The 248,891-nt window shown below is 41.7% G+C and overlaps 2 protein-coding genes across 2 annotated transcripts; both read left to right on the top strand.

The window, feature by feature from the left end:
• Positions 1-6,910: 6,910 nt before the first annotated feature.
• Positions 6,911-157,518, top strand: LOC146614605 (ephrin type-B receptor 1-like). The gene is made up of 20 exons (XM_085376036.1): positions 6,911-7,004; positions 56,955-57,019; positions 57,623-57,913; positions 60,304-60,522; positions 60,630-60,810; positions 74,188-74,343; positions 85,230-85,492; positions 97,548-97,623; positions 99,058-99,182; positions 118,531-118,696; positions 119,076-119,181; positions 124,363-124,424; positions 124,532-124,729; positions 134,770-135,017; positions 139,766-139,833; positions 140,470-140,617; positions 145,221-145,370; positions 153,626-153,822; positions 153,932-154,090; positions 157,407-157,518. The coding sequence occupies exons 1-20, from the start codon at positions 6,911-6,913 to the stop codon at positions 157,516-157,518; spliced, it is 3,084 nt and encodes a 1,027-aa protein (XP_085232162.1).
• Positions 157,519-236,740: 79,222 nt separating this feature from the next.
• On the top strand, positions 236,741-243,560 carry LOC146614604 (fetuin-B). Its single transcript, XM_085376224.1, has 7 exons — positions 236,741-237,037; positions 237,832-237,942; positions 239,553-239,640; positions 240,415-240,581; positions 241,052-241,159; positions 241,956-242,042; positions 242,874-243,560. The coding sequence occupies exons 1-7, from the start codon at positions 236,819-236,821 to the stop codon at positions 243,315-243,317; spliced, it is 1,224 nt and encodes a 407-aa protein (XP_085232350.1). The 5' UTR covers positions 236,741-236,818; the 3' UTR covers positions 243,318-243,560.
• Positions 243,561-248,891: the final 5,331 nt, after the last annotated feature.

The following is a 248,891-nucleotide window of genomic DNA, read 5'->3' as shown; positions in this document are numbered from 1 at the left end:
AGCCTCGTTGACGCTCTTAAACTCAAGCACACACAAGCAGTTTCCTTAAGTTCTGTTTTGTAAAGACAGGAGAATGCGCACGATTGTTACACATCTGTTTGCAGTAAACACACACACACACGCACACAAAACTCCACAGAGAAGGTAAAATCCAGAGAGGACCATTTGGGGAATGCTTGCTTGTGTTGAGGCTGATGTACGGTCGGTCAAACCAAAGCTTATTACACACACGTGAGAACCCTTCACCAGGTTTTATACTCCATACGCACCAGAAAGAAAAGAAATGGTTTAAAGTTCCTGCAACTTTTGTACATACAGGATATTTGTGAAATAGTGTGTGCATTAGCCTGGTGATCATTTACTTGGCATGCCTGTCTTCAAGCTGCAGCACCATACTGCTACATATGGAACTTCTGATTCACGCAAATGTGTTACGCACACACACACACACACATTTTTCACTCTGTGTATTGAGCCGGGTTTTTTTATACATCAGTGTATCCAGTCACACATTTCATTCATTAAACTCTGTTTGATTGTAGTTGTGGGTTTTTTTGTCATTGATGTGAAGAAATAGGTCAGCAGTTTGGCAAAATGTGACTAGAGTCTTCGAGATCTTCATGAGAACATTAATAACACATTCAAGTGTGTTTTTAAAAGTAAAGCTACAGACAAAAGCCAGTTAACTTCGTATTTATTAAGAGTGGAACTGGGTGTTATGTGGCACGTTATCTGAGCTGATCAACAAGGTAAAAAACACACATTTTTGTTTTTACACTTCAGTTTCTTTTTTTCTTCACAAGCATTAAACCAGTTCATGGCTGGAAAAAAAGGAATTTCGTGTTAAAATCCTCTACTTCACATCAGAAATAAACAGCCTGATACAGAAAAAGTTATTTAGCCTCTATAGCATTAGATATATAGAGTTCCACTTTCAGGGCATTTTACAAGGGATGCATTTTTATAAAGCTCTGAATTATATTAAAGTTTAAAACTATGCATGGTTAAGGGTGTGGGCACTTTGACAGGTTACTTTACAGTTTGTTGTTTCTTTTTGGAATTACAGCAAAAAACATTTTTCAATGTGGTGAATTTTCCTAACCATCTGATAATTATGAGCTCCAGTTTGAGTTAAACCATAGGTTTACTGAGGTTTTGCAGACACCCCTACGACATCATTTTGGATGTGTGACAATCAGGGTGACGATGTAGGATGAAGTGAAGCCCGCAGTTGTCCAGGCCTAGAGACCAGTGCTGGGGAAATCTAGGGGAAAATGACTATTCCCCTGAGTTGTGAGAGGTTATTGGAAAACGATTCCTAAAGTAAAATTCAGACAGGTCTAGGGAAAAATCTATATTCCCCAACTGATTGGCAAAAATCTCCTTGTGATTGCTTTGCTAGCAGATTGCTGTGGTGGTTATTTCACAGACTTGTCTAAAAACACTGACCACTTACTCTACATCGTGCTAGAAACCTGAATATTAAGTTTGCCTTCCTCCTGCTTTCCTGTTTTTTTTGTGTTTGCCACACTTAAATGTTTGAGAAGATTAAACAAATGTAAATATTAGACAAAGATAACAGACGTAAACACCAAATGCAGTTTCTAAATGAAAGTGTTTATTATTAAGGGAGAAAAAAAATCCAAACCTACATGGCCCTGTGTGGAAAAGTGATTGTCCCCAAGCCTAATAACTGGTTGGGCCACCCTTAGCAGTGAGTCTCATGAAGCACTGTTGAAGAAGGGCGCACTCATCTTTGCAGAATTGTTGTAATGCAGTCACACTGGAGGGTTTTCGAGCATGAACCGCCTTTTTAAGGTCATGCCACAGCATCTCAATCGGATTCAGGTCGGGACTTTGACTTTAACTTTTGTCTCATCAGTCCCATCAGTATTTTTCCAAAAGTCTTAGGGATCATCAAGAAATTTTCTGGCAAAACTAAGATGAGAATTTATGTTTCTTTGCTCAGCAGTGGTTTTCCTCTTGCAACTCTGCTATGCATGCTAATTTTGCCCAGTTGCTTTATTATGGTGGAATCATGAACACTCTCTTTAACTGAAGCAAGTGAGGTCTGCAACTCTTTGGATATTGTTTTGGGGGGTTTTGTGACCTCTTGTGACCTCGCTGCACTCTTGGAGTAATTTTGGTCAGCCAGCTACTCCTGGGAAGGTTCACCACTGTTCCATGTTTTTGCCATTTGTGGTTAATGGCTCTCACTGTGGTTTATGGAGTCCCACAGCTTTAGAAATGGATTTATAACTTTTTCCACACTGAGAGATCTCAATTGCTTTGTTTCTCACTTGTTCCTGAATTTTCCTTGGATCACAGCACGATGTCTGGCTTTTGAGGATCTTTTGGTCCACTCCATTTTGTCAGGCAGGTCCTATTGAAATGATTTCTCGATTGAGAACAGGCGTGGCAGTGAGCAGGCCTGGGTGTGGCTAGAGAAACTGAGCTAAGCTTTTCACAGTTAATTTATGTTATAACAGAGGGGCAATCGCTTTCACACTTAGGTTTGGATTCCCCCCCCTTAATAGTAAACATCTACATTTAGAAACTGCATTTTTGTGTTTACTTGTCTTATCTTTGTCTAATATACATACATATTGATTATCTAAAACATTTAAGTGTGACAAAAATATAAAAAATAGTAATTTTGGAAGGGGGCAAACACTTTTTCACACCACTGTAGCCACCGTGATCTGACTGAATCACACTCCAGTTAACTCATCGTAAGTTGGTGGCCAACAAGCATTTCCTGGATAAACTGATCTGACAGTTGGAATGATTAAAACTTATAAATCTGACTTAATGATTTATGCATTATAACCCAAGATGAACAATAAAGACCTCACCTTTGCAGAGAATAATTATCCCATAGACTTGTATAGGACCACAAGTCTTTTCCAACCACAACCATTGCCCCTTGGTGGATTAAGAACTAATGCAGATTTAAGGCACTTCTGCACTTCACACTTCAGACCCAGAAGCCGTCGTTTACACTGTCTATGAGTGAAATGCAAGTGTTTTAATAGTAGGTTACTTAGCACTAAGCAGGTATCAGTAACTGCGTGATACACCCAATAGAAATAAGCTAATTAATCTACCCACTATCAACCTAAAACCAGGATTTCACTCTCTTTTCGAAATATGGAAACCTCTGGCTCTGAAAAACAAAGATGGCGACAACTGTAGTATGAAACCAAAACAAAGCAATGTTAATAAATGAGCCTAAGTAGTGCTGTTTGCTGTATTTTTCTACACGTAATATAAAGGTCTTTCTCTTGATCTAAGCATTAAAATCTTCTGATATTATGCAGCTATTAATATGACAAAATAAGTAAAAACAAATATGTGACTGAGCACCTTTTTTTTTTTGGCTGATGCTTTGTGCCCACCAGATGACTCACTGCCTGGCCCTGTTTCCACTGATGCCATATCCGCTCCCAGATATCATCCCACTCTAATCAAGAACATCAAATCTGGGATGATTTTGTTCTCTTTCTATTTAAAGCCTCGACTTGCGAGCTCCACTACAGCTATAAATAAACATATAGCTCTTTGTAACAGGACACGACAAGCATCATCTGGTCCTGCCGGGGGGAAACTGGGGCTGATGACAATCCTGCCTGTCAAGGGTGTTGATTTACTGAATGATTCATTTTCCTGATGTTTTCAGATCAGATACGACAGGACGAAAAAGCAGCAACGAACGGAAAGTTCACGGCAAGTTTATGTTTTTGAACCAAGGTGAACTTTTCGGCGTGTGAATGCCTCACATTTCACTTCTCACTGTCAGTATCCTGTGAAACTGTGAGTGTGATGCACAGATCTGTCTGTTTTTATATAACTCATCTATACTGTAATGTTTCCTGTCGTGTAATTGTGAATGATGTAGAAGTGAGAGTAGAACCTGAGCAGACCTTTACCGGCATGTTGCTACCACACTTTTGATTTCCACTCTGCTATGTCTAGACATGTACACCAATCAACTTTCAGCACTGTGCCGGACTGCTCTGTTCCTGATCAAAGCTTATTTACCTCGCTGAGTCCCTCAGGATGGAGATACCTCTTAGCAAAGGGCTGCGTGACCTCAGCTGCACAATTTTAAAAGAGTAACCAGAACCTTCGGAGGCAATTCAAACATTATTGTTCTGCTCGTGCGGCAGCCAGCAGACCTGCAATCGACTTTTGGGTCTCCACCTGTGGCTGGAAGGAAATGATAAATGCCTCCAACTGCTGACTTTAAGATAAGAAGCGTATCCCTATGTTTGTCTGCCTCTAACTGACATGCACGCTCATATACACAGCTCTTTAGGATAGCGGTCAATATGAACAGGATGCAGTAGCCCCTGAGTGAAAGTGATTGCCATGTAGGTTGTGGTGTGTGTCATAAAGCTGCTGGCAGCTGAAATGTCATCTTGAGGGACAGGAAATAGAGCATCTGGGAAGAAAAGTGCAGCAATGTCACAGCGGTATGAGACAGTGTAAGAGGCACAGGATGAAGGAGACAGGAAACCTAAAAAAGTAAATTGATCCAGTGCCTCTGGGGTTGAAAAGTTGCATTTTTTTCAGAAACACTGAGTGATTTTTATTTTTTCCATAGTGCATTTTGTCAGTACGCACACCTTTTAGGATTTTGCAGGTAGCCAAAAAACATAATAATGCTTCCTATTTTAGAGAGTTGTCTTTTTTGCCAGTGTGATTAAAAAATGTGAATAACTGAACTGAAAGTCTTAATATATTGTGACAATTTGCATTTTTTAAAGCAGTGTGGCAGTCCCAGATGCTTTAAATCTGCTAAGGGTTAAAGCTGGACATGCGGCTTAGAGAGAGACACAGATGTTTTCACTCTGGCAGATTAAGTGTACTTGTAAGAATGATTATTTAAAAATTCAGTTATCTCACCCTTAAAAGGCACTAAGAGGACATTTAGGGAAATGTCCATCAACACAGTCCTGAAAAGAGGTCTGATTAGTCAACACAAGCAAAAACACCAGTGTAGGTGAACCGTAGTTGTTTTTCACTTAATCCTCTTTATCCCCTGTAACACAAGGCCACACACTCTAGTCCTTGCTTTTTCTCCTAATACTGCAAAGGCTGTTTTCATGTATCAAATTAACCCTGAGGTCTCTCCCAGTGATGTGAAAGACCAGAAAACCACTCAACTTTTGTTTTCTACCAGAGGCCTTGGGCTGAAAGTCTGCAGAAAGTAAACAGACCTACATAGGGGTTTCTTGTTGCGTGTACAGCATGTGTTGAGGTGTAAAATATACATTTCTGTATGACTTTTGTGAAAGCCCTTTAACTATAGTATGCACAGTATCAGCATCAGACTTGCAGAATCTCTTTTACTAAGACATCTTTCCAATTTCCTTACCAAAATATAAAATCATGTCCATCAAGCCCCTTACTGAGACCAGTCTGTTTTGATTGACCTTGCTGGTTACGTTGCCCCTCTGAGACAAAGTCAAGATAGTTTTTTGACAACTTTGGCCCTTTTTGAATATGGACAACATCAAACCCAGAGGCTGAAACTTCTAATATGCTACAAAAATATAAACGGTTAACTGTCATAATCCAGAAAAAATAATGCAAAGCTGATTGATTGTGTGTATTTTTTTCTATCCAGGTATGAGTTTATGAGTGTGTCTGAGATCACTGTCGTGATGAAAAATGAAGCTGTTTCTAACCAGATGCTTTCCAGATGGTTTTGGAATGCAGAAAAATCTGACCGTATTTTTCTGCATTCATAATTCCACCAATTTTGAGAAGGTCACCAACGCCACTGGCTGAAATGCAATCCCAAACCATGACAGAGCCTCCACCATGTTTTACAGATGGCTGTAGACACTCACTGTGGAACATTTCTCCCGACCTCTTCCATACACGTTGATGATGATTCAAACCAAAAATGTATCACTTATATTCTTTGCTCCATAGGACCTGTTGCCACTAGTTTCCAGTCCAGTTTCTGTATAATTTGCCTCACCTCAGCCACCCTTTCACTGCGACTGTTTCTGATGAGGCGAACAGTAGATTTATTATTTTGTCCTCCACTTTCCTCAGTTTTTTTAAGGACACACTGCACACCATGCCAAGATATGCTAAAAGCTCTTTGGAAAATGTGTAGACACAACAGTGGTCCATCCTGTAAGTTAGCTGCCTTTTTAATGCCAGAATAGCTCACAGGTCAGTGTTGAGTGGCTTAACAAAGCAGCCAGTTTAAAGAAAAACAGCAATAGTTCTTCAGAACACTTTAAATTTATGAGAAGACGTGGCTTCTTCAAAGCAAAATAAAAAAGAAATGAGGCGTGCGTGTGTAGGGAACAAGCGGTCTCAGTCCAAACCTTGAGGAACCAATAGCTGAGAAGCATTGATTCTCCTGCTTTATCAAGAGGATCGAACATCATTATTGCTGCAATATCCTTAAAGACTCTTGAGAAAGACCACAGCTCACATCCCATCATAATGACTCTTCAGCAATTCAATGTCACCGGACCACAGTCACTGTAAGGTTTAGTTAGTTGCTGTGCTGATCCTTGACCACTGGGTGCCGCTGTCCCGTCACGCCAGCTCGTCGTGCTGTGGGATGGAGGCAGTGGAGGGGAGACCTGACCATTGGGCATTCATCTTGGGTCAGGTGGAAAAGAATGGGTGATTGGTTTACGAGCAACATTCTCTGTCCTGATTGGACAGAAAGGTGTGCGACGGTGAGAAGAGAGGGAGATAGATAGGGGGAGAGAGAGAGAGAGAGAGAGAGGAGAAGAAGTGTATCCCCTTCAGCACTCGCTGGCTGTGCCGGCTCAGCACACACTCACACAGACTGAAGACTGCGATGTGACTGCTTACCAGAGGAATACAGCGTGTTCCAGTGGGGATTTTTTCTCTCTTCTCTGTTAGCAGGATAATGGGAGAGGACGGACAGGGAGTCAGACTGGCCATGCCGGCCACTTGGGCCGTTCTGGTTCTCTTCACGGTTACTTCAGTGCATGCAGTGGAAGGTAGGTTTGCAAACCAGGGAGCATCTTTTTGAGTGCTACAGCTGGCGCAGGGTGATTTAATTTATGCACAGTGGTTGAGCAGAAGACTTCTGAAGATGTAACATCAGCTAAGCTTTCTTATCCTTAGACATTTGGAATTTAACTTTATGCAGAGCTCCATGCATTTTTGGAAGAAACTTGAGACTGATGGAGGATTTTTACCACAGTAAGTTTTCTGGTCCTTCATGGTGAGCTGGGTGTGTTTGGGGTTTAATATGAACGCTAATTGCCTTTCAGCAGTGGGCCAATTAGTGCTTTATTGGGAATACTGACAGTTATTGCTGTGCACGCATGCACGAAATGACACAGAAAGTAGTCCCTTTGTGCTCTTCTAATATATTCCATGTTCTACTTTTATACAGCCTTAAACATCCAGCCTTTCCAGGACATGAAAAAGGACATAAATCACATTTAGTACAGCCTTTATGTACATGACACGTGCATAAATTGTATCAAGTTTCTTACAGGGTCCATAAATGTCTGTTGCCATATTATAAAAATGTGTGTTGTTTAGTATCAAACATTACCATGTTTCTCCCTCCTGAGTGCACTGTTGTAGCTGTTTTATCACACAGGCCACCACTCACCTGTGAGCAGCAAAGTGAATCATAATTATAGCTTGCAGGTGCTCACCGGCTCCTTGTAGCTGCTTCCACCTCCCCCGCTGTTCCTTCTGCTGCTCCTCCCTACAGTGACCTCTTGCTCCTCCCTGCCGCTTCCCCGCCTGAAGCGCCATCTCCCCACGCTCGCCTCCAAACATCACCTCGTGCCTCTTTTGTGTTACCGTGAACCTCTCCCAAATACGATCTCCAGCAACTCGTCTCAAAAGCATCCCGTTGCTCCTCTATCCTTAACCCCTGTTGCTCCTGTAAGCCAGGCATCACATTGTTATTGCTCCTTCTCCACAAGCTTCACCCGCTGCTCCTTATTTTTACTTCCCTTCCAGTACCTCTCACTGCTGGTGCTCCTCTCTGAACAGCATAATTTTAGTACCGCCCACCATCTACTCCCGTTCCCCCTTCTTTTTCCAAAGATCCAATTTCTTCTACACCCCAAAAAACATCTTCTGCTTCATCCTTTGCTTTCTGGCTTGTTCTCTCCAGACATGACCTATTTTCCCTAAAGGATCCCAGCATCGTCTAGTCTGCACATCATCACTTTTCTAGTTGTTTTCATGAACTTCTTTTACCCCTCTCCACACCTCTCATTACAGTCCTGATGTTCTTCCTCAAGAGTTCCTCCTCTGCTCGTCTTTCAGCCTTTCTTTCTGTTGGTGTCCCTTCCTACCCATGGACCCCTTGCCTTTGTTCCTCGCTTTTCTCCTGCTTTTCCCCCCCTCTCTTCTTCTCCCGTCCCTTCCCCTTCCTCCTCAAGCATGACTTCTTGCTCCTTTCTCTGTCTCCTTCCCAGCAGGCATCACCTGCTGTTTTGGCCTGTTTGCTGGTCCCTCCTCCTGCTGTTTATGCAACACTTCTCCCTTCACCTGCTGCTCTTTCTCACACTTCACCGACTGCTCATGTCACTCCTCTGACATCCCTACCTGGTTCTTCTTCTCGCTGCTGCTCCTCTTCCTCCTCCTCCTTGTCATGTACTCACCACTGCGGCTTTCCCAACCTTTAAACAGCTAAACCAACCATGCATCGAATGACTGCTTTTGCTTTCTTTTCCTTCTCCATCCACAGTCAGCTTCCACTCCCTCGTCCTCTGCTGCTTCTCCTCCTCCTGCTGCTGCTGCTGTTGCTTATGGAAGTGCTAGATTAGTCTACTGCTGTGTTTTAATGGTGCGCGTAATGACAGGCTTCGTACCGACTCTTCCCCATTATGAGACATGTAAATGCGTTGAAGGGCAGCTCTATTTTGATTAAACAGAATGCTGTTGCAGTGTGTGTGTGTGTGTGTGTGTGTGTGTGTGTGTGTGTGTGTGTGTGTGTGTGTGTGTGTGTGTGTGGAGGAGGGAGAGGTAGGAGGTTTAGCTGGAGAGAAGAGACAGATGGGTACAGTGTGGGTGGTGGGTTGTTTTGTGGTCATGGTGGCCTTTTCATGGTAAGTAGGTGCCTAATGAACTGATGTATAAGCTGGTCGGAGTTTGTTGGTGTTAAAAAGAACCACAGCTGACACAGTGACTGTTATTATCTGTGTTTTGTGTACACTCTGTGTGTATTTCACCCTATACATCAGACTTTTTACAGCACTCAGTTGATGCTCTAAAGTGATACCATTATCAGCAGAATATATATTGGTCTCTAAATAGCAATAAACTGTAGGGCAGACAAAGATGCAGTGTATTGCTGAGAGTGACGTCTCATTCTTAATCCATAGGGTTTAAAATGATTGAAGCTATAACAGCTCCAAATATTCTGGGAATGCTATTCACAAGGTTTAGTGTTGTGCCAAAAGCACATTTGTGAGGTCAGACAATGATGTTGGACGAAGAGCTGGCCCGTAGTCTCCACCCTAATTCATCCAAAACGTGTATATCAGGCTGAGGTCAGGACTCTGTGCAGGCCAGTCAAGTTCTTCCACACCAAACTCGCTCATCCATGTCTTTATGGACCCTGCTTTGTGCAGTAGCACATAGTCATGTTGAAACTGGAAGGGGTGATCTCCAATCTGTTACCATAAAGTTGGGGGATGAAACTGTCCAAAATGTCTTGGTATGTTGAAGCATTAATTGTTTGTTTCAATAGAACTAAGTGGCAGAGCTCACCTCCTGAAAAACAACCCCACACAATAATATCTCTCCTCCACCAAACTTTACACTTGGCATATTGCAGTCAGACAAGTACCGTTCTCCTGGAAACCGCCAAACTGACACCCGTCCATTGACCAGAGGGAGAAGTGTGATTCATCACTCCAAAGAACACGTCTCCATTGCTCTAGAGTCCAGTGGTGGTATGTGTTATACCACTGCTTTGCATTGTGCTTGGTGATGTAAGGCTTGGATGCAGCTGCATCGTGGAAACCCATTCCATGAACTTCTCAGCACTGTTCGTGAACCAATCTGAAAGCCACATGGAGTTTGGAGGTCTGTAGTGACTGATTTGGCAGAAAGTTGGTGACCTTTTGCACACTGTGCACCTCAGCATCCACTCATCCTGCTCTTGGATTTTAGTAGTGAGAAAGACTGGACTTGCACATCCTATCACAGTACCACGCTGGAATTCACTGAGCTTCTGAGAGCAACCCATTCTTTCACAACTGTTTGTAGTAGCAGTCTGCATGCCTAGATGCTTGATTTTATACACTTGTGGCCATGGAAGTGATTAAAATGCTGGATTTCAGTAATTTGGATGGGTGAGTGAATACATTTGGGAATATAGTGTATACCAGGGGTAGGCAACTCCAGGCCTCGAGTGCTGGTGTCCTGCAGGTTTTAGACCTCACCCTGGGTCAACACACCTGAATCAAATGATTAGTTCATTACCAGGCCTCTGGAGAACTTCAAGACATGTTGGGGGTGTCCAAATTCCTGGGTTGCATCCTCCTGAGGCTGCATTTGTAGGCCAATTACGTCACAGCGAAGCAACGAAGGCTGTCCAAATTTGTAGACTCCTCCGAATGCAGCCGACAAATGCGTCCTCCTTTTCCCCGAAATTGAAGGATGGGTCAGGTGTGTTCTTCGTGGCCCACCATATCCCAGAATTCATAGCGGGGCCCAGCCAGTTTCCAACAATGGTGACCACTACTCAGTGTTAATATTACTCTTATTACTCTTTCTGGTTCACAAAATAAACTTTTAACGTGTTTTCAGGCGAGAATGTAGCTGTGTAAACTTCAAATATCTGCTCGGTTTATCAAGACATCACATCACGTTTTCGGAGACGTCTGTTACCCACCAGCTCGATAGCTAGCTGGGAGCTCGAGGGTCAATAGAGCCGGCGAGGAGGGCAAACTCCGGTCACATCATTTTCAGATCACCGCGGTCTTTCGCTACTCAGGTTAAACGTGATATATAAGCCACTTAGATAACTTAAAAATGTTATCGTTTGGCTTTTTTCAGTGTTTTATTTGTTCATGAGTAAATCGGTTTGGCTGATATTAAAGTTATTAGATTAAATTAGATAAAATAAAACTTTATTAATCCCCTGGGTGGGTTCCTCCGGAGGTTTTCACACAGCTGAATAAACGTCAAACAGAAAACTGTTTAAACAGAAGTCTGAGATGGTCGAGAATTTATACCAGTGTCCTGTTATATTTTAGATAGCAAGGAGCAGACGGCTGAGTTTATTAAACTCCACCGAGACAGCGGTGATGCAAAACTGAAGGCTAGATCGTCCAATTTCACAGCCGCTCACTTCCGGTCTACCCGACCTTCTGAGGACCCAACCCACGTAGACTGGGAAGGACGGGTCCTCAGGAGAATGCAGCCTGTTGAGAAGGTAATTTAGGCATTTCAATCAGCTGTGGTGGATCAAGGACACGTCTGAAACCTGCAGGACACCGGCACTCGAGGCCTGGATTTGCCCATCCCTGGTGTATACTTTAAAAAGTATTTAACTCTTATTTTTATTATCAGTCAGTATCCTCATTAATAAGTCACTTGATTAATCAAATATTGCAAAAGCTCAAACATTTGAGTACCAAACAAAAGTATAAATGAATAGCTGACTCTAGTCAAAATCCAAATGAATGACCATGATCCACAACACTACATAATCTTTGTTATTTTTGTATTGGGCTACTGTACATGAACCCTCTTTAGGAGATCAACTGTGTTGTCACATCTTGTTTTGGAGGCTTAGTGTCAACAATTTTTAAAAAAAATTTGGAGTCAGAAGTGACCATATTTCGACCTGAGTGTAGATTACTAAGTTATTTGCTAAGGCTGGAAAGCTCTGTTAGCAAGCTGAATCCTAACAATATGAAACATTGCCAACAGTGCTAGTGCCAACAGATGGTGATTGCTGCAAAAAAGACTTTTGGTGCTATAGAAACCTGTGGGAAAAACCCCTTTCTGACTTGGCCTCCGTAAAAATGTTCTTGCTGAGTTTATGGTTCACTCACTCATTTGGGGTTAAACTGAATATAGTGTGAGGTTTGCTTAGATTATTCTCTATTTTTAAAAAACGTGGATTACCCTGGATATGGTCAGTGGTTATCAACTTGTGATTGACAGGTTATTAGCCAATGAGCCAGTGGTTTCACTGTTCCTTCCTCGTCATATCTGGTCTTTTGAAACCAACTTGGTGATGGTAGAATGGTTTATCTTGAGACTTCAGAACGGCACACAGAAACCAGCACTTTATACTGTGTGTGAGTGCAGCGCTAACCCATATTGTACCAAGCGTTGTCCTTAGTGCTAATTGGAATGCTACAATTTTATCTGCCAAAACCAAACTCTGAATTATTGAACAATTGTATCATGGCTATATTATTTCTTCATCAAACTGCTGCAGAAGGCACCAGCACCATAAAATGGTCTAGTTCAGCTTAGCTTAGCTGAGTTGAGGCCTAGCTAGCAGACATCTAGCCTAGCTAAAGAGCTACAGCCATTTTGTTTGCTAATGTGTATTACTTTACTGTTTCTGTTGTTTTTACGCACTTTCTTTTTAAAAAAAAAAGACAAATTAAAGGACTAGCTGGATCTCACAATTAAATATCTTCCTCACCGGTTCAGCTGATATCCATCCATATATCTCTACTAATCAGGGTAGACTAAAAATCATTCAAAGCTGTACCAGGTTATGATTCTGTGTTATTCCGCTGGTATAAATACAAATGACTTTATCTTTTCCCAGTGCCTCTCTCAGTTCCCCTTCCCTCTGCTCCTCTTCTATCAGTGCCACCACACAATTAACAATTAGCATTATAGTGGGAGGATAGCATTATATGAATAGCAAATACAGCATTAAATTGAACTGAATTATAAACTCTCTCCTCCCCCTGAAGCATCCATTAAGTCTAATAGCATTTCTGGCAGAAACCTAACTATAACATATCACAGTTAAGTAAATAGGCAAAACTCTGCATTGCATAAACAGGACCAAAATATGGTTTGCTCTTTTCTTTCTTTTTTTTGCTTGAAAAATAACTAAAATAGGAAATCTCTAATGCAGTCACTTTATCGGCGTTGTATTTGTCAGATGTGTTAATATTTTTACAACAAATACCAGACAATGCGTCATTACACACTTATTGATCTATACTACAGATAGCTGCAACAATTTCTTTTTTGCCCCAAGCTGCTTTTGATATTCTTGAGAAAGGTTGTTTTTTTTTTTTTAAATCTTGATCTGTTGTTTACAAAGGTAGCCATGAGCAGCTTTTTAGAAGTGTGAAGCCGGGCAGCTTTTTGCAGACTTGATAAATATCAGAGATGCAGGAAAATATGCCAGCATGACTGAAAAAGTCTGCATTGGACACACAAATGTGAGTACATTATTTTGTTACTACCTGCCATTTATGTCGTCTGAAAGTGCTGTTCACTGACCTTGGAGTCTCAGGGTTTTCACCTATTCAGCGAGCCTAGAACGCAGTGCAGTAAACACAGCATTTGACCCTGTTATTTTGAAAGTCAGTGCAAACCCTGACCCAGCGGATATTGTTGGGTATAAGTGCTACATATCCCACAAACACCCACCCACAAGCCTTGGGAGGGGTGCTGTGTGCTGTCTAATTAGAAATAGCACCGCGTGTCCTTTCTTTTCATAAACTATCCTTTCCCCTGAAGCCCAGACACAGCCATCCTGTGCCCATCTGCCACCTTTTGTGAATGCTAAAGGTTAAACATGGTAGATGTTGTCTTGAAAGGTGTTGTTAACATGACAAATGAACAAATGATCTCCTTGGGTAAAGCTATCATGTCTTTATTGGAAATAGATATGCACTCTCAATCAGGCAAACTCACACACACACACGCACACACACACACACACACACACACATATATATATATATATATATATATTAGGGGTGCAACGATATTCGTATCGATATTGAACCGTTCGATACAGTGCTTTCGGTTCGGTACGCATATGTATCGAACAATACAAAATTTTTAATTTATTTTATTGTGGAGGTATGTAACAACGACAGGAGAGGTCTCAGTGTCTCACTCCAACAACTTTATTAACTGACAGAACTTCACATATAGTCAGCGCCAAAATCTCCACCCCCACACTTCCCTTCAACTTGTGTGTGAGTGGAGCCACCTGGTGGTCCGCCACACATACCCCCCCTAGAACACACAGTCAGGTCTCCATTCAGTCCAGGACCCTGGGTCTAAGCAAACGACCCGCACGACTGAACCTGGGAGGGAGAGAACAGGCAGAGGAAGGTCCATCCTGTGAACGAGGCTGGTGAAGGCGAGCAGGAAAGGCAGGAGGAGGCTCAAACGTTGGTGGTCCGGGGGTAGTCCTGGGGGGAAAACCAGAGACTGTCAACCCCAGCGCAGGAGGTCGGCCACGGCGAGGGGCCTGGGCCGGCACTACATCACTGTCCGGAAGAACATGTGCTGGTTTAAGTCTGTCAACACACACAGTCTCCCTTCGACCCCCAAAATCCAAAACAAAATGTTTCTGGCCCGGTTCAATAACCCTGAACGGGCCGTCATACAGCGGCCGCAGCGGTGTCCTGTGGGCATCGTGCCTGACAAAAACAAACTTAGCAGTCTCTAAAGTCTTTGGAACAAAGGTGTCAGGCACGCAATGGTGCACCGGACCAGGAACCCGAAGCGAGTGCAAAAGCGGGGTGAGAGAGAGCACCGATGGATCGAAGCAGGGAGGAGGATTTTCAGGCAAGAATTCTCCAGGCACGCGGAGGGGCTGACCAAACACTAGCTCAGCTGGGGAAGCGCCGAGATCCTCCTTAACCGCAGAGCGCAGCCCAAGCAAAACCCACGGGAGGCGGTCAACCCAATTGCCATCCTTTAAGGAGGCGCGAAAGGCAGCCTTCAGCGACCGGTGGAACCGTTCACACATCCCATTAGCCTGCGGGTTGTATGCGGTTGTGCGGTGGACTTTAGCCCCCAGTCCATCAGCCATGGCCGACCAAAGCTCGGAAATGAACTGGGGGCCTCTGTCTGACGTAATGTCCGCGGGTGGGCCGAAACGCGAGACCCAGGTCGACAAAAACGCCTTGGCCACCACTGCTGCGGTAGTGGACGCCAGGGGGACCGCCTCCGGCCACCTGGTGGTCCGGTCAACAACAGTCAAAAGGTGCGTAAAACCTTGTGACTGCGGCAAGGGACCCACCAGATCGACATGCACATGATCGAAACGTTTGCCGGGTATGAAGAACGGCTCCAGGGGCGCCTTGGTGTGTTTATGAACCTTCGCGCGCTGGCAGGGAATGCACGCCGATGCCCATTCCTTAACAGATTTGCGAAGGCCTGGCCAAACAAATTTAGAGCTGACCAGTTTAACAGAGGCCCGGACCCCTGGATGAGAGAGAGCATGTACCGAGTCAAAAACTTGACGACGCCAGGAAGCGGGAACCACAGGGCGAGGGCGGCCGGTGGAAACGTCACAGACGAGGAGGGGACCACCGTCCTGCACGGGTCTGTCCTCCAGTATGAGGCCCGTCTGGGTGGATTTAAGCGCGAGGATGTCAGGGTCACCGCTCTGATCGGCAGCCATGGCGGAGTAGTCTATGCCGAGAAAGACGGGAGAAACCAGCGCACGGGACAAACAGTCAGCCACATGATTGGATTTACCAGCCACGTGCCGAATGTCCGTGGTAAACTCAGAAATGGCTGCCAACTGGCGCTGCTGGCGTGCACTCCATGGATCGGAAACCTTGGACATGGCAAACGTCAAGGGTTTGTGGTCCACGTATGCGGTAAAGTGACGACCCTCGAGAAAAAACCGGAAATGACGAGACGCCAGGTGGAGCGCCAGTAGCTCCCTGTCAAAAACGCTGTAATTGCGTTCGCTGTCACGTAGCGTACGGCTGAAAAAGGCGAGCGGTTGCCAGACACCCGAGATTCGCTGTTCCAGCACCGCACCCACCGCTATGTCCGACGCATCAGTGGTCAACGCAATCGGCGCTGAGGGGGATGGGTGGGCCAGAAGGGCAGCATTAGCTAACGCTGACTTAGCATCAGAAAACGCTTGGATGCTGTCCGGAAACCAGTCAACGGGGTCATTAGCTTTTTTACCCTTTAACGCCCCATAAAGGGGCTTCAGCAGATGTGCCGCTCTGGGGAGAAAACGGTTGTAAAAATTCACCATCCCCAAAAATTCCTGCAGTGCCTTAACAGTCGTGGGACGCGGAAATTCCGAAACAGCTCGGACTTTGTCAGGCAACGGAACCGCGCCCTCGGCGGAAACACGGTGCCCAAGGAAATCGAGAACGGGCAACCCAAACTGGCATTTAGACGGATTAATAATCAGTCCATGCTCCGCCAAACGCTGAAAAACCTGACGCAGATGGAACATGTGCTGCTCCTTCGAGCTGCTGGCCACCAGTATATCATCAAGATATACAAAAACAAAGGGCAGCCCGCGCAAGACCGAGTCCATCAACCGCTGGAAGGTTTGGGCGGCACCTTTCAGGCCAAACGGCATGCGCAGAAACTCGAAAAGGCCGAAAGGTGTAATTACGGCGGTTTTGGGGACATCCTCCGCGCGCACGGGAACCTGGTGATATCCCCGTACCAAATCGATCTTAGAAAAAACCGAGGTCCCCGCAAGATGGGCGGAAAAATCTTGGATGTGGGGAATGGGATAACGATCGTTCTCCGTGACATTATTAAGACGGCGGAAATCCCCACAAGGTCGCCACCGACCATCAGATTTAGGCACCATGTGTAACGGAGAAGCCCAGGCACTGTTCGAATGCTGCACGATGCCCAGACGCTCCATGGTGGCAAATTCTTCCCTAGCGACAGCCAGTTTGGCGGGGTCGAGGCGGCGCGCGCGCGCGAACACCGGGGGCCCTACTGTAGTTATGTAATGCTCTACCCCATGCTTCGTCACCGTGCTCGAGAAAGTGGGGACAGTGAGTGAGGGAAACTCAGAAAGCTAACACTGAAAAACGTTAGCATGCACCACGGGCTGAGCACCCCGAGTCAAACAGGCTAATGAGGAAAAGGACACAGCATCAATTAAACGTCTGTTAGCCACATCAACCAGTAGTCCGTGAGCACAAAGAAAATCAGCGCCTATTATAGGCACAGAGCTAGCAGCAACAACAAAGTTCCACTGAAAGTCACGGTCGTGAAAGCAAACAGTCACCAACCTTTCACCGAAGGTTTTGATGGGAGAGCCATTAGCCGCTGTTAGCAATGGCCCGCAACCCTAGGCTCGACAGTGCAGCCTAGGCGGAGTAGTCGAACGCAGATTCACTGAGCGCTCAACACAGACAGCATCGTCAGAAGGAAGAGCGCAGGGCAAGCTAGCGAGACAGAAGTTAAGCTCTCCTTGCAACATGGACCTCCCCCACCCTCATTCAGATCTGGCGTTTGGAATTATTTTGGTTTTCATGTGACGTATGACCCTGAAGGTAAGCGAGTCATGGACTAAAGTAAAACAGTATGTTTGCCATGCAATGCTCAATTACATGGGTGGGAGCTAGTGTGTTAGCGCAGTTAGCTCGTTAACATGTTGGCCATCTAGCCCCACACACGGGGCGATCGGCGGTAGCTCGTTAATGGAGATTTGCCGTGTTGTGGCGTTAAGGTCATTTCAACGAGATTAACCTGAAAGCACTAGTGAGAACACAACGAATATGACTGCACATTTACGCCGACATCATCCTAGTGCAAAGACAAGTGGAAGCAGAAAAAAAACAAGCAAGCATGCTACTAACTTTAGCCGAGTCATTTAGACAGCTGTTAGCACATGATTCTCCTTATGTGTTTAATATGCTGCTGAGAATATAGCCCAGAAGAAGCGGATAGTATAGCTTTTATTTTAGAAAGAGCCATTTCTCTGTAATAAACTCTCTTTTCCAAAGATGAGTGATTCCTCAATCAGATACAGGGCTCGCAATATCGCTAGCCCGACGTCCCGGGGCTAGCGATCTTTTCAGTCGGGCTACCAAAATCTATCTCTGCCCTGCCCGTCGGGCTATTGTAGGAAAAATATATGTCAATGCTTTTGCATTCTTTCAGAAATGTAGCTGGGTAATTATGTCATTGGCATCGGTGAGCCACTGTCAATATGTGACATATTGAAATCGCGTTTGAATTTGCGCTTGTTTTTTTGCTTTCACTTTGCAATCGTGCGAACTGTGTATAGAGAGCGACAGCACTGATCTGTGAGTGATGATAATTTGTGCACCAATTCCTCTGACATCGTCTTATTAATTGTTAGCTTACTATGCAAACATGACAAGTGAAATCTCCCGCAGCAAGCTTAAACATATGAGAGGTTGATCGCGCAGAGAATCGCTGAGCTTATGTGAGTGCGCGTGTAAAAGCAGCAGGATATATATTTGACTACGATGACCTGGATGACTGAGAACCTTCACAGACAGATATATATTTTAGTTCTGCTGAGCCAAATAAGACAGGTCAGGGTGAAGAAGTGACAGCCAAAGAAAAGCTTACCACAAAACGGAGAAGTTATGACAAATCAGACTATAAGGCAAAAAGAAAGTGCAGCTTTATGGTTTTATGGACAAAAGAATTTCTGTGGCTGCAATATGACGAGCTAAATAACCAGGGCTGCACATAAGTGGTCCGCAGGTGCGCATTCGCTGTCAAAATAAAAAACACGCACAAGGGTTAGGGTTAAATTTAAAAACTGTACTTTTGAGTTAAAATATATATTTATAATTTTAATAAATGACAAATTAAAAAGGCATGAACATTTTTTTTGTATCGAAAAAATATCGAACCGTGACACCAAAGTATCGAACCGAACCGAACCGAACCGTGAATTTTGTGTATCGTTGCACCCCTAATACATATGTATGTATATATATATTAGAGATGGACCGATCCGATATTACGTATCGGTATCGGTCCGATACTGACCTAAATTACTGGATCGGATATCGGAGAAAAATAAAAAATGTAATCCGATCCATTAAATATCACGAAAGCACCTCACAAAACTTGCAACACGCCGTAACTCGCCTCAGAACGTCGGAGCAGTATGCATCACGTGATAGAGCAGCTGTGGCGTGCGGGACCTGTCGGTGGTCTGGATAGCATTTGGAGCTTCGCTAGCAACCTGGCATTTCATCTCCGACAAAGTTATCCCCGAGAGAAGTAAAGCAAGTGTGTAAGTCCATCTCTGAATGTTTGTAAAGCATTCCCACGTTAAGCTTAACGAGCGACTGCCTCTCGCTCTCCGGCTGCTACTTCAATCGTGAAACTGCTAATGATCAGCTGATCGGCTTTTCTGTCGTGAGTCTCTCTTGTTTGTTTTTGGTCCACTTTGCGCCAGAAAGAGCAAACCAGCGGCTGAACAACAGCAGCACGTTTAAGCTTGATAAGCTGTTGTTACAATTTATTTAATATTACTTTCTACACCAGGATCTTTTTCTACGTAGCTGACGGCTGGTAACTGTGCAGGGGCGGATCTAGCAAAGTTTAGCCAGGGGGGCCGATAGGGCATTAACTGGGAAAAGGGGGCACAAAGACATACTTTTCTTTCTTATTCTCATTTAAAATGTCTAGCTTTTAATAAATAATTATCTGACACCCAAAGTTTTAATTTGATGTAAAATGAATAGAAGTCAATTACTGTATATAGTGACTATTAAGTCTAATATATATACCCTAGTAAGCTATAGTACATTTTCCTTTGGGAAGGTACCATCTGTGCAGTCTGCAATTTTGTTGAAGAAAGATGTTGAATCTATTTAATATTTCTTGAAAAATAATTGATTTCTGTGCATTTTTTTTCACACTGCATCAAATTAAGGTTGATTACGTTGATTAAGCATCATGAGGTGGAGCGTGAGGGGTGGTTCCCTATTTTTTATTTATTTATTTTTGTTGTTGCTGGGAGTTGGAACCCTATTAGTTAGGTTGCTTAATATTTACGCTAAGTACTCTTTAAAATACCAGAATAGGGAGGATGGTGTAGGTCTAAGTTTATTAGATTGATCAGTATTGCTGAACTATGAAATATTTTTTTTGTATACAGGTATAACAGAATAGCTTTAGTGTAGTTGTTGTTTTAAACTTGAGTATGAACTTGCAGACTTGCAAAATGCAGCAAGATATTTTAAAAAACAGTTTTGTTGATTAAAAAACACTATATCGGATTCATATCGGTATCGGCAGATATCCAAATTTATGATATCGGTATCGGACATAAAAAAGTGGTATCGTGCCATCTCTAATATATATATATATATATATATATATATAAGCAGCTGGATAGCGTAGTGGTTAGACTACACGCCTTTGGAACAGAGGATCGCAAGTTCGATTCCTGCCTGGGGCGTCTGTATCCAGTAAGGGTCCTAAGGCTAGACCCCCTATGCTAAGCAAGCCTACCGCAGACATGAGCGAGACAGATAAATATGAAGGCATGCCGGCTCGGACGTCGCCCGGATCAACAAGGTCCGCGTCAGGTGTTGAGGAACCAGGGCACCCTGACGAAAAGTGGGCTACTGGAACAAGAAGGCATCGGTGGGCAAGAGACGATAAATGGCCAAGCTTGAAACCTGGATCCCCCGTAGTCGGTTACCAAGATTACGTGAAGTTCCCTCAGAAGGTCTGCTAGATGATGTTAATGCAGCACTACGGGCAATACCTACAACCACGATTACCGACACTAACAAGCTGATCTACAATACGGCAACAGTGATCAGTGAGATGCTTGGCTACAAGTTGAACAGCGACAAGGGGCAGTACCCTCCATGGAGAAGGAGGCTAGAGGGCAAGATCAAAGTAGCACGGAGGGAGGTTAGCCAACTAACGGAGTTGCAGAAAGGTGCGACAAATAAGGTGCCTAAGAAATACAGCAAGCTGTCCATACCTGAGGCCTTGGAAACTGCCAAGCACAGCCTTGGCCAGCCGCTTGAGGAGGTACACCAGAGAGATAGAAGGCAGGAGAATAAACCAGCTGTTCTCCACAGAACCAGCAAAGGTGTACTCTCAGTGGCAAGGGAACAATAAGAGAACAGCACCACCAAGGCTGGAGACAGAGCAATACTGGAAGAGCATATGGGAGAAGGATGCAACCCATAACGGCAATGCTCAGTGGCTAGAGGATCTGAGGGCTGACCACAGCGACCTCCCTGAACAGGGTCCAGTAACCATCACAGTGGCAGATATCCAAGAAAGGGTCTCCAGTATGAAGAGTTGGACAGCACCAGGGCCCGACATGGTTCACGCCTACTGGCTGAAGAAGCTGACTGCACTCCACGAGCGTCTGGCAGCACAAATGAACCAGCTGCTAGTTAACGAGAGACACCCGGAATGGCTAACTGATCCCCAAGAAGGGACCGGTCCCCTCCAACTACCGACCAATAACCTGCCTCAGTACTACATGGAAGCTCCTGTCAGGCATCATATCGGCTAAGATGAACAGGCACATGGGTCAATACATGAGCGGGACACAGAAAGGAATTGGCAAGAATACCAGAGGCGCAAAACACCAGCTACTGGTAGACAGAACAATCAGCTGAGACTGCAAGACCAGACTGACCAACCTGTGCACTGCCTGGATTGATTACAAGAAGGCCTATGACTCAATGCCCCACAGCTGGATACTGGAATGCCTAGAATTGTACAAGATCAATGGGACCCTAAGAGCCTTCATCAGGAACTCAATGGGGATGTGGCGTACAACACTAGAGGCCAACTCCAAGCCCATAGCACAAGTCACCATCAAGTGCGGGATCTACCAAGGAGATGCTCTGTCCCCACTGCTGTTCTGCATAGGCCTGAACCCCCTCAGCGAGATCATTAACAAGACTGGCTACGGATACCGACTATGGAATGGAGCAGTTGTCAGCCACCTCCTGTACATGGATGACATCAAGCTGTATGCCAAGAGTGAACGAGACATCGATTCACTGATCCACACTACCAGGCTATACAGCAATGACATTGGAATGTCGTTCGGACTGGAAAAGTGTAGTCGGATGGTAACAAAGAGAGGGAAGGTAGTCAGAACTGAGGGGATTGAACTACCAGAAGGCAACATTGCAGACATAGAGGACAGTTACAAGTACTTGGGGATCCCACAGGCGAATGGGAACCATGAAGAGGCCGCTAGAAAAGCTGCAACCACCAAGTACCTGCAGAGGGTCAGGCAAGTCCTGAGGAGTCAGCTGAATGGTAAGAACAAGATCCGGGCCATCAACACGTACGCCCTGCCCGTGATCAGGTACCCTGCTGGGGTAATAGGCTGGCCAAAGGAGGAGATAGAAGCCACTGACATAAAGACAAGAAAGCTCCTTACCATGCATGGAGGGTTTCACCCCAAATCCAGCACCCTGAGGCTGTACGCTAAGCGGAAGGAAGGGGGCCGGGGACTGGTGAGTGTCAGCACCACAGTCCAGGATGAGACAACGAACATCCAAGAATACATTAGGAAGATGGCCCCAACTGACCGAGTGCTCAGTGAATACCTCAGGCAGCAGAAACCCAAGAAAGAGGAGGGAGACGAGGAACCATCATGGAAGGACAGGCCCCTGCACGGTATGTACCACCGGCAGATAGAGGAGGTGGCTGATATCCAGAAATCCTACCAGTGGCTGGACAAAGCTGGACTGAAAGACAGCACAGAGGCACTAATCATGGCAGCACAAGAACAAGCTCTGAGCACAAGATCCATAGAGGCTGGGGTCTATCACACCAGGCAAGACCCCAGGTGCAGGCTGTGTAAAGATGCCCCAGAGACAATCCAGCACATAACAGCAGGGTGCAAGATGCTAGCAGGCAAGGCATACATGGAACGCCATAACCAAGTGGCCGGCATAGTGTACAGGAACATCTGTGCCGAGTATAACCTGGAAGTCCCGAGGTCAAAATGGGAGATGCCCCCAAGGGTGGTGGAGAATGACCGAGCTAAGATCCTGTGGGACTTCCAGATACAGACGGACAAAATGGTGGTGGCTAACCAACCGGACATAGTGGTGGTAGACAAACAGAAGAAGACGGCCGTAGTGATCGATGTAGCGGTTCCGAATGACAGCAATATCAGGAAGAAGGAACACGAGAAGCTGGAGAAATACCAAGGGCTCAGAGAAGAGCTCGAGAGGATGTGGAGGGTGAAGGTAACGGTGGTCCCCGTGGTAATCGGAGCACTAGGTGCGGTGACTCCCAAGCTAGGCGAGTGGCTCCAGCAGATCCCGGGAATAACATCGGAGATCTCTGTCCAGAAGAGCGCAGTCCTGGGAACAGCTAAGATACTGCGCAGGACCCTCAAGCTCCCAGGCCTCTGGTAGAGGACCCGAGCTTGAAGGATAAACCGCCCGCAGGGGCGTGCTGGGTGTTAAGTTTATATATATATATATATATATATATATATATATATATATACACACACACACACACACTGCACCATGCTTTGTCTGCTCATATTTTAAAGATGCTGTTTCTATATTCTTCTGGTGACAGGTTAGCAATGTGACAGACAGACAGTTGAACTGGGAAAAAGTAGAAGCTTGGAAGCAGATCCTTTGCACCAGTCCTGAGGCTTTTACTCCAGTGTTCTGCGGTCTACTTTTCCTCAGGGCCTGCTTTCAGTATTAAATATTTATTTCCTCACAGCATTCAAATTGTTTCAGAATAAATTTGCTTTTTCTTCCTTCCTTGGAACCTGTGGGATTATTTACCTTTTGCAGAGAGACTCAGAGCCCCGGGCTTTGGTGCTGTATTTCCCACGGCGAGCTGGGCATTAAGAGGCAATTTTAGATCAGTCAGTTTGGTATTAGACACTGTGCTCCTCTGTAGCCAAAGGCTGTCAGACTTCACTATCACAGCTTTCGGTGGTTCAGGAAGTCATTTCTAACAAAACAAGCTCAGTGTTTACTGAGCTGTGATTAATATTATATTAGTGCGAAAATATATCCTTAACCATGAATCTTCACACCTTGGCTGCAAATTTTCACACAACTCAACAGTTTTGTCCTTCTTTTCAGGAAAAAGTTGCTGGTTCTCTGCATCCATAATGAGTCACATCAGTTACAGGGGATATATATATATATATATATATATATATATATATATATATATATATATATATATATATATATATATATATATAATTTTTTTTTTTCTAATGTGTGCTTTTGGCTGCATTTTCATACCAAATGTTTGGGTCATATCCCTGTCTGATGGTTACAGATGCAGTCTGTACAGCTTGTTCTGGGCTTGAGGAGTCCAGGTTGGGTCTTTAGTGAAATTTTAAATCCCTGAGAGCACTGCTTGGCAAAGTCACGAGTCTGCACGAGCAATTTGTAAGTAAAATCCAACACTTACAAAGCCTTTAAATGCTGCAAATTTCTCCCACTTATGAAAGCCATTTCATAGATCTCCAATTAAAATGGGCCAAACATGCAACCCGTAGATGTGCATGAATATGCATGGTAAGAATGTGGCACCTTATGCATCCTTCAAATCTGGCATACAGACATTTTTCTAGAGGCAGCTTGATCGTTCATCTTGTTTGCATTCCAGTTGTTATGTTCCTGTCTGTGATGCTTTCATTTTATAGTCAGCTTCCTGTCTTTTGTTTCTGACATTTAATAATAATGACTGCGATATCACTGCTGAGTTGGTTTACAGATATGTGTGATAAATTAATGTTACCGGGGCTATAAATAGCCACAGCCATGTGTAATGGTCTTGCTAAAAGACAGCTGTTCTGCTGTTTGGATCTCTGCTGATGTGAGTCAGTCGGTGAAACTGCAGTTCACCATGTCATTGACAGTGAAAAGGCCACAAGTCTTAATTTTGCACATATGTTTTATTGATATGCAGCCAGTGGGTTCGAGTCTCATGCTCCATGTTCTGCAATGACTGAGATTAATACACTCAAACCAGGTGTACTTCAGCTTTGTGGCTTTTTGTTCATGTTACTTTTCATGTTGACATTTGGGTTTGAGATGTTCGCTCCGTACCTGGATGTTGTGGAAAGTTAAAGCTAACTTGAGTGGAATCAATAGTAGGCAAAGCAAAGTATTCCAGACATCCTTCCTAAACACTTTCTAGTTCTTCCTGGGGTATATTAGATGGAAATCTAATATATAATAAAATATATAATCCCTACATCAAAGCTCTGGGTCTCCTTCTAGCAAGGCATGCCTGGAAAACCTCCAAAAGAAGGTGCCCAGGAGGCACTCCGACCAGATGCCTGAAGCTCAGCTGGGTCCTTTCAATGGAACGGGGACTCGACTCACATCTCCCCAGATGTCTGAACTTGACACCCTATCTCTAAGTGTAACGTTACTCTCACCAGCAGACAAACATGTAGACAGATATGAACACCACAGATCAGTGTGTGTCTGTTTTTTTTGTTGTTGTTTTTGCTTCTGCCAAAATCTTTTACATAGATTTAAAAGATAAACTGCTTAGGTTTTTGTGGTCTGAGATCACCACACTGTGACCTCATGAAACACATTTCAGGAATTGATAACATTTCACACACGTGTCATTGAAAAAGCCCCACATAGTGAATACAAATGTGAGATACTGTTGTATAACAACTTTTGTGGAGGAAATCAAGCTTTGCTTTCTGTGCTGTTTGGAAAACAAAGAGCTGCAGGATTTCATTCCCCAGCTGAATGTCTATTTTAATATACTGTATATTCAAATTCCAATAGTTATTCACAGCCCTAATTTGAGTGTTATTTGCCAATTCAAAATGGAGATGTGAATGAAGCACAGCAAAGGCTCCTCATCAATTGTAAAGCAAAATCCATGCAGCTCATGGTTGGTGCCTTGACCCTATGTTCTGTAAATACTATGGATGCCATTCAAACTGATGATATTCATTATATGTTCCAGAACTATGAAAACTAAATAACGCTTCTGTTTTTTTCCAAAGTCAAACTTGAGGCCCAGCTTTATTGCTGGAAACAAACCGAATTTACAATTAACCAAACAAGAAAATGCTTGCTTGCAGGGAGCCGCACAGACAGCCCGACACACAGCTTACGACAATGACATGACAAAGAACAAAGGGAAACTGAGGCCATAAATCCACAGAAGGTAATTAGGGAGATGAGACACTCGGGGGAAAGCAAGACACATGTGAAGTAAGTCAAACTAACGACAGAGGAAACAAAACTGAACATAGTGCACACAGGACAAGCGACTCAAAATGAAAAAAGGTAGCTTAAACATTGAGAGGGAGACAAAGGCTTTGTTCACACTGCAGGTCTTGATGCTCAATTCCGATTTTTTGATCAAATCCGATTTTCTTTTCTGCTCGTTCACACTACAAATGAAATGCGACAGCAAACGCGCTCTAGTGTGAACGCTCAAAGCGGCCCGCATGCGCAAAAGAAGACGTCACACACAACGCACTCTGTTTAGACCCAGAGCAAACAGTATTGTTTGACTGATGGCCCTTAATATAAAGACTTCGGACTTTACGTTTCCCAATTTTTGCTTTAAGTTATTTTGTTATTTACATAATAATGTAAATAACCTAATAATTATCCTTGTTGCTGTTTTAGAGAGGAGCGGTGCTTCAAAGGATAGCTGCAGATTTCTGTCAGAATCTGCAGATTATACAGTACAAATAAAATGTTCACGTTTCCCAACAGTTTAACTGACATCTAAACTGGATGGCCAGGAAGCGTTCGCGATGTCTTCTCGGGCGCTTCTCCGGTGCTGATAATTGCCGTCTGTCTTGTGTCAGTGACGTAAAAGACGGATTTAATGCGACATGACCGTTCAAACAGCAGTCGCTTTCTAAAACATCAGATATGTATCGGATTCAGAACCACATACGAAAGTGACCCAGATCGGATTTGAAAATATCGGATTTGTGCTGTTCACACTGTCATAGCATGATCGGATATGGGTCGCATAGGGTTGGATTTTATGCGCTTTCGCCTGCAGTGTGAACGTAGCCTAAGACTTGATCTTGACACTAGCCTACTACTACATTTCTGAAATCATGGCATCCCTTGTATATACAAAGGATCTCGTTTGGAAAAGGTCATCAGTTAAACCATTTATCAGTCAGTCAAATTTGATTTGACAGCTTTCAGTCAGTTTTTTAGGTTATTTGATAGAAAAAAGAATATACTCATAGATAAGTGTGTAGTTGTGTCTTCCAACATATCGATGAGAAAAATTTAATACTTGGTTGCACATTTAGGTTTAAGATATCAAGGTTCAAAGCTATGGTTTATCATCTGAGAAGGGATGCCCGTAAATATTGGCACAGTCGACTTTCCCACACGGAATGAGTTGCAGAGAGAGGGTTTTAAAAGGAAAGCCAAAGTCCCCCTGCTTTCTGCTAGACAGGCAATTGAATTTAAAAGTTTAAATTTAAGCCTTTTGATCTCTCTTGGCTTACTAAAGCATGGTCAAGGGCATGATGCTACAAGTAGTTGTATCAGTAGTCTTACAATAGATAAGTCAAAAAACTATTTCACCTCCTAATATTCAAATTTGCAAATATAATTTCCAGAACAAAAAGTAACAGCATATACAGTGGGGCAAAAAAGTATTTAGTCAGCCACCGATTGTGCAAGTTCCCCCACCTAAAATGATGACAGAGGTCAGTAATTTGCACCAGAGGTACACTTCAACTGTGAGAGACAGAATGTGAAAAAAAAATCCATGAATTCACATGGTAGGATTTGTAAAGAATTTATTCGTAAATCAGGGTGGAAAATAAGTATTTGGTCAATAACAAAAATACAACTCAATGCTTTGTAACATAACCTTTGTTGGCAATAACAGAGGTCAAACGTTTACTATAGGTCTTTACCAGGTTTGCACACACAGTAGCTGGTATTTTGGCCCATTCCTCCATGCAGATCTTCTCGAGAGCAGTGATGTTTTGGGGCTGTCGCCGAGCAACACGGACTTTCAACTCCCGCCACAGATTTTCTATGGGGTTGAGGTCTGGAGACTGGCTAGGCCACTCCAGGACTTTCAAATGCTTCTTACGGAGCCACTCCTTTGTTGCCCGGGCGGTGTGTTTTGGATCATTGTCATGTTGGAAGACCCAGCCTCGTTTCATCTTCAAAGTTCTCACTGATGGAAGGAGGTTTTGGCTCAAAATCTCACAATACATGGCCCCATTCATTCTGTCCTTAACACGGATCAGTCGTCCTGTCCCCTTGGCAGAAAAACAGCCCCATAGCATGATGTTTCCACCCCCATGCTTCACAGTAGGTATGGTGTTCTTGGGATGCAACTCAGTGTTCTTCTTCCTCCAAACACGACGAGTTGAGTTTATACCAAAAAGTTCTACTTTGGTTTCATCTGACCACATGACATTCTCCCAATCCTCTGCTGTATCATCCATGTGCTCTCTGGCAAACTTCAGACGGGCCTGGACATGCACTGGCTTCAGCAGCGGAACACGTCTGGCACTGCGGGATTTGATTCCCTGCCGTTGTAGTGTGTTACTGATGGTGACCTTTGTTACTTTGGTCCCAGCTCTCTGCAGGTCATTCACCAGGTCCCCCGTGTGGTTCTGGGATCTTTGCTCACCGTTCTCATGATCATTTTGACCCCACGGGATGAGATCTTGCGTGGAGCCCCAGATCGAGGGAGATTATCAGTGGTCTTGTATGTCTTCCATTTTCTGATGATTGCTCCCACAGTTGATTTTTTCACACCAAGCTGCTTGCCTATTGTAGATTCACTCTTCCCAGTCTGGTGCAGGTCTACAATACTTTTCCTGGTGTCCTTCAAAAGCTCTTTGGTCTTGGCCATGGCGGAGTTTGGAGTCTGACTGTTTGAGGCTGTGGACAGGTGTCTTTTATACAGATGATGAGTTCAAACAGGTGCCATTCATACAGGTAACAAGTGGGGGACAGAAAAGCTTCTTACAGAAGACGTTACAGGTCTGTGAGAGCCAGAGATTTTCCTTGTTTGAGGTGACCAAATACTTATTTTCCACCCTAATTTACGAATAAATTCTTTACAAATCCTACCATGTGAATTCATGGATTTTTTTTTCACATTCTGTCTCTCACAGTTGAAGTGTACCTCTGGTGCAAATTACTGACCTCTGTCATCATTTTAAGTGGGGGAACTTGCACAATCGGTGGCTGACTAAATACTTTTTTGCCCCACTGTAACTCCTAAAAGCGTGTTTGTCCTACAGTGGCCACCGTAGCAAGAATAATGCATTTGAATTGGAAATGTGCAATCTTCTGACATCTAGTGGTGACATTCTTCACACTGTGCCTTTAAGTAAAATTAAAGAAATTGCTTTCTTTAATCATATCATTATAAACTATGACCAAGTGTCACATGACATTTGATATTGCATAGACTGAATAGTTCGTGACTCATTAAAACGGTCAGATGACTGATTATTATTAAGTTTATTATAAGAAAATGACTTAAAGGTCATCTTGAAAGAGTGCATTCATCATGGAATGTTTTAAAGCTTGGCATGGGAAAGTCTGACTTTTCTTTAACTGTATAAAAAGTGGTCTGAATAAGAATACAGGATGAATAAGCACTGCACTATGTAGCCTAATTACTCAGTATAAAATCCACAAGAACCATTTAGCATCTAAACCACAGTCGTTACAGACACTTAATTAAACCCACCCTTTCTCTTTTCCAGCTGCCATTGCTGACACGTTTAAAGAAGCATAAATTGATTTTAGTGCTAGAGAGAGAAAGAGCATTACAAAATGCTTCACTAGATAACTTCCACAGGTTATTTGCATAACAAACCAGTCTAAATAGATTATATTTCTCAGATATGAAACTATAATTGATACCGTTATGGGGAACAGAGCACTGGTGAGAATAAAGGAATGAAAGAATCCTTTGTTTTCACCTAAAATTCTCCCTTTCTTTTCACCAGGGTCCATTATACTGTCACTTCAACTAATTTGCAGCTCAAAGAGTCACATCAATACACCGCTATGTTAGACAGACGGCAATGGCATGCTCTTTGAGTTGTGCTGTCTTCTGTATTGATTTTTTTTTCCAGCATGCAAGGTAAGCGATAGCATCAATTACCCTTTGTTTCAGACAAAGGCAAAATAAATTCTCTTCACTCTTCTGGTTAAAAAACAACAACAAAAAAACCCTTAATTTACTTTGGCCTCAGGCCCCCCACCTACTGTTAAACCAACCAGCAGAGCTGAAGAAAGAAAAAACACCACAGTATTTTTGGTCAGATCTAATCTGTATTTAACAAAATGATTGTAAAAGTCCTCCTTACACACACGTATATACTACCACTCAAACGTAGCAAAGAAAAAATGATAAATAACTCTAAATATGTTTTAAATGGTAGATTCCTGAAAGTAGCCAATTTGCTTTGTTGACAGCGCTGCAAACCCTTGGCCTTCTCTCAATAAGCTTCATGATCTAGTCATCTGAAATGGTTTTCACTTCACGAGTGTGTGTTTGTGTGTTTGTGTGTACACATTGCATACGTGTAGAGAGGAAAGGTGATCCAGGGGATTGAAAGGGTGGAACTACCACAAGACAAAAGCAGACATAAAGGAAAGCTAAGCACATCCATATCAAGGTCAGCCCAGCCAAATTCCTCACCTGTAGGACTACGACCCGACTTTCCTACCAGTCAATACCAGATAGAAACAGTGACTTGTTCTTTTGACTGCTCCCTTTAGAAACTGCAGTTGGTCATTTGCCTCCATCTCATCCTATCTTTGGCATCCTCCCCTGTTACACTAACCCTCTGCATGTCCTCCTTCACTACATCCATGGACCATCTGTGGGTCTTTTCTCTTTTCCTCCTCAGCTCCATCTTCAACATCCTTTGTCCAGTGCAGCCACTATCCCTCCTCTGCACATGCCCAAATAGAAAAAGTGAAATGCTGACAGTAAGAAATTCTACAAGTGGACAGCTCAGCTCATGGCAGTTTAAAAACTGGCCTTAAGCACTAGATTCATAGATGCAGGTTTTTACCACTGCAGACAGTGCCCAGGCTGGAGGCTTTCCAAAGATGCCCCCGAGACCTCAGCACATGGTGGCAGGATATAAAATGGAAGCTGGGACAGTCTACATTAAGAGGCATAACAAAGTGGGATAATGTACAGCAACATCTGTGTCACGGATGGATTTGAAGTCCCCAGGTGATGGGTGATGTGTCCGAAAGTGGCTGAGGACAAAGGGGCTAAGCTCCTGTGACAGACAAACAGCTCCCAGCCAACCAGTCAGACATGTTGGTGTTTGACAATGAGCAGAAGAGAACAGTTGTGATAGATGTGCTAATCCCAGTTGACACTAACATAAGGCAGAGGAAGCACTGAAAAGAACCAAGGTCCCCGGGTAACAACTGGAGCAGATGTAGAAGGTGAAATCCGAAATCCAGGTGCAAAAATCTGAGCTCTCTGTCCAACAGAGTGCAGTCCTACCAACAACTAAGATACTATGCAGAAACCTCAAACTACTCCCGGCAGAGAAAATTGTATCCATTAGCACTTTACAAATTAATAAATGGCTGACAATCTGCCACAGTTTTCTTATTTTCTACAAATCAAATGAAAAGAAAAAGACCTGTTAGTCCTGTCTATCAACACAGATGGAATACTGATTCATACTTCAACACAAATATACAATTTTGTTTGACAGTCTACATGTTTTCCCAAAACAGCTGTGTCCTTAGCTTTCAGTAAACATTATTGAAACTGGAGCATTTACAGCAGTAAGGGAGGGTATGCGGGATTTGTGTAGATTTAAATACAATGCTCGTGTTAGAGGTAATAAAGAAGCTTGTCACCCACTGAAAGAATATGTCTGCTTTTAAAAAGGTTTCAAACAATGGAGCTCTCTTGTACATCGCAGGAATATACATCAGGCACTGACTATACAGATTCACTGTATTTTTTTTGTTCTGTTTTTTACCGCCGCGTTTTGCATACTGCAGCTCTGAGCTTTAGACCTTTATAGCTCAGCATATGATTGAACATAATGGCCCATTATTTATTTGCTGGTTGTGAGTGGGCCCTCTGCCAGCCTCTTCAGGGTTCCTGCCGTGGGCATATGGTCTCACAGATAGCCGTGCTGGATATTAAGGACTGTGTCACCATTGGAGCAAAAAAGAAAAGAGGGAGAGGACATAATGGGCGAGATGACACACATCAGTTATTTTGCCTCACCTTGAATGAGAGAAATGCGTAATAAAAAAAAAATGAATGTTTTTTTTTAAATTTAATGTCGATGTTAAGCATTGTGGTTGCTGTTAGAGATCCAAAATAACATCAAGAGGAGAGTACAGGAGACTCACATTTCCATTCCAGATATCTCTCTTTCAGTCTTTAACCTGAAAAAGTAGAAAGTTGTTTTCAGGTGTTACAAGGGGTCGCTCTACACCACGTAAACACAGCCCACTTTGATTCTACGTGGGCTGGACTAAAGCAACTCCCTGTTCTGTCACTGCAAGGAAGTTCAACCACACATGTAATTCCTTTTAATGAAAGAAAAAGGAAGTCTCGAAAATTGGCAGCTCATTGTCCCTGACTGTCTTGTCATTATAAAACATTTTTTGTTAATTCACAAACTTTCTTTACTGTGGACATATTGTAAAAATCAAGTTTAGTAGCAAGTGGACAAAACAGGAACTTTTCTGTCATTTAATAGTTTATCTACTACTTGATTTCTCTGGTGTATGTGAAGGGGGATAAAGGAGGTCAAGTCCAAAATGTATGCACTACTCCACATTTCCACAGTTGGCCAGAGGGCCAGGTTGGAATCTTTGCTGGGCTGATTCTGGCGCCTGGGCCTTATGTTTGACACACCTATATGCTTGAGCTGGAACAGTGTAATTTATTTAACACACTACATTGGGCTAGAAACAAAGTATTGTGCTAGTGTTCATCTGATACTATTATCAGCATCAGTGTCGATGTATTGATCTATCTTTCCTCTTCTACTTGCTTTTTACTCACCAAAAGTCGGCATGGTAGGAACTGTTTTTTTCTGTCACCTTTGCATTAACAAGACTTTTTTTGTCGTGTTTAAAAATCACTGTCTGACTTTTGCATTCATTTGAAAAACTGTGTCATTTTACTCTTCTAGCATTCCACCTGCACAGTCTTCTGTTCCTATTTCAGTTTAAACCTTATCAGCTCACGGTAGGTTGACCAAGCGTCTGTGCTCTTTTATAGAGTTACTCGGCTTGACACTCGCTCGGTTTCATTCGCACCTGTCTTTTACAGCCAAAGGCTTCTGTTCTGTTGGCTGCTAAGCTGCTCTGTTGGAGCAGTGGGCCATTCAGTGCTTCTACTTCGACAGAAGGAAAGTGACCGCAGGAAGAAGATAGATTATTTTTCAGGTCCGACACGTGTAGTCTCGGTGTCAACTTTTGTCTGGCAAAATGTCACACGCGTGTATCGTGACCCTACAGACTATGCTTTTGGTGGGTTTGTATTTTCCTCTTGTTCTCCTCGCCAAAAATGTTAAATACCTGGGGCAAAGCAAATACCATGGCAGAGGGGGGACAGCTGAGGGGGAGCACCAGAGACAGTTTTACTTGTCTGCGGTTATGATAGCGAGTCTCCTGAGATGTGGAGAGAGGATGGAAAAGGACAGAAAAAGAGTTAAAGCAAGAAAGAGGCATAAAAAGACAACGAACCCAGCATTTAGTCCTAGGCAGTTGACTATTTGGCGCAGAGAGCCAGTAAGTGTCAGGTCCGTCCCTCTAGGGCCCATTTTAACAGGTTCTTTGTATCTGAGTGGTCGGAATCAGGCTTGTAATCCAGCCAGACAATTTATTACTGCTGTAGAAGTTGTATTATAAAGCTGTGAAGCATGCGTGTGTCCAAACAGTAACAGGAGTACAAAAACCTCTTTTATCAGCTTAGGGTTTAGGCCTATTGTCCCATAGTCCTAAAGTAGCAAACTTTAGATCGTGATTCTTCAAGATTTAGTCTTTTAGATGAATGGAAATGAGAAAATTAGAGTTTTAACCTCCTAGGACCTGGCATCCACATATGTGGACATCACATTTTGGGTAATTTAGACCAAAATACTCAATTTTGCTCTACATGGGCCTGATATCCACTTACGAGGACATTATACTGCTACTGTTCTATCAAAATTTTAAACGAATATCCTCATATGTGGCTCTTATTTTTCTATTTTCTTATGTTTTTCTTTTCTTTTTTTCAGGTACAACCAAATTAACAAACAGCACACAAAAAATTGTTTTGCAAAAATTAATCACTGAAAAAAGTCAATCCGATATGCGATCTCATTGTAGACAGATTCCATTAAGGGACTCTATATTAAATTCAGCTTTACAGAGTTATTATCATACATTGTGTGATTGTGTGTGTGAATGGGTGGATGACTGGTTGTGTAAAGTGCTTTGGGGTCCTTAGGGACTAGAAAAGCCCTATACAAATACAGGCCATTTACCATTGTTTACTGTACAATACCCTTCTGGTTTATTAGTATAATCTAATATTCAAAACATTATTGGTTTTGAAATAAATTGAATTGTGTAGACTCTGGAATGCACCGTTATTTAACTTTTCCTAGCTACAGTGTGGTGGCACGTGGATTACGTTGAGCACAAACTGTTTTTAATTCATGAGTTGCTCAAAAGGAAGGTGGTGGTCAGGGAGGGTTGTGAAGCAGAGTTCTCATAGTGGACTTTAGTGTTCTTTAGTCATGTCTTACTTTTCCATCGTCAGTCTGCAGCAGCAAGGATGTGTTCGGTGAGTTCGATTGATGGTGTCTCGTAAACCTAGCGGAGTTTTTGTCAGAAGTTTAATCTTTTCTGAAACGTTAATTTGAAATTATGCATGTTAATTTGAAAGTTTGGAAATGTTTGCCACTCGCAAAATCCATAAACTGCATTGTGATAGAAACTCCTAATCAAATTTTCTTTACAGCCGTGGAAATGTTTGCTGCTTGAAAGTGCCTGTGCAACAAACAGGAGAATGTGTCATTTTTCTCACTTTGGTTGGTGGAGTCGCTAAAAAAACACAATTGCTACATCAAAAGTCTGTAAAAAAAACATCTACAATAAACTACTGCAGGTCATATAAGCTTCAAGAAACTCAGCTGACAAATAGACTCTTGTAATGACTGGTGACAGTGTAATAAAACATTTGTTAGTAGTCAAAAATGTGAGTTGGATGAGAATCGGTGATGGAGTAAACCTCATACATAATTCACTCTACATTGCTCAAATAAAGTCAGAAAGGCACAGGAAAAAGTAACAGTCAGATGGAGACCTGATTTACACCTCGCCACTGACAGTCTGTTCTTCAAGACTCGCACAATAAAAGATAGCAAGTGATGAGTGTTGAGGGAAGTGGAGCTGGATGCACCTGCTGTGGTGAAGTCCTCAGGGTCAATCCAGGAAGAGGCAGGAGCATATTTCTGTGACGGCAGGTCAAACCGTGCGTGTATGCGTGTACGCTGACTAGACACCAGCACTTGACTTTGACGACCCTCGCGCCACAAACACAGTAACACAAACTTCACACTTGGGCTCTTTGCGTCCATCTCCATCCTTCCTCATACCCCGTCAGCAACTCCTCGGGTTTCTCCCCGGAGAAGCAAAGCGGTCAGCAGACTTAAAACTCCCTATCCCTAGGCTAAACACATCTCTCACATAGTAGAAATTGTTTAGACATGCGTGGTTTACCTTAGCTTGCGTGCAAAATGTACTCAGTCATCCTCACTGACTCAGAAAATAGCTGTGACAGCTCACGATACAGGTGACCTTTAATGAACTGTGCTGCTGAGGTTACACCCCTCATCTCAATCTGATCTCCTCACCTCTGTGACTCTAATCTAACGGCTTTCTGAACAGAGAAACAGGTTTTTGAAGAGTTTTTCATGGCTATTCCGTGCTTGCACTTGATTTTGCAGTACCACTCTAAAAATGTGTAAAAGAGGCCTCTCAGCATTTCATTAAATAGCGGGGGGATCTAAAACGGTGCATGTACAAGCACTTCGTAGCGCTGTGAGGAAAAAAAGTGTACTGCACTGTGTGAAAGAGGAATGCTCAAATTTAATCTCGTTTAACTTGTTCAATTTACTTTACGAGTTTATTGATAAACTGCTAGTTTAGCTAGAAGTGGCAGTTTGAGTTGTGTTTTGCTCTGTGGTCCCAAATGGTCATTCCTTTCAAATGTGTGGCAAAAAAATCGCACATCATTAATATTATAGATCAAAGTAAGGTTTCGCACATTCTAGTAAACCGAATCAAAGAAAAGTCTCTAACTAGCCTTAGAAAATGACCTTCAACAACAATAATATCGTAGTTTTTTACTACATTAATATTCACTGCTTTTGTTTTTAGGGTCTTTAACACGCACCATTTGTCTCAACCTCTCAGGTTTAACGTCATTGATTTGCTGTGTTATGTTCAGTCTATGTTCAGGATAACAAAATTGCTTTTTTTCCCTCCCCCCTATAAAAACCTTTCAGAAACTACAGCAGTTCGATACATACTCTGAAGTCTGCTGGAGTATTTATTACTGCTGTAATGCAATGTTTATTAACTTCAACTGAGTTTAGAGTTTAAAAATATAACCATTACATTTCCTATAATATTGTAATCTTTAAAAAAAATAAATGATTATGCATAATATTCCCCGGCTCACGTATTCCTCTTTAGACACTCAGTCAAACAAAACCGTTTAAGATGCCAGAATTAAATCCCTTTCAACTTTCCCAACTCTACCATTAACTTTAATATTTAATATGAAATATTTCAAAGTGAAACAGCAAAAATACTGTAATTTTAACAGACTTTTGCAGTTTAAAAGTCAATAAACATCTGAAAATAAAGAATCACTGGCTGACCAAAGACCAAAAGTCGTGGCTGAATAATGCAGTGAATGATGGTGAGGTTGAGGCTGATCTTTACACACAGGAGTGTGATTGTCCTTCTCTGTCGGTCCATCAAAGCCGCTGCGCCATCACTTGCAAAACCAGCAAACCGTGCAGACAGCAGCTCCGATGCATAGCTGCAGTTTAACGAGTTAAAATAATAAGCTGCTGACCTTTTAGGGAATTCTGATGATGATCATTTATGTGGTTGACACTCAGTAGGAATATTTCTAGATTTTTCTGTGAGGTTTTGGCACTTTGAGTCTTTTCCATTTCTCATTTATTTACTTAGTGTAGTTTTCACATCGAAACAGCAGTTTAATGTAAGCAGGTTTAATGGAAACTCGGAATGGGACGGGATCTGGATCATCCCTTTATGTGCAGCGTTATCTCGACTGTCACGGGATCGCGAGCGCCGAATGTGAAAGTCAGTTTCGGATTTGTTTTCTGTTTGTTTCTGTAGATCATTTCAAAATGCAGCACTAAAAATCAGAGGGATAAATTTTTATCCCCACCATCCCCTCTGGAAAATCACACTCTGCCTATATTAACAGTTTTTAATCTTATAGCAGCAACAGCTTTAATGGATGCCAAATTTAAAACAGATTATGGGCCGAATACCCATGGCACATGCTTTATTTTCTCTAAAGGATGATGCTAAATGAGAGGCTGAATTACAGCAAGTAGTGGACAGAGGATAGTCTGAATTGTGAGAAGTGTAGTAAGCTAAATGTTACTTGCCTATAGAAAATGATTTGTCTTCATTGGTTGTAGCCTTTAAAAAAAAAACATTTATTTTTGTCATTTTTCAGTGATCGGTTTCCTCAAGACTTTGAGAATCTGTCTTTCAACATAGCACTATATCATTCCTTGGAAAGGTTTTTACCTCTTTTAGGATTTAAGCCTGCAGTCACTCCACTATCACATTATGGTCTAGTGTATTTGATAGCATGTGGTTGCACACTGACATGAGCGGACTTCACGCTGTGCGAGCATGTGTCTCTTAGCCACTGTGCACATTCTGCGTTAGCATAAGGTGTCTGCCCGAGCCAGCGGATGTCTCTCAGGCTGGCTTTCTATGGAAAACCTGTCGACAGATTGACCTGCTGATAGATTAAGACTGTCGGGGGAGATACAGCACAGGCCTGGAGGCATGCGGTCAGCTGATATCTTTTTCTCTCTTTGTTCATTTCCGTCTTTCTCGAGCTGTCTCCGGGGAGACAAGCGGAGACACATGCTGACATGTGATAAACAGATCTGTGACTAATGGTCTGCTTTAATAGAATACAAATGAGATGATTAAACAACCTCTTTTATGCCAAGAAAATAAACTCCGCTGACGAAATAATGCTTGAAGCTGGATTCTGTTGGTTTTTCATTATATAATCATATTCTGTCTGTATACTGAGCGATGCCATATCAATAACAGAAATGAGCAAGTTTTGTTTTTGCAAAGTTATGATCAGGACACACTCTCACTAAAATTAATTATATATTTATGTTCAAGTTACCTTGTCAGTCACATTTTTCCTAATAATTCTTCAAATTGCAAAGTTCTTTTTGTTTGTTTTTTGCCCTGTTGTTTCTTCTGGAAAACCTACCTAGACTACAGCTGTGTTCTAATTATCCAATATATAGTATTTGCTACACTAACTAGTAAACAAGTGGAGACAGCTGTTGCGTTTCACTACATGATTGCACACTGCTACATAATTATGCATTGGAAATTCGTAATTATTTCTCTGGCTAAAACAACAGCAGAACGTGTCCCCTCTACTTATCACACAATTGGAGAACAAATGGGCTTATCTGTTGACTGAGGCTGGAATTACACTTGCTCGCGGACACACCGATCCAGTAGTCGGCTCTTATTTTACTTTTTCACTCTGCTCATACACACTACACGTGCTACGTAAGGCACACTCTAATTAGATTGGGAAAAAAAACTGTGCGGCAGCAGGTGATTTTATCCCTGGCCTTCGTCTCTGTGGCAATGGGCAATGTTTCTGGGCTTTCAGTGTACAGATACATTCAAAAATGCTAACATTATCAGACCATAGCTATAGTCTTCAAAACTGGTTTGCGGCAAATGCAAAACCTCTTTTGTTCTCCACACAGAAGTGTGCATGCATGCAACCAAAGCTTGCTCAGACACGATTGGTTGATGTAACTCGGGCTATAAGTGGACTACAAACTGAAACCAGAAGACCAGAAACCTCAGGACTTCCCATCAGATTCTGCATATTTACAGGGATTACTCTGTACACTGATGTTTCAGCGATAACGTCAGTGTACCTCCCCCACCTGCACATAAAGAAGCAACATTTGTCACTCAAAATACTACTACTACTGCTGAAAGTAATAATAATAATATAAATAATAATAATAATAAAGAAATGTTCACTGTTTCTCCGTTCTCACATCAGTCTGTGCATTTACAAACAGCTTTTTTTTTCTTTTCCCATTCAGTTGCTTGTGTCTTCCATTTATAGACTAGACTAGAGAAGGCTCGAGAACTTGTTGTTCACCTGACTAGAAATAAACATTTTCCACGAAGCAGTAGGCGTACTATTGTTAATCCACTGAGTAATCTTTGGTCAGTTTGTTTTCTTCCATAACAGCTCTGCAGTTATCTTCTTTCAGACTGACGTCCTCAAATGTGTTTCGTTTTGTCTTGTATATACAATTGTAAAAAGTCTGGACTCCATATAAAAAAAGACAGAATGCAGTCTATTTGAACATGAAATATTCACAACCAATTTTCATTAAAACATGGCAACAACAAGTAAACAAACAAACAAACAAAAACCTGCTGACAACTATTACTGTACTGGACCAGGAACAGACAGCGAACATAGTTCATCAGTGCTTTCATTTAGAAATGCCACTTCCTTCTCCGGGAACAAGCTTATCAAAGGTGGACCGAGGTGAAGTGGGAAAATGTCCTGTGGTCTGAGTGGTCGATATTTATCAAAATGTTTATTTATGCTTGTTATCGGGCTCGTTATCGCACTTCACAAAACACTCAATGAGATCACACTGGGCTACATCAGTGCGCCTGCCACAAATGATATTTACACGTATTGGAGTGCCACATGTGGCCGAAGAGGCAACATTCTGCACTTATTACAACAACATGAAGCTGTAGTAATAGTCTGGTTAAACTGGCCTATTTTTGTCCAGAGCTATCAGCCTGTCAGACTTGGTAATCAGCTGCAAACTTAACCTGAAGACAGAGTGAAAAATAGGGAAAACACTCAGTTTAGCTGTTGGGTGTCCTCAGATTTCCAGTGCTGTGTTTAATGAGTAGTTGATGCAACACCGTGTTAAACATGCCCTCTTTTCAAAATGTGCTGCTGGCATCAAATTCAAAATGATACATTTTTGACTAAAAAACAACATTTCCGAGTTTCAGCATTTGATGTGTAATCTGTGTTGGAGTTTTAATGATCTGCAAATCATTTTGTTTTTATGTACATTTCACCATTCAGCTCTAAAATGCCTGATCGGGCTAAGGCTGGTTTTAGGTTATTTGAAGAATCCATTTAATGCTGTGATTCTTCATACAAAGATCTGTGACTGTAGACTTGGCTGAACGGTTTGGCTGCCTGTTGCCTTCATAGTGCTTATGTGCATTTTTCAGTACATATTGTCGCTCTCTACATTGCCTTCTCAGCGCACTTACTTACGTAAACTTAAGAAGCTGTAATGCTGCGGGTGCGTTCTTTTTTGAAGGAGATGAGCTTGTGTGCGACGCAGTGTAGATGCACTGCAGACACAATTCACACAGTGGCCTATTTCCTTTCAGCCTGTTTCCACACAGCCACAGAGCTCTTTTCTTTCAGGTTCCTTTGGGTCACAAGTCACATCTGACAGATTCCTGTGTGTGTTTTAAATTATCAGTTGACATGTAAAAAGGCAAAAGAAAATATTAAGTAGACATACATTTGTTTAAGAATGATTTCATAAAAATGTGAGGGGATTAGGGCTTTGATGTTAGGGCTTGGAGATGACACGTCGGCGTCTGAAACTGCCAATTCTTCAGAGCGTAGCTCGCAATTCTGCCTCGTTTGATTTTGTGTCCCACTCATCTTTCATTTGTGACTGACAGCGCAAAGACACACATTGAAAAACCTTGGAACCCTCTCGGTACTCTCAAAGCCCTGCTGGAGTTTGTCACGTAGTTTTGGGGAGTTTGTGAGCTTTTGTAACTGTTGATGTAGCTGACACATTTACATTACACTGAGACTCAAACTAAACTTAAATATGAGCTTACTTGAAGTACGTTAGATGATTTAGAGTTTGGATTAGCGATGTAAAAGCATTTCCTTTAGCTGAAGATTGGATAGTGCTAACATATTTTTCATACAGTCTGCCAGCTTGTATTATTTTTGGACGTGCTGATTTGATTTCTAATAAACGGGTCTTAAAATTCCCTTTAAAAGATATGTCACACTACCATGAAGCACAAGGTGAACTTTTCAAAGCTACCTGATTTCTTATTGCTGCTAGACACCTCACATTTTGCATCATAAGTCATTTGCATGAATCAATTATCGTAATGGTTGCTAATCGATTTTCTGACAGCTATTTGAATTATGGTTCCAGGTTTAGTGACAGTGCTTTTTTTTCCTTATTAAATCAAAATAATACAAATAGAATATGATAATAGCTTTATTGTGTTATTTTCTGAAAGGGAGACTCTCATTTTGTTATTTCTTTATAATTTTGTTAACCAGCCCGTGAACAGTAGCATTGTGTGTTTTGTGGCTCCGGAGAAGATTTGTCAGCTTTGAAAAAATAACCCTGATCATGTACAGTGTCTGGGCTTGCAGAAGTGCATTTATACCAGGAAGCCTAGGCTCTTGTATGCATTATGGATGAGCAAGATTTTTATGAGAGACTAAAATTCTCTCTAAAGTTTTTATCTCAGGGGCTTAGGTTTGAACGTCAGGCATATAAAAGACCGTATTACTCATTAAAATGAAACAGTAGGCTAAGAAGGAGAAACTGATTCTCTAAATAAATGAATATTAATTGCACTGCTGAACTTGTTCATTGATATCACCTCACAGCAAGATGCCTCTCTGTTTAAAACCACTTGTCAGCTGGAGCCTTTCTGCGTGGAGTTTGCACGTTCTTCTTGTTCCTGCATCGTTTTCATCTGCATGCTTTGGTTGAAAAACTGAGGATTCTCGAGTTAACCTAACATATAGGATTTAATGTGAGTGCGTGGCTTTCAAGAAATCCAGCTCCTGTCCTTTACCACTCCAGATAGACTCCGGACCTGTCACTTTTACCCCTAGATTGGTACATCTTGGTTTTGTAGTGCACACTCAGTACAAATGAAGCCAAGCCAACACCAACCACTGACCAGCGTGCTAAACTCAGGAATAAATATGCATTACAGTAACATAAATAGAATTCTAAGACAAAATAAAAGCATCAAAGACAATTCAGAATCAGAATCAGAATCAGAATCAGAATGGGGTTTATTGCCAAATGTTGAGCAGGTTTACAACATTAGGAAATTGCTGCGGTGCTTCAGTGCAAACATAGTGTCATAAATAGCACTTAAATAGACATGGAAAAAAATAAAAGTAGGGATAAGAATTAAAAGTGCTACGTGGGAAGATATGTGCATGAGATATACATGAGATATATACATGAGAATAAGAATTAAGAGTGCTACGTTGAAAGATATATACATGAGTGCAGGTGGTGATCAGTGCCAAACATGGAATGATGCAGTGAACACAGCGTAGGGTCATGTGTTAGTGGCGGGTACAGTCATATGGTTATTGTTCATGTGTCCAACAGCAGAGGGGAAGAAACTGTTCTTATGGCGAGAGGTTCTGGTGCGAATGGACCGGAGCCTCCTGCCTGAGGGGAGCAGGTCAAACAGACTGTGTCCAGGGTGAGAAGGGTCAGCTGTGATCCGAGCTGCACGCCCCAGTGTCCTGGAGGTGTACAGGTCCTGCAAAGATGGGAGTCTCTGTTTGTCCCTGATAGTGGCTCCAGCGTACCACACGGTGATGGAGGAGGTGAGGATGGACTCGATGATTGCAGTGTAGAACTGCATCATCGTCCGTGTTGGCAGGTTGAATTTCTTCAGCTGCCTCAGGAAGTACATCCTCTGCTGGGCTTTCTTGATGACGGAGGTGATGGTGGGCTCCCACTTCAGGTCCTGGGTGATGGTGGTACCCAGGAAGCGGAATGAGTCCACAGAGGTGATGGGGGTGTCAGTCAGGATGATGGGGGGGAGTGGAGCTGTGTGCTTCCTGAAGTCCACAATAATCTCCACTGTCTTCTGGGCATTCAGCACCAGGTTGTTGTGGCTGCACCAAGACACCAGACGTTCAACCTCCCCCCCCCCCCCCCCCCCCCCGAAAACTGCTGTTAGTATATTTAAACTCAGTGAGAAAATTGCGCGATAAAATGTGGGAACTCAAAAAATATAGGAAGGAGACGATTTTGATGGACTTTACTGCTAAGTGATTTAAAAAGTTTTTGTGCTTCGTATTAAACTGAACTGTGTTTAAAAAAACAGTGAAACCTTTGTAAAACTAACACCTGTTAGATCACCTATTTTGGACTTATGCTCACTTGCTACTTTGCCCCATTTAGTCAGTCTGGTACTGGGTGTACAGCCCCTTGCTGACAAAGCTAGCTCCTATTGGCTGGAAATTTAGCACTCCACTCTCCAAAAATGGGCTCTTCTGTCTGGACAAACCAAGGTGGTAACAGCCATAAACTGAGCCTTCAGAACTGGAGTTCACAATGACTACCTCTGCCCTTTATGTACAATCTATACTTTCATGAAATGCCTCTAACAGTCTCCTTTTTTCTAGCTTCATACATAATTCATAAAGATTTAAAATATTCCGTTAAGTCTTCAACAACCAGCAATCATACACGCTAACAAAGTGTAGACACAATCATCCTTCTGAAGCGCTGCCTGTTCACCATATGTCCCACGGTGAATATATAACCTTTAATTTGTAATATATTATCCTCACTTGAGCCCCCTCGTGTAGCCCTCTGAATTATCCATCCCATCAATGCACCGAACAGCGATCCATGATGTGGCATCCACACTCGCTCTCCTTAAAATCGCAGTGTGTCAGCAAGAGGCCTGCTCCCCTTGTGTTAGTCACAAAGGCACAAAGGAGTCTGCCATAGTGACAGACTGGATGCTTCACACGGCGCTTGTGCCTCTGAGCGAGCGAGCGTGCTCATTTGCGTGCGCGCGGCTCTTTTTGTGGCGGTGGCAGTTTCATGCTAAGTTTCTTCCAGAGAAAGAGAGAAAGACAGCCATCATTGGGGCTCAGTTCTAAAAATAATACCCCAGTATGTCTTTGTACTGTTGTGCCATTCCTATTTTCTAAAGACAATAAGTTATTTATTTATTTATTTTACAGTGACTAGCAGAGCCCGGTGTCTAAAAACTCAATATGTTGCACTTATATTTATAGTGCCATTCCTCTGCTTTGACAAGCCATCATGTTTTGGTGAAGCACAATAAATTTTCTGCGTTTTAAAGGGCCCCGTTTGACTGTGTTGTATTGAATTATCCAACATATAATATGTCTCGGTGACAAGCCATCAAACTAAAGAAATCCAACATTACAGAAGTGGTGGCGGCAGCATTTCCCAACTCTTTGTGGCAGCATCACGGTCAGAGCTGTAAGTTGTCAAAATATGCAAGTATAAAGGGGGATTTAGGGGCCTTTTTTCAGCTTCTACAAGGCTGCGACTGAAGGTTTCTCTTAGACAGTGATAATGCTGTAGTTTTGCAGCAGTGACGAACGTGCTCTCTTTCATCAAGTGAAATCATGACACCACAAATTTTCTAGGTCAAGGCTGTTGACAATGTGAGTGGGAAAAGAGAGGAGAGGTGAAATCAAAGGGTGAGGAAGAGACGTAAAGGGAAAAGCGAGAGGAAGACACGAAGACCAAAGTCTGAGACTGAGATTGACTACGTGCGTGTGTGTGTGTTTTCATGTGCGTCAGCTCCGTTGTTCCTTTTAACACAGCGGCCCCGTGCTTCCATTCACGACAACAACGTGTCAGCAAGAAAAATGAAACAACAGGAGAAAAAAAGCAGCCTGATACCACCGAAGCATTGGTTACACTTGTGCACACATCTAATCCCAAATATCTGCTCCTGTGAGGCTTTGTGGACTCACTTGGCCTCAAAATGTCCACCTTGTATTTCTCTCTGCTTTTCTTTTATTATCAGATTACTGGTTCACTACCTGTGGTTGAGCAGTCTTCTGTTCTCTGTAGCTGCTGTTGGATTTCCAGCCACTTGGAGGAGCAGTTACTGCTTTCAAATGTATTTCTGTCCACATAGCAACATAAATTTTAATATGGCTTTAGCTAGTTTAACTATGCTTTTCATCAACTCGCAAGTGAAGCATCTTGTAGCCAGCTGGTACAACGTGTCCTTTCTATGGTGAGGGGAAGATAAAGACGAGGTTTATTGAAGGTCAACAACCTCTTTATTTAAAACCATGCTACAGTATGACAACTATGTGTAGCATTATACTGTAAAAGGTAAAATGGCCTGTATTTGTATAGCGCTTTACTTAGTCTCCAAGGACCCCAAAGCGCTTTACACTACATTCAGTCATTCACCCATTTATACGGTGGTGATGGCAAGCTACATTGTAGCCAGTGGCGGTCCTAGCCTGTTTGGCGCCCTGGGCGAACACTCCCCCCCCCCCCACACACACACACACACACACACAGACAAAACATATTAAGGATTGTACATTAACATAAAGCTGTTGCACACACACACACATATGAAGAGAGAGAGAGTATGCATAGCATGCAAACGGCTACCAAACAGCCATCATAATTCGTCATACAATGGGAACAGGGCAAATCAGCAATTGACAATGACTAATTAATATTAAAATCTGTAACATAATGTATTATTTGATTTAATTGAGACTTTAAATCATCAAACTGTAAATTTTAAATTGTTATTGATCCCTTTATATTAGTCCTAAAGTGTATATTTATTTTCTTACTCTTCTTATATATATTGTTTGTTTACTTGCACTGCTGTAACTGGAGCCTCGCCTTTACTGGACTGTAGCGGAGATGACAATAAAGTTTACTTTGACTTCAGCAGCGAGCAGGTGCACCGAGGGCTCTCGCGCTCACTTTTCGTGTATAGAATTTCGGGAAAAAATCGGTGCAAATTATAAGTCTGTATTATACCGGCAACGGAAGGTTGCCGGTTCAAGTGAATAGCAAAGTGAATAGCAACGATGTTAACCCTACTAATGCCATAAGCACCTCCCAGCTTAATAATTGCATAGCTACTGCCTTATCCCATAGCTAGTGTAGCATTAGCTAAATTGGCTAATGTAGCTTCACCTAATGCTACTAACTCATTGTTTCACTATGCGGGTAAATTTATGCAAGTTTCCCAAAATATCTAAGTCTCATATCTTAATGAGATTCAAAATCAATATTTGGGTACGACCTCAAGTTTTATCCCTCCATAAGAGTTAACGTATTGCATAGTATTATGAATTAGCTGAGGTGACACGTAGCAGAAAGCCAGAACCACAGTGGGCACAAATCTGTCACTCAAAGCACCCACGCCTCTAATAATACATCATTTTAAGCAATAACAAAGTGTAAATGATGAGTTATTTAAAAAATAAAATCCTGTCCACATAGCCCATTTTTGACACCAATCAAAAATGAGAGAATTAGCTAAAGAGATCAGTTTTTATTTTTGCTTTAAAGTAGGCATTTAAAATAGAAGCTAGTGGAAAGAGAAGTGACCAGTAGATTTCATTGAGGTTGGTAGTAAATTGCAAGCCTGTCCTTTTTCCAGTGTCACTGCTGGAAACATGCGATCAAAGCTCGCTAACATTACTTGTCCTAAAAAAATATCTGATACTGATTGTTTTTATTATTGAGACATAAAACCTCAAAGCTAAGGTGTTACACGTGAGAAAGGATTTGGTTTTTTTTCTCTTTAATAGCAGATCACAGATAATCCTTATTTATAATAAATGAGCAGCAGGTGCACTTCAAAACATTATAACAGACCAGGGCCCTGTGCTTCGTACGTCGCTTACTACATCCAAGATCAAATGAAACATCCAAGACCAAATCATCGCGCTAACTCTGAGCTCGCTATTCCGGTTCCCCGAACACACCTGTTGTTGACGATTAGTATAGCTGGATGAAGTAATGTGAGATCACTGGGTGGCCCAACAGGGGCTACGCATCGATAGTAGAAACATTGATCGGCAACCCTTTGATTGGTCGGCGAAAATGTCGAAGGAGCGCGCTCGGTATTTTTCGGCAGCAGAGCAAGAACTCTTGAGTGAGGGATTTCAGGAGTTTCAGAGTTTAATTAAAACGCAAGGGAACACTGCAAAGGCTGCAAAAGCAAGGAGAGAGGGCTGGCAGAAAGTTGCTGACAAATCAAACTCGTAAGTAATTCAATAATAACAATAATAATGGAGTGGATTTATATAGCGCTTTTCAAGGCACCCAAAGCGCTTTACAATGCCACTATTCATTCACTCTCACATTCACACACTGGTGGAGGCAGCTACGGTTGTAGCCACAGCTGCCCTGGGGCAGACTGACAGAAGCCAGGCTGCCATATCGCGCCATCGGCCCCTCTGGCCAACACCAGTAGGCGGTAGGGTAGATTTATCATATCACACCATATTATCCAATATTATATTACATCATATTATATTATAATATGTTATATTATATCCCCTTTCACATTAGAGCCACAACAGGACCCACTAGAACATGGGAACAAGTAAAAGTGAAATATAAGAATATTCTACAGAATGGTAATATTTATCACTTATATTGCTTGTCGTCTCTTGGAAAGAGACCCTGGAATAATCTGTTTGTTTGTTCATAACAGCAACCAAGAAAAGGGCAGAGCAAAAAAAAAAAGACAGGTGGTGGTCCTGCACCCCCTCGTCAACAAGTTGGTTAAGTGAATAATACCCTCACGGGAAAATCGATATCTCTCTATGAGCACACTGTCGCGCTGAGCTAAAGGATCCTGTCTGTCCCGCAATATACGCTGAATTCTGAGGACTCTCCTTATCAATCTTGCACCTTCCGCAATGGGTTGCTCGCGTAAACGGACAGGATATGACTGCGACAGACTTCCCAAATCCACCTTCGCTTTTATAGCCGTGGTCTCTCATCTTGATTACACGAAGTAATTTACAATTACTACTCTGAAATATGAATTACATCTGTAATAATCACATACATGTAATAGAATGTTAATAGTACATTTCCCTTTTTTAGGGAATGACCTGTATGTATCTGTGTGAAATCAATAAAAGGATCAAGTGCTGCATTATCTTTAGTTACATTGATGTTATTTATTTATGGTGAAACAGTGGTAAAATATCGCTGTTGCTTTCGTATGAATGACGCGGGCATACCTGCGTGGCCGCGATCTAATCCTGTTTACATAAAGTAAACCTGCTCCCCAGCAGGTTTACGCTTACGGCTCTGTTGCTATGACAGCAAGTCCCGGATGGGCTTTGGGGAACCGAACGATCCAGGATCACGCAAAATCGTCAACAATCTCATCCAGCTAACTCACTTAGCGCGGTACGAAGCACAGGCCCCAGGTCAGCAACATCCGGCCAATGCTTTACAATAAAACATTAAGTAGACGCAGGACACTCTCAACACTCTGCTCTGTGACGCTTTCCTCACTTTAGGTTAATGACTTTCTCTTCAAATATATTGCACATTGTTCACCTGCTCAGAATCTTTGTGCAATAAATTACTTTTATGAAGAGGAATGTAGGTTCTTCAATTACCTTCCTTTGAAAGGAGGTTTCGGTGTGCATAAATAAGCGCGGAGCTGACAGTAGCAGACACCAAAAATACTCTAAGGGGTGAAGCACCTAATTTAGCAACTAAGAAACTGGAGAGCAAAAGCTAAAATCCATAAAGAGGAATCCAGCAACCTCGAGCGGAACTTTGACACGGTGATATTTTATCATCGAGGCAGCTCTTGACACAAACACACCTTCAGTAATAAAGTGTCACTAAAGGAAATGGGGAAGTGAGCCAAGGAAGTCACGAGGTCTGTCGTCTCAGGTTTTGAAGTGAATTCATTACGCACAAAGAGAGATGCTCGGCTGGATACAAATATTCAGATATTTTTAAATAGATTTATAATATGAATAACATCTTAATAAGCATAAAAGTTCAGCTAATGGCCATTAGGTTGGTATTCATCACTAGCATAATGCCAGCCTGCGGGATGTATGCTCAAAAAATGAAAACACTGCTGTGCCAGATGTGACTGTGAACACAAATAAATACAAATTGTACATTTTCTTACCTGTGACTCGAAAAATCATGGCTTAGGTTTGATCTTATGGAGTGCTCAGTGCTCATCTAACCAGTTAGTATCTCTTAAAACTGCATCTGAAACAATATCCACGTGACATGACGGCGTTATGCTGTTGTTGCAGCATTTCAATTTTGTCTCCCACATCTGCGTCTCCTCGTGTAGCCCTACTGTTGTTGCACCGTTCTGCCTGTTTTTGCTGATAGATTGTGCTTTTGAGCTGCTGAGCAGACTCTTTTAAGACAACAAGGTCAGCCCATTAGGCAGTGCTTCAGAGCGATGTTGAATGTGTCGAATGTGGGGATTATTGGGTGAGACTTTGCAGGCTGTGTACACTCACAGTGAGTTTAGCTCAAGGGGACTCCATGCAGATAAGAGCAGTTTTTATACACCAGAGTATAATAATAAGCTCCTGTGGGCTTAATAGAGAAAATTGTGTTTGGCAGGGGCTAAATCTTGATAACACTAAAATGTACTTAGTTTTGTTCTTTCTTTCTTTCTTTTTGTTGTTGTTATGAGTCGAGCCTGGCTTTTTGTTTAGCTGTTCATTGAGTGCTTAAATTTAATTATAACATTTCCTGTGGAGAGGCAAATGTTTGCCCTGGTTTTGTGTGTGGAGTTTTTCAGATTTTCAGAGCACTGTTCACTGTCTTATAATTGTCTTTGTAATTGATTTTGGGGGCATATGAGGTTCAATTAAAGCAAAAGAAAAGCTGCTCTGCGTGACTCCTGCGCAGGCTGTGTACTTTTGAGTGCTCACATATGCCTATATATCTATTTATATTTGAGTTAGTGCACATCATCTTCTCAAAGTGTGCTATACCGACTGAGTTGTCCTTCTGTGACACTGTGTCGTTTCACTTGAACGCCTGATCGGTCCATCTCTCCAGGCAGTATGACGTCTTCCTCCCCAGGAGGGCTTTTAGCGTGCGTTAGTCGTGTGTGCGCGTGTGCGCGTCAGCGTGTTATTTTGCTGTGCTTCCTTAACTGTGAGTATGACACACCCAGCTGTACCTTCTGGCTTTCTTTGAGATACACATAGGAACACACTTGTGTGTCTTTGTGAGGACTCTTAGAACCTGGTATCACCATGTTTGTCCCCAGGACTGTCAGTGGAGCTGTTTTTGTGACATAATAGCTTCCTGGTTGATTTTTTTTTTTTTTTAAATCATTAGTGTTTTAAAACTAAAAAAACATTCCTGTTAAGCCTTCCAGTGCCCATCCTGGTCTTCATTAATACTTCAATTTAGATTCTAAAGTTTCTTTGGTCTAATGTTAATATTTGTTTTTATTTCATAGGTTACACCTTGTGGATGCAGACAGACAAATATCCTTTTGACTGACCTATTCTATTTCTTGTATAGATTTAACTTATGGGTTTTCCATAAAAGAACAGATTTATTTTTTTTGTCTAAACCAGCAGTCCCCAACCCTTTTTTGCGCGACGGACCAGTTAATGTCTGATAATATTTTCACGGACCGGCCTTTAAGGTGTCACGGATAAATACAACAAAATAAAACAAGTGCCAGTAACAAAAAAAAGAAGATTTATTCATAACACATGGGAAAAAACCCAGGGAAACTGAGTTAACGATAAAAATGATAAAAACCAATAAAAACACTGAAAACCATAAATTTCACACCCGAGCCTCAACTCTCGCGATCCAGTACCAAACGAATCATGGACTGGTACCGGTCCGTGGCCCGGAAGTTGGGGACCACTGATCTAATCCAAAGAACAACTGAGAAAAAAACCCTCTACTAAGTCCAAAATATAAATCTACAAGAATAATTCTACATTTATTATTCAGCACAGAATAAAAACCTGTCGTATGGCTAAAATCCTGTCTTTGACCCATTGATGGTACAGAATAATATACAAATGAAGCCATCATAGATGCACATTATGTCGGACTTCATTATGTCTGCCTGTAGTTTGCCTCAGACAAAACACTTTTGTTGATGAGTTTTGTCAAACATTTGGGTCGTTCTGCATTTCAGAAAGGAGGATTATTCAGGGTATGCTCATAAGCTAACAACTTGTGACAGTAAGTTGTTAGTTTCACAGAAAGCGCTGCACTTCACTGAGATGGTACTCTTGAGGTTTCATAACTGGACTTCACATGGCTGACGTCATTGTAGCTACCTCCATCTTTTATACCATCTGAGTCATTCATCCGGTACGACCACAGCAGTCTTTAAGGAGACTTTGATTTGCAAGTCCACGAAATCAGAACAACGTGATTGGGCAGCTGTGCTGATGGTGTGTGAGCCCAGTCCCCAAATGGCGCTCAAAGGTATGGTTGGTTTCATGTGCAATTTACAGAAGTTGCCTGGTGCAGTCCATTCATTTCAAAATCAAGCGCAAAAAAACATCCTCTTTTTTGGCATTAAATATCAGCGCAGTTGATATTAAATTGTGTGACGTGAATGTTAGTAAATTAGTTTGTGCGCTTGATTTAAATAGTCCCCTCCCTATTTTGGGCTTTAAGAAAGGAGCTCCCAGAAATACATATGTAACTGGGGCAGCTGCCTAAATTTCAAGGATCTCCACCTCTTACATGCAGTCTTGTAAATCTAGACCCTAGTGAGGTAAACACATCGATACAACCCCCTTGGCCCCTTACCAAAACAATTACCAACTCTCAAAACTGCCCTTTGAAGTTGAGACATGTGTGCCATCAGTGCTATAGGGAGGTGCCACATATATGTGCGCACACTGCCATGTGAATCGGGACTAACTGCAGTCTTTGGGCAGTAGGACACACTATGCCAATTAGCAGAAGATGAACTAACCACACTTCCCATTTGACCACTGGTACGCACACATAAAGAAAGAGAGGGAAAGAAAAGGTTGCAAAACAGGGAAATTACTTCTAATCCGGGGGCCTGTGATGAAAATACTTTTAACTTCTCCCTCGTGGGCCACAACAAGGATTTAACAACCTCTTTGACTGCTACTATATCGCACAGATTTACCTGCTGTTTCCTCTGCTGTAAAATGGCTTTTGCTTTCGTTCAGCGGTGTACAGGGCTGGTTGAAGAGCTGCACCACTGCGGGGGAGGAAGGCACACTGCGATCACAACCTCCAATATGTCAAAAGTAATTAGGCTGTTCGGCGAGTATACCCTATTATGTGCAGAGAGGTGTGTGCTGTTAATTAGACTGATGAGGAGATTCTCTAATAAGCCCAGCATAGACCATCAAACACATGTCTCGTTTTGTTCTGATTAGACTTCTTTTCTCATTGAAACTGGGAATTCGCAAAGCATGTTTGCTAATGCACTGCAGTTTATTAAGTGGTTTTGTGCAAATATATGAATGATTAGTGAAGTATTGATCGGTCTGTTGAAAGAAGTTTAATAGGCAAATATTGTGGTATTTGATAGTTAATAGAGGCCACATAATTATAGCTTCCTTGCTGTTCCTTGTCAGACTTAACAGGATGTTAAATATGTTTTGGTTTTTCGACTGTTGACGGACAAAACAAGTCATCATGGGATGAACTGTCGAGATTTAATTTGAATGTTGCACCAATCTAAAGTGATTCGCTCTATATTTACATGCATGCTTATCTTCAAGCACTGCTTTGTAATCATTTTGCAGTGAGCAAGACAAAATGGCATAAAATGATGAATTGCAGGGACCCACAGGTGTTTCTGGGTGCAAAAGTACAATCAATTTTTCAATAAATGCATTTGCCAATGAAGTCTGTGGGTAGAATGCTAACCTTTCCTGTGAGTGTGCCACTAAAACCTTCCTTTAAAGCAGGTTGGTGGTAAGTGTGGTGCCAATGCAGTGCCACCGTATTCAATTCTTAAAGCAAAGCCTTGAATAAGGTCCCTTGTCTCTTCTGTCATTATTGTGGATTTGTCTCATTGTGTCTTTTTTTTTCTTCTTTTCAGTTTTTTTCCCACCTAAACTTCAAAGTTTCTTGCAGGTAAAAATATGCATGGTAGAAATAAACTGCTGTAGATCACTCTTTGAAAATCTTTGTTGACAGCGTGCCACTAAACGCACCGAAGCTACAAATTAGACAGTGACACTTGTCGTCGTTTAAATGAGCTTTGGTCCAAGAATTTGATAGTCGGCTACATTTTTCGCGTGACAAGCGTTTCATTTCCCAAAACGACCTTCTCTCCCAAGGGAGAGAGCTGAAAAAGGGGGTTCTGCTTTAATTAGGCTAGCTCGCTCGCAAAACATAAAAAAACAACAAAAAGAGTGGAGTAGTGGAGGGATGAAAGATGGAGAGCTAGAATGCAGGAGAGGATGAAGGTGCGGAAAGTGTGAGGAGGAGGAGAGCAGATAATGAGAGGCAGGGTGACAGTATGAAAGAGTGCAAGAGGAAGAGAGCGTGTCAAGAATCAAGGGGGGGTTGTTTGCCTGCGGCCGCCTCATGGTGTGATGTCGCTGAATCTTCTCACCGTGTTTTATTACAAGGGGCTCGGTGTTGGGGTCGGTCTTGTCAGCATGTCAGCTAGCTTATGTTGGCTCGTGCGTCTCGGCGTGTCCGCTCGCACCGTGTCAACGTTCATTTTTGCATGCAGTGGCTGAGTTCATGCCACGAGTGACACAGGAGATAAGAAGGAACCCAACTTACCTACATAACGGCGGGGTGGGGCTCGGCGGTTTCTCTTGTTCCACTTCCTCTGAGAGCAACACGGAGCACCTTTAATGATTTGAATAAGTCTACCCCCCAGTTTGCTGCGGTCATGGTCAACTATATTTCCTGTAACAAGCGTTAGTTACCAGGAAAGTGGAGTGGCATAAAAATTTCAGGCATGCTTTCCATTACACTGGTTTGCTGCAGACTTTACACGAGGGTCAGTTTGTCATCAGCTTTAAGATCCTTTATTTTAAATACTATTTTTCCTTCGTTCTTTATGTTGCTTTCTATTTACAGTATTGCAGTAACATTATTTGTTGACATGCTAAATATTTAATGAAATATATCTGTCATTCTCCAATTTCACAGCTCGCCAGGCTTTGCATTCATGCGACAGGGCAATACATAAAACTGATTCTTAGAGCTGCTCACATAGCCATTTTTCACCATTAACACAGTGGGATCTATAGCATGAAGACGTATTATGACCTGTTTAACAGCGAGCGTTGCCATCTGGGCTTTGCTGTCGTGTAGCTTTGCTTACGGCGACTCTCGCGCTGTAATTCTTGGGTTTCTTTGTTGCAATGTGAGAAGGTACGGTCAGCGTTGTGAAGTGTGTTACTGTGTCGGTGTGTCACCCAGCAGTGATTTAATCGGCGTGCCAGGAAAAAAAATGGAGGTTAGAGCTGATGGTGTAGTTTCAGTGGGACGCATGAAGTCATTAGTAACATCCAGATCAGCTGAACGCTACTTCCATACATTCGCCTAATGAAGTCGTTTATTTGATTGCTGTTGCCGCTGCTGACTTATTACACCTGTATGCAATTATTCTTTAATATATGCTAACTGCCAATTTGAGGCAGCAACATGTTAAATTGATGCAATCATTTATTTCTGAAAAGGAATTACAGTTTTAAAAAATGCGCATAAAATCACCAGATATGCATACAACAGTGTGTGTGTGTGTGTGTGTGTGTGTGTGTGTGTGTGTGTGTGTGTGTGTGTGTGCGCGCGCGCGCGCGGGTTTCTTTGCATTTTCTTTTTTTTAGCAGGAAATTAAATCACTGGTGAATCAAAGAACATGGTTACAGGGATGCAAAAGTCATATGAAAGTGTGGTATTGTCAGAGAGAAGCAGAAAGAAGTCCTGCTTATTGATTTACACCAATGCTCTTAATGACTGCATAGCACACCCACAAAAGTCAAAATAAATAGCTTCCATGGCTTCCTGGATATCTTCTAATGCTGTTGATGAATATTTTTTTGCCTCTTATTCAAAAAAAGCTCTTACAAATCTGCCTTTCTAAAAAATATTATTATTATTATTATTATTTATTAGATTTTAAGGTTTTCAAATGCAAAATCCTTCGAGGCAAATCTTGCCACTTTTCCATCTTGGCAACAGCTCTGGGCTCTTCTGTCAGGCCATTATTTTTTCTGCCAAGCATGTAGTTGCGTCAGAGCAAGAACACAACTGGACATGTTTGCTCTTATAAAGAGGACCAGCAGATTTTGTTTTACACTAGTCCTGGGTTATGTGTTTGGTGTTACCCAAAGATTTCCCCCTCAGGATTCTTTCAATGACAAGTCTTTCTGGTTATATTTTAAAATTTTGTTTTCTTTTATTTTCTTGAATAGTCAGGCCCCATCTTATCTTAAAGACCTTGTAATGTCACATCTCACCAGTAGAGCACTTTTGTCATGGGCTGCTGGATTACTTGTTTTCTAGAGTATTTACAAGTAGAATGGGAGGCAGAGCCTTTGGCTTTCAGGGCCTCTCCTGTGGAAACAGCTTTCAGTTTGGATTCAGGATTAAGATTCGGTTTAAAACATTCCTTTTTAATAAAGCTTATAGTTAGGGCTTGATCTGGTGACCCAGATCCCTCCCTTAGTCATCATGCTGAAATAGGCCTAGGCTGCTTTGGGTTCCCATGTTCCACTGAATGTTTCTTCTTCAATTACTTCTTTTTATACTTTCTACCTCTGTACACACCACTCTGTATTTAATCATTAGTTATTATTAATCTCTGGTTCCTTCTCATAGTGTGTCTTTAGTCCTGATTCCTCCCATCACATCCAACTAGTTGCAGCAGATGGTTACCCCTCCCTGAGCCTTGTTCTGCTGTAGGTTACTTCCTGTTAAAAGGGATTTTTTCCTTCCCACTGTCACCGAGTGCTTGCTCATAGGGTGTCATCTGATTTTGGGGGTTTATTTGTATTGAGGTGACGATTGTTGTGATTTGGTGCCTTACAAATACAAGTGAATTGAGTTGAATATATCTGCTAACTTCATTGTGTCCTTAATTATATTCTACTAACAGTTCTAGTTCTGGTGCATTTGCCTAATTCAGTGGTTAACTCTGAATTTCAATCTACAACTAGAAAATTAAAGAAAACACAAAAGTCCAATTTCCCATTCGGGACTTGGGAATGGTTTCATTTTCAGTGACAGTTATATTATATGTTATCCAGCTGCTACATCAATCAAATCTTTCTTCTGTCATTCATGACTTAATAAAGCTTCAGACAGCGACTGTCGTTGTAATCATAAATGTGAAATATTAGATATGCTGCCTTTTCCATGATAGAATTACATTTCCACATACTGTCAAAGCTAAATAATGCAATATGGGATAAAGTCATTTGTGTACATAATGAACACTGAGTAATGAGGGTGTGTTCTTCCTTGGCACTGCCTAATGTGATTAGGCAGGCTATCTGCTTTGAACATAACTGTTTTCTGTTACGCAGAGGTTCGAATAAAACCTGGATTAACCGGATTACCTTCATCATTATGTCCTGTCATTGTGGCTTGTGTTCAAACTAGATTAACATACCCAGGGGTCGTTTGTTTTTTGTTGTTGTTGTTTTTTGCGCCTCTTTATCTCTTTATCACAGGTGCACAGAACAGACAGAGCATTGCAGAAATGGTCAGAAGTAGGGCTTTATGAATATGAATATGAATGGTACATATCACAAAGCAGTGCTGAAAGTTGTCATCTGAGCTGACTATACCTGTCCTTCTGGTGCAGCCTCCTCTTTTCAGCTCTTTCTCTCTCTCTCTGTCTCTTTTTGTCTGACAGAGACAGTGATGGATACAAGGACGGCGACAGCTGAGCTTGGCTGGATATCGTTCCCTGCCAATGGAGTAAGAACAATGTGCAAAGGTGTACTCTGTGTGTGTGTGTGTGTGTGTGTGTGTGTGTGTGTGTGTGTGTGTGTGTGTGTGTGTGTGTGTGTCCGTGCGCCCTTGGGAAAAAACTGTTTGAGTACACTTTACAGTGGTCCAGTAATGAGTCTGTCAAATTCCTAATTACAGTAGCAAGGTGACACCAATTAACCACTACTGATGTAAATAGAATGCATTCCAAAAGATCAGTGAGGTGCATCACATGGGAGTCCGCAGCAGCCGAATAGAATAGAATAGAATAGAATAGAATGGGTTTTTCCATCTAAATTGAGCTCCTTGGCTGTTTAAATTCTGGCTTGGCGACTGGCCGGTCACAGTGGTCTGCTGTGTGCGTTTGAGGTGAGTGACTCTAATTGTGATGAATGGTTTACCCATGTAGCACAGAACAAGGTAGAGGAGAAAAAAAGAGAAGGAGACAAAATGGGAGGGAGGGATAAAGTTTAATTTGTGTCAGGTTTTGGTAAACCCATTCATCATTTTGGCCTCTCCTCTCCCCTCTCCCTCTGCTTCCTCCCCTCTCCTACTACTTGGCCCTTCTTCTCACACGCACACATCGCCCAGTGGGAGGAGGTGAGCGGTTACGATGAGAACCTGAACACCATCAGGACGTACCAGGTGTGTAACGTGTTTGAGCCCAGCCAGAACAACTGGCTCCTCACCACTTACATCGACCGGCGCGCGGCGCAACGCATCTACGTGGAGATCCGCTTCACTGTGCGCGACTGTGCCTCCATACCGAGTGTCCTGGGCTCCTGCAAAGAGACGTTCAACCTCTACTACCTAGAGACCGACAGGACTGTTTCAGACGGCATCAAAGGGGTGGAGTACTGGGCCAACGCACCCTTCCTAAAGGTAAACACTTTAGGTAAAAAGAGGGGAGAGGGAGTAAAGATATAGTGTTATTTACAGATTTTTAAAAAGCAACAAAAACCCTATACAGTGGGGCAAAAAAGTATTTAGTCAGCCACCGATTGTGCAAGTTCCCCCACCTAAAATGATGACAGAGGTCAGTAATTTGCACCAGAGCTACACTTCAACTGTGAGAGACAGAATGTGGAAAAAATATCCATGAATCCACATGGTAGGATTTGTAAAGAATTTATTCGTAAATCAGGGTGGAAAATAAGTATTTGGTCAATAACAAAAATACAACTCAATACTTTGTAACATAACCTTTGTTGGCAATAACAGAGGTCAAACATTTACTATAGGTCTTTACCAGGTTTGCACACACAGTAGCTGGTATTTTGGTCCATTCCTCCATGCAGATCTTCTCGAGAGCAGTGATGTTTTGGGGCTGTCGCCGAGCAACACGGACTTTCAACTCCCGCCACAGATTTTCTATGGGGTTGAGGTCTGGAGACTGGCTAGGCCACTCCAGGACTTTCAAATGCTTCTTACGGAGCCACTCCTTTGTTGCCCGGGCGGTGTGTTTTGGATCATTGTCATGTTGGAAGACCCAGCCGCGTTTCATCTTCAAAGTTCTCACTGATGGAAGGAGGTTTTGGCTCAAAATCTCACGATACATGGCCCCATTCATTCTGTCCTTAACACGGATCAGTCGTCCTGTCCCCTTGGCAGAAAAACAGCCCCATAGCATGATGTTTCCACCCCCATGCTTCACAGTAGGTATGGTGTTCTTGGGATGCAACTCAGTATTCTTCTTCCTCCAAACACGACGAGTTGAGTTTATACCAAAAAGTTCTACTTTGGTTTCATCTGACCACATGACATTCTCCCAATCCTCTGCTGTATCATCCATGTGCTCTCTGGCAAACTTCAGACGGGCCTGGACATGCACTGGCTTCAGCAGCGGAACACGTCTGGCACTGCGGGATTTGATTCCCTGCCGTTGTAGTGTGTTACTGATGGTGACCTTTGTTACTTTGGTCCCAGCTCTCTGCAGGTCATTCACCAGGTCCCCCCATGTGGTTCTGGGATCTTTGCTCACCGTTCTCATGATCATTTTGACCCCACGGGATGAGATCTTGCGTGGAGCCCCAGATCGAGGGAGATTATCAGTGGTCTTGTATGTCTTCCATTTTCTGATGATTGCTCCCACAGTTGATTTTTTCACACCAAGCTGCTTGCCTATTGTAGATTCACTCTTCCCAGTCTGGTGCAGGTCTACAATACTTTTCCTGGTGTCCTTCGAAAGCTCTTTGGTCTTGGCCATGGCGGAGTTTGGAGTCTGACTGTTTGAGGCTGTGGACAGGTGTCTTTTATACAGATGATGAGTTCAAACAGGTGCCATTCATACAGGTAACGAGTGGGGGACAGAAAAGCTTCTTACAGAAGACGTTACAGGTCTGTGAGAGCCAGAGATTCTCCTTGTTTGAGGTGACCAAATACTTATTTTCCACCCTGATTTACGAATAAATTCTTTACAAATCCTACCATGTGGATTCATGGATTTTTTTTTTCACATTCTGTCTCTCACAGTTGAAGTGTACCTCTGGTGCAAATTACTGACCTCTGTCATCATTTTAAGTGGGGGAACTTGCACAATCGGTGGCTGACTAAATACTTTTTTGCCCCACTGTATACCTATCATTGCCTCTTGCATATCTGGAAAGCTTCTCACTGTGGAAGTTCCATTGTGTCCACTTGCACCCATCCAAGTGGAAATTCTCTTGTGTGTCAAAATGGTGACCACTGGACATCATTTTCGTTTTGAGGAAGTGAACAAACTGACAGGAATTTTGCTATGTGCAACAACGCAAAGACGGCATACCCAACACCTTGGGGCTTGAACGTTGTGGTCTTATCAACTAAAACTGCTGGTTCTTAGCTGGAGACCAAGCAGATTCCAGAAAGTGTTAAATTACACCTTCCTTGTATGTCAGTTCAAAAGAATGAAATCCAAACATTGAACCAGTCCAAAATTGATCAGTAAGTAAGTAAAACTGCAACAAAGGCTAAAAGTATTGTAGCCTGAAGCCTTAACCTCCACTCGCTATTAGAATTTAACCCGTATTGACTGAATGTGTTTGTGCTTGTTGAGATTCATAAGTCACCTCTCTACTTAAATGTCATGCTCATGCTCTCATGCATTTGCAATTTCACAGAGACGTTTAATTTTGCCTGGCCACTGTGGAGGTTTATCGGGGGGAAAGATACAATAACAGCATTTCATAGCATTTGGGCATTAGCGTGTTTACCTGATAGGTAGAAAATCTAAATCAATAAAGAAAACCTTTGTTAAAAATGTATCTTTTTTTCCTTCTTTTTCTCTCTGTCAGGTGGACACCATTGCAGCAGATGAGAGTTTCTCCCAGGTTGATTTTGGGGGCAGGCTGATGAAAGTGAACACAGAAGTGAGAAGTTTTGGGCCTCTGTCCAAAGGCAGAGGTTTCCATTTGGCTTTCCAGGACTTAGGCGCTTGCATGTCGCTTCTGGCCGTCAGGGTATTCTACAAGAAATGCCCCAGCATCGTGCAGAACTTTGCTTTCTTCCCAGAGGTATGAAACAGAGCTAATTGAAATCGGTGGTGATTTTTACGAGAGCTTGGCACAGCCATCGGATGGATATTTAAATGGAATTTTTTAATGATTCTTATTTTGTGCAGACGCTGACCGGAGCAGAGTCCACCTCATTAGTCATCGCCAGAGGAAGCTGCATCCCCAACGCCGAGGAAGTAGACGTGCCCATAAAGCTCTACTGTAATGGAGACGGAGAGTGGATGGTACCCATAGGCAGCTGCAGCTGCAAGGCGGGTTATGAACCTGACAATGGCAATGTGTGCCGAGGTAAATCTGTACATTAACGAGGCCGTGCTAGTTCAAACTGAGCTCGTAAAAAATGAAGATGAAATGAGAACATCAGCAAATACTGCACCGCATCAGTGCATATCAGAGGTGCTGCTGTGTGGACTGAACTGATAATCTGTTCTCAGATCTCTGCTGATGACCTTGCTACAGCAAACACTTAAACACGCTGCACATGACTTTCTTGTTATTTTGTAGCAAAAGCTAACAATCCAGTATGACAGCAAATCAATAACCAACAAACACGCGTCTAATATTGAGCCCCAGCAAACATGCTACTGCGGCAATCAATATCTCATAGCATACGTCGACCTCCAACATGGAAATTATTTAAACAGAGGAAATACTATTTTAATCAAAAACATTTCAGCTTTCTTTGTTTATATGTCCCAAATATATGATTTTTTAAATAAATGGAACTGTATATTTGCTGAGTAAATTCTGGAGGAAATGCAAGTGCTTTATTAGCTCCAGGAGGGAAAAAAAGTGTGTCAGTTTTGGCAGAGTTAACTGAATAATTTCATGCGTGTATATATTTTATGCCCAACCGGGCAGCGCATGATGTTCCATATGTTAATGCTTCTAGAGGCAGACTCGGGTGAACGTGGTGCAGAAATAGCTCCTCTTTCCTCTGTGTTCCAAATATCTCTCTCTCCTTTCCATCCTTTTTATATCTGGCCTTGTTCCCCATTTCCTCTCCGAAGTAGTACCCATCATTTCTTATTCTCCCTGGAGAGTCTCATTCATTTTATGTGTGTGTTTGTGCGTGCATGTGCGTGTATATGTGGTGACTTAGTGAGTGTGTGGTGGGCGTGTGATGTATGTACATATGGTGAAATGATAAGTGAGGCCGCTTCAGCCCATGTTAATTAGTTTAGCGTGTTCTAGTCAGATTAGTCGAGCGCAAATTGGTGGCGAACTGTCACACAGTGTTGGAGAGATAGAAGGGCGTGAGGAAGAATGACGAGAAGGAACAAGTGAAAGGAAAAGAAGAAGCAAAGATAAAGAAAATTAGGGAAAAACCTCTGGAGAGATGAACTGCAAAGTAAGTTTTTTTTGTTTTTTTTTTAAAGAGAACAAACCAAGGACATAAAGGTTAAAACTGTGAGATAAAACAGATAGAGAGCCTAAAGACTGAATAGTTTTTCTTCCTGCCTCTGGTAAAATGCATGCAAGTACATGGACTGAAATGTCAGCTTAGCCTTTGTTGTCACTCTCTCTTTTTAACAGAAAAACTTGCAGCTTTTGAAAGGGGTAAACTCGTCCTGATTCAAAGAAGATAGTGAATACGTCTGACAGTGTTACAGCTCTATAGAAAAACCACTGCTAAAGGACTAAATTACCAGGTTTACAAGATGTTGGCTATATATAAAAAAAAATCCTACGGTGTTTAGCCTTACAATAATATTAGCCTCGCCCTATTGCAGCGTACGCTTGCTATAACCAAAGAATGTTCTCATGAGTTCTTATTACTCCTTTATCTGTGTCTATTTAGAGTAATCGTGATAATAGAAGTTCAAACTTGAGCCCAATACCCAGGAAAATAATAATGTTTCAGTTCAATGAAAGTAAAAAGACTAAATTATAAGGCTCATTTATTTATTTTTGAATGATAATAATAATAATACTGTATTCAGCTACAGGGCTCTCAAAATTTCAAAATCCCTGGTAGCCCTTCGGGCAGGGACTCTTCAGTTTTTGGTAGCCCAAAATAAATGTAAGTAGCCCGAATAAAAAATAGAGCAATTTTTGATTGATGTTTTGTTTCCTTTACAATATTATACATTAATGTATAATATTGTAAAGGAAACAAAACATTAATCAAAAAATTGTTGAAACACAAATTACAACATTGTATAAAAATTACAATCATCAACTCAAATACTTGGTTCTAATTGAACAGAAATTTCTATGAACTTGTAAGAACTGTGTAGGACATGAATCCGTCTGTGTCAGATCCTGAATTTGAAATTTCCACTGAAGTCACGGGTAAGAGACAAGTGGAACCAAGATCGAGGCCATTTGCTTTTTGAACCTTGCAAAGACTGCTACATTGTGCCAGTGGTAGTTCACTCTTTGCAACATAGTACGCTGTTCTAAACAGATTTTCAGGTTTATTTTTAGTATGTTATTTGCAATTGGTGTTTGTTCTGGGAAAGATATTGCAGACTGAGCAATAATGCATTTCTTGCATTTCTCATGGGTTCTAATGGGGGCCTTTCTTAAAATGACTGGTCCCAGTAACAAAGGCGCTTGTCGACTCAGAAATCGAGAGAAAACCAACAACACACCCGGCAGAACATTATGTTATTTACACGGGTGCACATAAGTGGTCCGCATGTGCGCATTCGCTGTCAAAATAAAAGACGCGCACCAGATAAGAAGTTGCAACGCGCGTTTGCATCCATATAAAAAGCACTGTTGTTGTCCGCTAGAGTGGGATTTTCACGGCACATTCCACACCACATCTCTGTGCATTCATCATTTGTTTGAAGCCAGCTCACCTCCTGCAACCACTTTTCCGAGAATACGCGCTTCTTTTGTGGTTCGGACTCCTTCTGACATTTCTTTGGAGGTAGAGGAACACCAAAGTAATTGCTTAAAGGAGCTTCTTCGACATCTTTAAGAGTTCTAAACAAATGTCTGTCCTCCTCCAGAAAATCTTATGTACGCAAACACGCGTTGCAACTTCATATCTTGTGCGCGGTTTTTTGGGGGTTTTTTGACAGCGAATGCGCACCTGCGGACCACTTATGTGCAGCCCTGGTTATTTAGCTCGTCATATTGCAGCCACAGAAATTCTTTTGTCCATGAAACCATAAAGCTGCACTTTCTTTTTGCCTTATAGTCTGATTTGTCATAACTTCTCCGTTTTGTGGTAAGCTTTTCATTGGCTGTCACTTCTTCACCCTGACCTGTCTTATTTGGCTCAGCAGAACTAAAATATATATCCTGCTGCTTTTACACACGCACTCACATAATGGTCAGCGATTCTCTGCGCGATCAACCTCTCACATGTTTAAGCTGCGGGAGATTTCACTTGTCATGTTTGCATAGTAAGCTAACGATTGATAAGACGATGTCAGAGGAATTGGTGCACAAATTATCATCACTCACCAATCAGTGCTGTCGCTCTCTATACACAGTTCGCACGATTGCAAAGTGAAAGCAAAAAACAAGCGCAAATTCAAACGCAATTACAATATGTCACATATTGACAGTGGCTCACCGATGCCAATGACATAATTACCCAGCTACATTTCCGAAAGAATGCAAAAGCATTGACATATATTTTTCCTTCCTACAATAGCCCGACGGGCAGGGAAGAGATAGATTTTGGTAGCCCGACTGGAAAAATCGCTAGCCCCGGGACGTCGGGCTAGCGATTTTGCGAGCCCTGAGCTACAACTGTTTCTGTGCTTCTGGTGGCTTGGCACCATATTTAAAATGCTGATCACTTATTGGTAAGATAGGCTGTCACTGTTTCTGCCTTGTTGCTTCTAAGAGAGACCTTTCATATTTTTAGACACAGATAATTATGGAAGCCCGTTTCTGCCACAAAAAAAGAAAAAAAAGTATCCATAACTCGAAATTTTGAGCCATTTTCTCGAAATTTTGACGTATTAACTCGAAATTTCGACTTAAGTCTAAATTTCGAGAAAAGTAGCTCAGTAATCTACGTGAATGACGTAATTTCCTAGTTACCCGGAAGCTGAAGCCCTCAGCTACAAATGCTACAGCTAAGCTACCAGTATTACAGCCAGTCATGAATGCACAAATTGCTGATTATTTTCAGTGTGGTTTCACAAATGATGAAATCCTCGTGTTATTAGCTGAATCACATGATGTTACTATCAGCAAACGTACTCTCGAAAGCGCCAATTTGTTGCGACCCTGTTTTGAGTGCGCATTCCACGTACATTACTGATTGGCAGAGCTAACTAAAAATTTCAAGTTACTTTTCTCAAAATTTCAAGTTAATAAATCGAATTTTCAAGAAAATACGTCAAAATTTCGAGTTAATAAGTTGAAATTTTTTTGAAAGTACGTCAAAACTTTGAGTTATAGATGCTTTTTCTTTTAGTGGCGGAAACGGGCTTCCACAGATAATTGTGTTTTCCTGTTAAATTAAAAATCTCTAACAATGGTACAGACTTATAGACTGATAAGTTTTGTTGCCCAGCTTCAACATTAAGGTTATCGTGTTAGTAGCAGCTACCTGATGCATTAAGAATAACTTATCAGACAGCTAATTTGAATAAGTAATAGTTAAACAGCTCATGTTGCCATGTGCACCAGCCAGATTAGTGTTCGTGGTAACTGTTTGATATTTGAATGTTGTTTAAAAAGAAGCTTTATTTACTTCACAAAAGTCTTCATATAGACAAAGCTGTCCGTATTTATGATGCATCTGATAAAATAAAATTGCATCAATTAGCATCCAAGTATCATTTTTTTGCCAACTCTACCTTAAAAAACGAAAACAAAACATTCTGACATTTTCAGAATTTTGGTTTTGAAAGGTTTGGTAAGTATCAGTTCTGGTGACCTCCATATAGTCCTATGACTGTTAAGATAACATAGGCCAGACAAAAAAGTCTAGAAAACAGGAATGCTCCAAAACACTAGCTCGTAGTGGTTTTAGCTATTTAAAAAAAAAACGTCTGTTTCTATTTTTGAACATGGGCTATCTGTTCCTAAGACACTGTTGTTTTAGTGATTAGAAGTTGCTTCTAGAAGTTTCATTATTAACACTTATCAATGTTTGTCATATATGGATTTCAAATTAAAACTTTTTAAGCCTTCATTGTGAGTAGTGTGACTATACAGTATGTTCTTATAGCAGTTCGTGAAATAGTCAATTCAGTTTGATTAGGTTTTATTTATATAGCACCAAATTACAGCAGCAGTCACCCTATGGCAGGTGTAAAGACCCCCGAATAATTGAAATAAGAAAACGCCAACATCCAAATGATCCCCTTGTGCGCAAGCACTTGGAATCATTGGGAAGAAAAAACTCCCTTATGACAGGAAGAAACCTCCGGCAGAACCAGGCTCAGTGAGGTCGTGACCGGTTGGGAGGGAGGAGTCACAACCTTTAGTCTACTGATTTGTGTTCCTGAACATTAACATGATTTCCTGAGCATGACTTTTGATCAGTCTGCTCTCATATGTTCTTATTCATGTATACAAAGTGAATACTGTCAACTTGTAAAGCGCAACAAAAAGTCTGCATTTGGAGCTTGAAAATAACACCCAAGTTTGAGACACATCACTTGTAAATACACAAGAATATGTTGTTTGGTTAAGTGTAGGCATTTATCTCAGTCAGGTGTAGGCACTGAAATGGATTTTTCTAGGGTTCGGGGTTAGGTTAAGAAAAAGATCAGGGTTTGGTTCAAAATACAACATGTGCCATTTCTTCTAAAGCTTTGTTTTCTTCTTTGCCACAATGATGCCTCCCTGCTTTCTCTTAGCAAAATATAAGCTGCTGTGACAAAATATACTTCCTACCAAAATACTCTATTTACAAATTCGTGCTCGCTGACACAAAAAAACGTGGCAGTTTGTGTCCGTGAACACGGGAAAATAAATAGCTTCTTCATAAGCAGTTGATTTGAGCTTTTGTTTTTGTTGACTGAGATGTAATACACAGTACTGTATATCACATATCCTCACTAGACAGGGTGACTGGACGTTCCCGGAGTCATTGGTTAGTTGTTGTTCTGAGACAGTCCTCATTCAAAGGACCAAGTCATTTGTAATTCTTATTGTATAATGATGGTTTGAGTACACAAACCAAAGGCAGACTTGAGGGACGTGGCTTAACACTCTCTGTCAAGGCTTTTTGAGCTTAAGCAGTGATTTAAAGTGTCGTGGGACAGAGCATGTCCTGTCTGTCTTCCTCAAGCTGGCATCTTTTTGGTGTGCTTTTCTGCCAATCAGCTGATAACAACTTGGCAGGAAGCTGGACTCACTATTAGAACAGATGGTCATCTTTTTGTGTGTGTTTTTGTGCGTGTGTGTAAGGCCACAGAGATGGTGTTTATTTTGCACCAAATCAGCATATTGTGCAAACCATAAGGCAAAATTGGCTCAGCATCAAAGTACATCAAAGTGCGTGTGTGTTTGAGTGCGCGTGTCTCTTTTAAGTCAATATTCAAGAGCCATGCTTGAAATTCACCACACTACAGATGTATGCACTACCAATGAATACACACAAACATCCCCTGCTGTGAACTTTAACAATGCCCTGAGCTTTTCAAACCCAGGGGCTTTTAAAACACTCGCACAAGCACGCACATACTCATGCAAGTTTTTAATAATTGATCAGTGAGCCTGTTTGCCAGCTTTAGACAATTGCCATCCACGTGGTCACTGTGTGACTCCACACAGCTGGCAAAGGGCACAGGTGGAAAAAAGAGAGGAGCAATCTCTTGCTCTTTGTCCGCTTTTAACACTTCATCTCCGTGTTGCTCCGACCTTTACTCCTGTCTCTAGAATGTTCTGTTTTCCTATTCCACTTTATTTCAGATTTCTTCCTTATGTAGGAAGAATTTTCTGCACGATTTGAATTCATTTTTTTGCTCTAAATCTCATATCCTAGTAATCACACACATCACATAGTTTATGTAATCAAATGGAAAGTACTTTTTTTACATTTAAATTAAATCATCAAAAATAAAATGTAGTCATTCATATGTGAATATTTTTATATATTTACAACAAATCTGGGCATGTTTGCCTAAGAATGTAAACATAAATATATCAATATATAAATCAATAACCAATTACTAAAGTCCCAGGATAAAATACTGCTATGTAATATACCAATTAAATGTAAACTGTAGAAACAATATATCACTTCCCATGACTCAAGAACTATAATTTCTCCTGTATTCTAAAAAGTTTGGAAAGAAAGTACTTCTGGACTTCTTTAGGTTTCACGAAGACTTTTAACTCTCAACCAAGAGGCTTCTACAGTTTGCTTTCTTTCCAGTCTCCATAAACTTCCATGACCTGCATGTCTGAGAATCTACACAGTTTCTCTAAATATCTGTGTAGGTTCTAAATGCCAGTAGAATAGCCTGTCTGCAAACGGCGACTGCAGAGTGTCATTGTTGTTGAAGTTCAGTATGCTACATTGCAGATTTCCTGCAATACTTTGGCCCGAGACTCCTAATATAAACGAGGCAGCTCGACTTGTGTACCTGATTTGTGGCATAATTTGCACAGTACGGTTTCCTGGTCTGTGTCAGACTTTTCATAACCAAATCATGTCCAAGCTAGAGAGATAGCCGTAACTCCTCAATTTGTTTCAGCTGGTCATTCAGTTTGGAGCTGCCCGGTTTTGTCTCAACTTCACAGGAAATGTTGATATACTCTATTGCAAACGTTATCCAATGCGATGGGAAAATAGTGCTGTAAACAGTGTATTTTGTCACAGCCTGAAATAAATGATAGAGTATAATAAGTTTACCATCCGATATATTTCCACATATATGTCCACAAAAGATTTGTATAGCATACTGACCTTTGCCTGTGAGACATGCAGCAGCCATCACCAACTTTATCATACTACTTGAAATGTGAGTTGGATGCTGTTGAATACAATAGAAACAACAGAAATGACAGAATGATGGATTGTTGTTTATCCTACTTGAGTCAGTATTTTGTTCTTTTCAGCCTGCACAAAAACACACAAACAGAATTCACTGACATATGCCGGGTTACCAGTTTAAAATCCTTTGACAGAGAGAGAGACAGAAAAGGATAACTCTACACAGGGGTATCCAGAGATAAGTAATGGAGAGAGGTAGCAAGACTTGTTGCCATGGTGACACGCCCCATGTGTATGAGCAAGGTTTCTGAATAAATGACCTTGACAAGCCAGATGTCTATCTGCTTATTCAACTCAGAACAACACACACACACACACACACACACACATGAAGAGACGCTGACACTCCTGATGAGATGGCTTTAAAGAAAGGCAAATGTCTGGGTGTAAAGAAAACAGACAAACGAGGCAGACATCATTATTAGAAACTGAATGCGGGAGATGTATGTTTTTACAGGTGAGAAAGTAAGCAGGATCAGAAGTTCTTTCAGGCTTTCTTTTCTTCATACGAGAACTATGATAGTCTCCCAGAAAAGACTGTCCAATAGTCCGTTCCATTATCTACATTAGTAGAGTCATGCACTTACTATGAAGGCCAGCTTTTCTTTCCAGCTTTGTGTAAGGCAGTATAGGGCAGCTATATGCACTTTGCCATCTGATACTACAGGGATTAATTACGCTTGCTACATTCCTAGAAGTATTTCATTCTTGCTGAGGGTGGTCAACAAACTTCAATGATCCGCTGACTAAACTGCAGCTTAACTGAGGGAAACGGTGGTAAATAAGGTTACTAATAAAGAACATCCTTTGCATGCCTGTTTTGATTATGGTATGTGATCTGACAACCATTTAGCTTGTCATGATTATGGACATAGCTAACGACTGCTTTGATTATGAGAAATGTTGGTCAAAACCTAAATGTTGGTCAAAACTTAAAGGTTTTGACCAACATAAAATTAAGAACCTTACCATTCCTGTTTTAATCAGTTTATACTATCTTAATATGCGATCACATTTTCTTGCTCTACTTAGACATGATAAGGATGCATTATAATAAAAAAAAAACTATAAAATTCTGCCGTGTAATACCTTGAATAACCCTTACGATTACATATCCCAGATAGCATAACAACACTGACTAAGTAATGTATACTGATTATTGGTTCGTGGCTAGCAAGCAGTACAGTTTAAAGTTAATGAGTACTTTTAGATCCTGCTAAGTGCTTGTTAGCCTCCCTGGTATCGGCCTTAGTATTTTAGTATGTTTGCACTGTTTATTGAAATGTGTTTTTGGAGTTTAACTGGGAATTTTTGGGATTTCATATTGCGTTATATAACAGCAATGCTGCTAGCCTCTAAGCTGTTCAGTGCTAGCTAGCTGCTAAGCACTTCTGGGTTTGTTTGGGCAGTTGGTGACATACTTCCCTTTCTCTAAATCTCTGCCATAAAATTCAAATGTTGGAAAGCTGTTGGCAGCAATAATAGAAAGATTCAATCAAGTGTCATTTTTCTTTGCTTGTTACAAATAACAAACACAATGGATTTCATATTAATAATGGCATTAGATAGCAGAAATGCTATCTAATGCCTCTGTAAGTTCTAGATGTAAACTGCATCCATCTCTTATATACTTTTGGACCAGCTATGGCCTTTATAACATGATATGAAGTACTCCTTCTGTAGTTTCACAACGGTATGTTGGTCATGTAGAAAGTAATTTATAGTAAATTAGGGAGACAAAAACACTTTCCTTTATTGTAAATCATGTTAGAGCAAAAGCAAAACCAAGAAACGATAATATAACATGTCTGTGGCAGCAATTCAGCAGAGCAGTACTGTAGAAGCATTGAAATGAAAGAATAAAAACAGGATCAGTGTGTTTCTCTTCACCTTATACTCCCAATCTACATTTTTCCCCTTTGTTCCACTTTTTCCCCAATGCTTTTTTATTTTTGTCTCTTCAGACATTCCTTTTCATTCCTGACCCTTTCACCTACTGACATTTGATGAAGTGAAACCCTAAGGATTTTCACTTGCTTTCTACTTTGTCTCACTTACTTCTGTCACTCGGTTCATTTTATCATTTGGACTTTACTAAATGCCTCCTTGCACACTCCTCTGTCTTCCACCATAAATCTATGAAACATTTGCATTTTAGTCTTACAGCGCCTAAAGCAGCTCAGGGATAAAGTAAACATTCATTACAGAGAAAGAAGGAAAACAAAATGCTAAAGATAAATCAAGACTAAAAAAAGAGAAAGGAAGACTAAAAAAATTCATTTGGTTTGCCTAAGCCTTTTGGCAGAGTTTTCATTTCAGTCTTATTCTTCATTTCACACCTCTCTGTTTCGGCTTTTACTTAAAGTCATACTTCAGAAGGCATTTACATTCACAAAGAGACACCTGTGACATCTCACGTGCAAATTAAGAACAGTAATCCTTCTAGGACAGAGTACTCTTTTTCTTTTTTTTTTGTGTGTCCCGTTTGGATCTTTAGCCATCAGAATTGTTGTCTTAAGGCCAAGAAAGATGCCAAGCGGATTTATTTTACCAAGTGGATCATCATGGCCTTGCCATATTGGTCCATTTGATTGACCTTTATTATAATTATGAATTTATTTTATTTTCAGTTGCTACAAACGGGACAGACATGACTGGGGGATAGGACAGGGAGAAAGAATGAAAGAAAGAGAGGGAGAGAAAGAAAACCAAAGGGGAGAAGAGACGGTGAGAAGGGGGGGAAGAAAGAAAAAAAAAACCCAAACAACAAAAAAAAAAAAAACACCTGGGTCACCTGTATGGAGAAAAAAAACAGAAGAGAAAGCAAACAACAAAGAGCAACATAATAAAAAAAAAACAGCACCATCACAATAAACTAGCTAGCAGTAGATATCAGTAGATACTAAATAATAAACGATATTGTGCAGCACGCAAGATAGACAGCGCACAATGTGCTTTGAGGCAGCAGCCAAGAAAGCTGTAGTCCGCGTCTGTGAACACCCGTGTGTACACCTGTGTGCATACCTGTGTGGATCAGCATGCTTGCATTTCAAAGGTTTCTCCATGTAATGATCTGCTAGAGGGTGTGGGGGGGCCATAGCCCTGTCCTCCAGGGTATGAAGCAGGTATGGAGGAGATCAAAACTCCAGACATCCAGAGGCCCCCAGAACACAAGAGACCAAGGAAGACTAACAGAGGGGCAGCCGTGCCACTGTCTCAGTAAGAGCTGAGGAGAGTCCCAGATGAGGGCTCACTCAGCAGCCGCGGAGCAGAAGCCAGGGGGAGTTGCAGTGACGCGCCCGTGAGCTCCGCCGGCAGCCAGCCGTGCCTGAGTGACCGAGCCCCAGGCCGAGAGGCCGGGGGCACCCCACCTCCGAAGTGGCCCGAGCGAGCCCCAGGCTCCAGGCCCCGATAAGCGGCCGCCAAGGAGTGAGCCGGTGTGTACCCGGACGCCCACCCCCAGACACAAAGAACCACCGACGCACCGACACCTGAGGGAGTCCGCCACTGGCAGGGGAAGTGGTGGTGGGGGGAGATAGGCCTCCAAACCTTGGAGGGCCTGAGATGTCCCCAGAGAGGTGGCGTCTGATACCCAACCTGACATATAGACACAGACATACAGGCACACACAGACACAAACATCCATTCCCACCCTCATGCTCTCATATGCACTTACTCCACACTCAACCAACGTGGAGACAGACATAAAGAGACGCTGTACACACGCTCACACTCCCCAAGCGTACTCTACAAACCGGGTCTAGGTACCCTTGCCCCTGGAGGGGGGAACTGCACCCAGACCCAGGTGGTGTTACCCTTTTCCCTGCGGTGGGGAGAGGCAGAGTAGGACAGAGTACTCTGACGCAACTTGCTAACATATTAACATGCTACTTTATCTTCCGACTGCAAGTTCAGTTCTCGTGGCTTTTTCATATTTTCTTTTCTTTACGTATTTTTTTAAATACGTATTTATGAATTTAAATTCATAAACGTGTACATTTGCTTCAGAGAGCCAGTGATGTGATTGTACAGCAATGCTTCTGGTTGATGACATCATGTTCAGGCTGTTGTTGAGCTTTGTTGAAATTAAAAATGCATGTCAATAATTAAAAATGCATTGGTTAAGAAAAAAGGGAGGGGGGTGCATGCATCTATGACATCAGAAAGGTGCTGTTTGGTCATTTATCCACCGTGAGTTTGTGTGGCTTGATTGAGCATGCATAAAGACATGTAGGACGGCAGTGCTTTAAGCCTTCCTGCTGAACTGAACCATGTTAAGTTGTGTCAGATGTGTGTATTAACACTTGGGAAATGCAAATGGCGCTGCGTATAAAAGCTAAGACGTGTAATTTTGTACAAATTACACGTCTTAGTAATTGGTCCAGCTTTACCTGCCGTGTCACATCAGATACTTTGCACAAACAGCAGCACACATCCAGCGATTGTTAATATCTATATGTAAAAAAAGAAAGAAAAAACAAACATAACAGATTTATTATTAACCACAATTCTTTTGATTTTCGTATTCACCCACCAAAAAATGTCGTTATGTTCACCATGTTCATGGTTTTGTTTCAAGTGTCACGTTCAGTGTACACCACACGTACGGGACTTAATGGTCACAAAAGTTTGTAACTGCAGTGGAATTTCTTTTTATGCATTGGCTGCTTTTTCTTTCATCTCCAGTCCAGTCCTTGTATTTGGCTATTTTCAGAAGAATGCTTTTCGTTTGTTTGTTTGTTAGTTGGTTTGGACACGTAACATTAACCTATGAATCATTTGAATATAAAGCGACCAACTATTAACAGAAAAGAACCAAATAAATTATTTTAAATTGTATCTTCAGTATCTTTGTTACTAGTATTCTGTCACAAAAACACACAATTTTTCCCATTTTCTTTATTCAAGCTATGAAAAATGCAAAAAAGCGAATAGTTTCACTGAGATAAAACTGTATTTTTGCACCAACAAGATTCTTTGTTATTTGCTACCAGAATCCTGGTAAGAGTAAAAGTAAGAAAACATAATTCCAAACAGTAGCTAAAAAACCAACAACCCCTCGGCCCCCAGATACTTTTAAGCCTTCTTGCTTCCTCATGCATACTTTCTAGTTCTGTTAAACAAGGCCACTAACTCTGCAGCCAATATTAAACTGGCACTGACTCTGAAGTCCCGTGTCCGTATCTCTATGCTGCCTCCAGCAGTATTTGAAACCTTGAGATGAGAGCGCGTTGCCAAGGTGGACTGCAAAATTTCCACAGCACGTATCCAAGCTGAATAAGAATAATTATTATCTGGTCAGCAAGAGCCAACTCTGGATACATAAAAATTGGATAAAGTAGGGTATCATCCTTAAAAATTCCCACTACGTGTTTCATGTCATGTCTGACCCATATTAAAAAGAGCTAGAGAAGAAAACGATAATCCAGTTTTCAGTTAATCAGCACAACATGATTCTGTGTCACTGTGCACAAAATGTTTTTGTGTATCTTGTCAGAACAAACTATTTTGCAGCTATCCCCAGAAAATCCCCTTCTGTGCTGTGTCAACCTCATAGTACCAATAATAACTCTACTGGCACGCCTGCTTTCTAATACAAAGTTTACCAAATGTGTCACGATCAAGGCAAACAAAAATGCACAGAAGCGCGATGCAAACCAACTTAGAGTGTGTTGTTCTTTACTCTGAGTCACACGTTGGTTTTTATGTGTTTTTCCCGCTTCTTTTTTTCCCCGCAGCTTGTCCTCAGGGCACCTTTAAGTCATTCCAGGGGCCAGGACTGTGTCAGCAATGTCCGCCCAATAGCCGCTCCACTATCGAAGCTGCCACCCTCTGTGGTTGTCGGAATGGCTATTACCGAGGAGACATGGACAAACCGGAGGACCTGTGCACCAGTGAGTCAGCCTTTTTTTCTCCCCATCAGACACAATAGATAAATCTTTCAATATGAGCTTCAAGATGACCAACACATGTTTGCGAAAGGCAGGATTTTGGATGAAGCAACCAATAGCTGACATACTCGAGCGTATCAGTGGTTGACACCATCGACAGTCCAATATTTCATCATTAAGTTAAAGGCCAACATCTGCTTTGATTTATCATTGCGCCCCTAATTCTCTGTGCCTCGTTCAGAGCGCTGTAGCATCCCTGTCCTCATTAGGGGATTTGGGGAGCGGTAAGTAATAATGCTGCCACATTCCTCGGGCTTTCCATTGAAGTGAATATGTGTTTAGTGTGTTGAAGAGGCTATATTGCTATGCAAGATGAGGCACAGAGAGTTTGAAAAATGGAGCTCTCAATTCCTCAGAGAGATGGTGTAAGTAGGTTGAGACATGAATCATTTTGGACTGCATGCAGTTAGTCTGTGTGTGTGTGAGTGTGTACCTGTGTGCTTGTACATGTCCAGGTGACCTGAATACAGCTTTATGTTTTGGGGCGGGGGGTTAAAAAGCACTGGTTCATTCATAGTCTGGCCATATTTTGCTGTCACAGAGTCGTGAATGAATTTGCAATGCTGCGTCAGAAAAGCAGAACAAATGTTGACGGTGAATATTGCTGATCGGCCCCACATTTTGCGTTATTTTCTTATGCACTGGCTGTCACATCTGCATTCCTTTTGTATGTTCGTCATTTCATATATTTGAGGAATTGGCGCTTTGCTCTGGTTTACACTAATCAAATCAAACTCAGAAACTGGACATCTTTTCAGTCGCCGTCCTGCATCAACAGTGTTAAATTCTTGTGACTGACAGAATTTCTTGACCTTTTTTTTTTAATCCTCTGCAGTCAGTAGAGTTCACTAAAAAAATGCTGAACACAAGCTTTAGTTGAGTCTGCAACTAAGCCTCATATGTTAGCGGCATAACAGCAGGCAAGCAATACAAAAAACCATCAGTCTTATAACTTCATGTGTGGAAGAATAAATGTTTGCCAGGTATGAGTCAATCTTTTCTTTTTTAATGAGTGGCGGTGCATAAGGTCGGCAATTAGTGAGACCCTCTTACAAAGTGCTAAGAGCGGGTTTTCTGGACTGAAAATAAACAGCTGTATAATAATGGCTGTCTCTTTGCTCACCTCTGGGATTCTCCCAGCACAGTTGTCATTTATACAAAAAGTCCCACGACGATCACTCAGACTATTTTGTGGTTTCACCACCATGGATCTTACACAGACAGCAAACATCAATTTGCTGATGAAAGCTCGGTTTGTGGATCCCAGTCAGGCACTCAATAGCTTTTCAGTGAATGGACCCACAGTATCCACACCTCATCCTAACCTCCACATGTCACATTAGGTCAGGAGTGCAACCACCATACTTTCTTTTTTTCCCCTTTCTTTTTCTAATGGTTTTGATGTTCACAGATTTACATACTCTGAATTCATTGACCGGGGTCAGACTGTCAAGTCTGAGTTCCACGGTAAGTCCTGAGACAGCAAAGAGAAAATTTGTTGAACATCCTGAACTGTAGTGAACCAAGCTTGTGGTTGTTGTCCCGCAAAATCCAGTCAGCTTCAGGCTGATCAGACAGCGTGGCTCAGTACACTCAAGATTTCATGTCGCAATTCTTTACTCTTCTTTATGAGTAATAAAAACAGGCAAACGCCCTTGTCTCAGCTGATTCACAGAGGATACAGTAAACTTCAGATTAGCAGGGTTAGGGGTTCCAGGCCTGCTCTTCCGGTTTTTCTGGTACAGGTTGATCATTTTGTCTAAACGCCGTTAAGAATGCTGAATGAGAGCTGCTCTGCTCTTTCTATCCTTGAGACTGAACACTGGTATGTATACCTAGTATCCTGTAACCCTGTTTATCGGTTTGTTCTCATGGCATCTTGTTTTCATTGCTGACCTGGATATTTATATGTCTACCTCATGGAGGATGCTCTTTTTACAGCTTCTTCCTTTATGCTGGAAATCCTTCTGTGATCATCCACACCATTGCCTTCTGTATTAATCCAATCTGTCTTATGTTTCCATCCACACCAGTATGTTCTTTAATTTCTGCAAAATTTTCTGTGCTGTTGATTTGTCTACTCTTAGTGTTCAACTTCCCTATTACGTTTTTTTTTTGAGGATTACCTGATTTACTTGCATTGAAAACCTTGAAATTGAAACCACTTGTGGGTTCAGTCAACACCTCAAACTCATTGTTGTGCTCCTCAAACCATTCCTGGTTCCTGATGATAGAACCCGAGGTTTCCCAGGAAAACATTGGCCAAATCACACTGTCTCCTCCCCATAGTGAATCCTAGTTCCACGTGTTCCCCAGGTAAGCTCCACAGACACCCACAACAGAAAGAAAATGTGATTCAGCAGACCACGTCTGATGCTCACACCCCCATTGTTGGTGTCTTTGATGGTGGACAAGGTAAGCATGGGCACCTTGACTGGTCTGTGCCTATGCAGCCCCAGACACAAACCTTTTTGGAAATGCTGTGACACCATCACCTAGACTCCATCATTTTGCCACCGTTTGTCAAACTCACTCAAATGCTGATGCCTGCTAATTTTTCCAGCTTCTAACACATTGACTTTGAGGACAAAATGTTTACTTGCTCCTTAATATACCCCACCCACAAACAGGTGCCAGGATGAAGAGATAACCTGTGTTATTCACTTCATATGTCAGTGTTCAAAATGTAATGCCTGAACTAGGGCTGGGCGATATACGATATATATCTCGATATTTTTTTAAGCCATAAAGTAAGAACAAAGAGAGCTCTTAGTCAAAGCTGTGTCCCAGATCTCACACAGGGACTTTTATTAACATACAGCGTTAATAAAACTCGTTAACGCATTGACGCTCTGCAGCCCCACGCACGGGGCGATCCGCGCTAATTGTTTACGGAGATTTGCTGCGTTAATGCAGTTATGGCGTTAACGTCATTTTAACGAGATTAAGCCTGACAGCACTACAATAGTAATCTCCCAATGGTTTCTTTTTACCGACCAGCTCCTCTTTGATAGCTGTGTCCATCTTGTCGTCGCCTGCAGGTGAAGCGATGGCGGAGGGGGAGTTGTGTTCAGTGAAGGAGCGAGGCGAGGCAGAGTAACGTTTGCGTAGAGACAAAAGTGGACGAAAGAGAGGCAAATTATTGGCTCCACAAGTATAATTATAACGTAACGTAGACTATATCGATATAAACGATATTGTCACATCTCATATCTCGTATAAAAATATATCGATATATTTAAAAACTCGATATATCGCCCAGTCCTAGCCTGAACGTTGTACACAGCAAAGCAAATAGTCATTGTTTATTTAACACTAGTTACACAGGTTGGGTGTTTTAAAGTCGATGTAGTAATTGCATTGAAAGTTTACTGAAATAAAATGACAGAGAAAATGTTCAAAAATGACTTTGTCACAATAAATATGGAGCGGCTGATGTGGTTAACCTATTCTGACAACAGAGGTACCACATGAAAGCCATCACAACAGTGGCAGCAAACTCAAACTGATGCAGACAGAAGAGAAAAAAAATCGACTTTTTATGTGAAAAGGTGTCAGATGTCAACCTAGTCAGCCTACACAGCTCTGTGAATTACCTGGGTACTTTCAATTCAAGGACAAAAACAAACTGAGTTACAAGTTTGTTTGTTTTCTTTCAAGCACAAGAGCCACGAGAACAAGGAGTGAAAAAAGTTCAAAAACAGTGGGATGGAAGTTTAATATAGGAAAGAGCTGCAGTTTATTTGGATTTGGCATGAACTCAATCAGATATAAAATCTGACCAGTGAGATGGAAGAGTGAATGTGTGCTGTGTGGATAGTTGCCTGACAGAAAATCATTTCTTCAGCACGCCTCATGGGCTGCAAAGGTATGGAGGAGTGTGTGTGTCTTTACCCTGTGTGCATATGTAGAGGTTTTCTGTTTGTGGTATTTTTGTGTACAGGTCAGAGCAATATTGTGTAAGCCATTTACAAAACTGTGAAAAAGAACGCGGCTGTAAACAGCAGCACAGATTGTGTCTCTAAGTCTTTTGGAACGCTGTCTCTTGTTGCAACAGTAAAACTGGAACTGGAAAATTTATAATGTGATTATCGCCTCGCTTCTTACTTTTCTGCATTTGAATGTGTGCTTGCTGTGAACTCTGAGTGTCAGACACTTTAAAATAATTTGTATTTGTGCTATTTAGATAAAAAAGTAAAATGGAGTGAACGCCTGTGCCAACACACTGTGTTTGTCTCTAATAATCAAAACCCAGACGGGTCTTCTCTTTCCCGCTCTCTCAGTAGAAATGTTTATAAGATGGTGCTTCTTAGATTTTCAGCCCCCCTACTGATTGTTAGCACTTTGATTTCTGCCTCTGAGTGTCTCTTTGAGAAAAGCGCACATGCACATATTCCACAGGGCCTTCTCGGCTGTTTCTAATGACTCTGTGATTTACCATATGCCAAGGTTGAATATCCATTTCATCTCAACTGCTCTTGTTTGGCGTGTGCACTGCAGTGTCTGTGATGTGTGCGAGCAATCAAAGAGACGTGCACCCAGTAGGTTTAACCTTGTGAAAACCCTGGTTGTGTACCCTAAAAGCCCTTAGCTGTTCCTCAGATCACAGAGAAGAGCTAAGAGAAAAGAGAGCGAACCGGCAAGAGAGAAAAGAGATGCAGATTCCCTACTGGCGCTGAGCTATTGGGTCACTTTTTGAACATTGTAGACACTGTTGGCTGAAGTGCAAACTTCCGACTGGGAACTGCACTTGTCAACTTTCCATGTCAGCAAGCAGCCTTGACAGTTTCTACAACCCTCTCAGTATTATACAAGCGGATGCCAATTAAGATAAAGTATTCGACTGCACTGCAGTTGCAGTACGTGAGAACATCGGATGCCCAGAATGGGTAAGAAAGAATCAGAATCAGAAAGGGGTTTATTGCCAAATGTTGAGCAGGTTTACAACATTAGGAAATTGCTGCGGTGCTTCAGTGCAAACATAGTGTCATAAATAGCACTTAAATAGTGTCATAAATAGCACTTAAATAGACATGAAAAAATAAAAGTAGGGATAAGAATTAAAAGTGCTACGTAGAAAGATATGTGCATGAGCTATACATGAGATATATACATGAGAATAAGAATTAAGAGTGCTACGTAGAAAGATATATACATGAGTGCAGGTGGTGATCAGTGCCAAACATGGAATGATGCAGTGACACAGCGTAGGGTCATGTGTTAGTGGTGGGAACAGTCATATGGTTATTGTTCATGTGTCCAACAGCAGAGGGGAAGAAACTGTTCTTATGGCGAGAGGTTCTGGTGCGAATGGCACCTAACTTTTATTTTAACTGTCACTGAGTTTAAGAATACTTCCTTGATGATTATTCACATGAATATTAGAGCCCATGAACCCATTTGTTGAGCAGATCAATGATAATTATTTATTCAATGATCAAAACAAAGACCTGATTACCAAAATGTGTCCATCTCCATTTCTTGTTATCTTTTTGTTTGAGTTATTTTTTTGTGGTTTGGTTTTGCACATACAACACATGTCATGCATTTGTCAGTGCATCCATGGATTGCTTTATATCACTGATGTGGATAAATAGTTTAATCAATCATTGCTCATCCTTATTCAGTTGGTAACATTATTCTGTGTTCTTAGGAAAGTTTGAGTAAGTATAATGTTGTTGGATTGGTGGATCCCATATTGATGATTTGCATTTTTCTCTCGCTTGCTGCACTCATGGGAATTGGTGGCAGTGATTGTGCGTGATTCTGGTAAGTTTTGTAAATTTTGTCAAAGGCGAGGCCATTGGAAGACTGACAGTTTTAGCCTTCAGAGTTGTGGGAAGGAGGAAGTGTGTACGGGGGCGAGCTGCTGAAACGTTGAACATCTTGGATTGTGAGATGAAATCTCAGGTCTCAAAATGTGAGCTGGACTTTTATTTACCGTTTATCACCTATGGGTGATAAATGGTAAATAAGAGTCTTCCAAGCATTTCTCACAAGCGTGGCGAGAAAGTAGGCATCAAGATATTGTGAGACACAGGTGTCTTTGACTCCTTTATTTTAGTTTGACTTCTTTATTTTTTAGCATCAGTGTTGCCGCCATTGGGTGAGACATTTGTGTGTGCATATACAGTGGGGCAAAAAAGTATTTAGTCAGCCACCGATTGTGCAAGTTCCCCCACTTAAAATGATGACAGAGGTCAGTAATTTGCACCAGAGGTACACTTCAACTGTGAGAGACAGAATGTGAAAAAAAAATCCATGAATTCACATGGTAGGATTTGTAAAGAATTTATTCGTAAATTAGGGTGGAAAATAAGTATTTGGTCACCTCAAACAAGGAAAATCTCTGACTCTCACAGACCTGTAACGTCTTCTGTAAGAAGCTTTTCTGTCCCCCACTCGTTACTTGTATGAATGGCACCTGTTTGAACTCATCATCTGTATAAAAGACACCTGTCCACAGCCTCAAACAGTCAGACTCCAAACTCCGCCATGGCCAAGACCAAAGAGCTTTCGAAGGACACCAGGAAAAGTATTGTAGACCTGCACCAGACTGGGAAGAGTGAATCTACAATAGGCAAGCAGCTTGGTGTGAAAAAATCAACTGTGGGAGCAATCATCAGAAAATGGAAGACATACAAGACCACTGATAATCTCCCTCGATCTGGGGCTCCACGCAAGATCTCATCCCGTGGGGTCAAAATGATCATGAGAACGGTGAGCAAAGATCCCAGAACCACACGGGGGGACCTGGTGAATGACCTGCAGAGAGCTGGGACCAAAGTAACAAAGGTCACCATCAGTAACACACTACAACGGCAGGGAATCAAATCCCGCAGTGCCAGACGTGTTCCGCTGCTGAAGCCAGTGCATGTCCAGGCCCGTCTGAAGTTTGCCAGAGAGCACATGGATGATACAGCAGAGGATTGGGAGAATGTCATGTGGTCAGATGAAACCAAAGTAGAACTTTTTGGTATAAACTCAACTCGTCGTGTTTGGAGGAAGAAGAATACTGAGTTGCATCCCAAGAACACCATACCTACTGTGAAGCATGGGGGTGGAAACATCATGCTATGGGGCTGTTTTTCTGCCAAGGGGACAGGACGACTGATCCGTGTTAAGGACAGAATGAATGGGGCCATGTATCGTGAGATTTTGAGCCAAAACCTCCTTCCATCAGTGAGAACTTTGAAGATGAAACGAGGCTGGGTCTTCCAACATGACAATGATCCAAAACACACCAACAAAGGAGTGGCTCCGTAAGAAGCATTTGAAAGTCCTGGAGTGGCCTAGCCAGTCTCCAGACCTCAACCCCATAGAAAATCTGTGGCGGGAGTTGAAAGTCCGTGTTGCTCGGCGACAGCCCCAAAACATCACTGCTCTCGAGAAGATCTGCATGGAGGAATGGGCCAAAATACCAGCTACTGTGTGTGCAAACCAGGTAAAGACCTATAGTAAACGTTTGACCTCTGTTATTGCCAACAAAGGTTATATGGTAAATGGTAAATGGCCTGTATTTGTATAGCGCTTTTCTAGTCCCTAAGGACCCCAAAGCGCTTTACACAACCTGTCATCCACCCATTCACACACACATTCACACACTGGTGATGGCAAGCTACATTGTAGCCACAGCCACCCTGGGGCGCACTGACAGAGGCGAGGCTGCCGGACACTGGCGCCACCGGGCCCTCTGACCACCACCAGTAGGCAATGGGTGAAGTGTCTTGCCCAAGGACACAACAACCGAGACTGTCCAAGCCGGGGCTCGAACCGGCAACCTTCCGATTACAAGGCGAACTCCCAACTCTTGAGCCACGATCGCCCTATGTTATGTTACAAAGTATTGAGTTGTATTTTTGTTATTGACCAAATACTTATTTTCCACCCTGATTTACGAATAAATTCTTTACAAATCCTACCATGTGGATTCATGGATTTTTTTTTTCACATTCTGTCTCTCACAGTTGAAGTGTACCTCTGGTGCAAATTACTGACCTCTGTCATCATTTTAGGTGGGGGAACTTGCACAATCGGTGGCTGACTAAATACTTTTTTGCCCCACTGTATATCTGCATTGAGTGTAGGGCTGAAGGTTCTCTCTGGAAGCCAAGTATGGGCTGTTGTTCTTACACCTGTTAGTGTTGTGCATGTCCCAAATGAAGCAGTGAAACAGTGTGGAGCAAATGAAGCAGTGTTTCCTGATGTGCTCAGTGTTCAGCAATAAGCCAAGCACAGTTAGCTAACAGGTGCTTAAAAGATGGGGACTTGTAGGGTTCTGAGTTAGCGTTGCCTCAGGTCCCTTGGTATTTCTGTCTGGTGAAAGAATCACCACCTCATTATGGTTATTACATGATAAGGTGCACAAATCCATTTGGAGTTGCAACAGGAAGTGCATCTGGCATACAAAATCTGACAAATCAAATAAGCGATGTTTCCCTCTGCAGCGAATCCTTGTGATCAGTGAAACTACTAAAAGTAGTGGCTTAGTAGTGCAGTGGTTTACATATTCCAACAAAGCATTTCTGAGTTTGTGTGATGGGGTTCTGGTTGGTCTACAGAGACCATGTGCTTTGTAAATGTGTATACCTTTAAGTTTTTATACAAAAAAATAGGATGTTAACTTAAAAAAAAAGTGTAATTCAAACACAAGTTTAAGGACTATCGAAATTAAGCAGAGCAATGGTGAAGTGCTGGTGGAATTGAACTCTCTGTGGAAGAAATGGGCAGTCTCTGGCCCACAGTTTAGCAATTTTGTCTGGCAGCTGGTCCAGGGTCTCCACTGTGAGTCTCATCTGCAAATTGGGAGTCAAGTTCTTCAGACTAAATGAGGAGCAGACTTTAATCATGTTATTGTATTTACTATATCATTATTCATTGTTGTTGGGGTAAGCACAGAGTAGCAGCAGTGCAACCCATCTGTGGCCTCTGCAAACTGAAGTCCCAGAATAAATTCCAGGGACATGATGGAGGTGATTGTAATTGTCACAATTGCTATTGATATTGACAGTTTGGATAACTATGATTTATCGTACTGCTGAGAAACCCCTCAGAAACTTTGGAGGTTTGTGTGACTGTGCAAATATCCAGTACATCTCTGACTATCAGAGATGTTTCATCTACTTACCATTGTGGAGCTGAGAGAGCCCAAAGTCAGTGACTTTGAATCTGTAAAGGTCTTGGTGATGGCTGACTAACATCACATTTTAGAAGTTTAGGTCATGGGTTTCAACAAGTGATATAACATTGTCAAACTCTTCATTCCTTGCATAATAAACAATAAGAATGGATGATAACAGTGCTTTAAAAACTAACTTGGTGGAATAAAAAGTAAAGCAGTTCAGAGAAACAGAAGTGTGTTCAGCTTTCAGTACTGAAACGTGAACGTTGTGATAAAACCATTCTGGCATCCTGAGAAAGTTCTACATTTCATTACTTTAAAACATCACAAGTCCAGGCTCTGAATAGATTTAGATGATGAATAAAGCTTACAACTGAGATTGATTTAACGAGACCTAAAAAGTGAAGGGATTCTGAATTTAAATATTGTAGAGAAGAAAAACTGAAAGTACTGATTTTAGAGCTGATTCAAACATGTTAAGTTCAATTCACCACAATTAACAGCTGAAGGTGCTCAAGATTAACATGTCTGCAGCTCTTTAGTCTTACATTAATGGTGTTTTCGCACTTGGCCTTGTTTTTGACATCAAGAAGAAAAGAAATGTCAGCATTTTTTTTAATTGGAACACAACCAAACTCAGATCCTGAGTCCCCAGTTTTATTTCCGTAATCATTGTGAACATATGCTGCTCTCTTTCTTTCCTACTTTCTTTCTTTCACTGATCAATGTCTGATAAATGGGATTTAGCCTTTTTTGGTGGCCTTGGCTAAATTAGTTATTAGTACCTGTTCCCCCCAGCTGGATGGGGAGATATATTTATCATTAATTAATTTTCAAGACCAACCCCAATGTTTTTAAAAACCTCAGCTGTTAGGTTAGTAAATGTATCTTATGATGTTTTTCACCATTTTACACATAACAAAAGCTTTAAAACAAAACTGCAAAGTTTACATGTGCAATAAAGAACCAGAAAAATGTGAAAGCGTACCTGTTCTACGATCTTATTTGTTTATCTGATATCCATCCACTAATTATAGTTTACAACAGGCAGGTATTCTATCACGTACGTGACAAATGGTAACATTATTTGGTGCTTCCAAATATTATTCACAATTGGTTTCATAGTTTGTATACATCCTGGTAGTATATAAACACCCATGCTCGGTGCAGTGTGGCGGGTAGAAGATTTTCCGGTGGGGGGGGATTAATTATGCATTCATAGCATGTGGGAGAAAAAAACTCACAGTGGATTATGTGCAGACAGCTTAATATTTCCATGGCAACGTATACTCAGTGGTTACGATAAAACCATTTTAACCATGGAAAAACTCACAATGCATTGAGTATATTTGATAAATCGCCCACCCCTAATTTTAAGAATGGTGGGGCTCTTGCATTTTTATTTCCTTATTTTACCTAAAAAGGCACAAACTTTACTATTGGTTCAAGTTTTGAAATCATAGACAATATTGTGTAAAACTAAGGAAAACACATAATGTTAAATCTAATATCCCATATCAACAAACAACAAATTTCAGTTATTTATTTAGTATGGTTATCAACTGTTTCCAAACACATTGTTTCCAAACATAACACACACACACACACACACACACACACACACACACACACACACACACACACACACAGACAAATTCTTCCATGTAAACAGGTGACATTCCCTCTCACTCGTTATTTTTCTTTCCAGGTGTCCCTTCAGCTCCTCGCAATGTGGTCTCAGTGGTCAACCAGACATCGGTGATGTTGGAGTGGCACTCACCACGTGACACTGGACACCGCGACGACTTGTCGTATAATTTGTTGTGTCGCCGATGCCACAGCAATGAGCGTCGGGCTTGTCAGCCATGTGATGACAGCGTGGTGTTTGTTCCAGGCAAACAGGCGTTAAAGGAAACAAGGGTTGAGATCAGCAAGCTGCGGGCCCACACGTCGTACACCTTTGACATACAGGTTTGTCCACAGACGGAGGGCTGCCTCCCTTTTTCATGCTTTGTTTGTGCTGTGAAGAGATTTGTTGAGTGTTTACAACAGTGAAAAATCTATTTTGTGTATATCAAACAGGCACTTCGTGTAGGCCTAGACTCATTGTCAGTTAGTGGGAGTTGCATTCATGCTGGATTTGCAGCAGTTGCGGTGGACTCCAGAGGTGTACTAAAAACAGCAAAAATGCATCAAAGAAATTTTCATGCATAGTTCCAACACTCTCCCCAAAATGCCACTATTTAGCAATTTATTGGCCACATGACTCATGCGCCTCATCACACGAGCCAATGTGTCAAAAAAGGAGTTGACTCTGTTTATTAAGGCACACTGCCACGAGATTTAAATACGTGGGATTGTCCACCATTTCGTTTCAGAACTCAAGAAGCTTCTGGGATAAGAGATTAAACATCTTCAAGAAACTTAAAGAATCCAGTCACTTTCTTTCCAAGCTCCTTAGAATACCATGACATGGATGACTGAGAACCTACACAGACATTTCACAGCAAATGTGATGTTGATATTTACTGTATTTTAGTTGTATTTTTTTGTCCACTGTCAAGAACAGCAAAAGTTAGTACTTAAAAAAAGTAGTTATGCTTATTACCCACTTTAAAAACAACCTTGCTGTCAGCTATTTTTTGAAATGCAAATATTAACCATAATGCTCAAGGTTACTGAGGCTACATAGATGCTTGCTGACATGCAGGCTTTTATGCACAATCTGCAGTTATAACTCTCAACTTACAGGGTCACCCTGAAGTCTATAAAACCAGTACAATTGTGTCCCTTCAATCTTCTGCCATCTGCCTCATTTCCCATACACGTAAGTCTAAAATCAAGGCCAGTGGTATTAGAATTCAGTTCAATGAGTTCAATGACTCTACTAACTAGAGGTGGCTATTTTTTAAAAATAGAATCCAATCCCTGACTATATGAATAGTGTGGCCCATCTGTTGCGGGATGAATATGTCAATATTGATGAACGATAAATTTAGTCATTAAATCAATGTGCCCATATGTCTACTCGTCTTTTCATCCCATGCATTGAAATTTTTCCCTGTTATCATGAGAAACAGGGAGCATATGGGGGGGAAGCTGTACTGTTTGGTGAGAGCACCTACTACTAGAGGTGGGCAAGCATCGATACTATCGATACTAATCCATTAGGTACCAACCGGATCAATACAACACGATAGGATTGATATTTTGTATCTGTCCTCTAAGTTCAATATGTAGTCCACTGAATTGTTTTAAATAAAAATTCATTAGAAATTCTTCTCTTGGATTTTGTTTCTGGGATCTGCTGGAACCACTCACCTAGCTTGTGGGTCACTGCACCGAGTGCTCTGATTACCCCTGGGACCACTGTTACTTTCACACTCCACATCTTCTTGAGTTCTTCTCTTAGCCCTTGATACGTCTGTTCCTTTGTTCCTTTTTCCTGATGTTGTTATCACTTGGTATAGCTAATTCTATCTGTCTCAGGAATCTTTACACAGCCTGCACCTGGTGTCTTGCCTGGCGGGATAGACCCCAGCCTCCAGGGATCTTGTACTTAGATCTTGTTCCTGTGCTGCCATGATCAGTTCCTCTGTACTGTCTTTCAGACCAGCTTTGTCCAGCCACTAGTAGGATTTCTGAATGTTAGCTACTTCCTCTATCTGCCAGTGGTACATACCGTGCATGGGCCTGTCCTTCCATGGCTCCTCCTCTCCTTTCTTGGGTTTCGTTTACCTGAGGTATTCACTAAGCACGCAGTCGGTTGTGGACATCTTTCTGATTTACTCATGGATGTTTGTTGTCTCATTCTGGACAGTGGTTCTGACAATAACCAGTCCTTGGTCCTTCTTCCTTTCACTTAGCATGCAGTCTCAGGGTGCAGGATTTTGGGTGAAAACCATGTATAGTCAGGAGCTTCCTTGTTTCGATGTCAGTGGCTTCTATGTTCTCCTTTGGCCAGAAGGGTTCTTGATCATGGGCAGGGCGTTGGTGCTGATTGCCCAGGTATTGTTTTTTCCATTCAGCTGACTCCCCAGGACTTGCCTTACCCTCTGCAGGTATTTGGTGTTTGCCACTTTTTAGCGACCTCTTCGTGGTTCCCATTTCCCTGTGGGTAGTGCAATCCTCACAGTTCTGACTATCTTCCCTCTCTTTGTTACCATCGAACTACACTTCTCCAGTCCGATTAACATTCCAATGTCGTTGCAGTGAATCGATGTCTTCTTCACTCTTGGCATACAGCTTGATGTCATCCATGTAGAGGAGGCAGCTAACAATTGCTTTATTCCTTAGTCTGGCTCTGTAGCCAGTCTTGTTAATGATCCTAATGAGGGGGATCAGGCCTATCCAGAACAACTATAGGGAAAGGCCATCTCCTTGGTAAACCCTGCACTTGATGGTGACATGTCCAGTTGGATAGTATTATTCGCCACATCCCCATTAAGTTCCTGTTGAAGGTGCTACGGGTCCTGTTGATCTTGTGTAGTTCTAGATATTCCAGGATCTGGAGCTGGTCTTTCAGCTGGTCTTTCAGTCTCGGTCTCTGGTATTTCTTGGTCTCTGCCAATTCCTTTCTGTGCCCTGCTCATGTGTTGAGCAATGTCCTTGTTCATATTAGTCGCTATGATGCCTGACATCATGTGGTACTGAGGCAGGTTATTGATTGGATCGGCACCGTTCTTTCTGGGGATCCTTGGGGATCAGGACTCCCTGGCCTTCATTTAGTCATATTGGGTATCTCTTGTCGATTAGCAGTTGGTTCATTTGTGCTACCAGACGTTCATGGAGTGAAGTCAGCTTTTTCAGCCAGTGAGCTTGAATTATGTTCGGGCCTGGTGTTGTCCAATACTTCATACTGGAGACCCTTTCTTTGATGTCTGCCACTGTGATGATTACTGGATCCTATTCAGGGAGATTGCTGTGGTTGTGCTGTGGGTTGCGTTCTTCTCCCATATGCTCTTCCAGTATTGCTCTGTCTTCAGTCTTCGTGGGGCTATTCTTACATAGCCATAACAAGACTGGAGGTGGGGCAGTGTCGCACTGTTTCCTTGGTTTATTCTCCTGATTTCCATCTCTCTGGTATTCCCGTTCAAGCGAGTGGTGACAGTCTAGGGAGGCTTACTGGATACAGACGCCCTGGTCAGGCATTGAACCTCTGAAGTTCAAAAGACGTGTAGTGTTACTAATGTGTGCTAGCTACCATTTTCCAGGGCCAGATCAAATGTGCACATTTACCCAAACTACACACGGTAATTACTTCTAATTCGCTCACTTCCAAATTTGCCTTTCTACACAACTTAATTAGTTCTGATTGGCTCTCGTCTGTCCTGAATATTTTCATATTATGTTCTTTTGTTGATGAAAGTGTTGGCTCATATAATCATAGTTTTTGTCCTCGTGCATTAGTTTGTTGTTTGATATTGTCTTGTTTTAAGCAAAGAAAAAAGGTTGTTGACGAAAACTATGACGTAAATTAACACTGGTTTTACCACAATTCAACCATGCATGAAAACGTACTAACTACTCTAATAACACAAAGTTTTGAGGCAAAGTAAGATGTGCCTTTTATAGTCTTGATAGGAGGTACTATTTGATTAAGGGACACAGAATAAATAGAGCTTGGAGTAAGTCATTAGTAATTGCCAGCCTTTATTTGCTATGACTGAAGACATTGTTCAACCATCAAAATGATTAGTTGAGCTCATGACAAATATAATATGTGGCAGCTAATTAGATGGTCTTTAAAAAGCACTCCCAACCTGTTAATTGTGTCTCAGTGTTGGTGAGATGAAACACATTTGGAGCTCTTAAAGCTTCGCAAAGGGACTAGCAGAATTTTTATTCCCTGATATTAAACTAGCTTCTTGTTTCTGATACCTAACTGACTACTAAACCACAGCAAGTGCCCAATAACAGATTAACAGCTGTAACTGGGAGAGCTGGGTCTCTGTATTTTTGTGCATGTTAAAGTTTAAATGACGCAGATACTGCATACACAAGAAAAGAGTGTGTCAGATGTTTTTTAAGCCTCTAAATAATTTACATCCATCTATTTTTCTTCCGCTTATCTAATTCTGATTCGTTGGGGTGGATGGGCCGGAGCCTATCCCAGCTGCCACAGGGTGAGAGGATGGGGCCAATATAGCCTGAACTCTCTTAACCAAGCTTTCTTTAAGTGGTCATCGGGAATAGTTCTTCAGGCTTCTTGAAGAACATTACACAGCCTTTCTTTGGATATTGTTGCAGAATTTTTTCTCCCCATTTCTTAAAGACATGACTGTCAAATATTCTATCTAAAGAAAAACATGAAAGTATCACTGTGAATATCACGAGAGAGTCTGGTTCCTTAGATCTACAGGGTGGGCCATTTATATGGATACACCATAATAAAATGGGAATGGTTGGTGATATTAAAGTCCTGTTTGTGGCACATTAGTATATGTGAGGGGGCAAACTCCTCAAGATGGGTGGTGACCATGGTGGCCATTTAGAAGTCAGCCATCTTGGATACAACTTTTGTTTTTTCAATAGGAAGAGGGCCATGTGACACATCAAACTTATTGGTAATGTCACAAGAAAAACAATGGTGTGCTTGGTTTCAACGTAACTTTATTCTTTCATGAGTTATTTACAAGTTTCTGACCACTTATAAGATGTGTTCAATGTGCTGCCCATTGTGTTGGATTGTCAATGCAACCCTCTTCTCCCACTCTTCACACACTGATAGCAACACCGCAGGAGAAATGCCAGCACAGCCATCCAGTATCCGTAGTTTCAGGTGCTGCACATCTCGTATCTTCACACCATAGACATTGCCTTCAGATTACCCCAAAGATAAAAGTCTAAGGGGGTCAGATCGGGAGACCTTGGGAGCCATTCAACAGGCCCACGACGACCAATCCACTTTCCAGGAAACTGTTCATCTAGGAATGCTCGGACCTGGCACCCATAATGTGGTGGTGCACCACATTATTTTCTTGCCGGAAAAACTCAGGGAACGTGCCAGCTTCAGTGCACAAAGAGGGAAACACATCATCATGTAGTAATTTCAAATATCCAGTGGCCTTGAGGTTTCCATTGATGAAGAATGGACCCACTATCGTTGTACCCCATATACCACACCATACATCACTTTTGTTGTTCCAACAGTCTTGGGGGGATCCATCCAATGTGGGTTAGTGTCAGACCAATAGCGGTGGTTTTGTTTGTTAACTTCACCATTCACATAAAAGTTTGCCTCATTACTAAACAAAATCTTCTGCATGAACTGAGGGTCCTGTTCCAATTTTTGTTTTGCCCATTCTGCAAATTCTGTGCGCCGATCTGGGTCATCCTCGTTGAGATGCTGCAGTAGCTGGAGTTTGTAAGGGTGCCATTTGTGTGTAGCTAATATCCGCCGAAGGGATGTTCGACTAATGCCACTCTCAAGTGACATGCGGCAAGTGCTACGCTGTGGGCTCTTGCTGAATGAAGCTAGGACAGCCACTGATGTTTCTTCATTAGTGACAGTTTTCTTGCGTTCACATTTTGGCAAATCCAACACTGAACCAGTTTCACGAAACTCAGCAAGCAGTTTGCTAACTGTAGCATGGGAGATGGGTGGTCCCGTAGGGTGTCTTGCATTGAAATCTGCTTCAGTGACCCGGTTACTGCGTTCACCAGATATCAACACAATTTCGATCTGCTCCTCACGTGTTAACCTCTTCGACGTGTCAATGGCTGTGAACAAAGAGAAACTTGTAAATAACTCATGAAAGAATAAAGTTACGTTGAAACCAAGCATACCATTGTTTTTCTTGTGACATTACCAATAAGTTTGATGTGTCACATGGCCCCCTTCCTATTGAAAAAACAAAAGTTGTATCCAAGATGGCTGACTTCTAAATGGCCATCATGGTCACCACCCATATTGAGGAGTTTGCCCCCTCACATATACTAATGTGCCACCAACAGGACTTTAATATCACCAACCATTCCCATTTTATTATGGTGTATCAGAATCAGAAAAGGTTTTATTGCCAAATGTTGAGCAGGTTTACAACATTAGGAAATTGCTGCGGTGCTTCAGTGCAAACATACTGTCATAAATTACGCTTAAATAGACATGAAAATAAAAATAAGAATAAGAATTAAAAGTGCTAAGTAGATAGATATATACATGAGTGCAGGTGGTGATCAGTGCCAAACATGGAATGATGCAGTGATCACAGCGTAGGGTCATGTGTTAGTGGTGGGAACAGTCATACGCTTATTGTTCATGTGTCCAACAGCAGAGGGGAAGAAACTGTTCTTATGGCGAGAGGTTCTGGTGCGAATGGACCGGAGCCTCCTGCCTGAGGGGAGCAGGTCAAACAGACTGTGTCCAGGGTGAGAAGGGTCAGCTGAGATCCGAGCTGCATGCCCCAGTGTCCTGGAGGTGTACAGGTCCTGCAGAGATAGGAGTCTGCAGCCAATCACCTTCTCAGCAGAGCGCACAACACGCTGCAGTCTCTGTTTGTCCCTGATAGTAGCTCTAGCGTACCACACGGTGATGGAGGAGGTGAGGATGGACTCGATGATTGCAGTGGAGAATTGCATCATCGTCCGTGTTGGCAGGTTGAATTTCTTCAGCTCCCTCAGGAAGTACATCCTCTGCTGGGCTTTCTTAATGACGGAGGTGATGGTGGGCTCCCACTTCAGGTCCTGGGTGATGGTGGTACCCAGGAAGCGGAATGAGTCCACAGAGGTGATGGGGGTGTCAGTCAGGATGATGGGGGGGAGTGGGGCTGTGTGCTTCCTGAAGTCCAGAATAATCTCCACTGTCTTCTGGGCATTCAGCACCAGGTTGTTGTGGCTGCACCAGGACACCAGACGTTCAACCTCCCTCCTGTAGGCAGACTCATCCCCGTCCGAGATGAGTCCAATAACGGTAGTGTCATCTGCAAACTTGATTAGCTTGACAGACTGGTGGGTGGAGGTGCAGTAGTTGGTGTACAGGGAGAAGAGCAGAGGAGAAAGAACACAGCCCTGAGGGGAGCCGGTGCTGATGGTCCGGGAGTCCGAGACATTCTTTCCCAGCCTCACATGCTGCTTCCTGTCCATCAGGAAGTCAGTGATCCACCAGCAGATGGGATCAGGCACATTCATCTGGGAAAGCTTGCCTTGGAGATGGTCTGGAAGGATGGTGTTGAAGGCAGAGCTGAAGTCCACAAACAGGATCCTGGCGTAGGTTCCTGGGGAGTCCAGATGCTGCAGGATGAAGTGTAGGGCCATGTTGATGGCGTCATCTACAGACCTGTTGGCTCTGTATGCAAACTGCAGTGGGTCCAGGAGGGGGGCCGTGAGGGTCTTGAGATAGGAGAGAACCAGACGCTCAAATGACTTCATGACCACAGATGTCAGAGCCACGGGTCTGTAGTCATTTAATCCAGTGATCCTTGGTTTCTTGGGGACAGGGATTATGGTAGAGGACTTGAAGCAGGCAGGCACATGACATGCCTGCAGTGAGGAGTTGAAAATGCCAGAAAACACTGGGGCCAGCTCGTTTGCACAGTGTCTGAGGGTGGCAGGTGACACACCGTCTGGGCCGGGAGCTTTTCGAGCATTCAGACTCTTAAACTGCTTCCTCACACCTGCTTCATGAATATGAAGAGTTGTGGTGGGAGGAGGTGGTGTGAAATCCTCTTTTGTGTGGAGTGAGGAGGGGGGTGTTGTAGGTGAAGTGGTTGAAGGTGGTGATGGCTCTATGGAGGGGGGAGAGGTGGGGGAATGAGTGTCCAAAGTGTCTCTATTGTTGGGGCCGTTGGAGATGTGAAGGCTGCCTTATGGCTCGTCAAAACGGCAGTAAAAGGTGTTAAGGGTGTTGGCCAAGAGCAAGTCATCAGTGGAGTGGGGGGTTTTAGGCTTGTAGTTGGTGATATTCCTAAAACCTTTCCACACAGAGGCCGAGTCATTCTCTGAGATCTGCTGCTGCATCTTCTCAGAGTGCTGATGTTTAGCAATGTCCACTTCTTTAGTGAACCTGTACTTGGCCTCTCTGTAGCAGTCCCTGTCTCCGCTTCTGAACGCCTTTCTCTTTTCCAGCCACAGCTTTTTGAGTTTAGGAGTAAACCAGGGTTTGTCATTGTTATAACTCACCCTGGTGCGTGATGGCACAATGCTGTCCTCACAGAAGTGGATATAGGAGGTGACAGTGTCCGTAAACTCGTCCAAGCTGTTAGAAGCAGCCTTCATTGTGTCCCAGTCTGTAGACTCCAAACACGTGCGAAGCTCCTCCACAGCCTCGTTGCTCCACAGTTTTTTGGTCCTCACGACAGGTTTGGAGAGCTTCAGCCTCTGTCTGTACGCGGGGATTAGGTGGATCATGACGTGGTCAGAAAGTCCGAGTGAATGAATGAATGAATGAATGAATGAATGAATGTATATATATGTATATATATATATATATATATATATATATATATGGCCCACCCTGTACTATAATATATATAAAACACCCAGCACGCCCATGCAGGCGGTTTATCCTTCAAGCTCGGGTCCTCTACCAGAGGCCTGGGAGCTTGAGGGTCCTGCGCAGTATCTTAGCTGTTCCCAGGACTGCGCTCTTCTGGACAGAGATCTCCGATGTTGTTCCCGGGATCTGCTGGAGCCACTCGCCTAGCTTGGGAGTCACCGCACCTAGTGCTCCGATTACCACGGGGACCACCGTTACCTTCACCCTCCACATCCTCTCGAGCTCTTCTCTGAGCCCTTGGTATTTCTCCAGCTTCTCGTGTTCCTTCTTCCTGATATTGCTGTCATTCGGAACCGCTACATCGATCACTACGGCCGTCTTCTTCTGTTTGTCTACCACCACTATGTCCGGTTGGTTAGCCACCACCATTTTGTCCGTCTGTATCTGGAAGTCCCACAGGATCTTAGCTCGGCCATTCTCCACCACCCTTGGGGGCATCTCCCGTTTTGACCTCGGGACTTCCAGGTTATACTCGGCACAGATGTTCCTGTACACTATGCCGGCCACTTGGTTATGGCGTTCCATGTATGCCTTGCCTGCTAGCATCTTGCACCCTGCTGTTATGTGCTGGATTGTCTCTGGGGCATCTTTACACAGCCTGCACCTGGGGTCTTGCCTGGTGTGATAGACCCCAGCCTCTATGGATCTTGTGCTCAGAGCTTGTTCTTGTGCTGCCATGATTAGTGCCTCTGTGCTGTCTTTCAGTCCAGCTTTGTCCAGCCACTGGTAGGATTTCTGGATATCAGCCACCTCCTCTATCTGCCGGTGGTACATACCGTGCAGGGGCCTGTCCTTCCATGATGGTTCCTCGTCTCCCTCCTCTTTCTTGGGTTTCTGCTGCCTGAGGTATTCACTGAGCACTCGGTCAGTTGGGGCCATCTTCCCAATGTATTCTTGGATGTTCGTTGTCTCATCCTGGACTGTGGTGCTGACACTCACCAGTCCCCGGCCCCCTTCCTTCCGCTTAGCGTACAGCCTCAGGGTGCTGGACTTGGGGTGAAACCCTCCATGCATGGTAAGGAGCTTTCTTGTCTTTATGTCAGTGACTTCTATCTCCTCCTTTGGCCAGCCTATTACCCCAGCAGGGTACCTGATCACGGGCAGGGCGTACGTGTTGATGGCCCGGATCTTGTTCTTACCATTCAGCTGACTCCTCAGGACTTGCCTGACCCTCTGCAGGTACTTGGTGGTTGCAGCTTTTCTAGCGGCCTCTTCATGGTTCCCATTCGCCTGCGGGATCCCCAAGTACTTGTAACTGTCCTCTATGTCTGCAATGTTGCCTTCTGGTAGTTCAATCCCCTCAGTTCTGACTACCTTCCCTCTCTTTGTTACCATCCGACTACACTTCTCCAGTCCGAACGACATTCCAATGTCATTGCTGTATAGCCTGGTAGTGTGGATCAGTGAATCGATGTCTCGTTCACTCTTGGCATACAGCTTGATGTCATCCATGTACAGGAGGTGGCTGACAACTGCTCCGTTCCGTAGTCGGTATCCGTAGCCAGTCTTGTTAATGATCTCACTGAAGGGGTTCAGGCCTATGCAGAACAGCAGTGGGGACAGAGCATCTCCTTGGTAGATCCCGCACTTGATGGTGACTTGTGCTATGGGCTTGGAGTTGGCCTCTAGTGTTGTATGCCACATCCCCATTGAGTTCCTGATGAAGGCTCTTAGGGTCCCATTGATCTTGTACAATTCTAGGCATTCCAGTATCCAGCTGTGGGGCATTGAGTCATAGGCCTTCTTGTAATCAATCCAGGCAGTGCACAGGTTGGTCAGTCTGGTCTTGCAGTCTCGGCTGATTGTTCTGTCTACCAGTAGCTGGTGTTTTGCGCCTCTGGTATTCTTGCCAATTCCTTTCTGTGTCCCGCTCATGTATTGACCCATGTGCCTGTTCATCTTGGCCGATATGATGCCTGACAGGAGCTTCCATGTAGTACTGAGGCAGGTTATTGGTCGAAACCCGTAGCCGGTTACCAAGATTACGTGAAGTACCCTCAGAAGGTCTGCTAGATGATGTTAATGCAGCACTACGGGCAATACCTACAACCACGATTACCGACACTAACAAGCTGATCTACAATACGGCAGCAGTGATCAGTGAGATGCTTGGCTACAAGTTGAACAGCGACAAGGGGCAGTACCCTCCATGGAGAAGGAGGCTAGAGGGCAAGATCAAAGTAGCACGGAGGGAGGTTAGCCAACTAACGGAGTTGCAGAAAGGTGCGACAAATAAGGTGCCTAAGAAATACAGCAAGCTGTCCATACCTGAGGCCTTGGAAACTGCCAAGCAAAGACTCACAGCCTTGGCCAGCCGCTTGAGGAGGTACACCAGAGAGATAGAAGGCAGGAGAATAAACCAGCTGTTCTCCACAGAACCAGCAAAGGTGTACTCTCAGTGGCAAGGGAACAATAAGAGAACAGCACCACCAAGGCTGGAGACGGAGCAATACTGGAAGAGCATATGGGAGAAGGATGCAACCCATAACGGCAATGCTCAGTGGCTAGAGGATCTGAGGGCAGACCACAGCGACCTCCCTGAACAGGGTCCAGTAACCATCACAGTGGCAGATATCCAAGAAAGGGTCTCCAGTATGAAGAGTTGGACAGCACCAGGGCCCGACATGGTTCACGCCTACTGGCTGAAGAAGCTGACTGCACTCCACGAGCGTCTGGCAGCACAAATGAACCAGCTGCTAGTTAACGAGAGACACCCGGAATGGCTAACTGAAGGCCGGACGGTCCTGATCCCCAAGGACCCCAAGAAGGGACCGGTCCCCTCCAACTACCGACATATATATATATATATATATATATATATATATATATATATATATATATATATATATATGCACAGTAGTGTATTTCCAATTATTTTGTGGAGTTGCAGGTTATCATACCCTTGTAGATTACCTCGATTACCTCATCTACTGTATAGCATTTCACTACAAAGCACACTACGATTTCTCCTACTGTGCACTCAGTCTAACCAAGTTACTGCTACACTGCAGCAGTACTATCATGTTTTTCATACTCACCTGACAAGCCTTAACTGTTTTAACATTATAAGTGAAACATACAATTTCGCTGCAAAGAAAAATGTGTGATTCTATCTATCAGAATCAGGCAGCCATACTTTCTAGGTCTCAAAGAAATGCATGAATCTGAGGTTTCCCTTATAATACTCAACATGTAATATAGTTAATGCTTTTGACAGTTGAACTTGTTAGCTTTGCTATTTTCATATGATTCTGGGGCATTAAACTTAGCTACTCTTAGCTTGCCAAATTTTACTAGCACCATTTGTCATTTCAGGCAAAAAACAACAGCGGTTGCTAGCTAAAATTGAGAAGCTAAAGGTAAATCATGTGCTAGTTGTTCAAGCTATCAGCCACCATTATTATTGTTAAACAGATGCATTGCTTGAATGGAAAGGCACCAAGAGCTATGAAGAGATGGGGGTGGAGAACTCAGTTCAAATAACTATTAACTTTAATGTCTGAGGGTGGAATAACCATTACTTTTCTATAGGCAGTCAACGGAGTCTCCAACAAGAGCCCTTACCCCGCCCAACAACTGTCAATCAACATTACAACCAATCAGGCTGGTAAGTTGGGAGAGCAATGACTCTTTGCGTGTGTGTGTGTGTGTGTGTGTAAGCATCTGTGTGTGTGCTAGCATACCCCGGGGCACTGTGGATTATGTGAGGGAGGGATGGCCGGAGAGATAAAGGAAATTGAGCTACAGCCTTTTAATTCATAAAACATGTTATGTGCTTGTCATCGCTCTGCCTGTTCTCGCTCTCCTTCCCCTTTCTCTCTCTTTCTTTCCTGCTCATCCACAGCTTTCATCGCTTTTCCTCCCCCTCCCTCAATTCTGCTTTTCTCAGCTTTCTCCCCCCTTTCCCTGCTTTCCTCACCCTAGGTCTCCCTCAGTATAATTCTTAGAGGCCATAAAGTGAGTGAGTTATTACTCCATCAATACTTTATGGAGACAGACACAAGTGATATTTCCACTGCTACCCAAATTTAGATTTAAAAGCCGCTTTGCTATGGAAAAACACATCATTTACCTCATCTACAGCACCCCTGGCTCATTCCTAATCGAAACATGATCCATTGTCACCCTGCCGTTTTCTGAGCGTATTTGTTACCGCTGTCGGATGCGAGGCTCTCTTATCCCTGAAATCTTTTAGGACTCAACAAAAACTGATTTATTTTTCAGGTTGACTGCACTGGGGGAGATTTTTAAATTATGCAATAGCTTTTGAGTGTATTTCATTGGACTTTAGGATGTAAAACTCAACACTGTGTATGTGTGTGTGTGTGTGTGTGGGGGGGGGGGGGGCTCAATTGTGGCTATGTGAGGAAAAAAAAGACTGTGGGGTTTTCAGGTGACAGATCGCTCATGCTGTCAAATTATTTCTCCAGCAGAAGTATACACCTCTTGAGGCATCATAGCATTTACTGTGCGTTATAGCTGCTGTATGAAATTATGGTGACTCAGCTGTGTAAGATGCATACAGTCTATTTAGGATATAATGGCTTTCAGCAGAATCCCCATAAAACCAAGAAGACAAATTCTCTTGAGGTTTTTTGTCCTTTAAAACACTAATTTAATTAAATTTAAAACAGTGTAGTACATCTCCAGATGCTGTGTGATATTAGTCTTCTTCTCGCCTCATATTTCCACTTGAGACTATCAAAGCACAAAAGTGATGAAAGCCATCACATAAAACGATCCAGAAGCTGAACCATGAAATACATTACAGCCAACAGCTTCTCGTTCCCAAAATTATGGGTTAAAAATGCATCGCAGACATAGCTCTTGTTTCCCCATCAGTGACAAATGCAGTAATTTGTTTTCATGAGCTTGGAAGAGGAAACATTTTTCTCCTTTGAGTGCAAATAATCTTTGGCAATATGTCATTAAACTCTGTATTTCCATATTTATGGTGTTTAAACATGCTAGCAAGTCTTTTAACTGCCTAATTGATTGTGTATTCTTGTGTGCGTATGTATGTGTGTGCGCTTTTTATCAGCTCCCTCAGCAGTTCCCATAATGCACCAAGTGAGCTCAACAAGTCGCAGTTTCTCGTTGTCATGGCCACCGCCCGAACAGCCCAATGGAATTATCCTCGACTACGAGATACGATACTATGACAAGGTAGGGTGGGATGATAAATGTCTGTGTTTGTCTCTGTGTCTGTGCTTTTTGGTGCTATAGTCGCTGGCAGTAACTCATTAGTCAATAAAGCAGGCAAATCAATATCAACTTCATCAGAGTCATCCATTATCAGGACTGTTACTAAAGACCAGCAGGATTCTCACTTCTGCACAAACACCTCAGCCATTAAGAACTTGAATAAAAGTAACACCAACCATTTTGGTAAAACTACACGTATAGTTCTGTGCAAAAAGTTATGAGCCACCACTGCGTACTTTATATTTTGCTTCCAAGAAACCCAAAAGTTCTTGTAATTTTTAAAAATGGTCCTCAGATGCTTTCTTTTTTCTCTGAACACTGTTTTTTCACTCATTTTTAGTCCAGTCCTTATACCTGACCATTTTTAGAGAAATGAATAGCACAAGCACCCAATTAACTTGTGGGGATAGGTTAATTGGATAATCCAAATTGCCACTAGGTGTGAATGTGCGAGTGAATGTGAGTGTGAATGGTTGTCTGTCCCTATGTGTTAGCCCTGCGACAGACTGGCGACCTGCCCAGGGTGTACCCTGCCTCTCGCCCTATGACAGCTGGGATAGGCTCCAGCGCCCCCCGCGACCCTGAAAAGGATAAGCGGAAGCGAATGGATGGATGGATGGATGAATAGCACCTAATTAAAGGCATTAACCAGTGTTGTGTCTACACATAACAGACAACTTATCAAAAAAACATTTTTAATTTTATCTTTAGGCACTGTGTTACCAGCAACCTGTCACAAAACAGACACTTTGATAGGCATACAATAATATTTTTGTACTAACAAGGTGATTGTCAAAGAGATATTAGCTAAAAACTTGGCATGTGACAACACGGTGTGTAGTGTGTCGTTGAAACATTTGAGGAAACTGGACAAACAGAGGACAGAAGGAGTGTCAGATCTTAAAAACTGTCTGCAGTGAAAAATGTCTGAATGCTATGTCCTTAAGAAACAGGAAAAAGTCCAACAAAGATCTAATCAGAGAAATGCATCTTCCTCTTCAGCTGATCCATTAGCCAGTTCACTGAAGCTTCATCAGAAATGGTCTCGGTGGAAGAGTGGCTTTCAATTAGCCAAAAAAATGATGAAGCCAGGAGTCCGCTGTTCTAGTTGCTCTAGTGACCCTTGAACCCCCTCTAGCCATCGATCTGGTGGGTAACAGACGTCTCCGAAAAGGTCGGAGCACTTTTACAAATATGCGATATGTGATGTCTTGATAAACCAAGCAGATATTTGAAGTTTACACAGCTACATTAAAGTATGTTAAAAGTTTATTTTGTGACCCAGAAAGAGTAATAAGAGTAATAATAAAACTAAGTAGCTGCAGCCATTGTTGGAAACTGGAATTGGCTGGGCCGCGCTATGAATTCTGGGATATGGTGGGCCACGAAGGATACACCCGACCCATCCTTCAAATCTTAGGAAAAGGAGGACGCATTTGTCGGCCGCATTCGGAGGAGTCTACGAATTGGGACAGCCTTCATTGTGTCACTGTGGCGTAATTGGTCTAAAAATCAATGGCGTGTCCAGCGGGGTGGCCTGGGGGGGCACAGGCCAACCCCCCCAACCAGACTGGCCACCCCAGGTGCCACCCCAAAGGCAAAACAATAAAATTCAATCAAATATCAAATGTACGATTATGTTTTCACGGTGAAGCTCAGATATCCGAGTGTAAGTGAATGCAGCATCGGCTTCTGCGCTATGTGCATCACGTTAGCAAAGGTAGGAGAGCCAAGCAGAAAGACGGCACTGCAGGAAACAATTTTTCGGTGAAAGAAAATGAGGACAGAATAAATGTCCCGGTAAGTAATATTAAGTTTGTTGAGTTTAGTAAACTTCGGTGAAATTAGAATCCCAAGGAAAAAAATAACACTTAAAGAATTATTGCAGCCCTCGAATATTTCTGACAGTATGCTACTGAGGGCAGCTAACATAAGAGTTATGAGTTATAAGATATAATCTAAGTCGTAACATTGCTGTATGGAGCTGCAGATTTGGTTGCAGGTTAACATAGCTGGACTGGCCATCGGGCATACCGGGCATATGCCCGGTGACTTATTTTTTATTTTTTATTGTAATGGCATGAACAATGAGAGGTGGTGGATTGGCCAGATGCAGGTCGATGTGTAAAAATAACTCAGTTGTTTGGTGGTGGCTATGGCGGGGCTTCCACAGAGGCCAGCAGGTGGATGAGGGAAGGGGAGGCAGGAGGAGAGCCCCGAGGCAGCCGCCAGTCCGAGTGTCAGGTGAACTGAACTTCAGGTAAGAAGTTATGACCTGCAGTCTATCTGGGTCAGATATGAACCAAGTTTAGGTGGAGTTTATTTTCGTTGTGCTGACTTTTTACCCTCAGTTGCAATAACTCGTACTGCGTTCTAGCCAGCTTGATGGAGTTTTTAGGTGGGTGGGTGCTATGATGTTACTGATAGTGAACTTTATTTTATTCATAAGGTTAGTTAGTAGAGTTGCCAACGGCTCCTTAAAAAAATGGAATGGTCCCTCAATCAGAGAAAATATTACACGTTTCGTATTGAGCTGAGAAGAGACGCAGTTTGTCCCGAACTTTAGCTAGAATGGAAAAAGACACAAAGCTGGAGTTATTCTGTGTTTACGCTGCACAGCTGCCTCTTCTTCTCTCATTCTCTCCCCCTCCCTCTCCTGTTGCTACTTCAATCATGAAACTGATCAATGATCAGCTGATCGTCTCTCTTGTTTGTTTATCGCCCACTTTGTGCCAGAAAGAGGAAACCAGCAGATGTCGCGCTAAACAACAGCAGCACGTTTAAGCTTGATCAGCTGTTGTTAGAATTTATTTAATATTAATTTCTAGTATCAGCTGATGGTTGCTGGAGCCACAGCTGTAAAAGCTGCTGGTCATGATGTCGGTTTGGATATGTGGTGAGAGGGAAACATGAAGATGAAACCAGGAGATGTCCTTACTGAATCATCAGAGCTGTGATGGAGAAACAGGTTTACCTTTTAGGTGACATGAATGAGTTGAAGGGAAGTTATGAACTGTTTCTGAGAGACAAATAACACCAGCATCCTTTTCTAAGCAGCTGACAGCTGGTAACTGTGCAGGGGCAGGTCTAGCAAAGTGTTGCCAGGGGGCAGGTAGGGCATTAACAGGGAAAGGTGGGGCACAAAGAAATACTTTTCTTTCTTATTCTCAATTTAAATATCTAGCTTTTATTAAATAATTATCTAAATCTTACAACCAAAGTTTTTATCTGACGTAAAATGTATAGAAATCATACATATACCAACAAGACTGTACATCACTGTCACAACAGCATTTGTTTTCAGTCAAAGTCTTTATGGCTTTAATACCTGGGGGGCCGGTCTCTAGTCAAAATGCCCGATTTTCTGTCCCAGTCCAGCCCTGCAGGTTAATACTGGCAGTGTCACCATGCCAGCTGAATGTATTTCATCATCAGCCAGTGTTGTTCTTTATCAATATTACCAAAGTTTACCATAAGGCAGCATAGAAAGTATTTACTTGCCTTTAGGTTTTATTCAAATGTTAGTCTTTTCAGTTGTTTCCCCACTTTTTTCCTGTTTCACAATCAAACACCAGTTTGTGAGAAGATTATCTTCTTTTTTTAACAGGCAGATAAAGTTTTGCATTGGCTAATTTGTCAATTGTTTGTTACAAATGTTCATATTTTAATATTAAAAAATGTTTTTGCCCAAAACATATGTGTACTATATGTCAGTAAAAATACTATGCAAATATTGCTGTCCTTGAATGCTGAGTAAACACTGACAAAACACTGATTGTATCTCTTGTCCTTTAGCAACGCAGTATCTAAAAACTTTGCAACGTAGTGGTTAAAATCTCATTCTAATAAGAGTTAAAAGCGCATTCGGTTATTAGGTTTACAGGGTTATTGAATTATGGTTAATAGAATTGTTTTTAACATTATCTGCCAATTACATCTGCCACCCTTCTCCAAATCTGTGCCCCTACCTGGCCCCCCCAACAAAAATTTTCTAGACACGCCACTGCTAAAAATGCAGCCTCGGGAGGATGCAGCCTACGTTTTGGGACACAGCTAAGGTGGAGCCTTGTTGGGGATTTTCAAGATTGATGGAATTATGAACACTGAAAAGTCCTGTCAGATTTTTGATCCATCATGCAGTACCATCTGGAAACCATCTGATTGGCAAGTGTAGCCCAGTGGCAAACAGATGGAATTAGAGACTGTTTATTGTAATTATTATTAAAGGTGTTTTATTTTGTTCAGTTAAAAGCACTCATGATTGGAGAGAGACTCTAAAGAAAAAATCCAAATTATTTTGTATGGAATTGCATTATTTGTGTTATTTATTTATTTATTTTGTTTCTCAAAGGTTATTTTTTGACCTGGATACAAATGCAGTCCAACCAATGGGATTGTTTGTCCCGCCTTTTTTTTCATTTGGTTGCGCTGCTAAGGCTGCTTAGACCACACGCGCCATAGTACCTGTGGGGAAAACGTGGTAGCTGTTGAAACAGCGAAGCTGTTGGTGTCTGCTTGATTAGCCGCCAGATTTGGATAGCCGAAGCTAGTTTTATGAATACGAAGTGCTTTGCACTGGTGAGTAACGAAACTGTTATAGCCGCTGATCGGCATCCTGAAATGTTAATGTTGTTCGCTTCAAAAAACAAACGCTAATGGTGACGGTACTATGCAAGTAGCTAGTGAGTGTGCTAAACGCTCACTCCCGTTGTTAAGCGTTAGTTGAGAACTTATTAGCTGTTGTTAGGTTAAGGAAAAAACAGTATGTCTATCTGTATTGAAATGTTTTATTGTGTTACTTTTATTCATCACTGTTGTTACTTGACCGTGAGCAGAGTATATTGAGTTTGCTGCTTTTAATGAGCAGTGTGAATTGCTTTAATGATTGGTGATAGCTACATTGCCATGTAATGAAAACGTGTGTGTGTGAACCATGTTCATTTGAAGTAATTCTGACCTCACTCTTAGGTCAGGTTTTTTGAGTTGGAGAAAGGAGCCGAGACTCCTCGGAGAACATTGGATTACAGACTTTGTGGAAATCCGCAGAAGAGGAATAATTTTCCATTGCAATGGATGGCGAGCCACAGCCCATTTGGAATTGAATCTTGAAGTCTGGTTGCCTGAACTGTGGTAGGACAAAACAGTGCAAACCATACATCGATCGTGGACTGAACTCACACCAATAACTCACCAGATCACCAAACAGGCCTGATCTGGATCCTATTGACACTTTAAAAGACCCGGGTCTAACATTCTTTTCTTTTTTATTTTGGGTATCTGTGCGCGCACACACAATTTTGGTTGTTATTGTAAAGGCAATACAGTGCACAAATTTCAAATACAGTTGGAACTATTGCTTCATCATTTGCAGTTGTGTTTTCATTGTGGTTACCCATCCTCTGGGCTCCTGTCGTTCCTGAAATCTTCTGATTTGCCCATTGTTTATATATTTTGTTACATACTGGTTACACAAGAGCTGAATTTTTCAGCATGAAAATGATCGCAAACACACTACTAGTGCAGTAGAAACCCAGATAGAAAACAAAAAGGCACATAATGGATTGGCCTCCCTAACATCATTAAAGCAATGTGGGATCATCCCAGAAGAGAGTAGAACAAAAGGCAGTCCTTCAAGAAGCTTAGGGAACTATTCCTGAAGGCTGCTTAAAGAAATGATAAGAAAGCTTGCCCAAAACAGTCTGTGTTGAAGACTAATGGCGATCATATGAAATGACTTGACTTTCAAGCTGGTTACATTTATATAAACTCTGATTTTGTCTTAAATACTGTATTTCTATGGATGTTTCTGCATGTTTCAATAAATCCCTACACCGATTTCACATTTTCCTAGCAAAATATAGACTCACGCACAGCACTGCACTTTCTGCTTTTTTACTAGGGGCTCTTAATGGTTTCACATATGTTACAGTGTCCGCTGTCACTAATAGTGTTCTATTGTTTGCTGGGTGTGAGATCATTTCCTAGATTTATCTTGCTCACCGTGGTGATGTAGAGTTCAAGTTCCCATCTTCATCAACAATAAAGCATTAATTATAAACACACATCAGGAGCTCACAGAAGTGTTGTTGCTAGGTAGATATTGTATGTGCTACCTTATGTTTCCAGATTTAGTCCCTTGGAAAACACAAAAAACAGCAAACAAAAAACAAACAAAAAACATGTTACTGAAAGAAATTAGATGTGTTTAATATTAATAAGGAGGAGAGGCTGATAGCAATTTTAAAATATTCACCAAAAAAAGAATAGTTAGGTACTACATCTATCCAGGAGTTTAAGAAAATAAGGGGGTAGGATAACTCCAGGCAGCGGATGGAAGAGAACCAGTTTTTAAAATTTAATAATTGAAATTTTTTTCATCTATCAAAGAGAAGCTTCAAAAGTGTATTGGGTATGGCGATAATTTATACAGGCATGATGTTATGTTTTTAATACTTGACAGAAGATTACGGGCTGTCTGGTAGTTTCATAGACTCCTTGAGAACATCCATCCAACAGCAGCAGACACCATGACAAATGTTTCTGAACGTGTCTGTTCTCCATCATATCGTTCAAGAAACTCAGTACTCAGTACTGCCGTTTTTGTAATACCGTTGTTATTAAATATTTCTTGTCATTTAGTATGAAAACTGCAGCTTGATAAAAATCATCATCACTGGGTTTGGTGGCTGATCAACATGGCAATTATTTCAGGACAGCTGAAGGCAGAAACCTGTCAGCATATTTCTACAATTTATAGCTCTTATAAATGATGTATTTTTGTCTCCCACTCGTGCTGAATGCCTATTCATGTATCATCTTTTATGCAATATTATTTCCTAATAAGTCAGGATTGATCTTAGAGCTACAATGCATATTTAATGGGGCCTGCAGCCATACTGACAGGGTTTTACAGTGATGTAGAGCCTTTCTTTTTTCAACCACACATAAATTGTTGATCGTATTTGTGCAGGAAGGATGAGTGTCCATTCATTAACAACTGGCTTTAAAAAGCTGTTTTCAGACAATGAGGACCGCCTCCCTCCAACTCAGCGTTTCACTGAATCGAACACGAACAAAGGGAGTAGTTTGGGCTGCTGCAGCTTTGTTATCGGTAACATGCAATATAAGATCAAATTAGGATTTGTGAAGATGAAAATTAAATCAACCATTAGGCTAATCAGGAGCAGTAAGAGCTCATGCTGATCTTGGGAGTCTCAAGCAGCTAATTCTTTAGTCTTTACTGAAAACTTTAGAAGACAAATGGACAGTAATTTAGACAAATTTCCCCAAAACCTTTCCAGCTAATCCGATCCTAGCTGAAATATTAAATATTTAGGTAGCCACACAAGACGGCGATATCTTTTGTTGCTGTTTTACAGGAAAATATTCATTGGCAGTCATGTATACAGCTCCGATGCATTTATTCAATTTACTGCTTATGTTGTTTTGTCTGTTCCAAAGTCTGCGAGGCGGGATATCATAGTGTTTGTAGACTGCAGCCGCTAATATTTCTCTATTGTTTGCTGAGTAAGATGGTGTCCTAGATTCATCTCCTCAGCATTCTCTGTTGCTGTGGGCTTCAGGTCTCTCCGTGGACCTCAGTACATGCCCGAAGTCAGCACAGAGCACTGATATTACATAGTTACCTTTATCTTAAAAGGGCAAAGCCTTTCACCTAGGGCTGAACGATTATGGAAAATAATCTAATTGCGATTTTTTTGCCCCAATATTGCGATTGCGATGCGATATGCGATTATTTTTTAAGGTCTTTGTCTTCTGTATTATTAAACAAAGACAAGCAATACATCATATAGTATGGCCAATACTATATTACATTAATTTTAAACTGTTCTTTCCTGGAAGACAGACCTCTGTTATGATGACATGAGGTGATGCATGAATTGATGACTGACATTTTTATTTAACTTCTTCAATCACAACAGTATATTTGAACATACACAATAGTTTATTTTTAGCTTACAAACATCTGAGCATAAAGTGCTGACAAGGAACCCTGGTGTAAACATTAAAATGAAAGTCAGTACAATGTGCAGATTGCAGAAATATACATAAACAAAATCAGTGGCTTTACCACACTCAGTTTTTCGACATCTGTGAACTACTAGACAGTCATTCAATTAAAAAATAATATTAAATAAATAAAACTAATAAATAAAAAATACACACATCTTACTGATCTCTGCAGTCAGTAACATTACACATAAAGTGCAAACATAATAGCAATTGTATAAACACACACACAAACACGCCTTTAAAATTTAAAGGCGTGAAATTGGACGGTCTAGTTCTGATTAGCGTCACCGCTGTCTCGGTGGAGTTTAATAAACTCGGCCGTCTGCTTCTTGCTATCTAAAATATAACCAGACACTGGCGTAAATTCTCGACTGTCTCATACTTCTGTTTAATAAGTTTTCTGTTTGACGTTTAGTCAGCTGTGTGAAAACCAAGGAGGAACCCACCCGGGGGATTAATAAAGTTTTATTTTATCTAATCTAATAACTTTAATCTCAGCCAAACCGATTTACTCACGAACAAACAAAACACTGAAAAAAGCCCAACAATAACATTTTTAGGTTGTCTAAGTGACTTATATATTACGTTTAACCCGAGCAGCGAAACTCCGCGGTGATCTGAAAATGATGTGCCGGGAGTTGTGCCGTTCTCGGCCGCATCAGTAACCCTCGAGCTCCCGGCTAGCTGTCGAGCTGGTGGGTAGCAGACGCCTCTGAAAACGTCGAAGCACTTTTGCAAATATAGGATATCTTGATAAACCGAGCAGATATTTGATGTTTACACAACTACTTTCTCGCCTGAAAATATGTTAAAAGTTTATTTTGTGACCCAGAAAGATTAGTATGAGTAATTTTAAAACTTAGTAGCGGCCGCCATTGCTGGAAACTGGAGTTTGGCTGGGCCGCGCTATGAATTCTGGGATATGGTAGTAATTTGGACAGCCTTCGGCGCGTCGCTGTGACGTAATCGGTCTACAAATGCGGCCTCAGGAGGATGCAGCCCATGAATTTGGACATGTCCAGAGTATAATCGCAGCCTTTGCGGTTAGAAAATTGCACTTGATCATGTCGCGATATTATCGCAAATGCGATATATCGTTCAGCCCTACTTTCACCCCAGAGAGATGGAGTCTGCCACAGAAAAGAGAACAAGAAGCATCCGTTCTTCCAGGCCAGAGTGTTGAGGATTTCTGTTCCAGGCAGGCAAGGTTGAAGGAAAATGATCGATATTCAAAATGATCCTTTGTAGCTTTCTTTTACTCCTATTGTTCCTGTTTCGCAAAGGCCAGAAATGTGCTCCGAGAGAAGAACCACTTGTGTCCATTAGCTGAACTCTTTGGAAGTTTTCTTTATTCTTCCCTACCCTGACCCGCTGAGTTATACTGAGAATAAAAGGAAACTCTCAGTCTCAGTACTTGATCTCCTGCACAAGAGGGATGCCCACATTCTCCATCTATCATTTCTTTAGGCCAGGTCAAGTTAGTCCAGACATTCTTCTCCTTAGCAGCGTCTCCTAGCACATCCTGAGGGATCCAGAGGCATTCCAGTACCACATCAGATATACATAAAATCCTTTCACAAAGTCCGAGTCTACCCTAGGGTCTCCTACATGATGCATATGCCCTGAAAATCTCCAAAGGGAGGCACCCTGAAGTCAGCCTTATGAAATGCCTGAACCACTTTAGCTTTTTTAGAAATAAAGGAGCACCAGCTCTATTCTGTTCTCCCTCAGGATTGATTGAACTATTTCTAAAGTTTAAGCTCAGCCACCCTATAGAAGAAATTATTTTTAGTTGGTTATAACTGTATTTTTTTCTGGAATAAAGTTTATTATTGTGAGTAATTTTTCAGATAAAAGCAACCAGAAACCTGCTTCTCCTTTTAGGAATATGAAGGTTGTTGTGGTGGAGGGGTTATTAATCCAAAGGAGGTGAACAAAACAAGGTCATTGCTGCCACCTGTAACAAAACCTTGGAGGGGAACCTCCACAACCAAAGTAGTGCTTTAGCATAGGGCTTGGCTGTAGAGTCCAGAAGAGCAGGAGACTCACCAGTGCCTATCTCACCACTGTAGAGACATGCCCTGGAGTTGGATTCATTTTTAGGATTTGACCTTGGCATGCTAATCATGTGAACTTCCATGTTCTCTATATATACTGCTTCACAAAAAGGAAAACCTTTTGAAAACCCCCAAAACAGGAATGGTTTTAAAGGTGGAGGCCACTGACATTTTTTCTCTCCCCGTCTTTTCTGACAATTTTTTGCACTAGTTCAGTTAGGGTCAGTCACCGGTGGCATGAGGTGACACCTGGACCCCACAGAGGTTCCAAAGGTAGTTCAATTCCTCTAGGATGGGACATGAATACATGGCATCACCAAGAGATTTGCTCTGTCGCTCAACACAGTCTCAAGAGCATGGAGGAGATTCCAGGACACCGACAGCTACTCCAGGAGAAATGGACAGGACTGTAATAGATTCTTAACCCATCAGTAGGACCGATATCTGCTCCTTTGTGCAAGGAGAAACAGGATGAGCACTGCCAGAGCTACAAAATAAACCTCCAGCAGGACACTGGTGTGAATGTCTCTGACCAAATATCAGAAACAAACTACATGAGGCTAGCCTGATGTCCTCTAGTGGGCTCTGTGCTCACTGGCCGACACTGTGGCATTTGCCAGAACACCAGAATATGCCTTTGACAGATAAGAGCCGGTTTACCCTGAGCACATGTGACAGACGTGAAGGGGTCTGGAGAACAAATGAAGAATGTTCGCTCAGCACGACAGGTTTGGCGGTGGGTCAGTGATGGTGGGGTGAGGCATATCCACAGAGGGGCGCAGAGACCTCTACAGGATTGGCAACAATACACTGGCACACTGTGAAATCCACTGTCAGACACTACACTGGTGCAGTGGGTCCTGGTTTCCTCCTGTTGCACAATAATGCCTGACCTCATGTGGCAAAAGTTTGCAGACAGTTTGTGGAAGATAAAGGAGTTCATACTGACCGGCTCCCATGCTCGCCTGACCTAAATCCAATAGGACGCGTCTGGGACGTTATGTTTCAGTTCATCAGACACTGCAAGGTTGCACCACAGACTGTCCAGGAGCTCAGTGATGTCCTGGTCCAGATCTAGGAGGAGATGCCCCAGGACACCATCTGTGGTCTCAGTAGGAGCATGCCCCGATGTTGTCAGGCATGCACATAAGCACATTGAGAACATACAAACCATTGAGTGCCATGTTGAGTGGCTGGGGTGAATTTTCAGTAAAATGGGCTGGTCTGCCACATACTTTTCTTCACTTGGATTTACAAGGTGTCTTTGAATTAGGCCCTCTGTATGTTTGTAATTTTCATTTCCATCAAACAATGTAACATCCCTTCATTCCTAACACATTACCCGATCAGTATAGATATGCAGGCAGCATGATTTTTCCCCCCCATTGAGATCAGATCTATATTCTGATTTGTTTCTTTCATTTTTTCGAGCAGCGTAGATGCTTCTAGCTTTGTGATCAGATTTCCATTCTGTGGATGCACTCCAGATATGAAGCAGTTTCTTGTGCAGACAGAATATTATTTACCCTTCTGGAGTCAGTGTTTTGCAAAAGAGATCACAATATGAATGTCTTGCTGCAGCGTTGATAACAGTGTTACTCCAGCTTTTGTAATGTAGAATAGTGGAAGATCATTTAATCTTGTTAACCGATTCACTCAAAAGCAGAAACACTAAACCACCAATTTATCCCCTCAGTGGGTGGTTTTCAAAGCTCCTACCAGTCTTCTGTGAGGCTGTCTTACTGAAGCAATCAAGCCTTCAGCTGCCTGTAGTGGACAAGGTCCTAATTTGTATGAACCAGGAGACTATGGAACAAAAGACTTCATAGTCTAGCTTGAATAGCGAATGTCAGACCAGAGGCACCAATGTGAGCCTCTGATTCAGTGGTAAAACATGCAGGTTCTGATTGCTTTCCTATCAAAGAAGTTGCTCTAGGAAAGAAAATTGTGAAGAGAAAGGAAAATTGCAACAGCATATCTTGTCTTTGTAATTCCGCAAATAGGAAGCAATGCATTTCGAGACTCCGAGTTAAATTACTCCCATATCTATCACCCAAAGGTAAATATAAGAATGTCCTCATCTTTTTTTGAAGCAGAGCCAACAGCTGCAAAAACAGACAGACTTTTGCTGCAGACAGATTAAAAACAAAGAGTGAAGCACCTACAAGGGATTGTGTAACATACACCAAACAGAGCGCGTGCCTCCTCAGCCACGGATCACATTTCATTCCCCACCATCCTTCAGTCCTTCGCACAAGATCTGAAGAAAATTGTTTTTGGCATTTTTTGGAATACCACTGCTTCTCCCTGTGCTCATTTTTTTCTTTTTAATACACACTGTCAGCGAGTTGGTACTTCCATAACTCATTGAAACTCTCAACTGTGAGCGCAAGTACAAACTTTAAATGCCCAGTACTCTTGTCAACTGTTTTTGTTATCTATTCTCTTTGATGAAAACACTCATGCGCAGCCCTAAAGTCCGTGGCTTCAGAGAACTTGCTCAGAGATTCCAATTTTCCAGGGCTGTCAACTTCGCAGGGCTGCACAAAAACAACTGAAAACGTGTGTTTGAATCTTTCCTTTTTATTTTTATGGATACTGCTGCTGCTTTTTAAGTCTTAATGTGGCACTAATGCAACCATTTGTCATTACATAATTAAAAATCAGTACCTATTACTTCAAGGTTTGCTTTCCAACATATGTGGAGTTAATGCTTTTTATAAATTGCACTTAATTGTATTGTTAGTTTTGAATTAATTTGTGTAATAATTTGTGATGCCTTATTAACAGTTTTAAAGACAGGTATTTTTCAGCAGCATGTACCTTTATTTTTATCTTGTCTTTTTCTAGCTGGTTAACTGTTAGCATTAGCTCTCACCCTGTTCCTACATTGTCTTCTGTCACACCAACCCTCTGCATGTTCTCCTTCACTACACCTGTGAATCTTCTGTGTGTTCATCCTCTTGCAGCTCCATCTTCAACATCCTTTTCCCAGTACATCCACTATCCCTCCTCCAATTCTAATGTTGTCCCTCCTGCTCACTCCCAATTAAAATCTCAACATCTTCAACTCTGCCACCTCCTGCTCCACCACTCGCCTTTTTATCAGTGCCACTATCTCTAAACCATACACCATAGCAGGTCTCACTACTGTCTCTTAAACCTCACTAATTCTCATACAAAACTTTCATTTAGACTCCTGCCAATTCAGTGTCTCTTATCTATAATGGGCATTAGACGACACACGCTGATTTTTCCTTTAGGAATAAAGGAGAGATTCCGTAAGCTCGGTGAGGGTGACTCATCTCCGATAAACGAAAACCATTTATATCATTTTCATTTCATCTGTCGTTCAAATGTAAAATGTTTCATGTTTCTCCAGGGTAGGACTGGCTGTATTTCAAACATTATCCGGAAGCACAGAACCGGATAATAGTTGTTTCAAGTGGGATTCATGGTACTGCGTCTGTAGTCTGTTTGCGTAGGTGTTTGGCTACGCAGAGTACAGGATTATGCTATGCAGTCTACGTGGGCTTGCTTACATACAGCAAGAAAATAACCAACAGTATGTAGATGTTGCTGATGCTATGCATAGGTTGAATGCTGGATTCAAACGCTGGCCTGAACAGTAAAGGGGGCCCACAAAGTCATGAAAAGATCGATAAAGCACAGACAAAGACTGTAGTAAACAAATGTGTTAGAACTTCAAGAACAGTCTACAGCAATGTTCTCTCTAATTTTTCATGTGTCTGAGCGAACACACAAACTCCCTGAGCGGCCCCCTTAGACCACTGTGTGCAACAGCAGATGTGTGGTCACGCCAGCATCAAATCCATCCAAGTTACATGGTTTATTAAAATGACCAAACTACAGCATTTACATTTATGTTAGACTTCTTTTAATTAAGTGCTTTAGCCCACTTACAATGAAAATTAAAAAAAATCTTGTTCATGACCTGTGTAGTATGTTAACACTATTGGAAGTAAAAATAACTTGAACTCCAATAAAGCTCTGACTTGTATTATGAGTCTGTGGTCTGGGAGAGAGTCCTGTAACTCTGTCTGCAAAATACAGCATATAATGATCAATGTTGGGCAATTAATTATATAGTTACTTCTTCAAAAAAGTTACTGAGTTATGCAAACAACAAAGTTGTTTTTAAATAAACATTTCAAACTATTTACAGAACAATCAGCTGTTCTGCATCAAATTTGATGCCACACAAATTATTTGTGCCACTCCAAAAAATAATTTCTGTCCACTATGAGATAAAGGAGAGCAACAGCCTGATACCTGCAGGCTTGACAGCAGGAGATGTATCACTGCTGTAACAGCTGTAACATTCACACAAGATTTGCGCTAAACGTCGCAAATCTCTCATCTCAAAACACCGCTGTCACTCCTAAAACTTCCCCCCTTCCTAAACAACTAAATGCCATGTTGCCATATCATTTTTTTGATTGGTCGACATGGTACTTTTTCCGACGAACAGGAAAGGGTGGGGGGTTTTTTGGTTTTGGTTTTGCTCACAGGTGGAGAGTGCTTTCGAGCGTTTTCCTTATAAAACGCAGTTTTTACCGTTTCTTCCCGCAGTAAATATAAACAACAATAGTATTCAGGAAAAACAAACATTGCATATATTTTTATCATAACTCTGGTTTTACGTGGCCGATCAACACAATTTAAAAACTGGTATAAAGTCCACACTTTTTCCGTCAACTTCCGTCTGTCCTGCTCACATCTCCAGTGGTTGTACATGTTGCCATTAACTCCACATCAGCCACGCCGCTTTGCTAGCTAAAACACCGGTGTCAGCACATAAGGACGCTGTCATAGCCTGTCAATGATGTTGATTAACTGCGTATATACGAATGTGAATCGCATCATTGGCTGGACTATGGGATAAGGTGGCATCGTTCTAATGTCGACTGCTTAGGTGAATAGGTTGAATGCAGGGGTTTTTCAACTTGGGGATCAATACACTCTACAGACCTGTTGCTCAGCATATTTTTGACACTGCCTCCTGTTGTCAGCAGACAGCTACTACATGTAGACAAAAGTCTACAAAGCTGTGCATTGGCTGTCTAGCTGCAGAGCACAACCATGCCAATCCCATAATGCACTTCCTGAAAAGCCTACACCAGCATAAATAGTGATTGTACTCTTAGATGCAAAGGAAGGAGTTGTGGCTTTGTTTACCACCTTAAAACACTTTTTTAATTTGATCTATATTCTTATGCGGGTTTAGTATTTCATGTTCGTCATTTTTTTGTGTTTCTTTCACAGTCTTTTACTCTACATACACAGCGTTGTCACTTAGGCATCATCAAAAAAGAAATAAATAACAGGAAGAGCACAGTAGCCCTATCTCCATATGGAGCACTCACCGCTCCTCTTATTCTCACAGTTTTGGTATCAGCAAAGTTCCAGGAAAGATGGAGAGTAGGGAGAGAAGAGGAGGTCGAGATTCTGCCTCTCGCAGGGCAATTAAAGTGAGCTGAGTACACGGTGAGAAGTAGTGCTCTCACTGAGAGATGTACTGCACCTGTGGTGTGACAGCCACAGATAAAATCCTTAGTTAGTCAAAATCATGACAGTGACTTTACTCTAAGTCAGCCTTATTTGCTGTTGCTTTTACTTCAATATCATTTAACGCAGAAGCCAATTCAGTCGCTGCGTTTCACACCACGGAGCAGTCGGCCACATAAAGACTAATTTTAGCACATATTTGAAAGTGAAGATGTCCCCGGGGAGTGGTTTGATAAGCCTGCAGAGAGAGGACAGGTTTTTCTTACCAGACAGCTGTACTCTACCTCCTGCTCTGGCAGTTTTTTGTCATTTCTCCACCTTCTCTCGCCCCCCCCATCCTCCCCACCCGCACCTTCCTTTTCCACTCCCACTCTATAGATAATGAGGTTTTAATGTAGTAGATTTGATATGGTGCAAGAAGGCTGGATTTTTCCCCATTACTTATCTCTGGCTACCAGGCCTTCCCATATGGGCTGCCCCTTAACCTCTTCATTCTGGCAAACATAGAGCCACCCTCATCCTCCCTCCCCCCCACCCACACACACACCTTCAAATTCAAACTTCACCCCCAACACAATACCCCATTTCTCTGTCCACTTGCAAATATAACGCATTCTTTTCAAGCCTTTAACACTTGTCCTTGCGTTATGTCCTAATTACGAGAAAGCAATTAGCAGCGTCCGTCTTTTATATATGTTAATAAGAGAAATCAGTATATTAAGATGACATGAATGAAGGTAATAAATACTATATGATATCGCATATTGGAAAAGTAAACAGGCCCTGCAGCAACAAAGGGGGCTGATGATCGGGGGATGAGTGTTGGTTATGAAAGATTACGATAATAAAAACAATCATCTTTAACCCTCTTTCATCCGTTCCATCTTCTGGTAGCCTTCCCAGCCTTTCGTCTGCTTTTCCCTCAATTTCTTCCCACTCTTTTCCCTCCTGACCTGTCCTGTTCATCACCACCGTCATCTCTCTTCCTCTCATCTTTGCTATGCTTTTGACCCCCTCCACCCTACCACCCTTCATCCTCACTGCATGCTTCCCTCCCTCTACTTTCATGCCATCACCACATTATATCTGTCATTCTCTCCAGACTCCATTTCAAATTAACTGCAGTGAAGCTTTTTTTTTTTTTTTTTTATCTGAAAGAAACCGACTGAAGACAGGAAGTCTAGAAGGCAGACAGAGAAAGATAGCAGTGCAAGGTGGTGGTCTTTGGTTTATTGGAGTGGCCTGATAGGTCTCATACCTAATTCAGTCCAGAAGAAGAAATGGAAGGGGTAAATGGTAAATGGCCTGCATTTGTATAGCGCTTTTCTAGTCCCTAAGGACCCCAAAGCGCTTCACACTACATTCAGTCATTCACCCATTCACACACTGGCGATGGCAAGCTACATTGTAGCCACAGCTGCCCTGGGGCGCACTGACAGAGGCGAGGCTGCCGGTGAAGACCAAATTCTCACCTGTCTCTGAGGATAATAGCTAATTAACTGCATTGTGACAGAAATACCTATATATGCAGGGAATGAAGGGGGGTGGGGTTAAAAGGGGTGAAAACGTAACTGGAAGATATATGAGGGCAAGGAGCATCATATGAAACAAAAACTGGAGGTTTAGAAATGTTAACGATAGTGAGCTTGAAAAAGCCTGAACAACATTTGTTCTCATGTGGGAAGATTCTGTGTTACCACACCAAGAAAACTGGAAAAACATATCATGTTTATGTATCTTTCCAGAAATAATGACAAAGGATCGCTAAAGACTATTCATTGTTTTTGTTGGGTTGGCTCCAAAGTGGTGCTAACGGGGTAAATGTTGGAAATCGCACGAGTGCCAGCTAAAGATTTCTGACTTCTTGCCTTCTGACAGTGACTGCAACTGTACCAGAGGAACCTTTGATGTCTGAGAGGATCCTGTGAGGATTTAGGTTTCCAGAGAGAACAGGACAACTTTGCCCTTTACTCTGGTTACAGTTTAGTATAAGAGACTGATGGGGAAGGGAAGGTTAAGCTCACATACTGTTTTCTGCTGTGTGGAATCTGTTTCCTGTGCACAGAATCATTATATTCATTCAGCAAACACTCAGTCTGCCGCTGTATTTTGAATGCCTTCTGCCCATTTTGAATCAAATTAAGCCTCACAAATCATATGGTGTAATCTGTTTAAGAATACCAATATCAAGTCTGCAAAAGCAGCAGCTTTAGGAGTTCTTTAGTTTTGAATAGGGCTCCACACCTCGCAAAATGCTTGTTTCTGACCTTTTCTGTTTTAAAGAGGAACCTGACTTATTGAATCTTTATGTGCTGCAAAAAATGGCAGTCTCCCAATCTTAGTGTTTAGTTTCGACACAGAGGTGTAAGTTAAGCAGTGTTTCTTTATTCATCACTCACTTTTCCATAGTGTAGATCGTTTTATCCAGGATGTCAGTGTAACCATGAGGTGAGCGCTGGTTATGGTTACAGATGCAATAGAGCTGACCAGAGGGGTTGGATAATATGTTCAAATTTTCAAACTGGCAACCATCGATCCATCTACAAGCAACTGCTGCTGTGCACAGTCAGGGTCAAAAGAAAGTTTTACACATCTGGTGCATGCATCTGGTCTTTGAATGAGGTAAATACAAACTCAGATGGACTACAAAACATGTGCACTGTGTCATTATTTATTTGACAACAACTCAGAATCAGTCGCTGCCTCCATAGGAACTGAGAGGGTAAGTGGCAGCCAGGTGCTGCTAATCAAACACACTTGATTAACTGAAGAGCAGAAAGTGTGAGCGCCTCTATAAATCCTCGTACAGTGGATTAGAAAGTCATTAAGGAAATGTTAAGTTATTCCTTCTTAAGGTTGTTCTAGCTGTTGAATCATGGGGTGTAATACTGATGAGTCTCTTGTGTCTGTGTACAACTCTCAGCTCTGGAGATCATTACAACAGAAAGAAAGGCGGCACACGTAGACTTCTTGTATTCTCGAGGTGGATTAGGTTAGAAAGTGACCCACACACAGTGCTGCTAAAAAGTGTTTGCCACCTTCTCAATTTCTTAGTTTTTTGCAATTTTGTAGAAGTTACAAATTCATCAAACAAATTTTCATTTTTGACAATGATAAACTGATTAAATACAAAATGCATTTTGAAATGATGATATTATTTAGTTTGGGACACCAGTATTCCAAACCTACCGATGTGAAGTGTTGCCTTGCTTTTTAATAGCCACAATGAAATGAGACTAAACACAATCGTGCTTTGGCCACTGTGTATCACAGCACACTCTTCCCTAAAACAACAATCCAGTGTCTTCTCTGTGTGAAGTTTTAATAAACTAAAAGCTATACACAGTGAGGCCTGTGGATTACTTTTTTCCTGTTTCAGCTTCACATTACATGAAAACACAGATATCCAAATATGGATTAATAAACCCAAACTATCTCCATGACTACATATTGTACCACTACATGTAACTGTAATATTTTTGTTATTTGGAACAGGGCAATGTGATGAAGCCTGGCAAAGGGTGCTTTTACCAATTTCTTTTGTTTTCGCTTTACTTTGGATGTATTTTTGTTTATACTGGCCAAAACTAAGTGCTGAAGTTAGACTAAAAGAATATTTTGGTTACAGACAGACTGTTTGGGCTGCTTCTTAAATATATCTCCTAATTGTCTCTGTACCTCACACGCAGTTGCAGTCATCTGTGCTGAACAGTTCGATGGTCCTAAGCGAAACACCTAATGTGGTTCTGGAGGGTCTGAGACCCGGGACCGGCTATGTGGTCCAGGTGAGGGCCCGCACTGTAGCGGGCTACGGAGCCTACAGCAAAGACATGCTCTTCCAAACCCTCACCGACGGTAAGTGTGTGGGTGATTATCTGGAGTGTGTGGAGGTGTTTGTGTGGGTGTGGGTTTTCGTGGTGGAGAGGAAAGCGAGTGTAGGGCTGAGAGAGGGAATGTGAGAGGGTTGCGCAAGAGTGAAATTCTGGCTGTGAAGTGATTAAATTCTCCCTTACTTTCTATGTGTGTGTGCGTGTGTGTGTGTTTGTGAAGAGTGCTTGCAGTCATGTAAAATGAGCCTTGTAAATTATATTTTCTGTGTATTAGAGAGAAAAAAGTGTCAGTTATATATTTTCCCTTCCAGAAATGCTCAGCTGTGTGTATGCAAGACTGAAACATATGAGGAGTATGAAATATAATATTTTTTCCTTAATTTGTGTGTGTGTGTGTTCTGCAGATGAATATAAGTCAGAGCTCGGACAGCAGCTCTCTCTGATTGCTGGCTCTCTAGTTGGTGGAGTGTGTATTGTATCACTAGTAGCTATCGCCATCATCTGTACCAGGTAATGTACAGCTGACACACCTGCTCACTTCACACGAAAGTGCAGCTGCACATAAATGTCGGTCACTGCAAAATCCAAAGAGGTAGAGATGCTAGACACGTGTCCTATTAAATAACATACTTTTCACTTGTCAGACTATGAACATGAACTGATAGTTAAAACAACAGTTCCCCTCTTTTTTGAGCTTTGAACGAAATGCAAAGGTGTTTGTAATTACGTGGACAAAGCGGCACTTCAGTAGCACAGTTGCAGCTTCCACACATCACGTCTTTAGATCACGTTATTTAATGACCGCTGAGGAAATCGATTAGCTGAGACAGACTGGTAGATGCTTTTTTAAAAGCAGTAAGTGGACTTTGAACAACATATTTTTTTCCAGGATAAATGTTCAGGGCCGATTGGCCATGGAGCATACCACATGAATAAAAATGCCCCCAGCAACAGAATCCCTCACCCATTTTACTAATCCCCTGCTCTCTTTCCTGACATTTGCCATCTGTTTCAAATATAATTACCCAGTAAAATAAATCTGACACCCACAAATATCAATCAAATAAATGTATTTTAACAAAGCTCCTTTAAATGAATAAGAGAGCTGCTGCACATGCATTCTTCTATTTCAGCTAAAATGGTGAAAAAAAGAAAAAAATGGAAGTTTATCAACCATATGAGCAGCACCTAGCACCTAGCTATCGCTACTTAAGCGTAAACCAGATAATGGAAGCCTCTGGGAGTGTGTGGTGTGGAGCGTAGCCACAGCTGATGTACCTCCTTTAAAGTAACATTTTATATGTTGTTGATGTGACAAAAAATAAATGACAAGTGAAAGTTCTGCATGAATAATTGTACTAAAATGTCCATCCGTCAGTCCTTACAAAACACCATCCATCCCTCTATTCGTCATCTTCCACTTATAGACAATCAGGTCACAATGGCACTAAGCCAAGTAGGGTCTTTTCCCCAGCAACACTTTCCAGTTGATCCTGGAGGAGCTGAGGTGTTCCCAGTTGCTCCCAATCACTCGAGTGAGCCTTGAGTCTATTCTAGGGTCACCTCATGTTTGGATATACTAGGGCTGGGCGATATGACCCAAAATTCATATCTCGATATTTTTTAGCTGGATGGCGATATAAGATATATATCTCGATATATTTTTTTTAAAGCAATAAAGTAAGAACAAAAAGAGAGTTCTTAGTCAAAGCTGTGTCCCAGATGTCACACAGGCACTTTTATTAACATAGAGCAGATGTACATAAAATTTACTCAAAAATAAATTATGAGCATTTATTAAATAATAATGCTCCATAAATAAAAGAAAACAATGTTGTTTTTGTGCATAACAAAAAGCTCACAAATGTGCAGTCAAAATGTAAACTAAAAGACGCTGAGCACAATAACAAAGACAGATTTCACAGCTGCTCTGTTCCCAACTTGTACTGCTTGACTTGACAGCCTGGAGTTTGTAATCCGCTTTGCAACCACGTCTCTTAACAGATGACATTTACGGTCCTTATACACAGTAGGGTAATATTACGTTGAAGCACAGTACGTATCACTCCGCGAGGCTCAGCCGTAATGCTCCGACAATCCATCAAGCGGTGCAGCTCCGTAGCTTACCAAAGTCGTACTAAAACATTTTTTGACAGATTGCTGAGCGCCGTGTTCCACATAAAATCGGTTCGCGGCCATCAAGCACAACCAGAATTCATACATAAGGCGCGCTGTCAACTTTTGAGAAAATGAAAGGGTTTTAGTCCGTGCAGCACCTCTGGGCTGCATGGCGTTAGCGTGGTTAGCTCGTTAGCGTGGTTAGCTAGCTAACACGTTGACGCCGTCCAGCCCCACGCACGGGGCGATGCGCAGTAACTCGTTAACGGAGATTTGCCGTGTCCATCTTGTCGCTTCCTGCAGGTGAAGCGATGGGGGAGGAGGGGGAGTTGTGTTCAGTGAAGGAGAGGCGAGGCCGAGTAACGTTGCGTAAAGACGAAAGTGGACGAAAGAGAGGCAAACTTGCGGCTCCGCAAGTATAATTATAACGTAACATAGACTATATCGATATAAAGGATATGGTCACATCTTATATCTCGTATAAAAATATATCGATATTTTTTTAAAACTCGATATATCGCCCAGCTCTAGGATATACCCAACGACCTCCAATGGAAGGCTCCCTTGAGACCGGGAGTCGCAGGAGATCCCTTTGGATGTCTGAGCTGTTCTCCTTATCTCCAAAGCTGAGCCCATTCCCTCTGCAGAGGAAACTGATTTCATCGGTCTTAGTCGTTTGGTCATTACTAGATCTCATGATCACTATTTGCACTATTTGTTGCAGTCTTATGAAAGTTGGACTTGGTGGAGTGCTAATCTCATTACCATGACAGTCTGGTACAGCACCCACATCACTGCTGATCTTGTGCCAATCTGTTGGTTCAAGTCACACTGCACTTCCTGTTACTTGGGAATAAGAGGCCATCATATTTGATACAAGCTTCTAAACCCCAACCAGGAGACAGCATTTCACCATTTTTCCAGTTGGAGATGAGAGGAACTCTGTGGCAGTCCACCACCTCCTGCTTGACCACTAAAATGAAGCAATGTTGCAAAAGTACCGCTTTGGCGCCTCTGGGTGTCATATTATTCTGTATGGCATCGTTAGATTGTTAAATTACAGGCATCAGTGCATGAACAGCTTGTCTTACTTACTTTACATATAGGGGTAATAGGGTAAAGGGGTTGAGGACATGATTGGTGGTAGAGAAGAAGAAGAAAAAGATGTGATAAACTAATCTGTTGTTTGTTTTTCATCTTTGATGTTTTTTTTGGTTTTTTTGGTGTCTTATCATTTGAATTTCGATTGATATTAAACCATGTGAGAAATTTGGAACCAAAAAATCCCTATTTGTTGCAGCTGTTAAAAAACACAGACGTTTGACTGATCTCATTCCATTCTGCTTTTTGTAATTCAGCGAGCTTGAAGGTTAAAACCACTGGTGTCGGCTTTAATAATGTGCTCTATTTTAAAACATTATCAACTGTGTAAAATGTTCATCTTAAACTATTTTCTGGAGCTGTTAAATAAATGTCTTAGAAAGTAAAATAATACTTTTAAAACGAAGTACAGTTGAAGTTGCATTAAATGGTACCTTACTATATATACACTATATTGCCAAAAGTATTTGCTTGTCTGCCTTCACACTTATATGAACTTGAGTGACATCCCATTCTTAATCCATGTGGTTTGCAGCTATAACAGCTTCAACTCAGCTGGGAAGGCTTTCCACAAGGCTTAGGAGTGTTTATGGGAATTTTTGACCATTCTTCCAGAAGTGCACTTGCGCTCTAATTGATCCCAGGAGTGCACGGTCAGGACTCTGTGCAGGCCAGTCAAGTTCTCCCACACCAAACGCACTCATCCATGCGTTTATGGACCTTGCTTTGTGCACTGATGCACATTCATGTTAGATCAGGAAAGGTCCCCAAACTGTTCCCATACAGTTGGGAGCATGAAATGAAAGAATTACAAGTTCCTCTCACTGGATATTATGAGGGACAGCCCCAACAAGTACCCTTGTCCTGGCAACCACCAAACCCGCAGTCATCCAGATGGAGAAGTGTGATTCGTTGCTCCAGACGAGACATCTGCACTGCTCTAGTCTGTGGCGTGCTTTATACCACTTTATTCATCACTTTGCATGGCACTTGGTGACATAAGGCTGTTGTTCGACCGTTGTTCACTGTTCCTGAAGGCCACATGAATTTTGGAGGTCTGTAGAGATTGACTTTGTAGAAAGTTGGTGACCTCTGTGCACGATGCACCTCAGCTCTGTGATTTTACATAGCCTACCACTACATGGCCAAGTTGCTGTTGTTCCCAATCATTTCATCTTTGTTATAATATCACTAACAGTTGATTGTGGAATATTTAGTAGTGAGAAAATTTCACAGCTGGACTTGTTCCTCTATCACGGTAACATTCTGGAATTTACTGAGCTCTTCTTTTACAAATGTTTGTGGAAGCAGTCTGCATGCCTAGCTGCTTCATTTTATACACCTGTGGTCATGGAAGTGATTGCAACATCTGAATTCAATGATTTGGATGGCTGCATTTTGACTTTTGGCAATATAGTGTAGCTTCCACCACTGACAGCTGCAGCTCTCTCACCTTAAATGTAGAATCGGTATGTTTACCAGTATATCTGCTTGCAGTCGCGTGTGTGCATCTAAGTCAAATCCTCTCTGTACACTGTAGTCTTTAACCTTTCGCTGATCAACTGATTCAAGCTCAAACTACACTTGCTGCTGCTATTGCTATTATTGTTAGCTATTTCCAATACTTTTGTATCTGCATATGGTACTACAAAAAACCGAGTGTGGCATTTTCCGAATAATGGTCATTCATGGCCACAGCCACTGACAGCAAGGAGACCTACAAGTTAGTCTAACTTTAAATTTTGCATGCATTGGACTATAAAATATTTGTTTTCTTATCCTGTTAGGGGGTCACAGATGAACTGGAGCCTGTCCTAGCTGACATTAAGGGAGAGGTGGGCTATGTGAAGGAGAAATATCAAAATTAGAGTGCAAGAACAAAAGATTCTTATGAAAAAACATTGGTTGTGTACGCGAAGGGAGCATTTCTAAATGTACTTCACATATTTTTTTAAAAAAGGATTTGAAATGACTCCTAGTAGAAATAAAGTTGTAGACCAAAAAATCACGCACAAGTGATGCAAAAAAAATATTAAATTATAATATTTAATACGGCAAGAGTTTTAAACTAGCTGTGAAATGAGAAATGTCCAAAGTCTCAGTGACCCCATGAACTCCCAGAAATAGCGAGCGGCAAGCTGTCTCTCCTGCGCTCAGTATTAGGTGTCTGCTGTGGAGATCAGTCCACATATTAAAATATTCCTTTAGTTTCAGCCTCGGAGAGAAGCGGGAAACAAGAGCTGATGACAAAGAGCACGAGCAAGTCACCCAATACTAATGATTTCCTGACAGACTCTCTCTTAAGCACACTTCTGGAAAACAATTTATTTCACCTCAAAAGAGAAACAGCGAGAGGACAACCAATTAGCATGATGTTTCTGCAACATTTCTAACTTTGAGTTGTTTTATTTTTTTACCTACTTGCCACTTTTTCTTCCCCGTAAATCTCTGTGTCCGTGTTTCTGTCTGCAGGAGAAGGCAGCTGAAGGAGAGCGTATATGGTGACAAGCTGCAGCAGTACAACACAGGAGGAGGTACGACCCCCCTCCTAACACTGCGCTCTTTATTTCTTTATCACGATACATAAAATATGATGTGTTAAAACAGTGTGTGTATTCGAGCTTTCTGCCTTTCTCCTCAGAGGTGACTCTGAGGCCAGACATGTTCAGTGGACCCACACCCACTGTGACCTTTCCCAGCCTTTCTGAGGGTCACAGTTCACCAGGGGTCAAGATCTACATTGACCCTTTCACCTACGAGGACCCCAATGAGGCTGTGCGGGAGTTTGCCAAAGAAATCGATCCCTCCTGTGTCAAAATAGAGGAAGTCATCGGATCAGGTAGATATTTTAAGTGCCTTCATGTGTTTGGTGACCCTTTCGCTTTCGTCATGTTGTTTCTATAAGCTGCTGAAAGATAATCTCAGCAAGGGAAAATCTGTATTTATTTTCAGATGTGTTGAATAACCATTGCATTCATTCAGTGTAAGCAAAATCAGTTGAAGGTTGAGATGAAAAAATAACCACAATCACAGCACTGCTATCCTCTACAAAGTGCCTCAAAACACAAGCTAGAAAAGCAAACCTTGGTTTATTTAATGAAACCAACCGCCATGTGAAGGAGCAGATCCTCTACAGAAAATTAATCAAATTTCTCAACTGTGCCAGACTTTAGTGTGAATGAGGAAGATCTGGAATCACACAATGCCAGTTTATTATTTTGCTTTATTTTTCCTTTGAAGTCAGGAGAGATGTTTTATTCATGTTGAAAACTTTCACAGGAATAAATTAAAACTGTCTTCATGCATTCTCTTTGGCTATCTGCACTCTCACTGTAAAAATGCTGTATGATGTTTGGCAAACAGAGAACGCTGAGAGTCCCAGGGCTGCTGGGGGGGGGGGGGGGGCATTTTGGCTATTGGATGAGAAAAGGAGAAAGGAAAAGAGGAAGGAAAGAAAAACAAGGAACACCTTTAAAGTATAAAGCTGAGTGTGAGTTATCATCCACTTCAGTTATCAGTCGTTGGGCTTCAGTATCGCGCAAAAGTCTTAAGCCACCCCTCATTTCACTGGAAAATAAATGCAGCAGTTTTATTGAAGTGTGTACAAACATAAAGGAAACTAGTCTAAGGCAGCGGTCTCCAACCTTTTTTGCGCCACAGACCGGTTTATGCCCGACATTATTTTCACGGACCGGCCTTTAAGGTGGCGCAGATAAATACAACAAAATAAAACTAGTACCGGTACCGAAAAAAAAAGAAGATTTATTCATAACACACGTGAAAAGACCCAGGAAATCGAGTTAACGATAAAAACGATAACAAAATAACACTGAAAACCGATAAAAACCCTGAAAACCATACATTTCACACCTGAGCTTCAACTCTCGCAGCCTGGTACCAAACGACTCACGGATTGGTACCGGTCCGAGGCCTGGGGGTTGGGGACCGCTGGTCTAAGGAGCTTGGAAAGAAAAGCGTCTGGACTTCTTTAAGTTGCTTGAAGACGTTTCACCTCTCATCCGAGAAACTTCTTCAGTTCTAAAGTTTAGATAAAAACCTTAGAACACTGATCAGGGGGTCCTTTTTGCCTTTTGTGGGGGACACTCCCATAGGGCTTAAATCTGGGACTCTCCACCAAGAAGCTTCTCAGATGAGAGGTGAAACGTCTTCAAGCAACTTAAAGAATTCCAGACGCTTTTCTTTCCAAGCTCCTTAGACTGTGATGACCTGGATGACTGAGAACCTTCACAGACATAAAGGAAACTACAATATATAAGTCAAAAACACAGTTTGTACAATTCAAACAAGCTTGAAAGTCAATATTTTGTATGACCAACTTCATTCTTCAGCACAGACTAAACTTTCTTTTTTTCTTCCTTACACCGCTGAGTGAAATGCAACTCCAAAACCATGACTAAGCCTCCATTGTGTTTTATATGGTGGCTGTAGTAGCTGTACACACTCATTGTTGTACCTCTATTCTCATCCACTTCATAATAATGACATACAGCTTTTAAGAATGGCTTCTTTACCGTTTTTGACGTGGCTTTGGGAAACAGTGGATGAATCAATTGGGGGCCTGATGCATCTTTCAGGGTATCCACATTCAGATTGGATGAAGGGTTTGGGAGTTTCAGGTCCTAAATATGTGCCACTCTCTTTTTAAAGGCACAAAAGGTAGTTGGACAGTTGAGTCAAAAGCTATTTCAGGTAGGTGCGGGCAATTCCTTCGTTATGTCATTATCACTTAAGCAGATAAAGGTAGATAAGCAGATAAAAGGCCTGAAGTTGATTTGAGGTTTGATTTGGAAGATTTTGCTGTAAACAGACAACATGCGGTCAAAGGAGCTCTCCATGCAGGTGAAACAAGCCATCCAGAAAAAAACCATCTGAGAAAGTGCTACAATATTAGGAGTGAGTGACCTGGAAGATAACAGTGGTGGATGATCGTCCACTAAATTTCCCCTTGTGGGACAATTAAAGGATTTTTCTAATCATTTCCATGGTGAAGAGGAAACCCCTTCACAACAGCCAACCAAGTGAACAACACTCTCCAGGAAATAGGCGTATCGATATCCAAGTCTACCATAATAATAAGACTGCATGAAAGCAAATACAGAGGATTCACTGCAAGGTGCGAGCCACTCATAAGCCTCAAGAATAGAAAGGCTAGATTGGACTAGCCTGCTAAAACACTGAAAGCTGGTGCAGTAAAGGCCTGGCAGAGTATTAAAAAGAAGAAAACGCAGCATCTACTGATGTCCATGGGGTCAAGAAGACTTCAGGCTGTTATTACCAGCAAAGGCTTTTAAAACAAGTATTAGAAACTAACAATTTATTTTCAGGTATTTAATTAGTTCAGTTGCTTTTGACCTGCATTTGAAATGAAGCGATTGTGTTAAGTTCCTTACATTTTTATGCAATCTTTTTGTTCAACCCAAAGTGCATAAAGATACAACTTAAAATTCTTTGCTAAGTTGTCTGTTACTGGTTCATCCTTGAGTTACTTATGCTGGATAGGTCAAAGAAAAAAAGATTTCCTCCAAAAATGTTCAGGACTAGACTGAAAATGAGCCAAAAACCATCCAGTGTCCAAAGACAAATCCACAGAAAGCTGAGAAAATTAGTGCTCAAGACTACCTTAAAAAATCAAATATGACAGCTTAGAATCAAAATTTAAAGAAATGAATTGTAGCCCAAGACTTTTGCACATACATAGCCAAAAAAAACTGATTATATAAGGATATTAGAGCTATGTATTTATGTTTACTACTGTTCTATCCCCCCAGAAAAAAATTGCATATATTTATTGTTTGTTATCAGGACGTCAGAAAAGGGACTCATAAGTTTTGGAGCCCTCACCCATTGAGGAAATATTTCTAAAAATATTTCAAAGTAATTCCTCCCCAAAATTAATCAGCAATTTCTATAACGCATTTATGAGTTTCAGTACAAGTGCAACTTTGGATATTAAGGCAAGGTGGGAAGCTGAGACTGGCACTCAAATCTCAGAGGACGCCTGGGAAGAGGTGTTCGGTGAAGCCCATCTCGTGACTCTGGGCTGTGGAGAGAATTCAAATGGAAGGTGGTCATGAGATATTTTAGAACCCCAGAGATAATGGCCAAAATGAAGCCTACAAATCCTGATACCTGCTGGCGAAATTGTGGTACTCATTTAGGAACCCACTCACATATATTCTGGTCATGCCCAAAAATCTGCTCATTTTGGAATAACATATTTAAAGTTCTCAATACAGTTTTCCAACAACCATTAACAAAAGACCAACAGTTCGCCATTTTAGGAGTATTACCAAATGGTTTTGCAGGAAACAGTAAAAAGTACCTCTTAAGAATCTTGCTTACAGCAGCACTAAAGTGTATTACTATTAAATGGCTGAATCTTGACCCACCTTCATATAATATGTGGATTGATAAAGTAAGAGAAATTTACCAGATGGAGGAAATAACATATACTCTGCGGATTCAGAGAGAGTTGTTTACTGAGCGTTGGCGACCCATACATGCTTTACTGTTTCAATAATTTAGCATAGGTCTGTTTCATTTTGTTCCTTCATGGCTATTAAGATTTTCACGTTTTTTAATATTACGTAAAGTTTCTTTTTTTGGGGGGGGGTTTGCATCCCAGTTTTGTGTTGTTTCCTAATTGCAGTTCTTATTGTAATCTGTATTTCTGCACTGCGGTTCCTGTAACTGTCTTACTTGTGAACATTGCAATGTTTTAAATTATAATAAAATCTGAGTTAAAAAAAAAAAAGAAAGAAAGACAAGGGACTCACACTCTGAGACACGACCAGTGTCTGTGTGACAGTTTTAAAGAAAGCGATCTGGAGCTGCAGCTAAATTTAATAGGATCTTTCTTCACTCATGCTCTGCCAGGTTTTCTGAAATTTGGTTACTCGTGTTTGAACAGTATTACTGACCGACAACTAGACAGACCGACGAATAAAGCAGAAGCACTGAAGCCAGCTACCTCTGCCTCACAGGAATAATAGTATACATTCTCTACCAGATGTTCAGGACTGTTGTTTGCTACAAGTAGATTTTTAAAGGTAATATTAATGCTCATTGATTTAGTGTTTTCAAAGGTTTATATGTTGATCATATTGGCATTATTTGTTTAGATCTTATATCACAGCTTTAGACCCACAAAGGTTGGAGGTTCACTTTAAACTATCATTTGGTTAATGGGAGGGAAAGGAATATGGATTCTTCAATATTGCAAGTAAGGTGATAGTTCAGTATGGTGCTTTCTTGAAGATGGTTATTTTTGCAAAGTGGATTCAGATTTGAACATATATTAAGCTGATATGAATCATTTTTCACATTATTCAAGGTGTGAATGGGTATATGCCTGCTCCTGTTTGTCTTTTGTTTTAGAGCAAGATTGCATAGAGATGGACCGATCCGATATTACATATCGGTATCGGTCCGATACTGACCTAAATTACTGGATCGGATATCGGAGAAAAATAAAAAATGTAATCCGATCCATTAAATATCACGAAAGCACCTCACAAAACTTGCAACACGCCGTAACTCACCTCAGAACGTTAGCACGTCGGAGCAGTATGCATCACGTGATAGAGCGGCTGTGGCATGCGGGACCTGTCGGTGGTCTGGATAGCATTTGGAGCTTCGCTAGCAACCCGGCATTTCATCTCCGACAAAGTTATCCCCGAGAGAAGTAAAGCAAGTGTGTAAGTCCATCTCTGAATGTTTGTAAAGCATTCCTGCGTTAAGCTTAACGAGCGACTGCCTCTCGCTCTCCGGCTGCTACTTCAATCGTGAAACTGCTTAACGATCAGCTGATCGGCTTTTCTGTCGCAAGTCCGTCTCTCTTGTTTGCTTTTGGCCCACTTTGCACCAGAAAGAGGAAACCAGCGGCTGAACAACAGCAGCACGTTTAAGCTTGATCAGCTGTTGTTAGAATTTATTTAATATTACTTTCTACTCGAGGATCTTTTTCTACGTAGCTGACGCTGGTAACTGTGCAGGGGCGGATCTAGCAAAGTTTAGCCAGGGGGGCCGATAGGGCATGAACAGGGAAAAGGGGGCACAAAGACATACTTTTCTTTCTTATTCTCATTTAAAATGTCGAGCTTTTAATTATTCAATATTTATCTGAATCTTACACCCAAAGTTTTAATCTGATGTAAAATGTATAGAAGTCCATTACTGCATATAGTAACTGTTAAGTCTAATATACCCTAGTAAGCTATAGTACTTTTTCCTTTGGGAAGGTACCATCTGTGCAGTCTGCAATTTTGTTGAAGAAAGATGTTGAATCTATTTAATATTTCTTGAAAAAGAATTGATTTCTGTGCATTTTTTTTCACACTGCATCAAATTAAGGTTGATTACGTCGATTAAGCATCATGAGGTGGAGCGTGAGGGGTGGTTCCCCATTTTTTATTTATTTATTTTTGTTGTTGCTGGGAGTTGGAACCCTATTAGTTAGGTTGCTTAATATTTACGCTAAGTACTCTTTAAAATAACAGAATAGGGAGGAAGGTGTAGGTTTGAGTTTATTAGATTGATCAGTATTGCTGAACTATGAAATTTTTTTTTTTTGCATACAGGTATAACAGAATAGCTTTAGTGTAGTTGTTGTTTTAAACTTGAGTATGAACTTATACAAAATGCAGCAAGATATTTAAAAAAAACAGTTTTGTTGATTAAAAAACACTATATCGGATTCATATCGGTATCGGCAGATATCCAAATTTATGGTATCGGTATCGGACATAAAAAAGTGGTATCGTGCCATCTCTAAGATTGCATAAAACCTTTCTGGTCAAATTTCGTGAAACTTATTACTGTTTAATAATATATAAAAAATAACTGCCAGAGGCAGATGGTTGCTGTTACTCTCACATTTCAGCTCTTTTTGGCTTTTTACCCACTGCAACTGCAAGCGTAGCTGCTGTCAGCTCATATAAAGCGTTATTTTTTTATCTGACCTGGGTTCCCTGTCTGGACCATGGCGCTGCCTCTTTTCTGGTCAAGTGTGAGATGGAAAAGAAAGGATCACCTCCACCATGAATTTTAGCTGTGATGCCCCTGTCATTGTTAATGTTGTTACTATGTAACCAACCTTTTTAAATGTAACTGTTCATTTCAGCCAGCTGCCATCACAAGTGATGGGCAAAAACTGTGTAACCAGCAAGTAACCAAGACTTTTACTGAAGAAGAATTTTACTGAGTAGTCTAGTTTTCTTTCGGCACTTTGGTAAGTTGAATAGCTATCCTGCTATAATACAATTTGATTCTGTGAATACATTTTGTTAAAAAGTATAAAAGGTACATTTAATTTGTAGCATTCCCATATCCTTTACTAGAAAGTGACCACAGAGAGTTGATCAGGTTCTATAAATCTAAACATTGACTGTGTGCATTTCATCCACAAATTTACATCTTTACAGCCAATATGTGATGTTAAGCATTTTATTGAAAATTAATTGAGAGACATTTTTTCATCTCCCTTGAGATGCTCTGCTAAACCTTAACTGTAGCCACCGTCAGCTTCTTGTAGTTTGTTGGCCATGACAACTGACACACTTATCAATTGCCCAATTACTTTTTAACCTTTGAAACTGAGGGCGTGTTAATCAATGCAACACATTTGTTGAAGTCCTGGAATTAAAGCTAAATGTCTGCACTTTAATCTTTCTATATTTTTTGGATTCAACAGTAGTGGTATATGGAGGCAAAAATGCAAAATTTCTTATAGACCTAAGTCTGTTTCTTATTGGTCATAATTTATGGTCAACAAGAAACAGGAGTAAAACGTTATTCTTCAGATCTTACACTTTGATTCTCGTTACTTATTCTTCTTTTGACCAAAACCAATCACAATCAAAGCGATTGAGCTCACGGTGTTAAAGGTTGTGTATTAGAACTGCTGCGAGTATGTGCTGTGGGCTTTGGTCTGTTGAGGTACTCTGAGAGGCTTTTGGTAATCCCTCCCCCGTTTCTCGGTTTATTTCCCTCAGCGAAAGGGTTTCTCACCTAAGCCAGAGGTGACAGAGGAGGGCTGAAAACTGCAAGGAGGGAGGAGAAAATATGAGCCCGAGTAATATGAGATGGGCACCTTGAACCCTCAAACGGGCGGATCTCTACCTTTCTAAGTGATAGTGAAAGTTTATCCATAGCTGTTTGCCTTTTGTTTTTAATCTGTGTATTTCTTTGATACTTCCTCCTATGTCGAGCTCCCTCTGTGATTCAGCCCCCTCTGGAGTTTCACTTTTGTTTGTGTATAGCGAAATGCTAAACAAAGAACCGAAAGGGGGGTGGGCTGGGGGGCGGGGAGGAAGCAGAACAACAGATTGAGCAGGGAAGATAAAAGAAGAAAGCACCCCGAGGAGATAATAAAAATATCTCACCTTACTCCCTCATCCTCTCCCTCTGCGATAACACCCTCTCCTTTCCTCCTTTTGTATTACTATCACTGACACTGTAGGAATTGTCCTTCACAAAAAGCACTTTTTTTGACTGAAGACAAATCATGAAACTCTTAAATTTATAAAAGGAAGTAGCAACCATATCTCATCTGACACTTCTTTACTAAGCAGCATACTTAGATATAATGTAGACCCAAGAATGTTTATAATACAGACTAAATCTTTCCTTTGATTTTCCCGTCATCTCTTTGACCTCGTTTTTTTTCCGAAGAGCGGTGACATGTCATCTGACATGGCCTCTCTTGGAGAAAAAACCCCATCCTTCCATCCCTTCTCCCTGCCTCGTCCTTATTATCATTGCCTGCTCATAACCACCCCTTGCGCTTTTCATAACAGCCCTCTCTCTGTCATCCCCTTCCCGTTCATTTTTTCTCTCCCTCTCCGTCTGTGCGTCGACTGGTTTACAGTGGTGACAGTAGATAGTTTTTAATGAGCAGTAAGATGTGGAGCAGAGATCACAGTGAGACAAGACGGCACAGCCTGGCATCCAATTCCCATTACTCATCCATTATTCACACACCGATTTTTATCTCTGGGATGGGGACTTTCATTTTGAAGTGACATTCAATTTTCATGTCCCCAATCAGCATAAAGCTGCATTTATTTTGACAAAAGACATCTGTGTCACAGAAAGGGAATTTTTTGCGCAAGGAACGAGTTCATTGAAGTTACAACCAGTTCGGCTTCCTTCACAGCAAAACACAAAGAAAACCGTAATGAGAGACACGTGAACTATTGAACCTCAAATCTATAGGTTACGCTTGATCTCCTACTGAATTTGAAAGTTTACTCACTTCCAAAGAAATAAACAGTCTCTAATTTTTATGGTAGTTTAATTTTAATCGAGAAACTAAAACAAAAACAAAACAAAACTATACGAGGAATAGAGCATGAGGGAGAACACAACAAAGGGCAAGACTGAGACAATATGTACACACAGACGATAACGAGGGAACAGCCAGCAGAGATCAACTGAAACTAATTACAAATGACAAGACAGGGGAAGTAGAGATGAATACAAAGCACAAGAGACGAGAGGTCATCAAAATAAAACAGGAAATGACATAACAGACTAAAAGAATCTCATTTCACAGTAAAAAAAAAAAAAAATCAGATATATTGTTATAATGCTAATGTGCAGCACATACTCATGCACAAAAAGCATGAAGTAAACACTCTGTTATTAAAAGTTTTATTAAAGGTAAAATGAATCTCCTTTCCGTATTTTGTTATTATTTGGAGAAGTTGCATTTGCTTGTATTTTCTTACTCCACCTTGGTGACTTGTTGTGAACTGATGTTATGTTAAAAAAAGAACATGAATTATTTTCCTTTGTTCCAAACACTTTGGAAGCACAGCCTTTCGGCAGGTCATTTACTGAGGGTGGGACTCTATAAGAAGTGTATTGTATTTATTTCTGCTGTAGTGAGTATACAGAGGAAGGAAAATTGTAGTGTTTCGGCCATCGCTCCGCTCTGTTATGGAGGTGCTACACAGTATATCTTCAATAAAGCAATGCAAAAACTAATTTTTAAATGCTGAAGGGATTAGCAGAAAGAATAATCATGTGACTTGTGAACCCTGGTTGTTTCAAAAGTCACAATAAGGAAGTGTAAAACAAAAAAAAACAAAAAGAAAAAAGACGCATTGTTAACGTTGTTATAGTTTATAGTTCAATTATGACACGTGACTGATGATGGGGTCAAAATGTTTTTACATTTCTTTTAAACTCTAATGAAAAGGCAAACCTGATACGGCCTTAGCAGCACACTATTTCCATCCAGCACTTTAACCCGGGCCGACTTTATTTACCTGAGAGATTATATTTGAGGAATATGTGCAAAACCGAGTATCCAAGCAACAACGGTGGCACTGTCCCTTTTATCTTGTTTGCCACCTCTGCTACACAACCTTTCCTCACCCTTGAGCGGTTATTGAGGGGATCCAATTTTTGTTGTTCTTTCATTTTGAAAAAAATAAAAAAATAAAATAAAATAAAAAATAAAAAGTGCCCTTGAGCAAAACCCCTCGACCTCAATCTAATCCGGTGAAGCTGCTCAGTGACCATCAGTATGACAGCGAGGGTGCAGATGGCAGCTTTTCAGCTTTCAGTGTTTGTATGTTTAACTTGCACTCCGTCACACACACGGCTCTCTAAGTCATCCAATTGAAAAGAAGAATGTGCTCAGTATGAACTCGAGCCTGTTTTTTTTATTTTTTTATTTGAGCCCCGTTTTACATTATTAATGGGATTCAAATGCAGTAATTTAGTATCCCATTTTATTGGTAAATCATTTATTTAAGAGCTCAAAATTAAGGAATACTTTAGTGCACATTTTTTGTCCTGTTGGGGAAAAAAACGGAATTTGCTTTAATTTGACTCCTTTTATATTTTCAGGCGAGTTCGGTGAGGTATACAAAGGTCGCCTGAAACCTGTGGGGAAAAAAGAAATCCCTGTGGCCATCAAGACCCTGAAGGTGGGCTACTCTGAGAGGCAGAGGAGGGACTTCCTGTCAGAGGCCTCAATCATGGGCCAGTTTGACCAACCAAATATCATCAGACTGGAGGGCGTGGTCACCAAGAGCAGGCCTACGATGATAATCACAGAGTTCATGGAGAATGGAGCACTGGACTCATTTCTCAGGGTAACTGCTACACTTTAGACCACTTTCAGGATCGGGTCATTTAAAGGTTTGATTAAGGTTCCAATGAGGGGAAATTCCCAAGGAATAAGGAGTGCGACCGCACAGCTACTGTCCAGAGAGGGTCGATGTATTTAACCATTAATATAAACTGCATCAACCCCGACATAGCCAAGCTTACTAAAGTTTAATAATTAAGGCTTACGACACTTTTCTCCAACGTAAACAGGAGAAATATAACTGAAAAGAGGGAAAAAAGGCTTTCCACACTTACAGCAAGTTTTTGCCTAGCGACTCTAAGAACAACCATCACTTGTCTGGACAGCACTGCTCAGCAGCTCAAGGTGCTAATGGTGTGGTTGGTCAGGTTCAGTTCCCAACCATTTATCATCTAGAACTCAACATGATGCTTAAGAAAAATGAAGATAACATCACCTTCAGCCTGACAGGAAGAAACACACGATTTACAGTCTGAAATACAAATGATAAAAATTACGATTGAGCATCACACATTGACATGGTACAGTATTATATCACATGCTTTTGGGATATTTAATACCTCTACCAGATCTGGATCTGTTCATTTATTAGGCATACCTAATAAACCGGTAACTGAGTATAGGCACCTTCACCTTCGGTTCAAACTAAATAACCAAACAGAGCAACAGTTGGAGAGAGGAGGACTGTAAGTTTTTGAAGAAATAGACACAAAGACAGAAATAGCCTCCTGCGCTTCCCTTTCTCCTCTCTTCCTTCCTGTGCTCTTTCCGCCTCATCCTGCCAGCCTGACTGTCTGTCAGTCTGTCCGTCTCTTTGATCCTGCCCTCCTTTTGAGGCGCCTCTAAAAACAGAAAGAGAAACTCTTTGATGTTTGGTACTCACAGCGTGACCCCTTTTGACTCAGAAATCACCCGATGACTCATGCACACACACATACACAGACACACACATTCACAAACACAATGATCGATCTTCCTGGTGTTGCTGTCCTAGCGTGACCATCTTGGAGGCACAAGACCCAAAAGATCAATGCCGTGTGTGTGTGAGTGTGCCTAGAAGAAGGTCTTTGCCTGCAGAGGATTAGGCTAGAGGAGCATCAAAGGTGAGGTTTGATGCGCAAAGTGAATTAAAAGACACACACACACCTTCGACTGCAGAGATGTCAGTGGGGGATGTCAGTGATGTTTATAAGAAACAGAGACAGCCTGGCCCAGAGGTGAGGTAGCAAAAAGGCAAATATTTTGAGTTTTATCAAAAAATGTTTCATAAATCCAACAAAGCCTCCAGCAGCTCTAAACAGGAACTTTCTTAACTTTCCAAGCCACCTTTGTATAGGCTTGGTCAACTTGCTTTTGTTCTTTTCTTCTCTCTTTCTTTTTTTTGTACTTCTTTTTCTTATTCAGTACTATGCAAAAGTCTAGAGCGACCCTTCATTTCTTCATATTTTTTTATTCCAAGGAGACTGACTTTCTTTAAATGTTTCCAAGCAGTCTTGAGCAATGGCTTTCCAGACTTTCTGAAGGTCTTCCAAAGTTTTTTTTCTTTGGACATTGGCTGCTTTTTCATTCATTTTCAATCCAGTCCTTCCACCTGCCCATTTTCACATGAATGTTTGTTGTAACTCTGAATTAACAATCATTAGGAATAAAAAGGAATCTACCTCAAGGAATAAAGCACTGTTTTGTCCACACATGACATGCAGCTGGGCAAATAACCAACTTTAAATGATGTCTATAGGCAATTTATTATTAGCAGCTTGTCACAAAAACACATCATTTGTTCCAATTTCTTTATTTGAGTCTGCGAAGAATGCAGACCGTTCTTATTCCTGACGATTTGTCACGTCCCGAGGCATCCCATAGAAACGCAAAAGGTACTCTTCTGCGTCCCTTTGATATGCACCGGATTGTGGATGGAATTCAATAGAATGACACTCCTGGTGGTAACCCACGCTCCAGCCGTGTATTCCAGCCCAAACCCAACCTTAATCCTAACTCTAACCATAGCCTTATCTCTAACCTTAACTACGGTCTTAATTGTATCAGATAGTGTTTTCTAAATCAATTAATGATGAGAAAGTAAAATAAAGGTACATGTGTAGATTCATTCCCAAGCGGTTGTCATGTTTCCTGACATTTCCGAACGTGTAAAACACAGAGGGGCTGGGTGGCCGAGAGCGTAACATGCCGAGGATTTGTCACACACACACACACACACACACACACACACACACACACACACACACACACACACACACAATATGTTACATTTTGGGATGAGAACGTGTTGGAAGAATGCCAAGAAATGATAAGAAAAAAATCCTGCAAAGACCTGACACAGGACCTGAGAGATGCATCTGCTGATCCATCTGCTGTTTAATGAAGCCTCATCAGAAATAGTCTCAGTGGAAGGGTGGCTGTCAAGAAGCCATTGTTAAGGATGGGAAGCAGGGAGAAAAGGTTCTGCTAAATTACACCAGAATTGGACTGAAAATCAGTGACAACAGGTCTTACGGATGATGATGAAGCCAAATTTGAAAGTTTTAGTTCAAATCCTTTGGGGTCATTATCTCACAGTGTGAAATGCTTTGTGGCAACTGTTGTCATTTGGTGCTATGTAAGTAAACCTGAACTGAGAATGAATTGAGATCCTCATCAGTATGTACCAAGGAGGTCAGGAATGAGGTACAGCAGTGAGTGTCTACAGCCATCTGTGAAATACTGACTTTGACACAATTTGGGGCTGCACTTCAGTCAGTGAAATGCAGCCACCATCCCATACTATTTATACACTATCTGATTGGCAACAGCTTCATTTTTGACTATGACAATGACCTCAAACACATTGTCAATGCAGTAAAAGCATAACTGGATAGAAAAACACACAATAAACACTATCAGTCATGGATTGGCCTCCCCAGAGCCCGGACCTCAACATTATTGAAGTAGTGTGGGATCATCTTTACAGAGATCAGAACAAAATGCAGCCAACATCCAAAGAGGAGCTTTGAATGTCCTAAAAGAAGCCTGGAGAAGTATTCCTGGAGATGACTTGAAGAAATTACGAGAAGGTTTTTATAGAGTTTGAGTATTTGGCTATTAGACCTCAGCTGAAGCTACAAAGTAGAGCAGGGCCCAATGTTGCTAATAGGACAGGACCTCCTGGAATTTACATACAGGTGGTGGCAGAGAGGAAGCAGATGGAGATTTTGAGTTTCTGAGGAGACTTGTCACATGAATGAGAGTCTGAAAGGCACTATGGCAGAGAAGCATTGAGTCAAAGGCTGATTGGCTAGCAGAAGACGTGCAAAAAGAAAATGCTCAGAGTGATGATGACAGAATTAAGTTTGAAAGCGTGGAAAAGCCGAAGTGATGTAAAGAATAGACTAGCAGCCTGAACACTCAGGAATGCAGACAGATGAATGTGAAAAGCTTTTCCTTATTGAACTTCAGCATAAACTGCATTTCAGGCTGTGATAAACAATAAAGGTGGTTGTGCACCTTGTTTGCTTAAATTTATTTTAAACTAGCTGACATCCAGCTACATCTGACGGCAAAAAGGCTTTGTAGAATTTCCAGCTGTCTACTTTGTATTGGTCCAAAATGCCTGCTGTAACACTTTTATCACAGCGTTTCAATTAACTCTTTTCAGGGTGGTTTTCACACATGCACTGCTGCCCTGAACTTTTCTGTTCGTCACCCGACTGTGAGCTCCGTGTGGGGAAAAAAGCTAATATCCCACATGGTCACAGTAAACAGTCTTGAACCCTGCAGATCCTTTGTACAAAGTCTATGTGATGTTCAAGAGAAGAGTGCAGGTAATAATCTGGAGTGGTTATCTTGTTTCCTGCCTCTTGCACACCCTTTCCAGGACAACTATCTAAACCAAACGGGGCATCTGAAGTATAAAAAAGCGTTTGAAGGGAACTCTCTACGGTTGTGTGCCGCATGTGAGGAAGGTCAACTGCAGATCACTGCCCAGAGTTCATGTGTGAAAAATAGCTTAGTAGTAAAAGCATTTGTTATATTAGTGTTGACACAGTTTGCAATTTCTTGGTCCCTTTTTCAGAGTTTTTTTAATTACCGTTATTTATTGAAGGATAGTCGTCCTTTGAGTATATCACATTTACACACCTGGAAGCTGCAAATTTTAACCACAGTCTGACTTGCTGGGCTCTAGGGGGTTAAAGGCCTTTCCTAAGGGCACCACAGTGGTTGTAAGGAGGGAAGGTCAAAGGGATTCATTTTCACTCTTCCACCTCGATCTTAGCCTTCCGGTCATAAACCTGTTTCTGTAACCTTCTGGCCAACACGCAGCAGGAAGTGTGCTTGAAGATTTTAGTGTGTCGGTGTATGCAAAGTTATTAAAATAGAAGTAAGAAGCAATAGTTGGGTTTCAGATGCTGTATTTTAAGCCTGTGCCAGCCTCTGCCAACACGAACACAGTATGAGCAAAGAAGTGAAAGCAGAAAATGGAATCTTGCAAAAGATTAAGTTCAAGTTTTTTCTTACTTGCATCATCTTGATCAAATTCTTTTTATGCAACTGTAACACAACGTACCACATTTACACACCATCATCTGTGCTGCAAATAGGGAAGGGGATGGGGGGGTAAAAAATGTTTTTCTCTTATGACATTTTCTGTGAAGTGGTAATAAATCTTCTTACCTGCAAGATTCTTTCTAAAGCACTAAAGTGAAAAAACCTGATAATGGAAAATAAGAATAATCCTGTCGGTTCATGGTTTCACAGCAAAATGATGGGCAGTTCCCAGTGATCCAGCTGGTTGGTATGCTGAGGGGCATCGCATCTGGAATGAGGTACTGAGACTCACACCCAGACGCACACACACACACGCGCGCACACATACCCACTACAGAAATCCATTTTACTATAAAGATGGAGAAGAAACTTTTCCTAATCTTTCAGACATGGGTATGAGGATTTAGATTTCTTTTGGCGATATCAGTTCTTTCAGATGTTGAGATTTCATGTGGTGATATTCGTGCTGTCTGGTCATGTACATCAGCAGCTTGAGATGCGCTGTCTCCACATCCTGACGACTCTGCACGGACACATACATTGATATGAGCACATAAACACATGCAACCTCCGCTATACGCTGCATTTGAATCCACTGGTAAAACTGCAACTTTTCAGCTTGGCAGACTGACAAATGCTCACACACACACACACACACACACACAAACTCACGCACACTAGAGCCTATCTGTGTTAAATGCAGGCTGTGATAGCACAAAAACATGTTACTGTATACATTAAATCCTATTCCTGTTTTATCGAAGGTAGCTGGCAGTGATAACATGCACTCACAGGCAAACACACACACACACACACACACACATAACTCTAAATCCCATTACCTTTTTATAGTAGCCTAGGTAGCTGGCTACAGATAACACAAATTCATACAATAACTCCTGTTGATGTTACAGGTACCTGGCGGAGATGAGTTATGTTCACCGGGACCTGGCAGCTCGAAATATCTTGGTTAACAGTAACCTCGTGTGTAAGGTGTCTGACTTCGGCTTATCACGTTATCTGGAGGAGGACACCTCTGACCCCACCTACACCAGCTCGCTGGTACGTAAGCTAAAAACACACTAACGCTTCCTTCTGCATTCCTTCATTCTGCAGACCAAAGGTGGGCAAAATGTTTGTTGCAGTGGTAGCTTTTCTTTACCAGGATTCTGGCCTGTTACTCACATTTATTAAAAGGTAAAAAGATGCACCACTTAAGAACTTTGGTCTGCCACAGTTTAACACACAGAAAATGAAAAGTCTCTGGATTGGTGAAAATGCAAATTTTAACCATTTTACAAGTAGGTCAATCATTTTAAAATAAAGTTTTCAGTTCAGTTCTGTCATTAAGAACTACCAAACATTTCTTCCCTTTAAATAGATTTCAGTATATTGATACACTCAATATACACATTATTAGGTACACCTACCTAGTACCTCTTTTCCCTTCACAACTGCATTCATTCTTCGTGGCACAGATCATGTTGTTAGTGCCAAATTCTGACCGTACTATCCGAATGTTGCAGCAGAATTTAGGATTCATCAGACCTGGTGCCATTTTTCTAATCTTGTGCGTTGTCCAATTTTGGCAAGCCTTTGTGAATTGTAGCCTACCACGTTCAGAGTCACCTAAATGCATGTTTACTTGACCATGTCTTCTAATGCCTAAATGCATTGCACTGCTGCTGTGTAATTGGCTGATTAGGCATTAGGTTGTGTTGATGAGCCGTTGAACAGGTGTACCTAACAAAGTGGCAAGTGAATGTACACAGCAAATCCAGCATGTCCAAATTAACACTGTCGGATTTGATTTCAACACTATTAAAGTGTCTATATGGGTCCACACCAGAGAGTGTTAATTTAACTCTTTTTGGAGAGTTGGTACGTTAACTCTGATTTAGTGTTAAACACCAAATCTGTCTGGAGTTGATAATTTAACACTTGGTGTTAAGAGTTTATATATTAACTCTCAAAGAGTATTTTAGTTTAACTACGTAAGAGTTATCTTCTAATTCATTCTAAAAAGCGGGAATTTTACTGTTCTGAACTTCTAGAAATTTCTTTTGGAAATAAACATTTACTAAAAAGATGCAATGGTTTTTGAAAAACATTTATTCTGAACTGTGCACCACAATTTCAAAACATTTTCTGAAAGATGTAACAGTATACATGTTCTCACTTTCATTAGAATTTTGTTTATCAAAAGGTCTGACATGGTAAATGCAAATAACAGCATTCTCATCACTTATTTCTTCAATACAATATGCATGTCCTTCATTCATCCCTTTGTGGAACTTCAACGCACTTCTGCTCTCCCCCATATTCCATCTTCACAAGCATATCCTGTGCGGAGATCGAATAAAAATTAGTTGACACTAATTAATGGCACAAATAATCCAGTAAACAATTGCAGCACAGTAAAAAGGAATCCTCTTTGAGCCATTACTTGTGTAAAGTATTTTCCCAAAAGACAAAGACACAGGCAACAGGTAATACTGAACTAAATGTAAAACCGCAACCTTTTTCATTTTTACCTAAACCGTGTGCACAAAACTCTGGAGGGATCTATGCTAACGTAGAACCCAGTCAGGACGTCTGCTACTGCTGTTTGCTCGTTTTGTTTTGTTTTTTTATGGGCGATCGTTTTCAGGCTTCAAGCAGCACCATTATACCAACATTTCACATTCTAGACATTGTTTTAGGTATATTTGACCAAAAGTTTGACTGAAAATTCACATGCAAGCTTTTTTTCAAGGCTGTGGTATTTGCCCGCAAACAATACCTTTCAGCTAGCTAAAACAGAATATTATGCTATCAGCGAGCAACATGGCTAATGCCTTTCACACAGCTTTGTCTCAACTCCAAAGAGCCACAGAAGTAAAAGCTCATAACAATTGAAACAATCTTTGAAAAAATGACTTACCAAGCATGGCAAACAACTCAAATATGTAGAGCAAAATGTTCTGAAACGGCTTCACTTCAGCTTCGATTGGAGCCGTGCTGGGGGCGGAGTCTGTGAATTTACTCTGTTGGTGTCATAGCCCCTCTAGGAGTTCAGAGTTAAGAGGTCAAGAGTTAATGTTTCCATTGTAACACCTCCAGATTTGACAGAGAAACACTCATTTTTAACACTCGATTTTAACTACTATCATTTTACACCTCAGAGTTACATTAAAAGAATGTGACTCTGCTTAGAGTAAAATTAACTCTACTTTTGCAAGGAGACTATTAACACCAAAAAATGTAACACTTTTGAATTTGCTGTGTATATAGAATATGTAGGAAAGGGATACGATTTTTCCTATCCAAACCATAGGGGTTTCAATTTGTAGTCCATTTGTAGTCCAAGTACTGTCGACCAATTATATTTGGCAGTCAGAACTTTCTTTGTCATTACTCATCTACCTTATAGAGGCCTTTATATAAAATGATTGAAATGTATTTTCCATATATATACATACTTTTATATGTTCAGCAATTTGACTGTGATATGTGTTGTTTCCTACACACTTATCTGTGTGGTGCAGCCAGTCTGGAATCTTAATTAAGACTAAACTGATAAAGGCCGGATTGAAGTTTGTCCTGCGGGTGGTGAGTTGGACATTTTAGAAAGACTCAGCTTGTCAGATCGCCGGTTTGTCACACCGATTTTTTTATCAATCTAAGCCGGACTTCACGGGCCCGCTGCCGTACCTCAGCTCATCTGTGCTTTGAGCTGAATGTTAATACTTTAAATTAAAATGTGCTTGACTGATTACATTAAACATGTTGTCACACACTGCTTGAAGGTAACAATTTGTGTTATTTGTTTCTGCCGCTTCTCACTCGTCCCTGTGGTTGTGACTGTACTCACAAGCTGCCAAGTAGCTTGCTCACTAATAAAAACTATGTTGAGCCACTCATGATGTTCATGTTACAGTTTAGATGCCTTTGCACACAAAAACGTTCACTGAGTCTTTTTTTTTATATCCCGCCAGTCCTGCATTGGCCATTATCCTATAGACCTATAGGCATAGACCTGGCCGTTCATATTGTTCACACATGTTAACCCTGAGGCAGATAAAAATTCAATTATAAGCTTAAGAGATCATAAATTTAAAACATAGCGTGCAGACAAATGAAAATTCACCGCCTCAACATATCCTGCTGACATCCGGCAATATTTTGAACTCGCAATGAAAAATCAGAGTACTGTACTCCATGGGAAGAATAAAGATTCAGGCTATCCTATTGGGAAACAAATATAATTCATAATTTAACCCTCTGAGGTCTAAAAACGGATTTATGCTTTTGTGTTAAATCTACAATGCAGGTATGTTGTAACTGCAAAACCCTCGACAGATGTGTAATGTACTTACACGTAAATGTAAGGACTATTGTGATTGGCCTGTTCAGTACCGTTGATTCATCCTGTGCATCCAGCTACGTTTTCTCTGCACTTTTTGAGTTCATTAGTGAGAAAACTAATAATCAGAGCCTCAACCTCACAACCTGACTCACAAGTCAAGAGTGGGCCATGGGACAAGGACATAAACACTAGCACTTTGGTTGTAGGAGACTACATTGGTTGCATCGTTAACTGGACCAAGAAGAAGTCTAAATTAGTTTTAAATCTTCATCAGTGATGTCACTGACTTAAACTTTAGCTCCTGTGAATCAAAAATATGTACGTTTTGTTTTTATTTCATTGCTTTCCAAGGTCTTGTTAATCAGGGAACAGATTAATTTTGATACATCAAAAACTATTCACATTATTTTTCCAAATAAAAATTCTGTTTTAGCCTTTCCAAGGGAAGGGTACAGCCTGGGAGTATTTTTGAATCTCCTTAAACAAAAACAACGTGACTCAATGGGCTCAGTTGTGTTTGCTTGCATCTATCTGTCGTGAAACACAGTGTTACCTCCTTACTAGGATAACACAGATTTGACAAGAAACAACAGGAAAACTAGATTAAACTGAAACACGCAAAGAAATAAATCCAAACCAATATTCAAAATGCAAACAAAACCCAGAGCACAAAACTAACCAGAATTAAAGACTAAAGTAAATACAGAGATCTAGGACCAGGGTGGGGTTAAAGAAAAGTTTTTGCTTGATGGATTAAATACACACTGCCTTAAACTCGTGTCGCTTGCCTGACTTAAAAAGGAGTCTATTAAAAAGAAATGTTTGTCTTAAGCATTTCCTTTAATATATTAAATTTGATACAGCAGCCAAACCAGCATATGGTAATGCATCCTTTTATCCTGGATTTCACTCAGCAGTCAGAAGGAAGAAGTTTTTGTTTACGCACTACTTTGTCTTCATTAGAAAAGATAACAGCAGGCAGATGTGGATTTGTCTACGTGAAGCAGGTGGATGCTATCAAGCATCTGCTTTGTCTACACTTCCACACTCGAGAACAAAAAAAAAGTAGGAAAATTCATGTTGCCTGCCCTCAAATTTCCCCTCAAATTTGTCATTTTTCTTTCTTTTTTTTAACACACGTGTGCATAATGCACAGTTTTCAACACCGTGTCTGATAAGAGACTTCAGCTAAGAACTATGTGACGAATACGTAAGCAGAACTATCAGGTATAAAGCTACAAATCCTTTTTTCCTTCCCTACTGCCCTTAGTTATTTATTTCCTTCTTTTCTTCCCCCCCCTTTTTTTTTTCTCTCAGGGAGGTAAAATCCCCGTGAGGTGGACGGCACCAGAGGCGATCGCCTACAGGAAATTCACATCAGCTTCAGATGTCTGGAGTTACGGGATCGTCACCTGGGAGGTGATGTCATATGGGGAGAGACCTTACTGGGACATGAGCAACCAAGATGTAAGTCACCACCTGCTTGCCTGAGAGAGGGCAAAAGAGAGAGAAAGAGACTCGTAGTTTGAGTTCTCACTGATGTCTGCGGCTGTAAAATATCGTGTACGTCTGCTCCAGCACGTGTGTGTGGCGTTCGGGGGAAGTGCTTGTTTGTTTCCTCCGTCACAGCAGGGCGTCTGCATGTCTAGGAAACACACATGGAAAATGAGGACATCAATTTAAGTGTCACAGAAATGTTTGTTCCATGAAAATCAGACCAAAAGGCAAAGGATTTTTTTTTCTTTCCTGGGATTTTCTTCTGGGAATATTTCATGGTAGTGACAGCTTTATTCCAATTACCTTCACAGTGTGAGCAATTTGCCGCGGCATTTCTTTACCTTGCGCTCTCCTTGTGTCTCGTCATATCACACTGATGTTTATTAAGTGTTCTGAGATCATTCATCCTGCCGTAGTCAGTTCACATTTACTGGTTTTGTGTTAAAAATGGTAACACTTTATCATAATATATATTCACACCATAACATAATAGTGGAGCTTGTGAGTAGTTGTGCATAAAGCAAACTGCAATGACAACCATAAGTGATGCAGGACACAAACACCTTTCACTACCACCCAACCCGTCGTCTTATTTGAATCTGTTTTAAAATCTGTTTTACCGTCATCACAGCTGTCAAAATAATGACTCTGGATTCAGTATTTGTTAACCATTTATACCTTTACAGTAACCATTCAGATAACAGACCAGTTAGCCAATTAGGAAATATCATTTCACCTCATTTTATTGTTGCTTTTTTAAACCGTAAAGGAGTCCTATTATATATTTAATGGTTATTATAAAGTGGTGCCAGAAACACGTGTACTTTCTTTAGGGTGAGAATTCAATTTATTTATTTATTTTATTTGTATTTATTTATTTTCTTGCCTGTCCCGTTTGGCTCTTTTGCCATCAGAATTATTGTCTAAAGGCGAAGAAAGATGCCCAACGGATTTACTTTACCAAATGGTCCATCCCAGCCTTGCCGTAATGGTCTATTTGATTCACCTTTTATTGTTTATTTTATTTTCACTTGTTAAATACGGGACAGACTTGACTGGGGAAAAGAAAGGGAAAGAAAAACAGCGGAGAAGAGGGACGGGGATAAAGGGCAAAAACAACAAAAAACAACAAAAAAAGCAGACAAAAAATACATATATCAATCACCTGGATCACCTGTTGAGAAAGAAAAAAGAGAGAACAAGCAGAAGAAAAAAAAGAGCAACATAATAAACAACATCACGATGATCTATGGGAATGTAACAGTAAATACTAAATATTAAACATTATTGTGCAGCACGAGAATTCAATTTAACTGTAAAACCCTAAAGGGGATGCAGTGCAGTCCATGAAAATGAAGGTTCCACAACACTGGACTGCTGACGTTTTTATTTTTAAGTTTCTGTTCTGAGAAGAAACATGATGTGCAGATTATAGTTACAGCACTAAAACCCACTTCAAATCACTGAAGCTTTAAATCCAAATTCTAGCTTTCTCAAATGATATATCTAATGACTTTGACACAAAGGAGGCTGGGGATTTTACAAGCTTCCAGTTTCGCTCGAGTCAAAACTTTAAAATACATTTTATTGCCGCAGAAAATCTGCCAAGCAGCTTCTAGTGTGTTTATTACCCCAGGTAAATATCTTCAATCAGCACCGTCTTAACTTTATTTCAGGAAATCACAGCCCCGCTCCAGCAGCATTTACCTGGCTTTAGACCTTGTTAACTCTATATATAAAGTTTTCTTTGTAGGATGAACTGCCGAGAAGTTAATCAGTGGCAAGATCCCCATCCTAACTATAAGACTGAGACATAAGTCTTTATTTAAATCATAAAACTAATTCATTTCTTTATTTTTCTCTGTGGAGCACCATTTTCCCCATGTAGCTTCTATATCACCTTAAACACCTCTTTCCCCTTCTTTCACACATTCACATTTTTCTCCCCTTGCAGCTCCCCCAGTCTTCTCCCCCATGCTTGCTCGCAAGCAACAGAAGCAGCCTATGCAGCAGTAATGACACAGTCAGTATAATGATAGAGACAGATTTATAATGGCAGAGACTGCGTATAATGATGGTGAAAGTGTGTGTTACCACTAACGAAGGTCTGCCGGGGCATTAACTATGCATGAATCTCACACCCTAAACTCACACATATGACACACACCCTGCTAATCCACACACACACATGCAATCATACATGTGTAAAGGCATGCACACACACACACACTTACACACACATGCAATTTCAAAGAACACGGAGCGGGGAAATTGTCAGCGGAGCCACTGCAGGTGCTGTGTTCAACATGAATTAATCATGAAAGAGACCTGTGATGTTTCACTACATTCGCTGCTATTTTGATTGACAGTGGTGCTTAAAGTGAATTTATGCAGCACAAAGCCCGAGAAGTGTGCCGGGGTCAAGTAGAGTTCACTCAGCGAACAGACAAATCCCCCGTGCTGCATTTACAGTAGGAGAAGCACCGCATTACCTCAGCTTACCGCGAGCTAGACTTCCAACTACACTGAGACAGACTTGTTACTTTACATTTACAGGGAACTGTGACAAAAAGAAGAAAAACACACACACACTAAAGTATTATTTCATTCTCGCACTACTGTAGAGGTAGAAGTTTAGAAGTTTGGTCACAGACGTGCAAATCACAGCCAGACAAAAGGTGGAGCGAAAACAAAGTTTAGTAGGTCAATGATCAAAGCAAGGAGAGGCAGAGGAGTCCGAGGGGGCGAAAGCTGGCAGGAGTAAGTCCAGATACAGGCAGAGGTCATACATAAATGTAGGTAGGCAGGATAACATGACAAAAAGCTGGACCACTCTGGCAGGAATGCAAAGCAGAAAATCTGGCAGTACTGTGGTTACAGGGCAGAAAAACAGGAGCAGGTGTGCCGGTGGATGTGGAGGTCAATTGATGGGGTAGGGTGGGTACACACCAGGGATTGTGAACCAATAAACAGTGAGCTGAAATAACTGTTGAGGCAGTGATTTGTAGACAAAGGGTCTTAGTTTTTTAATTTGGACAACCATTTTTTCTGAATAATCTGTTGCCAGTACACTGGGTGGGGATGTGGTGGTCGAGATGGCAGAGGTATAGAGGTATAGAGATAGTTTAGTAGTAAAAGTAGTTTGTAAAAATCGGCTGTCTTGGATTGACTGCTGAAACAAATCCCGACCCTGACGCTGACAGAAGTTACCTCAACTAAATGGAACAACAACTTCTAAACAGCTCATCTCCAGGCTGTTCAACCCATATCGGAGTGCGTGGTTCTTATGTCAGAAGAACCACCCGCTCCCTGTAGCACTGAGTGATGGCAGAAGGAGCACAGCTGTCAGAAATCCCAGCACTGCCTTTCTCGGGTGATGTTTGCATTCTCTGACAACCAGCCATAGGTAGTAACCATCACTGACGGTTCCTCACTGGTATAAAGTCTGCAACCAGGTAGCTCTTAAGTGTGTATATTCTTCTATCTTCCCACGATAGAAGAATATTCCTCTATAGCCAAGGGAACATGCAGCGTCTTTGATACCTACCTGGCATTGAGTTTGAAGATTGAGGCCAGACCAAGAATGTGGAATCACATGAAAGGTGACCGGCTAGGGCAAATTTTAGACCAAGCTCAAGGAAAACCGAACTCCTCCTTTCTGACACAATTGCGCAGACAACTCCAAAAAGTTGGGACGTTTCTTTGGTCACTGTGACCAAAGAAAAAGATGCTCTAAGCACCCTCACCACAAGCCTACATGAGATAGCTCCTCGCAGTCAGGACAAGGCAGACACAAAAATCTTTCAGCACGTCAGGGTCAGATATTCTTCTAAGAGCCGTCAGCGTTCGACCAGCCCTTAAGGAAATTCGTGTGCAGCAGTTGTTGATTGCCTTTGGCTACGGACAGAATCTGAAGTCGATCCTTGTGCATGACCTTTGCCTATCTCTGAGACTAGGGAACAGCAAAGGGATTCTCTTCTTTCATGCTTTCACGGGCTGTGTTTTGTTGTTTCAGCCTTGCCCATCAAAGACAAGAAGACAGCTTAGCAGACATGGGGGAGTATATAATGAAGCGTCTGATCACTTCGGCAAACTCAGCTAATATCCACCAGCAGTGCATGTTGACATGTAGATATTAGAAAATTTTGTGGACAAGATATATAACAGGTCCAGTACATGACCTTGCAAACCTAGCAACTCTTTTTCAGTGTGCAGCTGCAGTTTCTAGGACCCAATACGTTTGAAGAAATGCTCCAGTGTTGTCTAACTTGGATTTGTCTATTTTCATTTACATTCGGCAGCTAATGTAAAGAAATGTAGTTTTCATAAAGCACGAGAATAACATCGAGTTTCCTCAGTATTGTTGTATTGATACTTAAGTTTTAATTCAATTTCTGCATTTTCCTTTGTTAGAAATAAACAGAAAAGCTCTGACAAGTCTTCACTAGGCCAAATCAAGTTTTACCTCAGATGTGTCATCAGTACAGTTCTGCCATTTATTCTCTTTTTATGTCTCTTGAGTATATATTAATCCACCTTTAATTTATAAGGCAGAAAAAGAGACTGATTGTATGTGTCTAAAGAGTGTGAAAGATGACAAGAAAGATGATAGTAATTGGATGTCTGAATCTGCTAGACAGAACATGTATAAAAGATGATAGAAGGCACTTTTTAAACCTTCGGGGCACACCACAATGGGAGTTTTAAACATTACAACGATTGTAATTACAGCTGGGGAGAAATAAAAAATAATAATTTCACAAATCTGACACAGGGGGCCGAATAATTTCAGATAATGGTTACTAAACGTGATATTTCCTTTCTTTGATTATTTTTAGAGTGGCGAGGCAGGTAGTTTTAAATTCCATGATGTTCTGGATAATTACATTCTGCACTCAAAGGTATCCTGACACATCTAGCACAACCTCTTTGCTTTACAAAATTCCTGCCTAAAAGTTTTCACAGGGAGAAAAAAAATCAAAACTTTGAAAGAGCTTTATCATTCTCAGTACCTGCACTGGCGTGATGAAATCAAAAGCTCCTCTGTGTAAAACTACCTGCCTTGACATCTGAGACTGCAGCAGAAGTTACTGCTGCTTAGAGATGAATATCTGGATATACTGTGCGACTGCACGCTGTGTCAGGATGAAGTTCTTAAACGGAAATTGGATCCTCTTAACTGATCCGAGTTTTCATTTTTATGTGGTTTTAAATAAAGCTGAACGAGGTAAGATTGTTCTATAAAAATATGCCTGTTTTTATCGACTGAAATCACAAAGGAGCCATAACACAGAAGACGTTCCACTCTTTGCCGTATGGCGGTCTGCCTGAAGCAAGTGACAAACAGCAGCGAGAGAGATCGACTCAGGGGGATGATCTTTTTAGCCCTTTAATATGTCGCACATCACAAACCTTCATATTTATGAAAACCTACTTTTGTCAAATGTATATCAAAAGCGACTACCGTATTTCCCGGACTACAAAGCGCACCTGAATATTAGCCGCACAAGCTAAAATCAGGGGAAAATCCTGTTTTGTACATACATTAGCCGCACCTGACTAAAAGCCGCAGGTGTTTCAATGTTGACTTATCATATGTAAGAGAATATGCACAAAGGGAATTGTCAGGAAAGAGATGGCTGTTTGGAGACACACCCCTTTTATTAATATTTTGAAAAACAAGTTATGGGTACATATTTGCATAACTTTTTAGGTATATGTAAAAGTAGCGGTAATTACAAGTACGAAACATGTACTGTGCTTCATAAATGAGTAACAAATGTAGTACATAACAATAACCTACAGCACACCAGAAAAATAGATTCGGACTACCTTTTAGGCTCAGGTGCAGTGACACGGCTTTAACAAGAAGAAAAGTCAGTCATTCACCACCATCTTCCTCTTCTTCCTGCGCACTAAAACCACCAAAGTCCTCTTCTCCAGTGTTGGAAACGAACAGGCTCAGGGTGGCTTCGTCATCCACTCTCAGCTTCTTTCCTTCGTTGTCACTTTCAAAACCAAACAAATCCTCGTTGTCAGTGTCAGAGTCGAACACCCTCAGAAGGGCCGTGGCGGTGTCCTCCTCTCCATCATGCAGCAGTCCAGCCCTTCGAAATCCGTTGGTGATCATGGATGTTTTCACACTTTTCCACGCTGTCAGATTCCACCGGTGGAGTTGAGCATGACTTGCTTTTCGCAAGTTTATTGCCGCTCGTCATCCACGCCTCCGGCTGAACGTGTAGCGCTACTTTGAAGTTTGTTTTTCGCGCTACTTGTACGGCACTATGTTGCCTGGCGGATGGACATGTGACCAACATACCACTCTTGAACCCCGATACTGTGTGTCTGATCACATGCCCTTCCGCCAGGCAACGTAGTGCCGTACAACAGCGGAACAAACAAAACAAATCGTCTTACGATATGACAAAAATCACGGACAATCCATAGAAAAGCCGCACCTGACTAAAAGCCGCAGGGTTCAAAGCTTGTGCAAAAAGTAGCGGCTTATAGCCCGACAATTACGGTAAATACAGTGCAATACTATATATCAAGACTTTAGGCTTTGATTTGGGCTAATTGGCTGACTCTTTTTTATATTGTTAAATCCCTTGGCCTACAACTGGGCGCTTTAGATACTAGATATGTGCTTATGTGTCAGTCAAATATCACCATATCGGCTGATATTAGCCATGGCGATCATCATGGACGTAGCTAACATGACATCACTCATTGGTGTCTGAATTCCGTCTTTTATGTTTCATCAAGCACCAATGATTAGATGCAACATTACCATCTTGGTTGGTGACAAAGAGTGTCTGGTCTGACTGTGAAACTGGCTTGTGACTGACAAGTCATTAGCCAATGAACATTCAGGTTTCATGCCATAGATAATCAGCCATTTGAAATATAGTATAACCGACATTAAAAACACAGATTCAATATTTTCAGTATGATCCAAATCCCAAAAGTGGCTGAGACCATAAATTCTGCGGGAAAAGTTTTTACAGAGGTCAAGGCAAAAAGCCCCTTTTCCAAATTTCTGGAGGACCGGAAGAGTTTTTGCAACCACAACTATCGCCATCTGGTGGCCTTTAGATAGAATGCAGGTTTATGCTACTTCCATGTTGATTTCTTTTTGTTGACCAAGAAACTATATGCATGTTTTTTACTGTCTGTATTGCCAGTGACTGTTATAAATTGCAATTATAAAACTAAAGTAGCAAATTAAGATGCCCAAATGGTCTATAGAGCTATATCATTATCTAATTAATTTCTTCAAGTTTAAAAGTCTAGAGATCATTTAGAGATGACTGCTACCATATCACCCCAATAGAGAACTTTGCTCTTAGGGTGCTGGCTTCTGCCTCCCATTCTACTTTTTTAAAAGTAGAATGGGAGGCAGAGCCTTCAGCTTTCAGGCTTCTGTGAAGGCAGCTCCCAGTTTGGATTCAGGAGACAGACACGTCTCTACTTTTAATATAAGGATTAAAACTTTCCTTTTTGATAAAGCCTATAGTCAGGGCTGGATCGGTTAGCCTGGTTTGGTGTTGGGGGCACTGAGTGTTTCTTCTTCACTCTGTTTCTTTTGCACTGTATGTCTTTTGTCCCGTCTTCCTCCTGTCACCCCCTGAGCCTGGTTCTGCTGGAGATTTCTTCCTTTTCCCTTCCCACTCTCATCAATTGCTTGCTCATGGGGTGTCATCTGATTGTTGTGGTTTTCTCTGTATTAGTGTAGGATCTTTACCTTACAATATAAATCACACTGAGGTGACTGCTCTTGTGATTTGGCGCTATATGAATAAAATTGAATTGAATGTACATTGTTTATAAAATAAAATTTGGCAGTTGAACTAGTCAAAACCCAAACAGGTGGGAGATAGAGCTGGACTCTTTGGAGCGTGACCCTTGTGATGTGATTGGTTTTGAAAACTTCCTGAACACAAAAGTACCATAAGTTAATGATGGGGAGAAGGAAAGCTGTACAATAGTAGGTCTAAAGGAAGTACAAATTAGAAGGGGGAAAATAGAATACCAGGAATAGCACGGATTTAATAAGCTACATCTTTCTCATTAAGCCTTGCCAAAGCTTTATTATAAAGATACTGATTATATAAGCTTTCCCCAGTGAGCCTTAAATATACATCATGCTGCAGTTTTCTTCTATAACCTTTTGTGGTCATTTGGGTCTTCTCCTTTTCCTGTGTGACTCTTCTGCTGTGCCCTAGGTGATAAATGCCATAGAGCAGGACTTCAGACTTCCAGCTCCCATGGACTGTCCAGTAGTGCTGCACCAACTGATGCTGGACTGCTGGCAGAAAGACAGAAACGCCCGGCCAAAGTTCCCCGATATTGTCAGCATGTTGGACAAAATGATACGCAACCCTGCATCTCTCAAAGCCGGCACCAACAACATGGTCCCTGGGTGAGCAGAGATACAAACTCATTTACATACACAAACACACTCTCCCTATCTTATCCCTCTGTTTCCCTCTGTTTTAAACTCCACGTTCTCTTGTATCTACTCTCTGCAGTCCTCCCCATCATCCCTTGTTAGACCGTGGAGCTCCAGACCTAAGCAGGGTGAGCTCAGTAGAAGACTGGCTGGCTGCATTGAAGATGACCCAGTACAGAGACTCCTTTCTGGGCTCGGGCTTCACCTCTTTGCCGCTCGTCACGCAAATCACAGCTGAGTAGGTTTAGCCATTAAATTGCCTCTATTTTTGTCTGTCTGCTTCTCTTTGCCTGAGTCTCACACTTAGCTGATCCTGCCAAGTCGGCATCTTTTTTGTTGGAAGACTGGTGGGGCAGCTGGTTGGCTGACTGTGTGAACACTTGTCTGTCTCTCTGTATCTGGCTTGCTTACTGCCATCCTTATTTTTTCTATGCCTCATGGTATAAAATGCTCCAAGTGCCATTATATTACAGACAAATAAAAAGCAATGTGTCCATGAAAGAAATTTGCACAGTTTAGCAGGGTTTAATCAATGATTCAGTTTTGTCATTAGAAGAGATGGGTTGATCACTTTTATCCTGTCTGAATTACCCTGCAAAGATTCCATATATGTGTGAGAGGTGTCTCTTTAATTCATTTAGACAGCTGCTGGGCCTGTCCTTAATTTTCTATCTGTGAATAGTCCACCCGTGGTTGCCGCCCTCACCTTTGACCAAAGCGCCAGACCTGGAGCTGGTCCCCATTGGTTACACTGTGGCTGTCTACCACTCCTAAAATAGCTAAAATAGGTCAAAAGCAGAGGGTAAATTTCACCAACGGGATTAATTAAGTGTATTTTAACACAGTTACGGTGTAATAAAGGCAGAGTTAGAATACTGAGTGAACTTTAAAATACTTTTCATGCAAAATGAATCACTAATATGAGAAAAATGGAGGGAATACCTACCTGAAGTCACTTTTTAGGAGTTTTTAATTAGGTATTCGGTCTCTAAAATAGTACTGATTTCAAATTTCTGCCCATGCTATGTTGCTATTACATAGCTAATATGTAATAATGTACAGTACAGTGCAAATGTCTTTGACCGCCCATCATTTCTTTATATTTTGCTGGTAAAATGGAGAGTAGCTGCAGCAGTTTTTGAAACATGAGTAGAAATTATAGCATATAAGCCCAATACATAGTTATAAATATTGACTTTCTTCATAAACATCAGTATTTGGAATGACCACGTTTATTCTTCAAAACAGCCTCAACTTTCTTAGGTAAGCTTTCTTGTGCTTTCTTTAAGTAGTCTTCAGCAATAGTTCTCCAGGCCTCTCAAAGGTCATTCACAGCTCTTCTTTGCATGTTGGCTGCCTTTTGTTCTGTTTTCTGTCACGATAATCCCACGCTGCTTCATCTGGGCTCTGCGGAGGTCAATTCATGACTGATAGTGTTCCATTGTGTATTTTTGTCTGTCCAAGTATGATTTTACTGCATTGGCAGTGTGTTTGGGATCACTGTCATGCTGAAAAATGAAGCTGTTGCCATTCAGGCACTTTCCAGATGGTATTGCATGGTGGACCAAAAATCTGATTTCCATCAGTTTAGACAGGATCCACAAACCCCCAAATTAGGACACTTTGCTCTGCAGATGGTTTTAGACACTCACTGCTGTAGTTACTTTCTGACCTCCTCTGAACATGTTAGTGATGATTTGAACAAGAAATTTCAAGTCTGTATTCATCACTCCATAAGACCTGTTGTCACTGATTTTCAGTCTAGTTCTAGTTCTTGTGTAGTTTTGTATGATTTAGCCTTTTTTCCCTGTTTCGGTCCCTAAAGCACAGCGTCTTGACAGCCACCTTTCCACTGAGACCATTTCTGATGAGGCTTAGGCGAACAGTAACTGGAAGGGCTTCAAGATGCCTCAAATTTTCAGTCTAAATACATCTTTCTGCAATGGATGGTGTACCTATTTATCGAATTAAGAAAGGAAGTTATTACACAGTATATGCTAATGCAGTAAACATTCAGAGTGTGTCTAAACCAGGGCTGTTTTTTCTTAACAGCTAACACTTACAGATATCGCCAAACATGCAAGCAATCACAAAGCTACTGTACTGAAAGGAGGACAGCTCTAAGGATACACTCACTGAATGTTGTGTGTGATTGTGCCAGTTCAAACTGTGGCTGCACAGAACGGGCAGATTGTGGGTTGCAGCTTTATGCAACCCACAATCTGTTATTTGTTACAGAAAACCAAAGCCATCCTTACATAAGAACTTAGTCAAAAATATAGTTTGGACTTCTCCACTCATCTTTGTGAAAACCAGTTTGGCTCGGATCAGCACCTCTTCAAAGTTTGTTAATTTTTTTTTAGGTTACAGGTTTTAGTTTTAAGGTTAAAGCCGGTTTAGGTTACAGTTCGGATAATAGTGTGGCACTCAGTTGCGGTAGTTAAACTAGAAGCAAGAGACATGAGAATGCATTAATGTCAATAAATGTCCTTTCAAAGTTAACCCACAAACATGCCCGTGTTTGTGTATGTGTGCCCCTGCACCCACGCACAGACTGGAGCAGGCAGCAACAACTCCTGACTGACAACCACTTTTAGCAAAAATATAAGAGCTGCTCATCGAAACAACTCGGCACTGCACTGAGGCAGGATTTGTGTATTGCGGTTTAGGCTTCGACACTCTGGCCTGTCATTCACTTTCAATGGGGTGACGTCATGCGTTACAGAACTGAATTGTGAATTCATTGCTTTGCTCTTTTTGTGGTGTTCATGCTGAATCCTGAAAAAAAAAAGTTTTTCCAGTCCAGTCACATTTATTCAGATCCTCCAGCCATTCAAATCGCTTTACAAATCCCGAGAGCGAGGTCCATTTCAATATCAAAGTGTAGCCGAAGTTGATAGTTGTGGTGAGCCATTAGCATTAACTGAGCTAGAGCTAGCTTAGTTGATGCTAGCAGTTTATTGAAGCTTGTCAGTGAGTGGTTGTTGTTGCTATGACAATCGTGCCTACAAGGATGGGTGCCCCTACACCTTAGTCACACCCACTTTATAACTCAGTGATGGCCTCTCCTGTATCTTCCCTGTTAGTTAAACACAAGCTACTAATCTGTAGCAGTTACAAACAGACTCTACTACATGTTCAAGCTGTTGTGAGCACTGGCACCTTTTCTTGGCCAGTTAAAGCGCTGCTCATGTTTACTGTAGTGTTGATTTCCTGGTTTACAATCCTACAGACAGCAGTTCCAATGATAACCATATAAAAATTGATTTTTTTGTGCCTTTTTTGGGTAGTGACAGTAAACACAGGAAGCGGGAGGTGGGTCAGGTGTAGCAGAGGGCCTAGGATGGTAAAATGGTAAATGGCCTGTATTTGTATAGCGCTTTACTAGTCCTTAAGGACCCCAAAGCGCTTTACACATCCAGTCATCCACCCATTCACACACACATTCACACACAACACTGATTTTGTAAATGGTGTACTACATGGAGTGTTCAATTTATATTTGATTGTTGTTATGAAGACAAAACCTCATATCCGTATCTCTGTCTTCCCAGAGATCTGCAGAGGATCGGAGTGTCTCTAGCTGGACACCAGAAGAAGATCCTGACCAGCGTGCAGCTAATGAGGCACCAAGCCGATGATCAGTCTCCCACCGAATCCGTGTAGCCACACGGGGGAAACACTTGACCTGGGTGCAGTCTGTGAGCGAGCAGGCTGTCCTATACTTCAGTTTTTAAGCTCATACAATTAAGTTTGCTGCTTTTGGAGATCTCAATCACTTCACGCGCTTTCAAAAAATCATCGTTAGCCATTTGTGTGTCTGCATGGACAGATCCGTCCCCCAGTGACAGGATGGACTTCTTTTATGCCATTTAGCTTCCAAAACGAAAATGGCTCCTGGGAGAAATTCAGTGTAGATGCATTATTCTCACAAAGAGTAAAAACAAAAATAAGTGGGGAAAAAAGGAAAACTTACTGAGCATGAGGCTCTAAAATCATTACCCCCCTTTTTCCACATGCCAGCGTAACTGTGAATGCTATCACTGAAATCTACAGACCATTTAAACCATCTTGAATTAAAGGAAGATTGTTTTGTTTTTGTTTTTTTTCATGAGGACACAAAACACTCTGCTTTGAAGAAAGAAGTGGCTGAGCAGACGTTTATATGAAGGGGCACAAACCGGACCAAAAGACTGACAAAAAGGGTTTTAAGAGACGAGACGCGCGAGCAGGCTTGTTAAATCCAGAGACTACTTCAGCGTGTTCCTGAAAAATTGCTACCATCTGAATCCTGACAAGAGCCAACCGTTTAAAGGGGACCTTTTTTAATAAAAAAAAAGCTATCTTCATATTGAAGAGTTTGTACATATTTGTGATACGGGATATGTCTTTCCTATTTGCTCACTAGCGTTTGCGTTCGCTAACAGCAACAGACAGTTCAGTGTCGCTGGAGTATTTGTGACTTCTCAACGATTCTCTTCCCCGCCTGAATCATCACTGGAGCAAATTCTGAAGTGCTGTGGACTGCAAACAAAAAAAGAAAGAAAATAGGTTTCAGTGTTCTGGTTTTTTTCTTCTCCTTCTTTTTTTTTTGTACTTTCCATGCAGCCATGAAAAGATAAACTCTTTCAGTGAAAGTGCTACCAGGGCCTGGCCTACTTAAAGTACTTAATTCACAGAGAACTCATAATGGATGATGTTTCACAATCAGCACAAATGCCCACTGAGTAAAGCCAATTAGAAATATTCAAACCATAGTGGTATGTCTCTCTTTTCTGAGCCAGGAATCAAAGCGCATGCATGCTTGGTGGCGCAGAAGAATAAAGCAGCTTAAGACTGTGGGTACTGTGTCATTACCAGTTATCGAGATTGCACCTGTTGTGAAAGCGCCGCGGTGTCCAGAGAATCTTTAAAAGACACCAAAGGTATCCAGTGTTCTTGTGATTTGGCTGCAAATCCTAAAGCCGCCTGCCAGCCAAGCACAAAACCAACCAGAAATCCAACGCTCATGTTCTGTCCACGCGTGGAAACAGATCTTCCCGTCTAAACTTTGTCATGGCCGCCATCCAGGTGGCATTCATCGCTCAGCAGCAGGCAGCCATGCAGGACTCTTTGTTTTCATTCATTTTTCTTATTCGCCGGCTGCCGGACACGTTGCCGTCAGAGCCCGTTTTGACAGTCTCATTTCCCGATTGACATCTCCGATTAATACCGCCGCGTCAGTTTGCAGATGAAATGACAGGAAATGACCTATCCGTGTTCCTCATCTGCAGACGGCAACCTTTTCAGTGTCAGAGAAGAGATAAAGAGATCAAACAAGAAGAGATACAGTGAAATACCACATGCTTTCAGTGAAGAGGCAAAACTGGTGACTTATTTATCTTTTTTTTTTTCTAAATACTGAAGCTCGTCCTAACAAAATATGATATAAAGAAGGCCTGATCTCACTACAGGGCACACTGGTGGAGAAGCACTGGGAGATCTCTTTTATCTCAGCGCTGAGCGGATTACCAGCTGTGAAACAACAGCAGGCTCGCTCTGCCTCCAACCACCACCACCCCGCCCAACAAAACCCCTCTGGTCACACGCGTGCACGGATTACCCATCAGCACCTCTGATTGGATGTTATGATTTTATTTGTCATCCGCTGCGAGCTCGGGCTCATGATGACAGAAGTGACAGTTGTTTGCTTTTAACACGCTTTCACTGCTGCATGGCTCCTACAACAAAAACAAACAAACAAACAAAAAATGCTGTGTTTGTGTTTGTCTCGCACCACCGCTCGCCACTGCTGGGATGCCCCAAAGTCTTTTTATTTATGAACACTGACATTGAAGGGGTCTGTGGCTTTTCTTTTCTTTTTTTTAAACCCAAGAAGAAGAAAAAACAAAACCTCCAAACATTTCAGTTTGCACTTGTTTCCCCGAAACTCCACTCCAACGGCACGGCCCGCAATTGCATTTGTTGCCTGGCAACAGCAGCTTATTGAGCATTTTATCAGGAAGTATTGAGATCAACTGGGAGCGTGTCAGTAGTTCATAGGCATAATTCGTTGTGAATAGATGCCTGTGGAAAAAAAAGAGAAAGAAAACAGTTTCAGCCCTGGCTCCGGGGTTTAATAAAGAGCGAGACAACTAGTGCGCCCTAAAAGCTCATATTGAATGCCACCTAAGAAAAGAATAGACGAAAAAGAAACAAAATTCATGCAGAGGAAATGAAAACTATCAACACAGACAGGCATCTTGCTGCGTTATGCAACATCTGTAGTCGAGTGTGTCTGTTCTTCCGATTCATGTTTTTCTTTCTTCTCAGCAAGTGTAAATGTTAGTTTTGGGAACCATTTCACATGTTGCTGTGTCAGTGTTTGTGAAAAAACCAAACCAAACCCCAATGAAGGCATAAGTGATCTATGACACGTCTTGTGTTTATACCGTTGCGTGTCTTGGTTCAAGCACAAGTGTTCGCCACAGAGGGGATACCTGGAGAAACCTCAAGAGGATGATTTGAGTGTTAAAGATGGAGTTTGTGAAAGCAGGTTTCTGAGTTAAAAGCTAATCCACCCTGAATCTGTTGCCTACAAACAAATCATAATAATAAAAAAGAAAGGAGAGCATGTAAACAAGTCAGGAGCCAGATATGTAGCTATGCTGTCTGTAATGTATGCTGAATTCTAGCTTGAGGCTAAATTGTGTTAAGTTTTAGATTTTTCTCATTTTCTCTCCTATAGAAAAGTTTTTATTTCGAAAGAAACAGTCAATCATTGACATTTTTTGCTATTTCTACACACACACACACACACACACACACACACACACACACACACACACACACAAGTGAGCCGAGCTAAACTAAACAAAGACAATGAAATGTGATGGTAAAATAAAATGATGAAAAAAAATATCTCCCACTCACTGTCAACTTTTTAAAAGTTTGAAGATGAAAAGTTTGCCTAAGACACTCGCTGTGTCCCAGTTCCACATTAGAAACTAATTCTAGTCTGAAGAGTGTGCGCCTGCTGGAAAAGCAACAAGAGAGAGTATAGTCAAAAAAAATAAATAAATCAGCATGCATGCACAAAGAAGCGAAGAAGCGTAGTGACAGCTTGCTAAAAATGAAAACTAATCGTGGATGGTGGCAAAGTAGCTCTGAAAGCACGGCAGAAAATAAGTGTCAGACAGGACGAGGGAGATATTTTATACGTGTTCGTGTGAAGTTTAATTAGCGCTGACATTTAGAAGACCCAGTCTGGTTGGCGTACGTCGCTCTGTGGATGGGATCATTTCTTGTCAGTGTGAACCAGTTAAAGGTGCCCTATCTGGGGACACTGCTGGCAGAAACGAAATGAACTCATCTTGTGCTCCGAGTTTGATTCGTACCAGGACCAACCACGCTTCACTGCCAAGTCATAAGCTTGCACATTGGGTCACACACTTCTCCCACTCAGCATTTTACGTGCTGAGAATCTAGCCAGTGTTAAAAATGGAAGAATAACCTTAAACAGGGTTTTGAACTCTGTTGAGTCCTGTGTGATGGCTTGTTTGAAGCAGAGCAGATGGTGACTTGTTTTCCCCTCTATGCTTGCCATAGCTGTATGTGTGACTTTGCTGGTCATTACTACAAACCACAGACTGTGTATACAACATAGAGGTAGGCACTGGGTATAAAAAGTGGAGGCAGTGCCAAAGTACCTTAAACTGTCTTATTTAATATAATGCAATGTTCATTTACTAAATTATAGTCCCATTTAGAGCTAAATAGATCAAGTTGGGTATGCTTTTTTGCGTGGCTACATTGTCACTGCTGTACACTGCTCAAAAAAATTGAAGGACTACTTTTTAATCAGAGTGTAGCATCAAGACCATTAAACTTCTGGGCTATTAATCTGGCCAGTTAAGTAGTAGAGGGGGTTCTTAATCAGTTTCAGCTACTTTGGTGTTGATGAGACTAACAGGTGGACTAGAGGGGCAACAGTGAGACAACCCCCAAAACAGGAATAGTTTTACAGGTAGACGGATATTTTCTCCCTTTCTGGATTTTTTTTTTTTTTTTTACTAGTTTTGCATTTGGCTGGGGTCAGTGTCACTGCTGCCGGCATGATAACCTGACCTAAATCCAACAGACAAACTCTGGGACATAATTTTTCAGTTCAGCTGATGCTACAAGGTTGCACTTCAGACTGTCCAGGAGCTCAGCTACGCCCTGGTCCAGGTCTGGGAGGAGGTCCCTTCAGTACACCATCCGTCTTCTCATTAGCAGCATGCGCCAACAATTTCAGGCAAGCATACAAAGCAGACGGGGCCAAACAAACTGCTGAGTACCATTTTGAGTCAGCAAAATGACAGTTTTGCAAAGCAGACCAGCTTTCCACATCACAATTTCATGTCAGTTGTATTCTTCAATCCAGCCCTCTGCAGGTTGATCATTTTCATTCCCATGAAATGATGTGGCATCCTTTCATTTCTAACACATTACCCAGTCCATATCAGTATAGATATGCAGCATGATATTTCTCCTGTTGATATCTGCTGTGTTTTAAAGCGTTCCTTTAATTTTTGGAGCAGTGTATAAGTGGTGTATGCAACATTTGCCCATTTTTTTACAAACGCAGTCCAGTTTTCAATTTAAAGTTTAAAGACGACGTGGTCGTCCATCTTTAACTGTGTATAACAGACCTGTTGGCTGCTGCTGATGCCAGCAGACATCCTCACTGCCTGAGATACTTCCTATGTGCAGAAGATTGCCAAAGACACCAATTGGGAACTTTAGGACTGCTGTAAGGCTTGTATCAGAGTCAGTCAGCAAACTCAGTGCTTGTTATCCTGTTATCTTGTGACTAGTTTTCCTTCTGCATGCAGAGTTTGCTGATGCTGGCTGCTGCAGTCATGCTGCAGCCTCGTATTCAGACTACTTTTCAATGCCTAATAATTTATTAGCACAGTAGTGTAATAAGTGTTCATCATATCAGTTGGCTCGAGTACACAGAGGCAATGTTAACACTCCTAAGCACTACTCCCTGCCTTCGCTCTTGCACAGTAGCGCTTCTTTTCATGCTACTGGCACCTGAGATGATGGTGAACCACTGTGCATGCCCGTATGTGTTTGTGTTTGTGTGTGCAGAGAGACAGGAAGTCTCTGGTGAAAATACAGACCCACACTCTCTTTTTGATTCTTTTCTTCGTCTTCAGTTTTTTTGCATACCAAGTACGAAAACACAGACCTGGAACTGCTTTTGTTTTAACGTGATATGCCACTTGTCATTTATACATTTTGCACAGGGCTTTTGTGTCGTGTTGACATTTGCACACCTGCACATAAAGCGGCACCTGATCGTTTTGGGAGCACGTGAACGTATCCGTGACCACATCCCATCTCGTTTGCGAAAACTCCACGTCTGATGCAGCTGCAATGCATTGTGCTCTGCTCGCTGTAAGTGCTGCTGTAAGGCACACATGACAAAAGCCCTCATTCTGTTATTCTGCAGAACTGTCATCAAAACCCGACATTTACCGCAAGATCTTTAAGATAAAATTGCCTTTCAGACTCCACTGTAGCCGTCACACTATATTTAGCCACTTACGCACAAAAATGAGAAAAGTAGAAACCTAAACAACAAAGTAGGCCCAGAAATGCAGGGTGAGTCTCCTCTAAGTGCTTTAGGGTGGATTTATCTTTTAATTGCAGATTTTCTTTTTTTCTTTTGAAAGCTGGTCAGACTGGGCTGCTTTTCTTTCTCCTCTGCTTTTTCTCTGGTGTAATAGATACTGTAGGTGAGGCACCAGATGAGAGCGTGAGAGTTATGAAGAGAGGGGAGGAAAAAGTAAAAGGGAATAGGTAATAGAAGGGGAAAGAAGGGAAGGGGAAGGATTAGCAGAAGAAGAGAGAAGCGGGGTGGGGAAGAGGGGTGGAGGAGCAAAGGCAAAGCTTGACTTGTGTTTGAATAAAAATGAGGCTGGGTGTGGAGAGATTACTCGTTCTCTTTTTGTCTCTCTCTCTCTCCCTCTCCGCTCTACCCAGCTGTCCTCCTTCTTCTCCTAATGCCCACAGCCTCTCTGAACTGCTCACTCTGCTTCCAGTCCGCATTTCCACCGTCTCTTTTTCACTCAGAGTTTGAAGGCAAGCAATCGTTCTGCGTTAGAAGCACTCCTCTCTCCAGCAGTTTTGAACTTGCATCTCTTAAGGATATATTGGCGCCTATTCTTTACATAAAAGACCCCCGCACTGTTTTGTTGTGGGCTTTCAGCAAACTATTTATGCCGGAGCTGTGGAAGTAATGGGCTTTTCCTCTTTTCCACCTGCTTTGCTCCTCGCGCCCAGTCGTTCACAGCGATTCATAAGGCTGACCTCGCTGTGGCTGTGCACACTGCAAGGGCAGAAAGGGGATGCTCAGCAGAAATTAATAGGCCCAAACAGATAAAGTCTGCTGACTTTGGTGGTCCTCTGATTTTTCCTCTTGCCCCCCTGTGACATATTCAAAACTATGGGTTACCAGAAACTGCTATTTATGTGAATTGGGCGGATCACAATGAAATTTGGTTCACGTTCCCCTCGGGATGAGTTGTATTTTGTGTAGTGATCTTGCTACATTTAAAGCATCATCATTAGATTATTTTGTCCGATTCTTCATAACCAAATAAGTGAGAAACAGCAGTAATTCACATCAGCCTCAGCTGTACTTTGTTGCTGCGTGCTACCTAAACTAAACCGTGAACATCTATCATACCTGATGAGCAAGTTAGCCTCATAATTTGGGGTCGTTATTAAATTGCTAACGTTAGCGCTTAGCTGAAAACACATTTGAGTTTGCTTTCACTCGGAAAAATATATTCCCTTACAACTGCAAGTTCTTTTCAGTTGCATTTCAAGCTCTCCGGGAAGAGACGTTCTTATTTAAATGATTGATGAAGTCTGCAATCCACAAGACTTTCAACCAGGAGTCGAGGGTTCGACTCCCATGTGTGACCCTTTCTTTACTGAGTTCTTTTTGTGACTTTCAAGTTGTCTGGCTTAGGCACCAAAAGGATGCCACATCATTTGGCGCAGTTATGGAATGATGGGGAAGTATTTCAATTACAAAAATATTTGTGTAACTTCACAAATCCAGGAGAAAATAATTAAAAACTTGTACGGGGAATGTCTCTTTAAAGTCTTTTGCAAAAAAAAACAAAGAAAAAAAGGAAAAAAATACATAAATACAAAGAATTCTGATGAGCATATTTCCCCAAACTGTGACAATATATGTCTTCTGCCCGAATGTATAAATATTTGCGTTCCAACCTAAGCTTTTTGAGCTTTGTAATCTCATTTTACACAAAGTGTTTCTTTAAACCGCAGACTGGCTGTGCACACTCCCTCTGCAGAAATTTCCACTTTGTTGTTTTTCTCATGGTAATTTATTTTCCTTCGAACTGCTTGCCATACCTTTTAGTATGTATGTAATGTACTATTTCTCTTGAAAAAAGAAAAAGCAGCTCAATAATCAGCTGCATCTGCCTTTCTCTGTTTACCAACAATAACGTTCTAGGTGTTACTGCTCATATAGTCAGAGCATCCCACTGTCATGTATTATACTACTGTAAATTAATGTGAATATGCGCAAGCCTGTGCATCTTTGTGTGTTTGTGTGCGCGTGTGGGTGTAATATATTGTGTGTGTGGATGTGTGTGTGCGTGTGAGTGCTGTTCAGTGTACAGTAAAATGTTTGTATTTTGTGCGTGAGTTTGTAGCTGTAAACTTTCTGACTCTTACATTTACAATGCACTGTTTGTCAATAAAGAAGACAATTCAAACCCATGACTTCTGGAAAGCAGTTCTGTTTTGTGATGAAGAGGAAATTTAAAGTTTATCAGGTTGGGACTCGGGGTTGCTGGAGTCACAGGTGATGCAGGGTGAGAGGGGGAACACAAGCTGGATAGTTCGTCACAGGCTGGGTTAATATACAGTTCTTTGTGGGACTTGAAAGGATATTTTCGATCTGCCATGCAGAGATTTGGATGAGCACATCATGTAAGGAAGCATACGTATCCATTGCATCGGCACATAAAAGATGGATGTGGAAATGCCCTGATTATATGCTTTTTAATGACCAGGGTGGGTGTAGGTGTAAAAGTGGGACCTCGGTATATAGTTTCTAATGATTTTATAGGTTCAGTCACTAGTTTCTGTTCATGTTGAATACAAAATATTTATAAACAAATATTTTGTAAATGATGTGTAGATTTAAAAAGAGTATTATCCCGGGTATAGTCATTAGTTAACCATTTGTGATCGACTAGCTGTTAGCCAGTGAATGTATGTGTACTTGTTGACATTACAATGAAAGTATAAATCTTTAGTTATTATTCATCTCTGACTGTTTTCCACAGTGTGTCTTTCGCTGTGACTTCAACTATATTTTATACTGTATATGGATTATCAGTAGGTTAGCCTACCATGACATAAAGCCCACAACTTAGGCTCTGTTAGCTTACAAAACTCAACCTCGAGCACCTCATAATAATAATAATAATAGAAATAATTTGTTTTCTGAATCCAAACAGAGATGAAAATGAGATTTCTTATTACATGTATGGCTACATTTACAGCTCACAGACACTGTATAGTGTTGCATTGTTTTAGAAGAGCTAGCAGAAGCTTTTATGAAGTTTGGCCAGGTGAGCTATGCTATGCTAACAACATTTACGTTTAAACATCCTGATTATCGATTAATTTCTCCCACTTTTATTAAAACTCTTGATGCCATTTATCTGAACTGAGTGTATTGGGGGCGTCCAGTGTGTGTGTGTGTGTGTGTGTGTGTGTGTGTGTGTGTGGGGGGGGTGATCCATACATGTATTGTACAGCTTCTGCTCTGTATATACAGTTTGTGCTGGAAGGACTTTTTTAAGCAGTGTAACCTTCTCACACTTTAATAGTGGGATAACAATATAACATAGTAATTTCCATATGTTGTCACCTTCATCGCCACTTCACCAGTTTGCTGTATATTTAGTTTTAATGAGGAGATTTTTTTAAGGATATGGTTGAGTTCACTGTTTTTCATAGTTCTATACATAGTTCGGAGGACTTTGTGGAAGCCCAAACTCAATAAAAGAAGATAACAGTTGAACAGTTGCATAATGTTTAAATTAAGTCTACTCAGGCTGCAGTAATGGTAATCAAAGTGCTTGATATTCTTGGTTAAATGTTTACTGCTGGAGGCAACATTAGGTCTAAATTGTACCTGTTGTAGTGTAAGATGCATTTCTCAGGAGATTACAGAAGACAAGACATAATAAAAAAAAAGATAATAAAAGTTTATAATGAGTTTTTCTTTTTATACCAGCAGACTAAGTGAATTTTATTTTATTTTACTTTAAAAATGTGAGTGATTCATGTTTTTGACTTTGACTCTTTGTTGATTAACGGGGAAGTTTATAACCTGTGAATCTGAATGATGCAGAGCACTTTCCCTCAGAGCACTGGAGGTATTTAAAGGGGCTGAGCTGACAAAAAAATTCACAAAAATCTCAAAACCCACAATGTGGGGTAAATTGAAAGACATTTAAAGCTAGAGTCACATGTAAAAGAAACCTATTACCTGACAGAGTCTGCTGCAGTCTATTATTCAGAGCAGTGAGAGCCCCGTCAATTCATACGAAACACATTAACAGCACAGGTGCTATGGCAAATTGCTAATGAGTGCCGTGAATACACACCAGGAGTGTAATTGACATAAACCCTTTTAACCGTAGCTAAGTGACAGAGAATGAAATTTGATTACAATAAAAGGTGGCCTGCAAGTAAAATATAATTAAAATAAACTCCATATATATAACACCCACCTAAATATTAAAGTCAAATTTCCCTACAGCTAATCAGCTTCTATGTATCGGTATGCTCTGTAAAACAGCCTCTACAGTTAAGGGATAACGCAAATCCCATCACAGCAGCTGGACTGTACCAACAAATACAGGACTCCGCAAACCTCTTCAGCCACCCCTTGGTATCATTTTCTTTCTGTCTGTAAACACGATTGCTCGTGTTTGTAGCAGTGTAGAGTGTGGTCACTTTATCATTTTAATCACTTAGACAACCTGGAAACCATGATTCTTACAAGGGAAGGAGTTTTTCCCACATATATATATATATATATCCAGCTGCCCCACAGCTGGATACTGGAATGCTTAGAATTGTACAAGATCAGCAGGACCCTAAGAGCCTTCATCAGGAACTCAATGGGGATGTGGCGTACAACACTAGAGGCCAACTCCAAGCCCATAGCACAAGTCACCATCAAGTGTGGGATCTACCAAGGAGATGCTCTGTCCCCACTGCTGTTCTGCATAGGCCTGAACCCCCTCAGCGAGATCATTAACAAGACTGGCTACGGATACCGACTACAGAACGGAGCAGTTGTCAGCCACCTCCTGTACATGGATGACATCAAGCTGTATGCCAAGAGTGAACGAGACATCGATTCACTGATCCACATCACCAGGCTATACAGCAATGACATTGGAATGTCGTTCGGACTGGAGAAGTGTAGTTGGATGGTAACAAAGAGAGGGAAGGTAGTCAGAACTGAGGGGATTGAACTACCAGAAGGCAACATTGCAGACATAGAGGACAGTTACAAGTACCTGGGGATCCCGCAGGCAAATGGGAACCATGAAGAGGCCGCTAGAAAGGCTGCAACCACCAAGTACCTGCAGAGGGTCAGGCAAGTCCTGAGGAATCAGCTGAATGGTAAGAACAAGATCCGGGCCATCAATACCTACGCCCTGCCCGTGATCAGGTACCCTGCTGGGGTAATAGGCTGGCCAAAGGAGGAGATAGAAGCCACTGACATAAAGACAAGAAAGCTCCTTACCATGCATGGAGGGTTTCACCCCAAGTCCAGCACCCTGAGGCTGTACGCTAAGCGGAAGGAAGGGGGCCGGGGACTGGTGAGTGTCAGCACCACAGTCCAGGATGAGACAACGAACATCCAAGAATACATTGGGAAGATGGCCCTAACTGACCGAGTGCTCAGTGAATACCTCAGGCAACAGAAACCCAAGAAAGAGGAGGGAGACGAGGAACCATCATGGAAGGACAGGCCCCTGCACGGTATGTACCACCGGCAGATAGAGGAGGTGGCTGATATCCAGAAATCCTACCAGTGGCTGGACAAAGCTGGACTGAAAGACAGCACAGAGGCACTAATCATGGCAGCACAAGAACAAGCTCTGAGTACAAGATCCATAGAGGCTGGGGTCTATCACACCAGGCAAGACCCCAGGTGCAGGCTGTGTAAAGATGCCCCAGAGACAATCCAGCACATAACAGCAGGGTGCAAGATGCTAGCAGGCAAGGCATACATGGAACGCCATAACCAAGTGGCCGGCATAGTGTACAGGAACATCTGTGCCGAGTATAACCTGGAAGTCCCAAGGCCAAAATGGGAGACGCCCCCAAGGGTGGTGGAGAATGACCGAGCTAAGATCCTGTGGGACTTCCAGATACAGACGGACAAAATGGTGGTGGCTAACCAACCGGACATAGTGGTGGTAGACAAACAGAAGAAGACGGCCGTAGTGATCGATGTAGCGGTTCCGAATGACAGCAATATCAGGAAGAAGGAACACGAGAAGCTGGAGAAATACCAAGGGCTCAGAGAAGAGCTCGAGAGGATGTGTGGAGGGTGAAGGTAATGGTGGTCCCCGTGGTAATCGGAGCACTAGGTGCAGTGACTCCCAAGCTAGGCGAGTGGCTCCAGCAGATCCCGGGAACAACATCGGAGATCTCTGTCCAGAAGAGCGCAGTCCTGGGAACAGCTAAGATACTGCGCAGGACCCTCAAGCTCCCAGGCCTCTGGTAGAGGACCCGAGCTTGAAGGATTGACCACCCACAGGGGCGAGAGGGGAATATTTACATATATATATATATATATATATATATATATATATATATATATATATATACACACACACACATTTATAGTGCACATTTAAAGACTATAAATAGCAATAGTACATTCATGTAGTTGCAAAAAGCTTGATAATATATTAAGTAATCCAAAGTATTCAGAATACGTTACTCTCTTTTTTTTTTTTTTTTTTTTTTTTTTTTTTTTTTTTCTAAATGACATCAGAAACAGCAGTATGCGACATTACGTGATGGCAGAGCTTCAGTTCATCCTTTGTCATTTTTTTTTTTTTTTTTAATAAATAGGACAGGGGGAATGAATGAGAGAGAGAGGGGGAGAGAAAGAAAGAAAACCAAAGGGGAGAAGAGACGGTGAGAAGGGGGGGGAAGAGAGACAAAAAAAAAAAACTCCTGGGTCACCTGTATGGAGAAAAAAAAAACAAACAAACAAACAAACAAACAGAGGAGACAGCAAACAACAAAGAGCAACATAATAATAGAGAAAACAAAGCACCATCACAATAAACTAGCTAGTCATAGATATCAGTATTTACTAAGTAATAAACAATATTGTGCAGCACGCAAGATAGACAGCGCACAGTGTGCTTTGAGGCAGCAGCCAAGAAAGCTTTAGTCCGCGTCTGTGAATACCCATGTGTGCATACCTGTGTGGATCAGCATGCTTGCATTCCAAAGGTTTCTCCATGTAATGATCTGCTAGGGAGTGTGGGGGGGCCTCAGCCCCGTCCTCCAGGGTGTGAAGCGGGTATGGAGGAGATCAAAACTCCAGACATCCAGAGGCCCCCAGAACACAAAAGACCATGGAAGACCATCAGAGGGGCAGCCGCGCCACTGTTCCAGTAAGAGCTGAGGAGAGTCCCAGATGAGGGCTCACTCAGCAGCCGCGGAGCAGAAGCCAGGGGGGGTTGCAGTGACGCGCCCGTGAGCTCCGCCGGCCCCCAGCTGCGCCTGAGTGACCGAGCCCTAGGCCGAGAGGCCGGGGGCACCCCACCTCCAAAGGGGGCCCGAGCGAGCCCCAGGCCCCAGGCCCCGACAAGCGGCCGCCAAGGAGTGAGCCGGTGTGTACCCGGACGCCCACCCCCAGACACAAAGAACCACCAACACACCGACACCTGAGGGAGTCCGCCACCGGCAGGGGAAGTGGTGGTGGGTGGAGATAGGCCTCCAAACCTTGGAGGGCCTGAGGTGTCCCCAGAGAGGTGGCGTCTGATACCCAACCTGACATATAGACACAGACATACAGGCACACACAGACACAAACATCCATTCCCACCCTCATGCTCTCATATGCACTCACTCCACACTCAACCAACGTGGAGACAGACATAAAGAGACGCTGTACACACGATCACACTCCCCAAGCGTACTCTACAATCCGGGTCTAGGTACCCTTGCCCCTGGAGGGGGGAATTGCACCCAGACCCAGGTGGTGTTACCCTTTTCCCTGCGGTGGGGAGAGGCAGACCACCCCGACTCCGCAGCAGCAGGGAGGCCCCACACCCCAGACCGCAGTCGGACGGCCAACTCCTCCTACTAGCCCTCCCGCTCCAGCAGGCCGCAGAGAATGGGGGTGGGAGAAGACTCCAAACCTCCCTCCACCCGCTCATTGTAGTGTTGATGCATATGTGTTCTAAGGTGCAATTAAAACCCAGGAGGGCATGGAGCTACCTGCCAAGGAGCAGCAGGTAAGCGCATAGTCCCTCCTGCTAACCCTCAATGACTAAGTGTATTTAAAATTGAGAGGTGGGCAACGACGTCAGGGGTGAGGTATACACCCTGATGGTGATTTGGACTCCGTGATTGTGCCCACCCCCAAGATCCTATATGTATGTGTAATGAGAGTGTGAATAATGTGAATGTCTAAGATGTGGGATAAAATTGAGGCAGAGGCAGCCAGAAGGGGACAGGGGGGGGGGGTAGCCTCCTCTGCACCCTGGTGACATACCCCCACTCCAAGGCCCTGCATGTGTGGGTGGTTGTGGAGGAGCGGGAAGAGGGAGGCAGCTGGAGATGGGGAGGGAAGGAAGGGAGGGGCAGGTAACCCCTCCCTGGGGCCAGCTCCCCCGCTGACCCCAGTAGGCACTCCCACCCTCCGCGACCCGCCAGGGAAGGGGGGCCCAGGCCCATCAGACCGGGGCCCAGTGCAGTAGCGCCCCCCGGCTCCACAGAGCCCTGGACAGTCCACCCAACCCCACCACAGAGAAAACTGCACCCACCCCACCAACCACACATCTTCCAGACTACATAAGACGGTAAACGCCCAGGCTGAGATCTTCCTCCACCTCTCCTGTATCTCCCCCTCCTGCAGAGAGTTCCTGAGAGAAGAAAGCTCCTGCCAGATGTGACCATCCCCCCCACCAGTTGAAGAGCCCCCCAGGCGGCTCGATGCACCGGCGGCACCCTGCTCCAGGGCCGGGCCCCCATGCACCCACCCGCCCACAACCCCGGCAACACACCAACCAGGACCCGAGCCCCCGAGGCCCGGCCCGGGCCCCCGCCCAGAGACGGAGCACCCCCAGAACCTCACGCCCATCCCGGACCCACCCAGGGGCAGCCAGGTTGCCAGGTCAGTAACCCACGTCCGTCAGCACAGACCCTCCCCTAGCCCCGCTGCACGCAGCCGCGAGGAAACAGTCACCTGAGAGCCAACAGAGCCCTCAACCGGACGTGACCGCTACCCCGGGTTGAGCCCCCCAAGGAAGATGCCTCCGGGGAACCCCCCGACGCCCTAAGCCTGTCCCTACCCCCTCACCAATCACAACAGTGAAGGCGGGACCAAACTATGACCCCCCACCCCCACTAGGTGATGGAGCTGATAAAAGGGGCCCAGAGCAATTGATCTGATGTGGTGGCAGAGGCTGTGTCAAGACTAATGTAATCTAATAGATAATTTCTATATTGGTTAGAATTAAGATTATTTTTATTTTTCCAGTTCATGAGGACTGTTTTCTTGGCTATGCATAGGGCAGTGAAGATCATATGGGCTATATTCTTTTCTGAAGTGACATTATCTAAGCTGCCCAACAAACACACTAAGGGGGAGGTTGGAATGTTACATTTCAGACATTTTGATAAGTCTTCACATATCTCGCGCCAAAACTTTTGCACTGGTGGACAGAACCAAAGAGCGTGGATGTAATTGTCTGGTGTATTGCCTTGACAGTGTGAGCAGTTGTTGGAAGATGTAAAGCCCATCTTGAACATCCGATGACCTGTATAGTGCACTCTATGAAGTATTTTGTATTGTATTAATTGCAGACTGGGATTTTTAATTAATTTAAAAGTTTTTAAGCAAATCTGAGACCAGAAGTTTTGGTCTAGGTTGACTGATAAATCTGCTTCCCACTTTGCAGTAGGAAGGGATATTGATTCATCTAATTTAGAAAGTGTTCTGTATATTTTAGATAATAATTTGGGGGATTTAAGAGTAAGAAAATGTGCCGCACTTAGTGGTGTTTGTAATTCAACTTGACTGAGGTTAAATTTCTTTTTTACTATGGATTTAATTTGTTGATATTCTAAAAACCTTGTCTTGTTGATCCCATATTGTTCAACTAGTCTGTCAAATGGAATAAATTCTGTTCCCTCTAATATATGTTCTAAGTATTTAATTCCTTTACAACTCCATTCTGGGAAATTAATCATATTATTGTTTTGTAATATGTCAGGGTTATTCCAGATAGGTGTACGTTTGCATGGGATTAATGAAGACTCCGTTATTTTTAGAAACTCCCACCATGCTGTTAGAGAAAAGCTGATGTTGATACTTTTAAAGCATTCATGTCTTTTGATGTTTGAGCTAATAAATGGTAGGTCTGAAATCTCTAGATCCTTGCATAGTGCCTGTTCAACATCTAGCCAGGGCTCAACTAAGAAGGTATGTTTTAACCATTCTGAGATGAACTGAAGCCTATTGGCTAAGAAGTATTGGTGAAAATTAGGCAGATCTAATCCTCCTCTATCCTTGGTTCTTTGTAGCGTTTTTAAGCTAATACGCGGGGGTTTATCTTTCCAAAGGAATTTGGAAATATATGAATCCAGAGATCTGAACCAATCTTGTGATGGTTTGTTAGGGATCATCAAAAATAAGTAATTTATTTTTGGCAAGATCATCATTTTTATAGTGGCGACCCTTCCCATGAGTGATATGGGTAAAGATTTCCATCTAGTCAGATCGCCTTCTACTTTCTTTAGAAGTGGGATGTGGTTTAGTTTAGTTAAGTCTGAAAGCTTAGGAGAGATATTAATACCTAAATATTTAATGTTTCCGGATTGCAGTGGGGCAGAGGAAGAATTATGGAAGGAGCAGTTAATGGGGAGAACTGTAGATTTTGGCCAGTTAATTGAATAATCTGAAACTCTTGAAAACCAGTTTATTAAAGTAATTACCTCAGAGAGGTTGGTTTGTGTGTTTTGCAGAAAAAGCAACACATCATCCGCATAGAGACTGATTTTATGTTCTATGTTCTTACATTTTATGCCCTTAATTGTTGTAGCCTGTCTAAATGCTGCTGCTAGAGGTTCGATAAAAATTGCAAAAAGTGAAGGGGAGAGTGGGCATCCCTGTCTGGTGCCCCTCAGGAGACAGAAGCTGGAGGATGTCTGGTCATTTGTTCTGATACGAGCCGTTGGGGAATTGTATAATATTCTTATCCAGTTTATGAAAGAGTTTCCAAAACCAAATTTGTGTAAAGTTGCGAATAAAAATTTCCAATTAACTCTGTCAAATGCTTTTTCTGCATCTAGAGATAATATTATGGCTTCGATGTTTTTATCGTATGAGTAGTCTATTAAATTAAGTAATCTACGAGTGTTTGTTGAGGAGTGCCGACCTTTTATGAAACCAGTTTGGTCAGGATGAATTAAGAGGGGGGTCATTTTCTCTAATCTCTTTGAGAGAGCTTTGCAGATTATTTTAAGGTCTACATTTAAAAGAGAAATTGGACGATAGCTTGAGGGAAATAAAGGGTCTTTGCCTGGTTTTAGCAGGAGACTAATGTTGGCAGAATTCATATTTGGTGGTAGTCTGCCCTTTTCGAATACGTTACTCTCATTGAGTAAAGTAACAGAATACGTTACAAAATACATTTTGGGGCATGTAATCTGTAATCTGTAGTGGAATACAGATTAAAATAACCTTCCCAACACTATAGTTAACATAGTAGTTAGCATAGTAAACACGCACTCTGAGGCAGATTTGCTCCTAGTCTCCAGAACCATGGTGGGCAGTTCATTTTCCCAAGGAGCCACATGAAAAACTGGGATTGTTGTGGTGAGTTAGCACCAATAAGCTTCTAAAGAGATAAAAATCAACACTGAACAGAATTTACTTCGACTGAGGTTTCTTGTCTTGTCCTCCACAACAACCTCAGTTTCTCGTGGGACTCTTTGGGAAAATGAATGGTCCCTGCCCCAGAACCAAAGTCGTCCAGCTTTTTGTCTGTCAAAATATTGGCTACAAACATTGCTCTAATTAATACCCTCTATAGTAGTCAGATAATAATAATAATATTAATACATTTTATTTAAAAGTTGTTAGGTGACGGCTGTGTGCGGACAGGGATAGGACCCAAGGTGCAGACTCCGGAGACAGAACTTAAACCAAAACAGCTTTAATGCTGAACGCAAACATAACATAACTGGAAAAACTCAAAAATAAACTAACACCAGCGGATTGACAAAACACACAGCAAAGTAAACGGTAGATCGCGACACGGCAGTGTTGGGAAGGTTACTTTTAAAATGTATTCCGTTACAGAATACAGAATACATGCCCCAAAATGTATTCTGTAACGTATTCCGTTACGTTACTCAATGAGAGTAACGTATTCTGAATACTTTGGATTACTTAATATATTATCGTGCTTTTTACAACAACGTGAATGTACTATTGCTGTGTGATTTATTACTATTACTGAAGGTCCGCGACTCCGAACTGTAGTAAAGGGACCTCTGACTAATGCGGCGGGGTCCCTGTCGGCTCGTAGCCGAAAAATAGCTTTACTCTGTTGTGTGGGTCAACTTTGCTAGCAGAGACAGAGAGAGGCGTTGAAAGACTGCTCCAACGGAACTTATTGTTTTCGGAGGAAAACACGAACACGGTGTACAGTCGAGTCTTAATAGCTTACTTACAACTGGGCTCGTCAGGCACTCTTCTTGGCTGCAGTGGTTATTATTATATTTACATGCTTCCAGCTCCCGTTTTTCCTCGACGACAACTCGTACCTTTCCACTCGCCTTTTTCTCCCTCCTCGCGCTCACAGACACATAACGTGTATGGCAGTGCATTCTCCCTGCAGCACGGACTACACTGCCCATGATGCTACATTCTTTAGAGCTATGCTTGTAGCATTCTGCCTGTTAGCTTAGCACAACAACAACAACAACGAAAAGGCGCTCTCTCACCCAGGAAACACACAGTCGCAGAAAGAGAGAGAGAGCGTCGCCCTGTAACCATGGCAACCGTAACGCTGCCGCCTGGAACGAAAGAACGTAGCTGTCAAACAAAACCCAAACAGTCCTGACCCGCGACAAAATGAAACAGGAAAGTACCGCAGTGTAATCCATTTATTTCAACAAAGTAACTGTATTCTGAATACCACCTTTTTAAACGGTAACTGTAACAGAATACAGTTACTCATATTTTGTATTCTAAATACGTAACGGCGGTACATGTATTCCGTTACTCCCCAACACTGCGACACGGACACAGAGAAACACAGGGCTTAAATACACAGAGGGAGCAATCAGGGAATGGGTAACAGGAGGGAAACACAGCTGGGGCAAATCAGGCCTAACGAGACAAGGGGAAGCAAAACCAGACACATTAACATCAGACATGGACTTTCAAAGTAAAACAGGAAACACATAACACAGACTGAACAAAGACACAGACTCGCACGCACTGCAACAGAGGGAACAGAGACGTGGGACCAGGGCAGACACAAACACTGACTGGACACGGGGATATAGCCACTAAGGACACACAGAGACGCGAACTAGACAAGGGGATACAGCTGACAGGGGAGACAGAGCAGCTAGAGAAGACAGAGACATAAACTATAAGACAGAACTCAAAGAAACCAAAGACTAGAAAGTATAAATAATATAATAAACTCAAAACCCCTGGGTCAACGACCCAGGCATCCTAACAAAAGTGCCTTTCAAAACACCCAAGGACATTGTACAGAGCAAATAAGACAAGCATAAAAACTGGAAATAAACACAATAATAAAAGAAGGTTTAAGAGCATGGAGAAGTTATATAGAATAGGCTATCTTGAAGAGGTGGGTTTTCAGGGTGAACTTAAAAAGGGGGAATGAAGTGATGTTTCTGAGGTCAGCGGGTAGGGAATTCCAAAGTCGAGGTGCAAAGTAACTAAAATCCCTGCCCTCCATGGTAAGAAGACGAAACGAAGGAACAGAAAGAAGAGGAGGATCTGAGGCACTGGGATGGGATGGAGATCTGTACCAAATCAGAGACATAAAAATAATTACTGTGTAAAGCAGGGGCCCCCAATCCCAGTCCACGAGGGCCGGTGTCCCTGCAGGTTTTAGACCTCACCCTTGGTCAACACACCTGAATCACATGATTAATTCGTTACCAGGCCTCTGAGAACTTCAAGACATGTTGAGAAGGTAATTTATCCATTTACATCAGCTGTGATGGATCAAGGACACATCTAAAACCTGCTGGGTTTAGATATGTCCCAATCCCAGCCCTCGTGGACTGGGATTGGGGACCCCTGTTGTAAAGTAACACTTTTGGTAATATAGTATATATGTACTGTACTGTTACTTGCTCTGAGCTGAAACCACTCTGAGTGACACAACATCAGTTTCCTTCTTTTTGTGACACTTTTTCAAGTTGCTGGACATAACTAGGCTTAAAATGATTTTTCTTAACTTTTGGATGGAACTGTGATAGACTGGTGAACTGACCAAAGGGTGCATCTTCATTCTTTCGAGACCCTCATTTGGACAAGTTGTCAAGACAGCGGATGGATGGAATATTTAATTAGGTGCACAAGACATTGAGCCCATCTCTGCCCCTGGGTGTGGCTCTAACCATGATCAAAATAAACAAACATTAGTGAACCTTTAAAAAAAACTACACTCACACTCATTATGCATTAATTCATGGCCAAATGAACAATTTACATCTTTTTAAGAACACAGCAAACACAGGTTGTCATGGGACTTGTGGCAGCGCCTGCAAGACTGATAAATCAGCGCAACCTCAAGTGAGAATCAGCCAAGCCTAGGTGTCTATAGTGTGTTCAACAGCTGCACAAGATAAACTTTGCTATCAAGGATTTAACACCCCTTCAATTGCAGAATCCCACTGACCGAGAATCTCAAGGGGAAAAAAAGTGAATCGTGCAGGAAAGTTAATGCTTGGCCACCGCCGCTGCCCTGCTTTTCATGCCATCGAAGGGAAAGCAGCAAGTCACCTCTGGCCACGAGTGTTAAACTGAGCTCATTTCTTATGAATGATGCCGCGTGCCGCCTCAGCTCCTTGGTTCCAAGGGTTAATGGCTTTTGGTAGTAACAGGCGTGCGAGCGTGGGGAGCACAGGGGGAGAGCCGGGCGTGGTGGCATGACTTCATCACCGGCAGAAAGAGTGAGCGACAGAAAGAGGTTAAGAGATAGAGAGAGGGGATGGAAGAGGGAGGACATGAGAGAGATGAAGCGATGAAAGCGATGAAAGAGTGTGTGTGTGTCAGGCCCAGTGAGTCATCTTCACACAACCTCACCAACATAAATTTGTCTTTCCTCTCCTCCCCCCCACCAAAGGATAACTAATTGACTCCTTTCTGACACTGGCCCACTGGTGTGAGGCATTTTGTTCTCCGGACTTTGACTTCAGAGGCGCGATGGCGTGATCCTTTCTTCTTCTGTCCATCTCGGCCTTGCTTTCATTCTCATATATCTTCCTCTTGCCGAACTCTCAGCAGGAAACAATGACTAGTGAGCTTTTCTATTTTTTTTTTTTCTTTAAAGGAATGAGCAGTTATCTATTATTGAACAGCAGACAGCAGCAGCAGCAGCTATCTCTATCTACTAGGCTTCTAAAATAAATATGACACAGCACCAGAGAGATTTGCACAGATCTGAACTAAGCCCCCTCTCGGGCTCGGAGCTTTCCGAGTTCTGCATTTACCAGCAAGGAAATGTCAAAAACCCGAGCAAAGCCAGCTGCTCAAAAGAAAGTAGTAAAATGTTTTGTTGTGTAGTAACATCACAAACTGAGAGAATAAACCCTCTCCTCAGGAGCCCGCTAGTTGCCCTAGTGAGTAGCCTTGCTTTCGCACGAACACCTGCTCTTCATTAGTCATTTAGCTACTGCAGCATATATGCACACAGTCTCCAGCCGGCTATCAGCTCCTCTCCTGTTTTCTTCTTGTCTGTTTTGTAGTTTTTCAACGTTAGCCACATTTTCTCCAGGCCTGATTTGATTTTTTTATGTAGTCTCACTACATGATGAAGATTTTTTTTTTTATTCTGACCGGTTTCTGTGGGTTAGTGGAGTAAGTAAAATGTGATTTCTGTGGTGTTTGATTTTCATGAAAACACCACTGGGTGGTTAATAACCTGGTTTTCTTATTAGTCAGTTTCTGTTCTTTGTGGAAACACTGAGACTCGACAGACGACAGCAGGTGGGTGCTGCTTACAGAGGAAGGGGCAACCTTAAGTGACTGTCTGCGAGGTGAAGAAGTGTCAAGGACGAGCTTTTCATGGTGTAAGGAATCCTCGGATAGTAATAGTAATAGTAATAGTAATGCGCTGATGCCCATGGAAATGAGTTTATACTGAAAACAGTGAGCGGGAAAGGATCAGGCTTTGTTAACTGAACATCTGAACACAATTTTGTATAATATTCAGTTTTTTGAGCATCACCTGTCTCAGGTTTTGTCACGGTCCCCGTGTCTCTCTGGTTGGCCCACGCTGGCTACAGGTTTTGTTGTTGTTAGTTTTGGTTTTTTGTCTCTCCTCCTCCTCTCTGCCTGGGTGGAGCTCATTACGGGCTCTCACTCTTGGCCCACGCACCCGTGTGATGGTGTCCACCTGCGGCTGATCTGGCTGATTTCCCCAGCTGCTATTTAAGGCAGTGGCACAGAGCAGCTCACCGCTGGAACGTTGAACCACCTGAGTTCGTGCTCGCGGCATATTCAAAGAAGAATCGCTTACACGTGTTTTATGTTGTGGAACTAACCTTTGACCTTCTGTCTGTAGATTCTGGACCGAATCACCGGACCTGTCCGAGTGGGGCTGTGTGTGGAGTGTTGGAGCTAGTGCGGCTGAAGAGGAGTGCGTGTGTGCGGAGGAGCGGTGGCGGTGACTGAGTGGAAGAGGAAGCGTGTGTGTGGATTCCCCCCCCTTCTCTCCCTGGAGCCCTGGACCCCCTCCCAACTCACTGTACATATATTTTGCACTAAGGTGATCCCTATTGTAAATAAATCCCCTTTTTGTTTCCTTGAAAGAACTGTCTGCGCGTGAGTCCGTTCAGTAGCCATGACAGGTTTTCTATGATAAAGAAACACACTCTTGCTTATCTTTAAGGTTGAACATGTAAACAAAGATGAAAATCTGTGTATTTCACATGTAGCCTACAGCAGCGGTCTCCAACCTTTTTTGCGCCACGGACCGGTTTATGCCCGACAATATTTTCATGGACCGGCCTTTAAGGTGTCGCGGATAAATACAACAAAATAAAACTAGTACCGGTACCGAAAAAAAGAAAATTTATTCATAACACACGTGAAAAGACCCAGGAAAACCGAGTAAACGATAAAAATGATAACAAAATAACACTGAAAACCGATAAAAACCCTGAAAACTATACATTTCACACCTGAGCCTCAACTCTCGCGGCCGGTACCAAACGACTCACGGACCGGTACCAGTCCGAGGCCTGGGGGTTGGGGACCGCTGGCCTACAGTACAGTACAAATTAATAACTAGTGCCTAGCAAACAGGAAATAGTAGATTTCAAATTCAAATATAGAAGTGCATCTGAAACTTACATTTAGCAGGAAAATTTGAAATTTCTTTAAAAAAAAAGTCTGCTTTCATATTTCTTTTCAAACAGGATTTATTTAGACAGCACGGTGACACGGGGGTTAGCACTGTTGCCACACAGCAAAAAGGTATGAGTTCAATTCCACCATCAGGCCAGGATCTTTCTGTGTGGACTTTGCATGTTCTCCCCATGTTTGCGTGGGTTCTCCAGTTTCTCCGGCTTCCTCCCACAGTCCAAAGACATGCAGTTAGTGGGGATAGGTTAATTGATCAATAGGTCACCATAGGTGTGAATGCGAGTTCGAATGGTTGTCTGTCTCTGTGTGTTAGACCTGCGATAGACTGGCCACCTGTCCAGGGTGTACCCCGCCTCTTGCCCTATGACAGCTGGGATAGGCTCCAGTGCCCCCTGTGACCATGAAAAAGGATAAGCGAATGGGTGGATGCTGTCATATTTATTTATTTCCAAACCCCTTGTAATCCCATGGGTGGGATATTTTGTCCTCTGCATTTAACCCATTCACTCGGTGAAGCAGTGGGTAGCAACCAATCCAGCGCAAGCAGTGCACAGAGACAGTACCTGGCTCAAGAGTCCCTTAGAGTAGTAGAGCTATCCCTGCCACATTCATTACACATAAAGTTAAATCCAGCATTTCAAGTCTTTTTGGTTTTGATTTTGATGATTATGGCTTATATCTTATGAAAATTAGAAATCCAGGATCTCAAAAGACTCAAGGATTTACCGTAGAGAGATGTCCAACTTCTGAAAGGTATGTTCATTTATACTTGGCTGTTGGACCTTTACCAGAAATGACTACATCATATCAGCAGGAGGCTGAAGCCACAAGATTGTGGCACTGCTGAAGTGTTATTGAAGTCCAGTTTCTTTGATAGCGGCCTTCAGCTCGTCTGTTTTGAGTCGGTTGTTTCTTATCTTCCTCTTGACAATAGCCTATTAATTCTCTCAGAAGTTCAGGTCAGACAAGTTGGCTGGCCAGTCAAGCACAGTAATAATCTTCTTCTTCCTCTCTTGGCTGCTCCCTTTAGAAGTCGCCACAGCAGCTTTAGCTCCATTTCACCATATCTCTAGCATCCTCTTCTGTCACACCAACCCTCTGCATGTCCTCCTTCACTACTACATGAATCTTCTCTGTGGTCTCCTTTTTATCCTGCCTGGCAGTCGTCCAGTATATCCACTGTCCCTCCTCTGCACATTACCAAACCATCCCAGCGTTGCCTCTCTAACTTTGTCTCCAAACCACTCCACCTGAGCTGTCCCTCTGATCATTTCTAATGAAAATTTCAACTCTGCCACCTGCAGGTCTTTTTGTCAATGCTACCAAACCAAACATCATAGAAGGTCTCACTGCCATCTTGTAAACCTTGTCTTTCACTCTTGCGCCGATCCTTGTGTCACAAATCTCTTTGTGAGGCAGCTCAGCTCAGCTTCCTTGTCTCTGCCGTCACTCGCTTCCTCTTCTCGCTTTCCAAGGTGATCCTAAACACTTCCATCCAATGCTGATTAGCTACATTATCTCCTGACACCACCTTGCAGTCTCCAGTCTCTTTCAGATTGCAACTTCTGCATAAGAAGTAGTCCCCGTGTGTGTACTTTCCTTCACTCTTAAACAGCCACCTATGTTCTTCCCTTTTCTTGACATATGTGTTCATCACAGCCATTTCCAGCCTTTTCATCTTCTGCATTTCTCTCCCTGACACCACACCTATCCAACACCTCCTCATGTTCCTTTACCTACATGTCTATTAAAGCTCCACTCACCACCCATTGGGGACGGTCTCTCCCCCTTCATGCAACTTACTCCAGAATCATATTTTTCTTTCTCAGGCTTGGTAACGATATGTTCAAGAAAATACTCGGCAGTGGTTTTGGCACTCTGGTGGAGGTGCTCAGTCCTGGAGACAAATTCTTAAAAATATATGCATGAAATTGTGTTTTGCATGCCAGTGAAGGGAAATGAGAATATTTTCTTTTATATGCAACAATAAACATAAAATCCCTTAAAGTCACACACAGAACAGAGTCAGGACCATGTGTATCAGGCTGATGCTATAGATCGGTGACTTTAAAGTGCAGATGAACTCTTTTTAAAGATTGATGAACAAGATGGCAAATGGACCATGAGACGTTCATGTGTGACGTGAAGATTTTGACCTTTAATTATTGCACTCCATTATGCTAACCACTTTCATTTCTGATGAAGGCAGGATGGTGCAGCATATTGAAAATCAACCAGACTGTGTTTTTGGCCATCTGAAACCTATTTCCTAATGATGTGGTGCCAGTGTAAAGCACAGAACCTGCTAAACACATAAGAAAATAGAAAAGAATAGTGCCAGTGCCAGATGATTGGCAGATGAAGCCTCTGTACCGGCACTGTTGCTAGAAAAACAGCTACATAATGAGCACCCCATAAGGGCAATTCATGATTTTCTACACACTGGAACTTATTTGTAAAAGGAAGCTTCACCCCTTCAGCTTCCATTGAACTCAAACCAGCTGGCAGCCTTTTAGATCTCATTGTGGGCAAGCCCTGCACAGCCAGTTTAGCTTTAGTAGCGGCAGCCCATTCAAAGTTATGCACGCGAGCTCCAGAGTGAACCTCACGGAGGAGAAGGCACAGCAAAAAGAAAAAAGAAATGGAAAAAAGTTACGGAAATTCCACAGTAACAACAACAGGGCTGTAAATTTCTGCTCAGACACCTCGGCTAAGACGCTGAGATTGATGACACTGACACTTTGATCTCTGAACCGCTGCAGTGACATGTGACTTGAAACACTCCTGACCCCACGTCACAGCTGCACAGGAAGAGCTTCAGTTCAACTCACTGAACTTTACAGAAGAGATATGTGAGGGTGAAGGCTGATAATAATTAACATATAACCTGTGCAGGTATGTGATGTTGTTATAGTCCAAAACAGAAACCATAACATCTCTGAAATTCAGAAAAAGTCAGTCGTTCACAGTGAACAAACTCAGTCTTGTGATAAAGAATTAATATTCAAGAGCGTGACCGAACCATTAACTTAAAAAGTGTTCAGAGAAATTTGCTTGCAGTAGACTTTTCTTTTTATTAAGATCAGCACCTTGATGAGTTCCGTCTTGCATTTTGAACAGATTTACCTTGTTTTCCGATCTGGTTGAGATGAGCACGTTTTTGCAGCACTTTCCTCTGAGCATTCTAATTTGAGGTATTTGGGTCAAATGCAACTTTGATGCTCAACTCTTTCAACTTCATCTGAACCTAATATCCCCTCCATAAGTCATCCCTGGAGTGGATTCAAAGGTAAGATAAACAGCTTTGTGTTGGATCCATACAAATTGCCTAGCAGCTTTATCTGAGTTATTGTTCGGAGGTATGTCTAAAATTAAAACCTTATCTAACATTTAAACTTTTTATCCGCAATACGAACATCTGCAATTTAAGCTATACATGAGTGTGTGTCTAATATAAAAAGCTTGAGATCAACAAATATGAATATGTATGCTCACAGAAAGTACATTTTTGCATTTTCCCGCAGTTCACAGGTCAAAAATGCCACCTCTTCTCGCTTCCTCCTGGCTTTTCTTCCTCTTTCTCTCTCCAACTCCTCTTCCTCCCACCTTATTCTCTGTTTATACCTTCCTCTTCCACCTCTGCTTCCTACATCCCATTGTTTTTCTGCCCTGAATCCTGTGAAGACTAAATTTAGCTGAGGATTCTTCTGCAGGGATCAGTGATTGCGTTGCTTTCCGAGGACGCCCTCGGTGTTTGCAGGAAGTAGTTCAGTCTAATCTTGTTTTTTACGGTGTGGGACTTTTGCTGGAATTTTATTTTTAAGTATGTGCAAGAACAAAATACACCCTGCTTAAAACCATTCTGTGCATCAATATTGTACAGTTACAACAGCGTAATCCACTCAAGTTTAAAATGTCAGCAAGCTTCTGATCAGCAATAAATCAATGGCAAATAGTTTATTTACTTCTGCTTTCCATTCAAAGTATATCATGTCTTCTAGTGCCTGAAACAGCCTGAAGTCAGTATTCAACCCTTTAAGTATTTGTATCTTGTTTTTTTAAATAAATAAAATAATTAATTAATATTGTAATATTATTTTTATTTAGTTCGTTTTTATTGCCCTTTAAGGATGTTAATGGTTTCATCACCTAAATATAAAGTAGATATCTCCCCACATTCAGTCAGTATTGGTTACTTACACGCCGCAACTTTCCTTTGCACTTATTTTAATGTTGTCTACAGTAATGAAAGCACTGAAAAGCCATAATTCATCCATCCATCCCCTTCCACTTGTCAGAGTTTTGTTTCAGCTGCAGGCTATCCCAGCGATGATGAGGGCTGGGGTATCGCCTGGACAGGGTTATTTTTTCTTTTTAAAAAAGCATTTCAGGTTACAGGTATGTTATCAGACATAAAATTATTAAAGGGACATTCCAGCGTTTCATTCTGATTCTATTCATGGGTGTGTTCCACTCAGAATAATCCCCTGAGTTCATCCGAAGTTTCCATCTGTTTATTTGCAGATTTTAAAATTAGAATGTGGGGATGGAGGTGGTTGGAGCCTAAATGCAGCTTGAATGAAAATGAAAAAAACTTCCACACCAGTTCAGAAAAGATGATGCAAAAGAGGCTAATTATAACAGATATTTATTTATTTATTTGAAAAATGTAACTCCTGACTCCTGTACAGGTGGCTGATTTTCTGCTATGCTGGTGGGTTTAAATTTAAAATATCACCCACACTTCCCTGCATGTCAGACATATCTCAACTTCTTCATATTTTCTGACTCATATGTCAGAATAAAAATGGGGAAGTAGGGAAGTTATATAACTAAAATTTCCAGTTTAGTCCTGACTGGGGCCCGTGGTGCAGCTACATCCATCCAGCACGCCACAATTCAGCTGGAGCCTCACCTAGGGTGAGCGCCAGGCTACATCCTGGACAGGCTGCCAGTTTATCAATGGGTTATTTTACTTGAAGGAAAAAAACACCTCGGGATAGAAATGTCTGACGTGACACGTAAGGTACATTTAATGAAAAAATTATTATTATTATTATTATAAAGGCACATGAATGCTAAACAATAAAACCTGAAGATTGAGCTGTTTTTTGTTTTTGTATATTGCAGCATGTGCCTCCAGATGTGAGGCTGACACACAGATCGATACTGTGTCTGAATACTTCCAGTGTACAAACACACTGGAGCTGCTACACCTTCTGTGTGCACACAGCTTTAGAAATAGTTACCCTGTTTTTTTCCAAAGGTAAAAGACTTTGTTTACAAGTTGCCTTTAAAGGTCAGTCGTCAGCATGCACAGACAGAAATGTGAAAATCAGTCTTCTTTAGCTGTGTTAGCTGTTTCTTGCTATTTTAGTCTTTATGCTTATCCTAACTTTAGCTCTAAAGTTGCATGCAGGCATGAAAGTGGCACTGATCTCCGCATGCAGCTCTTGGTTAAAAAAAGTTTATTTTTAAACTATTTTTGGTGGGAATGCTGTAATGTAGTTACTCCTGTTTGATAAAAGTAAAGGTTAAGCTGTAAACTAGTTGATCCACAATGTTTTTCCCTTTTATTTATTTTAAAACTGATTTACTGTTTAACAGGAGTGTGGCTAAAGGGGGGGCGTGCAGTGTCCGTGCACCGTTTGTGCTCCAATACGATGTATTCTTCAAATTACTGATGAAAAATAATACACTTTAAAACCTCTGATAAGTATGTAAGCAAATTTTATTTATAAGAGCTTTTCACAGACAACCAGTCACAAAATGCTGTACAAAAAACTAAAATCGACATGAACATTAAGTGCCTAAATAAATAAATAAGGCACAGTAAAATAAACAGGTAGTTTTAAAAAAATAAATAATAATCCAATTAAAAATAATTCTCAACAGAAAGCCTGTTTACGCAGAAAACTATTTGTAGTGGTAGGCTGTTTCAACGCCCTGGTTCCACACAGTGAAAGGCTATGTCCCCTTTAGTCTTCAGTCTGTAAGGGGAACAGCTCAAACGTTTTGAGTCTGTGAACGGAGACAATTAGTCCAACGTGGTAAACAGTGCTTTACAATAATCTAAACGTGATGACAAATGCATGAACAATTTTTTCCAGTTTCGGTGACAAGACCGTTTGTCACAATTCAGAAATGTTCCTCGAATGAAAGAAACAGCAACAAGACAAAGATTTTACATTTGGGTCGAAGCCCAGACAAGAATCAAATATGAGATGAGAGATGATGAGATGAGATAGCCTTTATTTGTCAGTTGCAGGTCTTTTGCCCACAACCGAGATGACAGACCTTGCCGACCGTACATACAATACACAAACATCACATTGGGGAGACAGGTCGGGGTAGGTAGCGAGGAAAAGAACATTGAAATGTGTAACACAAAAGGATAATACAGGAATGCACAGATATCAACACACCATAACACAATAAACACAGACAAGCAACATGGGAAAGTGTTCCAGTGTGTACATCTGATCTGGGACCGCTGCAATCTTTCGACTGCGCCTCCAGCTGACCCGATGTCCACATCATGGGGGAGGTAAGTGTTGGAGGTGGCGATGGATCCGGGATAGGGAGGGTGATGCGTCGGTGAGTGCTTATCAGTATCAGTATATGTATGTGTGCGTGTCCATAGTTCAGCTGAGACAGTGTCCTTCGCCCTGCCAGGCTAAGTAAACAGTCTTCCAGCCAACCCAGGTGGCCTTGTAGGGAATGGGAAGGAACAGACTAAACACAGTCGTTCCACACCAAGATTTCAAATGTTGGGCTTAGCATTGGACAAAAAGAAGCAACAATCTGACTGAGAATGTAGTTCAGGAGGAGCTGTAATTATGGCTTCAGTGTTGTTACTGTTTAAAACAAGCTAATTGCTAGAGAGCCAATCAGTAACCTGAGTTAAACCTATCCATCTGATCAGGCTAAAAAGACATATGCAGCAGAATGTTATCGACATAGAACTGATAAGAAATGTCATTAGAACATTGAATAATGCCAGCTACAGGAGGCATGTAGAAAGAAAACAATAATGGACCCAAAACTGAAGCCTGCAGGTCAGGGAGGCAATGTTAAAACTTGTTCGTTCATACAGACAAGGTCCTGTCAGGTATGTAAGAAGAAAACCAGTCTTAGGCAGAGCCACATACACCAGCCAAAACCTTAATTCTAATAAGTAGGCTTTTATGGTCAGTGGTCTGCACTTATATCAAGCAAAAATAATTACAGAACAGTCATCTGCAACAGAAGCCATTAAAAGATCATTACAGACCTTCAAGAGAGCGGTCTCAGTCTCAGATCTGCTTCTCTCCAAGGCCAAAGAAGCCAAGCAAACTGACTCTCTACTCCTGCTTCCTCCAATGAGGCTCCCAAAGTAAAAGCAAACTTAATGGCAAGAGTGGAGGTATGCTGGGTGCTTTCCACATTTTTTGATGCAGCGCACTCTTTGTACCTGATTTTACCCTGGTCGAGGAATACCTGTTTTTCCCTAGGGACAGGCTGTTGGCAGATGTTACGAACCCCTCTCTAGGCCTGTGCGACTGACATCTGACTCCCTTGACTAGCAAAGATGAATTAAAACCAAAGGATGAGTTTAGTTCTGCAACTCAGTAGGATTATATAGCAATATATTTATCGTTGTTACCAGAATACTTTTTCTTGACTCAGCTGTAGCAATTAGCTGCCCCTGCCTGAGCCTGGTCCTACCAGAGGTTTCTTCCTGTTAAAAGGCAGTTTTTCCTTCCCACTGTCACCAAGTGCCTGCATATAGGGAGTCATTTGATTGTTGGGGTTTCTCTTTGCCACAAGTAAAATTAGAACTCGGAGAGTTTTCAGCCAATTTTCCAGTAGTTTGGCTTTGTGTTTATTTCTGAAAAAATTCAGCATTTCCATTGCAGCCCATGGATTGGTTCACATGAAGTGCCATCCCTCCAAAGTTGGTAGGTGAAACCGAAACACAAACTCTATTTGTATGTATTTATTTAAATGTGTTAGTGTCCTTTAAAAAACAAGGAATTGTGGAAACACTGGTCTTCTCAGATGGCAATGAGAAAGCCCCTAACATGAGATACCAGTCTGACTCATTCAGGCTCTCTCCCTGTCCCTGCATGAAAGCAACAACAACAGCAAGAGGGCGGCAGCGTGGAGACACCAAGGTAACAGAAGTGTCTCTCTCTCTGTCTCTCTCTCACACACACTTGTCCCCATCACGTCTCGGGACATCAAATTACCTAACTTTAATTTTCTGACTACCCTTAAACAATTGCCACTACTTGTTGGATTCCCAACCTTAAGCTACTTCTTCATCCTTAAACTAAACCATCTGTTAACAGAGACCTGCCCAGAAGGAGAATGAGTCCCATAAAGCTGACTCTTTAAGTGCATTTAAGTCGCCACAACACAAGTAATACAAGCAGACGCACATTTAGCCTGCCACTGTGCTCAGGACTGCACCTATGTGCTGATTTGACCATAAGAAGGAGAGAGAGAGAAGGAAAGGGAGAGAGGGAGTGACTCAATTTTGTGTCACCATAGCAACGGGGCGACTGTAGAGAAATCTGGTCCTCTCTTGTAATCTCTTTTTAAATCATCTTTGAAAAGATGGGATGGCTCGGTGACAATATCTGTGAGTGTGTGACGAGTTGGGGGGGTTCAGAAAATGAATCTCTGCAGTAATTGTGACCCATGTCTTTCTTCGTACTTTCTTCCCCTCACACACACACATACCCTTCACTTCTTTCCCCTTTTGTCAGTGTATAGATTTTCTCTCGGCGCTGGCCTTGTCTTCCTCCCTGCACAACGCCACGTTTCAGAATAGCAATCAGCCAGCCTCATTTGCCCCCCACCACCCACCCACTCCCCCCTCGTCTCCTCATGTACCAGAGAATACTTATGCTCTCAAGTCAAAGGCTGCTCCCCGAAGGTGTCTGGGCTTCCTTCACGGGCTAAATAAGATATTTAAGTGGTTCGATGCTTTTGTTGCAGCTCGGCCGGCAGGAAACTACAACAACAAAAAAGAGGCGCTGATTAAAACAAACTGCGTTGACACACGCGGCAAAGTTGAACTTGAAATCATGTTATTGTTTCGTGTTCCCTTTCTCTCCCGCTGCCTTTATTGTCGTCTTTTCTTTCACTCCCTTGCGCTCTCTCCCTCTCTCAAGCAAGTAATTATGTTGTAGTGTAAATCTGAATTCTGCTTTCTGCTTGCAGGGACAGAAAAAAAGCTCACAATTTTGCTGACATGAGCAGCATTGTAACTTCTCGAGGGGCAGCCTTTGCGCTATCAATGAGTCACCGTCTGCCTCTGGTTTAGTGAAAGCTAAGACTAACACAACTAGCACAGGGTTTAGGGATGTTATTAAAAATAGGGGTGGGGAAAAAATGCACGCTTTAACAAGGCATTCTGATTCTTTTTCTCTTTGCGTTCCTCAGTTGCAGGATTGTTGCATCATATTAGAGTTAATTTAAGTGCTGAGCTCAGACTGACTCATGCGGCAGGGCGCAGAAGGTTACTTGAAATTATATCAGTTTTTAATTACTGATTGATTGCGTGCTTAACACTTCAGTCAGCACAGGAAGTCGTTAGACGGCTCTGTTCAGCCATGTGTGAGAGTCATCAAACAAGTATTCAGAGAATCCCTGTCTTTGAGCCTTTTTTTCCCCTTCTCCCCACTCTAATAACGGCCTTTGGATTTTCACAAAATATCAGCTGCCTTCTCTTTCTTTTGTTTTGTTTTTATCTTCTTCCTCTTTAGAAAAAAAATCTCTTCTTATGCTGTCTCTGTGTCTCGACGTTATGCACAGGCCAGGGCTGTGCAGCCGCTGCACAGTCCCCAGCCTTGTTAATATTTCACATGGTTGGAAGTCAGAGCAGACTCCTGGTCTTTCTCTCGAAAGGAAAGACATCTCCTCATTTAACCCCGGGCACCCAATCTCCATACTAACCAGCCAAGCCAAGGGTTTGACTAGAGACACACTGATTGTTGCAGTGCAGTCCCCTGTTGTTCACCCCCACCCACCCCCTCAACAGTCTTCTGCACATTTTTTTTTCATTTTTACTTTTCAACATGACTAAACTCCAAAATATTTAGCTGCTGCAGAATCATAACCAACGCTGCTAAGCACATTCAGAGGTATGACTTCCCACATGGAAAAGATATATATAAATCTTATAAAGTTTGTATCTGTCTTGTGTGAAACTTGTATGAAAAGCATACAAGAGTGAAAACAGATATAAGATCCCTTGAAAAATTATATAATGAAACTTGTATGTTTTGGATACTTACTAAAACAATATGTGAAAGTAATGAGAAAGTGGCCCCTTTCATGAGTAAATCATATATGGTTTTTCTATTTCTTTTTCATATGGGTTGCTGCAAAAACCAGTAAAAAAAAAAACTAAAACCAAACACACTGATTTTGTCTCCCTAACGGTTGTGATTCTTGTGATGTCTGAGTATAGCGTGAGGCAGATATACTTTGTATCTCCATCAGCTGCCATCAAATGAATGTGATTCATCACTTTGTGCAAAATGCAGTGTTTGTCTCAATCACTCCAACTTTCCTGTTTTTTTTTGTTCTCGTGTAAAGTCATTATCTCTTCTGAAAATAAGTTATTTTTGCTGAACAAAGTCTTTATTAAAACTTCCAGGTGTTATGTGAATACAAGAAAAGTCACCTTTCAGATTCAAGAGTAATTTATTGTCAATAAAACAATATACACAGTATACAGTGTACCGAAAATTAAACAAATATAAAAGATATATCTCCAAGTGATATAAAACTAGGAATTACAAATAAATAATAATTTGCTTTTATACGTGAAAACACAAACTAAGTGAATCACAACACTACAGTGTTTTAGAATTAATTCACAATTACACAGCGATTCCCTTTTGTGCAGTCAAAAATAGCCAAATTGCATTTTTAATTACGACCAGGAAACGATGGAGGGATGAGAAACGCTTCTTTTCTGCCAAATCAGCACATAATGTGTCTGAAATGATATCTGCAGTTGAGATTTTTGAAGCTCATTGGAGTTTTCCTCTTCTCCCCAGTTAAACCAATCACATTTTGCCTCAGCATCTCTTAGTCTGCCAATCATTTTTCCAGCTACACTCCACTTGGGAACGCTCCTGTGGCTCATGGCATTACTACCCCCTTAAACTGACGGCATCACAATGGAGTTTAATCAGCACGTATTTCTTCAGTTATTCCATACTGTGCGCACATCAAATAAATCATTTACGCCTTCTCTTTAAGCATCTTTCTCATTTAAGCCTCTTGTGATTGTTATGCTGATTAGTTATCTAGCCTGCAAATTGTTATACAGTGTAGATTTCCTGGCATTGGAAGACGTGCGACTTTGGTAGTTAAATAAGAATGAAATTGAAAAACTAATCTGAGTCGAGGTTTAAAATTTGTTGCTCTTATGCTGTGCATCAGACTGCTGTCTGCTTATGTATCATGAAGCGCATCACATCATATACATGGTTTAAATTAGGGAATATTTTATTGGTATAAAAACCAACTGTCAATCTGGTAGGAGAGACTGGTAAGGAAAATATATATTTTATTTGTTGCTGTGAAATTGATTGCTAAAGCACCAAATGACCCCCCACAGATGACTGCACTCCTCACGCTATCACTAAGGGACAGTCCAGCCACCCTTTGGATTCTCATTTCCACTGTTTGTATCTAAAATCTCATTCTCATCACCTCATCACCACATCATCAGCAAAAAAGTCACGCTGCAGAAGGAGGCAGAGATGAATAATAAACAATTAAATACAAAGTGAACAAAGTGTTGTGTAAACACAGAGTTAAAAAGGTGAGTGCATCATGGGAAGACTTGCATGTTAGGTTAATCTGTGGTTCTAAATTGGACATAGGTGTGAATGTGAGTGTGCGATAGACTGGCAGCAGGCCCAGGATGCACCAGCCCCCCACAAGTGATAAAATTAACCTTCACATGAACCTTTTACTGAATTAGGGTGGGCTGCTAAACAGCCAAATATCCCAAATGTCCCAACAGCAGCCTAAATCCCCACAGCACATGAATTACATGCTATAAACATCCCAGGATCATTGGTCCTGCTCCAGGTGTAACACCAGCCCGAGTGCTGCTAACTGGAGCCGTTTCTAGAATATTCTGGCAGCTATATATGGCCCAGAGCTGGCCTGCGTCCTGTCTTCTGATGCCAGAACCCAGATGAGTGCACCAACACTCAGCTGCAACTGGCCTGATTCTGGCTAAATACCAGGCACATTTACCATAAACAAATGATAACATGTTCAATAAGATTGGCAGTCTTTACTGGACGCTACATTTCACATTGTGCACCACAGGGTCAAATCTCGCTCACAGCGTACGTGCCGGTTTGCTTTATGACACAAAGCAGAAGACAGACTGATGCCAGCACAAACAGAACTACTGCTTCAGAGTTTCTCACAAAGGCAGATGGTAGAAGGAGTGAAAGACAGATGGAAAACCACTTACTAACTGTTTATCCTCTTCAGTAAAGTAGAAGGGAAAACATTTGCCCAAACACGCAACATTTTTTGCTGAGGGGAGGTTTCCTGTTAAAAAAGATTTAAGGTTTATTGGTTTATGGGAAATGTGCTGTTAATTTAGAGAAACATTAGCAGTGACAGCATCACTGGTGCGAGGATCAGGTTACCAATCATCTTCGCCACGGTGTCATCTGTTTGCAGTAATTATACAAAAATTTCACAGATAGTTTGGAAGTAAACAGTGCTGTGTGTCGAAAGAAATATCAACCATTTCATAAAAAAACACGTTTATTTTTTTTAACACTGGATTAAAGCCGCGAGTAAAACTGCACACAGCTAGAGAGCTGGGTGTAAAAAGGATGAACTGCAGCAATGCATTTAGAAAACCAGATTCCATTTAACGCAGTCAGTATGCTCTTCCGCTACGTGATAATGAAGACTCCGGGGATCCTGTGACCTCAACAATAGAATACAGGTCAAAGGTCACAGGAGAGCGGCAGCTCATGATGATAATCGTCTCACTTTGCCTTTTATGATTCCTGAGGTGAATTCGTGGGACGCAGACGAATGTCTCTCTTCTTTTCTTGCTGTCCCATCAGGCTCTAGCATTTTAGGATTACTAATATATCTCACCGGTATAGAGATTGAAAATGTGACGTCACTCAGGGGTAAAACCGCAAAGAATTCTGGGAACTCGTGGCAAGAGGTACTAGCGCACGCAGGCTTTCAATTGAAATCAGTTATACAGCGATAAAAAGAAACACAAAAATGTCAAGAAGCTGTTGTATTATTAACTGCAATAGCCGGTCGCATGACAGCCATGAGAAGCTGACGGGTAAAGAGATCGGTTGTTATCGTATTACGTCGTTGAAGAGAAATTGTTCGAGCCATGTTTCCGAAGTAACAAAGAGCCGACTGGATTGCAGCCATTCAAAGACAAAATATAACGTCCCAGAACACTCCAGCTCACAGGTTAGTCTGCTCCAAGCAGACTGACAGCAGACTGACCACAAAGGTCAGTCTGCTGTTGTAGTTAATGCGTCATTTTCATAACATAATTGGTGAAATAGGTTACAAGCAAGTCTGGCGCTGAACAGAAATTGTCGCGCTATGCTCCTTTGTTTATTGTGCATAAATAGTAAATTGTCCTGACACAATATTGTGTTTCGCTTCTGTTATTACCATGGTACACTGACAAAAACATATACTTTTATTCACAGGATAAAACAGGTTTTTTGTATCACTAATTGCCCAGTACGATTACAGCATACAATATTATTGTCACTGCTACATTTCTGTGATGCGTACCAGAAATTATTTCCACTACTAATTAATTACCGTTGAGCTCAAAGTTCCCATTAATAAACGGTTAACGAATGTGTATTTATGACGACGATTTGTGAGACTGGTAAACTTATGATATGTACGATGGTCTTTCGTTCTACACGGTGCATTTCAAGGTCCTGTACCCATCCGTCGGCAAACTGTACCTGGGCTTGTTGCAGTGACCTGAAGTTACTAAACTTCACGAGTGTATGCACTCACTCCAAGAACCGTATGATTATAAATATGAGCGTGGTGAAAGTTGGGCAGCACGCTAACGTCTTTTGTCCCTCTGTGTGCTCGTAAGGATCTAACACTTTCACTGGTTTGATTTTTTTCCTCGTATCTTTTCTTTGACTTTTCATTAAGTCTGTCTTTGTACGGACCGGCATTGTTCTCCTTCGTTTTGTACATACCTTTTTGGGGGGCAAAGAAAAAGCAAGAATTTATTGGAACCGAAGAATGAACGTTTTGCGGTGCTGCAAATGCTTGCATTTGATGCAGTACTTGGATTGTTTTGCCACGAGTTACCGGCATGCAATGCGCGAAAGTCACGTGGTCTGTCAATCTCTATAGAGAAGCGTCGGACGAGAGAAAAAGTTCATGCTAGCAGGCCCACCTAGTGGTGATGGGATTTCCGGCTTTTTGGAGAACCGGATCTTTCGGCTTGGATCACCAAAAAGAGCCGGCTCTTTCAGCTCCCAACCAGCTCTTCAGGTTGTTTTGTTGCTTTAATTAATTTATTATTAACAATAATATAAAATTATGCACAAAAAGAATTGCTAATGGAGAAAAGGGTTTTTATTTATATATGTTTACATATAAATGTATACGGTGGCCCCTAGAGACAAAGCACGTACAAACTCTGAAACACATTTCTAGCGTTAACTTAACTTCCAAAACAGAGCTATCTAGATAACTTAAATAACACAATTGAAAGCATATGTGTATTGTTTGTGTATTTACACACAAACACTCACTTAGTTTCAAATAATTTAAAAAAATGTTCATTTACCTGTTACTGCCACACACCAAATCCGATCATTGGTACTTGTGTAGACACTAGGTAACAAAAGCTCAACACTGCGCAAAGCATCCTGGAGCACTTCTGTTGTCTTTTATACGTGCTTCTGAGTTTTTACGTGTTTTGGAGTTTTTACGTGCTTCAGAGTTCGTACGTGCTTTGTCTCTAGGGGCCACCGTAAATATACTTTCATTTATCCACTCCACATAAAATTTAATAAATAAATCATATAATACAAAAACCAACTATTTACATTTCAACTTTTAACTATTTAAATTTTCTGCTTTTTCCTTTTAAGTTTAAAGTGAAACAATACAAAATACTGCAAACCACAGCCAATTAAATATAAATTAAAATATGAAAGGGAGAGAAAAGGGGGAAAAAAACCCACTCTAAGAGCCGTTTCATTCGCGAACAACACATCACTACCACCATCATTAACTGATGACATTAATTTGTGTGACCGCTGGCTGCAGGCTCTGTGCATGACTGACAGATCACAGCAGTGTTTCCAGTCAGTTTGAAAGCCAAATGTAGCTGCTCTATCCTGCTCTGGCTTTTGATATTTAAAGTTCTACTTGCTATTTATTTAGCGTACCAACGCCACCGTTGCCAAATACTGTAAACAAGTTAACTGTACAATTTACTCCAGGATTAATTGCATGTCAGGTAAAGATTCAAAATCCAAGATTCAAAATGTATATTTAACAATGGTCTGTGTGGTAGTCCACAGAATATCTGTAGTTAAGCAAGCTTACTGAAATGGGCTTGGATTATTAAGGCTCTAGGAACAAATATGAGCCAATCATGAACAAGCAGTTTTTGTAACATTAACAAAATAAAATGAAAGAGCCATACCAAAAAGATTATAGTGAGCAGCAACATGGGAGAGCTGTTGTTGGACCATACTAATGCATTATTGACATGGTTCGCCATGGTTTGCATATTCTCAATAATCCAGATGGCTCCAAAATTACTCTTGCGGAAAAAGAAAATCCTATTAAATTTGTTTGTATGAGGATCAATCATAAAAGCTTTAAAGCAGCCACCTTCATATGCTGCTTGTGGGTCTTTCTGCATTCAGTTTTGTATTTATAACTGAAAAAAACTTGGGTTGAGATCATGTGACTGACATGTCCATTGAAGAATATCTTTGGACATTAACCACTGTACACAAGCAAACACACTATGTGTCATAATCTCTCTATCTGTCTCACTCATTCACAAATAATATCACCTAGCAGTGATCAATAATATCAATAGCATCATTCCAGCTTATGAATAACAATTCCAGTCAGAGTTCAGGGAAACTGACACATTTCAACTTGCCCACAAAAAATCCGAGACAGAATCAGCTTTGCTAAAGTAACAAAGAAAGGTGCAGCGTCTATAAGCCCGGAACAAACGAGATAAGCCCATTGGATGGGGTCGAGGTACCAGACAAGCACACCTCATTTATAGAATTCCTCATTCAACAAGCATTTTCAATGGACTAGTTGGAATAGAAAGAAACAGCGGCTTTCTAGATATGCCACACACATTACAGCATGAGTTTTTCATTTTCATTTCATTTTCAACTTACTTAGACTTAGATCCTCCCGTGCCGATCGGCGCATCGGGCGACAAGAGAACGCCATCGAACTCGGTCTATCGCGGCAGTTGTTGCTTCATCCTATGACAGTTCAACTGAACGTAAATCTTCAAGGAAAGTCCTCCTCCATGTTATTTTAGGTCTTCCTCGCTGTCTCTTTCCATTCTTCGGGTTCCACAGAACCGCGACACGGGCAGGTCTCGGGTCCGGTAGCCGAAGGATGTGACTGGCAAATCTGAACCGACGCTTGGTGACTTGGACATGGAGCGGCTCTACTCCTGCACGGCGATATACTTCTTCATTGGTAACGCGATCCCGATATGTGATCTTGAGCAGCCGTCGAAGACAACGTTGTTGGAAGACGTCAAGATGGTGGTTGATCTTTGCAGTTGATTTCCAAGTCTCCGCTGCATACAGTGCTGTCGGTATAACGATGGTCTTCAGGAGCCGCAACTTGGTTGATAAAGGCAGTACGGTGGTCATCCATATAGGTTGTCACTGCTAAAAGTGCAACCCAGGTACATGAACCTGTCCACCTCTTCTAGCTGCTGCTGTTGCTTCACAGTAACTTCTGTGTTTGATGGTGTAGCATAACCAACTCGCATAATCTTCGACTTCTCACCGCTGATCCTGAGTCCTATCGGTGCTGCTTCACTTTCCAAAGATGAGGTTGTTTTCTGAAGAGCCCGGAGTGTTGGTGCAAGTAAGGCTATATCGTCCGCAAAGTCCAAATCTGTGAACTGCTGCAGGGGATCACGTCCGGCGATGCCCATCGTGTTCGGTCCAATTGCTCGGCGCATGACATAGTCAATGGCGATGTTGAAGAGGAATGGCGATAGGACGCAGCCTTGTCGCACACCAGTATCGATGTTAAAATATTCCGTGATGCCGTTGTCTGTTCGGACGCAGCAACTAGAGTTGCGGTACAACGCTTGGAACGCGGTAACGAAGCAGTCGGGTACGCCGTAAGACTTGATGATTTTCCAGAGCGTGTCTCGATTAAGGCTATCAAAAGCCTTTTTAAAGTCAACGAAGTTCACGCATAGCCTTTGCTGGAATTCGAGGCTCTGCTCAATAATTGATCTCAGTGTGAATATTTGTTCAATGCAGGACCTTCCACTTCTAAAACCCGCCTGCTCTTCGCGTAGCCGTTCGTCCACCGTTCTCAATAGTCGCCGAAGTAATACCTTTCCGAACACCTTCCCTGGGATGGAGAGGAGGGTGATGCCAGGCCAATTATTGCAGTTTGACAGATCACCCTTCTTTGGGAGTTTCACGATGGTGCCTCTTTCCCAGCATTTGTTGACCAGAGTTGTCAAAGCTCTGACCAGAACGGGGTCAGCGTACTTCAGGAGTTCCGCGGTGATTTCGTCGGCACCGGCTACCTTTCCACTCTTGAGAGACTTAATTGCCGCCTTTGTCTCTTCCATAGTGAAGAGTTCATCATTTTCGGCTAAGTCATTGTCCAACAAGGGCGTGTCTGGGGCGGGTTGATTCAGGAGGTCTTTGAAGTGTTCTACCCAGCGCTTATCTTGGTCTTCCTGCGTGACAAGAGGTCTGCCATCCCTGGTTTTAATTGGCACTCCTTGACCCGAAAAGGTGTCAGTGAGGTCACGCACGATCCGGAATAGCATTCTCGTATCATTCCGATCAGCAGCTTCCTGTGCCTCCTCCGCTTTCCGCTCGACCCATTCGCGTTCATCCCTTCGACAGCTTCACTTCACCTGCCGATCAAGGCGTCGGTACCGCTCCTCTGCGGCTTGCTATTGTTCATTTGATGTCGTCTGATCCCGGGCAATTTTTGCTCTTCGTCGTTCATCGATTAGCTGCCATGTTTGATCTTGGATCCAACGTTACTTGAAGGTACCTCTTCTCTGCCCGATGGCCTTCTCAGCGCTGGCTGTCATAGCAATTCGAAGACACTCCCAGTATGCCTCCAGATCTTCGACTTCTTCCAAGATGACAAAGCGATTTCGGATCTCAACTTTATATATCGATCGCAGAAATCGCAATCCTTGAGCTTGGCAACATCAAAAGGGCGTACGCGGCGAGCATCTTGTCTTGTTCGTTTGAGCCGCAACTGGATCTTTGCCAAGATAGTGGTCAGACCCAACATCCGCGCCGCGTCGAGTGACTACGTCAGCAGTAGCTGACCTCCATCGCCTCGATATGCAAATGTAGTTGATCTCATTTGCTGTTTGACCATCCGGGCTTCTCCACGTCTTCTGCACATTTTCAACATATGATTGGAAACAATTCTTGACAAAAAAAAGTAGTTTGTCTTTTCTCTTTTTGTCAAGAATTTTTTTATTGGAAACAGTTCTTGACAAAAAGAGAAAAGACAAACTACTTACCCATTGGAACTTCCTTTTTTTGGGCCTAATGCTAAGCAACGACATTGACAGCACCACTCAAATCCTAAATCCTGGTGCTCTGCTTGTCCTTTTTTCCACAGATGTCAAAGAAAAAAGTCAGGAAGTACAAGTAATACACATCACAGTGTGCCAACCTGTTGTCAAGGGCCGAGGGCTGACAGCATGTTGACCGGGCAGTTCCTTGGTAGCTACCCCGCCAAAAGTTACGCCTTCGCGTTTGTGCTGTCCATTATCCATTTACACTGTGAAATACTTCCAGAGACTGTTCTTGACTTGGTTGGTTGTTGTGAAGTTGTATTTTTTTTTCCTACCAATTCTGAAATAATTCTGCGATCATCCCCTTCAGTTGTCTTCTTCTTTCAGAACTTCTGGTGTTACTGAGCTGGCCAAAATATTCCTTCTCTTTAAAAATGAAGCAGATTGTTGCTTTGGACACTCCAACTCAACTCACCTGGTATTTTAAAAATAGATATACAATTAAACTTTTTTTTTTTAAAAACAACAACAACTTGTGATTCGTTTTTTAGGTCAGGACACAGACCTGAACTATTTATTATCTATTTATTTTGCTTTCTAAATGATGGGTTGTTCTTTATTACTTTGCATCAACTGAATTAACTCACACACCCACAAAGCAATAATGGACCCATTGATTTCAGATTAATACACCATAGTTGTGAACACACACATTAGCCACTGCAGAAATAATCAGCTGTCAGTGGAAATATGGCAGAAATATATGTGGATTTGTGGAGGATTTATGGCAGTCATTTAGGGAGAGGGTTACAGTTGCAGGAGCCGGGAAGGAAAAGCATGGCTGATGAAAAATAGTCTGTCAATCTGTCTGCCCTAGGTAGAATCTCAAACCCAGGAATCTGACGGTGGGAATGAAATATTATGTGAAGTGTGAAATATTCCAGCGGTGAAATACTCAGCTCTGTCTGTCCTCATTATCCAGCTCTCTCTCTCTCTCTCTCGTCCTTCTTTCTCTTTTGTATCACTTCCTTTTCTTCCTCTCTACCGACACTGCTCTCTTCATTCGCCTGCCCTCTCAGTCGTCTCTCTTTGTCTCCTTCTGTCCATCTCTCTTGCTGATGCAGGGAGTTGCTCAGATTGGTCACAGCTTTCACAACAAAGGAGGAGAGAACAGAGAGGGACAGATTGGTAAAGAAGGAGAAGATAAAGAGGCTTTTACCTGGCTCAGATGTTTCATTTTGGAAGTGAAATACTTACTAAGGGAAAGATAAATAGCTTATAAAGCTAGATTACCAACTGGACCAAGTGGACAAACCGTCTAGCGATTTCCTCCACGTCATGTCTGCGCAACGCTTTTGTTGTTAACAAATTTTCCCAATTGAAGCAATCACAACAAGGCTTCCATGTCTTTTTCTTTTGTCTTGTAAGGTGACCTTGTTAAAAAAAAGTTTGTTTTATTTTTTATTTGGGTCATTTGTTTTGGTTTTTTTTATCAATCTGCTTTCATTTTGGTTCACATAATTAACACCCACGGACCCTGAGGGAAAGTACTGTTAGCTTTTAAACACAGTAGCCGTGGAAAGCTGCAACCAACATTTATTTTTATCATCAGTACATTTGAAAGATGTTTTTAATTAACTGACTGTAAAGTGTTACAAATGAGAGAAAATGCCAGTACATCTGTTCTCTTGATTTGGCTTCTAGAATCTGAAAAATAAGAAAGTACACCCTCCTTCAACTGCTGTAGGCCCATCAGGAATAAGAATACTTAAACTGTAGTGTACATCACCTCTCCTCTCGCGGTGCTTTGGTCTATCCAAAGGACACTGCTCTTGTGTTTTGTTCAGATGTAACTCTAAGCCATGCTGTGATGTTCTTTTTAGACACAAGAGGCTTTCTCCTGTCAAACTTTTCAAACAAGCCATACTCGTTCAGTCGTTCTCTAATTACACTGTCATGAACGTTAACATTTAGCAGGCCAATTTGGACCTAGAGAGCCTCAGATGTAGCTAGCTGTGTCTTTATTCCTATGGAAGCAATATTTACTTTATACAACAGACGGTTGATAATTACACTTTGACATTTTGGGTGACTATGCTGTACTGCTCTCCTTGCGTGTGTGCATGTGTGCATAGGTACACAATTCAGCAGCCAGCCAAACTCCATTCAAAAGAATACGGGAGTCAGGATTTGATTTTATTACCATTGTTGGCTGTTATAGACCCCCCTCAGCTAGTAGTGAGGCTTTAGTTTCACTTAGTGAAAAACTATCTACTTTAGATTTTAATGAAATTGTGCTGGCCGGAGATTTCAACTGGGACTGGTTGTCCTCTGCCTCAGACAGTTTTAAATCCATGTGTGATTCATATAATCTCACACAACTAATTTATAGCACAACTCGTCCAAATCTTAAATGCCCAGAAAAGTCATCACTTATTGATTTATTTTTCACTAATATGCCGTATAAATATTCTCACACTGGGGTTTTCGCAAATGATATCAGTGACCACTGTGTGGTAGCTGTAGTCAGGCAATCGAAGCTCCCAAAATCAAGGCCACAAATAGCTTTTAAACGAGATTTTAAGCATTTCTGTGAGCAAGCTTTCTTTCATGATTTATGGGACTATAACTGGAGTAGAATTTACCTGATAACTGATCTTGAGCTGGCATGGAATTATTTTTATGATACTTTTATCAAAATTATAAATAAACATGCCCCTATCCGCAAATTTAGAGTAAAATGCAGAAACAATCCTTGGTTTTCTCTTCAGCTCTCTAGTCTACTCAAAAAAAGGGATGCTGCCTGGGCTAAGGCCAGAAAAACTAAATCCGAAGCGGATTGGCTGATTTTTAGACAGCTTAGAAACCGTTCAACTTCCTTAATTAAAAAGGCCAAATCAGAATTCTATCTTTCAAATACTACTAAACATTTGAACGATCCTAAAAAATTCTGGAAAATGATAAAATCTTCTTATGGGGACATAACTACAAACGAGATGCCAACTTTTGTTGTAAAAGACTCCTGCACTTTAACAGAGAAATGCGACATTCTAAACTGCTTTAATGAGCATTTTGTTTCTTCAGGATCTCTATTTGAATCTTTATATCCAGATTTAAAACAGCTTAATCAACAAGAGGCTCTCTCTGCAACCGCTCAAACTGAATCTGTGGTCCAACCCTTCAGTTTTTCTCCGCTAAAGGTTTTTGAGGTCCACAGGGCTTTAAATCTGTTGGATCTAAATAAATCTGCAGGACCAGATCAACTTGATCCCTATTTTCTTAAGTTGGCTGCAGATTTTATAGCAGAACCAATAACTTACATTTTTAATGTTAGCCTCTCGAACAGTGAGATCCCTGTAATATGGAAATCTGCCTATGTTCTCCCTTTGCTGAAAGGAGGTGATCCTTCAGATGTTAATAATTATAGGCCCATATCTAAATTGTGTGTTCTAGCAAAAGTTCTAGAAAAGTTCATTAGTGAACAACTGAAAGACTTTTTGGACAAAAATTCAGTTCTTTCCCAATATCAGTCAGGATTCAGAAAACAACACAGCACAATAACTGCTGCTATTAAAGTGGTTAATGACATTGTTGATTCAATGGACTGCAAAAAATACTGTGCTGCTCTTTTTCTTGACTTGTCAAAGGCTTTTGATACAGTTGACCATGCTATTTTATTAAATAGACTAAACAATATTGGTCTATCTGTAAATGCTGTAAGTTGGTTTTCAAATTACTTGTCAGCAAGAAAACAGTGTGTCCATGCTGCTTCTTCTTCCTCTTTTCTCCCAGTATCCAAAGGAGTTCCGCAGGGCTCCATATTAGGGCCATTGCTATTTTCTCTTTACATAAACAACCTTTGTGATAATTTGTCAAATGCAGCGTTTCATCTTTATGCAGATGATACAATTATTTATTGTTCATCCCCTTCAGTAGCACAAACCCTGCAGTTTCTGCAGTCTGCCTTTGATGTCGTTCAGTCCCATTTAACTCAACTTAAGTTGGTGTTAAATCCAGAGAAATCCAAGTTCATGTTATTCTCAAATGGCAAAGAGTTGTTAGCTACGTCTCCTAAGATTAAAACAATTCAAGGATCTGAAATTGAAATGGTCACATCTTACAAGTATCTAGGGATCATTATAGATCAGAATTTGTCATTTAAGACTCACATTCAAAGGCTTGTGTCGAAGTTAAAACTAAAACTAGGTTACTTTTTTAGAAACCAATCCTGTTTCTCCCTCCAAGTGAGAAAACATTTGATTCGTGCAACCTTTTTACCTTTATTGGATTATGGTGACCTGCTTTTTATGAATGCACCTGCCCACTACCTAAAGAGGTTGGATACTGTGTACCATGGTGCTTTACGTTTTATTACTGGCTATGGAAGTCGTGTACATCATTGTTCTTTGTATGCTGCTGCTAAATGTCCATCTTTGCATATTCGTAGACTCTCCCATTGGTTGATTTTTATCTATAAATCTCTCCTTGGGCTAGTTCCATCTTATTTATGTGTTTATATGTGTAAAAACCACAACCAATACAACCTTCGTTCGAACAAAATCATACAATTGATTGTCCCAAAAATCAGAACAGAATTGGGGAAAAGGGCTTTTAAATACGCTGCCCCTGCTTCCTGGAATAATCTGCAGAAGGAACTGAAATTATCAGAATTGGTTACCTTGGGAGAGTTTAAGTCTGTCTTAAAGGAACGAGAGAACAGCTCTTTTACTCAGTGTGATTGTTTTTAATGTACTCTTAATTTGATCTGTCATTGTATATTTTACACGTTTGTATGGGATATTGTATTTGTTTTAAATGTTATATACCTATGTGGTATGTGACTTTTGTTGCTATGATGCCAGGTCTCTCTTGTAAATGAGATTTTTAATCTCAATGAGATTTTTACCTGGATAAATAAAGGATTAATAATAATAAAGGATATAGTGTCCAAGCTCCAGGTGCTTTATTTTACATTGCACCGCCATACACCATTGAATCAGAGTGAAACTAAAACAAAAACAAGAATACAACAGTACGGTGATTAACACACTAATATTACAAATTCCCTTATCTACTCTACAGCAAGTGAAGGCTAGCAACAAAAGACAAAGACATTCATGTAATAGGTGCTCCTATGTATACATGGCATGAGATTAGCTTAGCAATATAATTATACACAAAGTTAGGCTTTAGAACACAAAACTACCAAAATATTACTAAAATATGGCTCTATGGCCTGCATTTGTATAGCGCTTTTCTAGTCCCTGAGGACCCCAAAGCGCTTCACACTACATTCAGTCATTCACCCATTCGCGATGGCAAGCTACATTGTAGCCACAGCTGCCCTGGGGCGCACTGACAGAGGCGAGGCTGCCGGACTCTGGCACCACCGGGCCCTCTGACCACCACCAGTAGGCAAACATGGGGTTAGTATCTTGCCCAAGGATATTTGGCATGCAGCCAGGAGGGAGCCTGGGATCGAACCACCGACCTTCTGATTAGTGGCTGACCTGCTCTGCCACCTGAGCTACACCCCACCCCATACTCTTAAGTCAACAAGTACTTACAGACGATGCTTTCGAAGGCATAAACAAGAAAGAGGATTGCAGCGGATAAATGCGGGAACACACATGTAAACCTGCTTACCCCAACTAACATGGCTGACTTCCTGTTCTGGGTCAAAGTGCATGTCACATTAACAACAATTTACAAGGCCCAGCAGGGGGCACTAAACTCAAGGCAGAACATAATGTGTCTAAATCGCTACAGTTGTGTTTGGAGGTTGGTGAACCCTTCAGAATGGTCTACATTTCTCCATAAATATTTTTTAAAATATCACCAGTTTTTCACACAAAACATTAACAAAGAGGACCAAACGTGAGCAAAGATAGTGATAAGATCCTGAACCGAGGTTTATTTTCTCCCGACAAAACGTTTCTCATTTAAACCATTTCTTTTTTGGGGGGGCTCTATCAGCTTTCTTCTTGCGTTCCTGCACATCATTGTTGTTCACTATCTCCTGATGATGGAATCATGAACAGCAGCGAATGTGAGAAAGTCATTTAGTTAGTCATTTGGACATTTCCCAGGTTTCCTTTATACCTCTCAGTCTACTGAACGCCTTTCTCTTGAGGCGATCTTCTTTGGCCAATGACTCCTGGGGAGGGTAACAATGGTCCAAATTTCCCTCTGAGTGTGGAATCTCCCCTTTAACACTAGACTAAATTCAACTTAAGATTAACTGCTAATCAAAGACGTTCACATGCTTCCCTTGTTCAAGACTTGTGTGGAATTTTGATGATGTTTTAGGTCATAATTTTGCAGAAATATATAAAAAGCATGCACAACCTGCCAAGCGCCACTTTAATTGAGAGTGAAATTTTGATCATCATATTCACTACAAAAATAAGTCGCTGTGCCCCCGGGAAATTCAAGGACAGGTAATGTGAAATGTTTAAAACTCCTGTGGACAGCTGTGTGTTTTAATAGACCGAGATCATGATCCTTGCCAGCCCACCCACAAATGTTAAGTAGGCTGTGAATAGCAGAGAATCAAATCAATTTGATTTGGCATTAACTGAAACGACTGGAGAGACACTGAGTTTTATTCGATTTAATTGGTCTGGTATAAACTATGCTGTTATTCAGGCTGAAATACAAACGCTTGTTCCAGTAAGAGCGGACAGATCGGCTGTTAGGAATAATAAGTCACAATAATGCAAAATGTCTGGGTAAGCCCTACATTTGTGTCAGAATCTTGAAACATATAAGTAAAGTACTGAGTACATGTATGCATGTTTCTCTTTTCCCCATGAAGACGACATTTGATGACCTCCGCTGTACTCTTAACGGTGACTTTTACTCACTATACATCAATAAAGACGTAATTTAACGATCCTCAAACATTTTGCACACAATCGCACACTTCCAACTTTGTAGGAACAGCTTGGTGATGGCCCCTTCCTGTTCCAGCATGACTATGCATGTATAAGTGTGTTTTGTTTTAAAGAACTTGACTGGCCTGCACAGAGTCCTGACCTCAACACCTTTGGGATGAATTACAGTGGAGACTGTGAGCCAGGCCTTCTCCTCCAACATCAGTGTCTTATCTCACAAATGGAAGAACAATCAAAAATTCCCATAAACACACTTGTAAACCTTGTTTATAGCTGCAAAGGGTGGACTGACACCAGCCTTGTGAATTGTGAGCAAATACTTTTGCCAATATGGCGTATAACAGAAACCGTCATAATAAAGTGTCCGTTTGAGTTTTTATTTTTAATTTGAAGCTAAGGCCTTTGACCTGTGTCACTGCTGTCAACCTCCTGCTGCCTCCATCTAGCAGATTCACATCACTTGACTCGCAGGAACAGCAACTCGGCACCGGCCTTGGTCAAGTGTGGACACTGGTTTACCAGCAAAGACCCCAGATTCATTCCATAAACATCTCTTTAATTATACAACTTACACTAATAGCTCAAAAATGAGCCAAATGCTGAATGTTGAGAAATAAAATCACGCCACAGTTATCAGGTTGCTGGTTGCACTAGGATTGCTGCTCAGACAGCGCTGTCCATGGTGCTGATAGCAACATGGAGACGTTTGGCTGCCTTCATCCATGTGCGGTATTCACAGTTTAACGCCTTCTGTGAGCTCTATGCTGATGTAATTGATCGTGTCATCTCCTTCCTCTCCAGGGCGAATCCCTTCCTGCTCTCCAACACATGAGCCTTGTGCCTGGCAGCCTGATAGACAGTCATGCCACGTACGGAGTTAATTCAAACACTTCCCGCTGAACGAGATGAAAGATTGTATTTGTGCCACTAACTTGAAACTAACTCCGTTGACACCGTGACACTTGATGCACCGTTCCTCTGTTGCAGGGAATTTTCCTCACTTCCTTTCCTAACCTGAAAGCACAAGAAAGTTCAACTTTTCCAGAGACAAAAATTCACGAGGCAGACTCCCACACATGAGCACACACACACACAGGGATGCACGCTTCCCCTCCCCGCGCCACACACCCATCAGCGTGTGCGTGCGTGCACAAAATAACACAGACAGAATAATAAAAAATGCCTCGGCACTCACGCTGAGATGAGAGCTTGCAAGTGGAAAATAATGACATCTGTTGGGAGTCAAGAAACCCTCTACGCAGTACACATAGAAATACACACAAGACTGCACACGTGCACTCGGAGGTTGATAAATATACTAATTCTCCTGCGTGGCGTTATGCATATTGGTTTCAAACTGTTCAACCAGTCATTTCGGATCAAGCTCATTCAATGTGTGTTCGGCTGCACTGGAACTGTTGCTGCTGTGGAAATTGACTGGAAGTCTCTCGTGTCACCTGTGCTGCTTGATGCGCTGCCATGGCAGAGGCAATCTTGGCTCAGAAATGTAGCGCTGCTTGTGCTGTGCAGGTTCTTCGAGTTATGTGCTGTGGTTACCAAAGAAATAAATCTGACCTTCATAAATACATCATTTTAAATGTGGTATTGCAGCTGACTTGCACGCACTGCAGAGTAATTTGAGAGAGTTCCAGTAGGTGTCCAGTCATTTTAATTTGATGGGGGTTGTGCATTCATTACATCACCGAGTCCCCTACTGGTGCCTCCAAATAGCCAAGCAAAAAAATAATCCCAACTGCAACGCAAAGATAAGGACTCGCAGTATGCCAGGGGATAATCTCCTGATAATGTGTTGTGTAGCAGCAGGGGTGTGCTGTACAGGTAGCTTGTGGTAGTCATTTAAAAGTCCCATTACCTGGTAAGTAGACAGCCTTGGTGCTGTGGGATTTTTACAAAGTACTGCACCTGAGAGAGGCATGGGTTACCAACCACAGCGCGGCAAGGATTGCTCTTCCTGAAGTGAGTCACTATGAGATTTGGGAGCAGAAACAACTCAGTAGTGGTGGATTGGACGGGCTATATTTGCACATGTTTTCATCTCCGCTGGCCTGCCACAGGAGACAGAAGATGCTACAGTGTGATGGTAGTGGCAGAAAAAAAAGGCGGGGGAAGCATTCTAAAGGCGAGTTAAAGATCAGTGTGGCATTTTGCATAGCTGTGTGAAAAGACTGCTATCAGATTGCAGTTCAGGGTCTATTCTTGACCTTGTCTTGGAGGGACATCTATTTTTCTGACTACTGTAAGGGAAATGAAAATGTTTGACTTGATTTTTTTTTTCTTTTTTAGTACTCTGAGCACTAAAAGAGTGCCTACAGAAAATGAACATCTACAGTTATAACTGGGTAAGAACAGTCATTAACTACTTGCTAGACTGCTGTATGTTTAGTAAATCCATATTTGCCAGTCAGGGTAATAACGATGTTATTATGGGTGTTCTGGATTATAAATCTCATCAGTGTGTTGTTGTATGATGTTTACATGATTACATAGGGACAGACAGTCATTTTTTGGAAAAAAATTGATTATTATTTATTTATTTAACTATTTAGTCAATAGTTAGCTCATAAACGGACAGTGATGATGCAACACAGTTGGACTTATTGAGATTCATAGGTATTTATCTTGAAAAGATTACATTTTAAGAGAGTGTTTCATCTGTCTCCATGAAACATAAACTCAGAAGTTATGATGCCATAAAAATCTTTTTGTTAGTCACAAAGTAGCTGTGGTTGATGAAGGTTGCTGTTAGGCAACAATGTAGCTCACTGGGTTAAACAAATGGCTTTTGCAGAGGGCCTGGCTCAAATCTACCCTGAGGCCTTACAGCGTGACTTCTTCCTGTTCTGTCTCCTCTGGTTTGCTGTCTTCTCTCCACTGTCCACAACAAAAATAAAAAAAGACAGTGCTGAACAGTGAACCCCAGATCGCACATGCAACAGTGTTTCAGGTTTGTGGAACAAAAGGCTAACACACCCTATAAATCACTCAGTCCATCGCCAGAACTTTCACACCGCACTGCTCCAGCTTTAAGGGAAGGCTTTAGAGTTTATCGATCTGATAAACTAAAGACTCCAGCTGAGAATAACTCCATGGCACGAGTACGAATCTGGCTGCATTTTACACCAACTCAAAACCCAAGTATGATGACAACTTAAAAAATAAAAATAAATAACATTTCTCAGAGAGAAAATTTCAGTGTCATTGCTACAGATGTATGAAATCAAACACCTAGCCATGCAGTCCGCCTTTACAAACAGTTGTGAATAGATGGGTCCTAAAAAGCTCACTGGACAGTGTGTTATTGTAATAGGATGTCACCATTGCAACAAGCCAATGACTCTGTGAAATTTCTTTCCTCCCACATATTTGACGAACTATATCATAACTATATCACTGCAAAGTGGATGAAGGTACTGTTACAGGTTAATTACATGAACTGGGAACAGGTCAGTAACATGACTCATTATAAAAATAGCATTTTAAAGAGGCAGGGTTAAGTCTAAGAAGTAAAGATGGGCAAAGATTTTTTTTTAAAAAACACCGTTTACAATTTGTGGAAGAATTTTCCATAAAATATGTAAAATTGTCATCATCTACGGTACATAATATCATTCAAAGATTCACAGAACCTGGAGAAATCTCTGTGGGTGAGGGACAAAGCTGAAAATCAATACCAGATGCCTGTGATCTTCGGGCCCTTTAGGTCACCATGCCATCCACAAATCCAGGTTGAAGCTCTGTCATGCAAAGAGGATGCCATGTGTGAAACTTATAGAAACACCACCACTATGTCTTCGCTAGAACACAGTTCATTTTAAATGGACTGAGGCAAAGTGAAAAATTATTCTGTGTTCAGCTGAAAACTTTTTACCTTTCATGGAATCTGGTCAAAGGAAGTTATTTGGCAGATTTTCCTTAAAAGATGAAATATTTGACTTAATAAACATGTGATTTAATATTTTTCAGTTTCAGTTTAGCATAAACTAAATAAACGAAAAAGTCTTATATATAGTAAAATGCCGTAGTTTAAACATGTGATATCTTTTCCTTGATTTGAAAACCGTTTCATTCTGGTTTTCTTTACATTTTTCACAGCGTTCCAACTTTTCACGTGTCATTTAGATTTACTGAAACCTAAATGACATTTTATCCATACCCTGAGCTGTCCATTAGTAAGTGCAGCAATGTTACAGTCAAGATACCCATTATCATTAAGTGGGCTTCAGCTTTTGTCAAGCCATCTAATGCAATGAAGCCTGGTTATGTCCAACACCGAGCACAGGTACCATTTATCTCTCTGTCTGCATTTTACCTGAGAAAACAATCGGCGTGTTTTCACCGTTTGAACATCTGATGAGTCTTTAACATATGTATGAATGTGTTACCATTCAGTGGATGTCTCTTTGTCACTTGCTTACACTTTGTCAGACTTGTCAACACCACAGAAGCCAAAGAGAACTGTGTCGCATGTTTAATGTAAAATAAGTATGCTATCAAACTACAAACCAAAGCCACTGAAAAATCACCTGAAACAAGTGATTTACAGTGTGCAGTCACAATTAAGCAACAGCGCCTTTTGATAAACAAGCTCACGACAGTTTACAATTCAGAAATTACTACTTTGAGAGCCTCCATAAAATGTGGTGCATAGCAAGGCATAAAAAACTATCCATATGATGCAAAGCTGAAGGACAAAATAGGAAATGGGCAAACATTTCCAATCAGGCTGGAGTCGTCCTTTAATGTTGACCTCAGTGATTGATGCAGGCATTCTCCAAACATCATTTTATTCCCGTAGCCTTTCAAATCAAAAGCAGCAGAGGACCGGGAGGCTTTGAATGGCCGTAATCAGTTTCTACTCCATTTTGCACAAACCATTGTTCGTGAAACAAAACCACAATGATGGGGCTACAAAGAAATGTGACGAACTGACTGACTGCCGACGGTACGCTGATTCAGAAAAGTTCCGTTGTGGATAACTTTTTGTTTGGCTTTTGACAACTTTGTTTATCATCCGCCCAACGGCCAAGTTTGGTTACTCAGCTCTGCAGGAAATGAATAGTTATTCCAGTCACTTGTTGATCATGTAGCTTGCAGTGTGAATGTGGGGTTTATGGGAGGAATGTAATGAAGTTTTTCACAGCAGTAAAAGAAAAAAAAATCCCTGTGTTTGTGCGTGCGTCCATGCGTGTGTGTGTGTGTGTGCGTGCGTGCGTGTGTGAATATTAAAACCCAGGAGATCCACAAGCGGCCAAAACAACAAATTAGCTGGGCAAATGATCCAAAAAATGAACAAACCAAGCAAAAAAACAACAAAAAAACAGCTTCCATCACTTCGTAAGTCGGACTTCACATGTGTGTAGCCCCCTTTCATCACCCTTAATCAGTGTATTAGTCAGCTTTTACCGTTCCATTAAGTGTTTTCAAGCCTTGTTAGTGTCCCCTGTAGAGTGTGTTTGGGTGTGTTTTGGAGTAGCAGGGTACAGACTGTGCTCTGAGTCAGCAGACGAGAGTGGAACTGAATGTTAAAATGACTAAATGCTAAATGCCAGCTCAGTAATGAGAAACTGTCTGAAGCTGTCAGAAGCAGCCCGGACCAAATGCTCCCGGTTTTGATTAACCGTTTAAGACCTACCATAGAACCAAGTTCGCCAGGGCTTATATTATATTTTTACATGCTGTGGAGCCATTTTTGGGAGCATTTCAAGTTGCTATACATCAATACAACCATTATAGCCCAAACTTTAATAATATGTCTGCATTAGGTGCATAGTAATTACATAAATTGCAAAAAAGTGCAATAAACTACAAAAAAATTGAAAATCGTTTTTGTTTTTTTAACATATATTTCTAGTTAGAGAAATTTAAGAGGCTTATCCCTCAAAACTGTAAATACAAAAAAGTTACACAAACTAGTTTCCCACCACAGGAAATTTATTTTGAGTGTCTTCATAGTTTTATTTTTGAAATACACCAATTTTTATATACTGCAGGAAAAACGAAAATAAATATTATAGTGCAAATTTGCAAAATAACAGCATATGCATCAAAATAAACTATTTCCAGCAGTGCAATATGAGTCTTAAGCATCCCAGAAATGACACAGAAAGTCATAAAGTCAAACATAACTTTTTAAAACACATAACAAGTAAAACACAAGCTCATAAGGCCCCGATCGTAAAAAACTACATTTCCGCAAAATGACGTCACTTCCGGTTTTGGGCAGGTCATGCGGTCATGTGATAGTTCGCGCTGATGGACGTAGGAAGTGTTACAAACAGCTGATGGATCGGCGAAGCGTGTTTCTGGAATATCATGTTTTTGTTGCTGCAAGTGATTTTTATGCAGTTTTTGCAAAGCTATATGTGGAAGGAAACTGTGACCTAGGACAAGCTGATGGCATAAGATGTAAGTACAACTCCTCCAGTTTCATATGCAAAAAAAATTATTGCGCTAGCTTACGTGGTTGCAGAGCTACCGGGATTTAAAAATAGTTACGCAAAACAGAGCGTGCCCGCTCCGATCGGCTGTAAAGGGTTAAGACACCTATCGTCGGTGTCCCGCAAACAGAAAGCAGAACGCTCTCTAAAAAGGTCAAGCTTTCAGGAAGTGAGAAACATTTCTTCATTCGCCCAGTGACATCTCTGCATTTCACAGAGTATGTTTATGTGTTTAAGCAGTTTGCAGAAGTTGCTCTGTGTGAGTGTGAGAGGACTTTGTTGAAACTGCTGCCTTATCCAGAACATCAGACTATATTTCACAGCAGTTCTGAGTCAAAAGCAGGGTTGGATAGATCGAACCCATCCTGACTGATTTACCTTATCTGTGGGCAATGGGAAACCTTTATTAAGAATTCTTTCCTGACTGATCTGCAGCATGTCTGGCTTACTATGACAGCCTTTCAGCATCTACTCTGTCAGGAGCACACGCAGCTGAGCAGCAGCTCATGTAGCTTTAATAAAGAAGTCATTCGATAATTGGCCTTTTCACTTCCCATCCTTGAACAACTGTGACCTCATGCTGCAAATAGGGTGAGCAGCTTTCCACACAGCAACAGCTCTACACAAGCCTCTAAGGTGGATGGAATGACCCAAATATCAACAGTACGATACCAATGCCAGTATTGGTATCAGATCAATACTAACAAGAGAGGATCAATACTTTGTTTCTATCCTCCAAGTTCAGTGTGTAGCCCACTGAATTGTGTTAAATAAATACAAATGAAATGGAAAACACACCTCAAACAGTATGAAAAATATCTGAACCTTTTTGTGTTGACTGTCATTTATAGCCTATAGCACATTTAAACAACAAAAGCTGACCCAACGTGCTTTAGAGACACGAGCGCTTACGTGCAGGTCTCCAAATAAACCTGGTTTCAAAATACATGAAAAGCTGAATGATGTGTTTTGTTGTGTTAACTATTTAATGTGGAAAATATCAATCACCAAATTCCATCAGAGCTGAAGTACTTACAATTTGTTCCGGAATAGGAAATCTTTTTCCAGTTGCAATGTTGATCCAGGACCAACATTATCATGATGATGCAGGAACGACACGGGGATATCGGGTACACCCATGGGTTTGGAGGGGTGCGGCTCATCATCAGAACCTCACCGTGGCTGCTGCTTCTTCCTTTTAAATGAATGATTCCTGTCAGTGTTAACCTGGATGACAGATGTGTTTATTTTCTCTGTCACTTCTTCAGTCTGACTTTTTTTTTATCCGTGTGAATTAAGCATTGTGAAGCAGTTGGAAATATTTGTTTTCATTAGCAGTAACTTCATACAGCTCTGATACAGCTGTGGGAGAAGGAAGAGTAAACAGTGAGGCTGATGATAATGAGCTAAAATTACAAACAGTAATGGGTTTCTGGGAATCTTTGTGAAGGCAATCTGAATCCAGTAAGTCAACGGTTGACTTAGAGACATTACAAAAGCGATATATTGTACACATTGGTAGGTTTAAATACATATGTGACTGGATGGCTTTGCCGTCTAGGAAAGTTATCCCAGTAGCATCTGGGTTTTTGCCTTAATAAATGTTAGTATCATGTAAAATACAAAGTAAGAGCTTTTAGAACAAAGGGTGAATCTGTAAAAGAAATCAAGTTTGAAGAGATTAAGGCACTCAGTCAGTTTTTGTGTTAACCAGTGTTGGAAGTAATGCGATTCAATTATCTGTGGGAAAAGGAAAGAAAGAAAAAAATCAAACGTATCTTTTCCTACATCCTTGTGCAACAATTTTCAGTTCTAAGCTTGGAGAGGGTATGAAAAGTAGGAGGCCTGAAATATGCACATTATCTTCACATTTTTGGTCATTATGTGCAGTAGATTTGAAAGAAATAACCATTCACTACTGTCTGTGAGCACAGCTCACCATTCTCATGGCATCTGTGTTTGCACTCACCTGCAAAGGAGACATGCTAACACAAAGGTACCAGCAATTTGTACCATTGCTTGAATGTCAAGCTGTGGTGGGTCAACACAGAATAAGATGCATGTGAGGCAGATTCTCATCACTCTGAAACTCTCTTATAGACATCTGAATAACACATAGCCAATCAGCCAAGGAAACTGCTGTTGCTGCATCACTGTACAATACATTTGCGGGCTGTACAGCTAAGTAACGAGGAGTAGCTAGAAGTGCAATTCTCCAAAAAGATGAGTGCAGCTGCAGATTCAGCTGATAGTTTCCCATAAGTCAGAGAAGCCTTTCCACATCATCGCATTGCCAATATTATGACTTGATTGTTATTTGCCCTAATGAAAAGCCCGAGTCATAGTCTTACTGAACGGAATCAAAACTTCAAGTTTAAACTGTTTTTGACTCAGACCTACGAGCCTCCTCAGCAGTGCGCTCTCCTGCCTTAGGTAAAGTATCATTAACAAGGAAACATGCTGCTCGATGCAGGTGAAGGAATGCCTCCTGGTTGCCTCCTCTCTATAAGAACCTACATGTGGCCAAACAATGAGTGTGTGAGTCATGCACAGAGCTATATCTGATGCTGCCTGTTGTTTTTTCCCTCCTTGTCAAACACACATGCTGGTCTGATGCAGTGTTTCAGCCCAGCAGTCGATGTAGCTTTTATCCTTGCTAATGTGGACGGTGGAATTGGCTAAAGCCGCATCTCTCCACTACATGGTGTTTCTTGTGTGCTTTCCTATCTCACTATCTTGGTTTAAAGTATATTACTGTCAATTTTACTATCTTTTCTTGGGACAGAGCTCTTACAGTGGGGCAAGGAACAAATCAGTAATGGAGCCAATGTTTGCGCTTCAGTGCTGATTGAAGACATGTGTTTCAGGTGTGCCTTTGTTCTGGTTTAATTCAGCCACATACAGTGAACTCTGAGACCATGAGTGTGCTTCAAGTGCTGCAGTCATAACAGTTGGGCTTCTTAAGGCTGAAGGGGCCTTGTATTAATCCATGCATGATGATGGATTAAACAGGACATTCAAAAATGTATGTGTAAAGTTGGTGTGACAGGAGCCTTCAGTTGATGAAGGCCCCTGTCACACAGGCCTCGATCCCAGTTACCAACTGCCTGGCAAGCATTAGTTGCTAAATAAAGATAAATATTCCCTGAATGGTTGCCAGAGGTTGCTGGAAGTAGTTCTGTGAAACTGGTTACTTCAATTCATTTCTATTTCTATAGTGCCTAATTGCATCATGTTACTTTATATTGTAAGGTAAAGACCCTACAATAATAAAGGAACCCCCCCCCAACGATCATACAACCGCCTTTGAGCTTCCCACTCTGGCAACAGTGGGAAGGAAAAACTCCCTTTTAAAAGAAAGAAACCTCCAGCAGAACCAGGAGTGGATAAGAACCCAAATAGTGCCCCGACTATCAGACAAGGTTCCTTCTATTTCAAAAAGTCCTATTTAAGTGCATTTAACTGGTCAGATTATTATCATTGCAATTATTACAGATCGACTGCATAATCACCCTTTTCAATCACTATGTGTTTGCACACCCCTATTATTTATTATTAATAATCTCTGGCTCTTTTCCACATGACAGATGGCCCCGCCCCTCCCTGGTTCTGCTGGAGGTTTCTTCCTGTTAAAAGGGAGTTTTTCCTTCCCACTGTCGCCAACGGCTTGCTCATAAGGGGGCATATGATTGTTTTCTCTGTTTTCTTTGTATCATTGTAGCATCTTTACCTTACAATATAACCTTGTTGTTATTTGGTGTTATATAGAAAAACCTGAATTGAATGGAATTAATGTGCAATGATTTCTTCAGAGCTTTTTTGCCCTGTCATTGTTACTCGTGAAGAAGTACAAAAATCTTCCTTTTGCTACGCTAGAGCCCTGTGACTGTGTTGTGAGAACTTGCATCACTTTCTGGATAAGTGATGCTGAACTTGAACTAATTATGTTTGCTTCAGTTTTACTGCACAGTCAGACTTTATTCAGCTTGCACGGTATATTTCCTTTCTTATTCTGTTCTATTTGCCTTGCTTATCGCATGGCTTCAAACAGCAGGCAGTCACCATTTCTCTGTTCTAATCCTTTGTTTTTCTTTTTTTAAATTTTCATTTGACCAGAAAATCTTGGTGTGTCATTGGGCGATTCCCATCCGGGTGCAGCAGCACACTCCCACTCTGGTCGGCGTCAGGCTCTTTCTATCAAAGCCGAGGGAAGCTGCTTTGATTCAGCAGACAACGTAGAGTCTGTAATGATGTTCTCAGCGGAGCACCCCCTCTAGAGTGATTGTGGGGCCATGTTTGTTGGTGTTGTTTAGATGCATCAATCTCACCGCTGAATGGAGTGGACTCCTGCTGCCACTGCTCAGCATTCAAATTATCTTCCAGTCAATTAGTCATGAAGTTGAGAGGAAGCCTTCACTGAAGAAGTTTTTTTTCCTAGAATGACCTAAATCTGTTATTTCAAAGAAGTGAAATAACACTTCTTTGATGGAATTAAAGAAGTGTTATTTCACAGTGTTATTTCAGAGGGGTTATTTTAGGAGAGTTCTCCCCCTTTTTTTTCAGAGTAAAAGTATGAACACAAACAGCCCCTCACATGTATACACAGCCTCGCACTCTGACAAGACTAGAAAAACCTCATTAAGATCAAAGACTTGTGACTCTGTCGCTGCAGCCCCATCCTGCCCTCACATGCATGCACACACGCACACAAAGCAGAAAACTAATTAGACTGTGGTTATTTTTAAATCCGGATCACAGTTTCTGAGAGGGTTTTCTTTGACTGTTCTGTCTCTTCGGGAAGAGGATTCCCCTATAACCCTAGGATCAGTGACTATTTTATTACTAACAACTCTCTAATGCTGGCTAGGATCCCAGAAGTGCCCGCATTCTGCATTACATTGATTCAGCAGTGCATTAGCATTACAAAGTTGCTACATGATGCAGACTCAAGGGTTCCCTTTTGTGGACTGAGATATGCTAGCTGCAGTGACCTTTCCTACAGTATAACCGAACTTAAATCATACACTGTGTCCACAAAGATGCTTATGCTAAGAAACAACCATAGCGTTAAACCACTTCAATGCTTGGAAGTATTTTGTTTTTTATATTGGTGAATATATCCTGCAATACGAAGTGATTCAACAGGTATTTGCACCTATAGGAGCAAGAGGTAAGAAAGTTTCTTTTTGCTGCATAAGCATTCTTAGAACAAAATAAGCAACAACCTTTCCTGCAGTATCTCAAAATCAGTGGTGTATTCAGACAGAAGTACTGGTTAATGAATTATTTATTTGCTACAGCAAAATTTAGCAGCAAAAGTACCCCAAATATCATTCAGTCAGAGTGCATTTATTATGGGACAGGAATGACAAAGTTCAAGTGGGACAATGTTGAAACTCCTATCTGCATCCTGCAGAGACACAGGATCTTCTGGTCAATGAAAGATCATGGTGGGCATGCAAAATGGTGAAATAGTGAAACAGCAAAGGAGTGACCATTTATAGCATGGGTAAGGATCAGAGGTCATAAAGAGGTCAGAAGGTGCCTTGACCTGCATCTGAAAGCACAAGTGTTTGTAGCCCTGCTTACTGAAGTGAAGTAGATTACATAGTATAACATGTACAGGCAGGTACCTCTATTTTTTTAAAGACTCAGTTTTAGTGACAAGAGCAGTTGTAAATAATTTCTTTGGCCCCTGCTTCAAACGATTTACGCATGAATTGTGTAACCTGCTCTTGAAAACGATGTGTAGTTTGGCAGATTTGATTTAAATACAGCACCAGGATTTTCACTCAGCCCATTGTCAGGCTGGTGAGTGTTAGGGATTATTAAACATGGCCAAGTTCGTATTAAGGCCTTTATCTGCCAAGAAAATATTCTGAAACCTATGAGGCCTCCACCCCCAGCCTGAACTGCACAAGGCAGCTCAGATTCTGTGATTCATGATCATTTTGTTCTTTATTGGATGCTGTAGGATAACACAACTTAATTATCAAAGACAGATGCAAATAGTATTTGCAAATAGTATTTATAATACATCCAGCCATTTATCCATTTTCATAACCACTTATCCAACACAGGTTGGAGGTAACACTGTGTGAGAGCTGTTGACACTATATGAGAGGCAGGGTACACTCGGGCAGGTGGCCAGGAAACACAGACGTGTAGTTTTCTTTTATAAAGAAGTGGGCACTGAGTCAAAAAACACAAACTAGCTGGGAAAAAATAAAACATGTATTGATGCTGTGCTTTAATTTAATTTGTAATAATTGAAAAAATGAAAATGTTGCCAACTACACAGTTAGCTTGTCTGAAAACCTGTTGCTTTGCAACGGAAAATGGCGTTGGGCTTTCTCGACCGTTCCTCTTTTCTCCAGCCTAGTAAAGCACAAATGCAGTGTGCATATAAAACAAGGGCGCAGGACAATCAGTCTAATGGCCAGTAAGATGCTGAAGGCAATTATATTCTTTGAGATGAATAGGAAGAGAATAATGAGGTTGACACCATGAATAAAGCACTTCAAGTTTGTGTATGAGTGTAAAGCGAGTCCCTTTGTAACGTCTTGCACCCAGCGCTGTACATGACACGCAGTCAAATAGGGCAAAGTAACAGTGCTGGACAGTCTTGTGTGTCATGTCAGTAAGTGTGCAGTGTGACATTGGTGCAAGTAGTCTCGTTAATAACTTGGTTTTTCTTAACGTTACACACATTTATTGAGAGCTTTTAAAAAGGTAGGTTAACAGTTCGAGCCCTGTATGTCAGATAAATTACAATTATGATTGAACAGATTTATATCTAACATCTCTGTGTTTCCACAGACATTTGATCAACATTCAACATTTTCATGAGCTTCTGATGCTTTTTTACTTGCATTACTGCTGCCTTTCCCACCTGATTAACAGTAACACTGTATTTGGTTGGTTTGGTCTGGATCAGAGTCAAAGCAACAAGCTATTCATAGCTTTTTAAATAGGATTGAGCCCATCATGAAGTTATCCTTACATTACATCCTTACATAATTGTGTCCAAGTTTTAACTTTCTAGCTGTTGATCTGAGGTCAGACCAAAGTGATTCTCTCTGTTCATCCACATTGTGCAATGTACCAGTATTACTGGCAGCAAAACTGCCCAGGAGCATGATGCTGCTACCACCATGTTTGACAGCTGTTACAGTGTTCCCAGGTTTGAAAGCCTTGCCTGTACTCTTCCAAACAAACCTCTTTTCATTGTGTATAAATAGCTCACTATTGATCTCTTCTGATCATAACACTTTTGTCCAAAACGCATTTGTCCATAGGAGAATAATCATATGATCTTTCATTGCAGGTGTAACCATGATCATCTCATACATATTGCAGTTTGTTGCTCATTGTAGAGTTGTGCTCAAGTTAATAAGGGTTAAAAGCTACAGTCAGCGCGAATGTCTGGCTGATCTATGGAGGGGAAAGGCTTCGAGCATAGAAGGCCGCACGCGCTTACACAACACTGATATCATGTTATTCTTTGTGATCCTGTATTCAGTTATATCTTTTGTTATGTTTTAAGTAGTGGCAGTTGATTAAACAACATTCATTTAATATTACATACTTGATTCAGAGCATCACCTCCAGGACATTGCGGCGTGCAGCTCGGATCTCAGCTGACCCTTCTCACCCTGGACACAGTCTGTTTGACCTGCTCCCCTCAGGCAGGAGGCTCCGGTCCATTCGCACCAGAACCTCTCGCCATAAGAACAGTTTCTTCCCCTCTGCTGTTGGACACATGAACAATAACCATATGACTGTTCCCACCACTAACACATGACCCTACGCTGTGTCACTGCATCATTCCATGTTTGGCACTGATCACCACCTGCACTCATGTATATATCTTTCAACGTAGCACTCTTAATTCTTATTCTCATGTATATATCTCATGTATAGCTCATGCACATATCTTTCTACGTAGCACTTTTAATTCTTATTCTCATGTATATATCTCATGTATAGCTCATGCACATATCTTTCTACGTAGCACTTTTAATTCTTATCCCTACTTTTATTTTTTCATGTCTATTTAAGTGCTATTTATGACACTATGTTTGCACTGAAGCACCGCAGCAATTTCCTAATGTTGTAAACCTGCTCAACATTTGGCAATAAAACCCTTTCTGATTCTGATTCTGATTACACACTGATCACCTTAACCAATCTGGAAATCCTTGTAGCTGCAATGTTGTGTCTCCGCAGGGGACAGTTGGCTCCAGGAGATAGGCGGGAGTCAGGGCCCGTCCTCGGGAAGGAGAGAATGTTCTTTTGCTGTGTTAAATAAACTGTCAACATTGATTGTATTGTACCTGTCTTACGCATGAGGGGGCATTCTAACACCCTGATTTCATAAAACTATGGAAATGTGGTTTTTGAGGTGAGATCTGATGCTGTCTGCGTACGGTGTCCATCTCCCACATGTGTGATCATTAAAATCATCGTTTGACTCAACCTGGCCGGACCAGTGTTGTTATTGTGGTTTTTCCTCTTGTATCCATCCCCAATATTTGAATCCGTAACAGTTTGGGGGCTCGTCCGGGTCAGACAAATTCTTTTCATGCTGGCAAAAAGAAAATGCCAGTTGTAGTCAATCATGATCACTAACAAGAAGTTAATAGTTAACGTGTGTATATATTTGAGCCCTTTGATATTTAATGAATGTATATATATATATATTTCTGACATCAACTAAATAAAACCATACTAGGTGTCTGTATGAATAAGTTCAGAGCTTGTTTGAAATAGTCATGGTTTAATGGAGGTTCTAAGTTTGTCTGCAGTCATTTTGTTTCTGCTACAAAGCTAAATGAACTGCAGGATTAAAATACAACATGCACTCTTTCCAAAATGTACAGATAATCTTGCAAAATCTTCTAGGGGATCACATTCATCCATCCCCAGAGAGACTAGTAGTTTAGTCAAACTTTACAGATAGTGAAAAGCTTAAAAGGAGACACACATGCTGTGTGTGGAAATAGCCTGTTTGGAATAATGCAACCAGATAACTGACAACATCTCCTCTGTATATTTTTGACTTATTCTACTGCGAATTTCGCTCACTTGCAACATCATTTCAAGGCACTTCTCCGTGTGTGTGTGTGTGGGGGTGTCTGCATTTGTGTAAATCCCATCTTCTTTTTTTAAAATATGAAATTCATTTCTGACGCACCACACGAGGGGAATATGTATCAGATCATGTCTTCCACATGCGAGGAGTGAGACTTTTGAGTCATTGCTCATCCCAGATGACTCGTGCCTGACAACCATGTGGGTTTTAAGGCTGTTTCCTGTTGTTTTTCGAAGCCTCTCGTAACATAAGATATGTGAATTTCATTACACCATATCAAAATCTGTCCCTGAACACCAAAATAGTAATGTCTATGGTCTTTGTAGTTGCCAACAAAGGCCTATCTCTGTCTCTTGTTTTGCCACTGTGGCGGTGGCAGTGTGTAGTGTGTAGCATGTAGATGGCCCACCTGCCACTTCAAAGCTCCTGCCAGATGTGAAAGTACAGGGACTGGCAACGCAGGGTCCCACAGTGGGAGGTCCCCACACGGTTCTGCAGCATTATTCACACATAATTATACATGCACAAACACAATGGCTGTAGCTCATTGTAGTGCCGGAAATCATGCACCCACCCTGTGTCTTTACCTCTGGCCACTCTTTGATGGATAAAGCTGTAGCAGCGATTTTTCATTATTTTTCAAATAAGCATTTGTTTCATTTGAATATGTGTTGAACAGTGAGCCAGGGCTGTACAGGAGGACATCCCATCTTGCTAACGTGGTCAAGGGATGCTCAGTCTTACCTTAGACCAGCGGTCTCCAACCTTTTTTGCGCCACGGACGGGTTTATGCCCGACATTATTTTCACGGACCGGCCTTTAAGGTGTCGCGGATAAATACAACAAAATAAAACTAGTACCGGTACTGAAAAATAGAAGATTTATTCATAACACACGTGAAAAGACCCAGGAAAACCGAGTAAACGATAAAAACGATAACAAAATAACACTGAAAACCGATAAAAACCCTGAAAACCATACATTTCACACCTGAGCGTCAACTCTCGCGGCCCGGTACCAAACGACTCACGGACGGGCACCGGTCGGAGGCCCGGGGATTGGGGACCGCTGCCTTAGACAATACGGGAGGTGCTTCGAATGTCATTTCCTTGTCCAGCTTTGGACCATTTTCGGTGCCCTATCAACTTTTCCCTCAGATCATGTTGAGGGAACATGCTTCATTTCTTTATATTTTGCTTCAAAGCAGACAGACCTTTTTGTAATTGTGGTCTTGAGCAATAGTTCTCTGGGATTTATTTCAAAGTCCTTGTACTTGACCGTTTCAGACGATTTTTCTGCTCATTAAAACACTTAATACTGACCCACGAATTGGTCGAGCATAAAAAGGCAGCTAACTCAAATAGGATGTCTACACACAACAGAGCAAAGAACCAATTTTACATTTTATCTTTAGTGACTTGGTTACTTTGTGTCCATTTCTTTAGTTTAATCTACAAAAAATAGAAAACAGCTTGACATTCATAAAATAGTGTTTTGTGATATAAAAACTATCTAGACCTCGTGAACGGCATCTGAAATTCTTGCCCTTAAGAAATTGTAAAAAGCTGAGACCTTACACACGACCTGCGAGATGCCTCCATTGGAGCTTTGATGAAGCCTCACCGGAGAGGTTGAGATACGCTAAATTACACAAGAACTGCACTAAAAATCAGTGCAAGAAGTCTTGTGGGGAAGTGAATCCAAATTTGAAATGTTTGGTTCACATATGTAGCAAAAAGGTCTCGAGAGATCTGCAGCCATCTATACGCAGTAAAAGCACATCTGAATAGAAAAACACACAATGACATGATCAATCATGGATTAGCATGAAAGAGCTCAAAACTCAAGATTATTGAAGTAGTAAGGGGTCATCTTGAAGGCAGTCAACATCCAAAGGAGAGCTCTAAATGTCTTGAAGAAATTTTCCCAAAAACTAGTAAAGAAATTACAGGAAAGCTTAAATTAAAGAGGCGGTGCTGAAGAACAAAGGTCATACCAAATATTGACTTTCAAGCTAGAGTTGAACCAGTTGTTGCCTTATATACTGTATTCCCATGTATGTTTGCACATGTTTCAATAAATCGCTACATGTATTTCCCATTTTGCTAACAATGCACAAAGAACTCAGAGGCGGCTTAAGACTTTTGCACGACAGTGTCCATGTTACAAAATGTCTGTTTCCTGATTTTAGTTCCTCTGTTAGTTCAAGTTCAAGGCATGAGAGAAACTTCAACGGAAAAATGAAATTCCAAGTTCAAAAAGATTTCAGACGCCACAGTAATGAGATGCATGTCAAAAGATTTGACCACATAATTACTTCATTGTATAGTTGCTACCATCACATTAAAAGCATTTCTAAAGGACTGTAACATTTCCTATTTTCAACATCTGATAAGTTTCTTTGTACTGTTCAACTAATATGTAGAGATATAACCCTGAGATGAGGCTTTTTTCTCTTCAAAAATTATTCTACCCAGAAGATAGCACATGATGTTTTCTCCGTTTTTCAGTTAATGAAGCTGATTATCTTTGTGGCTTAATTACAGCCCACAAAAAAGAATAATTTCACTACGCTTTCTTTGCTTTCTTTATTGTGTGATGCTTCTCATCATTACTGTAGTCTGCAGACTTGCTGCATTAGTAAAGTTTGCATAAGTAAAGTCTGGATGTTTCATATATAGAGAGAATGGATGGCTGTATATTTTTAAATAATGTGCTTTTTCTATGATAGTAAGTTATTATGTGCTTGATCCATAAAGCTAACAGCTCAGATGCTAAGGTTGTGCTTTATTTAGCATTATGTTAGAATATGTAGTAGAATGTGTCACCGTGATGACTAAACCTGTGTTAGCACAGACGGGAGTGATGCTTTTCCCACAGTTAAAAAGAAGATCTTTGAAGTGAATTTCAAACCGTCTTGCTGCTGATGAAATGTGGAGTCACTCATAAAACTTTTATGCCAGGCAAAATAAAGAGTAATGATCTATGTTAACTTTTGTGTTATATTTACAATGTATAGAGTCAATGCTTTCGTTCAATAAGGAAGATTTTATTAATTCTACCATTCCTTTGTGGTTTGGTCTGTGAGTTTATTCTTTACGCCTCTCATGCTCTTAATGCAGTTACTCAGGTCCGGTAATGTTCTTGGCCACCTTCTATGAGCCAATCAGCCTCAGTACTGCTCTGTCAGTCTGCCTTTCAGACTCTCATTTGTGCGACCCACCTTCACCACACCTCCAGCTCATTTCGTTTCCTCAGAGAGCCTCACCCAAGTCTCCACTGACTTCTCCACCACCAGCAACAAGCATCTAGACTCCAAAGGGCCATTTCCCCAAGGTGATCTCATCTTGATGAAATGAAATGAAGGTGTCTTACTTCAAATTAAAAACCCGACATTACTTTCTAAAGACTTTAACTCATTAAAAAGCCGACATAGCATGTCATTAGATCCTTAAATTCTGAAAATATTCAGTTTGAGTTGACTTGATTTTTATAAGCTACTGTATAGGCTGTAATCACAGGAATTCTTGATTTTCTATGTTAATAACTAATTTAAAGCTTTCAAAGTGTATATATTGCATCTAATAAACTTAGTATCCTTTCATTATTTGGGCCGATGTCAGGTTTTGGATTTTAACACAACATTGAAGCATGGTAAAAAAGTGCATTTTGCTTATTGTGTGTCATTATTATATTAATTCTATTATGTGATTGACCGTATCCGGCAAGGGTCGGCCTCTCCAGACCAGCATCGTGTTACACAGTAGTGGTCATTGGGATTTAAGAGACCTGCCTTCTCACTTTTCCCAGCAGACCAGCGCTACCCGCCTCCACTTGCTTGCCATAGTCACGTATTCCTTTTTAATACCACAAACCGCTTCCCATTACAGGGTTGATAAAGCTGCACAACTGTTCCTTGCAGTAGCCCCTCAAGAGTGTGTGTGTACATGTGTGCGTGTGTGTGAAGTGTTTTTTATCCATTAATGCTTAATATCATTGGCAGAGGGCACGTTTCTATTTCATCTCTCACAGCGTTTAAGTGTTGAATCATCTGTGATTAAAGTGTCGAAATGACTACATCATCATGTTCCTCACGCTGCCCATGTGCATCTCGACTCAAACAGCCACTTCAGTGATATTAAGGCAGGTATGCACGCAACATTAAAACTCCATGAGCCGCTGTTACACGCCAACGTAAACGTGGCCTCTTGCCCATTCGAGTCTGTGCGCAACATCGTGCATTTTGACGCGTACGCGCATCTGAATGTGGCAGCATATTTACAGCTGTCCCGTTTTAAGTAGAACAACAGGGCTTTTTGATATTCCTGCCATGGATTGTAATACTGTCAGGCTAAGGGTTTTGTGCATTCAAGTGAAGAGAATTAGACAGGTAGAAAACTGGAAGGAAGGAAATGACATGCAACACACACATACGCACACGTGTAGCTTTTCATGTACTCACAAACACAATCAGTCTCACACACACACACACAAATGCGCAGACACCCTTTCCTTGTTTCAGTGATTCGTTGGCTGGCATTTCCTGGGGTTGCTCTCTCTGCATGAGCTTTTCACACATCCTCCCTCTTTGGCTGTGAGTAACACTGATCTGATGGGCAGAAAGAAAGACAGACAGACAGAGCGAGAGAGAGAGAGAGAGAGAGAGCAATCAGGCAGATACTTGGTCAGATGCAGCCAAGCAAAGAGTGGTAGTCAGACAACGAGACAGACTGCGCGGGAGTGGTGCCAGGACCTGAATTTTTATTTTACCCCGAACCAGCCGTCTTCATTCAAACATCAAACCAGGATCAATCGAGCTCCAGTGAAAGAAAGGCCAAGGTCAAGTGAAGAAAGCCAGTGTTCTTTAATGCGTGTGCCTTGTTAGCTGTATTTTTTTGATCCTCAGAGCTGGGAATGATCTCTAACGTGTCAGTTTCTTCTAGTTAGAATTCAATTAAAGAGAAATTTCACGGCAGCAAAAACCTTGATTTCTGGCACAACTCCAGTGGTTTCCACTGGTTTAACTTCCACTCCTGCAGAGAAATATAGCAACTGTGGCAACAGGTGCAGTATACCACGTCTCCAACCACACCCAGATACACCAGATACACTCAAAAAATACTTTTGAGTAAAATGCAGCTGAATCTGAAATCTGCTTGGTATAAAGTGAGGGCAGCACTGTTGCCTCATAGCAAGAAGGTCCTTGGTTCAAATCCACCATCTGTAGCTGCTATTGTTCTCCTCATGTCTGCATTCGGCTAATCCAACTTCCTCCCACAGGCCACAGACATGGAGTTAGTGGGGTTAGGTCAACTGATGATTCTAAATTGCCTATAGGTTTGAATGTAAGTGTGTGTGTCTCTGTGTTAGCCCTGCGACAGACTGGTGACCTGTCCAGGGTGTACCAACCTATGGCAGTTGAGATAGTCTCCAGTCCCCCCAGTTTGACCCTGAATTGGATAAGCAGAAGAAAATGGAAGCATAAACTGAATATATACCAATCAAGTAAATTTCACTGACCAGATTCCATTTAAATTAATTTTTCTTTGTATTTTTGTATCAAAATTACATGCAAAATTGAAATAAAATTACTTAAAATCATTGTTTTTCAGCAAAAAAGTACTTTTTCAGAGCTCATGTAACTCAAAATCCTGAAATTCTGACCTGAACAAAATAGTTTTAGGATAATTAGACTTTAGGGTGAGAAGTTCGGCCATCCGGGAGGGGCTCAGAGTAGAGCAGCTGCTGCTCCACATCGAAAGGAGCCAGCTGAGGTGGTTCGGGCATCTGACAAGGATGCCCCCTGGGCGCCTCCTGGGTGAGGTGTTCCAGGCATGTCCCACCGGGAAGAGGCCCCGGGGCAGACCCAGGACACGCTGGAGAGATTATATCTCTCGGCTGGCCTGGGAACGCCTTGGTATTCCCCTGGATAAGCTGGAGGAGGTGGCTGGGGAGAGGGAGGTCTGGGCCTCTTTGCTTAGGCTGCTGCCCCCGCAACCCGGCCTCGGATAAAGCAGATGAAGATGGATGGATAATTAGACTTGATCCAAACGCGGCTGAAACAAACAAACCCTAAAGGAGGGAGAAAATGAGCAGTGGCAGCACCATGATACTCTACAACTTAACAAGCAGCATCTGTCGCGGCACGGTGTCAAAACATGTAATTTTTTTCTCCTGCACTTAACAGTTCGCACGCCTTGTTTCAAAAGACAGATTACACTGAGTATGAGACAATACAATGCTTTGTTCCACTTGGCTTACTGCCACACTGATATGAGTCCCGGTGCAGTATAATGAGATACTACCTGATCCAGTCAAATCACAGCCACTAGTATCTGAACAAATGTGAAGATCTGAGACTGCAGTGAAGTATTCATCTTAAAATTAATATATATAAAACCATCATCTGTGCGTTTTGGTGATGCATTTCCAGATTTGCAAGGCACAAAACTGCTAACTGGTTATTAAAACAGTGAAACCCACTGGCGGGGACGCACACCTAATGTTCATGCACAAGAGTGGTGTACAAACAATCATCAGAACCTGATCATCAAAGCGCTGCTCCCCAGCCACATCATCATCATCATCATCATCCTTATTATTATTATTATGAAGCATGCAGCGGGTGTCCGCACAGGCTGCTGCTGCAAGACACACATTCAGACTGAAAAAAAGAAAAAAAAAGAATTCAATATTTGATGAACATTAAAGAGAGGGGGGAAAAATGCTAAGTGATTTTCAAAGACTGGGCTGAGACTTCGGTGGATAGCAGTAAGATTAAAAGATTACTCTGGAGAAAGTGAGAGCGAAAGATAATTGAAATGGCGTGCTGCCAACGACATCCCAAGTCTGTGGTATGTAAGGCAGGCTGATGAGGAACGACGTAGCCCGCAGATTGTTGTTGCTGACGGAAGAATACACAGATACAGTATATCCACTGAACAATAGGGAAAGTTGCCTGTAAGATTTGGATCCATTGTTCAAAACGTGAATAATCAAATATCCCGAGACTGTTTAGACGTATTGAAACAAACAAAAACACCTCAACTGAAACAAAGCGGGGGGCATTCATAAATGACACACACACATATACGCACACATTCTCACATGTAAGCTGGCGTGCACTCACGAGAACAGACGGACACAGACACACACACATATATATACACAGGCAGTCTGAGACATCCACAGCATCCTCTATGTGCCGGGCTCTCCCTCCAGGGTGAGTTAGTGGTGATTTTAAGTGCCGACATCAAAGAGGCCTGTATGGGTGTATAAATAGGCCTTAGGGCTGGAAAAGTTTTAGTTGTCATGAGTTTGATACCCAGTCGGTTAGACAAGGTCATGCATTGACTCAGTGACTTCTCACTAACCCCTCTCTCTCTCTCTCTCTCTCACACACACACACACACACGCATGTAAAAACACACACACAGAAAAGTACATAAATACACACAGGCCGGCAAAACAACCTGCGCTCAGGCTTCCAAACACTGTACAGCTTGTGCAAATAAGCACATGCATCCAAACACATTTTAATATATTCACACACGCAAACAGACACAGACTTGGCTTGGAATACAAATAGGAAGCAGAGGTTATGACATTTCCCAAATAGCCACAATATTACTGCCAAACAAAAAAAAGTATTATATTTTCTTTGTCAGCGTGTCAGGCGCAGAGGTCCAGCTGTGCGGTGGGTAGCAGGTGACTGGTCCTGATACATCTTAGGGTTGGCCGAGGAGGTAAAATGAGGAGTGGGCAATGCATCGAGAGAGGCAGAGTTTGAAGTGCCACACGTGGTACTTCAATCACATTCAGTGATTGAGCCAGTCTCTCACACTGTGCGTCATCATTCCAGCTCTGGGTTTCTATAACACACCCTGACATAGCTGTGTTCCACAGTATTTTCTCTCTCTCTCTCCCTGCAAGTCACACTAAATCCCTGTGCTTGCAGTGTCTTGTACCGCGTGGCGGCCGTGGCGGCAGCATGTGCAGGAAAACAAAGCCGCGTTAATTAATGTTGCTCTAATGTTAAATAAAGTGAAGGCATGTGACGAGAGAGAGGGTCTCCTGTTAGTGAATGCCAGCTACGTTTCTGAGGAGTTTGGTTTGGTTTGAAAGCACACACAGCAAATACCTCTCAGTAAGCAAGCAAGCTGTGATTATCCCACTGGTGCAGAAAATCTATAATTCTATATCAAATCTATATATTTTTGTTATTCCTAGAATCACCAATTAACCTAACTAGACATACAGCACATCAATATACAGAAAAACAGCAATTGTTCTCCCTAAATATTCACTTAATTGAATATTCTTTTAACATCATTGGACAGAACTATCCAGTGGCTTATCAATCAGCTATTTAACTTCATTCAGGGTAATCACAGGGTTAATACAGGCAGACAAGCATTCACGCTTGTCACATGTCATTAATGACCAATTAACAGTTAATAGACAGGAGGTATATATTTACTTACTACAATCTGCAAGTGCTGACAAGTGCCCTCAAACCAATCTCCTGTCAGCTTTGTTAGACTCAAAGTGCTGGCTGCTGCCATATTGCATATTTATAGATATACAGTATGTACAGCGTTTCTTCTTCACTCACTACTTTTCTCTCTGTATGTTTTTTATACACCACTCTGCATTAATCATTAGTTATTATTATTAAACTCTGGTTCTCATCCACAGTGTGTGTTTTTGTCCTGCCTCCCTCCATTCACCCTCAACGGGCCACCGCAGATGGCCCCGCCCCTCCCTGAGTCTGCTTCTGCTGGAGGTTTCTTCCTGTTAAGAGGGAGTTTTTCCTCCCCACTGTTGCCAAGTGCTTGCTTGTAGGGGGTCACCTGATTGTTGGGGTTTTTGAGACAACTGCTGTTGTGATTTGGCGCTACATAAATAAATCTGAATTAAACTGAATTGATTTTGGATTTATCCTGGGTCACTAATATTACACTATAATGGGGTTTTGATTTGCTGTTTACCTATTTGTCAACCGAAAACCAAATGAGTGGACAAATCCTAGATCCTTATGATGTGCCATTAAGTGCTATTAATAAGTCTAATGTAAGTATATCAATAAGCATAATAAGAAATGTTACTTTACTTCTTTGGTTTTGTTCTGAAAAGGCATATACAGGAAGCACATATAATGGTTCAATCAATACGATGAATAAAATCCTGCACATACAGAATACAGGAGCATCAGTTAATGTTTACACCAGAACAGGAGGCGAGCTGCTGTCTCAATGACTCGTTGGTGCCAGAGTGGCTGCTCTGAGTACTTCTGGGAATTTCACCAGAACATTCTCTGCAATCCACACAGGTCAGTGGAAAAAAAAACAAATGCTCCTGTGGGAGTGTGCATTGTAGAGAGAGAGGTCAGATGAGTACTATTACTGTGAGCATCTTATAAACCAAAACCCTTCTCAACTCGAGGCAGACGGGCTACATCAGCAGAAGACCACGGCAGCCGAGAACATACATCTGAGGCTACAGATGTGCCGGCTCAGAGCAGACATCACCAGTTTGAATCCATCCACCGACCGGCCTTGCGTGTGCGTGTGTCAGTAGTCCAGGCTATGAGTTTGGTGGTGTAATGGTGTTGGGTGAATGCATGGTCTTAGTGGCACAGCCTATCAGAGTGGCCTCTGCATGACCATGATTAAGCCGTCTCCTAATGGGCGCTTCCAGCATGCTGACACACCAAGTCTCAAATCAAAAGTCATCTCAAATTGATTTCATGACACGACATTGACTTCCCTGGGCTTCGGAGGCCTCCCCATTCACCAGATCTTAATCCAGTAGAACACCTTTGGGATGTTGCAGATGAGTGCAGAACAGGAGATTTGCAGCATGAATGTGCCGCTCGTGAATCTGCGGAAATAGTGTGAAATCATGTCAGCATGCACCAAACTCAGAGGAATACTTCCTTCAGTTGGTGGAACCATGTCAAAAATAGCTGCTGCTGCTTTTGAGCACTAATAGCGGTGATATTTATGCATTACATGCAGCTCTAAATGAAATGATCAGCATGCGTTTAAATGCGTTGAAAGTATCTATCTATCTATCTATCTATCTATCTATCTATCTATCTATCTATCTATCTATTGTGGGCAAAACAGAATCACAGTTACACCCAAGTCACACAGATGGAGGGCAAGATTAAAGGAAAGTCCAAACTCTAAGTTTTTTTTAAGTGAGTGATCACATGTAATAATGAAAGAAAACATTCCCATCTCGATAGGAGTGGTCTCTTCCCAGATAATAGGGCTTCCATCCATAAGGCACAAGGGATCAGTAAATGGTTAGACGCAATAACATGAGGTAAATGCGCACAGGCCCTATGGAAGATTTCAAACCAGTGCATCAGACAGCATTTTCCACCACTATCATCAGAACACCAGAAACATTTGTAATATCATGTGGGATATTCCGCCTGTCCAGTAGATTTCCAGAGACTTGGAATCAGTGCTAAACCAGACTGGACCTGTGCAGGCAGCAATTGGTGGCCCAGCACTTCACATGGACACTAAATGCTTTTTTACCTGTTCGTATCTTGGAGTTTGTTTTGTAAAATGAGACTATTAACGATAATAATGTTGAATTAAAAACCTTATTCTACTTTAAGCAAAAAACAAGCATGTGCCACTAAGTGCAGGCAGGAAGACTTCCCACATAACAAGCCGTGTTCTGGTGCAGGTGTCCATTCATTTACCGGCTGCTGCTGCAAAAGCAGAGGCTGAATACACGGTGGGGAAATTAAGAGTCTAAAGCTGACTACTTTATCCAAGGGAAATGACTGGGATTTGTGACCACTGCCGCGGAGAATGCCAATCAACTGTGAAAGCTTTTGCTAACACGAGCTCGTGGCTTGACCAATTACAGTGAAATTTAATGGGTTTAGCGTCAGTGTCCGTGTTTTGGCCACAACAGCGGAGGAAACAGGTCCTCCAGGGGCGAAAAAAGTTTGAAACCAATTAAATGAGGGAATTATCCTTCTTCCTCCTCTTTCCTCTCTCCCTGATGTAATGTCTCCTTGCAGACTTTGACCAGTAAGATTGAAAAAAAGAGTTCCCAGAAGCTTCTCAAGTCAGAAAAAAACAGAAATAGAAACGGCAAAAACACAGTGGGAGATAAAATGCAAAAGAGAAGACAAAAGCGAGGCTAGTGTGAGAATTAAACCAGGCGAGATGGAGATGGAAGAGCGTGATTTTTTCTAAAGATAAAGGCTGGCTGTTGTCCTGTTCACTTGTTCTATTTATTCACACCAATCTGTGGGAGATAGTCTAAGTAATGATAAAAGACAAAATGTAAATACTCTGAAAGACAAACACACATCCCAGGTACGATGTGATTAGAAAGTGAAATGGCACTGGCCTCCCCCCCTCCCTCCTCCTCCTAAATGCACCATGCAGTACAGAAACCAATTCTTTTCCTCTTTTACTGGCAAGGGATGTGACACAGAGTGATGGGGGGGGGGGGTTCCCCCAGAAATTTGTTCTTGGCAAGGTGGAAAGGTCTGTGAAACAGCATTTAGAGCATGGAAGACTGCAATTCTCCACTGAAAACAATACTAATGAACTTCTCTGAAGCAGCATTTAAACCATGTCAGAGTAAAACTTTGCTCTGCGAGAAACTTCAGTGAAACCTTTCAGAGCGTATTTTAGACCAGCGTCACGCTGCAAATTTCTCTTCTCTTCTCTTCTCTTCTCTTCTCTTCTCTTCTCTTCTCTTCCCGCAGGCTCATGACTGTACAAAGTGAACAGCAGGAGCCCCGGTGGCAGCAGCCCCCTCGTATCAGGGCCTGGGCATCACTACAGTGTGGCATCTATCCGCAGCTAGCAGAAGGGGAGATTACTCAGTGCTCACATCAAAGGAGGTTTGTCTAACTTGGGTCTGGCGTTGTGCTGGTAGAGCAAGTCCTTGGAGCAGCCGTGCCGTTCTTATCTCTCCCCCACAGACTCTTTCTGTTTTTCTGCAGCAACACAACTGGCTCCCGGTAACACTGACGCATGAATGCTTGGCTCTGCGTGGTCAAAATGTGCACACAGACAAACACCGGTTCACATTCTCTCGTATGAAAGCACACATACACAAAGGGCGCACACAGCATGGAAGCAGCTCTCTCTCTCTCTCTCTCTCTCTCTTTTCCCTGATATTAGTAGAATTTGTTCTGCTGAGCGAGCCTCTCTCTCTCCCTCCCTCCCTCCTCCTGCTCCTTGTCGAGAGCTGAACCTGGTTCAGTGAATATTTGAAATGGATTAAATGATTATCCCTGGACAGATGCTTGCAAAAAAGAACCCTCTGTGGTGGAATATTATGTTAAATATTTTAACCACTCCAGGTGTACTTTCAACCCGAAAGCACCAGCAAAGTGAAAATCGCTGAAACGTATAAACAAACTGGCTTATGGCGTTTTACACACTAAACTCAGATGATCCTAATTTCTGGATGAAAGGCAACTAGAAAAATCAACAGTTTGAAAAATGGACTTGAGAGGGTTCTCATACCACCAGCATGTAGCTTAACACAAAGAGCATTGCCATGTCATACCAGCAGGTCCTTCATTAAGAGATTCACCTATATAGCTTTTATGTAAGGCATAGACTGCATATAAATGATGGATACAGCGACCACGACATCACCCACCAGTTTGTAATCTCCTGTTTTGAGACCTCGTGGCATCCACGGACTGTGCAGGTGTCAGTCAAAGTGGCCGTACCACAGCATTACTTAACTGTAAGTGAAGGTGGATGAGTTTAAATACTTGGAGTCAACCACCCAAAGCAGGAGAGTGCACAGGAGAAGTGAAGAAGAGAGTGGAGGCAGGGTGTCAGGGGTATTTTGTGACAGAAGGATTGCAGGGAGAGGGAAGTGAAAGGGAAGGTTTATAACCTGCTATGATGGATAGGTTGGAGAGGGTGGCACTAACTGAAAAGACAGGAGGCCAGACTGGAGATGGCAAGGTGGAAGATGATAAGATTTTTGTTGGGAGCGACCAGAAGGGACAGGATTAGAAATGAGAACATCAGAGGGACAGCTCAGGTTGAGCTCAGGTCAACCCTAAGTCAGAAAGGTGAGGCTGGGATAGTTTGGACATGTGCAGAGGGGGATAGTGGATATAATGGACAAAGGATGAAGAATATGGAGGAAAAGAGGAAGACCACAGAGGGGTTTCACATATGCAGTGAAGGAGGGCATGCAGAGGGTTGGTGTGACAGAAAAGGATTCAACGAGCAGAGTGAGATGGAAGACAGGAGATCCATTGTGGCAACTGCTAAAGGGAAGAAGCAATGTGTCAGTTGTAAAAGTTGAGGAAATTATCTACAGAGAACCAAAGGATTTATTTATTTATTTTGGCAAAAGGCTGTAAACACGTGTATTCCAGATGAAAGGTTGGGCATTTTGACCTATTCTGAGTGATTCGGGTTCGGAGCCAGCCTCGAGTAGCCATTTGAGGGCCTGCTTTTGCCCTTTCTGTCTTGACATCATTTTTAACCCCTGAGGTCACCACCTGGTCAAATCCACAGCTAGACTGTTTTTCCTTGTTGCTGCCTTTTATGCTAAGCTAACAGCATCTTAGCTTTACTTAGATTTACAGCCTTGCCAGAGGGCAAATGTGAGTATTTCCCAGTTGTATAAAACTAATGCTTTGGAATTCTTTATTCATCAGTGTATGCAAAAAAAACAACCTTTGCTTTGTAAAATCTATGATTAATTAAATGCAAGCATATGTGCGTGTGAGAGAGAACCAAGAGAGAACGAGATAGGCCACGCACGTGTGCTCTCCTGTATGCCAGTCTGTACCGAGCTGCAGTTACAGACATTAGTCATCGATGTTCTCATGAACAATGGAAGCAGCCGTACTTCTCCCAAAAAATGTGAAACCCCCCCACAACCACCACCCTTCTACACACAAACGCACACTCTCTACGAGGGCCTTACCTTCTGTTTATTACTTAAAAAGGAACATTATGTACTCCCATTTATTTAAAAAAGAAAATCTGATTTCTTTTGTAAACATGACACTAGTTTATAAAATCTAAAACAATTAGACTATGGTTACTTATTTACCACAACAAAGTAAGTTGAGTAGGATTAAGGGCAGCTGGGTTCCTCAGGAAAAAAGAATGAAGATAGGAAAACACAAATATCAGAGTTATGAGGCTCTAAGACAACATCAACATCAAATGCTAAAGTAATTAACTTGATATCAGTGAATCATTAACCCAGTTCTGCCTGGTGGACCAATAGATTTCTCAACCCGCATCTTACCAGATCCACAGTGACCCCTACTGGTGAGATAATAATATTACAGTCCAACTCAGCGACCCAGTCTTGAAGGCATTGCACGCTCTCTTTGGTGTTCATTGTCATTTAATGAGGTATCTATTGCACTAATTTAGTTTGCATGACATACACCTCTTGCACAGTATGGAAACAACTCCTGCAGAAACAATAAAATAACCCCCAGACTTAATATTGGAGCCACAGGAATAAGTATATTGAATGGCCGTTTTGACATAGGTTCTATTTGCCTTTGACGACTGCGTGTTCCAGGGGTTAAATAAATACCAGGAACATCCATTCACAAGTCAGCTCTCTGCCGTCAAATAAACTTTGTCCTTGGCGTCATTTCAGCTGTCCTGTTCGTCCTGTTTTGATTCCAAAAGTCAATGCCTCGACTGAAGGCAAACACAAGGGAACAAACTTCACTATAAAACTGCCCAGTCTTCTGGCTCCTGTCTAAAACCACCTGCCGTCATGGACAAATTACTACATCTAATATCACTATCTATTCACATCTTGTGTGTGTGTGGAGAGGGTGTCGTACTAATGCCAGTTGAACTTGCTCCCATCCCCTGTAACGACAAAGCGGTGGAGAAGCTGTCTCGCTTGGCCGTCACTTACATCAATGAGGATCGCAGCGAAGGATACAAGTTTGCCCTGAACCGCATCGCAAATGTTCATCTGCACGCTCAGGTTAGTACAAAGACCAGAGGAGGCTGTAAAACACGTTTGTTCATCCTAGACCAGGGTGGGAAGTGTTTATATGTAACAGCCATGACCAGATTCATGTCAGGGGAAGCCCATTTGATAAGATTTAAAACAACAAAAATCAGAAATGACCCTTTTCCAGGACTCGCTGTGGCTTCTAGATTCTCCAGTTGAGGACCCGCTGGGTTACATGAAAGCTGTGAAAAACAGCAGCAGTTTCATTAGGGAGCAGCAACGTAAGTACTAAAAACAACAAGAAACACTTTGGTGCGAATGGCCGCCATCAGTGCATGTCGCTTTTAATAAATGTAGCATTAAGATCAAAGTACATAATTTTATATCATAAAACGGGAAGCCATTCCTTTTTCACGCCTCGTGAAAAAAGGCCTCTAGGATTGAAGCGAGTGTTAATAAAGTCCAGGTCATTTCAGTCCAGCACTGCTGGGACAAACCTTGCACAACAGACTTTATGAACTTCATGCTGTCAGCTGCTGAAGGCTATAGTGGCCCGACTGTGGGATAGATCAGGTTTTAAGAGGCTCAGATCAACTTCATGACCTAAAAAGGCTGCTATTACTGTGGCGCAAAGTGTTGACAAATCATTATTGTACAAAGTGTTGTGTGGAATTACACAGAGCACCTCCTAAATGGTCCCTTATTGATATACTTAACAGAACAAATGATGCTACTTGGCAGGAGGACGTCTCATAAATTTGAGCCTCATAGCTTTGTTAATGCCTGCTCTCCTTTATCGCATGTGTTTATATTCTGAATTACAGGGCCCGGCAGGCAACGTGTATTACCTCGACCTGGAAGTCCTGGAGACCAAGTGTCACACAGGCAGCAAGAAACCATGGAAACGTTGTGACGTCAGGCCATTCATGGAAACGGTAGGATGTTCACACGTATACAAACAAGAGCACGTGTCCGCACGAGTAGGAGGCCCCTATATGCCTGAAGGCACTGTTTATAAGATATGTCCCACACTGTAACTGGACAATGTAAGAAAGTCACACTTAAACCATATACATGAAGGTATTTTTGAGTTTTTGGAAGTGTCAGGGCGTTCTTTCAGAAGTCACAGTCACTTTACCCATTTCCACTGGCAGATCTATTTTATTACTGTGACTTTTTTCAAAGCATAAATGTATTACTCTTCAGTAACTGGGCATTTGGAGGAAATCTTTCCCACAAAATGGAAAAATCTATTCTGTTAAAATAGATATTTATGGTTTACATATTTTACATATTTTACTTATGAAACTTCCATTATAAAAAAAACTATTGATTTAGTCCTGAAAGCAGCTCCTTTGACAAAAGGAAGGAACCATCAGCAAGACAATCATGGGCCACTTTATTAGGTACATCTGTTCAACTGCTCGTTAATGATTGTTGGTTTATTAATGGATTGTTGATAGCAGACAGGCTGGACTGGGCTCATCAGACTATGAGAGACACAATCATCTCTAGGGCTCAAAGAAACAACAACCAGTGAGTGGTGAAAATGTATTGCTGGCATCAGAGGTCAGAGGAGAACAGCCAGACAGCTTTCAAATGACAGCAAGGAAACAACCAAGATATGCAGAAAAGCATCTCTTACTGCACAACACAAACCTCTAAGCAGACGGGCTACAGCAGCAGAAGACCACACTGGGTGCCCTACTCGTGTCAGATAAGGCAGAAGAGTAGAAAAACTTGAACTTCCCTTAAGAGTCTGGATTTCTGCTATGACATTTGGATGTTAGGGTCAGAATGTGGTGTAAATGACATGAATGTATGCATCCATCCTAATTTTATATCAGCGGAAGTGGTGAAAGTGGTGTAACGCTGTGGGGGATCATTTCTTGGCACATTTTAACAAATAATAGTACCAAATAAATATTTAAACATCACAGTCTACCTGATTATTGTTGCCGAAAGTGTCCACAGTGTAACCATCTTCTAATAGCTGCTACCATCAGGATAAAGCATCATGTCACAAAGGTCATTTGGGATGTGGTGGAACAGCAGATTCGCATCATGAGTGTACAGCGGACAAATCTGCAGCAACTGCGTGATTCTGTCACGTAGCATGGACCAAAATGTCTGAGGAATATTTCCAGCAACCTTGTTGAATCTGTGCTATTAAGAATTAAGACAGCTCTGAAGGCAAAAAGTGGTCCAAACCAGTACTAGCAGCATAGTGTACCTAACAAAGTGGCTGGTGAATGTCGGTCCTCTAAAACTTACAAACACAACCTTTTTTTTACGGCAATGGGAAATTCAAATGAGTTTATTTCTTTTCCGTATAGGTGAGCGACTTATAAGCCAAAAACAGCCCTTTGAAGAAGTAACACAAGCCAAAACACTCACACTGGTCTCACTGATAGAAGAGTACATTCAAAGTTTTTTTGTCTTGCATCTGTTTGAACACATTGTGCCAAGTCTTTGTAGTGAAGTGGTTGATATTGGGCCAATCACGAAATCTGTCTGTTTTATCTTTTTTTTTTTTTTTTTAAAGCAAATCTCTGGCAACTGCAACACCACCATCCTGCACACACCAGAGGGCTACTCCTACTTATACAGCTACGACTGTGCTCTCGTGCCAGGTAACGTTAGCAGGTTCCTAACCACTAACTGCTCACATACACAGAAGGTCGCATGCATACAGTGCTGTGCAACATGAGTCGCAACATAACATCTATTATTAGATACCCACTGTTTATCGATATCTTTAAATAATGTGTAGCATCAGAGATCATGCAGCCGGCATGTGCTGCTTTGGATACCACATCAAGCTGGAGATTTAAGGTAAAGAAAATATTGAATTAAAACAAAGAAATTGTAAATATCCAGTAGGGAAAAATTCTCATAAGAAAGAACAGCAAAGACCTGAGGAGAGAAAAGTATCGACGTTTCACTGTGAGTATCTCAATTTGTTACGTGCAGGTGTAACTAATAACATTAATGATGGCCCAGTCTAATGGAGCTGAGTCCTAATTAATTATCAATTAGTCACACTAGTGAATTTCCCACTATGACAAATCAAAAGGTTGAGCGTGAAAATTATGATTTCGCCCCGATCTCAATCGATTTCCCTTCTCTCTCACTGCCACAGCGTTTGGTTTGGTGCTACTTTGGAGACATCAGCAAAAGCAGGTTACACCTCACTGTCATGAAAAGAGATGTAGATGTCCGATTTAAGTGCATTTGGACAGCAAAAAGTTGTGTATCCGTTCAAAATGACATGACTTTTTTTCCTTTTCTGCTTTCACTGTAAATTTAGTGCCACTGCTTTATCCAGTCTCTATCATCTGTTTGCTCATGTAATTTAATACAGACGTTTACTTATTCATTCTTATTCAGTTCTCTGGTTTCTGCAGATTCTCCAGAGAAACTCCAGCAGATCTGCCCAACATGCCCCCTCCTGCTCTCCGTAGACAGCCCCGAGGCCATGACTGCTGCTCGGGTCACTCTGGTATCCTATAAAAGGACGTCCACTATGGCTGCAGGGCTCGGGGTGAAAAAAATTACCAGAGCTGCTGTACAGGTATCGCTAGATATACTGTTATTAACTTTGATGGGGGGAAAGAAAGCTGCGGGGCTAATTTTATTGCTTGACAGTGCGTCAAACATTATGTTTATGGGGGGAAATCACACTTAAGGAAATTCTCTGGGTATACATATGCAGAAGGTACAGTGCACCTTTGAGCTTCTGTGTTCCAGATAAGAACCATTATTGCACAAGCATCACCATCACGCAATAGTTATAGACGAGTCTGGCAAGGTTGCAAAGGATCACTGAAGGCACTTTCCTCCATGGCCCAGCTTTTGTTTGGGGAGCAAATGAGAAAAACTGAATAGTTTGCTTGGGGACCAAAGCTAAGTACACAGCTTCAGGATGGAAAAACCAACATGATAGCTGCCGCAATAAAAAACCCTGCCATCTCTATTTGTGCCTGTGCTTGTGTTTGTTTTTGCAGTTTGCTCCTCTCTTCCTATATTATTTTTATATTTCAGTCTGTGCCAGTAAAAGCCACCTTTGTGGAATACACAGTGCAAGAATGCCCCGAGGGAGTGACAGAAAGAGGCACCTGCCAGCGACTGACACTCGACTCGGACACAGAGGTACTCGTATAGAAGTTACTCGAAAAAAATGACACATTCACACACCAATTTAGATACACTCGTACAATGTGCTTTAATTTATTGTTTTTTAGGATTCCTGTATTGTTTAGTCATGCCACTTTTGGAGATTATTTATTTTTAGGTCCTTAGTGTCCCAGCTAAGCAGATTTTGTGGCCTCCTTGTGTATGTAAACAAGAAGGACAAAAGCATTTCCAAGGTCAACAAAAATTGAACATTACAAACTTCACAAAGGTAAAATTCATGGAAGAGCTGTATAAATTCTAGATCTATTTACGTGGCCGCTAAGTGTATATTAATGATGAATTAGCACTCAGACATAGTCAAGCAGCGCTGTCTGAAACAGCACTTAATTACAAATCAATTCATTGATCACCATTGTGTGTGTGACATCTGGATAATTTCATGGATAATTTACTAGCTGACATGACTACTTTGGTTACGTTTAAAATGTGACGTCACTTAATGGTTTAGGCTCATTCAGACATGAATAGTGGTGGTGGGGTGCAGGTGGCTTGCGAAGCGGCTTGCAGATGCACAACAATTATTTGCAGGGTAAAGCAGGCTTTGATATCAGCTTCTAGTAAAAACATCAGCTGAGCTGCAGGGACTGTTGCTGAGCTTAACTTCATTTTCTGCCTGAACTAATGCTAATGAGAAGGAATGTACATTTTATTTTAATTATTTTAACCCACCCTGTGTCATACTCTTACTTTTTAATAGTCTCCCAGTATGTCACAGAAATACATTACCAAATGTCTCACACTCTTCTCTCAGACTGCAGGTTTCTGCACAGGATCTGTACATGGAGACACGAATACTGATCCTGATGTCCAGACGTCCTGTGAGATGTTTAAAGTACAGGTATGGGAGGAAATTACGTAATATTTTTTAATATTGCGTTGCTAAGCCAAAGTGGCAGCTCATTTATGCAAAGATCCTATAAAATCACAACTATAAGAATCAGTATGATGAGGAGGAAAGGAATAGAAGTGACTGCATGTGGACTGCATGTTGAACATGTTTCTTATTCTCCCATGACAAGAAGAAGAACAGATTTAGATTTATAGAAAAGCCAACATTCAGTGTGCACGCAAGATTTGACCTAAAAACCTGTTCTGATTGTTCTCTATCAAAAACTGTGAACGTCCTACATGCAGGAAAATCACAGCGGAGGTGTAACAATGATAGCAGCTGAATTATCCGCAACCCAAAAGTGAACAGAAAATTGAAATGCATTAATAGAAGAATGTCAGTAACTGAGAAAAAAAAGCAAAAACTACTGGAAAAGTGTAGCATTTAGTGTCAGTTCACACTGTGGGACTGTGAGTTGGGAGTGTAACAACCCACTGCTTGACCTTGACTTGATGAATGTTTCATGTTCTCTGTTTTCTTTCAGGGTTTTTTTTTTTTTTTTTACTAAAGTAACCTTTAGAGTGAACATTTAACTCTCTGAATGGAAGCCAGTGGTCATATAATTATTCTGTCATATCTTACAAGTTGGTGGTTTTGTGTGTGTGTGTTTAATCCTATGTGTGAGATTTCAAATTGTATGCTCCTGCGCTGTAATTATGTTGTCTTCTCAGTTCTTTTTAGAGCGTGTGGTTTGTAAAGTAGTTTTACAGTATTGAGTAAAATTCATTCGTGCAGCCAGAAGAGTTCTCATTTGGTGTGGTGTTGTCTGCGTCTCTTCAGAATGTGGATGTCCTCCGGCCGGTGCAGCCACAGGGTCACGACCTCCCAGAAAACCCAGCAATCCCGACGTTCCCACCTGTGATTGGCGGCCCAGGAAACGATCCGCAGCCTGTTCCCTCTGACCCTCCCTTTCCCACTGCCGTTCACCCTGTACCCGTTGACCCCTCTGTGGCTGTTAACCCAGCTGTCCCTCTTAGCTCTTCTTCCAGTGAGTCTGCTGAAGGTCTACTCACTGAGGCTTCTGACTCATCCTCCGAGGAAATCGGAGGCCCTGCGGCTCTGCGTCCCCCTTTTAACTTCCGCTACCAGAGGCGTGACCGTGAAAAACGCCAGGCTTTGAACAACACCTCGCCCTCTCACCACCCTGTCTTCCTGTCTGATTTCCCCAGTGGGCCCTCTCCTTTCCGATCCTGTCCCGGTCCAGCTCGGTACACCACTGTTTAAGTGTTGCTGCTCTGTTCAGGAGTCTATTTTTCCATTTCTGATTTATCCAGCGAGAGCCTACGCTGATAAACTGTTCCACTTTCTGTTGCTGGAAGCATAAAAATAATTTGTGCTAATAAGAGGAAACCTATCTCTTTTCACTGGCCCTGAAATGACCTCTAATACTGCTGCACTGTTAACTGCTTCTAATGCAGCAAAATAGCTTCAGATGTTATTACAAATTTCAATAAAACTTGTTTTGAAACCCTCATCAGAATCTTCAAATTCTTACACTCATAGTCTGACAATGCCTACACTTATTTGGTAGTACATACAATTTTGATTGAAGAGCTGAATTTGTCAATAAAAGTCTTAATGGAACTAATCTTAACCAGTTTAATAAATAATTGAATGTTTTGAGTGAAACAACATGGATCAGAAAGCTGATAACTTTCATGCGCTTTTCTAATTCAGATATCCTTGCAAAATGCAGCCCCTGTGTTACAAGCATGTTTCATTGATTCTTTGATAATTCTCACATTTTTTACAAAATGAAGAACTATAGAAGGAAATGGGTGTTTTAAAAAAAGTAATGAGAAAATAACCAGCTGCAGCTGCAAAATCTTTAGCTGCCGTGCTGCAGCTGCATTTATATTCCTACAATTTCTATCAAGCCCATCCCTGCTGAAATTAGGCATCAAAGGGCTAACATAAAGACGCAGACAACCATTCAAGTACACGCCAATTTAGAATGCAATGCACATGTTTCTGGACTGAGTAGGGAAGCCACAAAAACTGGTGAGAACCCACATAGACACATTTAGAACACACAAACTGCACAGAAAGGCTCCAACCGACTACAGGAACCTTTTTGCTGTGTGCTGTGCTAACAGCTGCACAGCTACGTCAACTCACATCCAATTTTCTGTAATACAGGGAGTGCAGAATTATTAGGCAAGTTGTATTTTTGAGGAGTAATGTTATTATTGAACAACAACCATGTTCCCAATGAACCCAAAAAACTCATTAATATCAAAGCTGAATGTTTTTGGAAGTAGTTTTTAGTTTGTTTTTAGTTTTAGCTATTTTAGGGGGATATCTGTGTGTGCAGGTGACTATTACTGTGCATAATTATTAGGCAACTTAACAAAAAACAAATATATACCCATTTCAATTATTTATTTTTACCAGTGAAACCAATATAACATCTCCACATTCACAAATATACATTTCCGACATTCAAAAACAAAACAAAAACAAATCAGCGACCAATATAGCCACCTTTCTTTGCAAGGACACTCAAAAGCCTGCCATCCATGGATTCTGTCAGTGTTTTGATCTGTTCCCCATCAACATTGCGTGCAGCAGCAACCACAGCCTCCCAGACACTGTTCAGAGAGGTGTACTGTTTTCCCTCCTTGTAAATCTCACATTTGATGATGGACCACAGGTTCTCAATGGGGTTCAGATCAGGTGAACAAGGTGGCCATGTCATTAGTTTTTCTTCTTTTATACCCTTTCTTGCCAGCCACGCTGTGGAGTACTTGGACGCGTGTGATGGAGCATTGTCCTGCATGAAAATCATGTTTTTCTTGAAGGATGCAGACTTCTTCCTGTACCACTGCTTGAAGAAGGTGTCTTCCAGAAACTGGCAGTAGGACTGGGAGTTGAGCTTGACTCCATCCTCAACCCGAAAAGGCCCCACAAGCTCATCTTTGATGATACCAGCCCAAACCAGTACTCCACCTCCACCTTGCTGGCGTCTGAGTCGGACTGGAGCTCTCTGCCCTTTACCAATCCAGCCACGGGCCAATCCATCTGGCCCATCAAGACTCACTCTCATTTCATCAGTCCATAAAACCTTAGAAAAACCAGTCTTGAGATATTTCTTGGCCCAGTCTTGACGTTTCAGCTTGTGTGTCTTGTTCAGTGGTGGTCGTCTTTCAGCCTTTCTTACCTTGGCCATGTCTCTGAGTATTGCACACCTTGTGCTTTTGGGCACTCCAGTGATGTTGCAGCTCTGAAATATGGCCAAACTGGTGGCAAGTGGCATCTTGGCAGCTGCACGCTTGACTTTTCTCAGTTCATAGGCAGTTATTTTGCGCCTTGGTTTTTCCACACGCTTCTTGCGACCCTGTTGACTATTTTGAATGAAACGCTTGATTGTTCGATGATCACGCTTCAGAAGCTTTGCAATTTTGAGACTGCTGCATCCCTCTGCAAAATATCTCACTATCTTTGACTTTTCTGAGCCTGTCAAGTCCTTCTTTTGACCCATTTTGCCAAAGGAAAGGACATTGCCTAATAATTATGCACACCTGATATAGGGTGTTGATGTCATTAGACCACACCCCTTCTCATTACAGAGATGCACATCACCTAATATGCTTAATTGGTAGTAGACTTTCGAGCCTATACAGCTTGGAGTAAGACAACATGCATGAAGAGGATGATGTGGACAAAATACTCATTTGCCTAATAATTCTGCACTCCCTGTACATTTCATATATAACGATAATGGACTGATTAATCACACTAGGTCATTTCATTTTACTGTTATCCTTCCCTCAAATGTTTTAAAGGTGACCTTTTATGCTTTCCCTTACTTCCTGTTAGACATTGATACACTATATGGACACCTTCAGGAGTTGCTTGAGCAAAGAAACTTACGTCATGAAGCTCCTGGCCCACAGTTTTTGTGCTGATGTTAATGGAAGTTTGGAACTGAGCAGTTACTGAATCAGCAGAGCACAGATGAGTTTTATGCACTATAGTCCTCAGCACTTGGGAACTCCACTGCGTAACTTTAGGTGGTCTGCCACTATGTGGCTGAGTTGCCTTGAGTATGCAGTGGTACCACATACAGTTTGTTGTGCAATATCTATGAAGGAAGAGATCGCACAAACTTGTAATGATGACATTTTATCACAGTACTATGTACCTCTTTAGAACAGCGGTGTCAGAGCTAAAGGCCCGAGGGCAAAGACTCCAATCTGCCCATTGGACGCCTTCGGAAAATGTGAAGGAGGGCATAAACTTGGACTTTTAACTGTTTTATCATTAGTTTTACAGCATTTCCTATTTCCATCGTTGCCATTTTTACTATTCCAAAGTAATTAAGTAATAGATAAACACTTAAATCAGAGAAAAGTTCATTTTTTTATTATCTACTGTAGAGATTTCCTCATTCGTTACAACAACATTTATTTGTTGTAGAACACTGACATAGACGTACTATTGAAACTGCACTTCTTTTTTGAGATATCTCCGGGATTACATGTTTGGTTTACACTGACAGAATGGAGTCCAGCCCACTTAATATCAAAGTGGGCTGTTAGGGCCCATGATGTAACAAGAGTTAGACATCCCTGCTTTACAATGACCCATTCTTTCACAAGCATATATAAAGGCAGGGTGCATAGCTGGCTGCTTGATTTTGCACACCTGTAGAAAATGATGCTGAAAACACCTGAATTTGAACATACTTTTGTCCATATAGCGTATGTAGATAGCAGTGAATGCTGAAATGAAATATGAAGATTCAATATTAAGTTACAGGTGAGCCCTGTTAGCCGAAAGCTCAGGGTTCAGTCCATTTAGTGCACTTTTTTGAGAGGGGATATCCTTAACACAGTCATTTCAGGTACACAGCTTAGGTTATAAGTGCCAAAAAGCACTGAAGTGAAAAGGAAAGTGCAAACATATCAGGAAAGCTTTAAAAGCTTGCAGCTAGCTAAAGTGGGCCTTTATCAACACAGCTACATGAGCTATTAAAAAGAGCAGGACAGCACAGAGGAGAGACGCAGCACAAATGTGAAAAGTCATCTCGTACCTGGCTGGAGTGTCACTCTGGAGAATCCTCAATCAGCAGCATCTCAGTGTTTTTTAAGGCCAGTGTGTCAGAAACTAGCTATTAGGAAAACCACACACACACACACACACACACACACACACACACACACACACACACACACAGAGCAATGTCGAGTCCAGACCAAAGACAAATTCAGAAACATATAAGCCAAGAAATGAAATATGACTAAGACAGAGCAAACCAGGTCAGGTCTCTGCAGTATGTCTTCATTTAAGAGACAGCAGAACATTATTTGAGCTTCATGCTTGACAGAGACGAAGATGAATGAAAAATGAAAAAAGCTAAAATAACCATTCGGAACACCATCCCCCCTGACATTAGCAAAATACCAGCAGGACTCATATGACAGCCATGTAAACAATTTCAGTGACTGACGACGTCAAGTTGTAAACGTCGTACAGAGGTTTAAGTGTCTGTGACTCCCTAAATGCATCAAAACATCACTGCCATTCTTGATAATGCATTCTTCTGAATTGCAGCAAACTGGAAGCACAAGTTACATTTTCTTTATTTTCCATATGGTTCTTAGCTTTCTGTGCTACGACAAATCCCTCAAAGCTACAAAAGAAGGAAGCTTAGGGTGTTAATGACCCTGTGATTCTCCCTGCCTTGTTCAAATTACACGAAAGCTTTCTGGGTACAACAGGACATCCCATGCGGTGACTGTGTGATTCACAAGTCTCAGACAGCTCTTCCTCTTTTTTTTTGTTGAAAAAAATTGCAACAGTTGTGAAAAAAAAAATCGTCAGTAAAGGCAGGGTATATGTGAGTAGTCCTGTGTGATGTAGTCATTTCATTACTTCAGTCTGACAACTATGTCTGGATAAAACAAAAAGAAACCAAAACTGAGCTCTTGGCCAGCTGCTGGGACAATCTAACCAGCAAATAGCTGTTTTAAATCATCAATTAAAAGTATTAATTGGCAGAATTAGTGAGCAAAAGTAGCTAAACTGTTTTGAGGCATTTATTTGGGCAGTTTAGAGAAGAAATGACACTTGGGAGAGACAGTGAATGACAACTAGAGGTGGCCGGGTCAGTCCAATGCTAGTACTGGTGTCAGATTGATAGTAGGAACGATATTTTGTTTCAGTCCTGAAACACTGAATTGTGTTAAATAAATTATTGTTTATAAATGAAAAAATATATACCTCATGCACATGTGCATTAGAAAAATGTCTGAATCTTTTTTGTGTTGACTGTCTGTCACCTCTATTTTATTTGCCCTATGGCACATTTAAACAACGGAAGTTGACCCAAAGAGGCAAGCACATTTACATTCCAGGTCTCCAACAGTTTCAAAAATATAGTAAAAGCTGAGAGGTGTGTTTTGATTGTGTAAAGTAGAAAGAAAAAAAAACTAAATAAAATCACAGTGATTTAGTGGTTTTTAAAATGGCTTCAGAATTTGCAAACTAATGATGATTCATCTCAAAAATCATGACACATTGCTCTCGCCGCTAAAAGCTGCCTTTACAGGTTAAAAATATCAGTATTGACAAAATTGGCCCTCTATTTACTTGGTCAGTAGGTAATTTTTTACGGCACTAAATTTGCAGTATTGCACAGCACTAAGGACAGCTAAATGCCTGGGTGAAGACTACGACTACAACCATCAGTAAGGGACATACCTTTATTTTGAAATCCTAAACGTTGCGTTGCGCGTTTGTCGTAATTCCCACTTAGTCAAAGTGATTTAAACAAACTGCTACACTTTGCCACCC

Source organism: Diplotaxodon limnothrissa, linkage group LG17 (genome assembly GCF_057381915.1).
Source record: "Diplotaxodon limnothrissa isolate DT_005_m linkage group LG17, D_limnothrissa_male_GT1.1, whole genome shotgun sequence".
NCBI lineage: Eukaryota > Metazoa > Chordata > Actinopteri > Cichliformes > Cichlidae > Diplotaxodon > Diplotaxodon limnothrissa.
This window is presented reverse-complemented; position numbering and strand designations above follow the sequence as displayed.

What these genes read in the sequence shown, in the direction of transcription:
- LOC146614605 (XM_085376036.1), top strand. Translation starts at nt 6,911, where the DNA reads ATGGGAGAGGACGGACAGGGAGTCAGACTGGCCATGCCGGCCACTTGG. An exon ending in CACTGGACTCATTTCTCAGG is followed by an intron (nt 135,018 to 139,765) that starts GTAACTGCTACA and finishes ATGGTTTCACAG; the next exon opens with CAAAATGATGGGCAGTTCCC. An exon ending in ACCAACAACATGGTCCCTGG is followed by an intron (nt 153,823 to 153,931) that starts GTGAGCAGAGAT and finishes TACTCTCTGCAG; the next exon opens with TCCTCCCCATCATCCCTTGT.
- LOC146614604 (XM_085376224.1), top strand. Translation starts at nt 236,819, where the DNA reads ATGGACAAATTACTACATCTAATATCACTATCTATTCACATCTTGTGT. An exon ending in ATGTTCATCTGCACGCTCAG is followed by an intron (nt 237,038 to 237,831) that starts GTTAGTACAAAG and finishes TCTGAATTACAG; the next exon opens with GGCCCGGCAGGCAACGTGTA. An exon ending in GTGAGATGTTTAAAGTACAG is followed by an intron (nt 242,043 to 242,873) that starts GTATGGGAGGAA and finishes GCGTCTCTTCAG; the next exon opens with AATGTGGATGTCCTCCGGCC.